The 212,118-nt window shown below is 51.4% G+C and overlaps 5 protein-coding genes across 17 annotated transcripts; 3 read left to right on the plus strand and 2 right to left on the minus strand.

Moving 5' to 3' along the window:
* Window positions 1-920: 920 nt before the first annotated feature.
* LOC112633149 (glutathione S-transferase theta-2B) lies at window positions 921-4,299 on the plus strand. Of its 2 annotated transcripts, none has more exons than XM_025399570.1 (5): window positions 921-1,144; window positions 2,096-2,183; window positions 3,132-3,282; window positions 3,375-3,548; window positions 3,899-4,299. In XM_025399570.1, exons 1-5 carry the CDS (start codon window positions 1,033-1,035, stop codon window positions 4,106-4,108), a joined length of 735 nt encoding a protein of 244 aa, XP_025255355.1. In that variant the 5' UTR covers window positions 921-1,032; the 3' UTR covers window positions 4,109-4,299. The 2 variants fall into 2 exon arrangements, with proteins under 2 accessions (XP_025255355.1, XP_025255356.1); XM_025399571.1 differs by having other exon boundaries at window positions 958-1,144; window positions 3,375-3,506.
* A 7,045-nt stretch (window positions 4,300-11,344) lies between these two features.
* Window positions 11,345-21,449, minus strand: LOC112633539 (glutathione S-transferase theta-1). Of its 8 annotated transcripts, none has more exons than XM_025400258.1 (5): window positions 20,450-21,449; window positions 18,602-18,710; window positions 17,333-17,420; window positions 12,034-12,210; window positions 11,345-11,829 (listed from the first exon to the last, which is right to left on the minus strand). In XM_025400258.1, exons 1-5 carry the CDS (start codon window positions 20,559-20,561, stop codon window positions 11,635-11,637), a joined length of 681 nt encoding a protein of 226 aa, XP_025256043.1. In that variant the 5' UTR covers window positions 20,562-21,449; the 3' UTR covers window positions 11,345-11,634. The 8 variants fall into 8 exon arrangements, with proteins under 8 accessions (XP_025256043.1, XP_025256047.1, XP_025256042.1 ...); XM_025400257.1 differs by lacking the exon at window positions 18,602-18,710 and adding an exon at window positions 14,995-15,145 and having other exon boundaries at window positions 11,347-11,829; XM_025400262.1 differs by lacking the exon at window positions 18,602-18,710 and having other exon boundaries at window positions 20,450-20,641.
* Window positions 21,450-26,078: 4,629 nt separating this feature from the next.
* LOC112633418 (glutathione S-transferase theta-4-like) lies at window positions 26,079-33,048 on the minus strand. Its single transcript, XM_025400046.1, has 5 exons — window positions 32,932-33,048; window positions 31,419-31,506; window positions 29,177-29,327; window positions 27,744-27,920; window positions 26,079-26,390 (listed from the first exon to the last, which is right to left on the minus strand). The coding sequence occupies exons 1-5, from the start codon at window positions 33,041-33,043 to the stop codon at window positions 26,193-26,195; spliced, it is 726 nt and encodes a 241-aa protein (XP_025255831.1). The 5' UTR covers window positions 33,044-33,048; the 3' UTR covers window positions 26,079-26,192.
* A 5,850-nt stretch (window positions 33,049-38,898) lies between these two features.
* CABIN1 (calcineurin binding protein 1) lies at window positions 38,899-204,128 on the plus strand. Of its 5 annotated transcripts, none has more exons than XM_025399210.1 (37): window positions 38,899-38,962; window positions 56,229-56,306; window positions 56,865-56,957; window positions 59,118-59,231; window positions 61,956-62,090; window positions 63,725-63,905; window positions 70,226-70,355; window positions 71,962-72,111; window positions 76,029-76,315; window positions 77,361-77,529; window positions 80,107-80,243; window positions 80,804-81,021; window positions 83,038-83,116; window positions 84,033-84,220; window positions 85,114-85,266; window positions 86,511-86,705; window positions 91,264-91,506; window positions 92,812-92,968; window positions 97,094-97,209; window positions 104,684-104,845; window positions 106,040-106,246; window positions 106,467-106,612; window positions 109,210-109,471; window positions 113,078-113,338; window positions 117,016-117,167; window positions 119,060-119,238; window positions 135,143-135,325; window positions 140,918-141,249; window positions 155,674-155,787; window positions 187,197-187,360; window positions 188,334-188,430; window positions 189,447-190,115; window positions 191,868-191,942; window positions 195,547-195,829; window positions 201,626-201,790; window positions 203,010-203,323; window positions 203,542-204,128. In XM_025399210.1, the coding sequence occupies exons 2-37, from the start codon at window positions 56,304-56,306 to the stop codon at window positions 203,683-203,685; spliced, it is 6,657 nt and encodes a 2,218-aa protein (XP_025254995.1). In that variant the 5' UTR covers window positions 38,899-38,962; window positions 56,229-56,303; the 3' UTR covers window positions 203,686-204,128. The 5 variants fall into 5 exon arrangements, with proteins under 5 accessions (XP_025254995.1, XP_025254997.1, XP_025254999.1 ...); XM_025399209.1 differs by lacking the exon at window positions 38,899-38,962 and adding an exon at window positions 38,965-39,319; XM_025399211.1 differs by lacking the exon at window positions 38,899-38,962 and adding an exon at window positions 38,965-39,319 and having other exon boundaries at window positions 203,097-203,323.
* A 2,707-nt stretch (window positions 204,129-206,835) lies between these two features.
* Window positions 206,836-212,013, plus strand: SUSD2 (sushi domain containing 2). The gene is made up of 10 exons (XM_025398100.1): window positions 206,836-207,192; window positions 208,638-208,848; window positions 209,076-209,227; window positions 209,724-209,891; window positions 210,357-210,531; window positions 210,685-210,886; window positions 211,077-211,162; window positions 211,252-211,520; window positions 211,606-211,749; window positions 211,847-212,013. The coding sequence occupies exons 1-10, from the start codon at window positions 207,117-207,119 to the stop codon at window positions 212,011-212,013; spliced, it is 1,650 nt and encodes a 549-aa protein (XP_025253885.1). The 5' UTR covers window positions 206,836-207,116.
* The last annotated feature ends 105 nt before the right edge of the window (window positions 212,014-212,118 follow it).

Here is a 212,118-nt window from a genome sequence, read left to right on the forward strand (position 1 = left end):
CACTCCCTTTCTCTGAGTCAGCTTTTCTCTCTGAGACTCGCCTACTCCATGAACTCAGGAAATGTCACTACAGGTGGCCCCAGCTCCCATTTACCTCCCCATAGGGAGCTCCTCTCTCCAGTTCCAATTTCAAAACCCCCAAGGAAGCGTTCTGGTTCACTCGCTTGGGCCACTGGCCAGAGGGATGGGATACTCTGAAAGATTCAGCTAGAGTCCCGGGCCCAGCCCTGGACCATCACTGTGCCCCGTGGTGAGATGCCAGGGCTGGGATTCAGGGAGAAGAAAGGAGGTTCCCGCGCAGTCATTCCTGCCCCCTGTGGCTGCGGGCTCCCAGCCCCATCCTGTGCACGAAGCGGGAGCTCCTGCTGTCTGGCAGCAGCTGCCCTGCAGGGGATGGTAGAAAGTTCATCCTTAACCCCAGCCTTCCAGTCAAGGTTCCCACCAGTCTGGGACGCCTGCAAGTGTCACATGCCGCTGGGTGAAACTCTAAGATCCCTTTTAGAAGATCCCATTCGCTCTCTCCCTTCCGCCGCCTTGCAGCGCCGAGAAACAAAGCTCTGAAAGAACCATCAGATGTCCGTGCGCTGGGGCCTTTCCAGGATGGCGGGGCCCAGTCGTTTCTGGGTCGGGATGACGCCTGGAACCAGGCAGGGTCCCTGGCACCGGGATCCCGAAAAGCAGACCTGCTTCTCCTTGTCCAGCTCGTTCCTCTTCCCCTTACAGTCGGCCCCCTGCATCCGCCGTCCTCCCTGCCAGTCGAGGGCCCCCAGCTCCAACTCCACCCTCCCAGCTGTGCATTCATAGCGACCGCCCTCCCTGTAGCGGCACACGGACCTGGTGGTGGAGTCTTGGTCTCCAACAAGGCTGGCCAGGATTGGACAGAAACCGAAGGGGCGAGGCGGGTCTGCGGGTGCTGCGCTCCAATTGGGTGCTGCCCCAGGTTCCCGCGGCCGCCCTGAGCCTGCCACAGCCGCTGCCCACACCGCCATCAGCGCGTTCACTGCCATCCCCGCTGTCCTTGCAGCCCCCGCCATGGGCCTAGAACTGTACCTGGACCTGCTGTCCCAGCCCAGCCGCGCCGTCTACATCTTCGCCAAGAAGAATGGCATCCCCTTCGAGCTGCGCACTGTGGATATTATCAAAGGTGGGCCCAACCCGTTTCCCCGCGTGTCCACAAATCCAGTGCACCCCCAGGCCCCTTGCCCTGTTCCGCCCTGAGCGTCTCGCCGCCCGCACAGCCCCCTCACCACCTCCTGCAGCGTCTACCACCAGAGAATGCTGTCGATTGAGTGACCCTGGAGGGATCACAGCCTTCTCTGAACCTTAGCTTGCTTTCTGAAAAGGAGGATAATGTTACTTTGTTCTGTAGGGGTGGAAAGAAAATACTTAATGGAGTTTTCAGAATTGCGTGGAATGCACGCATTTAAATTCACAAAACCCGGAAAACGTTGGGAAGGACGTGCTGTTGTAAGAATTAAGAGATGGGAAGAGATGAGCCACCCCAGTTTGCCTCCCTTCCCCTGGCCCACCAGAGTCCTGGCTAGAAAACTTCTCTGTAGGCCGGGCGCGTTGGCTCAAGCCTGTAATCCCAGCACTTTGGGAGGCCGAGACGGGTGGATCACGAGGTCAGGAGATCGAGACCATCCTGGCTAACACGGTGAAACCCCGTCTCTACTAAAAAATACAAAAAAAAAACTAGCCGGGCGAAGTGGCGGGCGCCTGTGGTCCCAGCTACTCGGGAGGCTGAGGCAGGAGAATGGCGTAAACCCGGGAGGCGGAGCTTGCAGTGAGCTGAGATCCGGCCACTGCACTCCAGCCCGGGCGACAGAGCCAGACTCAGTCTCAAAAAAAAAAAAAAAAAAAAAAAAGAAAACTTCTCTGCATCCACCTGCTGCACCTGGCCCCACCCACCAAAGCCCCCCGGCTGCCCCAGAACGTGGCAGGGCAGGGAGGCCCACCCAGGGAATGGGGTTGATCCAGCCCTCTGGAACCAGACCTTGCTGTTTCTCAGGGGTGTGGAGCTCTGCTTGGGGAGGGAGAGGGAGGGTGAAGAGATGCAGCTTTTTTACTCTGAAGACCTTGTCTGACTCTTCAGGGCAGCACAGAAGCAAGGAGTTCTTCCAGATCAACAGCCTGCAGAAAGTGCCTGTGCTCAAGGATGGTGATTTCATCTTGACTGAAAGGTGCCCTCCTTCCCTCTCCCCTCCCACATCCGGAGCACATGTGACCCTGGCTGTCCCCACTGTGGGCCCTCCCATACCCCATGGGGCAGTGAGAGGAAAGGAGAGGGATCTGGGGAGAAGGTACAGCTTGGGGTGTGCCTGGGTTGAGCTGGGGCTGACAGAGCATGTCCCCGCACCTCTCATCTTTGGTGTCATCTGAGCCCCAGGGCCTCTCTGCTCCCAGACTGAAGGATATTGGAAGAGAAGACAAGGGAACATTTTTCCAGTGTTGCACAGAGTGGGTTCAACAAATGCAAGCTGAAAAGAGCCTCTAGTGACTTGTGGAAGACTACCCCAATCTGCCCAGGCCAGGCCTAGAGGCCAGTGCCATGGCCTGAGGGCACAGCTCGTGGTGAGGTCCAGCCGCTGGGCAGGAAGAGGACAAGAGGTCAGGTGGCTGCAGAAGTGATGGCTGCAGGACCTGTCAGAGGAGGGCCGAACGAAGACCTGCCTCCCCTCGTGATCCCTGATCCATGCGCATGGGCACGCAAGTGACTCCACGGAGCATCCACTGTGTGCTGGCCCCATGCTGGGTTCCAGTGGTCCAGGGAGCCTTTTCTGAGCTGCACTGCCTCAGACAAGTCACTTGACCATTCTGACCTTGAGTTTTCTTTTGGCTAAAGGGCTAACGGGAGTCTACCTCATAGGGCAGCTGCTGGGATATCACAGAGATGAGGTTCTCAAAGTGCAAAGCAGAAGGTCCAGCCAAGAGTCGGTGCCTAAGAAAACAAAGACAGGAGGAGACTCGGGGGAGGAGGGGTTGGTGTTGGGGAGCTGGAGATGAAGGGTGAGGCTGGAGGGCAGTCCTTCAAATGCAGAGAAACCCCCAGGCCCCACTGGCGGATGGGAGCAGCTGGGGGTAAAGGCCTGGTGCCAGTGTCCTTACAGCCACTGCCCATTCATTCCCAGCTCAGCCATCCTGATTTACCTGAGCTGTAAGTACCAGACGGCGGACCACTGGTATCCATCTGACCTGCAGGCTCGTGCCCGTGTTCATGAGTACCTGGGTTGGCATGCTGACTGCATCCGCGGCACCTTTGGTGTACCCATGTGGGTCCAGGTGAGGAGAGCCATCTGGAGAGTGGTTGGCATTCAGAGAGTAGTTGGGAGTAGGCAGGGGCCATCCACTGACCCACTCTCTGCCCCCATCAGGTGTTGGGGCCACTCATTGGGGTCCAGGTGCCCGAAGAGAAGGTGGAACGCAACAGGACTGCCATAGACCAGGCCCTGCAATGGCTGGAGAACAAGTTCCTGGGGGACAGGCTCTTCCTTGCTGGCCAGCAGGTGACGCTGGCTGATCTCATGGCGCTGGAGGAGCTGATGCAGGTGTGAGCTCAGCCTGTGGGCAGTGTCCCTCTTCGTGCCACACCCATGAGGCAGACAGAAACACTGAGGCCTGGAGAAAGCCAGGGCTTTGCCCGGAGTCATAGAGCAAGTCTCTGGATGATCTGGGGCCAGAACCCTGAGCTTCTGCCTCCTGCCTGGGTGTGGGGTCTCACCCCGGCTGCTCTTGGCCTCTAAGGCTGAACATACTGCCTGGGCCTCCATGGTCCATTCATCGGGGCTGGGGAATGGACCATGTCTCTGATACATTTGCCTATGGTTCCAGCATTCGGGTTGGCAGTGACAACTGGGAAAGTTGTATCCCCACAACCTTTTCATCTTTTTTCCTGCAGCCGGTGGCTGTCGGCTACGAACTATTCAAGGGGCGGCCACGACTGGCAGCATGGCGTGAACGAGTGGAGGCTTTCCTGGGTGCTGAGCTGTGCCAGGAGGCCCACAGCCTCATCTTGAGCATCCTGGAACAGGCGGCCAAGAAAACCCTCCCAACACCCCCACCAGAGGTCTATCCGACTATGCTACTTCGAATTGCCAGGATCCCCTGAAGGGTCTGGGATGGGGCCCAGGAGATTCGCCATGAGGATTCATTCTGTTACTTACTTGCCACTGTTTATCTTTCCATCTTGCCCCAGTCCCTTGTCTCCAGCTTCATGTGAAGCTCTGCACAGGCAAGACTGTGTCCTTGGCCGGGCGCGGTGGCTCAAGCCTGTAATCCCAGCACTTTGGGAGGCCGAGACGGGCGGATCACGAGGTCAGGAGATCGAGACCATCCTGGCTAACAGGGTGAAACCCCGTCTCTATTAAGAAATACAAAAAACTAGCCGGGCGATGTGGCGGGCGCCTGTAGTCCCAGCTACTCGGGAGGCTAAGGCCGGAGAATGGCGTGAACCCGGGAGGCGGAGCTTGCAGTGAGCTGAGATCCGGCCACTGCACTCCAGCCTGGGCAACAGAGCGAGACTCCGTCTCAAAAAAAAAAAAAAAAAAAAAAAAGACTGTGTCCTTGGCAGTGCTGCTTCTCCTTAGGTACAGCATACATAACCAGTAAGAGACTAAATCTGCAATACATAAAAAACTCCTACAAATCAGTAACGTGAAGAACACTCAAAAATTGGTAAATGTCATCAGTGTTTTAAATATAATAAAGATTCCAAACACTTTGAATAGGGAACCAAGAGTTACGGGTTTTACTACGTTGTTGTGTTATGCATATGGAGTAAAAGTCGGTGCTAGTAACCCTCATCATGGTTAACCAAAGTAACTTCACAATAGCAAGTCAACATAATTGTATCACCAGGGCAACAAAATATTAAGTAAGTAACCAATTCGAATTGCCAGCTATTAAAGGATGTAGGGGATGTTTCACAGGGCATAGCAACCGTCTTTGAAGTCTAGGAAACTTAAAAGATTTCTTTTAACAAGCATTCATGTCTTCTAGGACAGTTTTATAATAACAGCAAATAGTAGGATTGTACATTGTCACACAGACTTCCATGTATATCGACGGGATGGACCTCATCACAATCATTTTAACAGAGAGAACTTAATATAAAGAATTGGTAACCAGGCATTAGAGAACTCCGAAGACAGAGAATCCAGATTAACACGGAGGTAAACACTGTAAGAAGCTGCTACCCCTAGGGCTGGGGGATCAAGAGAGGACATTGGAATTGGGAAGACCAAGATGCTGGAGGGGCCCTGAGGAATTCAAACCTCTAAGAAAGGTATTGCTCATCCCCCTAGCATCACCTTCCAAGAAGGGCAGGGTTCCCCAGTTTGCCCTGAGGTCTTCACGGGAGGCCATCTGGCTGTGGATGCAGTTCTCAAGTGTGACAGTAGATGTCACTGCTGACCAATAAACACGCTATTCCACACACACACTGGGCTACTTGCCCACACGTCTTGTGGCCTTGGTGCCCCCACTTCCCATGCCTGCCCTGTGCCCACCATGTGCCACTCCTAGCCAGAAGTATTCCAAGCAGCAACCATTGCAACTGCCCTGCCTTAAGGGTGCCTAGTGGTGGCTTCTGTCTTAGGTCCCATTCCGAATGTCTCTCTCTTGAGCGATTTCTCATACTTTGGGGGACACTCTGGCCTGCTTTCCTGGGCCTTTTCCATTACCAATCCCTCTCCCCATCAGACATTGGGGATTGCGGCCACAGCCCGTGCCTTCTTGATCCCTGCTGGCTGCCTTTGGATTGTTCCTAATTGGATGGCTTTACTTTCAACAGACACTCCAATAAAAAACACGAAATAAAGAATAAAGTCAGTCAGTCCCAGTGCTGTGTAGGTGGCAGTAAGTCTGGGAGACCGACGTCAGCTGAACTAACCATGGTGTGCTTCATTGTTAAACGGGGCCAGCAGGATCCCCAGGTCACCTGGCAGGAGGAGGGGTAGGAAAGGGTCCTGAGAAGTGACCTTGAGTTCCACTTAGTGCTCTTGGCAGAGGGAAGGGCTTGGGCTAGCGCTGGAGGCATGAAGATGGGGTGTGTTCAGGGCTCTCCAGCAGTCCAGGCATGGGAAGGGGATGCTGAGGGCCAAAGGCTGAGGCGACGCTGGGAAGTGAACCGTAGCAAGGGGAGGACTGACTTTGAGCCATGTGACTGAATTGCCTGTGTGTGGTGCATGTGTATGTGTGTGAATGTCAGTGACTGTGTGTGTGAACATGAGTGAATTGTGTGAATTGAGTGAATTGTGTGTGTTTATGTGTGGGCGTATATGCATGTGATGGGAGTGAACTGTGTGTACGTCGGCGTATATGTGTGTGAATTTGAATGATGTGTAAATGTGAGTGAGCAGTGTGAATTTGTGTATGTGGGTGTATGTGTGTGAATGAGTGAATTGTGTGATTTTGTTGGTGTGAATTGTGTGACTGTGTGTGAGAGGGTGTATGTGTGTGTGTGTGCGAATTGTTTGGGAGGGGGTTGGTGTGTATGTGTGTCACTGTGAGTGAGTTGTGTGACTTTATTGAACGTGAGTGAATTGTGTCATTGTGTGGGTGTATATGTGTGTGTACATGAGTTAACTGTGTTACTGTGTGAATGTGTGTAAATGGTATGATTGTGTATGTGGGTGTATATGTGTGTGAATGTGATACATCGTGTGACTGTGTGTGGATGTGGGTGGATGTGTGAATATGCGTGGCTGTGTGTCGATGAGTGTGTGAGTGTAAGTGTGCAGGTGGTAGCTCAGGATTTAAGGCACTTTAGGGGAATCATTCCTTGGCTCTGGTCCTTGGTTTCCCTTCTATGAAACAAGTTGAGCGAATTAGGCAGTCTCTGGCATTCCAGGATTTCGTCTCAGGTCTAAACAGGATTTTGTAAACTGAAAGCACCATCCCTTGGGCATCCTGGGAGGTGTCCCTGCCCTCCATGGCTCGCCTTCTGCCACGGCCCAGCAGCAGCTACTCTGCAGGGCTGTGTGCTGCCATGACAGGTACTCATCCCCGCGAGCGCGGGCCTGCAGGTCCTGGGGATACCAGTAGTCAGGCGCTTTGTACATGCAGCTCATATGCAGCAAGATAGCCACACTGAGGGGACATGGCAGGGGCAGAAGACATGCCCTGGTCACTCTTCAGGCATTTTCTGGGACATTTTCACTATCCCCATGATGCAGAGGAGAAACATGAGGCTCAGAGAGGTTAGGTAACTGCCCAGGGTCACACAGCCCTCCACGGGGCCAGACTATCATCTAAACTAAGGGCAGGAAGTAAGAAACAAAATGTCATGAACTTCAGCAGGGGATCAGGGAAGGCTTCCAGGAGGAAGGGGCACCCAGTGTGAGTCTGAAGAATGAGAGCAAGTTGGGTATCTCCCCAACATATCCAAAGCATGGACAGTGCCAGGAGCAAGGCCAGCAGGGGAGAGCCTTCCAGGTGACATGGCAGCATTGCTTCCCACCCTGTCCCATCCCCTGTCCACCTACGGTGAAGCGTTGTGCAGTCTGACCCCCAGAGCTCATCATGCCTCTGTGGGTGTCGGACCCTCCAGTGATCCCAGGCTCTGAATGTGAATCCAGCTCCACCACGGAGGCACTGCGTGGCCTGGGTAAAGGACGCCACCATGCAGCCACCAACCTGGAAGCCGTTTTTGGTTTTCATTTTTCCCGCCCACCTCCGACCCTTCAGCAAACCCTGCAGTTAGAGTTTCAAGAAAAGTCAGAACTGACCACCACCCCGCCCCCCAACCCTGCACCACCACCACCACCTTGGTCTGGGGCTCCAGCACTGCGGGCTGGATGACTGCAGTAGCTTTCTCACCCCTGCCAGGGGATCCTTTACGACGTAAGTCAGATCACAGTTCTCCCCTGCTCAAAACCCTCTGGCAACTCAGTCCACCTGTGGTAAGAGCCAAAGCCTTCCCAGTATCCCATGCTACCCTCTGTCCTGACCTCCTGCTCTTCCTGCTCACTGCACCCGCCCTGGCCCGTTGCTCTCCAGTCTGCACCCCACGCATTGTCCCGCCTGGAGCCTTCACCCTCTTCCCTCCAGCCAGAACACCCTTCCCCTCATGCCTTGTGCATTCCTACAGCTCTCTGCTCAGATGCCACCTCCTCCAGGGAGTCTTCCCTCAACATCCTACTCAACGACACATGCCCCCACTCTTACCCTGTGTATTTTTTCCATGGCATCCATCCACATCTGATATGTTACATGTTTACATGGGTTACTGTCAGCTCACCCTTGTATTAATGAAATGTGATCCCATGAGGGGAAGAGCGTAGACACGTTCGCTGCTCAAGCCCCAGGGCTGAAATGGGGTCTGGCCCTGGTGAATGTTTAGCAAATAGCCACTGAAGCTCGCTGAGTGGTCCCTCGACTCTCCAGGGAAACAGTACTTGCCCCACAGGGTTTGTGGGCAAAATGGTAGCACTAAGATGCCTGGTACAGCTACTCCTCGAAACTTAGCACTCTCCTTCCTTCAGAGGGCTGGGCTGGCGGTGAGGAGGCCTGGAGCAGACTGGGCCCTTTGGCCTTCTGCAAGTCCCTCCCCTCCTCCAGCCTCAGTTTCCTCATTTGTACAATGCAGGAGGGGACTTCTATAGCCCTTCTCAACACTGGGCACCTCTGCCTGCCTCAGCCCATTCTTCACCCTGGGGCTGGTGCAGGGCCCACAGTCCATGATCCAAGCCATCAACAGTGAACAGACAGACGACTGACTGGCCCCACAAGGCCTGGCAGTAGCCCAGGGACCGGTAACCTCTCAGCCAAGGTGAAGTCCCCATCCTTCAAGGCCCGGCACCTTCCTCAGGGGGTTCACCTGGGCAAAAGCAACGCTGTGTTGCTGGCCTGCAGGCGAGATCAGAGAGGTGAGTGGGGAGAACCCTGAGTTCTCTGAGGTCCCTGCCCACCCACACCCCAAAATCCCAGCACCAGCTTTCTGAGGCCCCTGTCTGGGAGGCATCAGGGAAGAGGAGGCCTCTCTGCCAGTCACTGGATCACAGACCCTGACCCCATCAGAGGTCCACCTTTCCTGTGTCCAGCTCCTTGAAACATGGGTCAAGGACAATTCCCTGGAGCTGTAATTCACACCCCACCCCCAGTCAGTTCCATCCATAGGTCAGACCCCTCCAGCCTCCTCCTTGAGCTCTAGGCTTGCCCCCTCTGATTCAGCTTCCTATCCCAGCTAGTGACTTAGGCCCTTCTGACCAGGCTGGGTGACTTGTCAATACCCCAGAGCCCCAGCCAGACACGTTCCCAACCCTCAGACCAACCTCATTCTTGCTGGGAATCCCTGTCCCGTTCAGCCACTCAGCCTCCAGTGGCTCAGCTCTTCTTCCTTTCCTATGCGAAACTCTCAAGGCTGCCTCCCCACTGGGGGTTCCCAGGTCTGACTCACTTTAGCACTCCAGGCCAGTGCTGGAGGCCACATTAGGTGACTGGTTAATGTGTTTGGATCAGAGGGCCTCAGTCGAGCCAGGCTCCAGTCTGATCATAGGCCTACATGTGGGCCTCTTTGCCCTTCTACTGAATGGACATGCACACCTCTGCCCATTCTCCCTCCACAAACTACCCCCGTGTCCAGCCCCTGTTCTGCAGCAGGTGGCTCACGCTGGTTGTACCAAGGGTAGCAGCTGGGAAGAGTCAGCTGAGCAGGGTCCCCCTTCTGGCCTGCCCAGGGGGCTCTGACTCTGCTCTCTGTCCTACTGCCCAGTTATAGCCCTGCCTCCTCCACTGAATTCTGCTCCAGCTGCATCTCTCTATGCCAGCCAGACCAGCAAACACTGGAGCTCAGGGCGAGGGTGCTGGCCTCCCCCACTGCCCTGCCACAGGGCCCTCCCGTGAGCCACAGTGGCTCACGCCTATAATCCCAGCACTTTGGGAGGCCGAGGCAGGCAGATCACCTGAGGTTGGGAGTTTGAGACCAGCCTGACCAACATGGAGAAACCTTGTCTCAATTAAAAATACAAAAGTAGCTGGGCGTGGTGGTGAGTGCCTGTAATCCCAGCTACTCGGGAGGCTGAGGCAGAAGAATCGCTTTAACTCGGGAGGTGGAGGTTGTGGTAAGCTGAGATTGCACCACTGAGCTCCAGCCTGGGTAACAAGAGCAAAACTCTGTCTCAAAAAACAAAACAAAACAAAACAAACAGACAAACAATAAAACCAGTAAGGGTCATGTTCTGGGAGGCTAACTCAGTCAACTGTTGGGTCACCATGACTATAGCCAACAAATGTGGGATGCTGCTGGGCCCTGGGCTGTCAGACAAATTACTTTTTTCCGAGAATTAGAAGGCTACAGGAAATGTATTGTTTTTTGTTTTGTTTTGTTTTGTTTTGTTCTGGGTTTCTTTGCGTGTATTTAGAGACAGGATCTTGTTCTATTGCCCCAGGCTGGAATGCTATGGCTCAATCAGAGCTCACTGCAGCCTCGAACTCCTGGGCTCAAGTAATCCTCCCACCTCAGCCTCCCGAGTAGCTAGAACTACAGGCATGCACCACCATGCCTGGCTAATTAAACAAAATATTTTTTTGGCTGCATGTGGTGTCTTGGCACCTGTAATCCCAGCACTTTGGGAGGTAGAGGCGGGAGCATCTCTTGAGCACAGGAGTACAGGGCTAGCCTGGGCAACATGGCAAGACCCTGTCTCTATAAAAATAAAAAAATTAGCTGGGCGTGGTGGGGTGCACCTGTTGTCCCAGCTTCTTAGGAGGCTGAGGTGGGAATATCGCTTGAGCCTGGGGCCTCAAGGCTGCAGTGAGCCATGACCGTACCACTGCACTCCAGCCTGGGCAACACAGTGAGACCCCATCTCTGAAAAAATATTTTTTTGGGGAGCCAGGCACAGTGGCTCACTCCTATAATTCCAGCACTTTCAGAGGTGGAGACGCGCAGATCAGTTGAAGTACAGAGTTTGAAACCAGCCTGGCCAACATGGTGAAACCTCGTCTCTTCTAAAAATACAAAAATTAGCCAGGTGTGGTGGTGCATGCCTGTAATCCCAGCTGTTCAGGAGGCTGAGGCAGGAGAATCGCTTGAACCTGGGAGGCAGAGGTTGCAGTAAGCTGTGATCGTGCCACTGCCCTCCAGCCTGGGCAACAGAGCAAGACTCTGTCTCAAAAAAAAAAAATTTTGTTTTGAACTCCTGGACTCAAGCAATCCCCCAACCCGGACCTCCCAAAGTACTGGGATTATAAGCATGAGCTACCACACTCAGCCACATTTATTAATTTCACTCTTGGCAAACATCAGGGAGAAGCTGACCCAAACGGCCTGGGAAGGGGGATTGTCTTTCGGATAGAGACCAAGACTAGGGTTGGGACAGAGGAAAGTCAAATAAATCACACATTAGAGTTAGAAGCAGAGGCTCAGGCTGAGCCCAGGTTTATTATTCAAAATGAAAATGAAATGCAGTGATTAAAGGACACAGGGTCTCAGTGTGCATCATTCTCATGATGGCTTTCAGGCGGCTGTGGAAGACCGGGTAGGGATGGTGGCCTCGGGAGCTGAGGCGCTCTGGGACTTGGGCAAGTCTTAGGCAAGCCATTCCTGCTTTCTGGGCCTGGCTCCCATGGGCCATTAGAAATGAAAGTGCTTTGTGGACTGTTGAGGGCAGTGCAGGGGTAAAGCTTCCCAGCTCACCGGATCATGGCCAGCACCCAGGGCATCAGCCTCTGCTTTATGGTGGGGTCTGCAGGTGGGAAGTCCTTGGCCTTCAGAATGACCTCATGGGCCTCCCGGAAGAGGTCCTCCCCCACTGCTGCCTCCACGCGCTGCCGCCATGTGGCCAGCTTGGGTCGGCTTTCGAAGACTTGGCAGCCAGCACCCACAGGCTGTGGGGAAAAGGGGACAGAATGGGGATGGATGGTTGTGAGGGCAGGGATGGGCAGCATCTGATTTGGGGACCATAGATCTTCAGGAGGGGTTTGCACACACACTTAAGCACAGTGCCATAGCCAGGTGTGGCAGCATAAGCAGGACTTCAGCAACTAGCCAGGGCCCCCTGCCTAGGGGGCCCACCTGCCCACAGCACTCACATGCATCAGCTCCGTGATGGCTACCAGGTCAGCTAAGGAGATGTGAGGCCCAGTAAGAAAGGCCTTGTTCTGGAGGAACTTGTCCTCGAGCAACTGCAGGTTCACATCCAGCTCTGCCAGGGTGGCTGCCAGTGTCTGGGGAGATACTGGCTCGCCCAGGAAAACAGGGAACATCACCTGGGGATTGGGCAGGCAAAGTCAGGAGTTAGTGGGGTAGAGAGTTAGTTTTGATTTGCATTTCCCTAATGATTAGTGATGCTGAGCATCTTTTTTTGTACTTATTGGCCAAAATGAGAATATTCTCAACACATTGGGTTAAGTAAAACATATCAATTTCATTTTATTCTTTCTCTTTCTTTCTTTCTCTCTCTTTCTTTCTTTCTTTCTTTCTTTCTTTCTTTCTTTCTTTCTTTCTTTCTTTCTTTCTTTCTTTCCTCTCTCTCTCTCTGTCTCTCTCTCTCTCTCTTTCTTTCTTTCTTTCTTTTTTTTGAGATGGAGTCTTGCTCTGCTGCCCAGGCTGGAGGTGCAGTGGCGTGATCTCGGCTTACTGCAAGCTCCACCTCCCAGGTTCACGCTATTCTCCTGCCTCAGCCTCCCGAGCAGCTGGGACTACAGGCGCCCGCCACCACGCCCAGCTAATTTTTTGTATTTTTTTTTTAGTAGAGACGGGTTTTCACCTTGTTAGCCAGGGTGGTCTCAATCTCCAGTGCTGGGATTACAGGTGTGAGCCACCAAACCCAGCCTTACTTTTTTTTTTTTATTTTGAGACGGTGTTTAGCTGTGTCACCCAGGCTGAAGTGAAGCGGTATCATCTCGGCGCACTGCAAACTTTGCCCCCTGGGTTCAAGTGATTCTCCTGCCTTAGCCTCCTGAGTAGCTGGAATTATAGGCACAGGCCACCAAGACTGGCTAATTTTTGTGTTTTTAGTAGAGACAAGGTTTCCCCATGTTGACCAGGCCGGTCTTGAACTCCTGACCTCAGGTGATCCACTGCCTCGGCATCCCAAAGTGCTGGGATTACAGGCATGAGCCACTGTGCTCAGCCTCTTTTTACTTTTTAATTGTGCCTACTAGAAAGTTTAAAATTACGTATGTGGCTCACATTATACTTCTATCAGACAGCACTTGACTAAATGAACTAAATTCCAGAGAGGCATAACCCGTTCCTAGATGAGCTACTTTCATTCCAATTTCATTTCCTTGGACCCAAGCAGGCAGGGAGAAAGACTGCCACAGGCACGGGCTTTTCTGACTGAGCAGCAGTTTGGGAACTGGGGACAGGGCTGAAAAGCAGAGAGATCTTATAGGCAACATAGTAGTTGGTGATTAGATTTTAAAGCCGTGCTAGACTGAGCTAGTGACCTGATCTCACATTCAAGAAATCTGAAACCAAAGATAAACTGAAACCAACTAAACCTGCAACCCAGCCCACCTCCTGATTAGCTAGAAGAGAACAGCCTCGCATCCTGGTTACCTGACAAAGGGAAGTGCAAGCCCTTTCTTGGGGGTATTTATTATGAAATTTAATCTCTGTTCTTCTTTTATCATAATGTCTGGCACACAAGAATACATCATGAGGCCAGGCATGGTGGCCCATGCCTGTAATCCCAGCACTTTGGGAGGCCGAGGTGGGAGGATCACCTGAGGTCAGGAGCTCAAGACCAGCCTGGCCAACATGGTGAAACCCTGTGTCTACAAAAATAGAAAAATTAGCCACGTATGATGGCGGGTGCCTGTAATTCTAGCTCCTTGGGAGGCTGAGGTGGGAAAATTGTTTGAACCCAGGAGGCAGAGGTTGCAGTGAGTCAAGATCACGCCATTGCACTCCAGCCTGAGCAATGGAGTGAGAGTCCATCTCAAAAAAATAAAAAATAATAATAATACATCATGAGACAAGCAAAGAAGCAGGCAAATGTGACCCATAATTAAGAGGGAGAAAAAAACAATCAATAGAAATAAACCCATAGGCTGGGTGTGGTGGCTCATGCCTGTAATCCCAACACTTTGGGAGGCCAAGGAGGATGAATCACTTGAGGTGAAGAGTTCAAAACCAGCCTGGCCAACATGGTGAAACCCGGTCTATACTACAAATACAAAAAATAGCCAGGTGTGCTGGTGGGTACCTGTAATCCCAGCTACTCAGGAGGCTGAGGCAGGAGAATCACTTGAACCTGGGAGGTGGAGGTTGCAGTGAGCTGAGATCGCGCCACTGCACTCAGCCTGGGTGACAGAGTGAGACCCCCATCTCAAAAAAACAAAACAGGCCGGGCGCGGTGGCTCAAGCCTGTAATCCCAGCACTTTGGGAGGCCGAGACGGGCGGATCACGAGGTCAGGAGATCGAGACCATCCTGGCTAACCCGGTGAAACCCCGTCTCTAGTAAAAAAATACAAAAAAATGGCCGGGCGAGGTGGTGAGCGTCTGTAGTCCCAGCTGCTCGGGAGGCTGAGGCAGGAGAATGGCGTGAACCCGGGAGGCGGAGCTTGCAGTGAGCCGAGATCCGGCCACTGCACTCCAGGCTGGGCGACAGAGCGAGACTCCGTCTCAAAAAAAACCAAAAAACAAAAAAAAAAACAACAACAAAAAAAACAAACCAAAACAAAACAGATCCACAGAACACCTACGTGTTGCGATTAGTTGACAAAGATTTTTAGGTAACAGTGATAAATATGTTAGAGAATTTAGAAGAAAAGACAGATAAAATGGATAAACAGATGGTGAATTTCAGCAGAGAAGTGGAAATTCTAAAAACAACCAAATGGAATTTCTAGAGCTGAAAAATACATATCTCAAACAAAGAATGTATTGGATAGGCTTAATAGCAATTTGGCACAACAGAGGAAAGAATCTGTGAAGGCAAAGACAGGTCAGTAGAAATAATCCAAAACTGAAAAGAAGAAAATGGTGCCTGAGCACTTCTGGGGAATGTTCTCGCTGCCGCCCCCAACACTCCCAGCCTCACCTTATGCCACAAGGCCCGGAGGCAGCTTCTCCGCAGAGTCGTGTGCTGCCATGCCAGGTACTCATCCACACGGGCACGGGCCTGCAGGTCTTGAGGGTACCAGTAATCAGGGACCTTATATTTGCGCGTCAGGTAGAGCAGGATGGCCACACTGTGGGTGTGGGGGAGTCACGATAGGTAAGGGAAGGGCACTGTACTGGGTATTCTATATGTAGTTTTTTTTTTTTTTTTTTTTTTTTTTTTGTTGGTGTCTCCCTCTGTCATCCAGGCTGGAGTGCAGTAGTGCGATCTTGGCTCACTGCAACCTCCACCTCAAGAGAATTCAAGAGATTCTCCTGCTTCAGTCTCCCAAGTAGCTGGAATTACAGGTGCGTGACACCACACCTGGCTAATTTTTTTGTATTTTTAGTAGAGATGGGGTTTCACCCTATTAGCCAGGATGGTCTCGACTCCTGACCTTGTGATCTGCCCACCTCGGCCTCCCAAAGTGCTGGGATTACAGGTATGAGCCAACATGCCCGGCCTTTTTTTTTTTTTTTTTTGAGACAAGGTCTTCCTCAGTCACCCAGGCTGGAATGCAGTGTTGCAATCTCAGCTTACTGCAGCTTCAATTTCTACAATAGTGCACCACCGTGCCTGGCTTTTTTTTTCTTTTTTGTAGAGATAGGATCTTACTGCATTGCCCAGGCTGGTCTTAAATTCCTATCCTCAAGCAATCCTCCAGCCTTGGCATCCCAAAGTGCTGGCATTACAGACACGAACCACTGTGCCCAGCACACTTCTTTAAACTTTCTGACAATTTGCCAAAGTATTAGCCTCATTTTCCAGAGAAGAAAACCAGGCTTAGAAAGGCAGAGATTTGCCCTAGGGCACACAGCTCTTAATGGTAGAGCTGAGAATCTTTCTGAGGCTATACCCAAGCTTTTCCTACCACCAGGCAAAATCCCACAAAAGAATGTCTTGCCAAATGCTTAGAGACAGTTTCTGATCAGAGAACCAGAGAGAGCTTCCAGGAGGATTGGTCATCAAAGCTGATCTTTAAAGAAGCTCAGTTCTTTCCATTCTGCATCCACTCTCATCCGCTGGGATTCCGACCAGCCTGTGATGGCCTGATTGTTCAAAAAGGCTCCCATGTCCTTTTGTTCTTTCTATCATTCTTTCTGCCAAGAATCCGCTCCTATCTAAGCCGATTGAGGTAGTTTGGCTCCCTAAAGCACCACTCAGGAAACACTCTTGCAGCTGCAGGATCCTAGAACAACAGAACAGACAAGGCCCCCTGGCACTCTCCTCCTTCCCTGGGTTTTGAGGGCCGCCATGGTGATGGGATGAGCATGGACCTGGAAGGGCACAAGATGTGTCCATTTGGAGACACAGAAAAGCTTTCAGGAACTTGGGGTTTCCCAAGGGTTGGGCATGCAGGCCAAAAGGGCAGAAAACCTCTGTATCTGCCACTGGCCCATATTCTCTATTAAGCTGGGGCTACGCCCATGTCCCAGCTTAACGACTCCATTGTCTGTGCAGGGTGCCCAGGAGCTCCTTTTGCTCCAAGCCAGTTGTTCAAGCCATCTCTGAGGAGGGTTGCAGGTCCCTGTGAGCCACAGACCTCCTGAAGGTGAGAGTAGTGGCAGAGAAATGCAGAGATTGCACGTTGACTCTGGCTGCTACCTGGGAGGTACAATGCTGAGGAACACAAGGACTCAGGACACTTGGGGCACCAGGAAGGAAGAAGGTCCCTGGCAGAATGTCAGTGGAATTCACTGGAGGTGCATCCATCCTGAGATTTCAGAGATGAGCTCTAAAGCACAAACTCCAGTTTCTCTTTCTTATGGGAAGGGTGACTCTGGCGACAAAAGGGGCAGAACTGGGGAAAGGTTGGCCTTTCCTGAAGAGGATTCAACTTCTTGGGACCTGCTGTGATGTAAGACGTCCATATCTGGTGGCTCTCCCATGGGGGAGACCCATCCTGGGAAGCTGCAGCCCAGAGATGGAGCCACCGGGCAGCCCAGATGCCACTGAGCCATCGCCACAGAAGCTTGGCCAGAGGACTGCCCCGTGGTGGCCAAAGCTGCCTTCCTCCACTGGCTTGCTGCCTCAAGGATACTCTCACCAGCAACCAAAGGACTGGTGAGGAAGTAAAGTAGATGTTTGCTTTTCCAATCATCAGGGTGAACTGGAATAGCAGGAAGCCAGGGGCCCGGGGTCCAGTACTGACTCTCTGCGGGATGCGGGGCACAGAGACTCTCTGCCTCTGAAGACTTTAGTTTCCTTGTCTGTGAAATACAGGGTTAGAGCAGGATGGTTCCAGCAGGCCTGGCAGCAGCCCTAGGGTCCTACTTACCTCTCCGTCAAGGTGAAGTCCCCGTCCTTCAAGGCTGGCACCTTCTTCAGGGGGTTCACCTGGGCAAAAGCATCGCTTAAGTGCTGACCTGGGAAGAATCCAGCATGGTGAGTGGTGGGAGGAGAACGCTGAGCCCGCCATGGTCGGTGCCCCTCCCTGCAATACTCAGGCCCCAGTTTCATAGCTCTTCTTCCCACCAGTCTGCACTCCTGGTTGGCAAAGACTGGAAGGGCCCCTGCGGGAGGAGGAGGAGGCCACTCCACTAGCTGGTACAAAATAGACAACATCCCTTGCTAAGTCCTGTAGGCACAGCCTCCTTCCATAGCCTGCCCCTCTGCAACAGAGCTCACTGTGCAGGGTGTGGTTCCTGGACCTTGGCATGCACCCTACCCACCTCCTCTTTCCACTATTGCCAGCTTCATGAACTTACAATCAGAGCATCCCAAGCTGCAGGATAGGTCACCTGAGGGGACTCTGGCTTACTACCTTGTCCCTTCCACCATTAACTCTAAGGCAGGGTCATGAAACACAGAGAAGTGGCCTTTTTCTGGTATCTACCTACTTAGAAGCAACTTCTACTGGCTCTGCCATGTCCCTTTGTTCACCCTGCCCTGGGCATTGTGGAGCTGTGTGTAACATACCTGCTACCACCTTCCGTACCCTGACCTTTTATTCTCCTTACAGATGGGGTCTCGCTATGTTGCCCAGGCTGGTCTTGAACTACTGGCCTTAAGTGATCCTCCCACCTCGACCTCCCAAAGTGCTGGGATTACAGGTGTGAGCCACCATGCCCAGCCTGCTACCCTCTCTTTACCCTCCCTTCAGACTGTTCCTTCACCAGGAACACCCTCCTCTCTTTCCTAGTAAAACATGCTTCCCTCCCCACCACTATATTTGACAACCAGCTCGGACGTCCTCTTGCCTCCCATTCCCTTTCCTCTGCCCCATACTCTGCAGAGGAAGTCCTTGTGCAGGACAGTGGGCAGTCTCCAGTAGAGACTAGGTGGAGAAGTTTCAGGCAGAGGGCCAGCCATGGAGTGGGAGCCCTGGGCAGAAGGCTTAGCCAAGTAGAGTCGCCTTACTTGCCCAATCAGCCATACCTGGGTTCTGCTTCCAACCCCTCCTACTACCCCACCCCGCACTGGGCCTGGGCCTGCCAGCTGAGTCCTCAAGGGCCTTGGAGGCATGCCAGAGAAACAACAGGGTGTAGGGCTCACCAAGCCCCAGGGTCCCCCTTCTGCTCCCAGCATACCCCCTGGGGCAACCTACCTCCCCAGCAGGAACAAGAGGCAGAGGACAAGGTTTTGGGAGGCAGAAGTTGTAGTGAGCTGTGATCCTGCCACTGCACTCCAGCCTGGGTGACAGAGCAAGACTCCGTCTCAAAAACAAACAAACAAACAAAATGCCTTGGGCCAGGCACAGCAGCTCATGCCTGTAATCCCAGCACTTTGGGAGGCTAAGCCGGTGGATCATTTGATGTCAGGAGTTGGAGAACAGCCTGACCAAAATTGTGAAATCCCATCTCTGTTAAAAATTAGCCAGACATGGTGGCACACATCCGTAATCTCAGCTACTCAGGAGACTGAGGCAGGAGAATCGCTTGAACCCGGGAGGCGGTGGTTGCAGTGATTTGAGATCCATGCCACTGCACTGTGACAGCAAGGGTAAGACTCTGTCTCAAAAAAAAAAAAAAAAAAAAAGAAGTGGAAAACAAGGACAAGGTCAGAGGCAAAACAGGAGGAGCAGAGGAAGGAAGGGACAAAGAAGAACCCCAATGCAGACTGGACGAGTGCAGAGGGCAGGGACGGAAAGTCACGTCCTGAGCTGTTTGCTGTTGCAGAATCTCAGCAGCTGGGCCACAAAGAAGGGACTTGATCCCGCCCCAGTGTCTACACTTGGCACCCTTAACCTCTCTCATCCCGCCTTTCCCTAGGCCCAGGTCACACGCGTTTTCATTTTGTTTCTTATTTTCATTTTAAGATGGGGTCTTGCTAGAATGTCCTGACTGGAGTGCAGCAGCTATTCAAGGACACCATCATAGCGCCCTGCAAGGGGAGCCCTGACAGACGGCACCTGGAAAATCGGGACACTCCCACCCTAATACTGCGCTTTTCCAACGGCCTCAGCAAACGGCACACCAAGAGATTATATCCCGCGCCTGGCTCCGAGGGCCCCACTGCCACTGAGCCTGGCTCACTGCTAGCACAGCAGTCTGAGATGAACTGCAAGGCGGTAGCGAGGCTGGGGGAGGGGTGTCCCCCATTGCTGAGGCTTGAGTAGATAAACAAAGCAGCCGGGAAGCTCGAACTGGGTGGAGCCCACCGCAGTTCAAAGAGGCCTGCCTGCCTCCGTAGACTCCACCTCTAGGGGCAGGGCATAGCTGAATAAAAGGCAGCAGAAACTTCTGCAGACTTAAACGTCCCTGTCTGACAGCTTTGAAGAGAGTAGTGGTTCTCCCAGCACGGAGTTTGAGATCTGAGAACGGACAGACTGCCTCCTCAAGTGGGTCCCTGACCCCAGAGTAGCCTAACTGGGAGCCACCTCCCAGTAGGGGGGTGACTGACATCTCATAAGGGCGGGTGCCCCTCTGAGACGAAGCTTCTAGAGGAAGGATTAGGCAGCAACATTTGCTGTTCTGCAGCCTCCACTGGTGATACCCAGGCAAACAGGGTCTGGAGTGGACCTCCAGCAAACTCCAACAGACCTGCAGCTGAGGGTCCTGACTGTTAGAAGGAAAACTAACATAGCGCCCTGAAGCCTGGAACTCCTGGGCTCAAGCGATCCTCCCACAGCAGCCTCTGGAGTAGCTGGGACTACAGGCGTGTGCCCCTGCACGCAGCTGCGCCTGTTTTTGTCCTCCGGTCTCGCTTCTCTTCATGATCCAAACCCCTTTATTCGGCCTTAGGGGAACCCCGTGGTCTATTCCGTGAGACCGAGCAGAGTTTGGGGGAGCCCCCACTCTTGGATCTCCCTGCTGGCTCTTTCTCCCTTCGGTCTCCAAACCAGACCAGCAAGGGCCCCAGGAAGAAGGTGGCGCCGGGAGAAGTTCCCTAAGCTATGTATGCCTACCTGTCCCTTCCTGACTTTTCAGTTCCCCAAACCCGAGGCCAGAGCTACCTTTAATCAGATCCACGATGCGCAACTCGAAGGGGATGCCGTTCTTCTTGGCGAAGATGTAAACAGCGCGGCAGGGCTGGGACAGCAGGTCCAGGTACAACTCCAGGCCCATAGCGGGGACAGACCGACCAGAGAGGAAACCAGCAGGAGAAAGCAAACTCCAGTGCCAGGACTCGGGTCTCAGACCTCAGACCACGCCCCTGAGGCCACGCCCCCCGAACGCGGTGCCCCATTGGGCGGCTCGGGCGCCTGGGGACGCTGTTTAGTCCCATCGCGGGCAGCGGGCGGCCTGTCAGAGGGCTGGGCCAGCCTGGCTCCTGCAGGATCAGGGCGGGTGGCCAAGAGACGGTAGTCCCTCAGGGGGACGCACAGAAAGGCCCCAGTTCCATCCCTTTCGTGCCTGGCTCTCTCATTTCACTTAGCATAATGTCTTCAAGGTGCATCTGTGTTGAAGCGTGTGTCAGAATTTCCCATCGTCCCCATTTCAGAAGAAGAGATAAACACTGAATGATTATAGACCCAGAAAGTCTGGCTCCAAAGTCCATCCTCTTGGCTCAACACTGCAGAGTCCTTGGTGCCAGCAAGTGGCAAAGCCTCAGGGCTTACGTTCAGTGTTTTGTGGCCACTCGCTTCACTCCAGTCGCACTCCCTGGAATGTGACAGCCTTGGTCTTCCTGCTCCTGCCAGCACAGTGCCATCCATCGCATTCCCTGGGTTTATTTCTTCCCTTCTCCAGGCCTGTGTTTCTCCATCTTTAAAATGACAGGGAAGCTAAAGCCCTCCTAAGTCCTTGCAAGTGCACACCCCTAAATTCATCTGCGAAGTTGTAAGCCCAGGCCTGCTCCTTGCTGCCAGGGAGCCCCCCAAGGCCTGCCATGGAGCCTGTCAAATAGTATCAGGGTCACATATCACTTTCTAAAACAAATCCCACTGAAAGCGTGTCAGCCAAAGCATAATGTTTTCTAGAGAATAAGGAACATTTCTGCAAAGAAAGTGGAAGTAATAACTATTTTATTTTATTTAGATAGAGTCTCTCTCTCTTGCCCAGGGTAGAATGCAGTGGTGTAATCACAGCTTAGTACAGCCTCCAACTCCTGGGCTCAAGCCATCCTCCCATCTCAGCCTCCCTGAGTAGCTGGGACTACAGGTGCGCACCAAGATGCCCAGCTAGTTTAAAAATTTTTTTCTGTAGAGGCAGGGTCTCACTGTGTTGCCTAGACTGATCCTCCCACCTCTGCCTACCAAAGTGCTGGGATTAGAGATGTGAGCCATGACAGCTGGCCAGTAATAATGATATTTTAACTGGAAAAAAATTAAGGAAAGATGAGAAATTCAGATTTCCATGTTAAAGTTTTGAAAGGAGGTAGACACTCAGAGAAGGCAACGGCTGCCTTCCCCTCACCTCTGGATAACTTCAGTCAGAGGCCCGAGGAGGAGCTGTCAGGATTCTGGTCCAAGGCTCAGCCTGTCTTGCAAGTTCAAAACCTAATTTGGGGTGCGAGTGGTGGCTCATGCCTGTAACCCCAACACCTTGGGAGGCTGAGGCAGGCAGATCACCTGAGTTCAGGAGTTTGAGACCAGCCTGGCCAACATGGTGAAACCTTGTCTCTACTAAAAATGTAAAAATTACCTGGGCATGCTGGCATGTACCTGTAATCCCAGCTACTTGGGAGGCTGAGGCAGGAGAATTGCTTGAACTCTAGAGGCAGAGGTTGCAGTGTGCCGAGACTGTGCCATTGCACTCCAGGCTGGGTGACAAGAGGGTAACTCCACCTAAACAACAACAACAACAACAACAAAAAAAAAACAATTAATTTGGTCCATGTTTCAGGGTTCATCATTTTCTTTGGGTCTGACTCACATAAACCAACTCACAAAGGCTGTATTTATTAATTTATAGAAAACAAGATAAAAGTGAAAGTATGTGGGATTCTTTTTTTTTTTTTTTTTTTGACTTAGCCTCTCTCTGTCACTCAGGCTGGAGTGCAGTGGTGCAATCTCTGCTTACTGCAACCTCTGCCTCACGAATTCAAGCGATTCTCATGCCTCAGCCACCCAAGTAGCTGGGATTTCAGGTATGTGCCACCATGCTCAGCAAATTGTTGTATTTTTAGTAGAGACAGGGTTTCACCATGTTGGCCAGGCTGGTCTTGAACTCCTGGCCTCAAGTGATCTGCCAGCTTCAGCCTCTCAAAGTGCTGGGATTACAGGCGTGAGCCACCGTGCCCGGCCTGGAAAAAAGAGAAAAGTCATTTAGACAGAATGCTCCCAAACATTGCTCAGTGCTCTCTTGGCTGTGTAGTCTCCTAGAAAGCCTCTTGGGTGTTACTGGCCAGGACCAGGTCCGTTCTGCCCATGCACAGTAAATTAATCACTGTGACACGAGTTTTGCAAAAGAGAAAAGATTTATTCACAGGGCGCCAAGCAAGGAGGTAGGATAATAGCTCTCAAATCCACCTGCCTGAAAATAAGGCTTAGGGATAAACCTTGCTTCCAAGAAATAGAGCACAGACCCCAGCCACACTCAAGGGGAGGGGGCTATACAAGGATGTGAATACCAGTCTGCCTGCCTCATGGGCCTGCAACGCCGAAGGGCCATGCACTTGGTTTAAAGCTTTGCTGTTGCCATCTTGACATTCTTAACAATTTAAAAATAAGGGTCCCCACATTTTCCTGTGTAGCCAGTCCTGTCCAAGGAGTCCAAAGAGCTCACGAGGGTGGACAAGGCACTGTCTGCTCTGGGCAGCGATGGGGCCACTAACAGCTGTTCTCCCGTCTCCCAGCCCCTACCCCAGGGCCACACCTTCCCCGTGATCTCTCACATTCTTGTTTATTTGTTTGTTTGTTTTCTGAGACAGGGTCCTGCTGTTACCCAGGCTGGAGTGAGTGCAGTGGTGCAAACTTAGCTTACTGCAGCCTCGACCTGGGCTCAAACAATCCTTCTGCCTCAGCCTCCCATGTAACTCAGACCACCAGAGCATGCCACCATGCTTGGCTGATTTTTTGACTTTGTAGAGACGGGGTTGCACTTTGTTTCCCAGACTGGTCTTAAATTTCTGGGCTCAAGTGATCCTCCCACCTCAGCCTCCCAAAGTGCTGGGATTACAAAGATGTGATCCACCGCCCCGGCCTCTCTCACATTCTTGACATTTAAAGTTACCGTCATTAACAAGGAACATGGTTACACTCAAATTTACTCAAGAAAAAACTCTTTTCTCCATTAAAGAGATATGTGGCCTAGCTGCTTCCTACTCTAGTTGAGGTCTTCTTTTTCCTTTTTCTTCTTCTTCTCTCTTGTTTTTTAGAGACGAGGTCCTGCTATGTTGCCCAGGCTGGTCTCAAAGTTCTAGCCTCAAGAGACCCTCCTGCCTTGTCCTCCCAAAGTGTTGGGATTACGGGTGTGAGCCACTCTGTCCAGCCTCAAACTGTGCTCATTAGATCAGCAGCAGCAGCAGCCTTGCCTGGGAGCTTGTTAGAAATATACTACCAGGCTCCCATGCCTAAACCCAGACCTACTGAATCAGACAGAGTCTGTATTTTCATAAGATCCTCAGGTGATCCAAATGCGCCTCAAACTTCGAGGAGCTTTGATCCAGAACCTGCGCTGGAGGCCACCGGGGGCCACCCTGTTCCTCACAGACTGCAAGTCACGTTTTTTTTCTTGACTCTTCTCTCTGTCCCAATGTCTCCTTCTCTCTGTGTCTGACCCTGAGGACCCTATGACATCTTCTCAGGGGAGTTTCCACTGCCAAAGGCCTGATTCTCTCTTTTTTTTTTGAGACGGAGTTTCACTCTTCGTTGCCCAGGCTGGAGTGCAGTGGCATGATCTCTGCTCACCACAACCTCTGCCTCCCGGGTTCAAGCGATTCTCCGGCCTCAGCCTCCCGAGTAGCTGGGATTACAGGCATGCACCACCACGCCTGGCTAATTTTTTGTATTTTTGGTAGAGACAGGGTTTCTCCATGTTGGTCAGACTGGTCTCGAACTCCTGAACTCAGATGATCTGCCCACCTCAGCCTCCCAAAGTGCTGGGATTACAGGCATGAGCCACTGTGCCCAACTGCCAGAGGCCTGATTCCCTAGAATCTGATGGGCTCTTCTAGACATCAATCTCTACCTGGGCTCTTGTTGAAGAAGCCAATCAGCTCGTTGGTTGGAGCTCACGTCATATAAAACATGGCCACCTTCCAAGCCCTGTGTGTGGACAATGAGATAGGGACAAGTAGGCATATCACGTTCTGATACCTGGGCCCACGTCTGTCCTCAGGCCCCCAGGATATGCTTTTATGGGGAGTTTTCCTCCCTTCCCCCAATATGGTCACTCATAATTTTACACCCAACAGTCAAACAGAAGTGGAAGCTATAGGGTTTCATGAAAATAATAGGCTAGGCTGTGGGGCTGAGTAAAAGGTGCTGGACTGCGGTAGGTCTTACTCCAAGATGGCCAAATGGAAGGGCTTTTAGCTTTCTTTGTTTTTGTTTTATATCTTGAGACAAAATGTTCAATTTCTACACTTTAGAATAAAAAGAGCTATACTTTATGTTTCATATTTTTTGTATGCTTCCTTCCATACTCTTTTGAACAATGCAATCATATTTTCATTATAAGGTATAATTCACATACCATAATGTCCACACTTTCAAAGTATACTTTAAAATTCAATTGGTTTAAAGTCAATTCAGTGGTTTTTAGTATATTAACCAAGTTTTGTCACCATCACAATGATCTAATTCTAGATCATTTTCATCACCCCAAAGAGAAACTCTGTACCCATTAAACAGTCACTCCCCATTTCCCTCTTCTCCTAGCCCCTGGTAACCATTCATCTACTTTCTACCTCTGTGGACAGGAAGTATTTGCCTCTTCTGGACATTTCACTCAAATGGAATAATGAAATATGTCACCTGTTATGACTGGCTTCTTTCATTTAGCATTATGTTGTCAAGATTCATCCATGTTGTAGCATATCACAGTACTTCATCCCTTCTTATGGCTGAATTATATTCTATTTTATGTATACACCACATTGTGTTTATCCATTCACCAGTTGATGGACTTTTGCATTGATTCTATGTTTCAGCTATTGTGAATATTGCTGTGATGAACGTTCATGTGCAAGTTTTTGTCTAGACATATGTCTTCAGTCTTCTTGGTATATACCTAGGAATGGAGTTGCTGGATAATATAACTCTATGTTGCCCGGGCGCAGTGGCGCACGCTTGTAATCCCAGCACTTTGGGAGGCTGAGCTGGGTGGATCACCTGAGCTCAGGAGTTCGAGAAAAATACAAAAAAAAATTAGTTGGGTGTGGTGGCATGTGCCTGTAATCCCAGCTACTCGTGAGGCAGGAGGATCACTTGAATTTGGGAGGCGGAGATTGCAGTGAGCCCAGATTGTGCCACTGCACTCCAGTCTGAGTGACAGAGTGAGACTTCATCTCAAAAAAAAAAAAAAAAAAAAAGAAAGTGGAGTACTGAAGTCACCAACTATTATTACTGACAATGTAGCCACATTTAACCCTTTACTTTTAAAATTCTTTTTGGAAACTGGAAGGATCTGTAACCACCACCCACTCCCACATCAGACCCTGTGCATACGCCAACTATCTGTTGCTCAGCAGCTGTGATGGTTGTTCCAGCTCTTTATTAGGCAAAGAAGAGGTGTCTTTTTTAGCATTTCCTTTAAGGAAGGTGGCTCAGATTGTTGAGCCAGCCAGGCCCTGCAGGATGGCTGCAATTAGGATCACAAGTACTTCTCCCGAAACTCACAGATTCTCTGCGTGACCATTGGATCCAATGTTGAAAAGTCCCAGTTGGCCAACTGCATTAGTCGATCGTGGGCCTCCTTAAAGAGGCCAGAGCCAATATTCAGCTCCACCCGCATGCGCCACTCAGCTAGCTTGGAGCTGTTGAGGAAGACATTATAGTTGGCTGCCATGGGCTGTGGATAGACAAAGAGGAAGATGTGGTGAGCCTGGGGACCAGCCCCACCTGGGTCCTCTCCCACAGCCTCAGGCCCCCGCCTCCAACATCTGCCTCTGCAAAGAAATAGGCTGCTGACCCCCAAGGCCTGAGCAAGGGGGTCGCAGATTATGTAATAGATGTACATGGGGATGGAGGATCCAGAATCCCCCAGGGTCTCTGGTCACTGCTCTTCTTGCTCTAAGCCTTCTGGACCATGCTGAGAGGGCTCCCGGCCCAGGCAGCTCCCACTTCTCCAGCCTGCGACCTCACATGAATTCTGCCTTCTTCCAAGGAAACCCCTTATCCCAGGGGTGTATATGTGGATGAGGGAGAGAACTCAGGTTTTTTTCCCCATGTTTAACCTCCGACTGTGATCAGGCTCAGGGGCTAGAATGGGAGACCTGGCAAGCAGTCTACCCTGCAGTTTGGCTGGTTCACTAAGACAGTCTACCCTGGACTTTGGCTTTGCACCCAAGGTCTTTGGGAAGCCCAAGAAGGGGTGGGTGGTGGGTGACATGTAAGGGGTGGGGGCAAAGCATATGTCTGAGCCCTCGGGGCAGGCCAGAATGATTTTTCCTGGTGCTGGTCCGCACTGCAAACAGACCAAAGAGACTAATTTTCATATGAGCCAGAGATCTCTGGGATGAGGAAAGGAACACTGCATTTCCTGGCCAAGCCACCAGGATCCCAGGTGCCTCCTCCTGGGCATAGCTCTGGCTGATATGAAAATTAGTCTCTTTGGTCAGTGTGCAGTGCCCTAGCTGGTGTGCAGGATGGCCAGTTTAGACCCTGGCCAGTGTCTTGAGAGGCAGAACTGGTCACCCCTCCCCTGCATGGAGAGGCCACATAAATGCCCCATACTCAGGTGTGCCTCCAAATGCACAGTGGATGCCCCTCAGACCCAGCCAGGAGAGCTGTCCTCCATAGCTGTCTGTCTGGAGCTCTGGGAATGAGGCAGGGCCAGAAGGAACCCCAGGGGCCAGTGAACATTTCCTGGCGAGTCCAGCAAGAGGAGGCGGTATCTGGGATGCTGGTGGATTGACCAGGAAATGCAGTGTTCTTCTCTGTCCCAGGCTCACCCTCCAGCTCCTCCCACACCGAAGAATCTTTGTCAAGTGTGGAGAACTGTGATCCTCCCTGATTCACAATGTTCTGTGCTTCCTGTTGCCCCCAGACTGAGTCCAGGCCCCCAGACCTGGCTCCCACAGCCCCCATGGCAGCTCTACTGCCTTTCCCGCCTCTCCAGTCTATCCTCAAGTGATGGCCCCACTGGTCACAGAGGAGTCCCACCTCTGCCCAAGGTCTAACCCTCCTCCACCCCAACCCACACCTGCATCATCTCCACCACGGCCACCAAGTCAGCCAGTGAGATTTGGTCCCCGGTGATGAACAGCTTATCCTGCAGAAAATACGCCTCGAAGAGCCGCAGGCTGTTCTTCACCTCTTCCACTGCATGCTCCATCTTCTCAGCTGAAACTTCCTCCCCTGTTATCTTTGGGATCAGCAACTGGCCAGGGTTGGGAAGAGGAGGGAAGAGGAGGCTGCACTCCAGGGCCACCTGCCCTGCCTGGTCTCTGTACTCTTGTCTGCTGGATAGATACTGGACAGTTCCCAGGACATAAAGTAGTTTCACCTCTTGTAGCAGTTCTGATTGGTGGAAGTTGCTGGGAACCATGTGTTCACAAGGATTTGGGGAGCTCAGGAGGTATAAGTCCTGTGACTGATTAGTGATGCCTGTCACAGGCATAGAATTTGATGTAACCAATCATGTACACATGTATTGGTTATTTGTCACCTTCAAATTTTCTATTTTTTTTTTGTTTTTTGTTTTTTGTTTTTGAGACGGAGTCTCACTCTGTTGCCCATGCTGGAGTGCAGTGGCGGGATCTCAGCTCACCGTAACCTCCGCCTGCTGGGTACAAGAGATTCTCCTGCCTCAGCCTCTGGAGTAGCGGGGATTACAGGCACGTGCCACCATGCCTGGGTAACTTTTGTATTTTTAGTAGAGATGGGGTTTCACCATGTTGGCCAGGCTGTTCTCGAAGTCCCAACCTTGTGATCTGCCTGCCTTGGCCTCCCAAAGTGTTGAGATTACAGGCATGAGCCACCGCGCCCGGCCATCTTCCAAATTTTCTATGAGCTTTTTTTTTTTTTTTTTTTTTTTGAGATGGAGTCTCACTTTGTCACCCAGGTTGGAGTGCAGCGGCATGATCTCAGCTCACTGCAACCTCCACTTGGCTGGTTTAAGCAATTCTCCTGCCTCAGCCTCCTGAGTAGCTAGGATTACAGGTGCCCACCACCACACTGGCTAATTTTTTTTGTATTTTTAGTAGAGACAGTGTTTCACAATTTTGGACAGGTAGGTCTTGAATTCCTGACCTCAAGTGATCCACCTGCCTTGGCCTCCCAAAGTATTGGGATTACAGGAAAGCACAACACCTGGCCTTCTGTGGGCCTTTCAACGCTGAGATTCTCTAGTTCGGAATGAAATGCCTCAAATGCTGTCCTGGGTAAGTCATATCAGCCCCTCCTGTATGCCCTTCCCCTCGGCCTAATAAGACTCTTTCATGCCCATTGTTTCAGTCCACACCCCTGACAGCTCTGTAAGGCAGGCAGGAGAAGGAGCTGAGGAAATGAGGCCCAGAGAGGGAGGGAGACTTACTTACTAGAGTTCACCGGCAATCAGCAGGGCCAGAACTGGCCACCAGCCTCCCTGACTCCCTGGTGCCCTTGTCCCCAGGCCCCGGAAGTGATCCTGCTCACCTTGAGCCAGACTATCTTCTTCATGGGCAGCTGAAAGGCCGCGTGTTGCCAAGCCATGAACTCATCCACACTGGCACGTACGTGCAGGTCTGGCGGGTACCAGTGTGATGGGGCGCTGTACTTGCGGCACAGGTAGTAGAGGATGGCCACACTGCAGAAAGGGCCGGTCAGGGGCACTGCCCTTGCCTTCCTGAGTGCCAGTACATCAACCACCCCAATATGCCCTGGGCCCAACTGCTGGGGCTTCCAGAGCAAGAAGGAGCCCAAATGGCCCCGGGAAAGGCCTTCACCAGAGCTGTCTGTCTGACAGTCAGTAAGGGCAGGGAAGGAGCCCTGCAGGGTGAGTAGGAGTTGGGGGCTGGTGGTGTAACAAAGAGTAGGCCAGCAAGGGGAACAACAGGTGTCAAATCAGGATGCTGAGGCGGGTGGATCGCTTGAGTCCAAGAATCTGAGGCTGCAGTGAGCCAAGATCACGCCACTGCACTCCAGCTTCAGTGAAAGAGCAAGATCCTTTTTCAAAACAGAAACAGGCCAGGCACGATGGCTCACACATATAATCCCGGCACTCTGGGAGGCCAAGGGCGGGCAGATCCCTTGAGGCCAGGAGTTGGAGACCAGCCTGGCCAACGTGGTGAAACCCTGTCTCTACTAAAATGAAAATACAAAAATTAGCTGGGTGTGGTGACACACACCTGTAATCCCACCTACAGTTGTAGTGAGCCAAGATTGTGCCACTGCACTCCAGCCTGGGCCACAGAGCAAGACTCTGTCTCAAAAAACCAACAAATAAAAACACATGCTGAAATACCAGGGTAAGGGCAGCAAGGTGAATCTGAAGAATGGAGAGTAGGTGGGTGCAACTGGAAGGAGGGTGGGGGTGGTTGGGGAGTGGTGAGGCAGCAAGAGACACTGTGGAGGCCACAGAGGGTAGCCCCAGGAGATGCAGGGAGGTTATGGACTTAATCCGTCAGATTAGGTGTTATATAAGCCAGGGCGTGAAAGGATCCATCTCTCTGGTGCTGGATGGAGGGTGAGCCCGAGGGGGCAGAATGGATGACAGCAGGGCCAGCAACTATCGGGAAGGTTGTGATGTCCGGGAATGGTGGAGGTCATGGGGACAGAGGGAAAGGGACGGAGGGGAGACATGCTTCGGAGGGGTGTCCTAGGCCTTGCTGATTGATGGCTGGTGTGGGAACCTCCACAGGACAAGTGCTCCTTTGTTATCATCAACAGCAACCTTGCCAAGGTAAAAAAGTTAGGGCATGGAGAGAGCTACCGATTAGAGAGTGGCGGGAGAGACAGCAACTGGCTGCAAGATTCAGAACTTGTTTGGATCCTGATCCAAACAAACTGCCAAGAAAATATTTAGGAGATAATCAGAGAGTTTTGAACAGGAGCCAGACATTAGATGAAATCTAGGAATTATTGTTAATTTTGTGAGGTATCTTAATGGTAATGTAGTGATCCTACCCTCTCTCCTAGCCCAGGCTGGAGTGCAGTGGTGCAATCAGAGTTCACTGCAGTCGTGAACTCCTGGCCTCAAGCGATCCTCCCGTGTCAGCCTCTCAAAGTGCTGGGATTATAGGCATGAGCTACCATGCCCAGTCTGTTGCTTTTCTTTTCTTTCTTTCTTTCTTTTCTTTTTTTTTAAGAACTCTTATCTCTGCGAGGTATGTTCCTAAACATTTATTGATTTGTTTACTATTTATTTTTATTTTTGAGATGGGATCTTACTCTGTTGTCCAGGCTGAAGAACTCAATCTCGGCTCACTGCAACCTCTGCCTCCCGGGCTCAAGCAGTCTTTCCCCTCAGCCTCCTGAGTAGCTGGGACTACAGGTGCAGACCACCACGCTAGCTAATTTTTGTATTTTTTGTAGATATGGGGTTTTGCCATGTTGTCCAGGCTAGGCTGGTCTTGAACACATGAGCTCAGGCCATCCCCCAACTTCAGCCTCCCAAAGTGCTGGGATTACAGGTGTGAGCTGGCCCCTAAACATTTATGACTGGAATGATGGGATGTCTGGGAGGCAGGGGAATAGAAATGATGTAAAATGGACTCCAGGTTGGCAACAGTCGGAGCTGGGCAATGGGTTTGTGGGTTCCTCATGCCCCTCATTAGTTAGTATTCACTCTCCTTTAGTGTATGTGTGAGGTTTTCCATGGTGAAATAGACAAATGCGCGCACTGTGTCTCCCAGGAAGAGCAGAGACAGATGGTGCAAGGGCCCTGGGGAAGACTTACCTTTCACTTAAGATAAATTTCCCATCTTTGAGGCTGGGCAGCTTCCTGAGGGGGTTGATGTCAATGTATTCTTTGCTGTGGTGGTGACCTGGGAGGGGCAGGGAAGGTATGAGGCTGTGGGACTCCAGGGGAGAGAGAACTGAGACTCCCAGAGACACAAAAACCTCCCTCTCTGTTTTCTCAAGAAGAGGGAACTGAGGCCCAGAGGGACATCGCGTCTCACCCCAGGTCATAGGGCAAGGCAGTTGCAGAACCGGACTGGGATCAGAACTGGTGGCTCCCAGGCTACTCCACCCTAGGTTTAGTGACTCCTGTGCCTCCTACCTGTGTCCAAGGACCAGGACGACCCTTTGGCCCAGAAGCTGGAGGCCTCCCCCTCCAGCTTCCCCCAGCTGGGGGGAGGCCTCCAGCTTTGGGCCCACCCCCAAAGCTGGATCTGAAGCCACAGCCTTTGAATCACCTGAAGCCCTGAGGGACTGAGTCCCATCCCCACTCCCATCGCCCTCACTCCTCTGTCCCCTCTTTAAGGAAGCCGGGCCCAGCACACAGCTGGACATCCAAAGGGAAGCCTCTCAGACACAATCGGGGTCATCTGTACAGGGAACCTGATGTGGGGGCAGGAATTGAAACTCTTTCTGGACCAGCTGCTTCCCGTTGGGGGCTCCACTCGCACCCCATTCATTTCCAAAGCTTCCCTGTCTCTTCCTCTGTGTTCTAGAGGCTTCTGCTTTTGCAGGTTGAGGTTTTGGAGCCCCTCTGTGCTCAGGATGGAGTTGGAGCCCACCCGTCTGACCCTCACTTGGGGTCAGTGGGGCCCTGAGCCGTTCTGAACACTGGGGAAGACGGGTGTAGACAGACTGTGCTCTTCTGCCCCCTTTGCCAACCTGGCAGGCAGGTGCTGAGTTCACAACGTCCTAGACTTCCACAAGGAAGCCAGGGTGCCTGGTGGGAGCTCAGGGAGTCCCAGATGCTCTTCCTTCCCCCTTCTCCTCGAAAAGCCTGTTCATCTCCGGCATGGGGACTGTCATTAGTGGGGAATGACTAAGGTAGGCTAGACAGGGATGCAGCCTACAAGCCCCCGGCATCATTTCCTTCCCTGGGGACCTCTGGGGTGACTCCCTTGTCTCTGTCTCTGCTCCTCAGAAACGCCCCTATCAGGCTGGGCATGGTGGCTTATGCCTGTAACCCCAGCATTTTGGAGGCTGAGGTGGGCAGATCACTTGAGGTTCAGATTTTGAGACCAGCCTGGTCCACATGGTGAAACTCCTTTTAAAAATACAAAAAATTAGCTGGGTGTGGTGGCGAGCACCTCTAATCCCAGCTACTCGGGAGACTGAGGCAGGAGACGCACCTGAACCCAGTGGAGGTTGCAGTGAGCAGAGATAGTGCCACTGCACTGCAGCCTGGGCAACAGAGCGAAACTCCATCAAAAAACAAGAAAAAAAGGAAAACCCCAATCTGTGTGCCCTGCATCCCCCAGGACCAGGCCTGCCCGGTAGCAGTGGGAACTGACCTTTCAGCAGATCCACAAACTGAAAGTTGAACTGGATGTCATGCTTCTTTGAGAAGATGTAGACGGCACGGCAGGGTGCTGACAGCAGGTCCATGTAGAGCTCCAGGGCCATGTTGAGACACATGCCGGGCCCCACAGCTGCAACTGGCCAGCCACAGACCTGGGCCTATGTCTGGCCAGAGTGCCCTGGCCCTGTGCCCTCTCCAATCTGGACCCAGGACCCTGTGTTCCCCAGGGAAACTTCTTGTTTCCCTTTGTGTTGTCATAAGGCCAGGAAGCCTGCAATTCTTACGGCAGCAAGGATTCTAAGGAGGCCCAGGAGTAGGCTCGGGAGAGGTCTGTGGCAAAGATGTGGCAGCTGTGACCCTAGTCTCCCCCTTCAACATATGCCTATGCCCCGTGGCACCACCTCACAGACACCCTGTGTGAGAAGGGATTATGCCTGGGAATTCCCATGGCTGGACTTTCATTGCAGAACCTGACGAAAGGGGCTTTGCAGGGTCCAGAATGAGGAGGAGGCAATAAGAATTATCCCTGGAAGATTCCAGAAGTAGAGACTGGGAGTATCCATAGGTGAATGGAGCCTGAACTGTGACTGAAAAGGAATTGGGAGAAAGAGACACAGGAACCTGGGAGCTTTGGGAGCAGTGGGGACACTACCACCAGGAAGTCAGGGGACACTCAGCCAGCGTGTGCCATGCAGAGGAGCCCGGAAACTTCCTGGCCTGGGTTGGGGCTGCAGTGGCCAGACTGTGCACCTGGTGGCCCAGGAAAGTAACTAGAGCCCCACATGGGGGACTGAGTGCCACTCACTCTATGCTGTGATCTAATATGTCTAGGCTCAGAAATGGGACTGACCTCACTTCCAGTGACAGAGTAAGCCTGGAGACAAGCGAAGAGCACGCAGTGTGTTTATTGCAGACAGCAGGGTGCAGTGGAGTGGGCTGCACCCAATCAGCGGAGCCACTCCTGCAGCAACTGCACCTGCTTCTGGGCCAGCTGGGGGTCCCGCTGAGCCTCACTGTGGTTCTGAGGCTAGAGAATGAGCTTGTGGGCCTCCAGGAAGAGCTCAGTATCCAGGGCGGCCTCCACACGGGCCTGCCACTCTTGCAGCCGGGAGTCTTGGCAGAGGTCACAGCCAACAGCAGTGGGCAGGGAAGATAGGACAGCTGGGGTTGGGGCTCAGCCCCATGCCCAGAGTCTCCCCAGAGGGCAGGTGGGTAGGAGAGCTTCACCTCCATCACCTCCGTCAGCACCAATCTTCCAGGGAGAGCTGCTCCATTGCCACAAAGGGCCTGGCCACCAGCACCTCCCCATCCAGGTGCTGCAGGGCTGGCGGCAGCCTCCCTAACAGCCATTCCAGTTGTGCAGCATCTGCAGGCTGCCCTGAGAAGTGGGGCAGGAGAGACTGGGCTGGGAGGAGAGGAGCAACTTAACCCAGACCCTTGGAATCCTCTTGGGCCTCCTCACCATCCCTTCCCGGCTGCCATTCATTAGTGATGTCCTCTGGGGCTCTGTGTTCAGAAAGTTTCTAAGGATTCATTCCGGCTTAGGGGAAGGAGTACTGTGATAGATTAGTGATGTCTGCTCAGGGCAGTGGAAGTGAAGCTAATATGTAATATGTGCCAATTGGTACCTTCCATCTCTGGGGGTCCAAACTCCTGCCCCAGCCTGCATGACATGGCCTAGGAAGCTCACTTTGCACAGGTAGACATTGGTGGCAGGCAGCTGGATGGTGACATGCTGCCATGCCAAGTACTCACCCACGCAGGTGCGGGCCTGCAGCTCAGATGGGTACCAGTGTGCCTCCATCTGGTACTTTTGACTGAGGTATAAAACGATGACCACGCTGTGGGCAGGAGATGTCAGAGATCTTTTCTCCAGCCTGTCAGGGCCAGGCGGCTTTATGGCTCATACTCATGGTGATTTGACCAGGTTTTCTTCCCACCTTCTCCTTCAGGGGAGGACCCCCCTATACCGCAACTCCCTCCAGGCAGTATCTCCCCACAACCAAACCACTCTGCTTCTCCATTTCCAATTTGATCCTCCCTGGGCCCATGTTTCCACTTCCCCTCCCAGTTATCGCACCATCCTGCCCTCCATGCCCAGGCCCCACTCCCTGGCATCAGGGTCCCCACTCAGAGTGAGAGAGGCAGGCCTGCCATGTGAGCCCTGCCCAAGTTCCCTTCCTAGTGCCCCAGAGCACTAGGTGCCCATTTTCCATCCTCGGGTAAGCCCTGGGAGGTGGTTACATTATTCCCCCCACCCCATTTTACAGAGGAGAAACTTGGCACACAAAGTTCTGTGATTTGCCGAAGGGCACAGAGTGAGGAAGTGGGGAGCTGGGACTGAAAGTGGAGTCTCCCCTGGGCCTTCCCAGCTCCTAGGACTCTGAAAGGATGAGCTGGGGACATTTGGGGAGGAGCCAGCCTCAAGCCTGAGCCTTGCCTGCTGGCTTCAGGTTGTCCAGGCTTATCTGGGTGACCTATGCCCTTTCCCCATCTGGGCAGCTCCAGATGGCTAAGGCTGTAGCCAGGTTCCAGCCTCCAGCTTTAGCCCAAAGGTGCCCGTGGGTCCAGCCTCTGCATCAGAGCTACACAAGCTGAAATGAGGAAGGGGCTGCTGTGAATTGGAAAGATGTCCATCCCAGGGAAAGATCTCCCCTCTTTCCTCTGCCTCCCCCTACAAGTCTGAGCGCCTGAACCCAGGCAGATCCTGGCTGTGACCCTGGGTGGTCACCAGGTCACCATTCCCTCTCTGCTAGTAGGAAGTTGCCATCTCTGAGGGCAGGCATCTTCCCCAGGGGTTCACCTTCAGGAACTCAGGCTTCAGGTGCTCCCCTGGTGGGCAGAAAGGAGAGAAGGCTCAGTGCAGGGCCTGGTCCTTGGCACCCACTCCATGGGGTCCAGCCCAGCCACTTGGCTCACCCCAAGCCAACTCCACCGGCTGCAGCTGAAAAGGGATGCCATTCTGTCTTGCAAAAGTGGATGGTGTGTCAGGTCCAGGAAGAGCTCGAGCCCCATTGCTGCTCCTCTCACCTGCCCTCCCAGAATTCTGGACCTCCAGGAGTTGCTCAGCCCTTCTCCAACAGTTTTGAGCTGTTTCCTGTTCATAGTCTGCTGTAATGGGCCAGAGCACAGGGCAGGCTGGGCTTCAGGGACCTTCTCCGGATATTCCTGGGAAGAGAACTTCATCTTCTCTCTTAACTCTTGCTGATAATTTTCTGGAGCTAGGCACCTTGTAAAACCCATGTCCCAGATGCCAAACCTGGAAATACAATGTTGGCGCTGAAGCTGCATTGAAACTGAATGAATGAAGCCCCCACCCTCTTATCTAAATACCCTATCAGTCTGTTGAATGTCAAAGTATGTAGGGGCAGTGTGGGGGAGCCTATAGGGAGTCTCCATTTCTGTAGCCTTCCAGATGTTCCATGCAGAGTTTTCCTCTAATGACCCTTGGACACCGTGGCGGTCACTGTTTCCCTGCATAAACCTTTGATGATCCTTACCTTTAGTGCACCAGTGAAACACTAAATTCTGATTTTCAGTGTGTGCAGTCTATATAGTTAATAAAGTCAGTTTCTAATGGAATATGCCTGTGCCTGCTGTGTTTTTACCTAACCACTGCTAAGGACTCTCATTAATAGCTAGACCTTGGAGTTCTTTCCCCTGGATGCCTGGCCCGACTATTTTGAACTCATTCATCTGCCAGTGTGTTTCGTGGTGTCCTGCTTCCCCAAGCACCTCAGGGAATGTTTGAGTTGAATATGAATGAATCGTTGCAGTCACCAAGGATGGGATCCAGGTCCAGCTCTCACCAAGACCATAAGGCAACAGTCTTTGATCTAGATTCCCCATGTTAAATCTGCTATCTTCACTGTAGTGAGAGTGATACTGAGAGAGAAAAGTTAGGTAATTAGGGTGGGTTCTTAGTAAAACTCCTTTAAACAGAGGAACAACCTGAAAAATCAGGCTTCAGACACAGGTAAGGAAACTTGCACAAACCTCTGGCCCACTCAGGTAAAGGAACAAGGCCCAACATAGAAACACCTTTTACCTTTGTGCCTAAGACATGCCTACAGCTACTCGGATAAGGGAACAAGACCCAACATAGAAACGCCTTTGTCCTTTGTATAACCAGTGGGCTTCTAGGAAATAGTCTCTTCTCCTTTTGTGGACATGTACACGGTGGGCTATGGTGGGTACCAGTGGGCACTTTCCTTTCTTGGACATGCTTTAGACTGTGAGCCGAGCCTCTGTGAATCATCACTTCAACCCGACTGGTCCTGGGCCAGGCTATCACTTCAGCTCCTGATTGGTCCCTGGCAATGTCCAGGGGCCAAGCTGAGTAATGTTCTCTCCAAGACCAGTCAGCACATTCCTTCCCTTCCCAGTCCATAAAAATCCCGGACCCAGCCTCATAGTGGGCAACCTGCTTGGGCCTCCCGCCAGCTGCGATGAGCTTTCTTCATTTGCTTATTAAACTTTTGCTTCAACTTCACCCTTTGTGTCCACACTCCTTAATTTTCTTGGTCGTGAGACAAAGAATTCTGGGTGATACCCCACAATGAGAGACTGGTACATTGTGGTGTACGGGCAAGACTGCAACAATATGTTTTCTGCTTGCTTGTTTGCACTGGCGTCTTCCCAACTCTCCAGGGTGCTCTCTCCCCACTGTGGCCCTGAGCTTTGCCTCATTGTAACACTGTGCATCCTGACACTCCTGCATGATCTGCATGTTTCTCACCTCTGGACACTCCCCACACAGCTTTTTGCTGCTTGACCACCCTTCCCACCTACTTTCAACTGTTTCTCTCCAGCGCATATTTCATGATAAGGCTCGAGTGGAAGCTGCATCCGAGGCAGAAAGTTATCCATGCAGCTTTGAAACTATCTGTTTATGCTTCTGTTTACCCTCCTCCAATACTGTTTACCCCAATACTCAAAGTCAAGATCGGTGACTCAACAATTTTCAAAACTTCTAGCTTATCAGCACAGCTTTATTGTACTGAGTGTTTCACCATGCTTTTACTGTCTTTGAGGTTAAAAAACCCCCAACATTCACTCCTATTTAAATCATCCTTGCTAGACTCAAGCAGCTATGAATTCAACCACAGTGTAAAGTTCTTCCCTACAACGCTTTATTATTACTATAGCTCCCAAGAGAGTACCATCTTTCAGCCCAAGGCCTTGACAGAAGCCCTTCAATTCTGTTGCCTTTTTTCACCTCTGGAATGCTGACACCACCCATCACCCCTCTCTCCTTGTTCATTTACTAGGTTTTGTTCTTTTTTTTCCTTTTGTTTCAATATCCTATTGTATCTGTGCCTTTTGGGCTTCACATCCTTTTTGGAAAGAGAGGCACAGGTAATATAATGAATGAGGATGCTCTTCCTACCTGGTTCCCTCTAAGTCAAGTTTCTCCAACCCGCTGGTCGGCTTGGCTTTCAATGCAGCTCAACACAAATTCGTAAACTTTCTTAAAACATTTTGAGATTTTTTGGTGATTTTTATTTTTATTATTTATTTATTTATTAGTTCATCAGCTATCCTTAGTGTTAATGTATTTTATGTGTGGCCCAAAACAATTCTTCCAACGCGGCCCAGGGAAGCTAAAAGACTGGACACTTCGCTCTAAGTGTTCCCCAAGTTTCCACTGTTTTGAGAGCACATGTCCCGGGTAATAACACACAGCCCATTATTTAGCGACTGCTCAGGGCGCAAGCTGTGGAGAAGGGAGTCCGACTACGAGCTGGTGCTCTGAGCCAAGCACTCGAGGACCGACGGCGGGGATCCGGAACCAACAAGCTCCACTCCCGCATTTCACAGACACACACACACGCGCCGCCCAAGGGTAGCAGTCTGCAGGGCCCCAGCTAACCAGCCACACGAGCGGGCAAGCGGCGAGTGCGCCCCCGCTGATTGGCTGGCGTAGCCGGCACCGGAGCCAATGGGAGCAGGCCTTGTTGTCAGGCGCGCAGCCGGCATGCGCGGTGGTCGGGAAGGACTGGCCGTTGCTGTGGAGACGCCTAGTGAGTTCCTGGAAGGCTGGTTTGAAGGCGGTGGGGCTGGGGGTGAGGCTCGGCAGAGCTTGGGGTACAGGCTTGAGGGGCTGCAGGCGCGAGGCTGGGTTATGTGAGGACGCTGGGGGTTTCGCGGGCAGCTTTGGAGCCACAGTCGGGGAAACCGAGGCCGGGCTTCCTGGCTGCCCCGCCGGCCTCTTCACGGCTCTTGCCGCCGCCTTGAGGTGCCTAGGATGGGTTCCGGCCTCGGGGGTGGTTCCCAGTAACCGCAGGAGCCACCATTGATTTGGCGTCTGCTGGGTGCAAAGCCCAGCGCTAACCCTTTACTCGCGACCTTTCGCTTCACCTTCACAGCAGCCCTGCGAGGTGAGTGCTGTTATTAGTGCCATTTACAAGGGTGGAAACTGAGGCCGAGGGAAGGTGAAATGACTTGCTCCAAGTCACCCAGTGGGTGAGCGCGACTCCAGACTGAAAATTGTGACCATTCTGCTTCACTGACTCGCCGCAAGAGGCGGGCCCTGGCCAGATGGAACTCACCTGACATTCCCAAGGTGTCTGCACAAGTGGCTTTGGGAGTCACTTAACTCTTCAGGACCTGAGTTATTACAGGTTATAAGTGTGGGACCGTCGGATTCCATGTGGCTAAGATTCCTTCTGTGTGATTATTATGGTTAGAAATAGAATATGCTTAGAACGGTCTCGTTCAGCGGTCGGCAAACTTTTGTTGTGAATATATTAATGTTTACATTGTTATATTGTAAATATGAGTATAATAGTATTCATAATAGTAGTTTAGGCTTGGGGGGGGGCCATCCTGTGTCTACTCAAGTGTGGCAGTGTGGTGTGGATACAGCTGAAGACAATACGTAAGAGAGTAGCTGTGTTGCAATAAAATTGTAATTATGGGGACCAAAATTTTAATTTTATATATTGTTTGTATCATTTTCATGTGTCATGATTTTTTTTCCAAATATTAAAAAATGTAAAAACCATTCTTTGCTCCTGGGCTGTACAAAAAGGGTGGGCTGATTAGCTTGCAGAACCCTCATCTAGTACAGCGCCTCATACATGAGGGGAGACAGACCCAGAGACTGGCATCTGTGTCAAGTCAGTCACACAGCCAAGGCACTGCCACCACTGAGCTTAAGACATAGGCTTCCCACCTTCCCAGCCGGGAGACACCCCCAGTTATCACTCTGTATCAGGGTGCCGATGTCTCAAAGTGTGTTATTCTTTAGCATGTGTTCTGAGGCCATGGACACTATAAGGGGTTTGGAAACTTATTAGCTTAGACTAATAAGCCTGGTGAATGTGCTGCTATCTGAGGAAATGCAGCTGCTGGGCTGGGAGTCAGAAATCAATAGATATTTTTCTTTTTCATGATTATTCAATAGCTTTTTTTTTTTTTTTTCTGAGATGGAGTCTTGCTCTGTCGCCCAGGCTGGAGTGCAGTGGTATGATCTCGGCTCACTGCCATTTCTGCCTCCTGGGTTCAAGCAATTCTTCTGTCTCAGCCTCCCGAGTAGCTGGGACTACAGGCGCCTGCCACCACGCTTGGCTAATTTTTGTATTTTTAGTAGAGACGGAGTTTCACCATATTGGTCAGGCTGCTCTCGAACTCCTGACCTCAGGTGATCCATCTTGGCCTCCGAAAGTGTTGGGATTACAGGCGTGAGCCACCATGCCCGGCCTCAATAGCTATTTTTTTTTTAAAGCTCCTTCTGGTGAGTTTCTTGGATTTATGGTGAACAATACAGTCACCATGCTCACATTGCTTACAGATGATAAATATATAATCAAAATGGTTATTTCTTTTTAAGCTTTTTAAACTAATTTTAGATTTAGAGAAAAGTTGCAACAATACAAAATGTTCTCTGTCCCTCACCCTGCTTTCCCTAATGTTAACATCTTACATAATGAACAGTTATCAAGAACAGAAAGCTAGTGTTTGTACAGTATTATTAACTACATTACAGACGTGATATGAATGTTACCATTTTTTAAATTAAGGTTGTGTTTTCATTCCAGGATCCTATCCAAGATCCCATGTTGCATTTACTTATTTCTCCTCGGTCCATAACACTTCCTTAGTCTTTTCTTGTTTTCCTTGGCTTTGATGCTTTTAAAGAGTACTGATCAGTTATTTTGTCTAATGTCTCTCGATTTAAAGGTTTGTCCAGTGTTTTCTAATGATTGGGGTAAGATTATGCTTTGTTGGCCAGAATAACACAAAGATACATTATCTTTGTGTCTTTCTCAGTGCATCAGATGGAGTCCAAGATACTGGTATGTCTTGTTACTGGTGATATTTACCTTCATCTATTGGTTTACTTGGTGTCTGCCAGGTTTCTACACCATAAAGTTACTATCCATTTCTAATTAATGAGTCTCTTGAGAGAGATAGATTGAGAGGACACAAATTCTGGTTCTCCATGAATTTGTGTCCACTGACTTTAGCATCCATCTGCAGATCTTTGTGGTGTTTGCCTAAAGGTAAATTATATATCTCTTTCCTTCTGCATTTATTAAGTCAAGTTCTACTGAAAGGAGATCTACTCTCTCTCTCTTTTATTTATTTATTTGATTATTTATGTGTCAGTATAGGCCATGGATATGCATTATATTCTATGAGTTAAAATTCATTATCATCATTATTTTGTTGCTTACTGTTACAGCATTGGCTATTTAGTTAGGATCTCCTTCAGGGTAGCTTCTGTGGCCTATCAGCTGGCCCTCGTTTTTTTTCTTTGAACATTTACTTACTTTATGGCACCACAAGGTGTTCCACGCTCATCTTGTGTTTTCTCTGCCCCAACTCTGGAATCACAGTTCTTTTTGTCTTTAGCCTATCCCGTCAAGATACGGTTTTCCACAGCTACTTAGGTTAGTTCTTTTCTTCCTCATGCCCTTCAGAGTGGTTATGTTAGTTTTAATAGGTTCACTGTTAGGGTTTATATTTGTTTTCGAGTTCCCCTTATGTCCTAGCTGATTTTAGTTTGTTTTTGGGGTATGAATTATGACTGATTTCTGAGAGTCAGAGCTACACACAAAGGTATACTCAGAGAAGTGTCTTTCCCTCCTCATGCCTGCCACCCTGTTCCCATTCACCCCTTCTTTTCACCCCTTTCCCACCTACCCTGTATAGCTAACTTTGGTATCTGGATTATCTTGCGTTTCTTTTGCACAAGTGAACAGATAGTTGTGTATTTTCTCATATCTCTTGTTTCTTACACAAAGGTGACACGCTATAGATAATTGTGTTTGCTTTTTTCACTTAATAGTATGTTTTAGGCTGGGCATGGTGGCTCATGCCTGTAATCCCAGCACTTTGTGAGACTGAGGTAGGTGGATTGCCTGAGGTCAGGATATCTAGACCAACCTGGCCAACACGGTGAAACCCCATTTCTACTAAAAATACAAGAAAATTAGCTGGGTGTGGTGGCAGGCACCTGTAATCCCAGCTACTTGGAAGGCTGAGACTGGTGAATCGCTTGAAAGTGGGAGGCAGAGGTTGCAGTGAGCCGAGACTGCATCTCTGCACTCCAGCCTGGGTGACCGACTGAGTGAGATTCCGTCTGCAAAAAAAAAAAAAAAAGAAATGTGTGTCTTGAAAATCACGCCATATTCATAGAGATCTTCCTCATTCATTTTTAAAAACATCTTTATTGAGGCCAGGCACGGTGGCTCACGCCTGTAATCCCAGCACTTTGGGAGGCTGAGGTGGGCAGATCATTTGAGGTCTAGAGTTTGAGGTCAGCCTGACCAACATGGTGAAACCCTGTTTCTACTAAAAATATTAAAAAAATTAGCTGGGCTTGGTGGTGCATGCCTGTAGTCCCAGCTACTCGGGAAGCTGAGGCAGGAGTATCGCTTGAACCCGGGAAGTGGAGGTTGCAGTGAGCCGAGATTGCACCACTGCACTCCAGCCGGGGCGACAGAGCGAGAACTGCCCTGCAGCCTAGGCGACAGAGCGAGACTCTGTCTCAAGAAAAAACAAATAAACAAAAACATCTTTATTGAGATATAATTTACATACCTTACAATTCACCCATTTAAGTATAAAGTTTAGTGGTTTTTTAGTATATGCACAGAGTTATGCAAGCATCATCGCAGCACATTTTAGAACATTTTTATCACCCCTAAAAGAAACCCTGATCCGTTAGCAATTAGCAATTACTTCCCATCCTGTCTTCCCCCAGCTCTAGGCAACCAGGAATCCACTTTCTGACTTTATAAATTTGCCTGTTTTGGACATTGCATGTAAATGGGATCATACAGTACGTGGTATTTTGTTACTGGCTTCTTCCACTTAGTATAATGTTTTCATGGTTCATCCATGTTGTCAGTGTTTCGTTATTTTTATGGCTGAATAATATTCCATTTTATGGATATACCACCTTTTGTTTATCCTTTTATCAGTTGATGGATCTTGGGTTTCTACTTATGCATTATTTTGAATTATGTTGCTATGAACATTGCCTCATTAATTTTTACAGCTGCATATTCATTGTATTTCATACATTGTACATTCATACATTGTGTGAATGTACCATAGTATGTACCACAGAGTAGATGAATAAACTATTACAGTTTGTATTATATGAAGAAACTATTATAATAGTTTATTTTTCTACCCTCCTATCTATGGCCATTTAAGCTGCTTCCATTATCTTGCAGTTACAAACAGTGCTGTACAGTGAATAATTCTGTGCTGATGTGTTTTTGTATTGTTGGAGGTACATATTCAGGGTAGTTTCTAGAAGTGGAATTTCGGGGTTGAAAGGTAAATGCATATGTAATTTTCTCAGATATTGTCAAATTTCCCTCCTGAAGGGTTGTACCAATGTCCAGCAATGTATGAGAATAGCGCCTGTTTCTCCACAACCTCGCCAACAGTGTGTGCTGTCATGTTTTAATTTTTGCTAGTGTGATCAGTGAGAAATAGTGTGTAGTGTTGTTTTGTTTTAATATACATCTCTCTATGATTCAAACATTTTTTCATATGTTTTCGAGCTAGTTGCGTCTTCTTTTGCGATTTATCTGTTCATATTTTTCCTCCATTCGTCTACCAGGTTTTCGTTTTTCTGTTCTTTAGCTTTTTAAAAAAAAATTGTGATAAAATATAAGTAACATACAATTTATCTTTTTTTTTTTTTTAATTTGAGATGGAGTCTCTGTTGCCAGGCTGGAGTGCAATGGTGCCATCTCAACTCACTGCAACCTCCACCTCCCTGGTTCAAGCCATTCTCCTGCCTCAGCCTCCCAAGTAGCTGGGACTACAGGCGTGTGCCACCATGCCTGGCTAATTTTTTCTATTTTTAGTAGAGACAGAGTTTCACCATGTTAGCCAGGATGGTGTCAATCTTCTGACCTCCTGATCCGCCTGCCTTGGCCTCCCAAAGTGCTGGTATTACAGGCGTGAGCCACTGCGCCCGACCCAATTTATCATTTTAACCATTTTTTAAGTGTGCCATTAAATACATCCACATTGTTATGCAATCATCACCACCGTCCATCTCCGAACTTTTTTCATCTTTTCAAACTGAAACTCTGTATCCGTTAAACAGGAATTCCCATTCTTCCCTCCCCCAGCCCTGTGGCCACTATTCTACTTTCTGTTTCTATGAATTTGACTACTGTGTGTACCTTATATCCATGAAATCATACAATATTTGTTTTTTTATGACTGGCTTATTCCACTTACTATAATGTCTTCAAGGTTCATCCATGTTGTAGCATATGTTGGAATTACCTTCTTTTTTGTAACATGTGTCAGGATTACCTCCTTTTTAAGGCTGAATAATAAATGTTTCATTGTATGTATATACTATGTTTTGTTTAACCATTCATCTGTCGATGGGCAGTTGGGTTGCTTTCACCATTCTTTTTTTTTTTTTTTTGAGACAGAGTCTCGCTCTGTTGCCCAGGCTGGAGTGCAGTGGCGTGATCTCGGCTCACTGCAAGCTCCGCCTCCCAGTTTCATGCCATTCTCCTGTCTCAGCCTCCCGAGTAGTTGGGACTACAGGCGCCCGCCACCACGCCCAGCTAATTTTTTTGTATTTTTAGTAGAGACGGGGTTTCACCATGTTAGCCAGGATGGTCTTGATCTCCTGACCTCGTGATCCGCCTGCCTCGGCCTCCCAAAGTGCTGGGATTACAGGCTGAGCCACAGTGCCGGCCACTATTTTTTTTTTTTCTTTTTTCTTAGCTCCAGCTTAAAGGAGGCCACCTTTTGACTATTGTAAATAATGCTGTGTTCCTCAGTTTTAAAACATTATTTATTTATTTTAAATAGTATGGTGCTCTTGTCAGCCAGGCTGGAATGCAGTGGCACGATCACAGCTCACTGCAGCCTCAACTTTTCTCCCTCAAGCGCTCTGAGTAGCTGGGACTACAGATGTGTGCCACCATGCCCTGGCTATTTTTTGTAGAGATGGAGTCTGTCTGTATTGCCCAGGCTGGTCTTGAACTCCTGGCCTCAAGCAATCCTTTCACCTCAGCTTCCCAAAGTGTTGGGACTAAAGGCGTGAGCCACCATGCCCATCCTGTTTCTCAGTTTTTAAGAGCTCTTTGTATATTAGGGATATTAGTCCCTCATCAGTGGTGTATGTTGCAAATATTTTCTCCCAATTTGTTAGCTTTTAATTTTTTTCTGACTTTTTTTTTTTTTTTTTTTTTGAGACGGAGTCTGGCGCTGTCGCCCAGGCAGGAGTGCAGTGGCCGGATCTCAGCTCACTGCAAGCTCCGCCTCCCGGCTTCACGCCATTCTCCGGCCTCAGCCTCCCGAGTAGCTGGGACTACAGGCGCTGCCACCTCGCCCGGCTATTTTTTGTATTTCTTAGTAGAGACAGGGTTTCACCGTGTTAGCCAGGATGGTCTCGATCTCCTGACCTCGTGATCCGCCCATCTCGGCCTCCCAAAGTGCTGGGATTACAGGCTTGAGCCACCGCGCCCGGCCTTTTCTGACTTTTAAAATATTTTTTTTGGTCATGCAAAATTTTTAAAATTTTTATGTAGTTAAGTGTATCACTCTTTTCTCTTACTTTTTCTGAATTTTAAATCATATTTGACCCTTCTCCACTACTTAATACTAAGTGTTGATACAAAGATTAAAGAGGAATTCACCAGTATCTCCTTTAGTAGTTGTATGGTTTCATTTTTTATCATTTAGATTTCTAATTCATTTGCAAGTTTATTGTGAGTTATCTATTTCCAACAGTGAATACTGTTCCAGCAGTATTTAATACAAAGTTCATCTTGACTCTAGTGATTTGAGATGCCATCTTTGCCATATTTTTTATTTCCATATGTACTTGAGTCTAATTCTGGACCTCATCTTTTTGTCTATGTATGCAGCAGTACTGCACTCATTGTATTATGAAGGCTTTGTATAGTATGTTTTAATGTCTGTTATGGCTATCCCCCCTTACAATTTTTTGTTTTGTTTTCCTAGTCTTAAATTTTTGTTTTTCCATATGAATTTTAGTATCAACTTGTCTACTATCTTGTCAGTATTTGTATTGGGATTGTACTGAATGTATAAATTAACTTGGGAAGAACTGATATCTTTATATTTTTGAATCCTGTCCAAGAACAGGGGATGTCATTTCATTTGTTCGAGTTAACTTTAGTGTCTTTTAATAGTGATTTAAACTTTTTCTTGCACAGTTTTAATTAACTTTATTCCTAAGTATTTAATGATCTTGTTGCTATTGTAAATGGGATTTTTCTCTACCATAATGTCTTCTTTTATGGTTTGTATATATGAAGGCTATTGATTTTTATGTATTAATCTTATATGTGCAACTTCACTGTTTTTTTTTTTTTTCTGAGAAGGAGTCTCACTCTGTCGCCCAGGCTGGAGTGCAGTGGCACAGTCTCGGCTCACTGCAACCTCCGCCTCCTGGGTTCAAGTGATTGTCCTGCCTCAGCCTCCTGAGTAACTGAGTAACTGGGATTGCACCGCCTGCCACCACGCCTGGCTAATTTTTGTATTTTTGGTAGAGACAGGGATTCACCATGCTGGCCAGGGTGGTCTCAAACTGCTGACCTCAAGCAATCCACCCACCTCAGCCTTGCAGAGTACTGGGATTACAGGCGTGAGCCACCATGCCCAGCCTACTGAGTTATTAATGAATAAATTTTATCATCGATTTTGGGGTTTCCAGGTAGTATATCATATTATCTACAATTAGTGATAGCTTTTCTTTACCCACTTTTTTTTTTTTTTTTTTTTTTGAGACGGAGTTTCGCTCTTGTTGCGCAGGCTGGAGTGCAATGGCGCGATCTCGGCTCACTGCAACCTCTGCCTCTTGGGTTCAAGCGATTCTCCTGCCTCAGCCTTCCGAGTAGCTGGGATCACAGGCATGCACCACCATGCCCGGCTAATTTTGTATTTTTAGTAGAGACGGGGTTTCTCCATGTTGTTCAGGCTGGTCTCGAACTCCCGACCTCAGGTGATCCACCTGCCTTGGCCTCCCAAAGTGTTGGGATTACAGGCGTGAGCCACTGCGCTTGGCCTTTACCCATTTTTATACCTCTAATTGATTTCTCTCTTCTAATTTCATTGGCTAATATTGCACCGGTGGATAGTAGCAGAGATAGTGGACATCTTTGCTTTGTTCTTGATATTAATGGACATGCCTCTAGTGTTTGCCCACAAAATAAGATTTTGGCTTTAGGACTAAGGTATATTTATATTATATTAAGAAAGTACCTCTAAATTTCTATATTTTTTGAGCATTTTTTTATTATGAATGGATATTGAATTTTGTTAGACTTTCTCTTCTATGGAGATAATCATATAATTATTTTTCCCTTAGATGATTACATTGTGTTTTCACATGTGATGTGTGTTTTTTTGTTAGTATCTATTTTTTATTTTTTTATTTTTGAAACAGGGTCTCACTTTGTCACCCAGGCCGGCGTACAGTGGTGCAGTTACTGCTCACTGCTGCCTCAACCTCTCAGGCTCAAACGATCCTCCTGCGTCAGCCTCCCAAGTAGCTGGGATTACAGGCATGTGCCACTATACCCAGCTAATTTTTAAATTTTTTTTTTTTTTTTTTTTTTTTGAGACGGAGTCTTGCTTTGTCACCCAGGCTGGTGTGCAGTGGCTGGATCTCAGCTCACTGCAAGCTCCGCCTCCCGGGTTCACGCCATTCTCCTGCCTCAGCCTCCCAAGTAGCTGGGACTACAGGCGCCCACCACCTCGCCTGGCTAGTTTTTTGTATTTTTTAGTAGAGAGGGGGTTTCACCGTGTTAGCCAGGATGGTCTCGATCTCCTGACCTCGTGATCCACCCGTCTTGGCCTCCCAAAGTGCTGGGATTACAGGCTTGAGCCACCGCGCCCGGCCTAGATTTTTTTGTAGAGATTAGATCTCCTTATGTTGCCCAGACTGGTCTCGAACACCTGGACTCAAGTGATCCTCCTGCCTCAGCCTCCCAAATTGCTGGGATCATAGGCAGATTACAGTCATGAGCCACCATGTCTGGCTGTTAGTATTTCTTTAAATTTCTCCAACATTTTCATTCATTTCCTTTTATCTGGAAGTTGTTTATCAGGAGATTCTTAAATTTTTAGATAGACACGCCTTTCTTCTTCTGTTGGTGGTGATGGTCGTGTTAGTAAATTCTAGTTTTAAGCATTATGATTGGCAAGTATTGTTTTTAGTATTTTTTTTTTTTTGAGACGGAGTCTCGCTCTGTTGCCCAGGTGCCCAGGCTAGAGTGCAGTGGCGCGATCTCAGCTCACTGCAAGCTCCACCTCCTGGGTTCACGCCATTCTCCTGCCTCAGCCTCCCGAGTAGCTGGGACTGCAGGCGCCCGCCACCATGCCCGGCTAATTTTTTGTATTTTTAGTAGAGACGAGGTTTCACCATGTTAGCCAGGATGGTCTCGATCTCCTGACCTCGTGATCCACCCGCCTCGGCCTCCCAAAGTGCTGGGATCACAGGCGTGAGCCACTGCGCCCTGTTTTTAGTATCTTTACTTGATGGAAGGTGTTTTCTTTGTGACGTGAGCAGTTTTTTGTGTGTGTGCGTGAATGTGCTGTGAGCACTGGAGAAGAATATATCATTTCTGTTATCAAGGTGTAGAGTTTGATATACATCTATATCATCTCCTCTATTCTGTTGTTTGGATCAATCATCTGTCTCCTTATTTTTTCTCCACTTGATTTGTCTTTTTTTTTTTTTTTTTTTTTTGAGACGGAGTCTGGCTCTGTTGCCCAGGCTGGAGTGCAGTGGCCAGATGTCAGCTCACTGCAAGCCCCGCCTCCCGGGTTCACGCCATTCTCCTGCCTCAGCCTCCCGAGTAGCTGTGATTTGTCTTTTAAAAAAAATTTGTTTTTTATTTTGAGACAAGGTCTCACTCTGTATCCCAGGCTGGAGTGCAGTGGTGTGATCATGGCTTACTGCAGCCTTAAACTCCTGGGTTCAAGTGATCTTCCCACTTCAGTCTCCTCAGTAGCTGGGACTACAGGTGCACGCCACCATGCCTGGCTAATTTTTATTTTATTTTATTTTATTTTATTTTATTTTATTTTATTTTATTTTATTTTATTTTATTTTATTTTATTTTATTTATTTTAGAGATGGGGGTCTCACTGTCTTGCCCAGGGTGGTCTCAGACTCCTGGAATCAAAGGATCCTCCTACCCCAGCCTCCCAAAGTGCTGGGATTACAGGCATGAGCCACCAAGTCTGGCCATCATTTAAAAATTTTTTTGTAGAGACAGGGTCTCGCTATGTTGCCCAGGCTAGTCTCGAACTCTTGGGTTCAAGCCACCTTCCTGCCTTGGCCTGCCAAAGTGTTGGGATTACAGGCATGAGCCACAGTGCCTGATCAATTTTTTAAAAATTTATTTATTTGTTTATTTATTTATTTATTATTTATTTATTTTTTGAGACGGAATCTCACTCTGTCACCCAGGCTAGAATGTAGTGACTCGATCTCCGCTCACTGCAAGCTCTGCCTCCTGAGTTCACGCCATTCTCCTGCCTCAGCCTCCCGAGTAGCTGGAACTACAGGCACCCGCCATCACGCCTGGCTAATTTTTTGTATTTTTAGTAGAGATGGGGTTTCACCGTATTAGTCAGGATGGTCTTGATTTCCTGACCTCATGATCCACTCGCCTCAGCCTCCCAAAGTGCTGGATGGGATTACAGGGGTTCAAGACCAACCTGGACAACATAGCGAGACCCCACCTCTACGAAAAAACAGTTAAAAACTTAGCCAGGCATGGTGCCATGCACTTGCAGTCCCAACTACTGAGGAAGCTAAGATGGGAAGATTGCCTGAGCCCAGGAGGTTGAGGCTGCAGTGAGCTGAGGTGAGATTGTGCTACTGCACTCCAGCCTGGGCAACAGAGTGAGACCCTGTCTCTGAAGAAAAAAAAAAAAAAGATGGTTGTTACTAGTAAAGGGTATTATACAGTACATGTTCAAAGCCCCTACAGTCTTCCCAGTGTGTCCATTATTCTGGCTGCTTCTTAATTTTGCTACGGGAAATTTTGGGGGAGCTGAGGAAGAGTGGTAATGATGGAGTGGAAATAGAAGGCAGTGGGCAGAAGGGGTGCTGGTCTCATGGGCTTAATGTATATGATAAGTCTATATGAGAATAATTTTTTAGGTTCTCCTTGATTAAATGTTGTGTAGACAGTAAAACTGTATACCCACGAGTATGCCTCAGTTCAGTATGTGTCTGTGCCCAGGAGACACATTGAAAAGCGGTGCCCAGCTTAAAGCTTGGGTTCTGCTGCAGACCAGCTGGGCAGCCTGAGGCAAATCACCTAGTGTGGCAAGCCTGAGGTGCCTCCCTATAAAATGGGAGCTGGTCTTTGTGAGTTTTTGATTAGCATATAATACTTGGGCATTGACGAGCTTTTTGCTGGTACTTTTATTAGACAATTGGAAATTTTGTTTTCTGCTTTATAGAGTGATGTTGATGCAGCATAAGTGATAGCCCAACAGCCTGAGCAAATACAATTTTATTCTATGGCCATCAGCAAACCTGTTCGGAGCCCTTGCAGGGCATCAGTTGTGGCTCTTAGCTAAAGCATAATAGCTCACAGCTGTGTGTGTCCAGGGGCAGGCAGGAGACTCTTTGCCAAGGCACATCACTTTTTGCTGTGCTAGAAAGAGTGCTGGGCTTTGAGTCCTATTTTTGTCTCTTTCTAGCATTATGACTTTGGGCAGGTCAGCTAGTCTCCCTAAGCCTCGATTCCCTAATCTGGAAAATGGGAATGATAATGCCTATTTTGTAAGACTGCATTAAATTCAAGTGAGATAATGTGAATGTGCTTTGTAAATGTCTAGGATGGACTGGAGATTTGGAGAGGTGCCAAGTGCTGCTGTTTTTAGACTATGTTAAAGCCAGCACAGGTACCCTTTTAGTGGGGAGAGTTGACTTGAGTTTTAATATAGAACAATTTTGAAAATAATTAGGAAGCCTGAAATCTCTATTTCTTCTCCTACACTGTGGACTCTTTTCAGGGTGTTTGGGCCCTGCTGATCATGGTACTCAGGGAACTGTTGCTTCAGGGAATCCAGGTGCCTTCTTTATGGAGGAGGCGGGAGGGATTGGTCTGGGGCAGGGACTCAGACAACATATTGGGCCAGAAACCCTGCTCTGGATTTGAAGCTCACTGTTTTTTTCCTCCAGCTTGCGTAGTTATTTAGTCATTCATCTGTCCTGAGAGGCCATCTCCTGTCAGCTCTGAGATTGGACTTGCACTCACCATAGTCCTGGAGGCAAAGAAGTATATGCCCCAGGGGAAGGCACAGGCCCACCTGGCACCATCCTGGTAGTGGTTGGATGCGTTCCTTCGAGACGTTACTTAGGAAGCAGACGAGCTGCTTTCTTCCTTGTGGAATAGGTTGGCCTTGGCATGATGGCTGTATTGATGTTCTCCTACCCATGCACATGGACCCTGCCACTGCCACACAGAGACCTGATCCTTCAGCCATTCACGGGCCCCTCCCTTGTTTTTCCTAGGTGGATCCAGTTGGCATCTAGGAAGACTTGCCATGACTTGGAGCTAGCACCTGTCCTGCAGAAAGTGGGTTGAGAGCCCTGTGGTTTGGCATGAGTGGATGAGAGCCCTGTGGCTTGGCATGACTTTTCTCCTGCCTTTGTAGGGTGGCAGGGGGCAGGAGAAAAGTCAGTGTGGATGTGACATAGGGAATCCCAGCTGAGTCTGCTGGTCTCTGGTCAGAGGAGCTCCAGGCTAGTGAAGCTATTGTCGCCATTTTATACACAAGGACACCAAGGGTTGTAAGGGATCAGGGGGTCAGGTATCTGAGACACAGCTCAGTCACACTCTGAAATTTTCCTATTCTGAATACAGTGTCCTTTCCATTTTTTCTTCTTGCAACCCCAGGTCTAGGTAGGACAACTGATTTTCACAGTAAGATAGTGGTGAAAAAAAATCGACCAATGGGTAGTTATTGAGCGACTGCTCTGTAAGTGAAGGCAGCAGTTCAGATGGAGGCTATGTGATGCTCAATGGGATTAGAAGTGTTTTGGGATTCAGTGCACAGAGCCCAGTGAGTGAGCACCGGAGAGTGGCTGTCAAGTGGGGGTTTGAGAGGCTCTCCCACTTCTTCTAATCTCCAGTGGGCTCCATAGCTGGCCCTTGGGGCTATAAGTTCTGCTTACTGGGAGTCATCAGGGTGTTGCTTGAGCTGCAGGTCTGGCCATGAGCTGTTGGCCTGCCTTGAGGATGATCAGAGCCTGTCAGAGATTTTATTTGGAGTAATGTCTTTGTGTTTTGAAAACAAGTTCAACTTTGATCCTAATTGGAAACTCTTCTATTGATTGTTTTACTTCTGGATATTTAAAAAAATTATGAAATATGCAAACAATTTACCATTGTACCCACTTTTTAAGTGTACAGCTCAGTGGCATTATGTATATTCACATTGTTGTGTTATCATCACCACCATCCATCTCCAAAACTCTTTTCATCTTGAAAAGTTGAAATGCTGTACCCATTAAACAGTAACTCTCCACTGCCCTCTCCCCCTCTGGCAACCACCATTCTACTTTCTGTCTGTATGAATTTTCCTATTTTATTTTCCACCTGTAAGTGGAATCATATACTATTTGTTCTTTTGTATCTGGCTTATTTTACTTAGTGCAGTTTTTAAAGTTTATTTCATGTTGTAGCATGTGCTAGAGTTTCCTTCCTTGTTAAGGTGGAATAATATTCTGTTGTATGTATACACCACATGTTCATTCGTCTGTTGTTGGACACTTGGGTTGCTTCTACCTTTTGGCTGTTGTGAATAATGCTGCTATGAACATGAGTGTACAAGTGTCTGTTCAAGTCCCTGCTTTCATTTATTTTGTGTATGTAGCCAGATGTGGAATTTCTGGGTCATGTAGTAATTCTGTATTGTATTTTTTGAGAAACTGCCATACCCTTTTCCATAATAGCGGTACCATTTTACATTCTCACCAGGAATGTACAAAGACTCTGGTTTCTCCAGGTCCTCATCAATACTTGTTATTTTCTGACTTTATTTTGCTTTGATAACAGCCTAGATGGAGGGTTTTAATGCTATAGTTTCTACTTTTTTCATATTGTATAGTGGTCCCAGTGTCCATCTTGGCATAGCTTATGATAAAGCTTCAGTTTCTGGCCAGGCATGCTGGCTTACCATAATCTCGTGCCTGTAATCCCAGCACTTTTTGAGGCCGAGGTGGGTGGATCATCTGAGGTCAGGAGTTCGAGACCAGCCTGGCCAACATGGTGAAGCCCCATCTCTACTAAAAATACAATAAATTAGCTGGGCGTGGTGATAGATACCTGTAGTCCCAGCTACTCAGGAGGCTGAGGCAGGAGAATTGCTCGAACCTGGGATGTGAGCCAAGATCGCACCACTGCACTCCACCTGGGTGACAGAGAGAGACTCCGTCTCAAACAAACAAAAACAAACACAAAAACTGCAGTTTCCAAACTTTTGATTAGCAGTATTCTTTTTTTTCTAAATGTGGAACCCAGGAGATAAAACAGCTATCAGTCTAGGAAAAGTTTGAATCTTCTTTGTCTGTGAGAAAGTACTTCCTTTCATGAACCCTAGGAGAACTCAGAGCCTATTTGTGAAAGCCTGTGCTAGAAGTCATTGCTGTAAACACTGATGACAGTAGCAGTCATTTTAAATTTATTTTATTATTATTTTTAATAGAAACAGGGTCTCATCTTATTGCCCAGACTAGTCTCAAACTCCTAGGCTCAAGCAGTCCTTCCACCTAAGCCTCCCAAAGTGCTGGGATTACATGAGCCACTGAGTCCCGCCACTAGCAGTTATTTTAATTGATAAAAGTGGAGTATGTGTTTAGTCTGTCTGTTTAAGGCTTGTCCCACTGCCTGCTGGTCTGTCCCAGGCCCTTCTGCCAGCCTCTCAGCTAGGACTTTTAACGGCTCCTCCTCCTGCCCTCCCTGACGTATTTGGTAGTGTGCATATCGCTATCCCGGTTCCTCGGGCCAGCCTCCCAGGTGTCAGGTCCTGTCAGTCTACCTCCTAGTGGGATTCCCTTTCATCCCTACTGTCACAGGTCCATCTGGGATCCTGGCATCTTTTTAAAAATAAGAGCTTTATAATTTACACACCATGTAGTTCACCTAAAGTGTACGAATTCAATGGTTTTTAGTATATTAACAGAGTTGTGTAACCACCACCGCAGTCAGCTTTAGAACATTTTTGTCATCCCAGAAAGAAACCTCTTGGTGATTGCTCCCCAGTTGTCCTTCTCCCCAAGCCCACTAAACCAGCGGTCCCCATCCGTTTGGCACCAGGGACTGGTTTCTTGAAAGACAATTTTTCCATGGACCGGAGGCAGAGGGCAGGGATAATTTCTGGATGAAACTGTTTTACTTCACATCGTCAGGCATTAGTTAGAGTCTTGTAAGGAACGCACAACTGAGATCCCTCGCATGCACAGTTCACAATAGGGTTCGTTAGGAGAATCCAATGCTGCTGTTAATCCAACAGGAGGCAGAGCTCAGGCAATAATGCTTGCTCACCTGCTGCTCATCTCCTGTTCTGTGGCCCAGTTCCTAACAGCCCATGGACCAGTACTGGTCTGTGTCCTGGGGGTTGGGGACCCCTGCACTAAACTACTTTCTATCTCTGTAGATTTGCGTATTCTGGACATTTCAGATAATTGGAGTCAGAAAATATATGCTCTTTTGTGTGTGACTTCTTGCATTTAGCATAATGTTTTCAAGGTTCTCGCGTGTTGTAGCATGTATCAGAACTTTATTCCTTTTTATGACTGAAGAATAAATACTTTCTTGTATGGACATACTTCGTTTTATTTATGCATTCATCAGTTGATGGACATTTAGGTTGTTTCCACCTTTTAGCTTTTAGAAATAACGCCTCTGTGAACACTCATGAACAAGTTTTTGGCATGGACATGTTTTCATTTCTGTCGGGTGGATACACATAGGAGTGGAATTCCCTGGTCATATGCCAGCTCTGTTTAACATTTTGAGGAACTAGCAGACTGTTTTCCACAAGGGCTGCACCAGTTTACATTCCCAGCAACAATGCATGAGATTCTAAATCTCCACATCTTTGCCAATCCTGTGATCTTTTGCAGCCTCCAAACTAGTCTGCCCACCTCTAATTATTTTTTTATTATCTTTCTAAAACATAGGCAAAACAATTTGTTCTCCCTAAAACATCCATTGGTTCCCTGTTGCTTACAGGTAAAGTTCATGGCCTCTGTGTTGTGGCTTGGCCCTCAACTACCTTTCCATCCTCCATTCACATCCCCGCTCTAAGGCCTTGTCTTCTAATTTTCCCATCACACCTCACTCTCCCTGCCTCTTTGCTTCACCGTCTTCCACTGCAGTGTATTCTATTCTTCAAGGTTTAATGCAGTAACTTACTCCTTTGCCTTCCTTAATCCCTTTGAATGAATTGTTCTTTTCTGCCTTTAGATGTTGCCTGTGTTTCTTTTCGTATCATTTCAGCTTTTGAAAAAAATAATAGGCTTGTTACCTCTCCTAGCAGTGATCCCTGGGGGCAGGGATTGTTGTCACTCTTTTGTGTGCCTGACACCTGGTGCATTGCCAGGAAATGATGAACGCTATCGTGAGGGACCAAGGAGCTCCTTGTGTGTTAGACCACACTGCTGTCCCAAGGCAGCTCTTCACTGGCCTGTCTGCATAGAGCTCAGGACTGGTTCCTGGTGGACCTTGGCACTGTGACCTTCCTGGCTCTTCATAGGCCTTGTCTCAGTTTGTCCTATTTCCTTTCTAGGAGAGTTGTGGACTGGGGCAACCTTTTCCAGTGATGAGAAGTGATGCTGCGTGGCAGTGCTGAATCTCTCTGAATATGGTAAGGACTGATGCCTGCCTATTTTGCGGACATCAGTGTTCTTATGTTACTTTACTCCTGGGGGTGAGGAGCATTTTTGTGTTAGACTCTGAAGGCTCTTATTATGGAATAGCCTTCCTCCCAGGAGAGCTGTTGGCACCTTTGAGGGTATGAGATTGCTTGCCTAATGGTTGAAGCGGCTTGCAGGACTTTGTCACAGTTGCTGGAAACACATAAAGTTAACATGTTTTGTTGAAATCTGTTGTTCCATTACCTTCTGCTGTGTTGAGCTGTTGCTGGGGTGTCCCCAGTGTCTGTTGCTTTTGTGGTGGACGGTACCGAGGATATACTTTCTGCACAGATTGGCACACACCCCCCCCCCCCCCCCACCGGCCGCCGTAATGTATTTTTTTTCTTTAGAGGGTAATTTTTGTTCATTCCCCACATCTGAGAAGGCCATAGCTTTTCAAGGTAGAATAGATCATATGCTGGAGCAGAATTGTAGTCATCTGTGGGTATTTGAAGAGATGAGTGACATCTGAAAGCAACTTATCTCTTCCACCAAACCCCTGTTTCTAGATTCGAATTGCAGCCTTAAATGCCAGCTCCACCATTGAGGATGATCATGAAGGAAGCTTTAAAAGTCACAAAACCCAGACAAAGGAGGCTCAGGTATGTAATGCAAGGTCTTCTCTGTAGGTGGACCTTCTCATTTCTATAGATGCTACCTCATTTTAAATGCATTTAGACATCTCCTCAGTGGAGTTTCAGGAGGAAATACCATTTTGAAAGATGGTTAGCTCTCCATCTCCTGTTAAACCTGTTTTACTTAGGAGACAATCATACTTAGGAGAAATTATATTTATTCTGTCAGTGTATGTGAAGGCCAGTTCAGCCCCCAGGCCCACTTCCATGCACCCCATTCCTTGTGCAGCCCTCGGGAGTCGGGATACCCAGGGAATGGTAGAATATTAATGGTAGATGGTGCTTCGAGGTTCCCTAGTGTATTGCCCTCATTTTATAGTGTGACGAGAGTCTTGAGGGGAGCAACCTAGACTGGGATCACCCTCCAGGTTAGTGAGGGAGCCAGGTCCAACCTCAACTCCCTAGATTGTTGGTCACTCCTCTTTCCCATGAGGCCTGGCATCTCTTCCATGTCAGCCTTCCTTCTTTCCATCCATTCATCTCGATACCCTTGTCCTATCCAAGTGTAACAGGGATTTGCTCCTGCCTTTGTTTTCCCTGAAATAAACGTATGCCTCCTTCCCCACCCTCCTGCATTTTATGGTAGAAATCAGGACAGTTCCAGAGCTGTCTCAGAAGTCTACTAGTCACCTGTCCCTAGTCTGTAAGGCATGTCAGTGAGGTTCAACCTACCCAGTGCCCCCTCCCTCCCACAGGAGGTTGTCATCCTCCCCAGGCAATGATCAGGCTATGGCAGAGTGGTGAGTAGAAAAACATGGAAACCATGCTGGGCGTGGTGGCTCATGCCTGTAATCCCAGCACTTTGGAAGGCTGAGGTGAGCGGATCACTTGAGGTCAGGAGTTCGAGACCAGCCTGGCCAACATGGTGAAACACCGTCTCTACTCAAAGTACAAAAATTAGCTGGGCGTGGTGGTGCATGCCTATAGTCCCAGCTACCAGGGAGGCTAAGGCAGGACAGTAGCTTGAACCTCGGAGGTGGAGGTTGCAGTGAGCGGAGATCATGCCACTGCACTCCAGCCTGGGCAACAGAGCGAGACTCAGTCTCAAAAAAAAAAAAAAAAAAAAATGGAAATCAGTTTTTGTTTATTTTAAGAGGCAGGGTCTCACTCTGTTACCCAGGCTGGAGTGTAGTGGCATGGTCACAGATGATTGTAACCTCTAACTCCTGGGCTCAAGCAGTCTTCCTGTCTCAGCCTCCTGAGTAGCTTAGGACTGCAGACACCAGGCCACCATGCTCAGCTGATTTTTAAATTTTTTGTAGAGACAGGGGTCTCTCTATGTGGCCCAGGTTGGCTGTGAACTCCTCGGTTTACACCTTGGTTTCCTAAAGTGCTGGGATTACAGATGTGAGCCACTGTGCCTGGCCTGCAATGGAAACCATTCACACTGAACTTTTTACTCACAACCCTTCTGACATCATATGTTTGGGGTATTTTTCCCCCATACCAACCAATTCTCCAACTCTCCTTACACCAACTGGGTGTCCTACAATTCAATTATGACACTAGCTATCCAGAGTTAGTGTCAGACTCTGCAGCACTAACAGCTCATCCCACAAAACTGCCCTCACTTCAGATGCCAATTGCAAGCATTGAGTGCGAGGATACCTACACTTCTGTCCAGCTGGGCTATAAAATCAGGGATTCTTACCTCCTACCCCTTTTAGGTTTGATACTTTACTAGAACGACTCACAGGACTTAGGAAAACACTTTATCTACATTTACCAGTTTATTATGAAAGATACAACTCAGGAACAGCCAAGTGGAGGAGATGTTTATGGCAAGGTATGGGGTGGATTCAGAGAGCTTCCGTGCCCTCTCCAGGTGCGGCACCCTCCCAGCACCTTGATGTTGTTCACCAACTCAGCAGCTTTCGGAACCCTGTCCTTTAGGGTTTTTAAATAGAGATTCCATCACATAGGCATGATTGATTAACTCATTGGTGATCAGCTCAATCTCCAGCCTCTCTTCCCTTCCTGGAAGTTGGGAGGTGGGGGAGCTGAAAGTTCCAGCTATCTAATCACATGGTTGGTTCCTCTGACTGTAGCCCTGCCTTACACACATTTTTGGCTTAAAAAAGACAGATCTTTATGCTGTATGAAAACATCTCTTGTCTTGATTTGCAGGAAGCAGAGGCTTTTGCATTGTACCACAAGGCCCTTGATCTGCAGAAACATGACCGGTTTGAGGAGTCTGCCAAAGCTTACCATGAGCTCTTGGAGGCACGCCTGCTGCGGGAGGTGAGGCACCAGCAGGCCAGGCAGTGTGCCGTGGTGGTTAGTGCATGGGCTATGGGGCTGGGTGCTCTGGGCCTTACCTCTGCTCTCCTGTTTCTTGGCTGGGGAACCTCGAAAACATTATTTCACCTCTCTGCCCGTATTTCCCCACCTCTAGGGTATCTGCCTCATTGAGTTTTTATGAGGGTTGAGTAAATCCAGTGAAGCATGTAGAATGATTCCTGGTGTAAGTGCTTGTTAAAGGCCAGCTATCGTTATTACTTAATCTTCACAGCTACTCTGCCCAGTAGCTGGGTTTTACAAATGTGGAAACTGAGGCTTAGTGAGGTCTTGATGGCTCAAAGCCATCCAAGTAAGTGAAGCATTCAAACCAGAATTGGAGTCCGTGGTTTGCCGATACCTAATGATCCTGTTGGCAGCACATTTTAGCAAATGCCGTTTGAGTGAAAGACCATGAGCTTGGCAAGTCTGTGTAGACATGCCATGGAGTTTTGAATATAATCAGAAGGATTGGGGACACTGGTTACAGCAGAGAGGGGCAGTCAGAGCAAGACCTGGTACAGCATGGGGACTATGGTAGTGGTGAGTGAGTTAATCCTTGAGTTGACTGTAGATGTTGACTGGAGGTTTGGGAATTGGTCCCAACCTGAAATTAATTTAGGAAGGTGTATATTTCATTAGGAGGAAAGGCGTTTGTTTTCAAGTACTCAAACATGCAGATGATGTGCATTAAGGAAGCAGATAAGCTCCATGGGTGTTTACTGGACTACACAGTCCTTCAGTTGAGCAGAGTCTCCTACAGTGCTAGGCATGCAGACACTTGCAGACATGACTCAAGCACACAAAAAACCTTGATGGTTTTTGCTGCCGATGACATAGAATACTGAGTTCTAACTGTCAGGAGAAAGCATCTGTTCCTTCTCTCACTCAAGGTATTTCTTTGTATTTCTGATTATATAGCTTGTCAAGATTCTTTGGTTACTGGTTACAGTGCCTTGGAATTAGGGGTATGGAACTTGTGACCTCCTCTTCTCCTGTTAGTAGGAAGTGGGTGAGGACCCAGAGAGGGAAAATTAGTTTATTCTATATTTACTGAGCTTTGGTTATGGACCAGTTGGAGGGCATGTTGGTCTTCCCTCTCAGGCCATGGTGGAATGCCGGGTGGGCCCAGCATCCAACAGTTGCTAGGCAGGAGCCTTTTACCTAAGGGCATGGTCATGTGTCAGCCTTTTAGTTGTAGGTGTGTGCATCTTTCTGTGCGCATTATATCACTTTCAGCCTTATATCACTTTCAGCCTTATATCACTTTCAGCCTCACAAGGTTGTTTTAGCACCCTCCTTGCTTATAATAGTAAAAACATGCTCATTGTAAGCAACTGAAAAATACGGAAAATATATAGAACAGTTTCTTTTTACACTCATATTGCATCGGCATACTTAATGTTAATTACATAATTACAGTTTTGCAGAAGATTGGCATAAATAGGTCCTGGACCACAGCTGACTCCTAAGAAGCATTCAGCCTGACTGGTGGGTGTCCTGGAGGGACTTGCTGGGGCAAGCCTTTCAGGATGAATGGAGAGTGGTGTTGAATGTAGGTAGTCTGTTAGGTGGAGATTAGTTAAGAGCATCCACTGTTATGTGCATGTGCATGTGTATTGCTGACTGTTTAGTCTGAAGTAGACTCACTCAGTCTCTGTAAATTTGTTCCCACTATTGTTTGAAGAGTTCTGTACCTGGAGGGACAGAGGTACCTGGGATCCAGCCCTGGTCAGCTGGTTCTTGGAGGCCTTTTTGTATGATAAGTCAGATGATGGTAGAAGATAACTGAATGGGGCTTCATTTGAGCTTCTTAGTCTTAAAGAAGTTCCTTAAGACCTCCGAGGTAGGTAGATTCTTGGATTAGTCAAGGGATGCTTCCTGAGGGTGGCATGTCTTCAGGTCTTACCTGTTCAGAACATGAAGAGCAATGTGTGGAAGCCACCTGTCCCAGGAAAGAGCTTCTTGGTGCCCCTGAGTTTTTTCTGTTAGAAAATGTTTTAGTCTTTGTCCTGTGGTTGGAGCAATAGTTTTCTAATCAGCAGTTTCTTAGAATATAAGGTCATTAAAGCTGTAATGAAATACTTTTTCATATTAAACATGTTTGCAATTCTTACAGTCTTTCAGCTCACTTTAACTCTTGATATTTAGGGTAGGAATTATTTTTCTTAATTACAGAGGTTAGACACTAATGTTTTAGTTAAATTAACAATTGTCTATGCTCATGTGATGTGTTATAGGGTTGGGAGCTCAGCCTGTTGATTCCTAATCCTGGAATGCCTGGGGTGAAGCTCTAGGCCTTTGCCCCCAGATAGCCTGCTCATACCTTGTCTTTTATCTTATACCTGGAGCTGCTGGCTGGGTCTACCTATGCTGTAAATGTTATTCTCTAGGCTTGAACCCTCAGGCATGGCAGTAGTGGTGAGGCAGCTTCTCTCTATCTCTATGGATGCCCAGACTGTCTGCAAACTATTAATACCTCAAGGTGGTCTGTTCTTCCCTGAGTGCTTGGAGTAGGAGTGATCTTATAAGAACACATGGTGCAGTGCCTTCATTTTCCAGCGGTGGACAACACTAGACTGGCTCAAGGGCCTGCAGCAGAGGCCAGCCTGGAAGGCAAGTATCCTGCTGGCTGCTTGCTAAGGCTACAAGGCCTAGTTATCACTTCTGTTTCTGTTTTGTTCACAGGCAGTTTCATCCGGTGATGAGAAAGAGGGGTTGAAACACCCTGGGCTGATACTGAAATATTCCACATATAAGAACTTGGCCCAGCTGGCAGCCCAGCGGGAGGATCTGGAGACAGCCATGGAGTTCTACTTAGAGGTGTGGTTTTGGCAGTGCTTAGCTCCCTTGGTGTTTTGAAAGCTCTTGGTGGAGGGGATGAGGTTGGGGTCTTGTGGGCCAAAAAGAAGAGTTTGTAGTGGTGGATCACCAAGCTATAGTACCCAAGGCTCTAGGGTAGGTCCATAGGTGATAACAATTAGTACTGACCAGGCCTGGAGAGCAGGGGCTGGGGCAGAGCACGTGCTTGGATGCAGAGGACTGCGTGTGAATTCTTCCTTTGCTGCTCAGTGCATGTGTGGCTGTGAGTGAGTGATTCAGTCTCTTGGTGTCTGTAGGTCTACACCAATATAGTGGGAATAATAAAAAAGAGCGTAGTTGTGAAAGTTAAGTGAGTTGGTATGCATAATAGTATGAAAACCAAAGTCTGAAACTGAGCATTCAATATGTTAATACTTCCAGCTATAATAGTATTGCTGTTATTTCATGTTACTATCAGTCTGTCTGTGGGCACCTCTAAAGCACCAGACACTATGCTATTTGCTTCCTATGTGTACACTAATCCTCATGCTATCTTGCAAGGAAGGAGTCTTTATCCTCACTTTAGTGATGAGGAAATGGAGGCTCAGGATCATTCTGCTAATCAGTGTTGCAGCAGGGATGTGAACCGAGGTTTGTCTTCAAAGTACATGAATTTTCTTGAATCCCATAAGACTCTCATTTTTTCAAGTTTTTTTGAAGACAGGGTCTCAGTCTGTTGCCCATGCTGGAGTGCAGTGGCACAATCAGGGCTCACTGCAGCCTCGACCTCCTAGGCTCAAGCGATCCTCCGACCTCATGCCCCCAAGTAGCTGGGACTATAGACATGCATCACCACACCCAGCTAATTTTTTGTATTTTTAATAGAAATGGAGTTTCGCCATGTTACCCAGGCTGCTCTCGAACTCTTGAACTCAAGCATTCTGCCCACCTCAGCCTCCCAAAGTGGGATTACAGGTGTGAGCCACCATGCCTGGCCCATATTTTCTTTTCTTCTCCTTTTACTTCTTTTACCTATTAAATATGTAAGGAATATAGATATTCAGATTGACAAAATATATCAAGAAAATGGGGAGACTGAGGCAGGAGATCACTTGAGGCTAGGAGTTTGAGACAAGCCTGGGCAACATACTAAGGCCATGTCTGTACAAAAAAAATTGCAAATTAGCTGGGTGTGGTGATGTGCCACTGTAGCCTCAGCTACTCAGGAAGCTGAGGCGAGAGGATTGCTTGAGCCCAGAAGTTTGAGGATGCAGTGAGTTATAATCACACTACTGCACTCTTGCCTGGGAAGTAGAGTGAGACTCAGTCTCAAAAAAGAAATTTTTTTTAAAAAGTTCTAAGTTAAATAACTTGGTCCCTGTAACTTTTTATGTGTCATTATTGCTCTAGATCTTGGAAACGTGTGACTCCAGGAAAGATGAGCTGGCATTGCTTGTCAGTTATAAGATAGTCATGGCACTTTTGCCATTTCCCTGGGTAATTCGAGTGGCTGTGCCAGTGCTGTGCTCCTCCCATCCCTGGGGTGCCTGCTCAAGGAGAGATCTGACTCTGTGTGTGTGTGTGTGTGTGTGTGTGTGTGTGTGTGTGTGTGTGTGTTTGTGTTTGTGTTTGCCCTCTGCTTGTGTTGCTTCCAGGCAGTGATGCTGGACTCCACAGACGTCAACCTGTGGTATAAGATTGGACATGTGGCCCTGAGGCTCATCCGGATACCCCTGGCTCGCCATGCTTTTGAGGAAGGGCTGCGGTGCAATCCTGACCACTGGCCTTGCTTGGATAACCTAATCACTGTCCTGTACACCCTCAGTGATTACACAAGTGAGTCATGCTTTAATGCTTTCTTCCATGTGCCAGTGGTTTTTGGAACAGCAGAGGAAAGGTAATTTGGATAAACTGAAAGCCAAAGTTAACACTGAAGGGCTTTGCCAGACTGTCAGGGAGAATGGAAATGTTCTTAGATTTCTGCTTTATTCTGCATCTCTTTCTTGATTTGTTAAATGCCTTGTAGTAATAAAGTAGCATGTTTTCTGAATGATTTTACTTTTGGCTGTCTAATTTTATTTTTTCTTTTTTTGCTTTGCAAGGTTTTGTTTGTTTGACAGAAGAAATGGCTATCTTATTTCCTCCCTGCACTGTCCCATTTTGTGTGTCTTAGTCTGTTTGGGCTGCCATTAAAAAAATACCATAGATTGGGTGGCTTAAAGAAATTGGCTGGGTATGTTGCCTCACGCCTGTAATCCCAGCACTTTAGGAGGCCAAGGCAGGCAGATCACTTGAGCCCAGGAGTTTGAGACCAGCCTGGGGAACATGGTGAAACCCCATCTCTTCAAAAAATACAGAAATTAACCGGGCTTGATGGTGCATGACTGTCATCCCAGCTACTCGGGAGGCTGAGGTGGGAGGATTGCTTCAGTCTGGGAGGTCGAGGCTGCAGTGAGTCGAGGTTGTGCAGCCACACTCCTGTCTGGGTGACACAGTGAGACCCTGTCTCAAAAACAAAACGAAACAAAAATAAATATTATCTAAATCAAATGTGGGTAAGACTTGAGGTACAATTCATGCTGAGACAAAACTCCTCTACAGTTGTAAACTTGTGAATACAGATAAATTATGTGCTTCCAAAATACAATGGTGGAACAGATACAGGATAAATATTTCCATTCCAACAGGGAAAAATAGGAAAGCAGGAAAGGGTGATGGGTCCCAAAACTTAGCAAACTTAGCAAGGCAAATTTGAGGTCCTAAGGCTCAGGAATAATTCTCTTTGCTCCGCCCTTGATGCTCTGCCCTTGATGCCCACTGAGGTGGCAACATCACCCTCATAGCACGTAGGTAGAGGGACAAGCCCCACCCTTTTGGCTTGGCAAGATGCTATGTTGAGACATCCTGGCCTATGCAAACTGGCGAAGTGGCCCCACCCTTTAAGGAACTAGCCCTAGCCTCTTGGTTTGTGGTGGGAGTGGCAGCTCAGATGATCTTTGAATCACCTTTGAGGTTCTTCTTCCTTTTCCTTGAAGGATAACATATATTCTTGATGTTCTTTCATTCTTTCTCATTTTTTTGTTCCCATTAGTCCCCACTAGCAGTGTTTCTGCCGGTATAATCCCACCTTTCTGGCTTCTGCTGAGGTACCTGATTAAATCTGTGGTTCATACCCCCACTGATCTTATAAGGAAATTGTTGGTCAGCCACACGCATAGTGTTCTCAGAACAAACTTTGTCAATTTTTGCAGTATGGATAGACAGAATTTTCTAAATCTTTAAGTTCTGGTTCCTTTTTGCTTAACAATGCCTTCTTATTTTCTCTATCTTAGCATTTTGGTATAAGCAGCCAGGAGGAACTGGGCTATGCCTTTAATACTTTGCTTAGAAGTCTCAGCAAAATAGCCAAAATTTCATTGCTTACAAGTTCTACCTTCCACAAAACACTAGAACATAGACATAATTCAGCCAAGTGCTTTGCTACTTTATAACAAGGATCATCTTTTCTTCATTGTCCAATAGCATGTTCTTTATTTCCATTTGAGATCTCAGCAGAATTGCCCTTGATGTTTATATTTCTATGAACGTTCTGTACATGATTATTTATTCTCTAGGAAGATGGAAGCAGTCTCTGTACTTCTTCTCTTCTCTTCTTTCTGAGCCTTCGTCAGAATCGCCTTTTTTTTTTTTTTTTTTGAGATGGAGTCTCACTTTGTCGCCCAGGCTGGAGTTCGGTGGCATGATCTCAGCTCGTTGCAAGCTCCACCTCCCAGGTTCATGCCATTCTCCCACCTCAGCCTCCAGAGTAGCTGGCACTACAGGCACCCACCGCCACGCCTGGCTAATTTTTTGTTTTTGTATTTTTAGTAGAGATGGGGTTTCACCGTATTAGCCAGGATGTTCTCAGCCTCCTGACCTCATGATCTACCCGCCTTGGCCTCCCAAAGTGCTGGGAGGCTGTGAGCCACTGCGCCTGGCCCAGAATCACCTTTAACAATCCTTACATACCAATATTCACTTTTTCCAGTGTACTCCTCAAAACTCTTTAAGCCTATCCCCAGTTCTAAAGCTCTTTCCAACACCAGACGTGGTAGCTCATGCGTGTAGTCCCAACACTCTAGGGGGCTGAGATGGGAGGATTGCTTGAGCCTAGAAGTTCAAGAACAGCCTGGGCAAGATAGTGAAACCCCATTTAAAAATATGTTTTTTTAAATTAGCTGGGCGGGGTGGTGCACACCTGTAGTCCCAGCTACTTGGAAGGATCACCTGAACCCAGGAGTTAGAGGTTACAATGAGCCGTGATTGTGCCACTGCACTCCAGCCTAGGCTACAGAGCAAAACCCTGTCTCTAAAGAAAATTTAAAAAATAATTGTTTCCACATTTTTAGATATTTGTTACGACAGCAGCCCACTTGTTGGTACCACTTTCTCTCTTAGTTCATGCTGCTATAACAAAATATGATAGATTGGGTAGCTTAAACGAGAATTTATTTCTCTCAGCTCTGGAGGCTGGAGAGTCTTTTTTTTTCTCTTCCTTTTAAAAAGACAAATAGGAATAGGATAGAATGTGTTGAGATAGATGAGGCCTTGCTCAACCTTCTCACCTCCAGTTCTTGTTTTCCATAACCACTTTTTAAATCTTTTTAATTGAGGCAAAACATACATACAATAAGGTGCATAAATCTGAGAACTGTCAGTTTGTATACGTGAAAACATGTCAAGATACAGCTCATGTGCAGCGCCGCAGGAGGCAGGTTATTTTGGGTCCCTTCCACTTTTTACAACCTTCTAAGGCAACCTTGATTTCTCCTTTTTGTCACCAAAGATGAACTTTGCCTGTTGTTGAACTTTCTCTAGGTAGAGTCAGTTCCTTTTAAGGAAAGTGTGTGCTTTCCTTAGCCTGGCCCCTTCTGCTTGTCATCCTGCCTGTGAGCGCACCCATGTGGGGCACAGCAGTCACTACTCTTCTTATTTTTGTGTAGTCTATTATGTGCGTTTGTACAATGTAGCCATTCTGTACGTGGGCATTTGGGTTATTTCCAGATTTGGGTTCTTAGTCATAACCTGCTATGAACATTCTTGTATATGTCTTTCAGTGAACATATGCACTCATTCTGTAGGTTGCCCCTCATTTCACTCCCACCAGCAGAATATGATAGTTCTACAAGGCCATGTTTTGACTCTAGCAGTTTCTTCTTCTGGAGGCTTTTAGTCTCTTCTTGGATGCTCCTCCTACAGTTTGGGACCATCTTTGGGGTTCAGCCTTCCTTCCCTACCAACTTCTTTAGTTCTTTGTACCCCTCTCTCATTGTAGGAGAAGTTATGCTTGGTAAACTCAAGTCTTTGTGGGAAGATTTGGGTTGGAGCATTGTATTAGGGTTCTCCAGAGAAACAGAACTAGTAGGATGTATGTAAGTATATAGAAAGAAATTTATTATAAGGAATTGGCTCATGTGGTATTGGTAGCTGACAAGTTCCAAGATTTAGAGGGTGAGTCAGCAAGCTGCAGACCCAGGAGTGATGGTATATAGTTCCAGTCCAAGTCCAAAGGCCTGAGAACCAGGAGAATTGATGGTACAGTTTCAGTCCATAGGCTGGTAGGCCCAGGAAGAGCTGATGTTTTGGTTTTAGTGAGAAGGTAGGGGGAAAAAACCCAATGTCCCAGTTCAAAGGCAGTCAGGCAGAAAAATTCTCTTACTCGGGGGAAGATCAGCCTTTTTGTTCTGTTTAGGCCTTCAACTGATTGGATGAAGCCCTCCAATATTAGGGAGGGCAATCTGCTTTACTCAGTCTACTGATTTAAATGTTAATTTCATGCAAAGACACCCTCACAGACACACCAAAAATAATATTTGGCCAAAGTCTGGGTATGCTGTAGCCCAGTCAAATAGATACATACATTTAATCATAACAGGGACTGAACTGATACATATACCTGTGAGAGCCCTGATAGATTTGACAGTCATTTAACAAAAAAATTAAAGCAGCATGTTAAATTGACTCTCAGGGCATTTTATACATTTGATATGAGTAGGGAGGAATGCTGCTGGGTTAAGGCCTGCTGATTGCCTCTTGTTCTAAGATTTCCCAGGCCTCCCCTCTGCAGGACTGTAGGGTGGCTAGTGAGTTTAACTTGCTACAGCTAATGTGCCTACTGAGAACCAGCATCATCCAAGTGCTCAGTGCCTTCTGGGTTTTCTCTCTGGAAGTCATTGATGGCCACCCTTCAAGTTTCATGTGGTCTCAGAGAAACCATGTCCCTTATTTGGCTGATGCAGGCACCTTTGGACCATCTGTTGAGCAGCTTGGACTGTGCTGGGATTGTACAGACCTCTCCTTGCTCACAGGCTGCACAGCCTTTGTGCACCTTGGGGCGTGAGGCCCTGCTGAGCATTGTGGCCAGTCTCTGCTCTCTCCTGCCAAGCACATTAGGAGTGCATCACTTCCTTCTCTCCCAAGGCTTCCATGTGCAGATTTCTACTTGTGCTCTGGTTTTCCTCCCTGTGTTGCTTCTCACTCTTAGGTGCTTCATTTTCTAGTTATTCTTGGTAGGAGTGACTTGCAGTCCACCTGCACCAAACTGAGAAGCTGGGCAGGGCATGATAGTGGTCCCAGTGTCTGGGCAGAGCTGGCACCCTGCTGCAGTATGCTGTTTCTCTGTGTGTTCACTGGTGAGACCTGGACTGTTCCCAATTACAAGTACTGAAAGCTTTCATAATTTATATCATAGTTCTGCTTTGTGAATCCATGCCATCCCATTTTTTCTGTGTGTTTACCTGTTAGTGTCTCCATTCCTGGAGGAGCTGGAGTTGGCACAGGCTTTCCAGATTAATGCCTTGAGGAGGCTTATTATTACGTTGACATGAATGATGTACATGTCTTAAATTGCGGCCGGGCGCGGTGGCTCAAGCCTTTAATCCCAGCACTTTGGGAGGCCGAGACAGGCGGATCACGAGGTCAGGAGATCAAGACCATCCTGGCTAACACGGTGAAACCTCGTCTCTACTAAAAAATACAAAAAACTAGCCGGGCGAGGTGGCGGGCGCCTGTAGTCCCAGCTACTCGGGAGGCTGAGGCAGGAGACCCGGGAGACGGAGCTTGCAGTCAGTGGAGATCGCGCCACTGCACTCCAGCCTGGGCGACAGAGCGCGAGACTCCGTCTCAAAAAAAAAAAAAAAAAAAAAAAAAGTAGGTAATAGCTTTAATAGTGGTTTTTTTTTTTTTTTTTTTTTTAAAAAGGAGGAAAATTGGAAAATACAGGTAAGCAAAATTCAATCAGTTTTATGTGTATAGTGGAATCACACTATGTGACCTCTTTTGTCTCCTGCTTCTTCCCAGTACTGTATCTTGGCCTTCTTTCTGGTCAGTAAGCACACTCCTCGACCATCTGTGTAGTGGCTGCTTGGCAACCCATTGTGTGAATTGGACATAATTTATTTAACCAGGTGCCATGGTGGGACAGAGTGGTTTCGAGATTTTTTTTTTCCTTGAGACAGGGTCTTACTCTGTTACCCAGGCTAGAGTATGATGGTACTATCACAGCTCACTGTAGCTTCGACCTCCTGGGCTCCAGCGATTCTCACTGAAGTGATTCTCAAGCATCAGCCTCCTGAGTAGCTGAGACTACAGGTGTACACCAACAACCCTGACTAATTTTTGTATTTTTTGTAGAGATGGGGTTTCATCATGGTGCCCAGGCTAGTTTCCAACTCCTGGGCTCAAGCGACCTGCCCAACTCGGCCTCTAGAGTGCTGGGATTGTAGGCGTGAGCCCTGTGCCTGGCTATTTCCAGATTTTTTGAAGGCTGTTTTCCAATTAGCCAATACATAATCACTGTGAGCCCTGTTGGATTTTTGCAGTAGTTCCTAGAGGTGGGATTCCTGGGTCGAGGATCTGTGTGTAATTACCTGTGGTCCTCCAAAAAGATCCTATGGTCTGTCCTCTGCCAGAGTCTTTGGTTCTACTCACCTTGCAGTGCCCAGTCTACTCTGGGTCTTATTACTAACCTGACTGAATTAGTTCAAGTGGTATCTCATTATTGTTTACTAGGCATTTCTTTGATTCTAGGAGTGGGAATATTTTCCTGATGTTAACTGGCAAGGCCAGAGCTTCTGAGTATGGTCCCCGAAGTCATAAACTGTTTCTTTCCCCGCCAGCATGTCTGTACTTCATCTGCAAAGCTTTGGAGAAGGATTGCCGGTACAGCAAAGGACTGGTCCTCAAGGAGAAGATTTTTGAGGAGCAGCCTTGTCTCCGGAAGGACTCTCTCAGAATGTTCCTCAAATGGTAAGTCCTTCTTCTTCCCATGCCATGTGCGCACGCTCTCCTGTGTGGCTGGTGAAGGTCAGGAGCACGTCACGTTTTCCCCTCAGGTCCATGGATGGAGCCCCTGTGCTCTGGGGCTTCATGCCCTGCTGCAGCCCCTCATCTAGTGAACTGACTTTGGGCTGCCTTGTTTATCACCCACCTGTACCTAATCTTGGCAAGGCCTCCTCAGGCTGCCTGCTGCCCACCTCTCCTGCTGCCCTGCCAGCTTTCAGTGTTCGCTAGCTCTCCTCTGGATGCTTGGGGCAGCCTGCTGCCCAGCTTGCCTCCTGCCTTTCCCCTCCCAGGATTTTATTCCTAGTGCTGCCCAAGATCAGTGTCCCAAACATGCTTCTGATCATGTACCACCCCTGCCTTGCCTCTAGGACACAACCCGTGCTCAGTTGCTTTACCAAAGAGGTTCTTTGCAGCCTGACCCCATAGTTCTCCCACCTCACCTCCTGCTTTTTCCCTCCCAGACTCCTTTTGTTAAGGCTGCGCCAACTCCCTTGCAGTTTCCAGGCGTGGTTCCATTGTGTGGCATCCTATCTTCTCACCCTGGCTCCCACTGCGCTCTAAACTGTCATGCCATCTTCCCACCTCTCCACCTGTCCTGCCATTGCCCCTCCTTTGCCAGGTGTCCTCCCACAGGCACACTTCTGAGGTGACCCAACAATACCTGCTCCTCTTGCCCAGACTGTCCTAATGCCTGCCAGCAGGGCTACACCTCAGAGCTGCTCGCTTTTGAACTTATCTGTTTCTCAGGTCACCTCTCTGTTGCTTTCTGAGCTCTAGCTGCCCTTCCCCCGAGCCCTCCAGCCCAGCCAACTCCTCCTGCCCTCTGGTCTTCCTTGGCCCTGGAACACACCTGTAGGGGTTGATTAGTAGTGATTTATCTTGGCGTCTATCCCCTGTGAGCCTGTCCTTCTCCTGAGGGAACTGCCTGTTGGCAGAGATAGGAACTGAGAGAACATCTGTCATGAGGGAGCTAACCTTCGTGAGGGAGACAGATGAGAAGCACATGAAACAGATAAATTCCTGAGTAGTTCTGCAATGTAACCCTGCTGGGAAGCACCAGGACAGTGGGCAGGAGGGCAGGTGATGCTGGGTCGCCTCAGAAGTGTGTCTGTGGGAGGACACCTAGGGCCTCCCAGCCCCTGCCCTTTATGTATTTTTGGGTCATGATACACTTTGGTGAGCTTCACTTGTCCGATGACTTTTTGTTGGCATGGGCAGTATAGGATAGTTAAATTCTTTAAAGATTTTCTAATAATAATTGAGAGAAAGATTTTATTTTTCTGTGGCTTTTCAGATATTATTATGATACTGGTAATACATATGAAAACCCTTTCTCTGCCCAGTTTTGAATTGTCAAAGGAACAAAGAATATTAGTCATTTCTAGTGTATGTGGGTATTAAGAAGGCTATTTACTGCCCTCCCCAGGCCAGACTTAAGTGGTTATGTTATTCATAGGAAGAAACAATACACATTAAAAGGTATTAACCTAAATGCATTTTTGTGTGTAAAATTTCAGCCTCGGTTCTAGTTTGTAACATCGTAATTTCTCCCTGTCTCACATGCTTTTAGTGACATGTCGATTCATGATGTTTCGGTGAGTGCAGCTGAGACGAAGGCGATTGTAGATGAGGCCTTGGGGCTGCGAAAAAAGAGGCAAGCACTGATTGTGCGGGAGAAGGAGCCGGACCTGAAACTTGTACAACCCATTCCTTTCTTGACGTAGGTTGTCTAGCGTCTCTGGGAGTGCTGGGTCGGCCAGTAGGCCCTGGTGTGGGATACTGCCCTGCACAGGAGGGAGAGACCTTGAGGCTTGATCCTGGGTTGGTGGTATGGATGGAGGCTGGGTGCATAGTGGCCAAATGGTTGGAGGTACATGCTTGCTTCATTACTAAGAAGCAGGTCAGCTCTCTCTCAAGTACATCCAGTCTCAGTCCCTTTTTGCTGTTGCTGTTCTTGACCCCAGCCACCTGCCACATTCCTGTAAGGCCTTTCTCAGCCTGTCCCATCTAGGAGGGGAATGGAAACTAACATTTGCCAAGCACTTGCCAGGAGGGAACTGATGCTCAGAGCAGTTAAATGGGGAGCCCAGAGACAATCCCAGGTCTGGGCTTCCCTGCTCTCAAGTCCATGTTTTCCCTGTAGGGCCATGTGGGGAGCCCTGCAAGATGGGCCTCAATATAGTCCTTGCCAGCCCCATGATGTGAGAGTCTCTCTCTCTCCAGGAAGGGCAAATTGGTATTGGCAGGTTCCCTGGAGTTGGGGTAGTTTAGTCCCTTAGCTAGCTCTGGAATTCAATTTCTGTATTTAAAATTCTGACATTGAATCATTAAGTTTAGCATGACTTAGCAGTAGCATTCCATTTCTACTCCCCACCCACTACCTCCACCCCGTCTGCTTACTCTGAGGGAGCTCTGGCCTGGATCAGACTGACCTGACCTGGGTCCAATCCTGGCACTCCTAATGCTATGAATTGGATGACTCTGGGGACATTAGGAGCTACTTCCTAGCAATGGGGAGAGCAACATCTCTCTCGTAGGGTTGTCATGATAATGACATAAAATGTGTAGGGCTAGCACAGAGGCAGCACATAGCACCCACTCAGGAAGGGCTGGCTCTGATGCGTATTATTATGACTGGCTGTGAGTTTCAGCATATGGAATTTCCCAGAAATATTTCCATACCCGAGCACCGAGATGGCCAGGAAGAAAGGGCTGTTCTTCAGGCTGCTCTAGGACTCCTGTCTGGTGCAATTTCTTGTATTTTGTCAGCTGGATTAGGGTCTTTCTCCCATCTGAATGTGTGCTCCCCAACTACAGGGTTGGGGTTTTGGAAGGGCCCTGGGGTGCCTCCCTGTTACAGTGAAGGAGGAAAAGGCCTGAGAACACTACAAGCGATTGTGGCTATGTGACTGGAGAACAGAGGGCTGGGAATTGGCACTGTGGCCACCCTCCATGGTGTAGTGGGAGGGCTAAGTGGAAGCAGGAGGGAGTTACACTTAGTAGTTAAATTTGGGATTTGGTCATTAAAGGAAGAGTGTAGATTTCCTCTCTGGTAGCAGAGGACATGATGCTTTTATAGTAATCTCCATCTATTCTAGGGGTCAGCAAAACTTTTCCTTTAAAGAGCCAGATAGTAAACATACTAGCCTTTGTCAGCCATGTACAATTTATGTTGTATATTCTTTTCTTCTTTTTCTTTTCTTTTTTTTTTTAAAAACAATTTTTAAAAAATGTGAAAACCAGCTGGGCATGGTGACTTGTGCCTATAATCCCAGTACTTTGGGAGGCTGAGGCCGGAGGATCAAGAGTTCAAGTCCAGCCTGGGTGACATAGTATGAGTCAAGAGTTCAAGACCAGCCTGGGCAACATAGTGAGACCTCATCTCTACAAAAAATAAACAAAATTAGCCAGATATGGTGGCACATACCTGTAGTTCCAGCTACTTGGGAGACTGAAAGGGGAGGATTGCTTGAACCTGGGAAGTCAAGGCTGCAGTGAGCTGTGATGGCACCACTGCACTCCAGCCTGGGTGACAGAGCAAGACCACCGTCTCAAAAAAAAAAAAAAGAAAAAACAAAATGTGCTGCAGGGCACAGTTTACCACCCCTGGTTTCCTCAGTGCCTAGTAGGCATGAGCAAGAGCAAGGCACGAGTAAGGGAAATGGTGTATTTAAGGCATTTGACACAACCCAGCCAGTGAGCACATTCTTCCTGTCTAAATGTAACATTAACTGAAGGCAGGAAAAAGAAGAAATTCCTTGTAGCCCTGGGAGCCTCCATTGTTTAGATTCTGGATTTTGAAGCACTGTCCTTTTTTTTCCTTTTTCTTTCTTTTTTTTTTTGTTTTTTTTGTTTTTTTTTGAGATGGAGTCTCGCTCTGTCGCCCAGGCTGGAGTGCAGTGGCGTGATCTTGGCTCACTGCAAGGTCTGCCTCCCGGGTTCACGGCATTCTCCTGCCTCAGCCTCCCGTGTAACTGGGACTACAGGCGCCCACCACCACGCCCAGCTAATTTTTTTAATTTTTAGTAGAGACGGGGTCTCATGGTGTTAGCCAGGATGGTCTCGATCTCCTGACCTTGTGATCCGCCCACCTTGGCCTCCTAAAGTGCTGGGATTACAGGTGTGAGCCACTGCGCCCAGCGAGCACTGTCCTTTTTTTTTCTTGAGACAGAGTCTCGCTCTGTTGCCCAGGCTGGAGTGCAGTGGTGCAATCTTGGCTCACTGCAACTTCTGCCTCCCAGGTTCAAGCAATTCTCCTGCCTCAGCCTCCCAAGTAATCGGAATTACAGATATGCGCCACCACGCCTGGCTAATTTTTGGTATTTCTAGTAGAAACGGGATTTCACCATGTTGGTCAGGCTGGTCTCGAACTCTTGACCTTAGGTGATCTACCCGCCTCGGCCTCTCAAAATGTTGGGAGTACAGGCATGAACCACCGTGCCAGCCTGAAGCACTATTCTTTTATTCCTTTCTCAACACTTCCTGGATGCTGGCTCTGTGCAGAGGACTGTGCTCTGTGCTAGGGGCGCAGTGTGGCAGGGCCTGGTTCCTTGCTACAAGTGATCCCGGGGGTTGTCAGTTACCCAGAGAAACGAGCACGTGCCTCAAGCTGATAAGGGCTGTGAGGAGAGAAGCACAGTGCTGGAGGGCCTCTGAACAAGGTTCCTGCTGCTCTAGGGGTTGGGGAAGGCTGGGTGGTGGAGCTGCGGTCTGACCGAGGCACAGGCATTGGCTAGGCAGAGGGCTATGCTGTGGGAGAGTACGTTGCATCTGGGCAGAGGGAAGCCAGCCCAAAGGCCCAGTGGGATGTGAGAGTGTGATTTTGTTTAAGGAACTGAAAGAGAGCTAACGTAGCAGGAGTGCAGGAGGTGGTGTGAGACGAGGCTGTGCAGCACCATGAGGCCAGGCTGAGCAGTTGGTCTTTAGCCTGAGGCATTAGAAGCAATTAAGGGATGGATAAATGGATACATGGTAGCATACCACACAGCATAGTAGACAACACACAACCTTGAACCCAACACAGAACACACAACACAGAATGTGAAATACAAAACACAATATAACACACCATACCATACCCCAGCAAAACACACAGCAGTCTCCTGTTGCCATCCAGCAGGCTCCAGCCCGTTTGGTAAATCCACTGAGATGCTGCTCCCAACGGGCCCTGCCCATGGTCCAAATTCTTATAGACCATGTCCCTGTTGGCAGTCCCCAACAGGCTCTCCGCATGAAACAGATTAGTGGCAGCAGAGAAGTTCCACAAGTGTTTTAAAGACTTGACCTTCCTGGGGAGGAGTTTTTGAAGTGAGTCAATGGATTTCATACATGCCTTGTTGAGTCTGAAAGTGCCTCAGGCCAAGATGCTTATGGGGCTTCTGCTGCAGTGAGGTGCAGGTGGATGGATGCCAGGTCCCTGGTCCAGCTTTGGCGGCTGCACCTTCAGTTCAGCCGTGTTAGACTCAAGATTTCATCAGTTATGGCAGTGGTGAAACCTTGATCACCTCCCCCACCCCCATGGAGGTGGTAGCTCCAGGAGCAGCTCTGCTGCCTCTGTGCAGGCAGGCCATTTTTCCCTATGCTTGGAGTATTCCTCTGACAGAGTGGTGATCAGGTGTTGTGGCCCTCTCCCTGTAGCTGGAAGTGCCTCGGAGAGAGCTTGCTGGCCATGTACAATCATCTCACCACCTGCGAGCCACCACGTCCCAGCCTTGGCAAGAGGATTGATTTGTCGGACTACCAGGACCCCAGCCAGCCTCTTGCATCCTCCGTGGTGGTAACACCAGTTAATGAGATCCAGCCAAGCACTGTCAGCACCAGCCCAGCTGTGGCTGTCGCTGAGCCTGTGGTCTCCTACACCTCTGTGGCTACAACCAGCTTCCCACTGCACAGTCCTGGTCTGTTGGAGACAGGCGCTCCTATGGGTAAGCAGGCCCCCTGAATTTGGCTTCTGGAGAGACCCCGTTTACTGAACCCAGCAGGAATGAGACTGTTGGGGAGCCCTGCCTCTTTAGAGAGAAGGGTCATGCTGACACTCATGACTCAAGTGGAAGTGGGAGCCCCCAGCCCTAGAGGAGCCTCTCAGCCTGCTCACAGTGCCACTGCCTGTCAGGGCCATTTCAGCTCTGAAGTCCCTGCAGTGAGGGGGAACGGGGGATCAGGATGCAGCTCCTGCTCCTTGATAGTTCCCCCAGGACCGTTTAGTGCCTTGGCTGCCACATTCTGGCATGAAGGTCGCTCTTACTCACTCGTAACATGGAAGCTGGCAAAGGTCCCCTCTGCTGGTCCTGCTCTCTTGCCGACGGTGTACCTCCTGAGTTCTTTGATCTTAGAAAACAAAGTCAACAAAGTCACCAACCACCATATGTTTTATTGATTTTTATTATTGCTAGAGTTGTCAGAAGTTTTTGACAAAAGCTTCCGAGCCTTTTCTTGATTTCTATGTCACTGAAAAAAAGAAAATCTGGTAGATATAGAAGTTTCTGAATAAACATGCACGTGGTTGTCTCTTTTTTACTTAATCATACGTGACATTCTTCCGTTGCCATATAGTTCATACTGTTTTTTTGCTCTTATCATATTTTGCTCTTATCATAGTCCTCAGAGGGTCCTGAGTAGGGTCAGAGCCACTCACTTTCTCTGTTCTGGGTATATCAGGTGAGACCCCAAAGTTCAGCCGACCAGTGAGGGGATGGGAGGGTGAGAGTGTTGCTTGCTTTGTAACTGTGGAAAGTAATCTTGAAATCTGGCTTGTGGGTCCTGTGAAGTCAAGAAAGGTGTGAGAGTTAAGGGGTTTCAAATTAATTTTACTCGGGATTCTTTGTTGTTGAAGAAGAGATGGAACATTTTTTGAATGTCGAAGAGTTTAATGCTAGTAGATTTATAAAAGAGGGAGATTGATGTGTCTGTATGGTGCGTTTTTTTCACCCCTGCCACCGTGTAAGATTTTAATTTGCATTCTTTGTGAAGGTGATATTTCTGGGGGAGATAAGTCCAAGAAAGGGGTAAAACGAAAGAAGATTTCAGAAGAGAGTGGAGAAACAGCAAAACGGCGGTCTGCCCGTGTCCGAAACACCAAGTGCAAAAAAGAAGAGAAAGTAGACTTCCAGGAGCTTCTGATGAAGTTCTTGCCGTCCAGGTACTGTGTATTTTTTCTAATTGTCAGAAACAAACCCACAAACCTCCAGCATACACCATCAATAACATTTCTCATTCCATTGCAACCCTCTTTTCTGATCTCCTCCTTTGTGTTCCCATAACATCTGTGCAGATGTCTGAAGCACAAATCTCACTGGAGTGGGATCTTGGATTTTTCTCGCTTCTCCCCACCTCTGAAATTCCTGAAGGCAGGAGCTTTGACTTGTTCATCTTTTGAGAGCTAGAAGGAACATACTCATGTCCCTGTGTATTTACAAGACATCTAATTGTTGCTGGGAGGCAGAGGGGTGCTGTGCCCTGAAAATCCCATGCAGATGCAGATGCCCTGAAAACCCCATGGAGGGGAGCTTCCCTTCTGCTTTCAGGGAGTCCGTGTCTACTTGATTTGCTCCAGGCTCAGCAGGATTCCCTTGCATTCTGAGAAGGTAGAGGAGGAGCTTGTGAAGTATTCCTGGGTCTCACTCATTCTTAGTGCTTCTCAGGAGCCTAGGGGACAAGCAGGTACCAGGCTCCCCAGAGCTGGGAGGGACTTGGTCCCCAGTGCTTCTTACTTAGGTTTTCGCCAGTCCTTCTGCTTTTTGTCCTTGCCTGCTCACCTCCTTTAGAGGCTTTAGGGTCCTCAATTTCTGAGCCTTTCTGGAGTTTATGGTACCAGTGGATTGGTTTCTTAATACTCCACTTCCTCCTCCCTTTGCTGAGTGGAGAGGCCTCTCTCGGCAGACACCATTCTTCATTTGCACTGGACCATCTGCCTTCTAACAGTTGTCTGGTACATTTTGTCTGCTGGGCCATCCTCGCCTATCTTCTGTCTTTGTGAGTTTATACCTTTTTTATTTCTTCATTGTTACTGGAATGGAGTTTGGGAGCTAACCATGTGTGTTCAATATGCCATCTTTAAACAGGAGTTAAACTAGCAGTGGTTCTTTCCCATGACAGTTTATTTCAGTGGAACTAACATCAAAGTGGTGAAGGAGAAGCCAGAAGCTTTAGGTGGATTGTAAATTTATTTTACAGCAAGATTCCTAATTTTCTTAATTTGTTATCTTTCTGAGGTGAAGGTGAAATGCTTAGAAATAATGATTGTTCTCAGTACTTGATGCAGGACCAAAGTGGGGCTACAGTGCCTTCTGATGAATTTTTCTTAAGGGATAATACCAGAAGAAAGTTTCCTTTGGAAGAGCTGCAAGATTGATTGTTCTTTGGTTGATGGTGCCAAGAGATTTGAGTGACCCTATATTCCCCTTAGCCCTGCTTTTTACTCCAAGGTCTTGTTCCCCTGTCCCATTTACCTGGAATGGTTTTGACTTTCTTTTTTATCTTTATTTTAGTTGTTGGTTTCCTTTGTGGTTTAGTGTCTGCTCCTTTGTTTTTTATTTTTGTTAGAGATGGGGTCTTGCCCTGTCACCTAGGCTGGAGTACAGTGGCACAATCATAGCTCATTGTGGCCTTGAACTCCTGGGCTCAAGGGATCCTCCTGAATAGCTAGGACTACAGGTGCACGCCACTATGCCCAGCTAATTTTATTTATTGTTTTTTGTAGCGATGAAGCCTTGCTGTATTGCCCAGGCTGATCTTGAACTCCTGGCCTCAAGCCATCCTCCTGCCTCCACCTCCCAAAATGTTGAGATTACAGGCTTGAGCAACCACACTCAACTTAGTGTCTGCTTCTTTGAATGGTCAAGGCAAGAGCAACATGGTAGCTTGCCTGATGGAGTCGCCCTGGGAGTGTGTGCAATACGTGAATGAAGACATTCACAAGTGCCCTGAGTGTTTATGCTGCAGGGGTTCTGGGTTGAGGGAACATCACAAGGTTGCCTGAAATGGGTCCTTGGGAGGAGTGCCTGCCAGGAGAGGTGTCCCCAGTCCCAAGACTGGGCCCACCCACAGCTTTGTGAGGAGCTATGGAAGGACCAAGTTCAGATGGGCTTGATGTGTCCCCCAAACTCCCACCTATCTGTCTGCTTTCCACCTCACTTGTTGGGCTACCATGAGGCCCTAGAACACACAGGCACTCTTCCGGCCTGTGCCTTTGTACCTGTTCTTGTCCTGCATCTTTGCATTGCCAGCCCTTCTCCTCCTCCAGTGGCAGCATGAACATCATCCCCTCTCAAAGGCTTTGTCTGACCTTGCTCTCTAAAGCAGAGCCCTTTTGACCCAGAGTCTCAAGCACTCTGTTGTGAGGTGGTCCTTATTTGGGTTAGTTTTGTGTACCTGCTGATTGGCTGTGTCTCTTTAGAGGGTAAGCTTACTGCAGGCAGGATCTACCACATTTAGGGCTGCTGTATTCAGTGCCTAGCACAGTGCCTGGCACATAGCTGGTGCTCGGTAATCATCTGTTGATGAGATGAGTGAACAAGACAGGATACACACCAAATGCTAGCTCATAAAGCCCTGGAGAGAGGCAGAGCCTGCCGGAGGCCTGGGTTCTGGACCCCACCACCCACTTATTTTAGCTACCTTCTTCCTGGCTCAGATTTGGTTTCTCTGATAGGAAGAATTCAGATGCTTGTGTCAGAACATGTGTTGTGACTTTGTGATTTTGGCATGTTACATGCAGGTTAAGAAAGCTGGACCCTGAGGAGGAAGATGATTCCTTTAATAACTATGAAGTCCAGTCAGAAGCCAAACTGGAAAGCTTCCCAAGCATTGGGCCTCATAGACTGTCATTTGACTCAGCCACGTTCATGGAATCTGGTAGGAATTGAGCAGTGTGACCATTCAATTTGGGAATTCTTCTTCCCACTATCCTGTAACCTGCTTATGTTTTGTTCTGTGAGAATGGTTCTGGGGTGTTTTTTCATGTGGCCAAGAGTCTGCCTGGATTAGTCTTGGACCTGAGCCCTGTGGTCAACTTGGAGGTCTTCTGAAATGTCTAGACTCATACTTGCTGTGCTTTCTTATGGCCAAATTCACAGGCTTCGCTTTGCAAATTGAATGTGTGTAGGCACACTTGTTGAGTGTGTATCAGTATATAACTGCTGAGTGAGATTAGTGCACATGGCAGCACTTGGAGGTCTGACCTTTTGATGTCCACCTTAGATATGGAGATTCAGAGAGGCTCAATCATAGCTGCTGAGGGCTGGAGCCAGGCATTGAACCCAGTAGCCTGATCTCAGCACCACAACGTGGTATCATGTCCACCTGGATCAGATGGTAGAGGGAGGGAACAGTCTTTACTGTCCCAAAGAAAATGGGAGATCCTGGCATGGAAGGTCCTCTTTGTTCAAGTCAGGTTGTTCTTGCTCCCTGGGCAGAAAAGCAGGACGTGCATGAGTTCCTGCTGGAGAACCTAACCAACGGGGGCATCCTGGAGCTGATGATGCGCTACCTGAAAGGCATGGGCCACAAGTTCTTGCTAAGGTGGCCTCCAGGCCTGGCGGAGGTCGTGCTCAGCGTCTACCACAGCTGGAGGAGGCACAGCACCAGCCTGCCCAACCCGCTGCTGAGGGACTGCAGCAACAAGCACATCAAGGTTGGGGGGAGCCTCTCAAGGGCTGGTATTGAACTGGGACCAGGGCATGGGGACAGGGATCTTGCATGGGTGTGGGGCTGCTGTTGTGTTTGGCTGCATCTACTTGTGGGCCTGGAACCTGGGCTTTTTGTGGGTGTTGAAGCAGGAAGTCACTAAACCGGGTTTGTGCCTAGAAAGCTCCCTGATGGCTGAGTGGAGGATACACTTGCGGGTGACAGTGGGCTCAGGGGGCTGTCAGGAGGCTGCTGTCATGCCAGGTGAACAGTGGCTGAGATCCAGTGGTAATAGTGGGATGCTGGATTGTGGTTGCAGAGCTGGACATGGGATGTGTGAGGGAATGAGAGTCATGAGAAGGGCTTCTCGGGTTGTGTACTGAGTCAGAGGAAGGCTTGCCAGAAAAAGCTGGAGGAAAGGGAAACATTTGGTTTGTTTGAGGTGGCAAGGACTGTGACTGAGGCTTTTGTTGTTGTTGTTTGAGACAGGGTCTTGCTCTGTTGCCCAGGCTGGAGTGCAGTGATGCAGTCACAGCTCACTGCAGCCTCAACCTCCTGGGCTCGGGTAATCCTCCCACCTCAACCTCCTGAGTAGCCGGGAGTACAGCCTTACACCACCACACCCGGTTATAGTCCCAGCTACTCGGGAGGCTGAGGCAGGAGAATGGTGTGAACCCGGGAGGCAGACCTTGCAGTGAGCCAAGATCACGCCACTGTACACCAGCCTGGGTGAGAGTGTGAGACTCCGTCTCAAAAAATATATATATTTGTTTTGTTTTTTAGAGATGGGGGTCTCACTATGTTATGATGTTATGATGTCAAGACATAACAGGCCATAAATGGCCTGTGACTATTTTTAACAGATGATAAAACAGCAGAAGCTAAATAGGGTGCTTAGAGAAGCGTTGGGGGCCGCCAGCAGTAGGGGCTGAGCCTCACTGAGCCTTGTCTTCCTGCTGCATTCCACACCCCAGCCTCCTCCACTTGGTGCCTCCTAGAGCTTAAGGGAACACAAGGTGCTCTGGCCCCGTACTCCTGTTGGAGATGGGACACTGAATGCTGAAGCAGGAGCACCAGAAACATTCAGGGATGCCTGGTGGTCTTTCTGACTTGAGAGCACAGGAGATAGAGGAGCTTGTAGGTCAGCCATCCCTTGCTGGGCATCTTCCAAGGGGATACCTCAGGACTACCTCCTGGCAACTTCTTCCCACCGGGCCATGCTCCCCTGGAGCCGTTGTGAAACAGCAGGAGGAACCAGGGCTTTGATCCCCAGGCAAAGCAGGCTGATGATAACTTTCCAGCTGTGCCCACTGGGCAAGTGCCTTCTCATCGCTGAGCCTCAGCTTCCTCAAGTGCCCTGGGAATGGTATACCAGCTGCCCAGAACTTTTCTTTTGAGACTGAGTCTCGCTTGTCGCCCAGGCTGGAGTGCAGTGGCGTGATCTCGGCTCACTGCAAGCTCCACCTCCCGGGTTCACACCATTCTCCCGCCTCAGCCTCCCGAGCTGCTGGGACTACAGGCACCTGCCACCACGCCTGGCTAATTTTTTTTTTTTTTTTGTATTTTTAGTAGAGACAGGGTTTCACCGTGTTAACCAGGATGGTCTCGATCTCCTGACCTCGTGATCCACCTACCTCGGCCTCCCAAAATACTGGGATTACAGGCGTGAGCCACCGTGCCCGGCCAGCTGCCCAAAACTTTTAAGGGTTGAATTCTGTAATTTGGATGCAGTGTCTGGCCCAGCACTTGGCAGGTGACAGGGTTGCCTCTTCAACAGGACAAGAACTCTGAAGACAGGTCTCCTGGCCCCTCCCAAGTCTTGTCCCAACATACATCCATGTGGCTCTTTTTATGTCTTGAAGAGTGGTCACTGATTATCACTTATGAAATGGCAAGTGAATAGAAAGAATTATATTTTTATCAAAAAGTAAAGTTTAGTTTTGTTTCCTTCCACTGCCCCCTACCCCCAACACTGAAGAGGCTTTGTGATACTGTTCTTGACCTTCCTATGCCTGTCCTGCAGGACATGATGCTGATGTCTCTCTCCTGCATGGAGCTTCAGCTGGACCAGTGGCTGCTGACCAAAGGCAGAAGCTCTGCAGGTAGGCGGCATTATGTGTTCTGTGACCAGGCTAATTTCTGAACCCCCCAGCAGCTGGGAGAAAGCTGAACTGGCGAGACTGAGTTATGATATTTAGACTTACATTTATAGTAGGCACATTTTTTGGGTTGGCTTGTCAGGGTCCCAGGGAAATCTCCTGGATACTCAAGAAGTGGTTAGCAGGAGCTAAGCCCCCAGAGGGAGCCACCAATCTGCTTTTGCTGTGAGATAGAAGGAAGTGGGATCTCAGTTTTGGTGTGACTATTCAATGCAGTGCTTTATGTAGCTTCAGTAATTTTTCTGGTGATATGGATTGTTATTGTTGTTGTTGTTGTTGTTTTTTGAGACAGGGTCTTGCTTTGTCACCCAGGGTGGAGTGCGGTGGCATGATCTCGGCTCACTGCAACCTCTGCCTCCCAGGCTCAAGCGATTCTCCCACATCAGCCTCCCGAGGAGCTGGGACTACAGGCGTGTTCCACCATGCCCAGCTAATTTTTGTATTTTTTGGCAGAGATGGGGTTTCACCATGTTGGCCAGGCTGGCCTTGAACTCCTGACCTCAAGTGATCTACCTGCCTCAGCCTCCCAAAGTGCTGGGATTACAGGCATGAGCCACTAGGCCCAGCTTCATTCTGACTTTTAAACCACCACCTGGTGGAATGTAGATATGCTCAATGCTGTCTCTAAAATTGCTTCCCCTTGCCCCTGACTCTCAGGGGGGGTCTCTGCATATCTTTAAAGTCTTAACTGGTCCAACCTCTCTGATGCCTGCCACTCAGGGAGCTGTAGGGCTCTGAGGGGTCCAGGGTGGCCCTGGAGATAGGGTGGGTGTGGTTAGGGCTGAGGGCAACTTCTGAGAAGCAGAAGGGCATTAGGATGCTACGCATGAAGTTGACTCGTTGGCCTCATGGTTTTTAGTGTCTCCTCGGAACTGCCCTGCTGGTATGGTGAATGGCAGATTTGGACCTGACTTCCCAGGAACCCACTGCCTTGGTGACCTCCTACAGCTGTCGTTTGCCTCATCCCAGCGCGACCTGTTCGAGGATGGTTGGCTGGAGTTTGTGGTCCGTGTTTACTGGCTGAAGGCTCGCTTCCTGGCGCTGCAGGTTGGTTCCATGGTCAGCTGCTTGGGGAGTATGCCCTGACACCCAGCAGGATGGGCAGAAAACTGACCATGTTGAGGGTGTGTGTCTGTGTGTGTGTGTGTGTGTGTGTGTGTGTGCGTCCATGTGTACATGTGTAGCACCTGCCCGGGCACTGGGCTTGGCATGAGAAACTGCGACACGGTGGGGGAATTCTCAGCATCTCAGACTTCCAAGCTTGATACCAGTCTGTAAAGCTCTTCAGCATAACCACAGAGCTCTGGAAGGCATTTGCTCTGCCTCTGCCTCCCCCACTCAAGATTGCCTTGGCATCTTGACTGTTTGCTTATGTTTTCCTGAGAGAGCCTGAGCAAATGAATAAACAGATATGGAGCTTTCTAAAAGGGAATTATTCACCTGTTTTGTGAGAGTTCTGGGAAAGCTTCTCTTCAGAGCCTGGTCTGGAAGGCCAGGATGAATTGGCTGTTACCTAGTACCTTGCACATGGTGGTACTGGTACACTGTGGTAGAATGAGTCAAGAGATTGCCAGGGCCCTGTCAGCAACCATTTAGTCTAAAGGAAGCAACACTGTTTGATGTGAAGAACACTAGTTCTGGAATTAGGACAGGCCTAGCTCCCAACTCTGGCTCTGCTCAAGTGTCCTCAGTGTTTTCATCTGCAACATGGGGTTTATGATATCTACCCTCACAGAGTTGATAGGGACTGTTCATTCAGTCAACAAGTATTTATTGAGCCTGAGCTACATGCCAGGCCCTTCTTAGGGATTACAGTAGTAATTGGTAAAAACCCCACCCTCATGGCCTCCACAGTCTAGTGAGATCAGAGGTGTAAGGCATCTGGCACATCATAGTCAATCTTATGCTTTGGTCCCCTGACCTGTTTTCCTTCTAACCAGGGAGACATGGAGCAGGCCCTGGAGAACTATGACATCTGCACAGAAATGCTCCAGAGTTCCACCGCCATCCAGGTGGAGGCAGGGGCTGGGCGAAGAGACATTGTAATCCGGCTACCCAACCTCCATAATGACTCTGTGGTTTCCCTGGAGGAGGTGAGTGAGAATTTTTGTTTGTTTGTTTTTTTCCCATAGATGAAGTTTCACTCTTGTCACCTAGACTGGAACGTAATGGTACAATCTCGGCTCACTGCAACCTTTGCCTCCGGGGTTCAAGGGATTCTCCTGCCTCAGCCTCCCGAGTAGCTGGGATTACAGGTGCCTGCCACCATGCCTGGCTAATTTTTTGTATTTTTAGTAGAGACAGGGTTTCACTATGCTGGCCAGGCTGGTCTTGAATTCTGACCTCAGGTGATCCACCCACCTTGGCCTCCCGAAGTGCTAGGATTACAGGTGTGAGCCACTGTGCCCGGCTGAAAGTTTTTAAATGGTGTTTCTTAGTCAAAGATTTCTTGTGATTTGGCATAGTTAGCCCAGGGTTGACCTGTTTCTGAGGAACAAGAAAGCTTCCCACATGCTGAGCGGGGCCCCTGGTGGGAAGACAGAAGAGGCCAGGGAAAGGCTGCTCTAGTACACTGGGGCACTGCAGATCCCTGGTGGAAAGCAGGTATGGGAGTTCTCACCAGCACTATTTAGAAGCAGTCATTGGTCTGCTCTCCTGGCTATGTGTGGCAGCCATCCCAGTGGTAACTGGAAGGAAATACCAGCTGGAGGAGACCAGTATTGGGCTGGCCATGGGGTTGGGTCAGCAGTGTGTGGCCTATATGCCAGGTTCCACCCAGGTGCCACTTTATTCATTGTGCAGTTTCAGACCCTGCTGCAGTTCTGTATCTGTGAAATGTCCACACTGGCTGAAAGTGGCCTTCAGACTCTCCTAGAGTTGTTTCAGGGACAAGTTCAGGTACAGGGCTGTCTACATGCCAGGGCTTCATCAGGTCCTGCGTGTAGCGTATGACAACCTCTGGTCCAGGCTTGCTGAGTCTCTGACAGCCTGATGTTCCGTGGTTCTGCAAGACTGGTTCACTGACCTGTGACCACAAGGCTGTCCAGCTGTCTTGGCGGATGCTTTCCTGGAACTCCTTTGCTTCTGGGTAGTTTTTGGTTTTTGATGTGCTTGTTTTTTAAAGAATTGGATGCCTTGCCATTAATAGAAATACTTTTAACACACACATTTAGTGTAAACACTGATGTATGAAGGAGGAGTCTAATTTTGGGGGGCGGGAACATAGTCTAATTTTTATTCTCCTCATCCAATTCTGATAAAAACAAACACTGGCCAGATTCGGTGGGGCAGGGGCTGAGGGGTTTACCCTCATACAACATTGCCGGGCCTTTTTCAGATTGATAAGAACCTGAAGTCGCTGGAGCGGTGCCAGTCCCTGGAGGAGATTCAGCGACTGTACGAAGCTGGTGACTACAAGGCTGTTGTGCATCTGCTCCGCCCCACTTTGTGCACCAGTGGGTTTGACCGGGCCAAACACCTGGAGTTTATGACTTCCATTCCTGAGAGGCCAGCCCAGCTGCTTCTATTGCAGGTGTGTGCTGCCAGTGTCCCTCACACCCACTTGCACCTTCTCTCCTTGCTTGTTTGTGTTTATTCTCTGGAGGCTCTGTGGTAGGCTCACTTCCTGGCGCTGCAGGTTTACAGACATGAGCCACTGGGCCCAGCTTCATTCTGACTTAAACCACCACCTGGTGGAATGTAGATATGCTCAATGCTGTCTGTAAAATTGCTTCCCTTTGCCCCTGACTCTCAGGGGGGTCTCTGCATATCTTTGTCTTAACTGGTCCAGCCTCTCTGATGCCTGCCACTCAGGGAGCTGTAGGGCTCTGAGGGGCCCAGGGTGCCCCTGGAGATAGGGTGGGTGTGGTTAGGGTCAAGGGCAACTTCTGAGAAGCATAGCATATGTGTTCTTAAGAACACATAGCTAGAAGAGAGTGGATATCAACACCATTAAGCCCCCAGGAAGATGTTAGTCAGAAGATACGGTCAAGACTAGCGGAAAGTTAGAACCAAGGAGTGCAGGTTCTAGGGTTCTGCGTGGCTCAAGGTGATCCCCATACTTGACTCAGAACTTCTGCATGGCAGAGGAGGAAGGAAGAATGGTCAGGTCATCATCTGTCCATCTACTTGTTTATTCATCCATCTCGTTTTGTATTGTTTTTTAAGGTAAATATAAAAGTGGCTAAAATATCTGTACAGTGTGAAGAATCCAGATAAAATAAAGACCCATGTAGCTGAAGAAAAATAACACTAGCCTTATGTTTGAAGCCTCATGTGCCCTCCTGAATCCTTCTGTGCTTCTTTTCCTCAGGAGGTAAACTCTTACCAAGAGCCTGCCAGGGAGCTGGCAGCTGCTGGGTGCTGGGCAGTTATTCAACCTCTCTGAGCTCAGTTCCTCATTTCTAGGATGGGGATGACCAGTGTCCTTAGCTCAGAGTCCTGTTGTAGGGATTACACAAGTTAATGTGTGTTGGCACCATGCCTGTCACTAGCAGGTGCTGTGGAGGTACTGCTGTCATCGTTGCCACCATCCTCGGGAGGGTTGAGTTGGCACCGAGATAAACATGGGAGATAATACTCAAAATATGCTTAGTGGCATTGAGTCCTGGTCCCTTATGCTTCATCCTACTAATCACATTGTGTTTTTTATCTTATTGGGTACTTCCCTTTCAATTTGGAAAGAGTCCAGTCTTCTCTCAGGTTTTTTGCACAGATTCCACAAAGCATTTTAATCATTAACATTCTTGAACTGGGAAATAGTTAAGAGGTGCAACTGTGGGAACAAATGGAAGCACCTCAGTCCTGGGGAAAGGGGAAGAAACAGTTGGTTTGGGGAAGCAGAAGGGAGAAGAAGGTGGAGGGAAGGAGGCTCCAGCTCCTGGCAGAGGAGGTCAGTCGGGCCCAAGCCAAGATCAGGGGATGAGATGTGTGTGACCTCAGTTACCTGGCAGGCTGCAAGATGGCCCAGCATGGCTATGTGTGGGAGGGACAGCCAGTGTACCAAGAAGGGTGCTGGGATGGAGAAAGCGGGGAGAGGCCAGTGGACTCTGCCTCCATAGGATGCCCTCAGTGCTCAGATGTGGTCTTGCTCTTACTGTCTTCTAGAACAGCTGGATATGGCAGGATACCCCATTGATGGGGCAGGAGCTGCTGCTTGGGCAGGCACTGAACTGTGATAAGGGCTGTGCTTGAGGTCTGGGCCGAGTGCTGTGGAAACGCCTGCTTTTTGTGAATTAAGGACTCCAGATTATTGCTCAGTTTCATATTGAGAGTGTTTTCTTATTGATTTGGAGTGCTTTTTGTATATTAAAGATAGTAATCTTTTTCTCGACAGATCTTGCAAATATTTTTTTCCCAATTGTTTGCTTTTAAATTGCCGAGAAGTTTTGAATTTTTATGCTGTCAAATCTTTTGATGTTTTCATACATGTGTGATTTTGTTCATTGCTCATTGTGGTTTTTGTTTTTTTTGTTTTTTTTGTTTTTTTTTTTGTTTTGTTTTTTTTTTGAGACGGAGTCTCGCTCTGTCGCCCAGGCTGGAGTGCAGTGGCCGGATCTCAGCTCACTGCAAGCTCCGCCTCCCGGGTTCACGCCATTCTCCGGCCTCAGCCTCCCGAGTAGCTGGGACTACAGGCGCCCGCCACCTCGCCCGGCTAGTTTTTTTTGTATTTCTTAGTAGAGACGGAGTTTCACCGTGTTAGCCAGGATGGTCTCGATCTCCTGACCTCGTGATCCACCCATCTCGGCCTCCCAAAGTGCTGGGATTACAGGCTTGAGCCACCGCGCCCGGCCGCTCATTGTGGTTTTTGTTCCTATGCTTAGACAGTCTTTCCAAGAGTGGAGAAATATTCATCTACTTCTTTATTTATTTATTTTTTGAGACAAGAGTCTGGCTCTGTCGCCCAGGCTGGAGTGCAGTGGTGCGATCTCAGCTCACTGCAAGCTCCGCCTCCCGGGTTCCCGCCATTCTCCTGCCTCAGCCTCCTGAGTAGTTGGGACTACAGGCACCCACCACCAAGTCCAGCTAATTTTTTGTAGTTTTAGTAGTGATGGGGTTTCATTGTGTTAGCCAGGATGGTCTGGATCTCCTGACCTCGTGATCCGCCCGCCTCGGCCTCCCAAAGTGCTGGGATTACAGGCGTGAGCCACCGTGCCTGGCCTTCATCCACTTATTCTACACACATAGCTTGAGCTTTTATGGGGTGCCTGGCTCTGGGCCAAGAGGAAGGCTGCTCCATGTTCTGGAGGGGAGGCTGACAAGAGACTCATCAACAGAGAGATAAAAAGAGTATTTGCTTTTGCTTTATTCCTGCAGAGTTAATGTTTTATGTTTTGCATTTAACTTGCTTCATTTAGCTTTTTTCAAGCGGGGCAGTGAACTTGCAGTCTTCTCCCGTAGGTGTATAGTGGCGCTTTCTCCCAGTGGGCAAGCTGCCTATTATGTTCTTCAGTCTAATTAGATAGTTTGTGTCTTGTTGAGTTGACTCTTAGTCCTTAATATTTTTGGTTGCTATATTGAGCAGAATCTTCTTGTTGTTCATTATCTTTTCCATGTATTCCTACGTTGCTGGCTCATAGGAACCCTATTGATTTTTCGTGTTTGAGTCTGGGTGCTTCACTGAGTTCCCATTATCACTTGTTTTCTGTCTGGCTTGTTTGATTGTGTTTGGGTAGATGATTGTGTTGCCCCCAGTCGGTAATTTGGTCCCCTCATTCGTTGGTGTTTATTCTACTTTTTTGCTCTTTCTGGCCTTGAGCCCTGGAGATTATGTCATATTTTAGAGCACCATTAGCAGGTCCTTGTCTTGTCCCTGACTTTCACAATGACTCTGGTTGCATTTAATAGTCTTTATCATGCTGGAAAATAATCCTCTGGCTCTCACATGTTGGGTGTTTTGACCAGGAGGCATCAGCTCAGGCTTTGGACCCCCATATCAGCACCCCGTAGGCACCCTCGAACCCCAGTGGCCTCCTGGTAAAGGGTGCTGGCTTTCTCTAATGAAACACGGGCCCCATTTTCCTGGCAATTAGGATTTATAAATTGGGGGAGGTGTTGATCTGTGTTCAGATACTACACCACATTCCAAAGGCAGTTTCAGGTATTTCTGACCCCACACCTGTTGGTCTAACCTCAGAGAGTGGCAGCTGCATGTGTCAAGGTTGGGAGGAGCCACTGCCAGTCCTAGGCTGTGGCGAGGTTAGAGCCCAATGGGGCACCGGGCAACAGGTGCTTCCTGCAGGTGTAACAAGCGGCCCACCAGATCTGTGAATTCACAGACAGACTGTGTTTCCCCATGCACCAGCACAGTGATGAAAGAGAGATCCCAGGCATTTAAATAGGTTGTATTCTAGGTCAAAAAAAAAAAAGGAGCTTTGCAAAAAGCAATGGCTTCCTTCCGAAGAGAAGCTTTTAAAATAGAAGTAACAGTTCAGTGTGGTGTTCTCAGAACTCTTCCATGTGCCAGGCACTGTGCTGAGTGTAATATGCACATCAGCTCATTTAAGGCCCACAGTGCCGCTGAGTGGATGATGTGGTGGCTGAGGCTCATATAGCTTACACATTGGCCCCATCAGGGCACCTGGGGAGGAGGGACCTGATAGAATGATGACTTTAGCGTTGCCTGGCTAGTTGCCTCTGTTGTGGCCTTGGCTCAGGCCCTCCTCCACTGAGATAGTCCCTCCCTGGCAGTCTGCCCCTTCCTTGCTGAACCCCCTCCAGAGCCCTGGCACTGGATGGGCACAGTGGCTCTGGGGAGAGCTGACAGGTGTTGGGGTCCCTGTCTCACCTTGGCTGGCTCTGCAGCCTCATTCCCAGCGTCCCTACTTTATAAATGGGGAAGGTGAGGTACAGAGGTGAAGCCTTTCTGAAAGCTCCGTGACTGGTGACATTCTCTGCTGCCATTGCCCACAGGCCATCAGACTGCCCTTCCAGGCACCTCTGGGCTGCATGGGGCCTATGCTGTGCTGGGGCTCGTACTTCCCTTTCTTTTGCCGCCCCTCATCTGTTTTCCTTCAGTTGTCCCTGCTCAGGCCTTGGGCCCAGATGTGCTGAGCTCACCGTGCACTTCATCTGGCTTCTTGCTGTACTAGGACTCCTTGCTCCGGCTGAAGGACTATCGGCAGTGTTTTGAGTGTTCCGATGTGGCTCTGAATGAGGCCGTCCAGCAGATGGTGAACTCAAGTGAGGCTGCAGCCAAGGAGGAGTGGGTGGCCACAGTGACCCAACTGCTGATGGGTATCGAGCAGGCCCTCTCTGCCGACAGCAGTGGCAGCATCCTGAAGGAATCATCCTCCACCACTGGCCTCGTGCGGCTCACCAACAACCTCATCCAGGTAACCCCTGGCTCCTTCTCACCCTGCCCTGCCCCAGTAGGTATGTCTCTCTGACATCCCTCTTCTTCAGTAGTTAAGCTTTCATTGCTAATTAGGCACCTAAAGGGGACATGATGGCTTCTTTGGCTGGAACTTTTGGGATCTGAGGAGGGGTTTGTGTGCAGACTGCAGACCTTCCTGGGGCTGGTTGGATCTGGGGATTAGAGTCTATGTAGCACTTGGTGCCACAGGGTTCTTCCAGACCATCCACCCCAGAGGGGAAGAAATAACCTCACAGGGAGGCACTGGTCTGCCTGCAGCGAGTCAGAGGCAGAATGGGAGCCAGAGCGTAGGCCGTGATGGCTCCAGCATCCCATGCTGTCCTGGCACTTCCAGCTAAGGAGTGGTCACAGCACCCTGCGTTGTCCAGGAAGGCTTTAAGGCAGAGAATCTTCCTGTGAAGCCCTCTGGGCTGTCTCCTCAATTCCCGCTCAGACCTTCAGCAAGTCCTGCCAAATCTATATCCTCACCCCTCCAGCCTTTGTTTCTCCCTCTGTCTTCATATTTCTGCTGTAGTCCAAGCCACTGCTACTCTTGCTTGAGCTGTGGCAGCACACTCGCTGCAGTCTCCTCTGCCCCTTCCAGCCACTGTCCAACCACAAAGGCACCTTTCCAAAACAGATGTGAATGTGCTCCCCCCTCACTTAAAACCCTTCATGTTCCCTCCATGTTGTGTGTCACCTAAGGTACACTGAGCCCCAGGCCTGTCTCTCCCCCTGGTCTTGTGCTCCCTTGGCTGCAGCCCTCCTGGGCTACCCTCTGGGGTCCCTGCCTGCATGCCTGTCCTCTGCCCCCACTCCTTGCCCTCCCTGAGTGTTGGATACACCACAGCCACACACCTGGAAACTTTTAAAAGGCTCTCCCCTGTCTGTCCCACCCCTCCTCTGTAAGCCATTGTGGCTGCATCTGTTCTCATTGCAGCAACCATATTGACGCTTTGCACTTGTATAGCTTGCCCATTGCTCTCTTCTCTCTGGGCTCTCAGCTCCCCCATGCCCTGTTCACAGAACGCAGCACATAGTAGGTACTGAGGGTATCAGTAACTGCATGTGGCATGGAGGGTGGTGTGACTCTATCTTTGGACATTATGGGCCTCTGTCCGATGACATGTTGAGGATCTGCTAGGTTACAGTGCCCACATCAGAACAGTGGGGGTGGGCAGGTAGCATGTACCAGCTCCCCAAGAGGCCTTCTGCCTCCCTTCAGTCTGCCCTGAAGGCTTACCCTGCTGTGACACTTCTGCTGTCTCCCGCCCCTCACTGTCAGGTCATTGACTGCAGCATGGCCGTGCAGGAGGAGGCTAAGGAGCCCCATGTCTCTTCAGTGCTGCCCTGGATCATTCTACACCGGATCATCTGGCAGGAGGAAGACACCTTCCACTCTCTGTGCCACCAGCAGCAGCTCCAAAACCCAGCGGAGGAAGGTGCACAGGCAGTGGGCGCAGTGGGGATGAGCTCCAATTCCCATGTCCTTGCCCCTGTCCTCTGCCCTAGGGTCCTGGACCTTATCCAGATGTTGTGAGTGGGGCTCCATCCACTCAATCCAAGCATTTTGCTTGCGCCTGGACAGAGGCAGAAGTGTTCTTGGTTCTTCCTTAAGGGAGCTTACTGTGCAGTGGGCACGGGAGTCCTGGGTGTGTGAACATTGCATGTTTGGTGCAGGTGGCAGCATGGAGGGAGTGACAAGAGGTTACTACTTATGAGGAATGCTGACACTGCTCCAGGAGGCCTTGTACCCACTAGCTCCTTTAATCCCCATGACACCCCAAGGGATGGTAAGCCGAGGGCAGCATGGAGTGAGCACAGGTTCCACATCCCAACTGTCACTTCTTAGATGTGTGACCTTGGGCAAGTCATATAACCTCAGCCTCTATTTCCACATACCCATATTGGGAATAGTAGTATCTACCTCAGAAAGTTGTTCTGAAGATGAAATGAGATAATAAAGCCATGAATCACCATGGTGAGTCAATGCCTGGCTCATGGTGGGTGCTGAGTGATGAGAATCCAGGGAGGGCCTGCCCTAGACCCTTAATGGAGATGGCCCTGGATCCATGGTCAGTGCAATGGTAGAAAATGTGCTGGATTGAAGAAACGACAGTATGACAGCTAAATGACACTTAAAGGAAAGATCACCTATAATCTTATGAGATAGATCTTTTTTTTTCTTTTTCCATTTTTTGTTTTCTTGCATTTGCTGTCCAGACTTGGCCTAATGCACATCTAGTTTGTGTGCAGTTGTTATAATAGTATGTGTCTATTGATGCTTGTATTCAACTAGCTTAAAATTAAGTTTATTGAAGATTTTTCCTCAATAATTTGTGAAACAAGAAAAAGTGGAAAGGAAAGAGTCATCCCTATTCCAACTGCTCAGAGAAAACCAGAGTTAACATATGGTTTTTCTCCTTCCCTTCACACTCTCTCTATAATTTTATTCACTGCTCAGAAGTTCATCAGCTGCTGATGACATGTCAGGGCTCTGTGAATAGGATACCTCTGGCCTTGACAGGTTTGTGGTGCTGGGAGACAGATAACTATCTAACAGCATCAGGCTGGTGTGGTGGACTGAGAGGAGGGCACCTGATGCTGTCCATGGGTGTGGGTGTGGGTTGAGTTGAGCCCTGATGGAAGAGCAGGGGCAGAGGAAGACACTGGGGAGGCAGAGTGGGGCCAGGGACTGAGCAAGCCTTAAATCAGACAGGAGACCTGGGGCATGGGGATTGGACAGGGGAGGAGGGGCCAGATTGCAAAAGGCTTTTATTCTCTGTTTTGTAAGGCTGTTGCTCCATTTTGCTCCATTGTTTTCATCATGCTGATGAGTGGTGCATGCTCTGTTGAACCGTCCCCGCTGCTGAACCCTTAGTTTGTCCCAGCTACTCAGGAGACTGAGGCGGGAAGATTGTTTGAGTCCAGGAATTGGAGGCTGCAGTGGGCTATAATTGTGCCAACTGTACTCCAGCCTGGGCAACAGTTAGACCCTATCTCTTAAAAAAAATTTCATTCTTACAGGTCATGCCGTGATGAACACCTCATGCATGCCTTTTTGCTTCTACCCAATTGTTTTTTTAGGATAAATTTCTAGCAATATATATCTTTAGTGCTCTTGACAGTTATTACCTCTGGTACCTTATTGTTCTCCAAAAGGATTTTAGCAGTGAAAAAAAAATTAAAGTTTACAACTATAAATTTTGTTATTTTTCTTAGAAAAGTAACACAAAAAAGACTTCTGGATTGAAATTCTCCTTTCCCTCAAAATTAATTATGCAAACAAAAATTAGTTTTCAGAAAAACTGCCAGCAAGTAAACACAGATAGAGGAATAGTCAAATACCTTAAACTTTGAAAAGTATATCAAAGAAAGAAAGAGAGAGAGGAAAGGAAGGAAAGGAAAGAGAAAGGAAAGAAAAAAGAAAGATTCTGGTGGAGTAGCAGTAGGTGTGACTCTGTCTCTGCATGTCCCTCAGCAGGAGAACTGAGGAAAGATAGCAAGTTGACCAAATCCTGGGAAATATTATTAATATTCTCATTTGTGGAGAGTGGCATGAGGGGAATGCTCCTCCATCCCACCCTTGGCCTTGGCAGAGGCAGAAAGAGCCACAGGATCCTGCCATCTTCCAGTGTGCAGACTTAGCTGAGGGAAGGGGCCCTGGGATAAAACACACTATGGTTGGATGGTGAGGGGCCTGGTGAGGATATTATCACCCAGGAAAAATAATTGTAGTTATCACATACTGAATTCTCTGGAAGCAGATACTAAGACAGGGTTTATTAGGAAGGCAGAGGAAGCAGGATTGGACTTTTGAGCTGACAAACAGAATGAAACAAAAAGGAGAATTGTAGAACTGAGGAAAACACTGCAAACTAAATCTCACCATTATGAAGTCATAAATGCAAACAGCAAGGAGCAGAATGAGTACAACAAATTGAAACAGTTGGTTGCAATTAAGAGCCAAAAGCAACAGGGCATGGTGGCTCACTCCCGTGATTCCCACACTTGAGGAGGTCAAGGCAGAAGGATTACGTGGGGCCAGGAGTTTGAAGCCAACCCAGGCAACGTAGTAGGACCCTGTATCCACAAAAAGTAAAATAATAAAAAAAAAAAAGCCAGGTGTGGTGGTGGCACCTATAGACCTAGCTACTTGGGAGGCTGAGAAGGAAGGTTGACTTGAGCCCAGGACTTGGAGCCCACTGAGCTATGACCGTGCCACTGTACTCCAGCCTGGGCAAAAGTGAGACCTCATTTTAAAAAAAAGAAGAAAAAGTACAAAATAAATTTCATGAAAGAAAGTTATTACTAGTGACTTCTGACATGTTCTGTCCTGATCCACTCTAAAAATGCTAGTTATAAGTCGTTAATGGGTTATGGCCCAGAGTTTCAAAAATACTGAGGGACCTTTATAAACAAACAATACATGTAGTGGTAAACGAATGTGTAACTGGAATTCAGTAGTTCTTTTTCCTCCTATTTTACTCTTTTTCTTCTGTATTATTCAGGTAGACCTAAATCTAAGAACTTTTAAGGCCAAGCGCCATGGCTCATGCCTGTAGTCTCAACACTTTGGGAGGCCGAGGCGGGAAGATCACGTGAGGCCAGGAGTTTGAGACCAGCCTGAGGAACATACTGAGACCCTGTCTCTACAAAAAATCAAAACATTAGCTGGGTGTGGTAGCTTGCGCCTGCAATCCCAGCTACTCAGGAGACTGAGGTGGGAAAATTGTTTGAGTCCAGGAATTGGAGGCTGCAGTGAGCTATAATTGTGCCAACTGTACTCCAGCCTGGGCAACAGTTAGACCCTATCTCTTTTTTTTTTTTTTTTTTTTTTTTTTTTGAGATGGAGTCTGGCTCTGTCGCCCAGGCTGGAGTGCAGTGGCGCGATCTCAGCTCACTGCAAGCTCTGCCTCCCGGGTTTACGCCATTCTCCTGCCTCAGCCTCCCGAGTAGCTGGGACTACAGGCGCCCGCCACCTCGCCCGGCTAGTTTTTTTGTATTTTTTTGGTAGAGACGGGGTTTCACCATGTTAGCCAGGATGGTCTCGATCTCCTGACCTCGTAATCCGCCCGTCTCGGCCACCCAAAGTGCTGGGATTACAGGCTTGAGCCACTGCGCCCGGCTGACCCTATCTCTTAAAAAAAAAAAAAATTTTTTTAAGTTAAGAAATGGCATGTGTAGTATGGGTTCCATTGTTATAAATTACTTTTCTCTCATTCAAAATGCATCAGATATGCACAGAAGGATGCTTCGACTGGAGGTTCACCAGATGTCAGCATTGGTTCTCTCTGGGCTAGAATTTTTGATGGATAAAGTGTACTCCTTTATATTTTCCTATATGGCTTGAATTGTGTTTTGATAAGCATGTATTGCTTTAGTAAAGCCATTCAAGTCACTACTTATTTAAAAAGGCAAAAAAAAAAAAAAAAAGGAAAAGAAAAATCTATGGTCATGTTGATAAAGACAGCAAAGCCCGAAAAGAAGAGACTGAGCCTCGCAGCCCCTGCAGGCACGCAGGTTCCCACACTAACTCTGTGTCTGTTGGCCTGGGCTTTCCCTAGGGATGTCGGAGACGCCCATGCTCCCATCCTCTCTCATGCTGCTGAACACAGCCCACGAGTATTTGGGCAGGAGGTCCTGGTGCTGCAATTCAGATGGGGCTCTGCTGCGATTCTATGTAAGTGCTTCCCCCTGGGCTGCAGACTGCCAGTGCAGGGCAGGGCTGTGGTGGGAGGTGGAATGGGAAGGGGACAGATTCATGTTGGCACGCCGAGCTTGCTCGGCCTTCCCTCAGTGGGCCCACTGTGCATCTTTGACTTAACAGCATTACTTAGTGTAGTTACTGAAGCTTGTCAGAAAGTCTGATAAGACTTTCTTGCCAGAAAGTTCCCTTGTGCACCTGATCCTCAGGAAGCTCTGGAACTCTTGAATAGCAGGTTGATTTAGATCCAGTAGTCCTTATTGAGTTTCTTCCTAGTCAGGCACGGGGCTAGGCCTTGTAGTTGTAATTTCAGGAGTAAATAACCACATGCACCACCACCGCCTTCTATTGAGTCCTGTTTGCTAAGCATGACTCACAATGCCAAGTAGTAGTTGCTCATTCAATAGCTATTATTACATCCATTCAGTTAGTAAATGATTAGTGAGAGCACATACACTTCCTTGCACTTGTCAGTTGTGATTGACTGGAAGTAGTTCCCTGGGTTTACTAGGGATAAGCAGCATGAACCCTGTCTCCAATCTCACTGTTGAGTAGGAGGCCAAGCAGCATGCAGACCAGTTACAGAGCACCTGGTGTTCTTCATATACCAAGACAGGGACGTCAAACCCAGCCTATAATATTTATTCATGAAGTTCTATTGGAATATAACCATGCCCATTCATTTACATATTAACTGTGGCTGCTTTTGCAGTAGAGTGGCAGAGTCCAGTAGCTGTGATGGAACTGTATGGCCAGCAAAGCCTAAAATACTTAGTATCTGGCCCTTTAAGAAAGAGTTTGCCATCACCTGCTCTACACCTTCTCTTCAGGGAACAGTACCTGCTCTTTCACAACTGCACCCTCCCTCCCAGTCCTCACCATCTTCCTGTGCTTTCCCCCCAGCACTTATCCTCCAGCATGCTGTGTGATACACTCATTGTATGTGTTGTATGTCTGCTCCACTGAAAGTAACTTCAGAGAGAGTAGGGGGTTTTGCTAGTTTTGTTCACTGTTGGATCCAAGTACTTAGTACAGCAACTGGCACATAGTAGGTGCTTAATAAATATGGGTTAAAGTAGAGTATGCATAGGTATAGAGCTCATGTATGTATAGAGCTTGACAGTTTGCAAAACACTTAGGCTGAGGATGTGATTCGTCCAGGAGGCCCATCTGGCCCAGGTCCCTGTTGCTGGTTAGTGTCTGAGGCAATTTCCAGCCCCAGCTCCAGATACCTGAATGTCTCCCCTACTCTGTGAGCTCTGAGGGTCTTTGAGATGCTCACCCTGGGTCAGCTCTACCCTCCAAGACTATTTTTGGAAGAATTTTTCCAGGATGAGTCTGTAATGCTGCCAGGACTCAGCCACTCCCTTTTTCTGCCTTCCCTCTGCCAACCAGAGAGTGCAGGGACGGTCTCAGCTTCCATAAGGTCACCTCCACAAGACCATCCTCCTTATGCTGATTGGGAAGAATGAGTTAATACCTTAGGCTAGCTTGGGTGGGAGTGGTGCTAAGAGTGAAGGGGTGGGCTGAAGGGGCAATAAGATGGTCCTATTTCGTTTTTCTTAATCTATATCTTTTCTAGTGGAGCATGAATTCTAGCTGCTGATACCTGCTGGTGAATTTGAGGGAGTAGAAGTGAGTTGAGCACTGTTGTGTTTCATTTTATAGTTCCTGATTTTCCTGCCCAAGGCCCAGCCTTTAGATATCTCCAACCTTTGCAGCAGCTTTCCTGACCACCGTGTGCCTTCTGCCTGCCATACTCTTCCTCAGCTTCTGCATGAGTGGTTTGTTGTTTCCTTCCTGCCTTTTCAAAGAGACTTTTCTCTCTTGCCACATGCTGTCATGTCTACTGCTGGGGACCCTCACCATTTGTTTCTGTCATGTGCCCCTCCCCCAGCAGATAGCATCCCTGGGACCAGGGACCTTTTCAATCTTGCTGTTTGAAGCATCCCTGGGGCCTGAGCAATGCCTGACAGACTGCTGCCCAGTTGATATTTCTTGAATGAGTGAATGAACAAACATAAAGACATTCATTCATTTCTCCAGAGATGCTTGCTGAGCACTCGTGATCTGGGTGCCATGGGGGTTATGAAGGTCAAATACTTACTTCATTACTACCTCTTCTTGCCCCAGGCTCATGGTCTGCAGGTAAAAGGATTGCATTGTGAGAGTGATTTGAGGCCAACATCAGGGAGACCTTTTGTGTGGATTGTTTTCTCTTCTTAGATAGAATGGATATGTTCTCCGAGAGAAATCCTCTTGGATCTCTTCTTTTCTTTTTTCATATATTCTACTTGGGTTGATGGATTCTTATCTGTTCATCTCCACACAGCTCAAATGACCCGTGTGCTATAGAGCCTTTATTAACACCTGGATATTCCCTCTTACATTGTGTGCCCACCCTCCTCCGTGTACCACACCCAGATTTTTTTTTTTTTTTTTTTTTTGAGACAGAGTCTCGCTCTGTCGCCCAGGCTGTAGTGCAGTGGCCAGATCTCAGCTCACTGCAAGCTCCGCCTCCCGGGTTTACGCCATTCTCTTGCCTCAGTCTCACGAGTAGCTGGGACTACAGGCGCCCGCCACCTCACCCGGCTAGTTTTTTGTATTATTATTACTATTTTTTTATTGAGACGGAGTCTCGCTCTGTTGCCCAGGCTGGAGTGCAGTGGCATGATCTCTGCTCACTGCAAGCTCTGCCTTCCGGGTTCACGCCATTCTCCTGCCTCAGCCTCCTGAGTAGCTGGGACTACAGGCGCCTGCCACCACGCCCATCTCATTTTTTGTATTTTTTAGTAGAGACGGAGTTTCATCGTGTTAGCCAGGATGGTTTCGATCTCCTGACCTCGTGATCTGCCCATCTCGATCTCCCGAAGTGCTGGGATTACAGGCTTGAGCCACCGTGCCCAGCCACACACCCAGGTTTTATATGTGTTGACAATCTGCTATATTTGCCACAGATTTGTCTTCTGATAAAAATAAGAGTTAACAAGAAAACGTGCTCTTCATTACCCTATCTCCCTCACTCTCTTGAAGCTGGTGTGTATCTTTTTGTCCATGTTTTTTTATACCTAATTATATATCTGTATGTCAGTAAATAGTATATAGTTACATGAGTTTTAAAATTTTACATTTTAAATATCATATAGTATGTAACCTCTTGCAGCTTGCTTTTATTTATTTTAGTGTACTGAGATACAGTTACATCAATACAAGTACATCTAGTTTATTCATTTTAATTGCTTTATAGGGTTTTATGGTGTGAGTATATCATGCTTTTAAACTTTTTAGTATGGAAAATTCCCAACATTGTTAAAATAGAAAGTATAGTGCACTTGCATATACTGAGCACTGGTTAGTCATTATTATTCATAATGCACGTCCACTCCCCCACCTACCTTCCCAGTCATCCCACATTATTCTGAAGCAAATCCTAGACATTTATATCACTTCATCTGTAAGTATTTGTTATTATATTTTTAAAAAATAAACTTTCCTAATGATGGCATTAAGGTTATTTATGCATTTTGGGAGTTATAAATGATATTATGGTTAACGTCCACCAAGAGGTTGTTTTATGTATACATGTGAGAGTTTCTCTTGTGTAGATTCCTGTAAAAGGAACTACTAGATCACAGAGTATGCACATTGCTAACTTTAAAAATTTTATTTTCAGATTATTCTCCAAAATTATTGAACAGTTTTATACTTTTGATAGCAGTGTGGGAATTCCTGCACGGCTGTGTCAGCCCTAGGTACAGTAGACTTAAATGTTGATGCCCATCTGAAAGGCATGAAATGGTATTTCATTGTTCTTTAAATGTTGCTTTTAATAATTTATAATTACTAATGAGATTGAATATCTTTCTGTGCCTGTTTACCCCTTGGGTTTCCTCTTATGTAAATTGCCTGTTCACATAATTTGCCCATCTTTCTAGTGGTTTGTTTTTCTTTTTCCTGTTGATTTGCAGTTTTTTTCTTAAGGTACTCTGAATTCCAGTCTTTCGTCTGATATATAATTTTCACCAGTTTTACATGCACATATTATGTCTGTGTGCTTAGTTCTATTTCTATTTCTGTGCACCTTTGTGTGGGGTATCTTTTAACTATGTGTATGGTATTTGTTTTACAGAATTTTAAAATTTGAATGTCAAACTTGTTAGTCTTCTCCTTTGAGGTTTGTGATTTTTTGAAGGGTGGGGGTACTTTTACTTCCCTCTCACAAAATTATATAAAGATCTCCTCTACAGTAATCTACTAGTTTGCTCTTGTTTTTCATGTGTCTGTATTCCATCTAAATTTTATTTTTGTTAAAAGATAAGGTAGGAATCCAATTTTACATTCCATACGCATGGCCAGTTGGTTTGTACCATTTTTTGAAGAGTCTGTTCTCTGTGCTGACTTGTAAGTCACCTTCTTTCATGTTGGCTCTGTTCTTTTTATTGGCATAGGAGTCTTGTCTGTTCCTGACAATACTGAATTGTCTCAAAGACAATACTGAATTGTCTTTGAGAGATTTTGATACCTGGTGGGGTTAACCTACTCACGTACCTCTTAGTCTCTTGACTATTCTTGGCCTTTTCCTCTTCTGTAGCATTGTAAGATCAGTCTGTAATGTTTTGTGATATCCAACCCCCTAACACAAACCCGCCACTGGAATTTTGATTGGAATGACATTGACCTCACAAATTAATTTGCAAAAGAATTGTCATTTTTGTATGGTTGAGTCTTTCCAGTCGTAAATGTGGTATATCTCTCTGTTTATTTAGGTCTTATGCTTTCATGTCCCTTAATTCAGCTTAATAATTTTCTCCATAATACTTTTTTTCTTTCACTCTCATTTTTTCAAAGTATAGCTGTAAAATTGTATATATTTTGTTAGATTATTGCTTAGGTTTCAGTTGTTTTTGTTACTGTTATAAATAGATATTTAAATGTCAGTTTTTCTCTTTGATTTTTGTGGGCATGCAGGAGCATTAGTTTTTTTAATAATTTTTTCTTATGCACAGTTCCTTTGTTTATTACTTCTGTTAATTTTAGTGGGTGGTAGACTTGAATTTTCTATGTAAACAGTCATATCATCCATGAATAACTATTTTTTCCTTCCTTTTCAATCCTTATAGTTTTTTTTCTTTTTTTCCCCCCTTATACCCTTTGCCAGGGGTCACCAAAGCTTTTTCTGTAAAGGGACAAATAGTACATCTTTGAGGTTTTGTAGGTTCTAGGGTCTCTGTTGCAACTACTCAGGGCTTCCGTTGCCTCAGAAAAGCAGTCGTAGATATTACATAAATCAGTGGCTGCAGCTTTCTTCCAACAAAACTTGTGGATGCTAAAATTTGAATTTCATATAATCTTCATGTGTTAAGTTTTTTTTTGTTAATTTTTTTTTAATCAGTCATTTAAAAATGCAGACATCGTTCTTAACTCCGAGGCCTACAAAACAGATAAGGGCAGGATTTGGCCCATGGGGTGGTTTGCCACCTGTGATCTAGAACTCTGTCTCTCTTTTATAAATTCTAAACTACTCTTTCTTTGGTGATTATAGGTCCATTTAGATTTTCTCTTCTCAAGTCAATTATATTGTTGTAACAGTTTCCACTTAGAGCATAAGGCTGTTCTTGGTTTTTGCTTATGCTTTAAAAAGTTCTGTTGTACCTCTAGTTATGCCCCTTTTTCATTGCTAAAATAGTTTGTGCTTTCTCCCCCCACCTTTTAAAAACCAGTCTTTCATGAGGTTTGTATAAATTAGTCTTTTCAAATTACCAACTATTGGTTTATTGATCCATTGTTTCTTTGCTTTCTAGTTCATTACCACTTTAATATTTCTTTTTACTTTCTTTGAATTTACTCTGTATCGTTTCTAACTTACTGAATCGAATGCTTATTTTAGTATTCACTCTTTTTTATCTTTTTTCTATTATTTTTATTTTTAAAAATTTAGGGCCAGGCGCAGTGGCTCACGCCTGTAATCCCAGCACTTTGGGAGGCTGAGGCAAGTGGGTCATCTGAGATCAGGAGTTTGAGACCAGCCTGACCAACAAGGTGAAACCCTATCTCTACTAAAAATAAAAAAATTAGCTGGGCATGGTGGCAGGCACCTGTAGTCCCAGCTACTTGGGAGGCTGAGACAGGAGAATTGCTTGAACCCGGGAGGCAGAGGTTGCAGTGAGCCGAGATCGTGCCACTGCACTCCAGGCTGGGTGACAGAGTGAGACTCCATCTCAAAAAAAAAAAAAAGAAAATTCGTTTTCTTCTCAGAGGTCTTCCTTGATTTTATTCTCTCTCTCTCTTTTTTTTTTTTTTTTTTTTTGAGACAGGGTCTTGCTCTGTTGCCCATGCTAAGAGTGCAGTGGTGCAATCACAGCTCACTGCAGCCTGGACCTCCTGGGTTCAAGCAGTCTTCCTGCCTTAGCCTCACACGTAGCTGGGACTACAGGTGTGCACCACCACGCCTGGCTAATTTTTAAATTTTTTGTAGAGATAGGGTCTCACTTTGTTGCCCAGGCTGGTCTCAGTCTCCTGGGCTCAAGCAATCCTCCCACCTCAGCCTCCCAAAGTGCTAGAATTACAGGCATGAACTGCTGCACCCAGCCAGTATTCACTTTTCTAATACACGTATTGAAGACTATAAGTTTTCCCAAACACATCTTTATCTGCCTCCCATATGTTCTGATATTTGGTGTTTGCTATTTTTATGTAATTGATTTCTAATTTTATTGGATTGTGTTCAGCTGAGGATATAGTATGTATTATATCCAGTTTTTGGTCTTTGTTTAGACTTGCTTTTCATCCAGTTTTGGCAAAAATCTCATGGATGCTTGAAAATAATGTGTATTTGCTAATAGTTGGGCATAACAATAGCTGTCGGCTCTCATATTCATAGATGTAACTTGTTTACTATGTTGTTCACATCCTCTCTGATCCTCATTTATGTTTTGTCTGAGGGAGATTCTTTTAGCCCTAGTGGGATTTATCGTCTCATGTTATAATTATTTTTTATAAACATTTATCTAACTTTATTCTCTCCATTGGAATCTGAACTTCTAAAAAGCAAGGACTGTGTCATACTATGTCTATTGTAAGAAAGTATTCAGTAATTATTCATTGAAGAAATGAATGACTAAATAAATGAGTGAAGTTCCCAGGAGGCAAATAATATCTTCTTCTGGTAGCTGGTAGAAACTGGCTAGGTATGCTAGGAGAAAGGCAGCTTGGTAAACCCATCAGGAGGCTCCTGCTGGGCCCAGAGGTGGGACCAGAATAGCTCCTATTAGGATAACAAGACTTTTCCGGGAAACAGGTATTTTTGGAATCAAGTCATGCAGGAGCCCAACAGACATAGCCACCTCAGGTTAAAAGAGTTGATAGAGTGGTGGTCTGTCTGGGGCCCTGCTGTAAAAGGGAGGCAATGGCTACAGGCCCTCACCTCAGGCATCTCTTCTGCCCACCACAGGTACGAGTACTCCAGAAGGAACTGGCTGCATCCACCTCTGAAGACACGCACCCTTACAAGGAGGAGCTGGAGACAGCCTTGGAGCAGTGCTTCTACTGCCTGTACAGCTTCCCCAGCAAGAAGAGTAAGGCCAGGTACCTGGAGGAACACTCAGTCCAGCAGGTGAGGGTGCTGCAGTAGGCCCAAGGAAGAGGGAAGCAGGAGGTGTAAGCTCTCTTGAAGGATGTCATATTTGTCAACAGTCATCTTGGCAGTCCTGCTTGGAGTTGCATCAGAAGGAGGAGAGAAGACGGTCTGATGGAGTCTATCAAAGGACAAGGGTTTTTCTTGCAAAAACTTATTTTCATAAATGTTGACTAACATTCAACTAATGTTGACTAATATGTAGAGCCAGGTATGGTGGTGCATACCTTTAGTTCCAGCTGGTCTAGAGGGTGAGGGTAGGAGGATTGCTTGAGGCCAGAATTTCAAGGCTGGAGTGCACTGTGATTGCACCTGTGAATAGCCCTGGGTGGCAGAGCAAGGCCCCATCTCTAAAAACAAACAGCAAACAAAACTACCCTAAAACCAAAAAATGTAGCATGGCAATTGTCGATAGTTTATTTCCATTTTGGATATGAATAATTCCTTAGAGGTTTTCCATTTTTGTGTTGTTTTGTTTTGTAGAGTGCTATTGAGTATATTATCTAATGGCTCCTCAGTACTGTCAGTTATGTCTGATCTTAGGGATTCCGTCCACTAAAATGTAAGCTCCTTAGGACAGAGCCCCGGCTGTGGACCCCAAACCTAGGGCCACCCTCCCTGGAGTCAGCCCTCCTTCAATAATTTGTCTACCAAGTGGAGAGGGTCTGTCGCTGGCCAAAGGTCCCCCCACATGATGGAACCCACCCTCTGGCTCAGCCACGTGGGCTTATAGAGCGCAGCTTGTAGTTTCCAATGTCTGTCTTTCTGCAGACCAGCCTTATGCTTTTCAGACACTTGGATTTGGGGATTATAGTGGGCATGCGGATTTTTTTTTTTTTTTTTTTGAGACGGAGTCTCACTCTGTTGCCCAGGCTGGAGTGCAGTGGCACGATCTCGGCTCACTGCAACCTCTGCTGCCCAGGTTCAAGAGATTCTCCTGCCTCAACCTCCTGAGTAGCTGGGATTACAGGTGTCTGCCACCGCACCCAGCTAATTTTTGTAGTGCAGATTTTTTTTTTTTTTTTTTAAGTATAATGGGGATTTGTTTTAGGCTCTCCATTACGCCATAACCTCATTTACATTGGACAAAATGTGTTTCTATGGAGGAATGTGTTTTTCCCTTTTCATTTACCCTGATTGTGTTATGAAGCTGCCTTCTGTCTTTTTTTCAAGGTGGATCTTATATGGGAGGATGCCCTGTTTATGTTTGAGTATTTTAAGCCCAAGACCCTTCCTGAATTTGACAGCTACAAGACCAGCACTGTGTCTGCTGACTTGGCCAACCTGCTGAAGAGAATTGCCACCATTGTGCCTCGCACGGAGAGGCCAGCACTTAGCCTGGACAAAGTCTCTGCCTACATTGAGGGAACTTCAACTGAGGTGGGCCCACAACCTTGAGGAGGTGGGGGACCGGGCTGGGTCACACTCTTCCCCTCTGCCACTGCTGTATATACTCCTTTGCTTCTTTTTCTGCTCTGTACCAGACGGAGGGGCAGGGGAAGCTGGAGAGTCTGTCCTGTGACTAAACAGTCCTGGGTTTACTGGTCACATCTGAGTCCTTGACTTCACCTCCCCTCATACTTTTCCTCTCACCTGCCAGGTACCCTGCCTCCCGGAGGGGGCTGACCCCTCCCCTCCAGTGGTGAACGAGCTTTACTACCTCTTGGCTGATTATCATTTCAAAAACAAGGAGCAGTCCAAGGCCATCAAGTTCTACATGCATGACATCTGCATCTGCCCCAATAGGTCAGTGACCAGAGTATGAGGTTAGGCTGGCTGCAGGGATGACTGGGGTGACTCCAGCTCAGCAAGCTCTTCAGTGGGCCACTTTGGGGTTTCCCGGCCCATTGCAAAGAGACCAGGGAAAAAGGAAGGAGAGGGTGGTTTAGCACTTTGCCGTTGTTAGGAAAGGCAGGTTTTCCATGAAAAGAAGAGCAGAGGACAAGGCCTCTTTTCCAAAGTCCTCTGGGAGGGTTATTGGTAAAGGGTTATTAGAGAAGGTACAAGGTGTCCATCTGGACCCTGGTGTGCAGGGCAAGGAGGTGCAGCCTGGCTCCATCTTGTTGGTTTTGTGCTGCCTACTTTCACAGCCCCAGGATGTGTACTCTTGCTGCTTCCACTGCAGGCTTCTTAACTATGGTTGTCTTCTTGGGGACAAGTAATAGAAAAACTCAAGCCAGAGTTCTCTTTTTTGCTCTGATGCAGTGCACTGTTAGCGGTAGCGATTATCATGATGGTGCATGTAGGAGAGCTCATTGCACATGAAGCTCATGCTCTCTTCCTGTGGAGCCCTGTTTGGCTTTCTCTTAAAACGTAGTGATTACGGCTGGGTGTGGTGGCTCATGCCTGTAATCCCAGCACTTTGGGAGGCCGAGGTAGGCGGATCATGAGGTCAAGAGATGGAGACCATCCTGGCCAACACGGTGAAACCCCGTCTCTACTAAAAACACAAAAATTAGCTGGGCGTGGTGGCGGGCGCCTGTAGCCCCAGCTACTTGGGAGGCTGAGGCATGAGAATTGCTTGAACCCGGGAGGCGGAGATTGCAGTGAGCCGAGATTGTGCCACTGCACTCCAGCCTGGTGACAGAGTGACACTCATTCTCAAAAAAAAAAAAAAAAAAAAATGTAGTGATTGCCTGGAGCCTCCCAAGGAGCCTTCTACATTCGTGAAGTCTGATGCACTTGATTAAGAGGGAATATTTTATCATACCTAGGAGGTAAGCCTTGGGTGAAGGTCAAAAGGAGGCTACCCACTGTGGCTGACCTGTGTCTAAAGGTACAGAGTAGCATCTGTAGGCACACTTTCTGGAAGGACTCAGAGGCCAGGCTGTGATAGCTGCCCTTGAGCCATGGTGAGCACAGAACCACCCTAACTCAGGGCAAACCAGAGAATTCCACCTTGTCAGAATCCATCTGGCCAAGGAGAGAAGGGACTGGGTGTGAGTGGAGAAGCCATTTTGCAAGACTTGTGTAGCTTGTGTGAAAGGTTCTCACAGAACTTCTTTTGCTTAGCCTGTGGTTTCTTCCAGGCAGGGAGCCAGTGGCAGAGCCCTGGCTGTCCTCTCAGGGTGACTGGGAACCAGTGAGAGAGAGCAGCCCTATCTGTGCTCAGTCTGGCTGAGTGCTCACTGCGCCACAGTAAGGGTTTCCTCCTCTGTTCCCCTTCTTCCACATCTGAAAAGTGAGGGTGATAAAACCCACCTGTCTTTGCATGGCACCTCTCACCTGACAGCCCTGTATTCAACAGAATGAAGGCTCATGGCAGCTTAGCTGGGCGTCCTTCCAACCTTCATACCTCCCTGTTTAGAGGGTATCAACCCATCAGCCTGGCCCATTAGGCAACCCTGCCACAGAGGCGGGGTCTCCTGTGGGATTGGCCCCAGTGCCAGGAAAGCCCTTGATGGCTTGATCCTGGGCTCCAGGCCTTGGCCACCTTCATTCTGGCCTTAATTGGCAGGTACCAGGCGAGACTTGGTGCTTAATCTGGTCTTCTGTGCTAGCAGTGCATTAAGGACGATTGGCATGTGGGAGGGTGGCATCTGTCCGTTTGATTGCTGCCATTTCTGTTCTTTGTACTAGCATTCAGCAAATCCCAGACTATCAAGTGCCCAGAGATCATCTTAGTCTTGGTGTCTCTGTGGCCATTCCTCCTCTCAGACAGGTTTCTGTGTTCTCACTATCAGTTTCTTTCAGGTGGTCTCAGAATCGTAGGGTCTCAGGTGGTCCCTCACTTTTCATTTTACTGCTGAGAACTGAGCTGGAAAGGGCAGGGTCTGCTCAGGGTCCCAGAGACAGAATGGGGTAGAAGCTGGGTTGCTGGGGTCCTGAGGTCTCTGCTGCCCATGCTTCTGGTTGGCAAATGTGCTGATGGCAGGCTCTGCCCGCACAGAAGTAGGTAAGGTCACACCTGGCTGAGGGTCTTCCTGGTGCTTTGGCTGGACCGCTGCTGACTTGTCTTGTAGACTACTCCTTTTTCTCTCCACCAGAGCTGTTCTGTAGGCAACCCCGCAAAGCAGGGGAACAGAGTCCAGGAGCTCATCCATTAGAGTAGCTACTGCATGCCTATGAGGTGCTGAGTGATTAAAATACGTTTTGTCTCATAATGCCCACAGCTCTTGAGGTAGGTCTTCTTAGCCCTGTGTCACAGGTTAGGAATGAAGGCTCAGAGACATGGCTGGTCTAGGTCATGGTCATGGCATTAGTGAGTATCAGAGTTGGGCTCTGAGCCCTGGTGTGGGAAGATAGTTTCCATGGTGTCCATTTGCCTGTCCACTAGCCTATCATTATCTTCCATGCTTTTCATGTAGTAGTGTTTTTAGCTGGTGCTTTTGTTACCACCACAGGTTTGATTCCTGGGCAGGCATGGCTCTGGCCCGGGCCAGCCGCATTCAGGACAAGCTGAACTCCAATGAGCTGAAGAGTGATGGGCCCATTTGGAAGCATGCCACGCCTGTCTTGAACTGCTTCCGTCGGGCCCTGGAGATTGACAGCTCCAACTTGTCCCTGTGGATTGAGTATGGCACCATGTCCTATGCCTTGCACTCGTTTGCCTCACGTCAGCTGAAGCAGTGGAGAGGCGAGCTGCCCCCTGAGGTCGTGCAGCAGGTGAGGAGTGGGTGCTGCAGATGGGCCTGCCATTCTTTTGTCCAGACAGAGTGCCCTCAGGTCAACGAAGCTCTGTCTCATTCGTACTTTATTCTTGTCCACACTTCCATGCTAGGAGCTCACTGATGAATCTCCTCATGAAGCTCAAGCCATACCATGGTCAGTGACAACTTGGTCCCTGGTCTTTGGACACCCAGTCTAGTGTAGACAAATTTAGGGACAGGCTATTAGACCCAGCTGGTCAGCCATTGGTTACAGTGTAGTTGAGAGATAAAGAGGGGAGAAGTGTTGGCCACCAGAGGTAGCTATTTCTTCCCTGTTCCCTCAAAGGAGCTTGTTGGGTCCTTGTAAAATTCTTGAGCTTAGGTTGGGATTTTTGAAGTCTCTCTTGGTAGGGGATTACCCTAGTGCAGGATGCCGAGTCTGGCCCTTAGGTCTCTGTTCAGTAGGGTACCGTTGGCTCCTTGAGATGGAAGTAAAGGAGCCATACTGACATGTTTAGGCTAGTGCAGCAGGAGCAGTAGTGCAGTAGCACTGCATCCTGGAAGAGGATAGGGGAAAGAAGTCTCAGCACCGCCTCCTCTTCAATGTTGCCGTCTTAAAAAAAATTACTCTTGGCCAGGTGCGGTGGCTCACGCCTGTAATCCCAGCACTTTGGGAGGCCGAGGCGGGCAGATCACAAGGTCAGGAGATAGAGACGATCCTGGCTAACATGGTGAAACCCCGTCTCTACTCAAAAAATAGAAAAAATTAGCCGGGCATGATGGCGGGCGCCTGTAGTCCCAGCTACTCGGGAGGCTGAGGCAGGAGAATGGCGTGAACCTGGGAGGCAGAGATTACAGTGAGCTGAGATCACGCCGCTGCACTCCAGCCTGGGAGACAGAGTGAAACATGCACATGATAATTCCTGTGCATCTAGTACATTCCTTTTAAGTGCTGTAACCCTATTTTATTGTAACTGTCTTGCACAAAAGTCCCTTGTGGGATTCTGTTTGTGTTGCGGTGGCCCCAGAGTTGGGCAGGCTGGGGACTGAAGCTGCTGCCCTGGGATGCAGAGCCTGACTCCCCAAGGGGCCTTCCCTGTAACAGCAGGAGCAGCATTATCCTCTGCTGGGACTCAGTGGGCTGAGATGATCATGGTCCTTGGATTTTCTCCTTCATCTCCCGCCAATGATGGCAAATGAGATTTGGCAGAGTGGGAGTTTTCCGGGAAATAAATAGAGTGAGAAGTCAGCGTTCCCTTTCTGCCAATGGCACTTGTTTGTGGAACTTTGTTTGTAGTGGTCTCCCCAGGAAGGGAGCAGGGAAGTCAGGGAGTGGGTAAGGAGACTGACCTCAAGTTTCCACACACTTTTTCCCCTTGCTTTGTTCTTTCCTCTGCTTAGGCTCATAGCCTTTGGGACTGAACTCAGTGTTGATCTTATGGAAGCCATTGGCCCAGGAAGCTCAGGTCCTGAAACTGGGTTCCCAAGCCATCTTACTGGCGTGTTAGGGTGGCAGGAGAGACATGGAAATCCACCCGCAATGCAGATGTCCCGACAGGGAGGGAGGGAAGGTAGGGGGAAGTGTTTCATAGTTGCCGAGGGTGAAAACTGCCTTGCAGAGCTATCTTGTGCCTCCTGGGTTCTTTCCACCTCTGGAGAGACAGCTTCCAACCCTGAAATGTGTCACGGGGACACAGTCCCCTGATTGCTACTTTTCCATCTGGATTTATTGTATCTGCAGGATGGGCTGCAGGACACATGTTGGTAGCTGTTTGAGCTGCTATGTGCTTCAGCTTTTGCTTACAAACTCCTCAGAGGTGGTGGTGTAGGAGAACAAATACTTTCCCCATGATGTCAGTTCTCAGGCAAGGGGAAAGGCTTTGGAGCCAGAGCTTTCTAGCTGTGTGACCTAGAAGCAGTAACCTGACATTCCTGTTGTGGTTCCTTCTCTAAGGCAGTATTGTGAGAGTTCATTGGGAACACCTGCCATCAGCCATTTCCTGAGCACCCCATATGCAAGGTGAATGAGGTGCCTATTCTGCTATGAGGATGGCAAGGTAGTGAGATGGTGTCTAGTAGAGCTTCTGAAACACAGCAGGCCCTCAGTGACTGTCCCTCCTGTTCCTGTCTGAGGTACTGTGACCTCCACACCACAAGGACAGGGACATTGGCAGTGTGCCCTGTATGGGGAAGGGGTGGGGGCTTCGCCTCTTCCCAAGGGTCTGCATGGTACTAGATGCCAGCCCAGATGGGGCTCTTCACAGCTACCCTTTCTTTCTTGGCAGATAGCTGTTACAGGTGCCAGTGGCAGAACAGGGTGGGCAGAGGGGCTAGTGAGTTGGTCCAGGTCACACAGCTACAAAGCAATTCAAGTAGAAGGATATCCTTTTAGCCATCGCCTTTTCCTTCAACCCATTTGCCACAGAAGCCCATCTTGGAGGAACAGAAGCCCATCTTAGAGGGTGTGATGGAGTCGCTTGGTTGGTCCCGTGTCTGGCCCTGCACTGGGATCCTTTCCACCGTATTTCACCCATTGATGATCTCCCACTTTCTGTGCGGTCATTTTAATTTTTTCCCCTGAGAAGTGTGTAACAGAGCAGTGGGTAGCACATTGCTCCCTTATTTCAGTCCTGGGGCCATTGCTACAGGTTTTCACATAGACAAGCACCCACTGGACAGACATCCAAGGGCAGGCTCAACCTGGGTGGGTAAGAACATGAGGCACCTCCTGCAGGCCGCAGCAGCTGCCCTTGCCAGAGACTAGTGCCTGCAGCCTCTTCCCCTCTCACTGGCCCCTGAGGTCAGGCAAGAAGAGGTTTTGGCTTCCCTGCCATTGATCCAGGACCACAGAGAGGAGGGATCAGAGACCTGGGCTGCTCAGAGCAGCTCTGTGGGCCCACACAGGCAGGCGTCTCTCTAGCTTCCGGCCCAGAGTTCTGGAATGAGGGGGCATGAGTTTGCCTGGCAGCTGACCAGGATTGGAGAGCAGTGCTCTCCAAGTTGGAATGCCTCTTAAAAGGTGATCCTCTGTGTTAGCTGTTTCCTTCCTTCAGTCTGTGAGAGCGTGGCTGGAGGTGCTTGCTGCAAATGCAGACTCCCAGTCAGTGGGTCTTAAGTAGGGCTCAGGAATTTGCCCCTCTACAAGTACTCCACATCTGTCTTAAAGAGCACAGAGAAGATGGTGGGAAGTCCTGTTGCACCCCAGGGGTATACACCCTCTCCTGTGCAGTGGAACGGGGTGCTAAATACATGCCCTCTTCAGTGCTGTAGGGCTGGGTGCTGAGTATTAGTAAATGTCCTCTCCAGTGCTGTGGAGCAGGGTGCTAGGTGAATCTGCGTTAGGTGCTGCAGGGGGAAGCAGAAAAAAGTACCCTGGTTGACATGAGGTGACCTGAGTTTAAGTCCTGCTCTGTGCCTTGCTTGGTGTGTGCTTTTGAGAAACCCTTAGGCCTTTCTACACTTCAGTGCCACCAGCTGTGAAATGGTGAGGGCATTTCTGTGTCTTGGTTGTTGAGAGGAGTATAAACTTGCAAATAGGTCAGCAGAGCTTTGTACAGGAAAAAGTCTGATCCATGGGCAGGTTCAGGCATAAGGCCAGCCCAGTCTCATGATCTTCTTATAGATGGAGAGCCGACGCGACAGCATGCTAGAGACAGCCAAGCACTGTTTCACATCAGCAGCCCGCTGCGAGGGTGATGGTGACGAGGAGGAGTGGCTCATCCACTACATGCTGGGCAAGGTGGCTGAGAAGCAGCAGCAGCCACCCACCGTTTACCTGCTGCACTACAGGCAGGCTGGCCACTACCTGCACGAGGAGGCTGCCCGCTACCCCAAGAAGATCCACTACCACAACCCACCTGAGCTGGCCATGGAGGCCCTGGAGGTGACACCATGCTGGCCCAGGGTGGGGAAGCAGGGCAGGGACAGGCTGGTTTCTCTATCTCCCTGGGCATGGGGCTCAAGGTTCCAGTGACTGCCCTTCAACCTGCTGCAAACTTATCCGTGTTGAGCAGCTTCATGTGCAATTGAATTAAAACATCATTTCCTCTCTTTTCCCAAGGGGTGTTTATCATCCTTTCTGGGAGAGTGATCATTTTGTTCTTATCTCTCAGAAGAAAATTGTCTTTCCTCATTAAGAACCTGACCTTGGTGATGACAGTCAGTGCCACATAGCATCTCCCAGGCCCAGGACATTCACACCCTGTAGCCTGACAGGAGGGAGAGCAGGCGCCCTTGCCTCCAGGGTGCAAACAAGACATCCAAGGCCCCAGCCTGTGCCCAGGCTACCCAGGTTGGCAGGGGCTGAGCTAGGGTGAGCAGCCTGCTGTCTTGACTCCCAATTTGGGATCTTCTGATTGTTGTTCAAGAAAAGAGCAGTTCTTTACTGCCTGGATTTTCTCTCATGGTTTCCAGAGTGTTTCTGATGAATGCTGTCACTGTTGCTCATAGCAGTCTTATGAGGCAGGCTGGGAAGCCATGATTGTCAATTTTGTAGGCAGGAAAACCAAGGACATGGTAGAGATCTAGATGTCTACCATCTGGTTCAGCCCAGGACTTGAAGCTTCTGAAGGCCCTGTGCATCTTGGCTTTGCCTTTTCTGAGGCTATGTGCCCGGTCTCTACCAGTCCCACATGTCCAGCAAGCCTCTTGGAGTGTGGACAGAATCTGTTGCTTGCTTTTTTCTGCCTTTATGATTTTTTTTCCTGATTATAAAATTAACATGTATTTTTGTGTGTGTGTGTGTGTGTGTGTGTTTTAAAGAGATTCAAACAACTCAAAAGTGTACAGTGTGAATGTGAAGGCCCCTAATGATTCCAGTATGCCCCTCCATAATCCCTAACAGTTTGCTATGTCCCCGTATGTCCAAATTTTTTCCTATTAACATATAAATATGTAGTAACATTTTCTTATGATTTTGCAGCTTGCCTTTTCGCTGGACAAAATGTAATGGAAGGTGTGGTGAGCTTCCCTGGCTGCCCTAGTGCCCTGTAGTTTAGCAGGGCATTTGTTTATCTGCACAGCCCCTTGATAGGTTTGGTTTCCTCTCCACTTCTTGCTATGACAAGGCGCAGGTAGTGCATGTCCTTGTACTTGTAGCAGGGAGCACATCATGAGTATTTCCAAGGACTAAAGTCCAAAGGTAGAATTGCCATGTTGTTTAACATTCTGCTCATCAATGGCTACTTGCCCCAAGGTTGTACTGACCGATGAGAATGTTTGCTTTCCCTCAGCCATATTGATGAGGTTCTCTTTTTAATATTTGCTAATTTTATGAGCAAACAAAAATGTCTCATTTTGGCCAGGTGTGGTGACTCACGCCTGTAATCCCAGCACTTTGGGAGGCTGAGGTGGGTGGATCATCTGAGGTCAGGAGTTTGAGATCAGCCTGACCAATATGGTGAAACCTGTCTCTTCTAAAAATTGGCCACGTGTGGTGGTGGAGGCCTGTAGTCCCAACTACTCAGGAGGCTGAGATGGGATGATCACTTGAGCCTGGGAGGTGGAGGGTGCAGTGAACCGAGATTGTGCCACTGTACTCCAACCTAGGTGACAGAGTGAGACCCTGTCTCAAAAAAAAAAAAAAAAAAGTATGATTTAAAAAATTTTGGGGGGCCTGGCATGGTGGCTCACGCCTATAATCCCAGCACTTTGGGAGGAGTTTGAGATATAGAGCTGGGGATCTCAGAGACTAGTGGGCAACATGACGAGACCCCCATCTCTACAAAAAATAAAAGATTAACCAGGCCTGGTGGCATGCGCCTGTAGTCCCAGAAACTTGGGAGGCCGAGGTGGGAGGATTGCTTGAGCCCAGGAGGTTGAGGCTGTAGTGATCCGTGATCGTACCACTGCACTCATGGTCTGGGTGATGGGCCCATATTCACTGGGCTCATGGAGAAGTGTGGAAACACAGCTTCCTGTCGAAAGGTATCTCAGCAGCAGCAGCCTGGCTGCTGTCATTCGCAGCCCTGGGTCACCTGTCCTTCCCTGTCATAGTGCTCATGCTGTCCACCTGAGGGCATATGCCTTGGAAGAACTCCACTTTGGGGGTGAGAAGGCTAAGGCCCAGAGGAGTGGTGTGACTTGCCTTAAGTCACCTGCAGGAACAGAGAGGCGCTGGGCCAGATGCCCACTGAGCCCAGCATTCTTACATGGCACCTCTGGGAAGCCACTGAACCTGTGTGTGGCCCTCAGGAAGATGATGTCAACTCTGTTTTTCCTCCATGTTTTTTTCTTCAGGGTTTGGCCTCTGCTCCTGCCTGATAGAGCAGATGAGCAGGCAGGATGGTAGCCCCGGGGGTCCCAGCAGCTTCCAGATGAGGAACCAAGGCCTTAGATGTGTGGCCCACCCTCCCCCAGCATATGGTGCTGACTCCAAGGAGAGCAAGCACACATAGTTAATTTGGGGGGCATCCTATTCCATGCAACAACTGTAGCTATGTAACTTTGAGTCAGCTGGTATATGTGTATATCTTGTGTTAAAAATGACATTTCTCTGAAGATTTTAACCCTCTCCTGACAAAAATTCTTTTCTGCTATTGTGCCTTCATTCAAGATACTTTACCCGCCACTTGGATGAACTTTACCAGTTGAATGCTTTGCCCTCCCCCAAGTTTGGCCACCTGATTGTGCATGGGTGCCTCGAGTGGTTTCCTACATCTAAAAATGGAGTTGCTGGGCCAATTTCTCTGGGCTCCATAGGTGGGCTAGAGGTGGAGGGGCTCTGGATGTGAGCCCCCTCTGTCTGGGATGCCCCCTCAAGAGTGCTGCCAGCAGGTGTCTCACCTGGGTGAGGGGGGCCGCTTAGCCAGGGCCTGCAGTGAGCAGTTCTCAGCCCTCATACCACCCACTGTGCCCTCCAAGTGGGAGTCTACTTCACACCCACTCCTGCGTGAGAAGGTCAGGGCAGACCTGGGTTTAACCTGGCCCTGGGCATTCCTGGCTGTGGGGCCTTGGGCAGTTCTTCGCCCATTGTAACTTGAGGAATGTGGTAAGGACTTGAGGAAATGGAGGAAAGCACAGGGCCCAATGGATGCAATGAGCTGCCTGCCCACCCATCCCCCCGCCACACCCATGGGGAAGACGTTTTCGAGCCCTGTAGGTGCCTGGCTCTGCCCAGGGCCTGGGCTATAAACAGAAATCCAACCTAGTCCTTGTTTCAGGGAGTCCAGAGTTCAGTGGGGAGACAGATGTAGAGACTCACTTTCTATGGGTACCCACTGAAGGGCACAAAGAGAACAGCAGCACTGTGGCGGGAGGCAGTGCCCCAGTGAACGGAGCTGAAGGGTTATCATAATGAGTGGTTATTACTCTCATCTCACTACCATGTGCCTGAGTTACTGGGTGAACATTGAAGCTGGAATGCTGACAGTATACATTTTAATTTTCACAGCTTGTTTTAAATTAGTTGTAGGATGGCTGGTTTAAAAGCTAACAAAAACAGGCAGTGTGTGGCAGCCTGTTGCCCTGGTCATGGGCCCATTTCCAGTGTGGCTGACTGGCCTGTGGAACAAATCTTAGCAACTGGGAAGGCTGCTCACACCAGAGGTGTCATTCTCCTAGGTGTACTTTCGGCTCCATGCTTCCATCCTGAAGCTCCTGGGGAAGCCCGATTCTGGGGTTGGTGCAGAGGTCCTGGTCAACTTTATGAAGGAGGCTGCAGAAGGACCCTTTGCCAGGGGCGAGGAGAAGAACACACCCAAAGCTTCAGAAAAGTGAGTAGCACCCTTTAGGCGACCTCTAGCAGCTTACCCCATCTGCATCCCACATGGCTCGTTTACTGCAATGTGTTGTTCAGAGGGTTGCTACACAGTAAACAGTAAACTAGAACTCATGGAGTCCCTAGGACCCATCTGGAAACTCCCATTTGCTGGGCCAAGGTATTTCTGTTGAATCTGAGAAGGAGAGGGTGAATGTGAGTCCCTTACCCTGTGGTCACATGTGGTGCTACTCCACCCTCGGGGGAAGTCCTGGGGAGAAGCCGATGCCCTCCTGCCCTCTGAACTGGGGCACAGCTTTGTTCTGTGCAGAACACTGTAGAAAGTTAGTTTTTGCTTTGCAGACTCTTGCCCCTGGGTCCTATGCCAAGGCCTTGTCTGCTGCCCGTTCTCCTGAGAAGCAGTGAGAAGTGTGGGAAGTGTGGGCTTCTCTTGTGGTGCCAGAGAGCTCAGAGAGACTGGGGCTCAGGTGTGGTCCCCTCAGTAGGCCTGGACTGACCCCGGTCTCCCTGTGGTTGTAAGTCATCTCCACAGCCCAGACTTCTTTCACTCCAGGCCCAGGTCCTGGTGCTGCCCCATCATCAGGGGCAGGTCCTAGGGAGAAAGATGGGTTTGGGGTGACATGGGGAATGTTACAGCTGCCCATTAACTTGATAGACTCACGCTGATTCTTGTGCTTCCGAGACATGCTTAGGGTCACCACCTGCCAGCTTGCCCACATGGGAGCCAGGGGAGGGCTCAGCTCACTCCATCTCTGAGACCACTCCCTGGCTGGACACTGTGTGGGGTTCAGCTGAGTGCCAGAGAGGCCTGCACCCAGGCCCTGTGCTTGAGGGCTATGTGCTTCTGGCCACAGATAGCCTGTGTGATGTGCACCACAGGTGAGCCAGCTCCACAGAGAGTGTGCCCCTCAGCTTATGGGAGGTTCAGGCCCAGGCATGGCAGGCCACTCAGGTGGGCAGCTAGTGTGCTCAGAAGTTATAGATACCCATTTTTTTAGTCACAAAGGGCCCCCAGCATACAGTGATACTTTTCTTTCATTGATTATAATTCTGTTAAAATTTTTTTAATTATGCAAATAATACATGAATACATTCTAGTTATAGAACATTCAGGTAGTATATAAACATGTAGACTAAAATGTGACAGATCTCCTTCCAAGAGTTAGCCACTCTTCACAGTTTAATTTCCTAAATCATTTTCTGTACATTTATAACACTTAAATGTACACATGCAATTGTAGGGTTTCTTTTATTTTATAAAAATGAACTATAGATGGTATTGTTTTAGAGTTTACTTTTTCCCCTGACAGTGGATCTGGGCACAGTCCATGGAGATAGTGCCCCATTCACCTCATTCTTTCTAGTGGCTACTTACTATACCATAGTATGGATGTACTATGTTTTATGTAACCACTCCAGTGGACATTTAGAGTGTTTCTGATGTTTCTGCTCAACTTTGTTGCAGCACATATCCTTGTACATGTGTGAGCATGCAGTAAATGCAGATGTGTTTCTGTCTTCCCATTTGTCAGGGCTTAAGTTTGTCAGGCTGTCACACAGAAGGCATAGACTTGGTATGGAGAGATGCAAGGGTGCTTCTGAGGAAAGACTCATTGGCTCCCCTAGAGAGCCTCCTAGGGCCTGAGATTCAGAGATGCAGGTCATGCCCTGCCAGAAACATTAGGCAGTGTCCAGTTAGGAGCCAGAGCCTGTGTGGGTGCTGTGGCGGCAACTGTGGGCTCTGTGACACCAGGCAGATGGGGTGGGGGCCACCAGAGGTGCATGGGAGCAGCAGGCCCTGGGAAGGACACTCACCCTTACCAGCACACATCTGTTTCAATGTGAGGTGGAGACTCTGACCTGTGTTCCAAACCTCCGTTCCCACAGGGAGAAGGCCTGCCTGGTGGACGAGGACTCCCACTCTTCAGCTGGGACACTGCCGGGCCCCGGAGCCTCCCTCCCCTCCTCCTCTGGCCCAGGTCTGACATCCCCACCTTACACAGCCACTCCGATTGACCACGATTACGTCAAATGTAAAAAACCCCACCAGCAGGCAACGCCGGACGGTACAGTCCCTGTTCTCCCTACTGCCAGCCCAGGGCGGCACATCAATCACGGGGAGGGTGCTCGGGCGACTCATTTTGTCGCTTTGTTTTGGTGAGGGGGGGTGCTGGGTCTGGGGTGACACGGGCAATGTTGCGGCTGCTCATTAACCTCATGGATTCACGGTGATTCTTGTGCTTCCGAGACATGCTCAGGGTCGCCACCTGCCAGCTTGCCCACCTGGGAGCCAGGGGAGGGGCAGGCCAGGCTATGGCATCCCACCTCTTTGAGCCTTCTTTTTCCCATCTGCAAAGTGGGGACATGATACCTACTTTGAAAGGAAGTTAGAAGACTGTGGCCTTCTGGAGTGGCTCCTGGTGCAGTCAGCTAGCTTAGTGACACCTGCATTATTCAGCAGTACATTGTTACTGCTCTGTCCTTCTGATGGTTGAGGGAAGGCCGTGACTAATTCTAAGTCTGTCATCCCTGAGAATCCAAATAAGTTGTTAATGGGGTCACCTGGGACCATATGTGTGGCCATCCCATGTGGGATGGGGCAGGTGGCGACTGTTCAACCACATTCCTTACTAACATTAGGAGGCTTGCATGCTGGCCTGTAGCTCGATTGCTTCATGTTCTCTCATTTTTGTAGTGATAAGCTAGTGACAGGTACTTGCTGGGATAAGCCAAATTGGTGACTTAAGAGGACCACTGAAGTGGAGTCCTGGGAGGTAGTGACAATGCAGAAAGACACCTGGGCCCTCACTCCTATGTCACTCATCTCATTTAGGCTTGGGAAAACAGGCCTTGCTCTGTGTTCCCAAAGGCATGGGGGCACTAGTAGGTGGGTAGAGTTGGTCCCAGTGCTCTGCCTCCTGCCAGGTGGTCTTTATAGAGTGGCTCCTTGGAGTAAGAATGGACACTCTAGGGCACCATGGTAGCCTTGAAGTTCAGTCCCAGTACAGGTCTGGCGGGGGCCACCACCTTTGCTCTAGCGCCCTGCTGAGGCCCCTGCCCAGTGCTCGGGTTCCTGGGTATAGCATGGGCATCTACCTCCAGCTTTCTGAACTGAGTGGGTGGGGCTTGAGAGCAGGTTTAAAGAAGTGCTGAAGAAGGATGACAAGGGGGCCAGTGCTCCCATTTCTCTGGGGGCAGGATTTGCTGTTCTCAAGAAAGGAAAGGAGACCTGCAGTGTCCCCTCCTGGATTTGGTTTGGATTTGCAGCATGCGTGTTGAAAGAGAGGCTGAGGATCTGAGTGTGTGCTGTGTCTCTTACCTCCCAGAAGGTTCATGTCATTACTCCCAGTCTCAGCATTGGCACTTCCCTGCCCACCCCAGAGTGTTAAGCAGAGGTGGGAGGAGCTGACCAACCTGCTCCTCCAATCTTCAGTTCTGCAGACTTTCACTGTTAAGATCCTCTCTCCTGGCTGGGCGCGGTGGCTCAAGCCTGTAATCCCAGCACTTTGGGAGGCCGAGACGGGCGGATCACGAGGTCAGGAGATCGAGACCATCCTGGCTAACACGGTGAAACCTCGTCTCTATTAAGAAATACAAAAAACTAGCCGGGCGAGGTGGCGGGCGCCTGTACTCCCAGCTACTCCGGAGGCTGAGGCCGGAGAATGGCGTGAACCCGGGAGGCGGAGCTTGCAGTGAGCTGAGATCCGGCCACTGCACTCCAGCCTGGGCGACAGAGCCAGACTCCGTCTCAAAAAAAAAAAAAAGATCCTCTCTCCCCTTCTTAGTTAAGTTAATCAGCATGTTCCCAACCATTTACTCTTGAGAATATTGAGAAAACATACTATCTGCAAACCCCTGCTCGGGGAATTAGTTTTTGCCAGCTGCTTCCTGGGAGGAAGCACTATGCCAAAGGAGAGGAATGCTTTTCCTGGCTGTCCACATGCCATGTGGCCCTGCTCACATGCACCTGGGCTGGGGAACCCAAGCACTGTCCTCTGCAGCTCTGCATGCTCCCACTGAGTTCACACCACATGCACCACTGTGCTTGGATGTCAGCTCATTAGAGTTGAGTATGCCTCTAGAAGCAGGAAAGGAGGGAGACAGGAGTGCCTCAGAAAGGGGCCATGATGCCAGCTGTCCCATGTTGGCAAAGGTGTGTGCATAAAGCTGTTGGTGACCCATTGCAGATCACTCAGGCATGACAACTGGGCATGACAGGTCCTGGGTGCCAACATGCTAGTTTTTTGTTCTGGAAGTTTGCAGAGAGAGCCATACAAATAAGTTCAAATATAGTTTCAGTGGTTGCACAATTTTGAACAGTTGTTTAAAAAAATGTTTTCAAAGTGATTCCTGTCAATGACACAAAGCCATCAGGATCCCATGGCCCACCTTTGCCCAGTCCCAGCCCCGCACTAGCCACCTGTGTGCTCTGCCCAGGCCTGGCTGCATAGTGCTTTCAGAACTCAGTTGCCTCACCTCTGAGAGAAAGCAGTGTCTGCAACATGAAAATGTTTGGGGTCCTAAAATAGCTGTGATCTTAGAATGTTAAAGTGGCCCTTTCAGTAGCTATGCTAGTTCTAGGGGAAGGCTCAGGCTCCAGGGAGAAGCAGCAGATTGCTGGTGTCAGGGGATGTGCTGGTGGCCTCAAGGGGCCACACTGCCCACCTCTGTTCCTACTTCTCATTCCTGGGAGGAGAACATGTAGCTCCAACTTTCCACTCAGCTTCTTGGCCTGAAACCAGCCTTGGGTCTACTGTGGGAGGAGAGGGGCCACCGCTGAGCCCTCATACTACCAGGAAGGTGATGGGTGCTTCTAGCCCTGGTACAGCTGAAGAGAAGCAGTCATGGGGAGGTCTGATGAGGAGGTCAGACAGGGAGGCAAGTGCACAGCAGGCCCTGGTCAAAGGATCTGATTTCCAGTCCCAGCTCCATTGCATATGTGCTCTGCAACCTTGGACAAAGGACTTCACTTCTTAATTTCCTCACCTGTTGAATGGAGGTAATGTCTTCCTCATGAGTATTAAACAAAAGTGCCAACTCATGGCAGCCAGCTCCTAGATGGAGTTCTCCAAGTCATTGGTGGAGCTAGGGCAAGACCCAGGTAGCACTGCATAGAAGGAAAAGCCTGAGCTCTGGGGCCAGTCCCCCTCAGTTTGCACCCCAGCTCTCTCCAGCTAGTGGCATGGCCTCACAAGAGGTGGAAGTAGTGTCCTCTGAAGCAGCAGCTCCAGAGTGGGCTTGGGCATGGGGCTTTCTGGATCCCAGTTTCCCACCCCCACAGAACAATTAACTTGCCAGCAGTGGGAGAGGGAGCCAGGCATCAGGACTTTCCTTGGGCGTGGTTAGGAGACCTTGTATTGGAGCTGCCTTCCCACATTAGTATGCCTTTGCTTCAGAACCAGAAATCAGCTGGGATCAATTCTGATTTGGTTTAAGATTTAGAAAAGATTTAGAAAAATAGCTCCAGGTATATGTGGGTTGTCTGACATTTGATAATAGCTGCTTCATAGGACCCAAATTTGTTCTCTGAACCACCCTCACCTGCAACCTTGTGTCACCTGCACTAGGGTGGGGAGCATCCTGCAGCCTGTGCATAACTCTGATGAAAAGCCTTGGGAATTGGCCCCTCAGGTCACTGTGACTCTACCGCAGCCTGGTGTCAAAGCCAGCCCTTCACGGAACAGCCAGGAGGGCACTCACAGCTGACCTCTGGCCGAGCTGAGAAAGAGAGCAAGAGAGAGAACAACAGAGAGAAGCTTTGTTCCGGGCTGTGCTGCTGGCAGCTCTGGCTGGTTGTGCTCCCCACCTGCCTAACTTCTCCCTTCCATTCATCTCTTGGAATTTGCCCACAGGGCTGAAATCCTTAGTGTCGAAGCTTCCGGACCAGGAAAACAAGGTGATCCAAGGAGCACATTGTGACCTTCAGGGGGCTCCCAGTGATTGCCCTTTACATATGTTCAAACAACATAAGGAGATCTTTGAACAAGACCTACCCCTACCCTGTGTACAGTATGCATGTGTGTGTGTGTGTATGTGTGTGTGTGTGTGCCTGTGTGTAATTTTGCCCTACCACTCAATGCTATGTGCTTGCTCTGTGCTGGGCTCTGGGCAGGTGCCTGCAGGGTAGTAGCATATCTCCATCTTCATAACTGCCCTGCAGGTGTGGTCATGCCCTTGTTTCCCCAAGAGGAACCTGAGCTGAGGGCAGGTAGGCACTCATCCACAAGTGCCTGCTATAGTCAGGGTATAGCCGAGAGAGTGGGTCTAAATCTCCCTCCACCCTTAGCCAGAGGTGAGACTGACACTAGAAAGGCCCTGTGCTTGGCCAGCCTGGCAGAGACTGAATCTGTGTGTTTCCCTTGTCCTTCAGCAGAGGGCCCAGGGAGCTTGGCCACTACGGAATGGCTTGGTTCGTCACTTGGCCTGGCTCAGCCCCGCTTTGGGATATGTCAGTAGTGGCTCTCTTGGACTAAAATCCTTGCTCTCTGCCTGTCGTGCTCCATGTCACCTCAGAACACCAGAGTCAGAAAAGGCCCCAGAGGCCGTAGGCCTTGTGCTGTGGTAAGTCTGGGGCTGAGCCTCCTGTAGGGTCTTTGGCCTGCCTGTGGCCATGCCCATCCAGGTGGTTCCATTGGTGCTGTGCCAGGTGCATAGAACAGCACTGGTCCCTGCTGTAGAGGAGGTTGGTGCAAATCAGTCAGTTACATAGCTGAGGGCTGGGGGTCAACTGATGCCAGCACCAGAGAGGTGGGGTTTGTTCATCCCAGAGAAATCTGGGCCTGGTGGGGTAAGAGGCCTTTCCAAGAAGGCAAAGCTTAACCAAGATCCGAGGGGTGTGTCGGTGTTTCCCTTGAGGGGTTGGGGAGGGGGAGCAGCCAGGGTCAGAAGAGTGGGAGCCTTGGAGGCTGGTATCCACCAAGGGTGGTGATGCCTACCTAGTCGCACTGACAGCATGGAGAGAGCCAGTGAGGAGCCTCAGGCTACCCTGAGCCCCAGGTTGTAGGGTGTGGGCCTTACTGGAGAGCCCAGGGTGCCCTGTGCCAAGCCCCTGTTGTGGCCATCCATCCTCAACCTCCATGCTGTCACCGTCTGTGTTGTGTGCCGTCTGTGCTCATCTTCACCTGTTCACCCCATGCTGCCTCCACCAATATTGCCCGTGCTGCCCCTAACCCTGACCACACTCTGTTCTCCAGGCTTTGTCTTTCTGCTTGCACCTGTCACGGCTCGCTTCAGGGAACAGCGCAGACCCGCATGCTCAGCTCTCAGTCCGGCTCCCTGCTACCCCTGTGACCAGGAGCACCTTCATGTCTGCTGGCCCTGTGATTTGGAGAGTGTGTTTGATGCGCTTGGCTTCTGCTGGTGGCCTATCTTCCCAGTTGTGGCCAGAGGCAGATGCAGTGGTAGCCTCTCCTCCACTGCCCGCCTGCCTACACCTCCAGCAGGTGGCCCAGTCCTATATTGCTTTGCTCTTTCTTGCTTTTAAAAAAAAAACAACAAAGGCAACAGACTCTAACATACCAAATTATCTTTACAAGGACAAATGTGTAAAAATGCAAATTGTGCACAGTAGCCTTGATGCTCTGATGGAGGTGGGTCCTGTGTCTTCAGCCCACCAGGGCCAGGCTATGTAGGGTGGGGAGCTGTGAATGGCAGTCAGTCCTAAAAGGCAGGCCCAGCCTGGCCTCTGCTCAGTGACGTCCCCTCCTAGGGCTAAGTGGAGGTCAGTTTCTGGTTGGAATGCTGCTCCTAAACAGACCTTATCAAAGTGGGAGAGACTCTAAGTGGAGCTCAGTTTGTCTTGCTTGTTCCTGACAGGGGCAGGGGACAGGGGAGACTGTCAGGGAAGAGCCAGTCACCTCCTTTGTTCTCTTCTTTCATTCTTAGCTTTTTGAAAACCTCTTTAGGAGATAGCTGGTCATGGCATTTATTAAGCATCTGTTGTGTGCCAGGCATGGAAAAGGGTGCCATGGGGAAAGTCAAGATGATGGTGCCTTGATTCCTCCTCCCAGGTTGGATCTGATGTCCCATGGTATTATGGGGCAGTAGTTGGTGCCAAGGAGGAATGCCGTGAGCTGGCACACGGGAGCAAGTTATGGGGTTTGGTGGGTTGGGAGAAATTCCTGGAGAAGGTGAGTCTCTAGAGAGGCCTGCGGGCCCATTTTGGGTGAAGGGCAATGGGGACAAAGACATGGAGGTTGGAGAGTCCTACAGCTTTTGGATACTGAGGTGACTGGGGTGGATGAAAAAGAGAGTTTGAGGGGAGAGAGCTTGGGAAGGCAGTTGGGCTCAGAGTGTTGGGCTCTTTCCTGTGGGCAGTAGAGAGAGTGATGTGGTCACAGGATCTCTCTCTCTGGGCTCTAAGGCAGGCACATTTTCCCTCCCATCATCCTTTGAAGAGCTTTCCTGGGAGGCTCACTAGATGGCTGGGGGATGCCAGCCTCACACCTTACAGAACTGCTTTGCTGCTTCTGGCATTTGTATCAAGGCGGCTCACCTGCCTTTGGTCAGGAAAATGTTTAAAGCCTCCCAAGGCCTCCCTGGTTAGTGCCTTTCCTGGCTCAGAGGGCAGGATGAGAGATGCATGATGAGGCCTCTGAGCATCAGGCCCCCTCAGGGCAGCACCACAGTGTCTGCACATATCAGGGCTTCAAGGTGCCTGGCAGTGCTCAGTTGGCCCTCACCTGTGAGCACTGGCAAAGAATGGACAAGTGGTGCAGCCTGGCCCTCACACAATGCCCTCGTGCCCACCTGCTGCCTGCCCTCTGTCTCTCAGGGACCCCCAGGTTTCTGATATCACTTTTCTTTGGCATCCATCCAGTCTCCTCAGCCTGACAGTGGGCACCCCGATTTCCCAGGGCCAGGCTTGCTTCTGGTGGACATGTTCTTTCCCTGTGGCTGGCCAGGATTGACTGAGGCAACTTTTGTCTAGTCAGAACATTTCTCAAAATATTAATTCCACCCAAGTTTACAGTTCTTAGAAACCTGTTGTTTCCTGGTCGGCAGGACATTTGTGGTCTTTTCTGGGGCACTAGTCAGAGCTGCTGCAGTAGCACAGCCATACATCTTCTTCCTCAGGCTTTTAGTGCCCCAGGCTGATGGAACAAATGGCGGTGAGCTGTTCCTGGTCTTACTGCTGGAGCAAATGGAGGAAGCACACTTAAGGAGACACTGGAAACTTGCATCTTATCACTAAAGAGCTCTTTTAGGCTGGCCTGGAAATCCTGGGACTGTCCAAGGGATCTGAGCTGAGTCAGATCTGAACAAGGAGGACTCAGAACACAGTCTGTTCTCACACTGAGTGGGGACAGGCAGCCTTTCTGTCACTGAGCCAGGTCTCTTTTCCTCTGCTTTGCCAGCTGTCATTCCTTTACAGTTGATCCTACAAATCCCACCCTGGAAGTGGAAGGTTCTGGAGCTTAGAGGGAGGTGGTTTAATAAGCAGTTGGCTGGCAGATGCACATCCCCCTAAGGATTCAGAGGGAAGGCTGGCGTGGCCCAGATGCATAGACACGAAACATTCCAGTAATTAACAGTAACAATAAAATATTTATAATCTTGCCACAAATATTAATTAGTATGAGCAGGTTTTGTGTGGGCAGATTTTTAAAAGAACATTCTGAAAAAAAAGAGCAAGGCCAGCCTATAGCCTGCTTGCTAGTGCCATTCTTCTTTCCTGTTGGCCTCCAAGCAGCTCCCTAAAGAAATCAGCTCTCAGCTCCTGAGACTCAAGGCTAGATACCTGCACTGTGGACAGTCCCTGGAGGTTCCATCCAGGGTGCCTGTTTCCTTGGAAGGCTGTCTCCACCCAGCCCCATAGGAAGTTTAGGCTAAGTCTGGCTCTCCTACATCAAAGAGGCTTTCCATCTGTCTCTTGCTCTGCCTCAGAGCCAGGAGGCCCAGAACCCCCTCCTCACCACAAAGCCCCTCCACAGAACAACAGCCTGACTGACTTCTCCCATCTGGCCTTGCTCTATTAGGCGAGGCAGGAGAACAGAATGCCTCTGCCACCAGGCTTGGCAGCTTTTTTCTGCAGAGCATAGGCAGACCCAGCTGGTCCTCTGAGGGCTCAGCACAGGCCATTAGCACACAAAGTTGCCTGTCAGACCGTTTGAACCTAGGGCCACAGGATCCCAAAGACAACTTCATGGAGGAGGTGGGACTGGAGCCAGGCCTGTAGGCTGTTTCTGAGGCCAGAATCCCCTCTCCACACATACTCAAAGCCTTCCCAGTTCACTTGGGCAGCATGAGAGCGGTGCATGATGGTGCTAGGCTGCGTTCAGCTGTCCGGGAAGCAGGTGGAGTATGGTGGCTCAGGGAGGGTTGGTCCTTGCCCAAAGGTACATGGCTGATGGATAGGGGTCCCACGCCAGAGAAGCCTTTGACCCTCTTCTCCCAGAAGCCTTCCCTGGGTGCACTGGCCCTTCCTTGGCTGTGGGTCTGGTAACCTGAGAGATGACCTTGCAGAGGGGCCTGCTGGGAGTGGGGAGACGACAGCACTCAGTAGCATCCTTCCTTTTCCTCCTGCCCCTCTTCAGGGGCCTCCCAGAGCAGGGGCTTCCTGCTTCAGGAATTGGGGTGGCTCTGGGCTACACACCGCAGTCCAAACAACCCTCCCTGCTGCCTGCCCTGCCAGCTTATCCAACTGCAGGGGTTCTGTTCTCCAAGAGCTTCTTCCCAGCACTGTGACACATTGTCCTCCCTACCTTGACTCACTCAGCCCCTGGGCTGTCCCATCCACAGCAGCCCAGCTGGTGGCAGGGTGAGGGTCCTTTTCACATGCTCTGTGATGCTCCTGGCAAACTTATGCCACTGTTCATGTCTGTCTGTCTGTCTTTCTGTCTGTGGCCTCTCTGAGGTCTTCAGTCAGCTGTACCAGAGAAACTTTGCTTCCCCAGAAGAGGAGGAATGGGGGCTGGGGCACTGTCTGCCCAGGTAGATAGAGCCATTCTTTAAGAGCTTTTTCATTTATCCCTTTTGCCCTATTGATGTGAAAGAATTGAAACTTGGTGTTCTTTCAGTCTGACTGGCTTGAAACTTGGTATGAAACCTTGGGTTAACTTTTAGTATTTGAAATCAGGGTCATTTAAAATAGGCTGTGCCAACCCTTTCAGACACACAAGATCTGAAAGGAGCAGAAAGCGGGCGTTGGGCCTTGACTCCCTTTTGGTGGCTCTCATTTGAAGAGATAACACATCCCTGGACTCCTTCCTGTGGTGCTGCCCCCTTGGGAGTGGGCAGGAACCTTGGCAAGCACCTCCCCCACCTGCTTGCTTCACAGGCCAGCTGGGCATCTCATCTCTGTGTACATAGTCCCTGCCTCTCCAGCTCTGCCCTAGCAGCCCACCCCAGCATCATGACCTGCAGGTGGCACCCAAGACTGTGGTGAGCCCCATTAGCAGAGCCTTCCTCGGAGCCACTTAGGTACCTTGATTACCCCTTAGACAAGGGTTTGTCTAGAATCACTACAATGCCCCCCAGGGCCAGTACCAGTCTCTGCTCTCCGTTTTTTCAGATGGTTGGCAGTTCCAGATTCTCCCATCTGTGTCTGAGAGGCTCAGGGCGGGCCTGGCAAAGTACAGTCAGCAGTCCTCTGTCCCTGCCAGGTCCCTTGGCTTGTGCTTGTCCTACTCCACCGCTGTGGATGTTATTTTAAGAGGCTCAGCAGAGTCCCCACTCAATTGGTGGTTGTTCCTCAGGGGAACAGGAGTTCTGGCCACCTTCTCTGCCTGCTGGCTGGATCCGTGGTTCTTTCACATTGCAGCAAGAGGGCGTTTGCACTTTGAGAGTAAATATCTACTTGCCTAAACCAGTCCTTAGTTTTCATAATGATCACAGCTGGGATTCCACCAAATTGGCAATTCCTTTAGGCCCAGAGCCCAAGAGCCTGCAAGCCGTTGAGCTCGTGGGGCAGCCTGCCAGTTGGTGAAATCATCCCAGCAAGGCTTGCTTCCCGGAGCTTGCCGCAGGATGTGCTGCTGAGCTGTGCAGTGACTTCAGCTAGTCTCAGGCTGGCTGAGAAGAGCCAGCCCTAGCCTGTCTTTCAGGGAGACGTCAACTGCAGGAGCATATCCTGCTGTCTTTCAGAGACTCTGAGGCCTCACGAGCATTGTCTAAGCCATGGGTGTTCTCACTGTCAGGGCCAGAGTGAATGCTGCAGGGCAGTCACTTGTGTGCTAGGCACTAGGCCACGCCTTTGTGGGATCCCATGTATGTCAGGGACAGAGGTAGGAAGACTATGGCAATCACGGTAAAAAACATGAAGTGGGGACCTAGAGCAGCAAAATCATTTGGCCAAGATCACCCAACCCCTAAGTGTCAGATCTGGAATGGGAATGTGGGTCTGTGAGCCCAACTCTTCAGCTCCGACAATGACCCTGCGTAGCCTCTAGAGGCTCCCAGTTGCCAATCCTTCCTTTACACACAGACAGCGAATGGCCTGCCCCACCTCTTCTTTGATCCCCTCATGCTGGGGACTCAAGTTTGGGACATTTTGTGAGGGCTGCAGGCCTACTCATAACGGCCATTCTGTGCTCATGGAGCCTTGTATTCTGGCTTTGTAAGTCAGGGAAGAGCCTTTCACAAGCATGAGACAAGAGGTTCCAGTCAGGTCCGTTCTCCTCCACTCAGGGGTCTTATACACGTCCCAAGTCCTCATTTCTCATTGTTCTGTCAGCCCAGCTTATACTGATGATCCATCAGTTCCTGGGCAGTGGACATGGCGAAGGCAGCTAGGAAGGAAGGGCTATGGCAGGGATGCCTACAAGGTCACTGTCCCCAAATCCTGGTATATGATGAGACATGGGTGAAGAGGCCAGAGCAGCAGGGCACCCTTTGGAGCACGGACCTGATCCTCAGTATCCTTTGTGCAGGCCATCCCACTTTGACAGGCCTGTTGTGTCAATGTTACCCCCCCATCTACATGGTGCTGCTTAGGTATTGGCTCCAATATGGCATCAACAAAACCCTCTGTTCATTCAGACCTAAAGCTGTAATGGCAAATTTGAGGCATAAGAGATAAAACATGCCCAGGCTCTCTGAAATAGTAATATTGATAAGCTGACATTTTGTGAACCTTTACTGTTTGTTAGGCACTGATTCAAGCACTTTATGTGTATTAACCTAGTTATCCATAACAGTTCTGTGAAGTGGATGCTTGTGTTATCACAGTTTTACATGCCTGGAAACTGAAGTGTAAATAATTATGGCATTTACAGAGGCTCTCAGAGATAGTAGGTGACAGAGCAGAATTTCAGTTCTATCAGCCTGGACTCTTTCAACTTTTTTGAAACAACTTTATATTTTGCTTTTTTTTTAAGACAGGGTCTCGCTCTGTTATCCAGGGTAGAGTGGAGTGCAGTGGTGTGATCACTGCTCAGTGCAGCCTCAACCTCCTGGGCTCAAGTGACCCTCCCACCTCAGCCTCCCAAGTAACTGCCACGCCTGCCTTTTTTTTTTTTTTTTTTTGTACAGACGGGCATCTCCCTATGTTGCCCAGGCTGGTCTTGAACTGCTGGGCTCAAGCAATCCTCCCTCCTTGGCCTCCCAAAGTGCTGGGACTACAGGCATGAGCCACCCAGCCAAAACAAGTTTATATGTTGTTGCAAGTTTGCTGACCAGGCAGCTCATGCCTGCCCTCCCAGTAGGACCGAGCTGATTGGCACTAAAACATGGACCAATACCAGGCTTTTAAGGTAGCTGAGTAAAGGGTTGGTGGACCCTAGGGGACCGTGTCTGCCTTTCTCCTTGTGTTCCCCAGGAGGCCAGTGTGGCATGGACCTCTGTGAGATGATATGTGGTTGCAGATTTTAGGTGAGAAAGGGACTTAACTCACTTATGGTCTCACAGCTAGTAAGTGGCACAAGAGGAACTCGAACTTAGCTCTCTTGGTTGCTAGTTTATTGAGCTTCACCTCAAGATATATAAAGTTCAAGAAAAAGTTTCATTTTTTAATAGTTCTTGGCCAGGTGTGGTGGCTCACGCCTGTAATCCCAGCACTTTGAGAGGCCGAGGTAGATGGATCACCTGAGGTCAGGAGTTCGAGACCAGCCTGTCCAACATAGTGAAACCCCATCTCTTTTTTTTTTTTTTTTGAGATGGAGTCTTGTTCTGTCGCCCAGGCTGGAGTGCAGTGGCACGATCCGGCTCACTGCAAGCTCCGCCCCCGAGATTCACACCATTCTCCTGCCTCAGCCTCCTGAGCAGCTGGGACTACAGGCACCCACCACGATGCCTGGCTAATTTTTTGTATTTTTTTAGTAGAGATGGGGTTTCACTGTGTTAGCCAGGATGGTATTGATCTCCTGACCTCGTGATCCACGCGCCTTGGCCTCCCAAAGTGCTGGGATTACAGGCATGAGCCACCACGCCCAGCAGCCCCATCTCTACTAAAAATACAAAAGATTAGCTGGGTGTAGTGGTGCACGCCTGTAGTCCCAGCTACTCAGGAGGCTGAGGCAGGAGGATTGCTTGAACCTGGAAGGTAGAGGTTGCAATGAGCTGAGATCGTGCGATTGCACTCCAGCCTGGGCGACGTGAGACCCTGTCTCAAAAAAAAATTTTTTTTAAAGTTCTGTTTTATTTCTACTCTTGGTTTATTATAGTATCTTTTTTTTTTTAAATGTAGTTGTTGCCTTAGGGTTAACAAAATACACCTTTAAGTCATCGCAGTCTGCCTTCAGGTGATGCTGCACTGCTTCCTAGGCAGTGGAAGAGCTACTCATCTTTTGTGCTCATTTTCATTCATTTCCCTTTTACATATGCTCTAAGCCTACAATACATTGCTACTATTTTTGCTTTAGAAAATAAACAATAATGTTTTAGAAAAATTGAACATAAAAAGAATGTCTGTTATATTTACCATAACTTTAACCATTTCTGGGGAACTCAATTTCTTTATGTAGATCCAAGTTTTATCTGGCCTCATATTCATTCTACCTGAAAAATTACCTTTAACATTTCTTGTAACTCAGATCTGCTGGTAATGAATCCCCTCAGTTTTTGTTTGCCTGGAAAAAACAAACAAACCAACCTTTTTTTCCCTGAAATTTTTAGAGGTATTTTCACTGAGTATAGAATCCTGAGTTGACTATTTTATTCCTTCAGCACTTTAAAGATGTTGTCAGATATGTGTGATTTCTAATGAGAAGTCTGCTGTAATTCTTAACTTTGTCTTTCTGTACCTGATGTATCTTTCTCTGACTGCCTTCAACATTTTGTATCTTTGGGTTTCAGCAGTTTCAAAATGGCCCACCTAGGTGTGATTCTTTTTTTTTTTTTTTTTTTTTGTAATGTGTGTGGGGGTGTTTTCCCTTGCTTGGTGTTTTCTGAGAATCTTGGTGATTTGATGTCTTTTATTATTTTTGGAAAATTCTTAGTTATTATGTCTTTAAATATTTCTACTGTCCTGTTTCTCCCTCATCTCTTTTTGTGACTCCAGTTAGCGTGTTGGATCATTTGGATGCTCTATTCTGATTCCTCCTGCCCACTGTTATTCTCTGGGTTTGGATTACAGATGCTCCTCAACTTACAATGGGGTTATTTCCTGATAAAACGAACATAAGTTGAAATTAAGTCAGAAATGCATTTAATATACCTGACCTACCAACATCATAGTTTAGCCCAGCCTCACCACAACATGCTCAGAACACTTGCGTTAGCCTACAGTTGGGCAAAACTATGTAACACGGAGGTCCCCAACCCCCAGGTCACAGACTGGTACCTGTCCGTGGCCGGTTAGGAACTGGGCCGCACAGCAGGAGGTGAGCAGCAGGCAGGCGAGCACTACCACCTGAACCCTGGCTCCTGGCTGATCAGTGGCAGGTGTTCCATAGATTCTCATAGGAGCATGAACCCTATTGTGAACTGCACATGTGGAGGGATCTAGGTTGTGTGCTCCTCGCAGGAATCTAATGCCAGAGAATAGTTTTATCCTGAAACTATCCCCCTCCAACCCCCGTGGTCTGTGGAAAATTGTCTTCCAAAAATTGTCTTCTTGGTGCCAAAAAGGTTGGGGACTGCTGTTATAGCACAAAGCCTGTTTCACGATAAAGTGTTGAATATCTCATGCAATAGTATTGTACTGCATATCACTAGCTTGGGAAAAGATCAAAATTCAAAATTTGAAGTGTAGTTTCTACTGAATGCATATCACTTTTGCACCATTGTAAAGTCAAAAAAATTTTAAGTTGAACCATTGTAAGTTGGAGATTGTCGGTATTTCTAGTGACCTGTTTTCAAGTTTTGATTTCCTTTTCCTCCTCAGCTGTGTCAGGTTGGCTGCAGTGTCTGGGAAAGGCACTCTTCATCTCTGTTACTGTATTTTTTATTTCTAGCCTTTGCATTTGACTCTTGCTTTTTTTAATCTCACTGCTGAAATTTCCTGTCTGTTCGTGCATGTTGTTCAGCTTTTCCAGTACAGCCTTTGACATACTAATCATATTTATGAATCATATTAATCTTAGTTATTTTAAATTCCCTGACATGTAGTTCCAATATCTGGGTTATCTGTGAGTCTGGCTCTGCTGATTGATTCGTCTCTTGATGATTTACTTTTTTGTTTCTTTCTGTATGCGTCTTGTAATTTTTACATTGAATACCAGATATCATGTATAGGACAGAAGAGACTGAAATAAGTAATATGTATGCCTGGAATAGGCTTCCATCTTTTGTTTCTAGGCTTTTAGTAAGGAAAGTTGAGTTAGGCTAGTCAGAAATTGAGCTGGCTTGGGTTTTGTTGTTACTATGGTTCTGTGCCCCAGTGGTGCAATCATAGCTCACTGCAGCCTCGACCTCCCAAGCTCAAATTCCTCTCATGTTACCTTGTGCTTAGTAGAGGAGCTTGTTTGCCACAAGGTTTTTCCCCACGTTCCAGTTCCGCCTTCAGCCTTAGGACTTTGTGTGTACATCAGGGAGGGTACTCCTCCATGCTCTTGCCTCCTCCCTGCAGTAGACTGCCTTGCTTGTTACTCAGTGCATGCCAGCCTAGGGTTGGGGACATGGGGTAGTTCTCTGTTGTCTTGGTCCCAGCCTCAGACTTAGGTGGACTCTGTGTCCCTGCATCTCAGGGGTGGTGCTTTCTCCGTGATTCTGCCCCTCCTTCAGTGGTGGGAGACCTCTAATGTTTGGACTCTAGATGATTTCCTGCCCCTCCCTTAGAATAGAAGGTTTTTCCTTTTCCCTTCCCCAGCTGCAGTGGGTCTTCACCTGTACCCTGGAGGCAACAAGGTTTCCTCCCCTGCCTCCATGCCTGAAGGCTTCGGTTCCTCCAGGCAGGCTTTGTACCTTTTCCATAGCAGCAACCACTCACTCCTCCCCTCCAGGTCTGCACTACTCCCAGGAAGGTTTCCTCAACTTCCCTCCTTGCCCCTCCCCTATTCTTTCTCATGAGCACCCGTGAAGGTCTGAAGACAGCAGCTAGTGACTGAGTACAAACTCCTTTTACATCTGTGGCTCCCAGAGATCTAGAGTTCTTCCAGATCACACCTGGCTTTTACTAACAGGTTAAAAATGTTTCCTGAATTCTTTCCCACTTCATTTATTTCTGTTATATTTATATGGTAGAAAAACTACATAATAATGGCTACTGTGCATCTCTTCCTAACTCCACATTTGACAACAGCACGTTGGTAACTTGAAAATTGCCATGGTGGGAATATTTACACTCCAGAAATCAGTAAGTGCTATTAATCAGGGCTTTCTTTTTCCCTGAGAGCCAGTTGTTAAATATTTACCAGAATACCACTGTTTGGGGGAACACCAGGAGGGCTGACCATGGAGATTGGTGCCTTTGGTGAGTCTCTCCGTGGCCTCTGGGATGGGTTGGGCCCAGCAGTGTGGAATGGCTGTGTTCAGGCCATCTCCTGCAAGGCAGTCCCCAGGCCACTGGCAGGGAGACTCACCATAGGGAGGCCCCCTGTGTTGGAGGTGGTGTAGGTTAATGCTCTCGCCCTGTCTTCCTCCTTCTCCCCTTAGACCGAAGCCAGGACAGCACAGCCGTAGCACTCTCAGACTCCAGCTCGACGCAGGACTTCTTTAATGAGCCCACCAGCTTACTGGAGGGCTCCAGGAAAGCCTACACAGAGAAGAGGCTGCCGGTTCTCAGTTCCCAAGCAGGAGGGACGGGTAAAGACCTTCAGGGGGCCACAGAAGAAAGAGGTATGAAGCTCTAACTCGGTAAATTAGAACCACTTTGATGTCCTGTGGCAATCTGGGCAGAGCTGAAGGCTTTGTGGCCCAGGGACCTTGGCTGGGCAAGTCGCTTACTCTCTGGGCCTCCGTTTTTCTCCCTGTAGGATGGGAATGGTCGCAGTGCCCTCCCTGGGGTTGTGAGGGTTGAGGGAGGCAGCTCCTGAGGGTGCGCACAGAGCCCAGCACCACATGTGCTCAGGGATGCTTCTTCTTGTTGTTATGACCCTCACAGCCCAGCCCGGGAAAGCTATGTCTGTGACATCAGTGTGCTCTGTTTTTTTTTTCTTGGTTAATGGTTATTTTAAGTCTTTGGATCCTAAATGTCACAAATGTGTTTTCTTTTTAGTCTGAATCATATGAGGTCTTCAGGAAAAATCTCCCTTTTGTGGGGGTGGGGGGCAGAGGGCCCTGATTTAAGCCTGGGGCTATGCCCAGCTCTCCTGGGGGGTCTAGGCCGCGTTTGTAGAAATCAGTTGGCAGAGCCCCACATCTGGGCTTACTGGGAGATCACAGGCAGGCTGGGACTTTCCTGGCCCCACTCTTGAGCTGTGGCTGGTCAGCTGTGGATTTGAGAGCTTTCCCACTCTGGCCAGGGCCAGGACTTACAGGTGTTTCTCAAACAGTAATAACAACAACCCAGCCCTGTACTCTTTTCTGTGCTAGGCACTGTGTTAATTCATTTGGTTCTCCCAAGCACCCTAGAAAAAAAGCATAATGACTATTCCCATTTTATAGCTGAAGAATCTGAGATTCAGAGAAGGTCTGGAATTTGCCCTCTCAGTCTACACCCTTAACCATTACCCCATGCTGCCTGCCTCTCCAGGTGGGATGGATGGATGGGGAAAAACATTGGTGATAAACTGCCTCCCTGAGGGACCCAGGCCTTGTCCCAGCAAGTCTCAGAGCAAGCCCTGGATAGGAGCTCACACATAGGTGTGGCAGTGGAGCCAGAGCCGTTTACACTAAGGAAGATCTCTCCCAGCTCTCTGCTCCCTGCCAGCCTCCCCTGGCTGGACTTAAAAGGGCATGAGACCACGTCCCCAGTAGGTTGGAAGTATCCGCATTAGGGGACACCTGGTAGAGACACTAGATAAGAGGGCACAGAATGGAGGACTTACCATGTGGATTTACTTGTATCTGGTGCTCATAGAGAGATGAGGCCACCACCCCACTCTCTCACCAGGCAGTGACTATGCTGTCGCCAGCCATCGTTGACATTCTGTAACTGACATAAACACACTGTAGGAAGTTTGAAATGGGAAGGAAAAAGGTAACTTACACTCTTAACACTCTAATACAGCATTTCTGGTCTTAAAAATAAGATTTTTAAACTTATTAGACAAGTAAGACCACCATGTGTGCTCTGTGGCCTGTCAGGCTGTGACTGCTGTGGATGCTATTGTGTCATCATGAACTTCTCTCCCACTTACATGAGGAAGGGGACATGGGTGTTGGGGGAACGAAGCAGGGAGTGAGTTGGCTTTGGTCTGGCACAGCCTATACAGGCCCTTCTAGACTCATGAAGAGCGTCCTGCCTCTTCCCTCCTTCCATTAGAGCCAGTGGCTTAAGCAGACAGTTTGTGGGGTTGGCCATTGGTGAAGAAGGTTAGGGTAGGACCAAAGGTCACCACAATAGCTGATAAGCATGAAATGAAACCTCTTGCTTCCATGGCCATGTTCCTCCTCTCTAAGTCCATCTTTTCTTGGTAACCATGGTGGTGAAGTTGATCAACTTCCTGCTGGGAGAGCAGGTATGGCAGGGAATGCTTCTCATGCCCACTGCCAGCACACAGTTCTGGGAGCAGAGCACTCCTCCAGGCCTGGTCTTGGTGAGTGGTGGTCTCTAACATGCACTCCCCTGGACTGCCATTGGGTAGTAGCCTGGCCATCACAGTCTGCAGTGCTTGAGCAGCCTTTGGCCTCTCTGCAGAAAGCCAGGACAGCAGTGCCTAGGCAGTGTTCGGTGCAGGCCCCAGTGTGCACCACACCCCTTGCCTTCCCAGCACGCCCTCATGGAGAGTCCTATCACCAGCCTGCTGCTTCCTCCGTCATTAATGTTATGGGGTACAGGCCCTCGCTCATACGTTTTGTATTTGTTATCAAGCAGCGGGGCACAACAGGTCTAGATCTGTACCACGCACTGGGTACCAAGGGAAAGCAGAAACAGATCTGACAGCCACATCCTGCCTGGCACTGAGATGCACTCCCTCCCACCATGTCTAGCAGGCACAAGCTGTCACATTGCCCAAGGACCAGCCTCCTTCCTTTAATTCTCCAGAAGCTGTCTTTCTCCACTCTGGCCTTGACCGAGGTGCCTTGAGGAAAGAGCCTTTCCCAGAAGTGACTGTTGCAGTTAGCTGAAGCTCACCTTTGCAGGGGGCAGAGCTTCAAAAAAAAAAAAAAAGTCTAAAATATGAAGGTCGCAAGAGTAAAGACTTATTTATTTAATCTAGAAGAAAGTTGTCCACAGTTTCATCACTTAAACACAAGCTCACTCTTCTATATCATTCTGAGGGCAAGAGGGTAAAACCCAAAGCAGAGTTGACGACCACCTGTTGTGATCCAGGCAGTGGACACAAGGGCATGCCAGACTGGCCACATCTGCCCCTTCCTGGTCAAGTAGAGGTCTAGTGACGATGCCCGTGTACCACACGCAGGATGGGATGATAAATGGTTGTGGGGGGGCCCGCCCTGGGGGCAGTTGACCTGCCAGTGCCCAGCTTCCTGCCCATCTTGCCTGCCCGCCCTTTGTGGAGAGCACCCTCACTGGGCTTTTTTCTCAGACCAGTAGAGTTTGAGTAAGACGATCTCAGAAGTCAAAAGAGACAGACTTGAGGTCCCTGCTGGGGCATATTTCCGTCTAGGCCTCTCAGCTGTTGGTGTCTTGCCAAGATGTGTAGCCACCTGCGGGTCAGGCTCTTCCATAACCAGGCCCCCTGAGTTCACTGGGCCATCATTACACATCAGTCCAGAGGGTCAGCTGGAGGCATGTCTGTGCCTCATTCTTCTTAGGACTTCCATGGACTGATGTGGATCAGATGGCTCCTGTGCTCTGTTGGCCTTGGCGTATGCACCACAGGCATTCCAAGCCAGTCTTCCCTGCCTGCGTCAGGCACTGGCCTAGGCTGGAGCAGCCAGAACACACGTTTTACTTGCTTTCTCTTGGTAGAAGGAAGTTTTCTCATCTTCATGCAGTTAGGTTACAATTGGACGTCCTGGCCTGGAAACGTGGTGTGGTCTTGTTGGCATTTCTGACCCTCTTTCTTCCAGTAAGGCAATGGAGGGCTGTAGTGACCTGTGAGGCCAGTTCAGCAGTAGGAGTGGATGCTGTGGTTAAGGCAGCTCACCCCATCTCTCCTGGGCCCCTTAGGCCACCCAGACCCCTAAGCAACTGATTTTTATTGTTGTTGTTTCTGAGACAGGGTCTCGCCCTGTTGCCCATGCTGGAATACAGTGATGCAGTCATGGCTCACTACAGCCTCAACCTCCTGAGCTTGAGATCCTCCTGCCTCAGCCTCCCGAGTAGCTGGGACTACAGGTGGCACCACACCTGCCTAATTTTTTACGTTTTTTGTAGAAATGAGGTCTTGCTCTGTTGCCCCAGGCTGGTCTCAAACTCTTGGCCTCAAGCAGTCCTCTCACCTTAGCCTTCCAAAGTACTGGGATTACAAGTGTGAGCCAGCGCACTGGGTTGTTGTTCTTCGGGTTTTTTTGTTTGTTTGTTTGTTTGTTTGAGGTTAGGTTTAATAGGCAAAAGAAAGAAAAGAGAATAGCTCTCTCTCCAAGAGAGGGGCGCCCGAGCGGGTCTTCCCTGCAGCTAGGTTTCTAACTCAGTCTAGGATTGCTGTTTTCTTCTCTCTTTATGTGTTCTAAGATTTCTGGCTGAATTCTTGACCCTCTGCCTGCTTTCCATGAAAATTGTGCTCTGTGTGTCTTTGTGTCCAAGCTCTCAGTGCCTGATGTGAACCGCTGAGAGGCCTGCATCATCATCTGATTCCTCTGTCTCCCCCGTGCCTAGCACAGGGCTGATTCCAGCATTATTATGGCTTACACTGTTTGGTGAGCCACATTTTGAACACATTGGAAACCTGGCACATTTTTTAATAAAGTGATGGTATCCTCTGTAAGACGGATGCCAGCCCTAAGCTGTGGGACGCAGGCAACTTCTTGAGCTCACATGAGAAGACAGTGTAGCGTGGAAGGAGCTAGGACCTCCTGGCATTCAGTCATTAGGGCCACTTCAAAGAGTTGGGGGAGGGGCAGCCCGTGGTAGGCTCTGGGCCTGGGGGAGAGGAGATGCTCTTATGGCTTTTCTTTGCCAACACCACTGGGGGCAGCGATGCAAGGGAGGGAGAAGGGCAATGGCTCCGGGAGAAGGAGTGATGGTGGAGAGGCAAGGACACTGAGGGAGAGCGGTGGGTTGGGCTGAAGGGGAAGAGAGGGAAGAGAGGGAAGATCAGACTAATAGCAGGTGGCTGAGGGGAGCATAGGGAGTGAATGCTCAGATTCTTTCCTCAAGGAGAATAGTGATGGTGGGCAAGCTGGCCACACACCTGATGTCTGCAGATAGGCTTCGACTTAGCATGTGGAGAACTGGGGGCCTTGGTTGTTGCCCACTCGGCCCTGCCCCAGCAGGCCCCAGCTGTCTCCAGGCCACTACTACAATAGGGAGAGGGCTCAGCCATAGCACAACACCTCAGAGCTGGTGCTGCTTCTCTGGCTTCCTCCAGGCAAGCTGCGCAGGGTGTGTGCCATGCTCCTGGGTGCCTAAGGAGCCACAGACCACAGGACCCCTTGCCTTTGTCCCTTGCTCGCCAGCCCTTTCCATCTGTCCCACCCTCCCCGGCCAGACAGCTTTCTTTTTCTGTAGCCAAGGAGCCTGCACCTCCGGGTATATAGCCCAAAGTCACCCAGGCTACTGTCATCATCCTGGGGCCAGCCCTGCAGCTCCACCACCCAGCCTGGGCTATCTTGATGTGAACTGCTGCCCCATGGCCCTTGGTGGAGCAAGGCTGGGTGTTCAGGAGCTGGGCTCATGCCACCTGAGGGCCCATGTGGGAGCACTTGGCTCACTCACAGCAGCAGTAACCCTGGAGAGGGATTTGGGGCAGGCAGTGGGGCAGGCAGTGGGCCGAGCACTGAGCAGGGGAGCAGGTGTGCTACTTTGTGAACCCTGGCTGTGTTTTATTTGATGATGGTGGTGGCAACACCTGCCCTTTGTGGGCTGCTTCCCCATGCCCCAGCCCCAGAGGTGGGACAGCCTGTGCCACCGTTCAGAGGGGAAGACCCAGAGCCCAGCCCATAACTCCCACTCTGTAGCTTCTGGGTCCCCCACTGCATGCCAGCTGGGATAGCCTCTTTCATGGAGCAGGAGACCTCTGTTGGGGCAGAGCCAGCACCGGGCCCTGTGCCTCCTGCTGCTGGGTCCAGCATCCACTCAGCAAGGGCATTGGTCCAGCCATCTGGTCACCTCACCGAGGCGCCTCCGTCGCTGGTGGTAGACCACTACATGGACAGGGCCTAAAACCAAGGTGACTTTCTTTTCCTTCTCAACTGTAGGAAAAAATGAGGAGCCATTGGAGAGTACAGAAGGTTTCCGGGCTGCAGAGCAAGGTGTCCAGAAGCCTGTTGCAGAACCCCCAGCCTCTGCTTGCATCCCTGGCAAGCCCTCAGCATCCATACCCACCCTGTGGGATGGGAAGAAGAGAGGGGACCTCCCAGGGGAGCCAGTGGCCTTCCCCCAGGGGCTGCCGGCTGGTGCTGAGGAGCAGCGGCAGTTTCTCACAGAGCAGTGCATTGCCTCCTTCCGCCTGTGCCTGAGTCGCTTCCCCCAGCACTATAAGAGTCTCTACCGTCTGGCCTTCCTCTACACCTACAGCAAGACCCACCGGGTGAGTGGGCTGCCAGGCCAAGGGGGCTTGGATTTTCCCAGGCAGCCGAGCATCTTTGAAGGTTGGTGGGCAGAGCCAAGACAGATTGGAGCTTCACAGTAGCAGCACATGGGAGGGATGGGCAAGAGAGCTGCAGGAGGTAGGGCCAGCCCCAGGAGTGAGCCAGCTTGCCAGGGAACCCAGTGGTGAGGGCCCAGGGTCACAGCCAGGAATGGAGGAGGAGTGTAGTGGGCCTCACAGCCTCAGGGATAGGCTGTGGGGTGAGGGATAAGGATTTCATAAGCTCAGCTACTCTTTCCTGTGAGGGCTATGCAGCGACTCAAACTCTGATGTCGTGCTCCCTCACCCCTGCCATTCACCCATCATCTCAGCGACAGCATGCCCGTCTTCCAGGTGCCCTAGAGGAGGCCCTGCTTACTCTCTGTTCCGGCCTTGCTTGCCCTAGGCCCCATCTCTCCAGCTGCATCTTGCAGGGGCCTCCTCACCATCACCTGCCCCTGGGCTCTTCTCTGTGATGCAGCTGCTGAAACCATCTTCACAGCCTCTGCTTTATGGGGGTTAGGTGCTAACAGCCTCCTCCAGCTCTTTCTGGAAAGCAGATGATACAGCGATCCTTAACAGCTGTGCCCCAGGCTTAAGTGCTTCCAGGGGCTTCCCAGCCAGACCTCTTCTGCTGGCGTTTAGATTTGGGGAGGTAATGTGACCTGGGCAGGGCCTAAATAGTAGGGGTGACTTTATTTTCCTTCAGTCTCTCCTCACTCACCCAGGTGTTGGGGAGTGTCCTGGTCGTTGTCCTGCCCCATGTAGCTACATTCTAAGGGGGAAGCAGACTTAAAAACATGCAGATGGCCGGGCATGGTGGCTCACACCTGTAATCCCAGCATTTTGGGAGGCTGAGGCAGGGGGATCACCTGAGGTCAGGAGTTTGAGACCAACCTGGTGAATCCCCATCTCTACTAAAAATACAAAAGTTAGCCAGGCGTGGTGGCACATACCTGTAGTCCCAGCTACTCTGGAGGCTGAGGCATGAGAATTGCTTGAACCCAGGAGGCAGAGGTTGCAGTGAGCCGCGACTGTGCCACTGCACTTCAGCCTGGGCGACAGAACGAGACTCCATCTCAAAAATAAAAATAATAAATAATAAATAAAACATGCAGATGAGTAAAGCAAGTCTCATTTGACCAATACCACAGAGAAAACAACGGGGTGCATAGAGGGGTGAGGGTGCTGCTGTGCCTCTGTGAAGACACCTTTTATGCTGAGACCTGTATTGTAGGGGACAGCATTGGTCTGGAAGGAAGGAAGAGCACCCAGACAGAGCAAACAGCCCAGGAAGGTGGCCATTCTGGGCTGGCATTGGTGTGGGCGAGGGCCAGAGAGAGCCAGGTGTGCTGGGCAAGCAGGGGTGACCTTTAGGGTCTTGCTGTGAGGACTCATTCAGGTCCTCCTCCTAGAGATCTCCTGCTGGTTCCCCCCAGCATCCTCTGTGGAATGTTTGAAGAACCAGAATGGACAGTTGGCCAAGAGATGGGGCCTGGCTTGGCACTGGCTATGTGCAGGAAGTGGCACTTCACAGAATTCTGCTTGGGGGACTAGATACAGGGGTCCAAGAAGGTAAGTGTTCTGTCCCCACAGTGACCACCATTCTCATGTGGCTTGGTTGATTTACTCAGGGCACAGCAGGTGACACAGGTCTGGGAGGGAGGGAGTCTCATCATCTGGGGCTTTGGTCTGTAGTTCAAGGTGCAGTGCATGCTGGCAAACGACGGCCAGCTCCCTGGCTATTGGTGCCACACTGGAGCCTGGCTCGCTCACTGCTCAGCCTGCACTTGGCAGTAGACCTTACCTCTGTACCTCAGGCCTTCTGCACCCTGGTGGACCTGGATCTTAATAAACGCCAAGCAGCATGTCCTCACTGCTGAAGCTGTCTTTGGGCCTGAGGGGCAGTGGCTGATATGAACTCTGTTGGGCTCACCGTTGCTTTGGGAACTTTCCCGCTTCCCTCTTTTGGGAGCAGCACAGCCCACTGCAAGAGCCCACACACACATCAGTGGAACAGACAGTAGTAACCATTGTCCTGTCCTCCCTCACCTCTAGTGTCCTTCTGTTCAAGTGCATCCTCAAGCAGCCATACAGCCCCCTCCAGCTGTAGTCAGCTTTGACCAGGATCTGGTGGTCCCCAGTAGTGAGCTCAGACCCTTCCTTACCTTCTCAAGAAGCAGATGCCGAGATGGAATTTTGGGTACAAAATGTTGATTAGGAATTGGCACCTGTGCAAGGGAAGTGGGGAGGGACAGTAGGTTTGGGTGGGAGGAGAGTTGAGTGGTGATACAGGCCCCACCGACCCACCCTCCACTTCCCCGCTAAATGGCTTTATGTTGAATTTGAAGGAGCCAGTGCATGTAAAGTGCTTAGCTCAGCACTAGACACAAAATGCTGTTATTGCAGCCTGCCCCTTCTCTTGATGAATTTTTTAGAAGTAGGAAACAGTATTTCTGTCAAAATCAAAAGTTGGAGGGAGGTAACCACAATTCTACCACCCTAAAACTAGCTGTCTTGGGTCTAGTACAGGTTGAATATCCTTTATACAAAATGCTTGGGACCAGAAGGGGTTTGGATTTTGGCTTTTTTCAGATCTTAGAATATTTGTATTATATTTACCTGGCTGAGCCATCATGCTAAGCCAAAAATCTGAAATCCCAAATGCTCTGATGAGGCTGGGCGTGGTGGCTTACGCCTGTAATCCTAGCACTTTGGGAGACTGAGGCGGGTGGATCACCTGAGGTCAGGAGTTCAAGACCAGCCTGGCCAACATTGCAAAAACTTGTCTCTACTAAAAATACAAAAATTATCCAAGCGTGGTGGCGCACATCTGTAATCCCAGTTAATCAGGAGGTTGAGGCAGGAGAATCGCTTGAACTGGGGAGGCGGAGGTTGCCGTGAGCTGAGATCGTGTCACTTCACTCCAGCCTGGGCGAAAGACCAAAACTCCCTCTCAAAAAAAACAAAACAAAAAACCAAAATGCTCCAATGAGCATTTCCTTTAAGCACCAAAGTTTCAGATTTTGGAATAATTTGGATTTTAGATATTTGGACTTAGGATGCCCTGCCTGTATTTCTTCCCAACTCCAGTACACATGCCCTGTTGATTGTGTGCTTTCAAGACCAGGCACTCCAGGCCCCAGAGGTGGGCTCATGCCCCTTCTACTTTGCATCTGGGAACCTGGTCTGAGGGTCACACAGAGCTGAGTAACAGAGCCAGACATCAGCCCTGGGCAATCTCACACTGGCCCAGTTGCTGCACTGTCCCCCACACCCTGTCCACACTCATAGTTTGCCATTTTGCTCTTAACCATGAATGCCCCCTTGCCAGGTCATTTTGGTCATCTGTGATGGTCCAGGGTAGGTGCACCAGTTGACCCAGCCATCCCCACCCAGTAGCAGGGATGGAGGCTGCCTTGGGCTGTCTGCACCATTGATGTCAGTATCCCCAGACAACCCCCAATAGCCATCAGCCTCAGTTTCTGCCAGCTTTTCTGTTTGTTGCATTCCCAGGCTGAGTTCCTTGGTTCTCAGAAATGGCATGCTGTCTTGAATCTAAGAGAGACCCCTTAAGCAGCAGACACTCCCTACCCACAGCCACACTGGCTACCCACAGATCTGCTTCCAGGAGGCAGCTCTGCAGGTGCCAAGTGTGCCTCAGGTAGCCTCGAGCCACTGAGCTCATTCTAGACCCTGCATATGCTGAGTCTAGGGTGGTTCCCGCTGGCTCCTGTGTTTGCTTCACCCAGAAACCTTTGCTGAGCACCAGTTACCACCACCAAATTAAATGCAGGTTGTTAACACCTAGCTCCCCTGAGAGCCTAAGTTAAGACCTACCTGCTGCTCTGGGGCATGCCATCCTGGGGGCTGCATGTGGCTCTGCCCAGACCTGGGGTGTCAGCTTTGCTGGCAGCAGCTTGTTCACAGATCTGGGGGACACAACTCCATGTTGTCACTGACTAATGTGGAACCATTAACTGGGAAGTAGTTACCACTTTCCAAACACAGCTGTTTGGTAACAAACACTTCCCGCTGTGTATATTTGACAGCAGCACATTTCTTCATAAAATCCTGCTGTGGGCTTGGCAGTGCCTTTTTCTTGTTGCCATCTCACAGCTCACTGGTGGACTGGAGTGTCCAATGTCTGCCTCTTCAAAGGGGCCCACAAGCAGAGCCTATCTAGAGTTGTGTGGTTGACTCCTGAACCCTTGGGTCTTTCACAGGCATCTCCAGGTGAGGTTCTGTCTGCCCAGGCCTTGCAAAGAAACCGCCTTCAGGGCGCAGTGTGCCACTTGCTTAGCTGCTGACAGCAGGGCTTTTGGGGGAGGAGGAGAGAATGTGGGCTCTGAAGCTGGCCTAACCTAGGTTCAGATCCTGGCTCTGCATGGGAACTCTTGGAGGTCCAGGGCTCTTCTTTCCTCGATGAGAATGATAGTGATATGAAAGCAGAATTACTGTGGTAATGAGGTGAGGGCTGCAGTGCTGGGGCAATATCCAACACACCCTGCCCTGCCCTCAGCCAACAGTCCTTCTCACCCCTCTAGTGAGGCCCATTTCTTCAGTGTCAGCATCTCCCATGACTCCTTGCTCCTCTGCCAGGCCCTCTGAGGGCTCCCTGCCTGGAGGATAGTGGCCAAGGGCTAGGTCTGTCCTGAGGGACCTTTGTTGCCTGCCTGAGGATGCCCTCCCATCCAAGGTTGGCACTGCTGTACACAGGCTGCCCCTGGACCCCCCAAGGCAGTCCACCTGTTGCCCTGCACACTGTGCACACCTTAGATGGGCATGATCATTTATACTGATAGCTATAAGGGCCCTAATTGTAGCTACTGTATCACTTAGTCTCTGGATCACAATCTTCACCAAGATTTTGTGGCCTGAGTCTACACCCATAGAAACCTAGCTCTTTGAGCCCAGAGAGGCACCCCAGGAGAGACAGCACATGGCATCAGACACCTCTTGTCATGAAGGTTCTGGCCTTTACTGATGGGTGTCCAGGAAGAAGGCCAATGCATAGACACCCCTACCCTGCTCTCCCAGTTGCTTCCTTCTCAGCTGGGAGCTGGGCCCCTTCACCTCCTGCTACTTCTGCTGCAAGGGGTTCAGGGCAGAGGGGGTTAGTTACAAGATGTTCCCTGGAGCCAGCAATCTTGAACAAAAACAAATCAATTTCAAAGCTTACTACAAATCTATAACATGCTCATCAAAACAGTGTGGAATATTAGCCTTAAAAAGGGAGGAAATTCGGTCACATCAGACAGCATGGGAAACCTAGAGGACATAATGCCAAGTGAAATAGCCAGTCACAAGACAAATACTGAATGATTCCACTTAGATGAGGTATGAGGAGTAGCAGCCTGGTTGTGCTAGCCCAGTTGGACCCCATTTCTTTGGTCCAGTACCGATATGGGATGAGCCCAGGCCCAGGGTTTGGTTACAGACAGACTCCTGCCAGGGGGACCCCATGGTGCTGTGTGCTCAGCTGAAGGATCACCAGGGAATCTGCTGACTTTTGACTTCTGGATCAGCTGGTGCTCTGGTGTGAACCTGGGTAAAGGACAGGTCAGCTGGCTGTGAACCCCCACCCCTTGCCCACCTATTGTGAGTACAGTATCCCCACCTGCCTGTGCTGCTGGCTCATGTGGGGGACCCGTAGAAGTCAGGACTATTGTGCAGGTTAAATGAGAGGGCCTCTGAAGTGGGCCCTGCACCATCAGACTGGAGTAGGTGTGAGGGCCTGCTGTTGAGACCCTGCTTTTTGCTCGCAGACAAGTGTTCGGGGGGAGCCAGTGAGCTTTGAGTTCACACTGACTGAGCCAGGACCACACAGATAGTAGAACCAGGCACCAGGAGGGCATGCTGGCCACAAAGCAGGGTGTTCACCTGCCTTTTACCTTTGCTCCCTTTCTGTGGATGTAAAAGTGGCCCCTTCCACAAAATGGCGGTGTGCCCTGCCTCCTCACATGGATGTCCTGGGCTGCTGCAGATCCCAACCAACCAGATTTTTGTCAAGCTTTAGTTTGTATAGTTTGCAAAAGGAGAACTTGATATTTTTCTCAACTTAGGAATCTTGATTTTGCATTTCAAAGTCTGTCTGCCTCATGGTTTGAAGATGCTGCTGGGCCCTTAGGGGCCAGAGGAGGTGGGACAGGTTGCCCCCATAATGGCCTGGTCTTCTCTCCTGCAAAGAAATGCAGATTTCAGCAGTTTGAATAGGTTTGAGCACTCTGCCAGCAGTTTTTATTACCAATAATATTGTTTAAACTTGGAAAAGAGAATGAAACTACCCAGAACTGTCCCACAAGCCGTGACATGGCAGAAGTGTTTGTGTTTCGTGTGCTCCCTCCAGCATGTTTTCTGTGCATCTCTGCAGGTTTGCTCATTCAGCAGCTCTCTACTGAGTGGTTGTCACGCAGGAGGTTCCTGTTTGAGGTGCTGGGGATACAGCATTGTGTGCTCACTGGGAGAACAGAGTGGGCAGCTAGTGATGAGTAGGAAGAAAAATAAAGCGTGTTAAGGGGTTAGAGGCGGGATTGTGACTATTTAGACAGGGAGATTGGGAAGACCTGTCTAAGCAAGGATCTGAATCAAGTGAGGGAGCCCTGATGGCCACGAGGATATTGGGGGAGAGGCTTCCAGATGGACACACACCGAACACACATGCCTAGAGACAGAAACAGTCTTGGTGTGACTAGAATCTGCTGGAAGCTGGTGTGACTAAATGGGCAAGGAGGAGAGAGGAAGGAGATGCGGTCAGAGGCTTTCAGGGCCTGGTTTGGCAGGGGAAGAGTTGAGGGAACATCATCCTGAATTAGGTTAAAGCTGTCGCAAAGGCTGGGCATGGTGGCTCACACCTGTAATCCCAGCTCTTTGGGAGGCCAAGGCAGGTAAATCACTTGAGGTCATGAGTTTGAGACTAGCCTGGCCAACATGGCAAAACCCCATCTCTACTAAAAATGCAAAACCTGCTGTGGTGTTGTGTGCCTGAAATACCAGCTACTCAAGAGGCTGAGGAAGGAGAATCACTTGAACCTGGGAGGCAGAGGTTGCAGTGAGCCGAGGTCACACCACTGCACTCCAGCCTGGGTAACACAGCACGGCAAAACTGTCTCAAAAAAAAAAAAAAAAAAATCTGTCGCAAGGTTGCGGAAGAAGAGAGGCTCCATGTGACCTGAATGTGTCAGAGACACTACTAGGCTGATATATAAAGAGTGAGTTGGGGGTGGCCCATCAGAGGCCTGGCAGGACACAGATGGCCCCATCTAACAGGAAAGTCTGAAGAGCGCTTAATGAAGGAGCAACTTACACAGGCCCAGGCAGAGAGTAGGAATTCACAAGGGAGGAGGAGTGTGGTACCCTGGGCCAACCGCAGTGCCTATCGGGGCTGGCCATTGATGGCTGCCCCACATCAACTCCACAGGGAGGGAATTCAAGGAGTGAGTGCTCTGATCAAATTCCCTCAGTTAAACCCACCCAGTAGTCAGAGACCCAGGAGCTTGAGAATGTGTCCACACAGGTAAAGAAAAAGTGAGTGTGGCAGCAGAGATGGGAGGAGACCACAGCAGGATATCAGGAAGTAGTCTGATTCTAGATGGATTCAGACAGAAGAGCTGAATCAATGGATGAGACAGCATGGGAAACCTAGAGGACATAATGCTAACTGAAATAGCCAGTCAAAAAAGACAAATACTGAATGATTCCATTTAGATGAGGTATGACGAGTAGCAGCCTGGCAGCGCTAGCCCAATCAGACCCCATTTCTTTGGCCCAGGACCTGTGGGATGTGACGGAAAGAGAAAAGTCAAGGTCAGTCCACAGTCATGCATCCTGCTTCTGTTCTGACTAATGTTGTGAATCAGTTGAGAAGGTTTGCACATCACCTTCAACAACTGTATTTAACTTTTCATATATATATATGAGTAACGTAGAACAGTTATATATATATATGAGTATATATGAGTAATGTAGAACAGAGTTCCCTCCTGAGGCACTACTGACATTTGGGACCAAATAATTCTCTGTTGTGGGGATGTCATGTGCACTGGAGGACTTTCAGCAATATCCCTGGTCTCTACCCACTAGATACCAGTAGCCTTCCTCTAGCTGTGATGACCAAAGATGTTTCCAGACATTGCCAGATGCCCCCTTGGGGACAGACCCCCACCCCCATTGAGAACTATTGCCATGAGTCTCCCTCCCCAGGCAACTCTCAGGACTGTTGGGTACATTTCCTTTCCATCTTTCTTCTGCCTACTTTCTTTACACACAGACAGACAGACAGACACACACACACACACACACACACACACACACACACACACACAGAGAAACGTATGCAAATATGGTTCTGCTTTTTCGTGCTCCCCATGTACTCATAAACTCTTTGATTGCATGACTTCTAATGACCACACAGGATTCTCAGGGCCGGGGGGAGGGGGCACAGCTTTTACACTAAATCCTTAATATTTGGCTTTATCCAAACAAAGACATTCTAATTATAATTTTTCATGATTAGAAGTATCAGGAGTGGTTGGCTTTAAGTCTACCAGGTCTAGCTTTGGGGATATTCATGTCCTAGGTTGCTGGGGTGAGTTTGCAGTAAGTATGTGTCTGCAGCTTATGGATGTCCCCAGCAGCCCACTAGAGTCTCCCATCAGCAGGTAGCCACACACTCCTCTTTCTCTGGCCTATAGAACACTGTACTCCAACGGCTCCCAGCCAGTCCCCTTTGCATGGGGCAAGGGGTCCTGCGTGGCTCCAAAGGCTGCAGAAGGCCTTCCCTGGCCAAGCCCTCCACCACTCCTGATTCCTCCATTTGTCCTGGAACCTGTGAGTACCATCTGTGCCCCCATGCCAATGCCTGAGGTATGGCTAGGTGAAGGGCTGAGCACAGCTGAGGTCCATAGCCACCTTCCTAGCAGCCCTGTGGAGCCCTGCTGGTCTTGCAGATAGGCTGGCACTGCTCCAGGATCCCCACCAGATAGTTTGCACATCTGGAGTCACCATGTAGGAGTTGTAGAGCCTGACATCTCTGACCCCCGCCATCTGTCCCTTGTGGGTTTGTGAGGCAAGAGTTAGTTAAGTGGCGAGTGAATCATCATCATTGGTTGTGGCAGGGAGACAGCCCCTGGGGGCAGAGACCCTGGGTGACACAGGCAGAGCACATCCTCCAGGCCACCATACAATAGTGACAGATAGCACCTGGGATCAGCTCTGCCTTCCAACTTTGCACATCTTGGGACAGCAGGTGTCCCCAGAGGGTAGTAGGCGTGTTCCCATCTCCAGCTGTCAACAGGCTTTGCCAAGCCCCCACTACATGCAGGGCCCACGGAAGGCTACAGGTAGGTATGCAAGCCACCTCACCCCAAGCTTTTGCTTCCTGTGCGAAGGGAAAGTGAGCCTGGGGAGTTCCAGGAGCTGTGACAGTCAGCCCAATGTTTGCTGTAGTGAAACGATTGCTGGCAGAGTAGTGCAAGTTAGTGGGCAGAGGCTGGCATTGAGGTTTAGCCTCAAGGGCTTGGACTGTTGCTTAGCTGGCCCCAGGGAGCATAGTGCTGGCACCCTGGCCTTGGGCAGGACCCAAGCAGCCCCTCTTATGCCCCATGGCTGTTGCCCTCCTCCCTCAGCCTGACATACACTTCCTTCCCATTTTATGAAAGGTCAGACTGCTCAGCTTCCTTTCATTCTTCCTATGGGCATCTGTTGCACCCTTTCTGTGAGCTTCAAACTAGACTTGTCCTGGAGGAGCCATCAGTAAAGTCAGACTGCATCCCTGCCCTCATAGGGCTGATAGAGAAGTGGGGGCAGACAGCAGACCCATCTGCGAGTCAGTGGAAAGGCTATTTAAGGTGGCCATGGGGTTGTGGGTATAGTATTCCAGGGAAGCATCAGGGGAAAGGTGAGATGGCACCAGGTATAGAGACCTGCAGGGACCAAGGTGGGAACAAGTGTGGCCAGAGGGCCGTTCACAAAGAGGGGTTGGGGGATGTGGGGGAGATGAGCCAGTGGGTAGGCAGGTAGACTGAGGCATGGAGCTGACTCTTGCCCTGAGGCAGGTGCAGCCCAAAGGCTTTCAAGCAGAGGAGTTAGACGTCCTCTCTGCCTTCTGCTGTGAAGCAGGGATGGTCCAGATAGTGGGCAAGGGAGGACATAAGGTGCCTGTATGCATCTGCGATTCTTTGCCCTACTTCTCTTCAGGACCTTACAGCCCTCCATCTGCCCTCTCAGAGCAGGGTCTATATGCATAAGCCTCAGGGCCCATGCAGCCAAGGAAAATGTGCCATTATCTGGTAAGTGGCTCCATGGGCCTCCTCCCATTCTCAGAGGTGCCTATGAGCCAGCAGTGTGACAGGTTGCATGAGGCCATGATGGCTGGCTCAGTGTTCAGCACACAGCACATGCCCAGGCAGATTTGTAAAGTGACTTGCACACCCATAGTAGATAGGTCGGGGGTCAGGGGAAGAGCCCAGGCCTCAGACTCCTTGCAGCCTGGACCAGATGCCAGGGATGGCTCTGCCACTTCCTGGCTCTGGGACCTTGGGCAAGCTCTTGAATTTCTCTGAGCCTCTATTTCCTCATTGGTAAACTGGCAATTCTGTGAGGTGAGGTGTTATGGCACTGTGCTCAGCCCAGGAGGCATCATGTTGCCTTACGTCACCACACCACACCACAAAGCTGAAGGGCAGGCTTTATGCTGCAGGTGCACCGTGCAAGTCAGATCCCCTTCCCCCTTGCAGAGGTTCAGCAAGGGCCCAACACAGTCTCTGCCCCCTCCTCCACCCCCCCAGCCTGGCACCCATGATTCCCCAGACAAGTCTCAGCCCTCCCTGTCAGCACCTATCTGGGGCCTCAGGCATGAATCAGCTAAGGGCCCCCATAACACTTTGTGCCTTAGCATCGATCAGCTCTCTTTCTCTGGTGGGCCCGGGAGACAGCTGGAGAAACATACTCTCCACCAGTACACAGTAGCCAGGTCTGCGGGAAGCTAATTTATAATCCAGGTTGGGTTTGACAGGCTAGTGCTTTCTGCACCCTTTGCCCCAGAAACCTCTCCCACTGCCTTCTCCCTTTCTGCTCCTATCTGGGGGACAGACCGGCTTGGTGCAGGTGGAGTGGTGGAAAACAAACCAGAGAGGAATGTCCATTCCCATCCCATGGCCACAGGTCCTGCAACAAGGCAGCTGGGCAGGGAAGCAAAGTCTATGTGACTCTCTCCATCCTGGCCTCAGTGCTTTCTCTTGTGTCCCCAGCCAGAAGGAAGTCTTTGTTGAGGCTTTACTTTCTTGGTATTCTTAGGAAAATGATGGCTACTGGAGATGCTTCTTCAAGCCAGGCTCTCAAATTTCTTTCCGCTGGCATCAAGTGCTGCTACTTAAAGAGGTCTTCTGGACATTTTTCCAAGTTCATGAGGAGCCCCAGAAGCAGCTTTGGGGTCATGACTCTTGGGTAACTTTTCTCAGGCCAGGCCTGTGCCCTGGGTCATGGAGCTGGAGGAGTGGTTTGCCACAGCATTGAGGCCAGGGCCATAGAGGAGAGGAAGGGTATGCACAGGCTCAGTCCCCTAGGTAACCTGTCTCTGCTCTGGGCTCCGCAGCCCCTGGTCTTAGTACTTACTCCCTGCCTCATAGTCCCCTGGCTCCCCACTGGCCTTATGGGCAGCCACATCTGATCCCCTCCACCTCCTTGGCTAGGCCCTGACTGTCCCCGGTGTCTGGGCACTTGCTTCAGTGAGTCCCTTATCCCCATAACAGCCTTGTGCAAACCACAGCCCAGGTATCACCTTCTCCCAGAGCCTCCCTGACCTTCTCAGACTGGGTGAAAGGTAGGTCTCCTTTGCAGCCTACCTCCATGGTCAGGTGTGCTCAACAGTGGTATTAGAAGTGTAGGTGACGGACCAGGCATGGTGGCTCGTGTCTGTAATTCCAACACTTTGGGAGGCCAAGGCAGGCAGATCACTTGACGTCAGGAGTTCGAGACCAGCCTGGGCAACATGGTGAAACCCCATCTCTACTAAAAATACAAAAATTAGCCAGGCATACTGGCAGGCACCTGTAGTCCCAGCTACTCAGGAGGTTGAAGCAGGAGAATCACTTGAATGACTTGGAGGTTTCAGGGAGCTGACAGCATACCACTACACTCTACCCTGGGTTACTGAGTGAGATTCTGTCTCAAAAAAAAAAAAGTACAGTGTCCCACATCACCTTCTTGAGTCCACCTATGACTGATTAGACCAGGATGGACACCTGCCTGGGCTGAACCTCTCAGATCTCCTTTGGGAAAGACTTTGAACCAAGTGTGTCACAGTGGGTCATGGCTGAGCACTGATGCAGGTTGTGAGCCCCTTTCTTGGGCTTCCTGAGACCCACCTGCATCTTCCTCTTGGAGCCCTGCTCTACTTGCTAGTCTTTGAGCTAATCTTTCATTTTATTCCTTTTAATGAAGCATACCTGAACCCCCACCCCTTCTCCCTACCCTGTACTCAGTTTGTCTGCAGCTGACCCTCCCTCCTTGGACCTGCTGTAGAGCAGGGGCATGTGGCCTGGGATAGGGTGGGGTGGGGTGCAGAGGTGGGAGGCATTATGTGAGAACTTGGAACCAGCCTCAAGAGGCTTTTGAATGAGTGGCCCGGGAAGCGGGCTTTCCAAAGCATGGCTGCCAGACATTACTGGGGACTTTTTTTTTTTTTTTTTGAGGTGAAGTCTCACTTCTGTCACCAGGCTGGAGTGCAGTGGCGTAATCTCAGCTCACTGCAACCTCCGCCTCCCAAGTTCAAGTGATTCTCCTGCCTCACCCTCTTGAGTAGCTGGGATTACAGGCATGTGCTACCACACCAGGCTAATTCTTTTATTTTTAGTAGAGATGGGGTTTCTCCGTGTTGGTCAGGCTGGTCTCGAACTCCCAACCTCAGGTGATCCACTCACCTCAGCCTCTCAAAGTGCTGGGATTACACGCGTGAGCCACCGCGCCCAGCTGCTGGGGACACTTGGAAGTAAACTACAAGTTGTTCCTCCTAGGTGCTGGAGCTCAGAAGTTGAAGGTCAGGACTGGGTATTTTACTGTTTTCTGTGAGTGTGAGCAAAGTGGCTTCTGCTCTCAACTGGGAGCCTGCCTCCGGGGTCTGAGGACCCTCTCGCTGCCCAGGTTGTTCCCTCCTCTGCCTGTTTCTCCTTCCCCTCAGGGAGGGGCAGACAGGGGGTCCCTCAGCAGACGGGAAGCTCACAGTGAATGGAGCTTCCTACATACAGCCCTGGGCCCTGCCCAGTGCTAGGGAGCAGCCCTCAGTCCCTACAGCAGCCCAGTGGGGGCAGAAGGGTAGCCCTCTGTGCAGAGACAGGAGCAAAGGCTTGCAGGCAGGCTAGCATGGGCCCCACAGCCAGCGAGTCAGGGAGCTGGATTTGCACTTTTGCCTCATGATGATTGGGGAAACAGTTCAGTATGCTGAGCCTGGCCAGCAGTGGGCAGAATGGGACCAGGTGGGATAAGCTTGTAGATCAAGAAGTGAGAAGGCTTTCGGAGCAGCTGGAGTGCAAGGTGATGAAGGCCTGTGCCCAGTGCTGGGAAAGGCGAGCAAGGGACCTGAGCAGGAGGGGAGGACAGATTGGCCGGGACAGTGGGTACTGTGGAAAGGGTAGAGGGTCTGGCATTGTGCAGTCCCAGGTGCCAAGCCCAGCTCTGCCCATTGCCAGCCCTTTCCCTGTAGGACAGCATGGTCCTGAGGTGGAGTGAGATGGCCAGTGCAAGGTGCTTGGCTGCTGTGCTGAAGACCAGAGAGGGAGGAGTGGCTGGCTAGGCAGCTGGTGGGAAGGCTTGCTCTATGGGCCAGTGAGAAGGCCCCAGAGAAGGCTGAGGCAGCCAGGTCTGGGCCCACCCTCTTACCCTACAGCATTCTCCCCTGGGCCTGGATTCCACGAAGAGGCTCTTTGCCCAGAGATCACTGACCTAAGCACTGTGGCCAGAGCCTGGCCCTCCTAGCCTAAGGCAGCTGTACCACCGGCCATGAATAAGGAATGCTTTTCCTGACAAATAAGTCAAAGCTGCTATTTGGACTTGTGGAGGGCCCCTGACAGAGGCGGGTACTGGGTCCATGTGGCAGGTTTATAGGGTTGGTCAGGCCAGGGGTCTCTGTCAGTCCCCATCTTGGGCAGTCAAGGACTACACTCCCAAACCAGTGGTGCTGGGCAAGAGATCAGTTCTGAAAATGCATCCCACAGCCTGAAGATCAAAGCCCACGGCCAGAACCGCCTAGAGCTGTGGAATCAATGTATGCAGGAACTGCTGCTCATCGTGGTTTGCTGTGCAGCCAGGAAGGAGGGGACCGCCTGCCTTCCCTGTGGGCGCCCTGAGCAGCCCACACACTCACTTCCAACCTACTTCTTGTTTCCCCAGAACCTCCAGTGGGCCCGCGACGTGTTGCTAGGCAGCAGTATCCCGTGGCAACAACTGCAGCACATGCCGGCACAGGGGCTCTTCTGCGAGAGGAACAAGACCAATTTCTTCAACGTGAGTACTTTGCCTTGTTGATTTCCAAGACGGTTTGTTGCCACTGCTTTTCACTGAAGGCGCATGAATTGACCCCCTAGGTGGGTGTTCCCAGGGCCTCAGGTTTGTGGCATCCTCAGAGGGCAGGCAGGGTGGTGCAGTCGAGAGTGAGCCAGACTCCGGTGTAGGGCTATGATTGCTGAGCGACTTCTGGCAAGTCACTGCCACCTCCTGTGGGGAGAGGCATGGATGAACTTGGTATGTTCTCCAAAGCCCCAGGTATTCTGGGGCCACACAGGCAGTGATGAGAGGGGTACAGGCCCAGGTTCCTCCTCCTGCTGGAGCAGCTCCTCCTATGGTCTCAAGCACGCAGGAGATTCTGACTGCCTAAAAAACAAGCGCGGGCCGGGCGTGGTGGCTCACGCCTGTAGTCCCAGCACTTTGGGAGGTTGAGGCAGGTGAATCACAAGGTCAGGAGTTTGAGACCAGCCTGGCCAGCATAGCGAAACCCCATCTCTACTAAATATACATAAATTAGCTGGGCGTGGTGGCGGGCACCTGTAATCCCAGCTACTTGGGAAGCCGAGGCAGGAGAATTGCTTGAGCCCAGGAGGCAGAGGTTGCGGTGAGCCCAGATCATGCCATTGCACTCCAGCCTGGGGGACCAGAGCAAGACTCTGTCTCAAACAAACAAACAAAAAACAAGTGGGGCCTGGGTGCAGTGGCTCATACCTGTAATCCCAGCACTTTGGGAGACCGAGGCAGGCAGATCACCTGAGGTCAGGAGTTTGAGGCCAGCCTGGCCAACATGGTGAAACCCTGTCTCTACTAAAATACAAAAATTAGCTGGGCGTGGTGGCAGGCACCTGTAATCCCAGCTACTCAGGAGGCTGAGGCAGAAGAATTGCTTGAACCCGGGAGGCGGAGGTTGCAGTGAGCCGAGATGGCGCCATTGCACTCCAGCCTGGGCGACAGAGCCAGACTCCCTCTCAAAAAAAAAAGTGTGACCAATATTGGGCTTTCAGTGCACTTAAGCCCTGATATTCCGTGTGAGGTAGAGACTTACTCCTTGAGCAGGGCAGGACCAATCACCTAAGCCTGCCTGCCTCTCGTCCCAAAGACCTACATTTGCTCCTCTTGACACCCCACCTGGATCTACCCTCCCCCATTTCCTCTGCCCTGCATGGAGACAGCTGGCCCCTCATTCCCCTCTACCTCCAAGCCCTTACCTATCCACCGCCCCTCCCAGCATGGCCAGCTCCCAGCTGAGTGACTTTGGCAGGTCATTCATCCCCTCTGAGCTTTGGTTTCTTCTATATTTTCCTTGATTCCCTGTTACTCATGGAGAAACTGAAGGGCAGACTTGGCCTGAACAGGAGCTGAGGAGAGCAGGTTTCAGGTCTGGGGGTGTGTAACAGGCCAATTCTCAGGGTACGTGGGCAGGCAGGTCCCCACTGAGAGCCAGCCAGCTGGTGGGAGTGTCTGGGCCCATGGCTCTTCTCCCAGGATGTGGTCTTCTGGGGTCAGAGTAGCAGCTTCAGATCCTGAAAACCCTGCATCTGCCCACCCTCTCTGTTTTGGTATTTTAGAGACAAGTAGGAGGTGTTATTGGTAATCAATCTAGATGATACCAAGGGATTTGCCGCAAAAGAGAGGTGCCCTCTCACCTGCATGCCCAGGCAACAGCTACTTCCCCACAACAGAAACCGTTTGTTGTCCCATGTGTGTGCTCTTCTAGAGGGCATCTGCCCATTTACATAGATGTGCACAAAAGGCAAAAGTGCACACACTTTTCTTCCCCTTGTATTTTCTCACTAAACAATATTCTTTTTGATAGCCACTCATTCTTTTTGATAGCTACTGCATAGTATTCCCAACATCGGGATGTCCCACAGTTTACCTACCCATCCCTTTTTTTTTTTTTTTTTTTTTTTGGAGATAGGGGTCTTGCTCTGTCACCCAGGCTTGAGTGCAGTGGTGTAATCTTGGGTCACTACAACCTCCGCGTCCTGGGTTCAAGCAATTCTCCTGCTTTAGCCTTACAAGTAACTGGGACTACAGGTCAGCACCACCACGCCCAGCTAATTTTTGTATTTTTTTTTAGTAGAGACAGGGTTTCACCATGTTGACCAGGCTGATCTTAAACTCCTGGCCTCAAGTGATCTGCCCTCCTCGGCCTCCCAAAGTGCTGGGATTACAGGTGTGAGCCACTGTGCCCGGCCCCCCATTCCTTATTGAGGGACACTTAGATTAATTCCAGTCTTTTTTACTACAAACAATACATCACACACACACATACACACACACACAGAGAAAGGCTCAGTGCTTCATAAATGAAGCACTTCCTTGACTGTGACATTATGCTAATTTTAACTTCTGTCCAAAAGTTGGTGTCCTTCATGTTCATTTTCTAGTGGATTATTGGTTCTTTTCCTATTGATTAATAAGAACTCTTTATATATCAATGAAATAAGCCCTTTGTCGGTGTTTTGAAAATCTGTTTTTCTGCAGCTGATAGACTAGAGTTAGAGCTAGACAAGTTGCTTAATTTCCCTGTCCTGGGTTCCTCACCTTGAAAGTGGGCTTCTATTACCTGCCTTGAAGAGTAACTGTAGGAATCAAGTTAGATAATGGGGTAATATTTCTGACACAGGATCTGGCACATGGTAGGTACTTAAGAAAATAGTTTCCCTCCCTCCCTCTCTTCCTCTCTCCTTTTGGTGCTTTGCCCTTAAAGCCTATGCAGTGATATTGGAAGGAAGGACCCAACCTCCATGTCTTCCTCTTAGGGTAAGACCTCAGCCTTTCTAATGATAAAGCTAGGGAAGCTGGCCTGCCAGATACCTGCTCCCCAGAGCACATCCAAGTTGGCAGCCGCATGCTACAGGCCCCTTTCCCATTGGGCTCACTCCCTGCACCTTCTCCTTAGTTTCTGGGACCTTCCAAAATGAGTCTTGCAGAAAAGCAGTCTGAGGCTGTGTGCCTGTGGCAGGGAAGGCTGGTACAGCCCCATGTAGGCCTGGCACATAGGCAATGCCGTCCCTGCAGCTGGAAGCCCCTGAAGATCAGGGCCACCCCAGTCCAGACTGGGTGTTTTGGTGGTTTTGCCTCTTCGAGGAGAGTTGTTTGTTCCTCCATGCTTCCCAGTGACCTGCTGCTTTTACCACCCTTTGGGGCCTCTGTCCTCCTCTGCTTTCTTACCTCTTCTCTTTAGAGATAGGTTTGGGCTACTTGTGCTCCTTGAGCTATGCCTAGTGTCCAGCATGTCAAGAAATGCTGGGCAGTTCCTGAACGCTTTCAGCACATGAGTCTGTCTGGCATATTCCCAAGCCTGGGGAAACTGCATAAACGTGTTTATGAAGGAGCATTTAGGGCAGCCTTGGCTGACTCTGCTGGAGTGGGGCTGTGTCTCTGGTAGATGGCCTATAGGTTGGGATGAGCAGACTGGCTCACCTCCCTTCTAGCCTGCACTGGAGTTTACTGTTTAGTCCAGGGGGAGGCAAAGGCGGCAGGTGGGTGCTGGCCCTTGAGAGGCAGTAGAGGGAGGTTGAGGCTGGGGACATCAGCACCCTAATCCCTATCCCTCTCAACCCACTGTCCTGGGCCATCCACACTACCCAGGCTTTGTGTTGCTCAGCCTGTCATCCTTAGAGCTTGGGTGGGGGGCACTTCTGTTATTTTTTAATGATAGGTTTTGAAAATTGTGAGAATTGTAGTTTAGGAAAAACTCAAACCCCTTTTCCTTTGTTCTCACACCAACACAACAGTCAACACAGAAGAAGACTTCTGTGACCAAGTCGGGGCGGATTTTTTCCCACCAACAAATAAGCAATCAATTCTGTAGCAGACACCAGCTGGGTGTCCTCTAATTGAATTAAATTCCAACATTATCTTTTTTTTTTTTTTTTTTTTTTAAATTTATTTATTATTATTATACTTTAAGTTGTAGGGTACATGTGCATAACGTGCAGGTTTGTTACATATGTATACTTGTGCCATGTTGGTCTACTGCACCCATCAACTCGTCATTTACATCAGGTATAACTCCCAATGCAATCCCTCCCCCCTCCCCCCTCCCCATGATAGGCCCCGGTGTGTGATGTTCCCCTTCCTGAGTCCAAGTGATCTCATTGTTCAGTTCCCACCTATGAGTGAGAACATGCGGTGTTTGGTTTTCTGTTCTTGTGATAGTTTGCTAAGAATGATGGTTTCCAGCTGCATCCATGTCCCTACAAAGGACGCAAACTCATCCTTTTTTATGGCTGCATAGTATTCCATGGTGTATATGTGCCACATTTTCTTAATCCAATCTGTCACTGATGGACATTTGGGTTGATTCCAAGTCTTTGCTATTGTGAATAGTGCTGCAATAAACATACGTGTGCATGTGTCTTTATAGCAGCATAATTTATAATCCTTTGGGTATATCCCCAGTAATGGGATGGCTGGGTCATATGGTACATCTAGTTCTAGATCCTTGAGGAATCGCCATACTGTTTTCCATAATGGTTGAACTAGTTTACAATCCCACCAACAGTGTAAAAGTGTTCCTATTTCTCCACATCCTCTCCAGCACCTGTTGTTTCCTGACTTTTTAATGATCGCCATTCTAACTGGTGTGAGATGGTATCTCATTGTGGTTTTGATTTGCATTTCTCTGATGGCCAGTGATGATGAGCATTTTTTCATATGTCTGTTGGCTGTATGAATGTCTTCTTTTGAGAAATGTCTGTTCATATCCTTTGCCCACTTTTTGATGGGGTTGTTTGTTTTTTTCTTGTAAATTTGTTTGAGTTCTTTGTAGGTTCTGGATATTAGCCCTTTGTCAGATGAGTAGATTGCAAAAATTTTCTCCCATTCTGTAGGTTGCCTGTTCACTCTAACATTATCTTTTTTTTTTTTGAGACAGCACTGTGCTCTGTCACCTAGGCCCTTGGGGGCCCTACCTCAGCCTGCCAGATAGCTGGGACTACAGACATGCACCACCATGCCCAGCCAATTTTTTAATTTTTTGTAGAGATAGAATCTTGCTATATTGCCCAGGCTCAATTTCAACACCTGGAGATAGTGTCAGATCCCACAGGTTGAGGGCTCAGTCCTCAGAACATCCCCTGCTTCAGACACTAGTCACAAGTCTGGGCCTCCGAAATGTCTAACTAACTGGCTTCAAGTTGATGTTCCTACAACCCCCTCTTTGGGTTTGATTAATTTGCTGAAGTGGCTTACAGAACTCAGAGAAACACATTTCCCAGTTTATTATAAGGGATGTTACAGGAGGATATGGGGAAGGCTGTATCCTCCTGTAATTGTTTCTCTCCAGGCATGCCACCCACCAGGAGCTTTCGTGTATTTAGTTATCTGGAAGCTCGGGAACCTGTCCTCTTTGGCCTTTTGTCATGATTGAAACATGGACAACTATATCAAAATGTTATTGGACAAAAAGATTATTATCTAAACCCAGCGAGACCTGTCCAGATTCTTCTTGCCCTCTCTGCAGCATTTCTTCCTCCAGGATGTGGGGTAGGACTCTTATCTGGAATGAAGGTCTTAAGACCCACAATCAAATTAGAGTCCTGTCTTGGGCAAGCAGAAAGAAGGGCAGGAGAAGGTCAGAGAAAGAGAGATTCTGTTTACAGTAATGGGCTATGAGAGTTAGGAGCCAGGAACCATGTATGAACAAACATATATATATCTGTCATATAGATCATAATATCACAGTCATATAGGACCACATCTTCACTGCCAACAGTTCAGACACATAGAGTCCACCTACCTTTGTTTGCCCATCCCCAGGCACTGTGCCCTTTTCAGAGGTGCTTCTGTGATCAGCCAAGCCGTTATCTTTTTCTGGGTCTGTGTGTACAAAAACAGATTTGTCGTGCGGCTTTTTAAAAAGTGCATGTAATCCCAGCACTTTGGGAGGCCGAGACGAGCGGATCACGAGGTCAGGAGATCGAGACCATCCTGGCTAACACGGTGAAACCCTGTCTCTACTAAAAAAATACAAAAAACTAGCCGGGCGAGGTGGCGGGCACCTGTAGTCCCAGCTACTCGGGAGGCTGAGGCAGGAGAATGGCGTAAACCCGGGAGGCGGAGCTTGCAGTGAGCTGAGATCCGGCCACTGCACTCCAGCCTGGGTGACAGAGCGAGACTCTGTCTCAAAAAAAAAAAAAAGTGCTTGTGTGGCTGGGCGCAGTGGCTCACGCCTGTAATCCCAGCACTTTGGGAGGCAGAGGTGGGTGGATCACCTGAGGTCAGGAGTTCGAGATCAGCCTGGGGAAACCCTGTCTCTACTAAAAATACAAAAATTAGCCGGGCATGGTGGCGCATGCCTGTAGTCCCAGCTAGTCAGGAGGCTGAGGCAGGAGAATCGCTTCAGCCTGGGAGGTAAAGGTTATGGTTAGCTGAGATTGCACCACTGCAGTCCAGCCTAGGTGACAGAGCGAGACTCCGTCTAAAAAAAAAAAAAAAAAATGTGTGCATGTGTGCTTTTTAGCAACTTGGCTTTTTCCATGACACCAAGTCTTGGAGAAGTTTCTGTGTGAGAAGGTCAGGTCGTTTTGCTCTCTACAACTGCTGCCCTGTCTCCTTGGGTGGACACATGTATGGGCCTAGTGTTTGCTCTCACAGTCTCCTGGTTTGTGCATCTTTGTGCTGTTGCTGTATTCCTCTCTAAGTCCCCTGGCCTGGCCCAGAGGAGGTGCCCACATGAATATTTGTGGATTAATTTCATTCATCCCTTTCCCCTCAGCAGTTGGTCTCCAAGCTCATTCTCCTGGATCAGTCAGTGCTGGATGTTGTAGGAGACAGGGAGAGCCTTGGCCCTGGCCACATGATGCTCAAAGCTGATGGTAGAGCACTGCCTGCTTGTCTCCAGGCGGGGCCTTCATAAGATGCCGCAGGGCATGTGGGAGGGACAGGGAGCTGGGCTCTCCCATGCGGGGTGGGGTGCTGCTCAGCCAGAAAGGGGACAGGAGAGGAAGGCTAGGATTAGAGGCACCCTTGGGGGAACTCCTTAGGCTGGGCTGCTGACAGAACCTTCCTGGGGAGTTTAAGGGGCCAGAGAAAGGGATGGTTGCTAAGGATCAAGTGAGTGGGATCTTGGGTTCCTATGTCAGCTTTGCTGACAGGAACTCCTTGCACATGGGGCCCGCCCCATGGCTGGCTGGCCGGCCCCCACAGCAGCACAGATGGACATGTAGCAGGGCTCAGCACTGTGGTTGAACATGAGGAGGAGTGAACATGGTATGTCTTGGGTCCCACTGTTCCACACACTATCCTTCCCTGGGCAGAGGGGACCAGGAAAGCAGGCACCAAGCTAGGTGGTAGGTGCTGCTGGGGTGGCTACCCACACCATGGAGGCTGAGGGTTTGTGTCTGGGTGCCCAGAAGCTTCTGGGGCTTCCCCCACAGGCATGCACACGTCTGGTCAGGCAAGCCTGCATGGCCAGAGCCAGGCTGCTTTGTCCAGGGTGAACTTCTCTCCCTATCTTGTAGTTGATTCAGAAACGTTCCCATAGTAACCAAGCCAGAGACGGTTCTCCTTCCTTCCCCAAAAATGTTTGCTTATTTTAGCAGGCAGGGTTTTTTTTCTTGTTTCAACCCAGTTTCCAGCCTCTGAAAGAAGCAAAGGGAGCTCAGGGCCAGGCTGGCACTACCTCCTGCTTCTGAGGCTGTGTGGGGCAGGCAGCAGTGGTGGCCTGAGTGTGAGTGGAAGGGAGGTGCCGGCCTACTGTGGCCGCCCTGAGTGTGGTGTCTCCCCTACAGCTGCTCCTGCCACTGCTCAGGTGGGCAGCCCCCCAGGCCTCAAGATCACTGAAAGAAGCATGGATTTTGGGCACAGGCAGGCACAGCTCCCGGCCACTCCACCCCTTACTCAGACTGGGTTACCCGTAGGCAGAGTGGTCCTGACAGGTGGATGAGAGCTATCATCACACACTTGGCATGCCACACAACTCACCCTTAGGTCTGGAGATGGGCCTGCATGGAGGCCTTGGGGCTTATCTGTGGATCCTAGAGGCCAGTGCTAGAATGTGACTGAAGCAGGGAGCAGGAGGACCTCCAACTCACATTTGGCTGGGGCCTCCATAAACTCAAGGCCCTGCCCTGGCTTGAATGGAGCAGCCTGAGATGTGGATGGTGGCTTTAGCAGTCACACCCACCACATAGGCCTCTTTCTGTGAGGCTTGGCCAGTTGTTGGTGCCTGTGGATGCTGGTCAGACTTCCTCTTCTTGGTCACTGCTGCATAGCACTCCACTGTCTGGTTGTCCTGGTGGTCTACCTCCCCTCTTCCCAGCAGATAGGTGGCTTTTGGTTTTCCACTATTAGAAAAAGAATGCTGCTTTCTCTGATCTCCTTTCTCACCTGTGCCAGGGTCTCCAGGACAAATGCCTGGAAGTTAGAGGCTAGGACACAGGTCCCCACAGCCAAGCGCTTCCACACCTTACCAGATGTTTTTTCAGAGCCAGGCCAGATGCCCTCCCACCAGCCATTGCCCCACCCCCTCCCAGGACTCAGAACTGCAGATGACTTTCATTTTGGCCAATCTGTGGGGTGTGCCAAAAAACCCCGGGTGGTTTCAGTGTGTGTCTCCTAGGTGACTGGGGAGGCTGAGCCTCTTCCCACGCCAGTGGCCAGTCCCCTTTGTCTGCCCAGGGTCTGCCGTGTTCTCTCCTACTTGGTGGCTACCACAGGTGGTTCTGTTTGTCCTGACTGTGTTGCTTAAACTGATGGGAGGTACAGTCATCATAAGCTGTCTTTGTTTCTTGAAAACATTTATGCCCTGTGCTGTCCCAGCCCTGGAGCCTGAGTGCTCACTGAAGGCCTTGATGTGGTCTGGTAGGGAGGAAGGGCCCCCCTGCCCCAGCTAGTTGGGCATCAGGAATTGAGTGTTGGTCCCCACCCAATTTCTGGTACCCCACACCTGCCAGAGTTGGGGGTAAGGAGAGAAGGTCTCCAAAGCCCCCAGTACTGTCCTACTCAGCAAGAATCAGTCATGCCCATTGTACTTTAACTTGTCATCAGTTGGTTGTGTAACCTTGGAGGAACCCCCTTCCTGCACCCAGTGAGCAGATGTGAGGTATATGTTAGGGGTGGGTACAGTGGACCCACCTTCCAGGCCAGGTCTCAGCCAGTGCCTCTCTCCTCAGAGAGAGCCAGTAGTCCAGAAGTAGGCTGTTGGAGCCCAGCAGACCTGGGCACCCCAAGGCAGGGACCTCATCTGGAACAGCATTGCCATTGCCCTCCCAAAACCTCTCCTAGCTCAGCAGGTAGGGAGTGCCTAGTGACTTAATTCCTCTCATCCTCAAGAACTCCCTAGGGTGAATGATTGGGAATTAGCAGCCCCAGAGCAAGGGGAACAGATATATCTTGACTCAGTCACCCAGGAACCCAGCTGTGTCCAGGCCCCAGGGTCTGTGCCTGAGACATCTGCCTCCTGTTGTAGGGCCAGATCTGGCATCACCTCCCTGACCAGCCCCAGCCTGACTTGCCCCTTCTCTCTCTCCATCCTTCTGACTTGTAAGAGGTACCTTGCCTGGTGGGCCTGTGGTCAGCCCCTGTCTCCAGACGCCAGCCCCAGGTTCAGAGCCTGACACAACCTAGGGAAGAAGTGTTGGTCGCCACTCAATTCCTGGTGCCCCACACCACTCTAAGCTGCCAGCAGATCTGAGTTGCCTCCCAGTGGGTAAACAAGCCCCAGGACTGTCCACACAGGGTGTTCCTGCCTACCCTCTCTCATCAGGGCCAGGGAACATGGGGATAGGAAGAGCTGGTTTGTAATAGCCTCACTCCTTCTCCCAAGTCAGCCCCATATCACCTCCCCTCTCAGGACCAGTTGTGACCAGTTTTCATGCCACCGCTGCTTGTCCCTTTGCTCACACTTCAAGAAGCATAATACCTGCTGTGTGCCAGGCCCTGGGCCAGCTGTGTGGTCAAAAAGGGCTCAGGTCCACAGGCTAGTCTGCAAACCTGGATTAGTAGTCACCTTTCAAAGAGGTGCTAGGAAGTAAAGTAATTTGGCCATGGTCCCATCACCAGTCTGTGCTGGAGGAGGGATGTGTACTTCACTGTGTGTAGTGTGGAAGCCCGTGCGTTGTGGCTGGCAGCCTCAAGTCAGGGGCCCCCTGGTTCCTACACCGGGATTGGCCCAGCTGTCCCAGACAGGAGTGTTAACTGAATGGCCCATTGGCTGGATGAGGAGGATGGAATTAGGTAGCAGTGGGCAGGGGGATGTGGGCATCTAGCCCTACCATAGGAGGTGAGGCTGGGATTCCAGACTGAGGGGGGACCAGTGCTAGGCTGTGGCATCAAGCACAGATTCCCTTGGGTTGCGGGACTACACTGTCTGCTAGCCTGAGCCCCCAGGCCTTTTTGGTGTAACTCCAACTGGCTGGCTAACTGGGTTGTATCACTTTTCCTTGGTAGCCTCCAGGCCTGTCCCGGGATGGGGCTCTTGAGATCGAGAGCAGTGACAATGGAGGCTGGTACCCTGCCTGCAGTGCCACAGCAGCTGGGCCTGGCTGTGCCTTGCCTTGTTGGGGGCCTGGCAGAGAGTAGTGGCCCACAGTAGCAGTGGCAGGACCAGCACTTACTGGTGGCTTGATCGGGGGTGCCTTCTTAGGTGACATAGCATGTCCGTGAGGCTTAGGTACTATTATCATCCTCATTGTACAGTTGGGGAAATTGTTACCAATAGGCTCTGCAGGCTGGGAAAACCAAAAGCCCTTTTCTACCCTCTGCCCCCTGGGCCATCAGAGGCCTGGCTCTTCCCCTTGGACAGCAGTGCTCATGGCTGTTTTCAGGCCCTGGGCCAGCTGTGTGGTCAAAAAGGGCTCAGGTCAGCGCCACTCCCCAACTGGCCTGGCTGCTCTGGGTGCTGGGAGAGAATGCTGCCAAAGGGATGCTTGTCAAGTGCTTGTCTTCTGTAGCAGCAATTGCCAGTATTCCTGACACAGTGGGTCAGGGCCCCATGGGAGTCTGGTGCTATTGTGTCCCTTTGAACAAGGTGCAGAAGCCTAGGGAATGGCCCAAGATCACAAGCTAGCAAGCAGCCAGGCTGCCATTCAAGGTCTGTCCAAATCCAAGGCCTGCACTCTTAGCCACTATGTCGTTGGAAATTCAGAGGCCACATGTAAGCTTCTGTTCCAGCAGTGATGTCTGCTGTGGACATGTGATGGGGAGGGACAGCAAAAGTGTCAGACTACATCCTTGCTCCTTCTTGCCTCTCCAGGAGGTGGAGTCTCTTGTCCCTCCCTTGCTTTCACCATCAGAGAGCAGGGCCGAGACCTGGTGGTGAAGCACTCTGCCCAGCCCTTGGTCACCTGATGGCGCATGTCATCTTCCACTAAGCCATTAGAGAGGCCCACTCTTGAGGGGTGCCCAGGTCCCTGGGGGAGATGATCAGGTAAACAGAGCACATGATCCAGCAGCCATGGAACCCACAGCTCACAGTGTCTTTTGGGAAGGCCTGTAGTAGATGGGAAGATCACAGGTACAGGGGCAGCTGGGCTGTACTGGCCCCAATTTGTAGAAACCACAAGTAAATCTCCACACTTTGACTTCCCTCTTTGGGACCTCACCTGGCATTCTGTTGCCCCTCCTGCCCACCTCTCCCTCAAGGCCATCCTAGGCCTGTTCAGACTGTTGGTGGGGGCCATTTCCAGTCAGGGCTTTCCTGCCAGGTGTTGCTGTGCTCAATGTGGCTGCACAGCCCGGCCTTCCCCAAGCTCATCTCCAGCCCTGCCCAGGCTGGTGTTGGATCCTGCCTGAGCCCCTGTGAGTCACTTTTGCACATGTGCTTTTGGAGACAGGCCTGAATAAGTCCCCGCCCCTCCTGGAGCACAGGCCCCATCACCTGAAAGTGAGCAGACAGTGTGAGAATGACAGGAGTGATCTTAGAGGACATGCCTGTGAAGGACAGAGCAGGGCCAGGCTTCTGAGCAGAGGATGCAGCAGGAGGCACAGTGTGGGGCACAGACGGTGCCGCATGCACATCAGGGAGGGCCTCGCGGAGTTGCATGCTGTATGCAGGGCTGGGTGGCCGGCTAGCCACCACTGGACCGTTTTCCTGGGCCAGGTGCAGAGTGTGGTCTTTCTCACAGAGGAAAGGGGGCTGAGTAGAGGAGCGTCTTCCAGGTGTTGCACTGGCTGCCTTGAATGCACTGGAGGGGCTGGGCTGGGGCAGAGGCAGCAGGAGCACTGTCAACCCACCATTCCTCAGGGCTCCAAAGTGCTGTGTGTGGCGCTTCTACATACAATGGCTTGTTGAATTCTCATAATTCATGAGATGTAGGTAGTGCCATTGTCCCTGCCTCGAAAATTAAGAAACCGAGACAGGCACACAGCAAGTTCACACCTGAGCCAGGCTTTAGGTGTTCTGAGCCAAGACCCAGACTGCCTATGGACTGATGGGATGAGGGGAAGGGGAGTACAAGAGGGCCGAGGAGGTGGGCTTGGGGGACCCAGCACTCAGTCCTGGCACTCTGATGCTCAGATCCATCGTCCCGTGTGTCTCTGCCTGGTGTGCCAGGCATGTGACCCTGGGTCTGCGTGCATGCGTATGTCCTCCAATGGACAGGACACTAGGATGACTCTGAGCGCAAGCAGTGTCCTCAGTGGAGGATGCAACACAGTAGAGATGCCACTCAAGGCTGTGCTAGGATGGAAGGGTGCTGCTTATTATCCCACTCTTTCCCCAAGGGCAGTCTCAGCTCCTAATGTGCCAATGTCATCTGGTTTTCAGAAGAAATTGGGATTGATTGTGGTTTTTCCTGGGGTATCCCCACGATACCAAGTCACCAGTGGCAGTAGACATCCCACCCTGGCTGGTGAGGAAATGGGCTGGGCTTCTGCCTCTGGCAGCCCTTGGCTGTGACTTAGGCGGGTCATCTGGCCTCCCTGAGTACCTCCTCCATCACTGAGATTAACTGAGGTGTGCAGCAACCCTTAGGACTGTCAGGGGATCAAAGGAAACCCAGTCACATAACAGTGGGAATCATAGGACAGAAAAGAAAGAAAAAAGTTTAAATTGAGGAAATATGAGCTACTTGGCTGTAGTAGGAATTGCTGCACTAGCACTATTTTTAGCATTGCTGAGATGATCTATGGGCCAGTTGCACAAGCAGAGTAAACAAAAGAAACACTTCAAGTTCTCCAGGGAAAAAAGGTCCTGTTTTTAAGAGTCTTAAAAGAGTTAGCAAACTTGTGTGGATTCTAAGCTTATCCTCGAGCTCTCCTTCCTTCCCACGTTCTGGGCTCTGCAAGCTTTGTGGAACTTCACAGCTTCCGGCTTGCACAGCCCCCCGTGTTCAGCCTGGAGCAGGTGCTAAAGGCCGCCCTGTCTGGGGAGGGACGAGCCTGAGAGGTAGCAGGTGGAGAGGGGGTGCTTCCTGCCTGAGAAGCTACAGTTTGTCCTCACCAGTAGGAGGGGTCAGTAGGAGGAAGTACACACAAAGGAGTGGTGGGGACAAGGCCACAGATTGCCTAGGCCCCTGCCCTGTCAGGACCACAGCAAAAACCAGGCTGCCTGCATTCACAGAATTAAATAAATAAATAAATACATAAATAAAATGTAAGCAGCCTTTAGACCATCATCCCTGGTATAAATTATTTTCTGGCTATCCAGAGACAGTTTTCATCTCCAGATGTGGATTCAAAATTGTGGCAAAGCTAGGATGCTTGGGCAGAGGAAGATGTTCTTCTTAAGCCCTTACATTCATGATCCCGCGGAATCCCGATGACCATCCTGCTAGGAGGTACAGAAATCTCTGCAGGCAGCGCACTCATGACTTGCCTAAGGTCATATAGCCAGTAAGTGGCAGAGCCCAGACTGGGAACCCATGTCCTGTGGGGCATCCTCCATGCCGGAGTTTCTGCCCAGCCTCTCAGAAGCAGCTACTATTTTTTTCCCTAGTGGGATGCCAGTGTTTGTATATACATCCACCACCTCAGCCCACAGCCCCCTCTGCCCCCAGCTGCCCTGGGTATTCAGTCAGGAGCTCACTGTTTAACATTCCTGAATAGAGGAGTATTTTTCAGCATGAACTTCATTTCCCACTGCAAGTTATTTTTCAGAGGTTTGTTCTTGGAATGTATCCCAGCAGCATCTCCCTCCCTCCCTCCCTCCCTCCCTCCCTCCCTCTCTCTCTCCCTGCCTCCCTCCCTCCCTCCTTGCCTCCCTGCCTCCCTCCTTCCCTGCCTCCCTCCCTGCTTCTCTGCCTCCCTCCCTCCCTGCCTCTCTGCCTCCCTCCCTGTCTCTCTGCCTCCCTGCCTCCCTGCCTCCCTCCCTCCCTGCCTCCCTCTCTCCCTGCCTCCCTCCCTGCCTCTCTGCCTCCCTCTCTCCCTGCCTCTCTGCCTCCCTCCCTGCCTCCCTGCCTCCCTGCCTCCCTCCCTCCCTGCCTCCCTCCCTGCCTCCCTCCCTGCCTCTCTGCCTCCCTCCCTCCCTCCCTCCCTGCCTCTCTGCCTCCTTCCCTCCCTTCCTCCCTCCCTACCTTCCTTCCTTCTCTCCACCTCTCCTTCCCGCCTTTTTTTTTTTTTTTGCACCCAGGCTGAAGTGCAGTGGCTTGCGTCATCACAGCTCACTAAAGTCTCGACCCCCCATACTCAAGTGATCCTCCTGCCCTAGCCTCCCAAGTAGCTGGGGCTACAGACGTGCCTCACCACACCAGGCGCACATCTTTTTTTAAGGGACAGGTCTCATTATGTTGTCCAGGATGGTGTCAAACTCCTGGGCTCAAGCAGTACTTCTGCCTTAGCCTCCCAAAGTGCTGGGATTACAGGCATGAGCCAGTGTGCCTGGCCTGAGCCGCATCTGTCTCAGACCTGTGTGTGGCAGTCTCAGCTCGAGCAGAGCTTCCTGCTTTACATGCTTTGTCCTCCTAGGACACTGCTCTGGGCCTAGGTGCGCTGTCTGTCGGGGGAGGTACACTTCCAAACGGAGGTGTGGGACCTTCAGCAAGGCTTTGGAAAGTAGACTGAGCAGGTGGCCCAGTCACACTCAGGAAAGCCTGGGCAAAGGCAGAGTCTGGGTGTGAGCAGGCAGGAAGAGGCTGAGGGAGGGCTGTGGCCACAAGAGGCTGCAGGACCTGGCAGGGGCAGGGACCACAAGCACCCCATCTTGGGGCCAAAAGGAAGAGGGAGTTGCTGTTAGAAGTTTCCCTCTTGAGAGAAGATTTGGCAGTGCCACCACTACACTGTCCTCTTAGCCCACAGAGCAGTGGGTGCTCACTCCACATGGGTACTGCCCATGGAAGTCCAAGCAAGGGGCCCAGGTGGTACCTCCCATGGCCCAGAGATGGACACTGTTGGAGTCATTCCAGTAGAAGGTGTGCCCTTATGGCAAGGCCACCAGGTTATCTTATGATTCATTCTCATGGCAGCCAAGAGCGTGGGGCTACCCCAAACTCTCTAAGGGCCCTCCCTGGCTGAGCCCCAGGGTTAAAGGGCACAAGCAGTCCTGAGGGCTCCCATCCTTTGCTGTGTATGTCATTGGGGTTGCCCTGTGTGGCAGGAGCTTCAGTAGGTGTGGCTGGGACTTGTAGACAGCAGGAGGGGCTCTGAAGACCATAGCACCTGGTCTAAGTCCAGCATAATCCTCTGATCTTCCCTGTGCGCCTGCTGCAGGGGTGGAAACTGCCCTGTCCTCAGAGTTTAGTCCTGCTGTGACTTCCTGGTCTTGGCCCCTTTTACCTTAGTTTCTCCATCTCCAAAGGTGGGCCAGTTGGATGAGGTCAGTGGTTTTCCAGTCCTTTTTCCAAAAGAAGCCTTTCTGTCATGCCCAAATGGAAAACAGATGAAAGGGCAGCTGTTCCAGCAGAGGCAGGAAGGGCCAGGCCCCACCCACTCAGGCTGCACCCCCCTGCAGCCTAGGCTCCTGAGCAGGAGGGGTGTGAGCCCAGCGGAGGATGTGGGCTCTCCTCTGCCCTGCCACCAGCAGCCATCCAAGAGAAGTCAACCCTTAGCTCAGTGACCAGGCTTCCTTTCAGGGGTGGCTTCAGTCTGGAAATTTGTTCTCTTTCCCTTTCTCTTCCCTCTTTCCTCCCTCTGCCTTCCCCCAACCCCACACATAACTTTTTTCCTATTTGGAAAGTTTGACCAAGTTGCTTCTGAGAGAGCTGCATTGGGATTGAAATCCAAAAGCAGAGCTCGGTGCCTGGTTACCATGATGACAGGCTGCAGCTGACAGGTGCTCCTGGGGACCAGGAGGAGCAGACCAAGGACTCCCTCACACACGGACCTCTGTGACAGGTGTCCTGTACCCACCTGTGAGCCCGAGGAGGATCACCTTAGCCAGCCTCAGGCTCCACTCCCGACCTGAGTGGCTTTCAGCAAGCTGGTCAGTGTTTGCAAGACTCAGCTTCTTTATCTGCAAAGTGGGGTTGACCAGACCCACCTCTTAGAGTTATGGGGAGGGTCATGTGAGAGCACTCTGGGAAAGCATGTTACTACCATGGGCCCCAAGGGCCTGTCTGGCACACAACACTGCCATTGTGTCCAGAGGACTTGTGATGGGGAAAAGGACCGTGGATAAAGGCACACAGGCTACAGATAGGGCTCACTGAGGTCAGTGGGGGAGAAAGTGAGATGGATCAGGGCCAATTGAGAAGGCCATATGAAGGAATCGCAGGAATTTGATTGATTCAAAATACAAGTTTTGAAATGCTGATCTCTAAATATGAATAAGTAGTCTAGAATTAAGTTAGGTCAGAGCAGGTAGAGCCTCATGGCTCTTCCTCGTGGATTCCACCCCATCAGTGGGCACAGACTCTATAGAGTTCTCCAAACTCCCTTGCTGCATAGGGATATTGAGTCCTTTGTTTAGACTGCTCAGAGCCTGCCATTGGGAACCCCAGGCTGGAGAGAGCACACAGCAGGAACTGGCCACCATAGGTCCAGCTCTGAGCTTTATCTCCAGGGAGGAACCTACCTGGCTATATTCAGAGGAGGGGTGGAGGAGCCTTGGACTCCTGTCTATGCCTCGGCTTAGGCCCAGACTCCACACAGCCCAGCTAGGCAGGCACATGAGGCCTGAGCCTGATGGGGAAGGAACCTGGCCCTGCCTCAGGGGTGTGGGGCACCAAAAGAGGCTGTGTTGTGGAGGCCTTTGACATGGAAAGCTGGCTCCCAAGGGCTACAGATGAGGAGCTCCTCTCCTGGGAGACAGGGGATACCTGTGCTTCGGGAAATAGTGGTAAGAGGGAGGGCTCCAACTGGCTGGGAGCCCACCACCCTTAGCTTTACTTTTTGTGAGGCTGGTTATAAGCACCACTTCCAGCTCTTAGCAGGTGCCCTGAATGTACTACTGTTTGAGTCTCAGGGCGCTGGAGGTACACGAAAGAGGTGGCTGCCAGTCCTTAGCAAGTGTGCTTGGGAGCTCTCCTGGAGGCCCGACCTTGCAATTGGCCAGATTGTCAAACAGACTCAGGAGAAGGCATTCTAGGAGGGAAAACCAAGAGAGGCAGTTTGCAGCGTGAGGGTCCCTCATGGGGTGGAGGGAGGCAGCAGTGGGGAGGGCAGACTAGGCCAGTCCTGAAGGGCTGCCTGCCACCACCATCAGCAGGCCGACTCTGCCTTAGGCAGTGAAACCACCTCGGGGTGTGGAGGCCCAAGTGCTGTGGCTGCTGGAGGGACCTCTGAGAGCAGTGGACTGCATCACTTAGAGTGCAGGCCTAGGACAGGGACAGGGGGCTAGAGAGACCAAGAGTGCTGAGGTGGGATTGAGAAGACCCCACACCCTGATGTTTGAGAGAGTATGTTTTGGCCACAGATAATCAGAGGCACGTCTGGCTCTGCTGGTGGAAGAGTACTGGGTTTGGAGTTAGACCTAAGCTAAATTCTGCTGTTCTGCAGTGGGAGCATCTTGTCAGTGTGGGAGCTGGTCCGAACCAGTGACCCTATTCCTGGCAGATGGACTCCTGTCCCATTCCCTCACATAAGGGGAGGGAGGCCTTGGTGCCATAATGGAGGAGTACTATGCTTGGGTCAAGTCTTTCTGGTCACATCTCAAATCTGTTCCTCTGGTTTGGGGGTGGCTCTGTAGATTTGGGACTGAGCCCTACTCTGTAGGACAAGCCTGGGCAAGTTTGTTCCCTTTCTGAGGCAACACAGGGGATTGAAGGATTTCTCCCTAGAGCTGTCATGAGGCAGTAAGAGGTAGTGGGATGTGAGCCTGCTTGGGAACCTGAACGCCCTTGGAGGTACCAGCTCTGCCTAGGACCTCACCTCTGGCTCGTGGTCAGGCCAACCCATGCCACCAGAGTGCCTGTTCCCGCTACCTGTTCAGCTTGGCCCCCTCCCTGCACAAAGATCCTGTGCAGGCCATCCAGGGAGGACACCTCGCACAGACCATGGCCACTGCCACCATTCATGGTCTGAAACCACAGTTTGGTCCCAGGGAATGCTCCCTGCCCCGATTGCTTCCCCATGACCTTCCCTACCTTGCCGCCTAGCCAGAGGAGCCAGATCCCCACAAGCCCACAAAGGCCATTTTTTAGGGACCAGGGGTCAGCAGATGGATCGACTGCCCTACATTTTTCCATATGAATGTCAGCTGTGGCTTTTCTAAGATCCGGGCTCCCCTCCTGAGATGAAACAGAAGCAGCTCAGCAGTCTTCCAAAGAGTGGGCTATTCTAGAAGCCTGGGCAGCAAGGTGGGGGTGGGGCTCAGAGGGGCCCAGTATAAGCATCCTATTGCCTCAGGGAGGCTCTTGATTCCATCAGATCACACTTCAGGCCTTAGCTTACACCAAGAGACCTTGGATCCTGCTGGCCAGTCTTGTTTGCCCAACCTGTTCCCCAGGTCCCCTGCAACCCCTCCCTCTCCACAGAGGTCCTTACCCAGATACGGTACCCACTGCCACATGCACCCCCTTTGCATGCACTGCCTACCCACCCCTTGCCCTCCTCATTCTCCTGTCTGTCCTAGGCCCCTGCCATCCTTGCCATCCTCCAGTGGCCCATCCTTCCTCCACTCAGTCCCCAGGCTGTGGCTGGGTCACTGCCCATCCACAAGAGCCCTGGCATTGGTGACTGAGATCCCAGTTCTGCCTCCTGGTGATGGGGGACTGTGGGGAAAGCCATCTTGGGGCATCTTTTCCCCTTCAGTAGGGCACTGGTAGCAACAACAGCCCTGTGCACACCAGGTGCCGCAAGTGCCGTCCCCGTGGATGTGCACATGATCCACGCACAGCTGTCCACTGAGATGGAGGCAGCCCCAGACTGAGGGACGGGGATCCTTGAGTCGATCCCTGCTGTGGCTGACCTAGGAAGGTCATTTCTCTCTTCCTCATCTCTGCATCCTCACTCGTGGCTCACACAGAGCAGTTGGACTCAGTGACATCTAAAGTTCAGCACAGGCTGGACAATTTCTGAGTAGCAGAAGCTCTAGCCTGTAAGAATCAAGTGGGGCTGTGGGCATCTGGACAGCATGGTTTTTGGGGGTCTGTGGGTCTAGGGAGGAGAAACGCACTTCACTCTGTCTCGGCTGTTGGGAAAAGGAGAGGAAACTGGCTGACTTGGAACTGTAAGACTCAGCAGTCTCTGCTGTCACACAATTTTTCTAGGTAGAAAAATTGCCAGACACAGGTCACACAGAGCCAGTGTCCCACAGCAGGGAGGCAGGTAAGCAGCAGCAAGGCCTTGTGCCCCCAAACCAACTGGAAGCTTCAAAGCTCCCAGACTGAGAACTGGGACTGTTAACGCTGAGGAATATTCTTGCCACAGCAAGAAAGGAGCCAGGGCCAGGCACGGTGGCTCATGCCTGTAATCCCAGCACTTTGGGAGGCTGAGGCAGGTGGATCATTTGAGATTAGGAGTTTGAGACCAGCCTGGCTAACATGGTGAGACCCCATCTCTACTAAAAATACAAAAATTAGCTGGACATGGTGGCATGTGCCTGTAATCCCAGCTACTTGGACGACTGAGGCAGCAGAATTGCTCGAACCCAGGAGACAGAGGTTGCAGTTAGCCAAGGTCGCACCACTACACTCCAGCCTGGGCGACAGAGCGGAGAAAAAATAGGAGCCAGGAGAAATCTACAGGTCTGTACCCACTTAGGCCTTGGAAGGGATGGCTATAGGGTGCCACTGGGGCTGTGAGGTCTCCTTGGCAGCTCAACCGATAGCACTTTTGGCAGCAGCCTAACTCTGGGATCTGGGCCTTGGATTTGCAGGACCAGAAGCCCACTACCACTGGGGTGGGGGTGTGAAGGTGCTTACCTGGATCAGCCACGTGAGCCAAAGACCAAGCATATATTTCCAGGGAGCGTGTGACCACTTAAGCAGGCTCCTGCTGGCCTATGGGTGAGCATGGCTGGGGTGGCCTGGTCTCCTGGGCTCCTTAGGTTGGCAGAGAGTTGCAACTTCATAGACCTTCAAGGGTGGTCCTGAGGTGGGTAAGCAGTTCTCTCTCTGGGGCAGTGGTCAGAGGCTTGTGTCCTAGACATCCAGGTGCTTTGTGGGTAATTAGGACCCACAGGGTTTTCCTGCATAGGGTGCTGACAGTACCAGTAAGCACAGCTTTTTGAGCCCAAAGAATCCTCAAGGATCAGGGCAGGCAGGCTCGCCAGCCTCTGACTGTCATAGCACTATCACATGATGCTCCAGGGATCTCTTGGTATGCATACAAGCACTTCCTGGGGGGTTGGGGGGGGCAGGGTAAGGCTCAGCTTGGTGAGGAACCTCCATGCTCAGGGCCTGAGTGTTTTTACCTGACAGACATGGCAGTATCCATCTGATGGGGCGTTGGAGAGGGCTGGCACAGATAAAGGCACAGAGTACAGAGCATTGTGTGGTGCTGGGAGTGGGACCAAGGAGGCTGGAACCCACAGGGCCTCGGAGCCCAGCTGGGAGCAACATTCTCCCAGGGAAGTCTCCTCAGAGGCTTTACTCGGCAGAGGCTTAGCACAAAAGCCCTGAGCCTCCCCTCTTCCACCACAGGACTCCCTCCTGCTGTGATAGCCAGGCACTGGGACCCCAAGCACCCAGCCCACTCTGAGCCTCAGTGTATTCATCTGTGCTAGTAGGTGGAGTGGTGCCTGCGTATCCCTTCCGTTGCGATGTGTCTGAGAGGGCACCTCTCCACCCTACTCTGTGTGGGAAGGCATGCGTGCTGGGGAGAGCTAGGCGCTGCCCATGATGGACCTGGAGGCCTCTGGGATGCAGGGGACTAGTTTCCAGAGAGCCAGACACTCAACACAGACAACACACAGTTTCTTCCTGGCCTGGGTGTGATGAGCAGATGTTCTCAGCTTCCTTTGGTCCAACTTGATCTTACAGGAAGTAGATAAGGTATGAAGTAAGGTCATGAGCTGTGCAAGGTGTGAGTGTCGCTTTGGTCCTCATGTCTGCTCCAGCCCTATGGACAACTGGGAAGAGTGGCCCAACTAGTTCTGGAGCCAGTTGGGCCTTGGGGACAGGTCCCAGCCATAGTGGCCTTATTGCTGTGTGACTGCACCAGTGTCCAGCCTTTCTGAACCTGTCCCTATGTGTGTCTGTCAAATGACTACATGAATGTAGATGGCAAGGTGCTGTTGTGGCTTGAGCAACATGCAGATTTACAACTCCTTGCTTAAGACCCTGACCATGGTGAGGAGCCCCTTGTCCTTGCACAGCCTTAGCTTGTGTTCATTGTGACTCCCCTGCAAGTGAATGATCTGTAGGCACCCCAGCCTGCTTCTTCTATGTCCCCAGCAGCAAGTCCAGTGCCTGGCAGGGAGCAGGATCCCTCCAGGGGATGCTGAGGCACTGCCTCTTGAGTTCCCCCTGGAGGGAGGGAAGGAGGGCAGAGAGTGTGACATTAGCCAGGCTGAAGGGGCAGGTTGGACTTGGGGCAGATTTGGACTAGGGGTACCTGGAAGGTGCACAGAGTAAGCCTCGGAATGCTGGCTCCAGGAGCCAGCCCAGGGGTAGGCCAGGTGGAAACCAGCCAGCTCAGAGAGGAGATGTCACTAGGACAGGTGTCACCAGGATAGGGTCCCAGTGGGTCTGAGGGCCCTCGGTGTCTGTGGGGGGAGGAAGGCCACTATGTTATAAGAGAGAAGCTCATGGGGGCAAAGGGTTGGGGGTGGGTAAGCCAGGGCTTGGGACAGCATCTCTCTTATCTAGCCCCTGCAGGCTGGCCTATCCCTGCCTTTCCCCGGCCTCCCCTCAGCTGGAGCGGGAGGAGCAGCCGGGAGTTGGTAGACTGTCCCAGTGCAGCCTACCTTCATGGGAAATCAGGAAGATGCTGTGTGCACACTGGAGCTGTGAGTGCCGGGGGCATGGCCGCACGCTGTGGGTGAGGCCCTCCCCTTCTGAGCCTGTTCCTCATCTGTAGCAGGGTACAGTACGGTTTCCAGGCAGGAAAGCAACCCTCCCTGAGCTCTGGAAAGGTGCTCATGTCCTGAGGATGGGGTACTGTTGCTGTTCTTGGATTACAGAAGCTGAGGGAAGGGGTGTCCTGAGAGCTGCCTGGCTTCCGCCCAGCCCTACCACTCCCAGCCCTACCCCTCAAACCCAACGCTTTCTCTTTGGGCCTCAGAGCCCAGCTGGAAAATGAGGCCCCTTCCAGCTATAAAGCCCACTCGCCGTGGCATCTCTTTTTTGCCATCCGCCCTGAGGACCTTCCTCCAGTGATCTTCACTGCAGCCCCCCTGCCCAACTGTAACAGCAAGGACAGCTCGGCTGTGGCCAGTCGTTTCCCCCACACACCTACACCTCTGCCTGCCACAGGGCATGACTGGCACAACTCCAGGGGGCGCCATTCACATAGGCACCGCCTTCAGAGGGGGGATAACCCTCACACAAAGTTGGCCACTGCCATCCCGGCCTGCCGCACTCCTGGCCACCTCTACACCATGCTTTCTGGGGCCCCACAGCTTCCTGCAGTGAGGGCTGCACCCAGTTTGCCCGGCAGTGGTCCACTGCCTGCCACCAGCGGCCAGGCCAGAGAACCGGAGAGGATTGGCCGGCAAAAGTCAGTTGCGCTCCTGGGCCCGCTTCCAGGCGAGTGCCGGCGCCCCGTCCGGCCGCGCCTGCCCCGCCCCGGCCCGCCGCGAGCGAGAGAGCGAACAAGCCTCCGCGGCCATGGCCCGGCGCCCGCCCTAGCTCCACTGCACAGATGCCACGGCTGAGCCAGCGGGTAGGAACTTGGCGGAGGCGGGGGCTGGGACTGGGGCCGGGGCTGGGGGAGCTGCGCGACCGCCTCGTCTCCGCTGCCCGCCTGGGTCTCCACTTTGCTGCGATTTTGCTCTATCTTCCCCTGGTGGGCTCTGGCGGCCGCCCCGCGCCTGGGCGCGCCTGGCGCAGCAGGAAGCCCGTGGGCTGTGGTTTCCCTGGCGCCCCCGCGGAGGAAATCGGCCGCGGCGGGGTGCTGCGCCCCCATGCCCAGGCCGAGCTGGCGCCAGGTTCAGCGTCAGGTGGGCGGCCAGGCCGGCTAGGGCGGCGGCGCGCGGGGGCGGCAGGCGCTAGTGAAGCCCGCACACGCGCCAGCGCATCCAGCCGTACCAAGCCCGGGGCTGGGAGCTGGCTCGTGGGGGCGTGCGCTGCGCGAAAGCGAAAGCCACCCGCCAGAGCAACTTTGCGGCGGAAGGCGCCGACGAGGAGCTGCGCCGTGCCGCTCTTGGGGATGGTGAGCTGGCCGCCCGGCCGGGTGGGCAGCGTGTCCGGGCTTGGTGCTTCCCTAGCTATAAATAACTGCTGTGCGGGGACAGGAAGATGGTTCCAGCGCTTTATAAGCACCGGCCCGTTATGTGCGCTGGGCTAGGACCTTGCCCCACAGCGGAGTGGGAGGAGGAGTGGGGTTGGGGGAAAGGGTTGCATGGGACGGTGGGGGGTGGGCGGCGTACGGCACATAGAGCCCACACCAGAGTTGGCGGCGGGGCTCTCCCCATGCACTTGGTTGTTTGTCGTTTCTGCTTTTCCCAGGAGGGGGAGGGGAGGAACAGCCCGGCAGTTCTGGGGACCTAGCGCTCGATGTCTTATTTGGCAGGAGAGGCTGGAAACGAGCGGGCGCCAGCTGCAGGCAAATTGCAGGCTTTCCCAGCCCCTGCCTGCAGAGAGAACTCATTACCTGTGGATGGCGCGGGGAATCCCTTGCCCTCAGTAGCCCCGCCTGGAGAGCCAGGACCGCGTTGTTGGGGGTGGGGGTAGGAGTGGGTGGAGGTCAGGGCGCCCCTGGTGGCCTGTGTACAACCCTGCGGCCAGAGAGGCCCGCCCTCATAGGTTTGTGGTAGAAGCTGCAGGAACTTCCTGTCCCTAGGGGTGTTCGACCTGGCTTGCTTCTGGGGCCCCTTTCCTCCCAACCTTAGGGGAGGAACAGGACTGCGGGAGGGGCCAGGCCCTCAGCTCCTCAGGGCATCAGGAAGATAGGGAGCTGCTGGTCTGGAAACAGTCCTGCCTCTAAAGGCTTCGGGACTCTTGAGTAGGGAGGCTCCAGAAGGAGCAATCTGGGCCAGGGCTCGGAGGGGTGCTGCCCAGCCGGCCTGACTCTGTCTGTGATGCTGGTCTTCCTTGGGGACAAGCCTGGTAGAGTGCAAAGAGCATGGCAGGCTTAGTTGAACTGTAGTCTTGGCTCCCTGCTGGCTGGCTGCCCTGGAACAAATCTCTCCCCCAGCAAGGTGTAAGTGAAATCATGTGTTAAAGGAGCTGGGCAGGCAGCCTGTGAAGACGGTTGGCCCCAGGAGATGAAGTTTGCCCTACACGCCCCACGCCATCCCCTCCTTTTCCTCCAAGCTGTTTTGCCATTTTGGTGACTTGTGTGGGTTTGTGGGTGACAGGGGTCTCCCCAGGATTGTGGAGGATTTTGGTATTTTCCCCACAGCTGCTCCTGACCTCAGGGCCAGATTCAATCCCCTTCCTAGCTCTGCTTGAGGTGCTTAAGAATAGGCTGGAACCAGGAGGAAGTTTTTATGCTTTTCTGGGGGGCGGGGAGGCCCCTAATCTCCTCTCCCAGCAGCCCTCTCTGCTGAGAGGCTCCATCGCTCTCTAGCTGCAGCCACCCACTCAGCAGCTGGCCCTCAGCTCAATGCAGTCTGCTCCTACACCCTGTGCCCACTGCTCTTGGGAATGGGATGCCAACAGGCTCCCCGCCCTCGCCTGTTCGGAGCACTGAGTCACCACGACACCCGTGCCACGGGGGATGCTGGAGGAATCCCTCCACCAGGGGAACGGGCTCTCCCTTGGTTGCTCACAGTGCTGTGTTTTCTGTGAACAGAGCTGGCAGAGCTGAGCTCCTCTAGGAAGCTTTGCCCACCCGTCTTACCATGGGCATACAGGGCTGGCTTGGGGCTAGGAGGGCCCAGGAAGACAGGACACTCACCCACTGTGTCAGCTCAGGTACCCAGGCCCTGCTTCCTGGAGACCAGCCTGCTGCTGCCTGCCCACTCTCTTGGTCCCCTCTGGGTGATCTATCTCGAAGAGTGGGAGAAAAGCTTTGTGGAGAAGGATGTTCAGCCCGCATTCTTCATCAGAATCCTTAAGTCTCAGAGCCAGATGCTCACCAGTAGCCCACTTGACTGTGCAGTGAAGTGCTCTGTGGTCATTTTGAATAATGTTTTTGGTGATGCAGGAAAATACATATACTATATTTGCTGAGTTAAAAGTCAGGATTAAAATGATACACTTTCTGCTCAGGACGCTGTGGGTGATGGGGTAAGACTCTGAGGGAGTCACTACTATGACCCCTGACTCGGCTGCCCATTTCCTCATCTGCTTGGCAGACGCTTCTTCTCTGGCACCAGCTGCATCCTGATTTTTTTCTGGCTTTCTTCAAAAGCCCCCCACATCCCTTGCTCTCCTAGCCCATTACTTCTTGTTCCAACCTCTCTCCTTTCCCCTCACCCTGGATCACTGGGAAGTTGGGCTTCCCCAGCGTTCTTGAAGGGGATTTATCTCTGGCATAAACTCTCCAATGCATACTCAGGGCTAACTAGCCTGGATGTGGCACTAGGAACATGAGGGAGGACAAGACACTTTCCTTGCCCTCTTGGGAATCAGAGTCACCTTAGGGCTACACCAAGGGCAAAGGGATGTGGAGGCCAGGATTTGTGGTTTTTACCTGAAATACTACTTTTCTGGGCAGTCTGCAGGCAGGACTCAAGGGCCCGTGTCCCTGTCTGTCTGTCCTCACTCTCTCTGTCTGTGGGCTTCTCTTCTCCCCAGGGGCTTCAGGAGTTCTCTGAGATTTCATCTTGGCTCACAGGTCTTGAGCCTCCCAGGAGGCCAGGCTCTGCTCAAAGGCCTTGAGGTACAGGTGTGAGCCAGAGAGATGCAGCCCTCCTGCTTGCCCCACCCATCCGCTCCACCCTGGGGAGCCCAGAGTCCAGGGGACTGTGGCAGGGCAGCTGTTCCCATCCAAGACTCAGGCCCTTGAAACTGGCTGCTGACGTTAGATGCTAGGGGCAACCCTGCAGGCAGTGCCTAACCAGGCTGGGCCAAGCCCAAGAAGGCCCCTAGCAGACTCAGGCTAGTTTGGATTGGACCACCTGGGTGAGCTGGAGAGGAAAGAGACTGCTGTGTAAAGCAGATGACCACCTGCCCAGCTGCCTACCTGCTCCCTTGTCAGGCCAGGTGCCCTGGGTCTCCCAGATGGCTGCTGGTACCTCACGGCCTGTTCCCTCCTCAGCACCTCTGTGCAGCGCCCAGGCAGCTCCTTCACAGCCATGCTGGATACTCCCAAGTATGCTTCCTCCCTCGTCTGCCCTCTTGCTTGAGCCTCACCTGGCATCCCAACTGGGCATGGCCCTGGGAATGACAGAATGGGACAGGGGGTTACATCTGAATCCTGTGGGTGTGGCAGCAGGGGACAGCTGGAAAAGGCCAACAGAGAGCTTGCTTAGAGGCCATTTCTTGCAACATTGCCCAAGGGACTTAATTATGACACTCTGAGGCACCCATGGTGCTGGTGGAAGACACTGGCCACCTGCCAGCCACCCTGTCCACAGGCAGGCATTCCAGTGGCAGCCTGCCTGTGCGATGGACTTTTCCAAGTCTTAAGAGGCACCTTTTCAAAACCGAGGTGAACTGGCATCACTGCATTCTCCATGCTTCCATTTCTACATCTGTAAAACAGGGAGGCTGCTAATTTCTTGTTCCTCTGAGTGTTAAGCAGGGGTGTAGGAAGAGACTTGAGGTGGGCGAGTCTGGCCCCTGAGTCCTGGTCCCACTTTGCGTCACTGGGCAGCCTTGGCAGGTCACCTGAACTCAGTTTCCCTCTCTGGAAAATGAGGGGTGAATTGATTACATACTTAGGCTGTCCTTCCCAATGTAGATGTAGGATGAATCTCTATGTCCCTACTCAGCCCACACCTGACCCTCGTCCACTCTGTGACAAGCTCATGCCTTGGGTCTGAGTACTGTTCTGACTGGCCTGCTCCTCTTCCTCACCCTTCTTTCTTGCCTTGGAATTTCCAGGGGCACTTGTTTTCCTGAAGAGCCTTTGCCTGTGCCCTTGAAGTGGAGGGAGCTCTAGAAGGAGTCATGACTGAAAGTTGAGGTCCGCAAAGGTGACAGAGCTGGGAACCCTCAGCTTAGGGAGCCTCAGAACAGCCTTGGGCTGTGCCACTAAAAATGGCCCAAGCAGTGACCCAGCAGCCAGGAGTGGGGTTTACTATGAGAACCAGAACTGTGTTTGAATCTGCGGCCTCAGGCTGTCAAGCTCAGGGTTGGCCCTGGCTGAGTGAAAGGCTGTGTCTGGCAGAAAAGAGAGCCCATGCCCCTCCAGGAGTAAGCTCCCCCGAGACCACAGTGTGCTGGAGACAGCATGAGCCATGAGCCATAGGCCTGGGCGTGGCCTTGGCCTGTTGGCTGGGAATAGCAGTGTTCTATACCTTCAGGGACACTTGTCACCTCTAAGTGGTGCCACCTGCCAAGATTGCACAGCCCTTCTGCCCCCAGGCACTTCACCCTGCTTCCCAGCCCCCTCATAAAATAACAGGGCAAGAGCACAGGCTGGCCCGGCAGCATCCCACCACCTCCACTTAACCAGCTCTCAATTCCCCTGGGAAAGTCTTCATGGGTTCCCAAATCATAGCAGTCATGCCTTCCCTCTGTGGACCCCTAGGCTCACCCTACCATGGGACTCAGCATTTGAAGCTCTGTTTCCTCAAGAGGAGTGGGAAGACAACCAAGTCTTAAGGCTGTAGGCAGGGTTTGGTAACTTGTATCAGGCACTCAGCTTAGAGTCTGGGGCTCCATAAATTATTCAGATTGTTAAAATCTGTCTCTGTGACCTCATCTGCCAGTGAGGAGCCCAGAGCCATTCTGAAGGGTTGGGGCATTGACTGAGATGCTTGGAATGAGATGCTTGGCACGGAGGGGAAGCCTCAGCACCATCTCAATGTCTTTAAGTCCTCGGAGGCTACTGGTGTGCACCCCCAGCTGCCTTCAACTCTCTAAGCAAGGATTATCCCAGCCACTCTGGCCACCATGGAACCCAGCCCTGGTGACACCAGGGCCCGGGAATCAAGTGAGGCAAATCTGAAGACAGCATGTGTGCCTGTAGAGCTGGGAGAGGCAAGGGGTATAGCCAGAGCATTGGGACCCAGGGCTGAGGGAGAACTAGGAGAGGGCCAGAGGAGACCCTCCTCGTGGCACCCCAGCTTCTCTCAGCTGCTACTCGTGGCCCCTGCCCATCTGTGATCCTGCCTCTGCCTTTCCCTCAGATGCCATGGGGGTGTTGGCCTGGTGCTGGCTCCCTCCACCTGCCCTCAGCCAGAGCTCCTGGTCACTGCTGCCCATGCCCTTCTTTTCTGGCCCTGGCTTAGCTTTACCCGAGCTCACCCCTAGCACATTCTCCACACCATCCCTGAGGCCTGAACATGTGCCCCCTGGGCTGAATGCAGTGGGGCTTCTGCTGTTGCAGTTGGAACCTGGCCATCCCCCTTCCTCCTGTGTGGGCCATGGTGAGGAAAACCAGGTGAAGCAGGGGCCGTCCCTTGCACCTGTCCCACTCCAGGAGATCCTCAGCATCCTGGTTCTCTAGGAGCTTCATAGCCCTCCACAGGCCCGGTGTTAGAGGGACAGTGGAGGGAGAGGGCTGCTGTGGCTACTGCCGCTCTGTGGGGAACCGCCATGGCCAGGTCATTCTGGGGCTGCCGGTATCATCCTTCTCATTGGGGTCTCTTGGCTGCAAACACAGAAGCCCAGCTCCACCTGGTGTAGGCAGAAAGCCAGTTGGCTTGCTCCCACCGGCTCGTGACTCTGCCTGGTAGCTTCACTCTTCAGACCAGCTTTCTCTGGAGGCCAGCCTCATGGCCACAGGAAGTCCCCCCACCCTTTGGGATGTATGTCCATCTGCATACCGCCCCAGGCCACAGAGAAGAGAGGTTATTCCTAAAGGCTGTCATTAGGAGGGGAAGCCTGACTGGGATCCTGGCTGAATTCCCATGGCTGGTGGGTGGGTGTCAGGCCTGGCTGAGCAGGCAAGGGGGCCAATCCTGGGGGCAGGGAAAGGACAAGCCCACAACAGAAGGGGCTTCTGGGAATAGTGCCCAGTGCAAGGTAGATAAAGATAGGAGCCCCCATACTGGGGCATGTGAGTGAAGATACGGTGAAGAGATGAACTAGGGCACAGTAGCTGGCCTGACCCTGCCCGGGAAACGTGCCCTTCAGCGCACTGTTACCAGAAAAAGGCCAAGCAAGATGCCAAAATGAAACCAGAGCACATGCAAATGTAAAATGCTGCCTTTCAAGCCTCTTAGGGCTGACTGGGGAAGTTTTGAGAATCACGATAGCGTGGGGGTGGCCAAGCGAGCGGCGGCGTCTGTAGTTCCCTCTGGTTTTCCATGGACTCACTGCCTGATGTGTTTGGTCTTCCATCCTTTCTGAAATCAGTGGTGTTATGTTACGAAAGGAAATGGAAGGGAGATAGGGATCCAAACTGTGCTGGCGTGTGTGATGCAAACTAGACCCGTCCTCACGGGTGTGTCTGTTGGTGTCTGGGTGCCCTGGGAGGTGCAGGGATGGGAGTGTCTTCAGCAGGACATACTGCTGCAGCAAATGAAGACCCAGGAGACAGTGTCTGCCCGCTCTGGCGCCTACTGTAGACAGACCCTGTCTGTTGGAAAGCAGGTGTCTTTTCTTAAGCTGCTTCAGGATCCACGTCTGCATGGTAGGAAGATGCAGCGTTGATGTTTGCTGCCCTGGGTGTGGATAGCCTCAGTACCCTGTTTTTGTCCTTTTCAGGCACTGCCAGGAGGTAGAAGGTGGCTGCCAGCCTCCACACAGTCCCCCAGCCTGCGGGTTGGACCCTCCATGTCACAACAGGAGCCAGTGTAGAGGCCACAGGGGCTCAAGGCTGCGAGTTTTAAGCTCCTTTCAGGCCTTTAACAACTCAGGGCTGGCAGTGCCCTGGCTTCCCTTCCAGGGCTGCTAGAGCAGGGTGGGCCCACACATGTGTACAGATACTGTGGACAATCAGCAAGGACCCACAGGGACAGGGCCCTGAGAGGGGCACCAACTAGACATCCTGCAGAGTCCCTGTAGCTGGGGGCCCAGGTCCCCAGAATCCTGTACTGCAGCATAATGTGGGCCAGGCCCCATGCCAGGGAGAAAGCGGTATCACTCATAACCTTGGTCCATTATGGGCAGCAGTTCCTTCAGCATGTTGGCTGCAGGGACCCATCTGGGAGTCAGTTTACTTATTCCAGGCTCCTGAGGTGTTACCCCAGAGATAGGCCTCCTTAATGCCTGTTTCCTCATCACTCCCTCCATCATCTGCACTTTCCCTATACCCTGCCTGGACCCCGAGTAGGTGTCAGATGCTATGCTGGTCACTAGGACACAGCAGCGAACCAGACCCTGGAGCTAGTGATAGGTAGGGGATGCCCAGTGCCACAGCAGGTAGAGCAAGGGCCAAGGGAGATGATGCGGGGGGCTCCCCAAAGTCAACTTTGTCCTGATTAAGCTTTCACAGAGGAGTGGGGCAGGATGGCAAGAAGTGGGAAGAGGGAGGGGGACCCCAGGCATCCCAGGAGCTGCAGATGATTCTCTGGGCACTGCTGGAGGGAGTGGGTGAGGGAGGAGCCTTGCCAGAGCTTCCCTGCAGCCCGCTTTGACTCAGCATTTCCACCTCTAACAAGTGGTCTGGTAGCTGGTTAAGCTCCTGTGCGGGGAGGTGTACACACTGGGCCTCTCACTGTCTGTCCATATGTTTGAACAGGCTCCACCTGAGTGCGTCCCGTAGGGGAGAGGTCCAGCAAACATATGCGATGCAGCCATACAAAAGAGGAGGCTGCAGAGCAGTGGGTCTATCGATCATTTGCTGCCACCCATGAGGAGGAAGGGGGTGGGGATGCACTTCTGTCCTCCTTGGGACAGTGAGAGGGATCCAAGAAGCCCCTGGCTGGACAGTGTCTCCTTTGGCACCATGGAGACACCAGACAGGGTGCCCCTTTGTGGGGAACCGCCCCTTGGGGCAACCACCCGCCTCACACACCTGTGCCGTCCACCCCACAGGGCATCTGGCGGATCCCCGTGGACGAGATTGACCGGCCGGGCAGCTTTGCCTGGCACATGAACCGCTCCATCGTGCTGCTGCTCAAGGTGCTGGCCCAGCTGCGGGACCACAGCACCCTGCTGAAGGTGTCCTCCATGCTTCAGCGAACCCCAGACCAGGGCAAGTGAGTGCAGCCACCCTGGACACAGCCTGGCGTGCTGTGTGGGTCAGGGGCACACCCACCCCAGGCAGCTTCTCCACGCTCTGGCCCAGCTGTGAGGACCACTGGCTGGGAGCCTGGACCAGCTCTTCATTCTCCTTGGGGGCCTCTCTGTCCCAGTGTCTAGAACCTAAGCAACACTTCCCGTCCCCAGGCACCCTGGGGCAGACACAGGCTGTCCCCACTGATCCTGGTTGCACGTTGAGACTTGACTACCCAGCCTTTCCTTTCCTCCTGCTTCCCCCAACTCAGGGCTCTCGGGGTGCTGTCAGGTTGTAGGGAAAACAGATGTTCAGAAGATAGCTGTGGTTCCCCAGACAAAGGCCAGTAACAGTGGGGTGAGCAATAGGGGTGCCTAGGCCTCAGTGGTAAACAGGGAGCTCTCTGCCAGAGAGGGCAGGACAGACAACAGAGCCATCTGTTACAGCTGCCATTTATGGGGGATGTTGGGGGCATCCTGGAAGAGATGCAGCTCAGATGTAGATGGGCCTGGCCTGGAGGCCTCACGCCGTTGGCTGGGCGGGGCCTCCTCCCATGCCTGTACTGTCTCACCCTCTGGCTGTCTCACCTACCACTTGCCAGGCAATGTGCCAGGAGTTCAGGGGCCTCCAGCTGGGGCCTGGGACACCCTGGAGCCAGACCTGAGGGAGCAGCTATAGGCCCTCCCCAGCTGTCACTGAGCACAGCACACAGGGTGGGCTCACTACAGAGGGCCCAAGGGCAATAGGCTGGAGCCAGGTCAGAGGCCTACTGGCTCTGTGGATAGAGGGAGCTCAGGGGAAGCTTCTAGGGGAGCATCCCCAACAGGTGGTTAGTTGGGACACTGAGGAACCAACAGGCATCCTCAAGGCAGGGATGAGCAGTGACCACCATCCAGCAGTGCTGTGTGGTGTCAGATGCCCTCCCGTCCTCTCTGACTACCCCTGTATGACCACAGGAAGTATCTTCGAGATGCTGACCGCCAGGTCCTGGCGCAGCGGGCCTTCATCCTCACTGTGAAGGTGCTGGAAGACACACTGAGTGAGCTCGCAGAGGTATGCCACCTGTGTACCCCTCTCCTTCACGGCCCATGAACACGCTTCCAAGCCCTTCTCAGGCGGTGGGCCCGATCCCACCATTTGCACACCCCGAGGCAGGATGTGCCCAAGGGTCCCCATCTGTGGGGTAGCGTCCATCCGGCCTTTGCCTAGGCAGGGAAGGTCAGCTGTGGTAATGAGTGCACATGAATTCAGTGAGGCATGGATGCACTTGGTGATTAGTGAGCGCCGTAGTGACTCCACGAAACTGAGCTCCCCAAGGGCATGCACCACCCAGGGCGGGGTCCTAAGACCTCTTCCTGGCAGGATGACCAAGGCCTGTGAGAACACTGTGTGTGTGCTTCGTGCCTTTTCAGCCTCGAGGCAGATGTAGCAGTGCCTCCTTCTCACAGCTTAGCACCTGAAGGAGGCCAGGGAGGTTAAGCAGCCAGCCTAGTGGGTGGGGCTGTTGGGAGTTGAACCAGGACTGCCTCCAGAGCTTATGCCTGGTAGGGCTGGCTGTGGCTTGGCGCAGGGGATCAGCCTGAGCCCGTTGGGGAGGAATCCTTGCCAGCCCCCAAGCCCAGGCCTCATGCTTTAGGGGCCAGGAAGACTTGGCCCTGCAGCAAACACGCTTGGTGGACCTGGGCAAGTCCCATCCCATAAAATGCCCAGAGCTGCTCAGAGGTCACATCATGGAGTCAAAGGAGAGCTGGGCAATGCTGCCCCAACTCAATCCAGGCCTGTTATTCAGGAGCAGTGCCACCTCCAGAGTCCCGTCAGCCCCTTGCTACCTGGGAGAGTGTGGTAGGGCAGCCAGAGGTGCAGAGGAGGGAAGGCCTTTCTCAGGCAGGTCTCTGTGCCCAGTATCCTTCTCTGATAATTGAGACACAGCCCTGGCCAGCTGGCCGGATGTCCAGAGCCAGACAGATGTCAGGTGGGAGAGGCCCAGGTTGGGCTCACCAGCCCCCAGAGGTGATTCATTGCAGTGGAGACACCAACGGCACAACATCTTACCTTTGGTTTCTTTGTAGGGGTCAGAACGCCCAGGGCCCAAGGTCTGTGGCCTCCCCGGAGCCAGGATGACCACCGATGTCTCACACAAGGCCAGTCCTGAGGATGGCCAGGAGGGCCTCCCTCAGCCGAAGAAGCCCCCTCTAGCTGATGGCTCAGGGCCAGGGCCCGAGCCAGGGGGCAAAGTGGGCCTCCTCAACCACCGGCCTGTGGCCATGGATGCAGGAGACAGTGCAGACCAAAGCGGGGAGTGGAAGGACAAGGAGACCCCCCGGGCAGGGCCCACTGAACCCATGGACACGAGTGAGGCCACTATTCGCCACTCAGACTTGGAGCGGACACCACCCCTGCTGTCAGGTCGTCCCCCAAGGGACCAGGGCCCCGAAAGCCGGCCCACTGAGCTGTCCCTGGAGGAACTGAGCATCAGTGCCCGGCAGCAGCCCACCCCGCTCACCCCAGCCCAGCCAGCCCCCGCCCCTGCCACCACCATAGGGACCAGGGCAGGGGGCCACCCCGAGGAGCCGCTCCCCCGGCTCAGCCGCAAGAGGAAGCTCCTGGAGGACACGGAGTCAGGCAAGACACTTCTACTGGATGCCTACCGTGTGTGGCAGCAGGGCCAGAAGGGTGTGGCCTACGACCTTGGCCGTGTGGAGAGGATCATGTCGGAGACCTACATGCTCATCAAGCAGGTGGGCGGCGGGCAGAGACCTGGGGGCACTTGTGTGCTGGTAGCATCCCCACTCTTGCCTTTCTATTCTCAAGGAGGGTCTCCCGGGCCTGCCCTTGGGCTGGGTTTTAGGTGTTCTTCTCACCCCATTCCCCACTGTTCACATTCTGCAATGAGCTTTAAAAAGTTGATATTCAGGCCAGGCGCGGTGGCTCAAGCCTGTAATCCCAGCACTTTGGGAGGCCGAGGCGGGTGGATCACGAGGTCAGGAGATCGAGACTATCCTGGCTAACATGGTGAAACCCCGTCTCTACTAAAAATACAAAAAACTAGCTGGGCGTGGTGGCGGGCGCCTGTAGTCCCAGCTACTTGGGAGGCTGAGGTGGGAGAATGGCGTGAACCCAGGAGGCGGAGCTTGCAGTGAGCCCAGATCAGGCCACTGCACAGCCTGGGAGACACAGCGAGACTCCATTTCAAAAAAAAAAAAGTTGATATTCAGCCTGGAAGGAAGTGAGAGCCTATCTCAGAAACCTTATCACAACCAGTGCAGGGAGTCTAGACCGCTGCTCCCACCGCTGTGCCAGGCCTCTGGGCGCATCTTAGGGCATTTCCTTCAAGACTTCTGTGGCTGTCATCTAAAGATGGCTGCAGTGACCAGAGATCCCCTTCTCATTTTGCCTTCTTTTTTAAAACATTTTATTTTAATATATCAAGCACTTTCCTTTTTCTCCATTTAAAATTATTCCCATAGGAAGAATCTCCAAAACTTTAGTGACTGGCTCAGATGGGATGACCATCCCTGACATACAGTATTCCCTCTAATCATGTCCGTTTGCAATGCACCCCAGCCCCAACTGCCCCATATCGTATGGACCTTGGGCACTGAATCTCCAGACACACTTGACACAGCATGGGGCGATCTCCATCAGGCCTGGGATTCTAAAAGGCCTCTCCCACTCTAGTCATGGCCCTCCATCCTGCCCACTTACGGGGCAGGTTTTAGCTCAGAAGACTCCCCTCATCCCCTAGCAGCTGAGCCTCAGCTGAATTTGAAGGCTTGGTTGGAGCCCTGAGTTTGCCTGCCAGCTTCAGCTTGTGAGGATGTAAGTAACTCAGCCATAGAAATGAGCTTGGTAGCCGGGCGCGGTGGCTCAAGCCTGTAATCCCAGCACTTTGGGAGGCCGAGACGGGCGGATCACGAGGTCAGGAGATCGAGACCATCCTGGCTAACACGGTGAAACCCCGTCTCTACTAAAAAAAATACAAAAAACTAGCCGGGCGAGGTGGTGGGTGCCTGTAGTCCCAGCTACTCGGGAGGCTGAGGCAGGAGAATGGCGTGAACCCAGGAGGCGGAGCTTGCAGTGAGCTGAGATCCGGCCACTGCACTCCAGCCTGGGCAAGAGAGCCAGACTCTGCCTCAAAAAAAAAAAAAAAAAAAAGAAATGAGCTTGGTATAGCCAGATGGGCTCAGAGGAACGGCTGGGTCTAGTCCTGGCACCAGTACCTGGTGCTGTGGCACCTGAACAGGCACCCCCACCTGGAAGATGGATGGGCACCTGCCCCTGCTACCCATGAAGAGCTGGGAGGTAGGGGTCCGGGTGTGGACAGCAGTGGGGACAACTGGCTCTTCAGTGGAGTCTGGGGTGGTGGGGGGCACCCGAGCCACAGGGCATGCCCCCTACCTAGGCTGGTCCGTGCTACATACACAGACAGGGCTGGGGGAGGCTCACCACAATGGCCTGGGCCCCCTGACCTCCGGCATCTCGCTGTTAAGGTGGATGAGGAGGCTGCGCTGGAGCAGGCTGTGAAGTTCTGCCAGGTCCATCTTGGGGCTGCCGCCCAGAGACAGGTAAGCCCAATTTAGCCTGTGCCAGCCTCATCTTGCGGAGCCTGCTCCATGTCAAGGCCCTAGGATGCAGGCTGAGAAACAGGTCCACTTTTGGGACTGTTATTGTGGTGGTCAGCTTGGGCCAAGGGGAGATGAGCAGGGGTCAGCTGAGCCTCCAGCCCATGGCCATGGTGGGCGGGAACTTGACAGGGCCTAGACCCCAGTTCAGACATGCTGAGGGGTCTCCTCACCTCAGCCACCTTTTTTCTATCAAGGAGGATGACCCCTAGCCAGCTGACCTCACCTGGGAAGGTCATTCCTTCTGGGACAGAAGTAGAAGAAACAATGTTAGAGCCAGGCTGGTTAGGAGCCAGGTGGCTGGGTAAAGGTGGAGATGCAGCTTACACAGGGACCCCCCCCCTCCATGAGGGGAGGGCATGTAGGGAGCAAGGTGTCCTAAGAGAGGGTAGGCAGGAGTCCTGGAGTTTATTAAGCAGGGAGAAAGCAAGGCAGCCACGCTCCTGAGTGGGGAAGAAGGGGTTGGTTCAGGGGCCAGGCCAGGGCTGGGGCAGGGTCCAAGATATGGCAGAGAGTAGGGAGTGGGGGAGGCCCCTCCTGGGAGGACCCCAAGCCAGGGTTGAGATTGGGTTTGTGTTGAGTCTGAGACTCTTTTAAGAGAGAGAGGCCAAGTGGTCAGGAAGGTCAGGGGCCCCCACCTGGAGGGGCAGTCCAGGCCAGAGACCTGGGGTAAGTGCCCCTGAAGCCATCAGAGGCCAGAAGAGGACACAGGCAGGGCCAAGGACCTTGGCCAGGTCACAGGCACAGAGAAGAGACTTGGGCAGGACAGGGAAGTAGCCAGGAAGGAGAGTGTTCCCAGGGGCCAGCTGGTCAGCAATGCCAGGGCAGTGAGGATGGGGGCCTGATGGATATGGGAACCCAGGGGCCAGGGCTATTTTTGAGAAGTGATGAGGCTGGAAAAGGCTTGAGCAGGAGCAGGTAAGGTGCTGGGTCTGGAGGAGAGAAGTCTCCATGGGAGAAGTCCAGCTTGAAGCCAGTGGGCAGGGTCTGGCTATGAGTTGGGGTGGGGTCTCCATGACCGAAGAAGTGGGAGGGATGGGATCAGATCTCAGTGAGAGGATGAGGCAGGGAGGGGCAGACATGGCAGGCAGAGAGAGCAGGTGTGCTCTGTCTAAAACATAAGCCTCCAAGCCAGAGGTTTGGTGGCATGCCATTTGAGTAGGTGCAGCCTCTTGTCCCCAGGGGTGGCCCGATGCCCCGGGTAGCGTCGCCCCAGGTCCCTTTGTTCCAGGTCCCCTAGCAGAGGGTTGGTAGCTGCCTTTGGGGTCCAGACAGGCTTCCTCTCAGTGGAGTGGGGCCTCAGGCCCCCACCACCTGCCTGGGCTGTTACGTCAGCGGAAGCCTGGGAGGTTCAGCTTTGACCAAGCAGGCTGTGGGCCAGACAGGGCATGCTGTGGGGAGTAGGTGGGCCTGGTCCCCAGCTAAGGACCAGAATCCTTGGCAGGGAGTGCCCCAAACCCCAGCAGTCCCCACCATTTCATTGTCCAGCTGGGCAGAGTGCATAGCACAGCTGCCTGGGCCCAGGCCCAGGTCCACCAGGGTGCCATGCCTCCTCCACTGGCCCAGGTGAAGCAGGTGGACATGTGAGTGGTGACCACTCAGGAGACAGGAGGGCTGTTTCTGCTTTTGATGTCTTTAAAAGATAGATCCACACAGGAAACCCCCCTACAACCCCACACCATAGTGTGAGAAGAAAGGGGTGCTGAGCTGGCAGGAGTCAGGGCAGGGCCAGACCCCATTTTGCCAAGGACATGCATATCAGGGCCCCTGAGGGCTGGGTGGGCAGAAGTTTCCGTCAGAGACCTTGGAAGATACAGCCTGGGTTATGGGGGTGGCCAGAGCAAGGGGACCCAGGTCCTTACCTTTCAGGTTACCTGCTGCTGGGCGACGCCAGGCCAGGCCCCAGCAGTCCCCTCCCAGGGTGTGGAGGAGAGTGGTGGGGAGGAGGCCCTAATGACCCTCAGACCTACCTGCCTGCTTCCCAGACCCTGGTGGTGCGGTGGGGGTGCCTTGGTATCTGCCATGGGCCCTCTCATTGCATTTCCTACCCAGGATTCTTACCCTGGTCCCAGAGAAGATGGCACTGTGGGGGCTGGCTGCCATCCTCTGGTCCTCTCCTCCCTCAAGCCCAATTTTGGAGGCCCATTTCCTGCCATCAGAGCCCACAGCTCCCGCCCCTCAGGGAGTGTCCATTTTGCTCACGGCATGTCCTGGTTGCCATGGCAGCCCTGAACCCGCCTGGAGGGCGCTCTGAAATAATTAGAGGCTCAGTGCCCACGGCCGAGGCCCGCTCCTGAGCGAGGACAGGGACGCTGCACTCACCTTTCTCCAGCGTGTCTGCTCACGCTGCCAACTAGGCTGCTACAACACCACTGGCACCGCCGCAGGCCCTCAGGGCCAGAGACACAGGTCTGCCCTCCTGCCCCGCCCTCCCACAGGACAAGGCCCCAGAGCACTGGCCTGGGGCACATCCCAGACACCCAGTATGTAGCAGAGTCCACAGGGGCCTGTCCTGAACCATATGGAATTGGGGAACAGGGCATTTTAGCAAAACCAATGTTAGAAGAGACGGGATCATCGGTGGTAGCAGACTGCCCGCCCCCATGCACTGAGGTATCCACCTGCAGGCGTGTGACTCTCCCACACTCGAGGGGGTGGGGGTGCTGCCAGCCAGCCCCATGTGGGCCAGCTCCCACAGTACAGTTGGCCTGGTGCTGGGGAGGGCTGAAGGATGGGCCCAGCCCCTCTGCTCAGCTGTGAGAGGCTGCCTCAGGGCTACCTCACATCACCTCAAGACATGCTATCAGGGCACTGGAGCCTTCACACCTGTCCCAGAAGGGCTGGCTGGGAGTGGGAGCAAAAGTAGCCCTGTGAAGAGAGCCCCAAAAGGGCCTCGTGGAAGAGGGAACTGTGTGGTTGAAGACTTGGAGGCCCCTAGGGCCTGGCTCACCTGGAAATTGAAGGCCCATGGTGGAAGCAGCTGCCAAGGCCAGGCTGCAAGGGAGAGGCCAAGCTGGGGGCAGCACTGGGTGCCGTGGCAGTAGGTCACAGTGGGCTGTGGTATCAGGCCCAGGAAGGAAACTCTTGCAGCATCCTACTAGCTCCCTCAGGACTCTCCAATGAGTGGCCCTTAGGAAGTCACCCTCCAAGACTAACCACCTGTTCCTGCATTCCCTGGGTTGGGAGCTGTTCCCATGCCTAGGGTCCTACTGGACATACTCCTTCCAGACTGGCACCCTATGATGTGAGGGCAAGGCCAGCTGGAGGTCCTTCCACTGAGTCCCCACCAGTATGGCCTGAACATCCTCCCAGGGAGGGGTTCTGGGTCCCCAGCTGTGTCCTAGCATCAGCAGGATCCTGATGGGGTGCCTCTCTGATGGACCTTGTTGGCAGCATTGTGGGGGCTCAGTGGTGTCATATGGGCAGTGCTGGCAGCCCCAGGCACACAGGGTGTCCTGTGGGACAGCACTGGTAGGCTGGCGGGCAGAGCAGTCGTGGGCTCAGGGCTGCCTTGCCAGCCTTTCTCACCTCTCATTTGTCCTCACAGGCCTCGGGGGATACCCCCACCACTCCAAAGCACCCGAAAGACAGCCGAGAGAACTTCTTTCCTGTGACAGTGGCACCCACAGCCCCTGACCCTGTGCCAGCTGACTCTGCCCAGCGGCCCAGTGATGCTCACACCAAGCCTCGCCCTGCAGTAGCTGCTGCCACAACTGTTATCACCTGCCCTCCCTCAGCATCAGCTTCCACCCTGGACCCGTCCAAGGACCCTGGGCCTCCCCGGCCACACAGGCCTGAAGCTACCCCCAGCATGGCCTCTCTGGGCCCAGGTGAGTCCTATCCCAGTCCAGAGCTGGGCCCACGCCACTGCCACCATCAAGTCCTCCCTGCATGGAGAGTGTGAGTGTGGGTAAGGGAGGCAAGCAGTGCCCACCTGCCCAGTCAGTCCCATGGGGTGGCAGGGCAGATGGCTACGGGTCCACTCACCAGTCACTGGCAGCCTCTGTGGCCCTGGTCAGCACATCCTACATCTACCATTCTGAACCTAACCTGGGTGCCTCAGTCTCCCTGTCTGTGAAAGGGGGTGGTGAGGAGGGAGGAAGCAAACACCATCACGGACGTGTTTGCTGCTGTCGTGGTTTCCTCCCCACAAAGGCTTACAGTAAGTAGGAAGGATGGCTTGGTCAGGTAGGAAAAAGGGATACTAGCCCACACCAGGCCTCCCTCGGGGCACTGGAAGGGGTCCTGACCTTCAGCATGCTGCAAGGCCACTGGTATCTGGCCTCAGATACCTGTAAACAGTTCCTGGGTATCAGGCCCTACTGGGTGCAGGGCCAGCAGATCTGCTCAAACCCCGTCTTGCCTCATGGGCAAGACAGAAGCCAGCCAGGATGAGGGCAGGGGCAGGTCAGGGGGCTTGTGAAGGAAAACAGAGAGGACAAAGGTACAGGCAGTAGAGGGCCTTGCTGACCTCGTCAATGAAAGCTCCTGTTCCTTCTAAAACCCAGGATCCATTGGAATGGCAGCCTGCAGGGCAAATGCAGAGCAGACAGCTAGGCCACAGATCCTTCCTGGGGGGAGGGGATGTAGAGGCAGCACTGCTACAGCCAGTGAGTGAGAGGGGAGTAGACAAGGCACCATCCCCCTCGCTGGTCCTGACACCAGCAGCTCTGGCAGCTGCAATTCTGCCAGACTGGGTTCAGCTCAGTCCTGGGCCAGGTTCCACCTGCCACCCAGGGCAGGGGGCCCTTCGCTGATGGTTCCCAGGACTCTATGACCACGTGGCCAGGCTCTGAAGACCCTATAATAGGACAGGGATGTTCCCTAACTAATTCATCTCCCCAGCTGGTGGGGCCCCAGGAGAGACCAGCCTGGTCAGAGGGTTCCCTGTGCCCCTGGGGACATCCAGCGATGGACCAGTTTCTGCAACCCTCCCTTTCAGGCCCTCGCCTGCTTCTCCCTCCCTGCCTCAGGGACCCAGCCTGTTTCCTTGCCCCAGACCCGGCACTGGCCCATAGCCTGTGTCACCCCCGGAGGCCCACCTGTCTTCCCAGCTGAATTTCCCGCCCATCTGAACAATGAGGCAGCGACTCTGCAGAAGTGCCCAGCAGAAGGCAGGCCTGAGAGCTCCCACAGACTGTGGGCCTGAGTGGAGGTTGAGTTGAGAAGTCCTTCTCAGCTCTTTCCCATGGTGGCTCAAGCAGCAGGTGCTGATGTTTTCACCTGATGCCATCCACACTGCTTTGAGGATTGTGAACCTGTAGGCATCCTCTAGCCCAGTGAGCCTTGGTTGCACTGGCTGTGGCCCTGTGAGACAAAGAATTACTTCCCTTTGGGTCGGAACCTGTGGCCATTTGTTCCCAGAGGAGGCTGTGAGGGCTTCAGGACAAAAAGCAGTAAAAGAACTAGTGCTAGCTGGGCGTGTTGGCTCACACCTGTAATCCCAGCACTGTGGGAGGCCGAGGTGGGTGGGTCATGAGGTCAAGAGATGGAAACCATCCTGGTCAACATGGTGAAACCCCATCTCTACTCAAAATACAAAAATTAGCTGCGTGTGGCGGTGGGTGCCTGTAATCCCACCTACTCGGGAGGCTGAAGCAGAATTGCTTGAAGCTGGGAGGTGGAGGTTGCGGTGAGCCGACCTCACGCTACTGCACTCCAGCCTGGGCAACAGAGCAAGACTCCATCTCAAAAAAAAGAACTGTAGTGGTTCTACCACCATGTGACCTTGGCCATCCCTTTTCTTATTTCTGCCTCAATTTCCTGCATAAAATGGATAAGATGAAGATAATGGCACTGCAGGATTTGGAATGGTGCTTGGTATTAAGCAGAGACCTGGCATGGGTTTTGGGTTTTTTTTTTTAATTTTTAGTGGAGACAGAGGTTTCCCCATGTTGGCCAGGCTGGTCTCGAACTCCTGACCTCAGGTGATCCACCTGCCTCGGCCTCCCATGCTGGGATTACAGGAATGAGCCACCACGCCCAGCCTGTTTGTTTTGAAACAGGGTCTCACTCTGTTGCCTAGGCTGGAGTGCAGCAGTGCAATCATGGCTCACTGCAGCCTCAACCTCCCTGGGCTCAGGTGATCCTCCCACCTCAGCCTCCCAGGTAGCTGAGACTACAAGCACAGGCCACTACGCCTGGCTAATTTTTGTATTTTTTGTAGAGATGGGGTTTCACCATGTTGCCCAAGCTGATCTTAAACTCCTGGGCTCAGGAGATCCACTCACCTCAGCCTCTCAAAGTGCTGGGATTACAGGTGTGAACCACCATGCCCCGCCTGGTGATGGTGATTTCAAGGTGTGGGGGTGATGGGAGCCCAGTGCCATAATCAGTTGGTCAGTGTCGGTAGCTGACTCACTCCCATGAAGACCCAGTTCCTGTCCCTCTGTCTCGGGCTGTCTTGCCTTGTACCCGTCTCATACTCTCATCTTGTAATTTTTGACGGTCAGGAATTTACAATGGCTTAGTGGGGTGGAGTTGGCTCAGGGTCTCGCACGTGGTTGCAGTCAAGGTATCATCAGTGCATCTGAGCTCCCTTGGGGTGTTGGCAGCCTCAGGTCCTCACTGGTTATTGGCCAGAGGCCTCGGCCCCTCCCATGGGCCTTTCTATAAACAACTGAGTGTCTCTGTGTCGTGGTGACTGGTTCTCCCCAGAGCCATTGACTCCACCGAGAGAACACAGAGGAAGCCTCGGTGTCTTTTATAACCTAATCTCAGGAGCTACTGAGATCACTGTAGGCTACACACACCTCCCCGGGGTGTGGGAGGGCCCGGTGGATGCCAGGGCCAGGGGTAGCGGGGTAGGGGGCTGGAGGCTGCCTGCTTTCCCTCTGCCTGCCTGTCCCACCGCCAAGCAGGCCAAAGCTGTAATTCACGTCCTTCTCTCCTCTAACTGTTAGATCTAAGAAAGAGGATCTGTTTCCTAGCATACCTTCTTCAGCCTGGAGAGTTGATCCTTTTCTATTCCCATTCCCAAAACCAAATTAAATGGCCTTTTGCCAGGATGAAACTCTTGAATGACACTGGGGGCAGGGAGCAGCCCTCAGCTGAGAATGTGCCATTGTAGGCCTGGCCTCTTCCTAATGGCCCGTGCTCGGCATTCCCTGAGCAGCCCCGCTCCGCTTCCATACCTGCCCGCCTCAGGGCTGCCGCAGATCCGCAAGCAGAGGGCGTGTGGCTGGTCATGTTGGAGTGGGCGTCCCCCAAGGGTCCTTAGAGCTTTCTGGGGTGGTAACACAGCCAAGCTGAAACAGGCATGTCCCCCCAGAGCCCATCCCACAACCTCTAGAAAGGGGGAAGCACCAGGAACAAGCTGGCCTCAGCAGGGCCAAGGCCCCCCAGGCTTGCTGCAACCGGCTGCTGCAGGGGACGGCAGGTTCTGCCTGCAGAGGCGCCCACCAATTTGAGAGTGTCCAGGCCTGGAGCCACAGCTGGGCTGGGGATGAGGCTGGGAGCCAGGGCTGAGCAATGGCTGAGCCACTTGGGAGGGCAGATTTGAGGATGAATTCTCTAAGGATGCTGTACTCAACGTGTGAGGGAGCCAGGAGGGCAGGTATAGCAGGGCCCCTGGCAGGTGCTGTTCCCAGGGTGGGCAGCCCTGTCTCCAGTGGGAAGGTGGCCGCGGAAGTAGGCAGGGTGCTCTCAGGTGCCCCTCTTCCCTAGGGAAGAGCTCACCCATCTACCCAGGCTGTGCTGACCAGGCCGTGGCCCCATGCAGCATTTGCACCCAGAGAGCTCGGGATCAGTCAGGGCTCTTGTGTCCCCAGAGGGACCCTGGCACTGCCTGTCCAGGCATCTCTCTCCTCTGGGCACGTGCTTATCTCCTTTGCCATGTGCCTGCCCACCACAGCCCAGGACCTGGTTCCATGAACAGCTGCTAGAACAGTGCCTGGCCTTAGAAGAGGAAGACCCCTCTCTCTGAGGCAGTCAGGCCATCTAGGGTGAGGGGAGTGGAGCAAGGCGGGAGGGTGGAACAGAGGTTCCCAAATCAAGACTCAAGTAAGAGCACCACCCCTGAGCATGGTGAAGGGGGCTGGAATGCTGGCCTCATGCAGGTCCCTAGAGGCCAGGGGGAGACAGAGCCAGGCCCAGGAGCCTCCTGGGATATAGGGCCTGGGATACAACCAGCCCAGACCTGGCACCTGGCTCATGGGTCTGCGCTGAGGAGCAGGGAGAGTTGCCCCAGTGGCACAGGATTTTGGCCTGGCCACCTGCTTCCCACAGAGAACTCAAGTCGTGGGGTAGCTGGGGGAGCTCCAGACAGCCCTTTTCTGCAAGATGGATCCCCAAGTAGGCCCCTCCCCTCAGCCCCCCCCACCATAGTGTTCCTCATAAGGCAGCCAGGTAGCCTGGGGAGGGAGGGTGCCTGCCCCTGCCTCCTCCTGCAGAATGCCACAGCAAGAAAGCCAGGTGCCTGCCCTTCCACCCCCACTGAGGGGTGTGTCCAGCCAGGCTGCCGGCCTGTGGAAGGGCCACAGGACTGAGAGAAGGCCTGCTTGGTGGGTATGTACCCAGCCCTGGTGAGCCCTGACCTGCCTGCAAGAGGTAGGGGAGTGGCTGGGAGCTTGGCAGGAGGAGCCTTCTGAGGAACTCATCCTTGCCAGACAGTGTTTCAGGGGCTGGACCTGGGAATGACAGTGAGCATAGGAGGGAGTGGCCCGAGGGGGTGGAGGCTTGAGACAAGGCCTCAGCCAGCCTGGGGCAGGAGCCTCAGGCAAAGCAGCCCGATGGGCATGGCCATGGCTCCTGAGGCCTCTGCCTAGCCCAGCAGTCTCCTGCTGGCCCCAGCTTTGTACTGGGAGCTGTCACTCTTGCTGACCAAGGAGGGGAGCTGGCACCCCCTGCTGGAGAGGACAGAGGGCTTCCTGGCAGAGGAGTGGGATGGGGAGGCGGGGGCGGGCTGGAAAGGCAGTGGTTGATGAACAGTGTGATGGGAGAGTCCAGGCCTGAGTGAGAAGACGGGGAGCAGCAAGGGAAGCGAGGGCCGTGTGGAGGGTGGGGGCAGGGCTTGGAGGCCTGGGAACTGGGGACCGATCTGAGTAACCGCCTGACCAGCAGCCGTATGGACAGCATTTGCCTCTTAGGCCCATCCTGGCCTTGGCACAACTGAGCCCAATTCCTGGCCCCTGCCTCAAGCCAGGAAAGGTGTGGCTGGCTGGACAGGAGCCACAGTGCCAGCATCCACTTTGGTCTTAGTTGGGTTGTTTGGGTTTTGGTCCTGATCTTGTTTCTGAATGCTGCTTATGTGAGCTGGAGGGAGAGTGGACACCACCCCGCATCCCCTCTCACTGCCTTGTGATGGGATCTTAGAGAGACTGGGCCTCGAAGACTCAGGTGTGGCCCCACTGGATCAGGTGTACAGCCCTCTTGGGGGCGGGGAGCCCTCTGGGGGTGGGGAGCCAGCCCCCACCAGTGTCCTCTTGGATGGTGAGTGATTTCTTGGCAGCACCAACCCAGGCTGCCCTGTGGAGGGGAGAGACGCCTCAGCCAGGACCCCAGCATTGGCCATGCTCCCCTGCCCAGTGTCCCAGGGCACAGCCTGGGCCCATGGGACCTGGAACAGATGCATGGGAGCCTGTGGGGTGGATGAGTCCATTACCCGTGGTGAGCCCATGTCCCCACAGAGGGAGAAGAGCTGGCGAGAGTGGCAGAGGGCACGGGCTTCCCACCCCAGGAGCCACGGCGCAGTGCGCAAGTGAAGACGGCCCCCACAAGTTCCCCAGCAGAGCCACACTGCTGGCCAGCAGAGGCTGCCCCAGGGACAGGCACCGAGCCCACCTGCAGCCAGGGTAAGGCGAGTTGGGAGCAGCCCAGCACCAGCCCGCAGGAGGCTGCCTCACAGCTGGTAGCCAGGGTGGGTTTCCTGTCCTGGCCTTGGAGGGCAGGGCCTGGGGATGCCCCATGGGATGAGATGGGGAGGAAATGGGGGTAGTGCAGGCCGGAGAGGGGAGCCAAGGGAAAGGCCCAGGCTGAAGAGTTTGGCTCATGGCCCATTGTGTCAGAGACTGGGTAAAGAGGGACACCAGAGGCTTATTCTGTCCCTGGCATCATGGAAGGGTACTAGCGAGGGCAGGCAGCCTGCTTGGGCGTACTGCAAGACCCAGGCTGAGCCCAGAGTGGGGAAAGAGGGGCAGTCATGGACAGGGAGGAGCATGGGCCCCGTGACAGACACTTGAGGGACATCAGCAGCAGGCAGAAGGGTGGACAGGTTGGGCTGGGCCAAGCAGGCGTCCCTGTCGGCAACCACGTCAGATTCTAGCCCTGGCCTCTGTCCGGCCTGTTCCCACCAGCTGCTCCAACCAGGCAGGCCCCTTGGGGACTCCTCCTGGCGTGGGCCTCCCACAGACCACTCGGGATGGCAGGACCTGGCGCCAGCCCCTGGGGGCCAGGCATGGGCTCTGTGTAAACCCCATTCCTTTTAAAGCCATGGGGCTGCAGAGGAATGTGGAGGCGAGCCAGGCCAGCCGGGTCCTCCCGGCTCATGCAGCTCCCTAGAGGCTGCCAGGCCTGCAACTGTCCCAGCTTTCAGGCTCTGGGCAAACTCAGCCCCTTGCTCCCCCTGGAGGATGAGGTGAAAGTGGAGGCCCTGGAGCCAGCCCAGTGACCACACCTAGCTGAGTGACCAGCTCTGGGCTTCAGTGTCCTCCCTGGGGCATAGACACCAATAGGACATGGATCCTAGGATGGTTGTGGGGATGTGACAGTTCATGCAAGCATGATGCCTGGAGGTCTTGCAGAACCCAGCAAGGCTCGGGGAGTCTCAGGCCCTGGGCTTTTTGAGTTCATGGTGTTACTGGGTGAGGTTCACAGTCCCAGCTCCCCACAGCCCAGGGCCAGAGTTGGGTCCCTGCAGGCTTGAGCCAAGTATCTGCCCAGGGTAGAAGCCTTGGAGCCTGCCAGCCAGCACAAACTACACAGCATAAAGACCCAGGACCAGTGGGGGCGAGATAAAGTGCTCACTGTGTGATGCAGCAGGCAGGAGGTGCTCTTGGTCCCTTTGTCTTCCAGAGGGGAAACTGAGGCCTGAGCCGAGAAGGGAAGGGGAGGCTCAGGAGGCTGCGAGTGAGACTCAGCCCCTGAGCTCTCCCCCAACAGCCGCCAGCTCCAAGGCCCCCAGCGGTGGGAGTGCCCAGCCACCAGAGGGTCACCCAGGCAAGGCAGAGCCCAGCCGGGCTAAGTCCCGCCCCCTGCCCAACATGCCAAAGCTGGTCATCCCCTCCGCCGCCACCAAGTTCCCCCCTGAGATCACCGTCACGCCACCCACCCCAACCCTGCTCTCCCCCAAAGGCAGCATCTCGGAGGAGACCAAGCAGAAACTGAAGGTGACCTCAGGGGCTGGGCCGGAACCACGCATGTGGGTGGGCGGCACAGGTTACAAGGGGACCTAGGGTGGGGGTGGGGGTGTAGGTGAGGATGGCATAGGGGCCTGGGACAGGGGTGAGGGTGAATCGGGAGTCTGGGGCAGGGGTGAAGGTGGCAGAGGGATTTGGGGCAGAGCCCAACCATCCCTGACAAGTGCCCCGCTCGGCCCTCTCTGCAGTCAGCCATCCTTTCTGCCCAGTCTGCTGCCAACGTGAGGAAGGAGAGCCTGTGCCAGCCGGCCCTGGAGGTCCTGGAGACATCCAGCCAGGAGTCCTCGCTGGAGAGCGAGACAGACGAGGACGACGACTACATGGACATTTGAGGGGCCCCTGCAGCCCCACCACCACGCCCCAGGAGACCGGCCAGGCCTGGGATGCCCTGGAATGCCCCGTCAGCCTGGACCCTGGGCAGGGCCAGAGGCCCACGTGGGATGCCACTCCCCACACAGCCCCCAGGCCTGCCCAGTCCACCTCCTCATGGCATTCACCCTGTACCCAGGTCAGGGCTGTCCACACCACGTGGGAGCCCAGAGGAGGAGGGGTCCACCTTAGCCATGTGAAGGTGGATTGGTCGCCATCTGCACACCAGGCGACATCCTTTTCTATGAAATGTTGACTTTGTAAATCTGCCCACACCCAGCTGGCCATGTCCACCCCTCGACGCCGGGTTGAGCCGGCTGTGCCTGTGTCACAGTGGAGGGGTCCTTTAGGGCCAGGCTCGCCCCTCACTTTTTTTGGTTGCTTTTCTAATAAAGATGGAACAGTTGTCTTTGCCTCTTTGCTCACCTCTAGGGGGCAATCCCGCAGAGTCTCGGGTGGAGGGTTGCTGTCCCCAGGGATTCTGGGCCTGGGCCTTTACTGCCGTAGCCCATAGGGCAGGGCCCAGCCCCCATCCTTCTCCAGCATCTCAGGGATCAACCAGGCAACCAAAGCAGCGACTGGGGGTGCCCAGTGGGGTAAGGAGAGTGCCGGTTTGGGGCTGGGCCAGGCAGACGCCTCCAGTGCAGCTGGAGCCGGGCCTCAAAGGGGCGTTAGGTGCATCCCCAGAACTCCCCCGGCTGTTGGTGGATGGGAGGCTGTATGGTGGGAGGGCAGGCAGGACTGGGGCTGCTGAGAAGCTGGGAGGAGGGGCTGTCAAGGAGGGAGAGGGGGGATGGGGCCGGCAGGGAGGACACTTAGTCCCAACACCGTCGCCCTAACAGGGCCAGTCAGAGAGTAGCTGTGGGGCTCAGTGCAAGACGTAAATATGAAGCCCCTTGTTCAAAAATGATTAAGGATTTTTTTTTCTTTTCTTTTTTTTCTTTTTTCTTTTTTTCTTTTCTTTTTTTTTTTTTTGAGGCAGTCTCACTCCGTCTCCCAGGCTGGAGTGCAGTGGCACGATCTCAGCTCACTAAACTTCCGCCTTTCGGGTTCAAGCGATTCTCCTGCCTCAGCCTCCCAAGTAGCTGAGACCACAGGCACACGCCACTACTCCCAGCAATTTTTGTATTTTTAATAGAGATGGAGTTTCACCATATTGGCCAGGCTGGTCTCGAACTCCTGACCTCAAGAGATCCACCCACCTTGGCTACCCAAACTGCTGAGATTACAGGCGTGAGTCACCATGCCTGATCAAAAATGATTAAGGATTTTAAAGCAGCCCCCACAGAGCATTAAACAAGCCCCTGAAGCTGGCCCCGCCCCTGAAGGTTCCAGGCCCATCTGTTTTGGGGATGTACAGGTTCCAGGGGCCCAAACCCACCCTTCACCACCCTCTTCCCCTCCCAGCACCACAGGGGCCCTCCTGGCCCCTGGGACCGCCCACGAAGCAGGCTGTCTGTCCAGGATGGAGATGGGGACCCTCCTCACTGCCCTGTGCCCCTCATGGGCTGGACACGCCCACCACCCAGGAAGGAAGGCGTAAAGGGCTGGGCACCGCCCTTGTGGAACCAGAGGCTTGGCGGCCCTAGATGGTTCTGGCTGAACCCGCCTTCAGAGGGCTGAGATGAGCCGGCCGGCCGCAGTTACTCAGCTGACGCCCCCTCCCTGCAGGGCCTGGGGTAAGGAGCTTCCCAGACTGCCCACCTAGCCCCTACCGCACTTCCATCATCTCCGGACACACACAGCAAGGGTGCCCAGGCCAGAAACAGGAAGCAGCAGCTCTTCGTCCTCCTGTTCCCAGGAACCGTCTCAGCCAACCCCCAAAACCCCTCCCTGGAGCCTCACCTCAGGGACACCTCGGACCCTCCCCTGCACCCAGTGCTGTAGGGAGAAACCTCAGCCCTGGGCCTGGGATGAGTGCCCTCGCCAGCGTGGGATCAGGAGACAGGCTCTCCCTGGCTCAGCACCTGAGTGTCCACTCACAGGACACTCACCTGCAGAGATGCCCTGAGCGCCATTGTGGGTTAAGGGACTTTCTCCCCTCTGGAAACAGTCGCTGGGAAGCTGAAGGTCTTGAGGGCCTCTCACCAAATGTCTTTAGGAGGTGGGAAGACATCAAATGTGGGTGTGGCTTCCCTGGAACAGCTGTGTGTGGGGACTCAGGAGCCAAGTCCCCCAGCGCACGCCTCTAACACCTTCAGTAAGGGCCACCCCTCTGGAGCCACAGGTGGCTGCCAACACGCTGTGGTTCCCAGCAGGCACCACCCAGGCAAGAGAGAGAACAGGCCGGGGAACAATGGACTGGCCTGGCCCCAAGTGCTGGGCAGATCAGAGACCAGATGGCCTAAGCTCATGCCCTGGGGCCAGCTCTGACTCCCTGCAAGTGTGGCAAGAGTCCCTTTTGGACACCTTGAGAAGCTGCAGCTGGGAGAGGACCACCCGCCTGTCTGGACATCCAGCCCAGATGGCAGGGCCCAAGTGACCAATCCCAGGCCACAGCCCTTACCGCCCACCCTGGCTGCAGGGGCTCCCAGAAGCCACCATGGGCCTGGCTTGACCTTGCCTGTCCACATCTGAGCTTCAGTTTCCTCATCTGCTCAAGAAGGGGAGCAGATTGATTAGACTATGCAAACTCTGAGTGGCAGGATTAGGTGTGACTGGGAGAGCCAAGGCTCCCCAGTGTGGTGGCATCTCTGGAGCCTGGGGATGGACCCTGTCTCCCTTCTGGGCCCCCAGCTGGGTTTGAGTACCTCCTCTCCCCTCCCTCCTTCCTCCCTCCGGAGGGGTCCCCTGCAGAGCTGCCTCAGCCCCAGGGCTCAGCCTGTGTCTGACCCAAACAGCTCCCGCATCCCCGGGAGGATGAGTTGGGAGCACCTCCTTCCTGCAGGAAGATGAGGGCTAGAGATGGAGGTCAATGTCAGGGCCACAGAGGCTAGAATCCTGCCTGGAGCTTAAACAGCCCTGCCTTACCCACCGTGTGCATCCCATCCTCTGCTGCAGCCCCGCCCGGCACGCTCTGCATGCAGGGCGGGGCTGGGACCCGGGGTCTGAGCTTTGGCCTCTGGACATCCGGCTCATCGCCTGCCAAAGGCCCTACAGCTGGAGGCTCCAGCCTCCTCACCCTCCCACAGGGTCCCAGGGCCGACCCATGCCTGTGGGCCAGGAATGTGCTAACGGGGCAGGTTGGGCCTTGCTGGTCCACGCAGGCACCTGTGGACTTTGAGAGGGGACCCGGCGGGGAGGGGCGGGGAGGGGCGGGGAGGGGCGAGGAGGGGCGGGGCGGGGCGGTGCCACAGAGTGCAGGGCGGGCGGGGCCAGGCCGGCTGGGAATGAGCTTCTCTGGCCGCCTTGCCTCAGAGCCACTGCACTGCTGGCTGCAGACACAGACTGCACCATGAAGCCAGCCCTCCTGCCCTGGGCCCTGCTGCTGCTGGCGACAGCCCCCGGCCCAGGCCCTGGACCCGCAGCAGGTATGCCTCCCTGCCCTCCTGTGCCCCCATCTGTCTGTCCATCTGGCTGCAGCCAGGCCTGGGCAGACGCCCCTCTGGGCTCAGCCTCTGTCCATCTGTCAGGCCATCTGTGGCTGTGCTAGGGGTGGTGGGAAGAAATTCTGAGGGTCCATGTCGTGGGGCAGCCCATGGGGATGGGAGATCTGAGCCAGACCCATCCTAAACCCCCTGGGAGCTAGGAGGGAGGCGGGGGAGACCAGCAGAGGCCTCAGCCTGCGTCCCCAGTCCTGACAGGGCGGGATCGCGGAGGGGGAGCCAGGATTGTGGGTCCTCATCAGGGTGGGGCTGGATCCGGGAAAGTCTAGGGGAAGCCCCGAACTCTAGAACCAGGACACTGGCCACAGGCCACCCCCCACCCCACTTCCCATTCACCCTCCTGCCACTTATCTCACTTGCAAGCATCTCTCGGCCTCCTTCCCCTACCCCTGTGCGCCACCACATCCTTGGCCAGTACATAATTATTGTTGCTCTTAGGTGCCAGGCACTGCATTTAGTGGAGTGGGGCCAGCGGGGTGGCTCAGGCCCAGGCCTGGCCCTCGACTGGCCTCTTTTGACAGGGGACGGGGAAGGGCCAGGGACGTACGATTCCGTCCTGGGTGCAGGTACCCGCCCCAGTCCCTCCCTGCAACACTTCCTTCATGCCAGCCCCTGGAAATATGGCCCTGCCGCAGGTCTCATGGCCCATAGGAGATGCTTTGGGCCCGGCGTCTACAGCCCCTCGTGGTGTGCACCCCCACTTCCCTTTCCCCACTTCCGGGACCCCTGCTTGAAATGTCCCTCCTCTCCCCAAAAAGGAGGGGAGCAGCCCTGGCCTTCTGCCCTGAGGGCGGGGTTCTCTTTGGGGTCTCAATTGCAGTCCCTGGGAGAGTGAGAAGGGTCAAGTTCAGACCCTGCACCATTCCCTACCAGGCCTCGAATGGGACTCTTGGCAGCCATGTCCCCCACCCCAATCCAGGCAAGCAAGAGGGGTTCTGCAGGCTTCAGGCCCCTCGGAAGGTGCACTGTCCACAGACACTCTGGGGAGCCAAGAGAGGTCGAGGGCTCCGGCTACCGTGGCCCTCTGAGGACCGCCACCTGTGGGATAGAGGACTTGGTGGCTGAAGTATAGTCATGCCCAGGGGCTTCTCCTGACCCTGCAGGGCTGAGCGGATGCAGCCTTTTGCCTCTTCTCGCTGCATTCTAGCCCGTCAGGGCAACAGCCAGATGGTCTGTGCTAAGATTCATCCTATCCCCATGGGCCCTGTGCCTTTCTACCATGTCCACGTGGTGGCCAGTGCAGCTCCCGGCCAGCGTTCTCCTGGGATGCTGCTGTCCAATGGGCTGTGGGAGGAACAGAGACAGGCCTTGCACGTGGGGCAGCCAGTCCGGCACCCGCCAGGCCAGGCCCTCAGCATCCTCTCCTCCAGATGCCCAAGACAGCTGCTCCATGCGCTGTGGCGCCCTGGACGGTCCGTGTTCCTGCCACCCGACGTGCTCCGGCCTTGGCACCTGCTGCTTAGATTTCCGGGACTTCTGCCTGGAGATCTTGCCCTACTCAGGCTCCATGATGGGCGGCAAGGACTTTGTGGTGCAGCACTTCAAGATGTCCAGCCCCACAGACACCAGTGCGATCTGCAGGTTGGGAAGCCTAGGAGGCCGGGCACCGGGGCCCCACACCCCCATCCCCGTGCGTGCTGAGGGCTCAGACCCACTGGCTGGCTGAGTGGAGCCCCTCAGACCCAGGACAGGCAGGAGGGCACAGGGACGACTGGCTGGCTGGGTTCCCCAGGGAGGTCGGGGGCCCGGACTGTCGAGAGGCTCAGCCTGTGATGGCCCAGCCCCTCCTACCACCACTATGCCCGTAGGTTTAAGGAGAGCATCCAGACCCTCGGCCATGTGGACTCCTCCGGGCAAGTGCACTGTGTGTCACCCCTGCTCTATGAGAGTGGCCGCGTCCCCTTCACCGTCTCACTGGACAACGGCCACTCCTTCCCTCGCGCGGGCACCTGGCTGGCTGGTGAGCCCTCAGCCCTCCTCCCTACCCACAGCCTGCCCCCACGGGGACTTTCCCCAGCACTAATCTATACACACCAAGACTTGGCCCGCCCGTGCCCTGCCACTCTGGCTGAACCAGTCCCTTAGGAGGCCTGCCCGCCTGCGAGAGTTCCTTCAGCTCCTCTCCACTCCCTGGCATCCAGACAGCGATCCCAGCCCAGAGTGAGTGGGAGCTGCAGGGGTCCCTAGAGAGGTGGGCCGGTGCCTATCCACTGAGCTCTGCCACGCCAGGGCAGGGGAGAAGCCGGGTGGAGGCTAGAGGCGTGGGCAGTGGAGGGAGGGCAGGCCCCTGCCTCTGCGGCCTCAGTGTCCTTTTCTGCCGTGAGGGCCGGAGACACCATCACCCAGCTGCTGCCGTGCATTGGCCCTGGGGGCTCCCACAGCCCTTGAAGACTTAGGGCCTCCTCCCTGCACCCCCTGGGCCCAGGCCCTCACTCACCCCTCACCTCCCCGCCCAGTGCACCCCAACAAAGTGTCGATGATGGAAAAGAGCGAGTTGGTGAACGAGACGCGTTGGCAATACTATGGCACCGCCGACACCTCAGGCAACCTCAGCCTGACCTGGCACGTCGAGGCACTGCCCACACAGACCGTCACCATCGAGCTGTGGGGCTATGAGGAGACAGGTGAGGCCAGCTGAGGGCTGGGGTGGCATCCAGAGCTTTGGGCCCCCAGAGGTGGGAGGAAGGGAGTCCCAGCTGTGTGGGGACAGGAGGGGAGTTTCCAGGTGGGGCTGAGGAGGGAAGGGGATCCCAGGCAGAGACTGGGGATTCGGATGGAGGGAAGTGCAGGTCAGGGGGGTCAGGCAGGTGGGAGGGGTCAGCTGCGTGGGGCCTGGCTCCCGGGGAGGAGGCTCATGCGGAACCCCTGCATGGCTGGCATGGCCCTGGGCCCAGCTTCCAGTAGGGACATGGATCCTGGAGTGTGGCAGGAGGTGGTGGTCACCCAAGCCAGGGTCCCTGCTAGAACACCGCCTCCTAAGGGGACTGCCTGGCGGTCCATCCACCCACCTGTCAGGCTGCTGTAGGTGCCAAGGCCTGGGGCCAGGCCTCCAAGAAGCCCCAGGGCTAACCAGGCCTCCTCTCCCTCAGGAATGCCCTACTCACAGGAGTGGACTGCAAAGTGGTCGTACTTGTACCCCCTGGCCACACACATCCCCAACTCTGGCTCTTTCACCTTCACCCCAAAACCTGCTCCTCCCAGCTACCAGAGATGGCGAGTGGGTGCACTTCGGATCATCGACAGCAAAAATTACGCGGGGCAGAAGTAAGGAGGTGTGGAGGCGCAGGTGATGGGCGGAGGGCCCGGCTGCCTGCGGCCCATCGTGCTTGCCTGCGCAGCCCGGGTTGGGGGTGGGGAGAGTGGGCGACCATGGGGTGGTGTGGCCTGGCCCCAGCTCCAGCATCATTGTCTCCACAGGGACGTGCAGGCGCTCTGGACCAATGACCACGCGCTGGCCTGGCACCTGAGCGATGACTTCCGAGAGGACCCTGTGGCCTGGGCACGCACTCAGTGCCAGGCCTGGGAGGAGCTGGAGGATCAGCTGCCCAGCTTCCTGGAGGAGCTGCCGGACTGCCCCTGCACCCTGACCCAGGCCCGGGCGGACTCCGGCCGCTTCTTCGTGAGCCTCCCATCAGGGCCCAGGAGAGGGGATGAGGGTGTCGCCTCCCCACTGAGGACAGCACCAGGGGAGGCAGATAGAGGTGTCCTGGAGGGTGGGGCGGGGGTCTCAGGGCCCCTGTAGGGTTGGCCTCGGGAAGGGGATGACAGAACCGGAGGCCACTGGATGACAGCCACCTGCTGCTCTGCAGACGGACTACGGCTGTGACATGGAGCAGGGCAGTGTGTGCACCTACCACCCCGGGGCCGTGCACTGTGTGCGCTCTGTGCAGGCCAGGTGAGCCCCCAGGCTGGGGCCGGGGTGGGGACTGGGGACAGGGATGGGCTCCCAACAGTGGCCTGGCCGTGACCCACTGGCTCCCGCAGCCCTCGGTACGGCTCGGGTCAGCAGTGCTGCTACACAGCGGACGGGACGCAGCTCCTGACGGCTGACTCCAGCAGCGGCAGCACTCCCGACCGCGGCCATGACTGGGGCGCACCCCCGTTCCGCACGCCACCCCGAGTGCCCGGCATGTCCCACTGGCTCTACGATGTCCTCAGCTTCTATTACTGCTGCCTCTGGGCACCCGACTGCCCCCGCTACATGCAACGGCGGCCCTCCAATGACTGCCGCAACTACCGGCCCCCGCGACTAGGTGGGTGCCATCCTGTGCCCTGGACCCTGGGAAAGATCGGGCTGGGCTGGGGTGCACCCCACCTGACCCTCCACTCTCACCCCAGCCTCCGCCTTCGGAGACCCACACTTTGTGACCTTTGATGGCACCAACTTCACATTCAATGGGCGTGGAGAGTACGTGCTGCTAGAGGCAGTGCTGACTGACCTGAGGGTGCAGGCGCGGGCCCAGCCCGGGAGGATGTTCAACGGTGAGGCCAGGGCTAGGGGCTGCTCTGGGTGGCGCAGGGTAGATCCAAGGTGGGAGGCTGGAGCCAAGTGGTGCCCGTTCCACTCCCACCACCACAGGCACACAGACCCGTGGCACAGGGCTGACTGCAATGGCCGTCCAGGAGGGCAACTCAGACGTGGTGGAGGTCAGGCTGGCCAACGGGACCAGAGGTCTGGAGGTGCTGCTGAACCAGGAGGTGCTGAGCTTCGCCGAGCAGAGCTGGATGGACCTGAAGGGTGAGTAGTCCAGCCACGCGAGGCTGCGGGCTGCCCTCACCTCCTCCCCATTCCTGCGGGGAGACTGAGGGGAAGCCCTGGGCCTTCACGCCTCTCCCAGCCCTGGCTAGAGG

Source organism: Theropithecus gelada, chromosome 10 (genome assembly GCF_003255815.1).
Source record: "Theropithecus gelada isolate Dixy chromosome 10, Tgel_1.0, whole genome shotgun sequence".
Lineage (NCBI taxonomy): Eukaryota > Metazoa > Chordata > Mammalia > Primates > Cercopithecidae > Theropithecus > Theropithecus gelada.

Excerpts from the sequence above, each read along its gene's own strand:
- LOC112633149 (XM_025399570.1), top strand. The coding sequence starts at position 1,033 with ATGGGCCTAGAACTGTACCTGGACCTGCTGTCCCAGCCCAGCCGCGCC. Across the intron at positions 1,145-2,095 it reads CACTGTGGATATTATCAAAG|GGCAGCACAGAAGCAAGGAG; the intron begins GTGGGCCCAACC and ends CTGACTCTTCAG. Across the intron at positions 2,184-3,131 it reads GATTTCATCTTGACTGAAAG|CTCAGCCATCCTGATTTACC; the intron begins GTGCCCTCCTTC and ends ATTCATTCCCAG.
- LOC112633539 (XM_025400257.1), bottom strand. The coding sequence starts at position 20,561 with ATGGGCCTGGAGTTGTACCTGGACCTGCTGTCCCAGCCCTGCCGCGCT. Across the intron at positions 15,146-17,332 it reads GACTTCACCTTGACGGAGAG|TGTGGCCATCCTGCTCTACC; the intron begins GTAAGTAGGACC and ends CCACACCCACAG. Across the intron at positions 11,830-12,033 it reads CCATCACGGAGCTGATGCAT|CCTGTGGGTGCTGGCTGCCA; the intron begins GTGAGTGCTGTG and ends TTTTCCCCACAG.
- CABIN1 (XM_025399210.1), top strand. Across the intron at positions 85,267-86,510 it reads CTGTGGTTTCCCTGGAGGAG|ATTGATAAGAACCTGAAGTC; the intron begins GTGAGTGAGAAT and ends GGCCTTTTTCAG. Across the intron at positions 91,507-92,811 it reads TCACCAACAACCTCATCCAG|GTCATTGACTGCAGCATGGC; the intron begins GTAACCCCTGGC and ends CCTCACTGTCAG.
- LOC112633418 (XM_025400046.1), bottom strand. The coding sequence starts at position 33,043 with ATGGCCCTGGAGCTCTACATGGACCTGCTGTCAGCACCCTGCCGTGCC. Across the intron at positions 27,921-29,176 it reads AGAAGATAGTCTGGCTCAAG|TTGCTGATCCCAAAGATAAC; the intron begins GTGAGCAGGATC and ends AACCCTGGCCAG. Across the intron at positions 26,391-27,743 it reads CCGTGGTGGAGATGATGCAG|CCCATGGCAGCCAACTATAA; the intron begins GTGTGGGTTGGG and ends GTCTATCCACAG.
- SUSD2 (XM_025398100.1), top strand. The coding sequence starts at position 207,117 with ATGAAGCCAGCCCTCCTGCCCTGGGCCCTGCTGCTGCTGGCGACAGCC. Across the intron at positions 210,887-211,076 it reads CGGACTCCGGCCGCTTCTTC|ACGGACTACGGCTGTGACAT; the intron begins GTGAGCCTCCCA and ends GCTGCTCTGCAG. Across the intron at positions 211,163-211,251 it reads GTGCGCTCTGTGCAGGCCAG|CCCTCGGTACGGCTCGGGTC; the intron begins GTGAGCCCCCAG and ends TGGCTCCCGCAG.